This window comes from Panthera onca, chromosome B2 (assembly GCF_046562875.1).
Source record: "Panthera onca isolate mPanOnc1 chromosome B2, mPanOnc1 haplotype 2, whole genome shotgun sequence".
NCBI lineage: Eukaryota > Metazoa > Chordata > Mammalia > Carnivora > Felidae > Panthera > Panthera onca.
In genome coordinates, this window is record NC_138343.1 from 142536047 (window position 1) to 142808738 (window position 272692).

A 272692-nucleotide genomic window follows, 5' to 3' on the forward strand; every position below is an offset into this window, starting at 1 on the left:
AAATTCTGACTTTGATCCTGCTTGGGCCACTGGGGATCCCGGACCAAATGGGCTGGGGATAGGTCCCACTGCAATCACTTGATTGAGTGGGGGAAGGGGCTGCTATTCCCAAAAGAGCAGGAGGTGGGGGCTGCTGGGCAGGCAAGAGCCACAGCTCCATTACATGGCTTATGGAGGAAACACTGCAATACTGTGGAGTAATGGAAGAAAGTGTGTATTTAAACATTAAAATGCTTGCAAACTCCAAGAGCTCTGGGAGCACACAGAGCTCGCAGGATGAATGAAGAAGGAACCCTCGCTGTGAACCAGGAGAAAGCTTTCCGGAAGGAAGGCTGAAGGAATTACGGATTTCATAGATGATCACTGGGCAAGAGGCACCAGCCAAGGTTTAAGGGCATGGATGCATTGTCGCTTTGTTTCAGAAAAGAGATGCTGTATTTCTCTTTTTCATCGGTCTACAATTCATTTTATAATCTTTTCCACTCTGCGGAAGGACACAAATCTGGTCTTGGGTTGTCCCGATGGAGAGCTGACTCAATGTTAGGTTGTGAGCTTTGGCGGGATCAGGTCTGCGACGAAACTGGGGGAGGGGTGACGACAGCACCCTGCGCCCCAACCTGGGCCCGCCTGATGCAGGTGACCCTGTCGCCTCCAGGGGCGCTCCCAGCCCGCTTGCAGGCGCGGCGAGGCTTCCGAAGGGCGAGGGCTGACTACAGACAGGTGGGAGTCTAATAATAGGCCCAGGGGCACCCTAATAGATACTGGAGGAAGCAAGGCCAGCCAAGTCCTCGGGCTGGATGCCCTCCTTTGAGACGAGTTGACACGCTCCACAGAAACGACAGCCAGGGGCAGCAGTGTCTAGGGACATTAAAGCCCCCTCTCGGGCGCGCGGGCTGTGGGAAGGCCCGGGCGAGCCGCAGGCAAGACCGCATTGTGCAGATGGAGGTGAAGGGGCCTGGCTCCAGTCCCCAGCGTTGAAACCAGGATGTTTGTTTAAGGGATCATCACAGGGCACACACTCTTGGGCTTGGCAAGCGATTGGACGCGATGAGCCATTTCCCGAGCCAGAAAACGAGACAGGTTAGACAATGGGAGGAACGTCCCAGGCCACTTCGCCCCGCACCGAAATCACCGAATTTTCAGAACCGCCAAGCGGGGTTCCGGGGCGCTCCGGCAGCCGGAGCCCAGGCGCTGCACCCAGTGCCCCGCCCGCCTGGCCCCGCCGCCCCGCCGCCGGCAGGGGGCGCCCGCTCGCGGCTAAAAGGCACGGCCGGCGGCCGGCGGCCTCAGTACGCGGCGCGGCGGCCGGTGCGCGGGCGGAGCGACCAGCGCGGGGCCAGGGCGCCGCGGACACCGCGCAGAGCGCGCACTCCCATACGGACGGCGGGGACCCGACGGCTGCGCCCCCGCGCTCCCCGACTCCGGCCCAGCGCCCACCCGCCAGCCCGCCCGCCCAGCCCGCCGCGCACCCCGGGCTCCCGATGGCGCCCGAGGCCGGGGCGGCCCCGCGCGCGCGGTGCCCGCTGCCCTGGGCGGCGCTGCTGCTCCTGGCGGCGCTGCTGCCCGTCGTGTGCCCGGCGGGGGCTCCAGGTACGCGCAGTTCCGGGCTCGGCTGCCGGGCTCTCCGCGCCTCCTCGCCGCTTCTCTGTCCACCCTTCGCGCGTCACCCACCCTGCCTGTCGCTCCGGGGACCGCCGTCCCGCTCTGTGCTGTGCGTGTCAGTGTCACTAACCTGTGCGTCTTCATCGCTCGCGGGTCGGGGAGCGGGGTCTGGGCACTGGCGCCGCGCGCGCGGGAGGTGGGCGCGGGGACACCGTTGGTACCCGGGGACCTCAGCGCTCTCGGTTTTGACTTTGCCGTCGAACGCGCAAAGTTCTGGAGACTCGAGTTCTGGAGGCTCGAGCAGTGTAACTTCCCGGAGAGATTCAGGCAAAGGGAAAAAACAAACAAACAAAAAAAGAGAGTGAAAAGCGACCCCTCGGTGGTGATGCTTTCCTTCGCCCAGAATTTCCCCGTGGGCATCTGTCTTTCCCCCAGTTCACCTGCCCCGAGGTAGGATTGCCCGTTGGAAGGTGGCATTCGACAGACCAGGGGGGAAGGCAGGGAGAGGGAGGCAGGACTCTTCTAGAAGCGCACTCTTCTGAAAGCTGCGAGCTGTCGCGGGGCGGTCGGGTACCTCGGTGCCCAAGCGGCAGCCGCGCCCTGACGGAGGCCAGTACCTCCCGGTGAGAACTTTGGAGCTGGGAGAAGACATCGGTCTTGAGAGCGGAGAGAGAGGGAAAGTGGGGGAGCCGATCTGGGAGAAGCTCCCCCTTCCCCAAAGACTGAAGTTGGAGATGGGATGGTGATGTGAGCAGCGCTTTTGGGAAAATGCCCGCGGGCCGGTTGTCAGAGTTCCTGAACGTTTCCTGCAGAAAGAGATACGTTTGTGGTGGCGTTTTCACCCTTAAGCCTTTGGCGGCCCTTGTTCCCACCTCCTGTGCAGGCATTTTCACACTTAAAGCGTGTGGCTTTTATTTATGCCATCAGTTTGCAGGAAGCCAAGAAGTCCACGTTTTTGTTTGAGACTGTTCACTCCTGGCTGGGTTATAAAAATTCAGATGTGACTCCAATGAGGGCTACTTGCTTTATGATGCTGTTTAGTGTCCCCATAGCCCTTTTGTACAAGGGGAATGGGAGAATGTTGGGGGAGGGGTGTCGTGTTGTCGTTCAATTCTTTTTGGTGGGTCCATCCTGCATAACGCTCAGGTTTATGTCACATGCTGGGATGCCAGAGGCACGTCTTCATAAAAGGCAGTGCTAGTGGTGGGTTTTGTTTTCCTCTCTGTTAGCAATCTCTAGGAAAGCATTCACGGAATATGTGGGACAGTGGTTCACAAGAATACAACTATTTTAAAGCCTTTCAAATTCCCCACCTACAACCCATGGCTTTTTTTTTTTTTTTCCTAAATTAAAATTTCTGAATGTTGAAAGAGTTTTTGTCTCAGAAAATGGGCTGGAGCTGGAAGTAATGCTGAACCGGCTTTGTGACGATTCCACCTTCATTCCTGTTAGATCCCGCTGCCACCTGCCCAATGGGTTACATTTGAGTGCGTCTGGACTCGGGGTTGTTTGTGATAGCTTCAGAAATGCTTCTGTGTTCCGTGCTCTTCCTTCTCTTGCTTCTGCTCCGTAAATCCACTGAGCTGTGGAATGTGCAGCCTGGAATGCTTGCTGGCACTCTCTCTTCTGTGTTGACGTGGGATTTGCAGTACAGTGATGATCAGACTAGAAGTGGACAAGCACATTTCGAAATGAATATTTACTGCATTGTAGGGAAATAGAAGAAGGAAAGAAACAGACATCATCTGCAGATAGCTCCCTGATGCTGTGAAAGAAATCATGGGGCACATAATTTATTTCATCTGCTCCTCTGGAAGGCTTCCTGTCTGTCCTGCTGGACATAGCTCCAGTCACCTCTGCAGACTTGTATTCTGGGTCTGACAGCAAGGCCACGGGCGCACTGCTCCTGCTCTGGCTGAATCAGTGCATGGGCCCAGCAAGCTGCTTGAGTCAAGCCTCCCCCTACTCTCCAACCTTTGGGGGCCAGAATCCCTGTAATGAAATCACCCAGAGCCACTTTAGATGGCAAAGCATCACAGCTCAGAGGGGGCTCTCCTTAAAACAGAGGTGATTTGTGGGGCATGCTGAGGATCTATGTAAACTCTTTAAGTTGGTGGTCAATTAATGTAAAACAAAATAAGCAGGCAATGCCTCCATCATCCATCCCATCAATAAACTAACATGCAACCCTTAAAATTATGATGGCACTTGCCAGTCTGATAGGATGCATTTCTCTAAAAATGTGGGGACACACACACTCACATACATTTACAGCAGTTCCCTCAGGGTGGTTATGGGTGATGTGACTTTGCTTCTTTAAAACTTAAATATCCTTTCAGGGACTCTGCCAGGTCAAAACTATTTTCAAAGTAATACGAAGATACTCTTTGCCTTTTTTTTTTTTTTTTTTTTTTTTTTTTTTTTTTTTTTTTTTTTTACCGTGTTGACATTGACAGCAAGGGTGAGAAGCTTGGTGAGTAAAACCGCTGGTGCTTTAGTGTGAATCAAGGCAGTGGCACCATATTGTACTCGTAGTCACTGAATTTTTTTAGGCCTTTGAAGTGCAGTAAAGCTATGCCAGTTCCAATGAAGCGTGTCCTGTGGCAGCAGTAACAATGATTCATTTTGCCAACTCTCTACCCTTGAATGCATGTCTTTTTAATATTGTGTGTGAGGGAACAGGAAAGGGACATAAAGCAGTTCTGCGAACTACCCAAGTTCAGTGGTAATCCTGAAGAAAAGTTCTTATGCGGTAGCTTGAGTTGGGAACTGAACTAGCTTCTTTTTTCATGGCACGCCATATTTACCAGAAAGAATGACCACAAACTTGGGTATTTGGCAGACATCTTCTCAAAAATGAACAAAGGGGCCTGCCACTTCTAATAGGATAACTGATTGTATGTCTTGCTGGTGATAAAATTTCAACTTTCTAATGAAAGAATTTTGCCAAGTCATCTCTAACATCGATCGAAAGCTTCCTAATACTTAAAAACTTTTCTAATAATATTGATGGTGATATACATGAGTGTGATGTTTTAAATATTATCTTATAAAAATGTCTCAGCATACTGGGTGCCTGGGTGGCTCAGTTGGTTAAGCGTCTGACTCTTGATTTTTGGCTCAGGTCATGATCTCATGATCTCATGATCATGGTGTGTGGGTTCGAGCCCTGCGTTGGGCTCTGTGCTGACAGTACGAAGCCTGCTTGGGGTTCTCTCTCTCTGCCCCTCCCCTGCTCTGTCTTTCTCTCTCTCTTTCTGTCAAAATAAATAAATAAACTTAAATAAAAGTCTCAGGATATGACCTGCATAACCAGGTGAACCAGTAAATCTAAGTGACCAATGCTGAGTGTTACAAAATCTTGCCTGGCTAAAAGATCCGTCCAAAGTGCAAGATAGCCCAATGGATTTTTCATGTAACAAAATGTGAAAAATTCTTGAGATGGTTTCAGATTCTGTATCACAACTAACCTTTAAGAAACTGCTACTTGATGAGTTTTGGTGTAGTATCAAAGATTTTCCAAACTTACTCATAAGGCTTTTAAAATACTTTTCCAACTATAGATCTGTGTGAGGCTGGGTTTTTTTCAGGTTCACCAACCAAAACAACATATTTCCATAGACTGAAGGCATAAGCACATAAGAGATCCTGCTGTTTTCTATTAAAGAGATATGCTGAAGTGCAAAACAATGCCATTCGTCAATTACTTTTTGTATTGGAAAATGGTGATTTTTCATAAAATCCAGTTTTTTAATGCCAATATGAAATGGTTTACTGCTGCTATTTTAAAATGATTTAATACATGCATAGTAACTTGTGCCTAGTTTTAATTTCTGGTCAGTAGATAGCATCAGATAAAACCCACATAAATATAAATCTCTGTGAGAACCTCATTAATTTAACAGTAGGAAGGAATCCAGAGAACAGGAAGTTTGGCAACTGCTGGTGTAGACAAGGGGAGTAATTCCAAAATCAGGATGCCTGGGTCTGAGTCTCATGGTGTCATTCACATGCTGTGTGGCCTTGGGCCAGTCAGTCTCCACTAGTCCAACTGAATGGAAAGATACCTTCCATCTCCAGAAGCCCTCAGTGACTTTCTTGTGGCCCAACCTACACCCAGCTCTGTAGGGTTTCACTCCTTACTTCTGTCCTCTTTGAGAGGAGGAGGTGAAATACCCTTTCCTTTTATCTTGTGCATTGGAGCGCACCCAGATGAACTGTTTAATTCATCAACTGAACATGCAATTTGTTACTGTTGAATCAGAGGTTGTAAAAGAATTGCAGGGTGACAATTCCTGTCATTGAAAAATTATCCCTGGACAATTCCAGAGCATTGTCAATATGTCTAACCAAGGCTGTTCATATCTCTAGCTAAGTCATAAAGGCCCATTCCCTGAAAACAGGCGGGGGGGGGGTGGTGGTGAGGAGTGTGTGTGTATGTGTGTGTGTGTGGGGGGGGGTAATTAGTTTCTTATTTGCTGTTGTAACAGAGTACCACAAATTTAGTGGCATAAAAAAACACAAATTCATTATCTTCTAGTTCTAGAAGTCAGAAGTCCAAAGCGGGTTTCATTGGGCTAAGATGAAGGGCCATGTTCCTTCTGTAGGCTCTTGGGGAGAATCTGATCCTTGTCTTTACAGCTTCTAGAAGTGCCCACATTCTTCTAGGGGCCCCTCCCAGCAGTCCCATGACTCTGCCCCCACCCACACATTGCAGTTTCTGACTCTGACCTTCCTGACTCCTTCTTTCACTTATGAGGACCCTTGTGGTTATATTGGGCCCACCAGGATCATCCAGGATAATCTCGCCAGCACCAGGTCCTGTCCTTCATCACATCTGCAAGGTCCATTTTGCCACTTGAGGTCACATATTCTCAGGCTCTGGGGGATTAGGACATACACATCTTTGGGAGCTGTTATTCTGCTACTGCAGGGGTGAGTGGGCAGTGGGGGGGGGGGAGGGGGGAGTCTGGAAGCAAACATTCCAGGAAAGACCCCATCAGTCTTCAGATAATTAGGAAGCAAACCTCTTTCCGTTGTTCCCTGTGGAACTTGGGGATTTCTTAAGTTATCATTAAACTTCTTATCAGGGGATTTTATTTCAGTTTGGAAATACAGAGGCAAGTATCTAAAGCTATAAAAATAAAGGAGAGAAAAATATGTATCTATTTACTTGTTAATCCATAGACTGTTTATGTTAGAATACATTGGAACCTGAAACTCTGGGGAGGGCTGGGTAGCTGGGCCAGGGGCGGATATTGCTTATTTCTTTTACCGGTTTCAGTAAGCACATATTGGAGCTTTTGGATCAGGGTATTGATGAGCTAACCTCTTTGTGTCTCTCCTAGAATTTAACCTCGTCTTAGTTACAAAGAATGTGAATTTCATTCTGTTTTGGGGAATTGTGTCATTATTGATTTTTCATTAAGGAAATTTCTCCAATATGGGCCAGATGGTTAAAATGTAGACATTTTGAACACAGTTATGTTTGTGCCGCTGAGCATTTAGGGGACGTCCTGAGGAAGACAGTTTTCCTGTTCCTTTTCCTCGGCAGCGCTTGCGCTTCGCGGCCCTTAGAGGGCGCTGCTGGCCTGCTGGCGGCGTTTCCACCGCCCGCGGGCCCTTTGCATTGGCGCCCCGGCAGCTGTGGCTTTTTCAGAGTTAAGAAAATTAGGACAAACGTGCTCTGGGTTTCTCTTAGTGTTTGCCCTTGTTCGGTTTTGCTCCTCACTGAAGCTTCCTTCAGACGTTAAGTCAGGAAGGACAAATCATTAAGAGTGGAATTGAGTGCTTCCTAGTAATTTTCAACTGACCATTGGTGAGGAGGAATTTGAAGCCTAAAGTTAAATCCGGGGGTGGGGGGGGAGTGTCAGCAACCCTTTAGCCCTGGGGGTCCCTGGTATTTCTGCTCTTCCTCCAGAGCTGCGGCAGCTGGAACACGGGGGACTGGAGGGTCACTGGAGGAGGACGCAGCCTCCTGAGCGCTGCGGGTCCGTTTTGAATGAGTTGATGAATCAGTTTCTCCCCTTTACCCTCCGTGGATTCTCTTTGTATCTGGGGAGTTAATGCAAGTTCTAAGGCAGATTTGTAAGTCTAGCAAAATAGCTGGACAGCTGCTAGTGTCATTGCTCACAGTTTTCTGCCTCGGTCTCCTCTATGTGGAGGAAACGATTAACTTGTAATGTCATAATGGTATAACCAACACAATTCCATTTTCACTTTACGTGGCATTCTTAGGTATGCATTTTAATTTCTTTTTAATAATAACTGGCAGTTAAAAGTGCCACAGAGTTTACCGTTTCTCCGTATGTTATTTCATTTGATTTTCACGGCGACCTCGTGAAGTTGGTAGCACCCTCACCTCACCACGAGGGAACTGCGTTCAGAGGAGTTAACTGATTTTCCCAAAGTCGGTCCTGTAGTCTGTGGTATCCCAGGATTTGGACCCCCGTCTTCTGGATCCACATCCTCCGTGCTTCCCGCAGACTCTCCCAGCTCCCATTTGGACGTTTGCTTAATTTCCCTTGTTTTCTTTCTCCTTTAAGCTGGTGGTGGGAACTGGCACCAGCATTTCTGATTTGCTCAGAACGCCCTTGTAAGTCTATGCTCTGGTGACACTGCCGTTGGCTATTGGGAAATGATCCTGTCACACCCCAAAGCGTATTGAGCTCCAGTAGGGCTTAATTTCCGATGAGCCTATTCCCTATTACAAAATATATTTGGCATTTGGGTATAAGCATGATCTTCATTGCAGGAAGTGTCTTTCCTCAGTGGCTCCTGTTAAAACGTGCCCTTGAGATGAGTGTTCTGTGTCTGGTTTGTTACAGAAACACTTCAGTGTTTAGTACAGTGGTTCTCTGTGATGCCTGATCCTTATGGTGGAATCTGTCGGCCTTGTGTTGTCACTAGAAGGTTCCCAGAATTCAAGTTTGTTTACAGCAGACCACTTAAATCAGGGAACAGTGCTGACAGATGTTACGTGTTAACCCCGGGGGTTGGCAGATCCTCACCTCTCCTGGAGGTGGTAAGACTGTAACAGCATTATTGTTAAGGTGTTTGGAACTTCTCAGAAAGAAGTGTCCTCTAAATGCTGGGATTTGTGTTTTAGGGATTATTTTGCAGGGTCACATCTCTTCACCCGCATCCGCATTCACTTCACCTGACCCACGTGCTGGCTTGTACTGTGTGAACTTGGGCAGGTCATGACCCTGTGGGCCTGTTTCTCACAAAGTGACAGAACGGGACTGTAGACATGGCTAGGGGCCCCTTCTGGCTCTAATTTTGTGTGAGTCTCCATCTGAAGGATGGAGACATCCATCCATCCATCCATCCATCCTTCCATTCATTCAGTCAGCAAGGGTCAATGCCCAAGTGTCAGTGCCCAAGCATCAATGCCTGTCAGACACAGGGATACCAAGTCCAACAAACACAGTCCATCTGTCCAGAATGCACAGGCAGAGAGGGGGTGGGGAAGAGGGTACACACAGTGTGGTGTGTATGAGGGCAGTCCCTGGGGGGAATCAGACTGGAAGTCTCGGACAGCCGTATTTGAGCTGGGTTTTGAAGACGGGTGTGGGCATTAGTTAGAGAAGGAGGGCAAGGAAGGACATTTCGGGTGGAGGACCACCATGCGGTGGGTGTGAAGGCTCAGAGGCAAGGGGCATCGTGACATGTGTGAAGAAATGTGAGTTTTCTGGTGGCCCCTGCAAAGTGACCCCTTGGGAGAATGGTGGCATTCAGGGCTGGAAAGGTCAGCAGTAGGCAGCTTAGGAAGGGCCTGGAGTTTGACCATAGTCCAAAGCAGTCGTGGCGATTGAAAGGGCATCCACAGTGGGAGATTGCGTGGCCGCTGAGTGGAGGACGGTGCAGGAGTCGGGCCAGATGGGTGGGGGGGTTCTCTTATATCTGCTTATTTTTTTGAAGCTTGGGGAGTTTCTTCATTACATGCTAGACCAAGCTGACAGCTCCTAACTACTGTCTTTACTTCCAGTCCTATCTGAAATGTTCTAGAACAATCCCATTTTAAAAAAATATTCATTTTTGGGAGAGCACAGCAGGGGAGGGAGAGAGAGAGGGGTCAGAGGATCTGAAGTGGGCTCTGCACTGACAGGCTGACAGCAGCGGGCCCAGTGGGGGCTCAAACTCACGACCTGAGATCATGACCTGGGCCGAAGTCAGATGCTCAACCGACTGAGCCACCCAGGTGCCCCTAGAACATCCCATCTTGGAATGGGTTCCAGGTTACCATGAGTCTCATGCCTTCACGTGTGGGCAGGTTGGTAGACTTTATAGTTAAGATGGGAGTACTGAACGTCAAGTGTCTTTGGGGTTGAGGGTGGTTCTGTGGACAGAATTCAGTGTGGTTTCCAAGGGAAAAAAACCGTGGGTAATTTTAGGAGTTTGTGGCCGTGGTGGCGGTAGGTAACTTGGAACTGAAATCGATGGGCATAATCTATGCAGACTCTTGGAGCCTAAGTAGTGATGCTCTGCCCTGAAGGTCACCCAAGCATCCCCTCGTTTCAGGGTCTGACAGCTGTCACGTCGTGGACAGGCGGTTGGTTACAGCCAGCCGACACAGACTGGGGAGGAGCCCGGCTGTTCCTGGCAGAGGGGTGGACGGTGGGTCCCCTAAGGCGTGGCGCTGTGGCTGGACCAGCTGGCACCCCAGTGAGCAGTCCCGGCAGGGTGCACAGCGATGGCTAATTGGGGGTGACAGCACGGTTGTCTCCTGGTGACTGACAGTCACTGCGGTCAGAAACAGCAGTGCTGGGCGGGGGAAGAGGCCAGGGACCCTGAGCGTCTCCCCTCTGAAGCAGCGACCTCAGCCAGGCCAGGTGAGGGCGGCCGGGGCAGGCTGTCCTTGTGCGGGGTGGGGGAGTGGCTGCTGTTGGCAGGGCAGTGGCGGGGAGGACTGCCTTCTCAGGGGCACCGCAGCCTCCATCCTCGTTTTGTAAAATGGTATAAAATCCCCTATGGAGATTAGGGTCACACTGTGATGGTGCCGCCTTGTAAGTCGCCACACGGACACTTCCGCCTAGAGAACAGAAAGCTTAGGTGAGCCTTCCCCACAGTGACACCAGTGTGGCCTGTTGCACTCGCTGGGGCTCAGAGTGCTTTACGTGTTCATTTATCGCGAGTCTGCTGTGGCCTGCTCTTTCCCCAAGCACAGGGGTCAGGGGTTTGCACTCCACTGTAAGCTTAAAAGACTATTTCTTAACAACAGCTTTTTATTTTTTATTTCTTCAAAAAAATTTTTTTAATGTTTGTTTAGTTTTGAGAGAGAGACAGAGGGTGAGTGGGGGGAGGGGCAGAGACAGAGAGGGAGACACAGAATCCGAAGCAGGCTCCAGGCTCTGAGCCGTCAGCACCCAGTCTGACTTGGGGCTCGAACCCACGAACTGTGAGATCATGACCTGTGCCGAAGTCGGACGCTTAACCGACTGAGCCACCCAGGTGCCCCTTAAAAATGGCTTTTTAAAGTGTTTACTCTGAGGTAGTTGTAGTCACGTGCAATTGTAAGAAATAATGCAGGGATCTCAGGTGTCCTTTACCCAGTGTCTCCCTAAGGTGACCTCTTGTGTAACTATAACACAGTGTCCAGCAGGAAGGTGACGTTGATACAAGCCATTGACTCTTCCCGTCTCACGAGTGTTACGTGCTTGTGTGTGTGTTTCTACGTAATTTCATCACGTGTGTAGATTGTGTGACCGCCACAGTCATGATGCAGAACATTCCATCCCCAGACTATTCTTTTATAGTTCATCTTCCTTCTTCCCGTCCACCTCAGCCCTTGGCAACCACTAACCTCTTCTCCACTTCTATAATTTTGTCATGTCAAGGATGTCATATGAATGGAACTATACAATGTGTCACCTTTGTATGGGTAAAGGCCTATTTTTAAGAAGTATGTTTGGGGTGCCTGGGTGGCCCAGTTGGTTAAGCATCTGACTTTGGCTCAGGTCATGATCTCACTGCCTGTGGGTTCAAACCCCACGTCGGGCCCTGTGTTGACAGCTCGGAGCCTGGAGCCTGCTTCAGAGTCCCTCTCCCTCTGCTCCTACCCTGCTTGCCCCCTGCCCCCCCCGCCTCTCTCTCTCTCTCTCTCAAAACAAATAAATATTTAAAAAAATAAGGAGTATTTTTGCCCATTCTGCTTGAGATCACTATAATTAGCTTGCAAGTATTTTTGCACACACTGAGATACCATGGTATATAATTTGGCATAGTGGCAAAATACTGCCACCGCCTGGTCCAAGCCACCTTACCTGAATTATTGCAATAACCTCTTTACTGGTGTCCCTGTTTCTGCCCTGTTTCCCTACATCCTATTCTCAAAACAGCAGCCACAGTGATTCTCATGACGTGTGAAGTCACAGAACCTTCTAGTAACTCCCCATCTCTCTTACATAAAAACCAAAATCCTAACAAGTTTTCAAGGCTACACATAATCATCTTCTATCCCATGCCCTCCCTCACTGTCAGGTCCAGCTACTTGGCTTACTTGCTGGTCCTCTAATGTGCTAGGGACCTTCCAGCCCCAGTGCCTTTGCACTTACTGTTCCCTCTGCCCAAAAACCTTTCCATAAACATCTATGGGTACATTCCTTACTGTCTTCAGATTCTTTATGCAACATCTCACCAGGTCTTATGTGACCACTTCCTCCCCAATTTAACAGTGTAACCCTATCCCTACTCCCCAGTGCTTCTCACTCTGGCTCTATTTTTCTCCCCAGCTTATCCCTACCTGCTAGGTCATGTATTTTGCTTTTGGATTTGATAAGTGCCTGTTGCCCTCCACTGGAGTATAAGCTCCACAAGAGAAGGATATTTTGTTGGTTTTATTCACTGAAGTCTCTTCATTGCCTAGAATGCTGCCTACACAGAGTAGGTGCTCCGTAAATATTTGCTGAATGATTGGATGCACTTTCTTTGGTATTGATTACATGTGCTATAAATATATTGATGTACACTGACTAACAACAGCAGGATATGTGGGGGCGGAGGGTGTGGGACAGTGTCCTGCCCACCTGTCTCCATAGTCCTGTGAGGCCAGCCCTCAAGTTTTGAAGAGTGTTGGCTTGTGTTGGAAAGTCCCTCTGCGGCTGGAGCAGAGAATTACATTTACTAGTTTCCTAGGGCCACAAACTGGGTGGCTTTAAACAACAGAAAATTTATTCTCTCATACTTCTGGAGGCTGGACATCTGAAATCTGTAGGTCAGGGTCACACTGTCTCTGAAGGCTCTAGAGAAGAATCTTTCCTTGCCTCTTCTTTGTGACATGATTTCCAGTACTCCGTGGTGTCCCTTGGCTTGTAGATGTTATCACTCCATTCTCTCGTTTCCACTGTCACATGGTCTTCTCCCTGTGTCTTCTTGTAAGGATACTGGTCATATTGGATTAAGACCAGCCCTAATCAAGCATAACATCATCCTAACTTGATTACATCTGCAACAACCCTATTTCCAAGTCACATTCACGGGTCCTGGGTGTTAGCACTCAACATAGCTTTTGGGGAGACACAGTTAAACCCACAACACATGGTGTGCCTCTCAACACAATTCCTTTTCAGTAGATGAAAGAATTCCTGCAGCTTCTAACAGTGGGGGCCATAGTTGAGCCATAGGAAGACATGAGGCACTGTGTTGTACCCTGTGTTGAATTGTCAGCCCACATTCTGAAGACCTACGCACATTCAGTAGGCCTAATTCATAGGTCAAGCCTGACTCCATCCTTCATTCATAAAGTAAGTAATTAATTAATTAACTTGGATCTTCTATGGCCAGTGACTATGCTAGGCTCTGAGGCATGTGGTACAAAGAAGAAGTCGGGATTGATGTAGCAATAAACAATGGCATTGAGTGTGTGGTATAGCAATATAGGATCATCTAGTACTTTCTAATCAACTTTTACTTGCCAGGTATTGTGTTAAGTTCTGAATGTTTTTACATTAGCATACATAAAGTCATAAGATTAGCAACAGAAATTAGCAAATTTGTGTGAGGACTTTGCCTGATGGGAGCAGTTTGATGTTGACTCGATCTACATTTTTTTTCCTATTCGATAAAATTTGGGATGCATCACTGTCTTTCTCTTACCTGGATTGCGGTCTGTTCGTCTCTCATCGAGATTTCTAGGTGACGAGGTGAGGCAGCCTTGCTCTCCTACGAATGTCCAACTTTCTGACATTCCATATGTTACAGAAAGCTGCCATGTTCTTTTTCTGTTATAACACATGTCTGGGCCCTGCTCTGTTTTTTAACATTTCTCTACCCTACCCAACGATTTCCTTCTATTATTTTCTGATAGACTGGGAGAACTGAAGCCTCTTCTTGTGGTTAATAACTCTCAGAATCCACATAGGTACCTACAGATATCTGAGCAAATGACAGGCAAGGGGAAGAGAAAAGAGGGGCAGAGGGTACTATGCCCCCTGACCTCCCTGAAACCTGGGCTGATCTTATTTTAAAACTGTGCTATCACCATATTTTTATTCTAAGTAGTAAGAAGGAAGAAGTCCTGGAGATGAAACACAGGATATTGCCTGAGCAGATTACATGTCTGTCTTGGGGAACATGAGGGTTTTGACTTAGAGTCTCTGGGATGAGTTTAATGGGGTCCGCTGATGCTCTGAAATTGTAATACATTTTGATTACAGGAAGCAATTCAGAGCATTCTCAGAGGTAAAGGGTAGGCTGTGTTGGAGTCACAGATTAAATGTCCTCTTAGAATCAAAAGTACTGACCAGTGCTCACACACATGGGGGAAATCTCTGGCAAAGGCCCTTCTTGAATGCCACCAATGTCATACTTTGTTCTCTTATCATCCTTACTTGAGAAAGACTTCCTTCCCTTGCCCTTCGGAGCCCTGATAATGTGTATTGTTAGTAGCACACAGGTGATATTAAATGTCTGATACCCTTACTCTTTTACTCATGTGCTAGTAGAGTGCTTCCCTCAGAAGACTGAAGACACTGCCTTTCTTACATACTTGTAAATTTATTCACTGGTATTCCCAGGGCAGCACTTGCATAGTAACTCTGCATCATCGCCCAGTTGAGGAACACATTCATAGAAATTTACCTTTGAAGGTGGGGGAATGTGTTGGGATTTGAGTTAGGTAGGCATGACTAGTTACAGAAACTACTCACGACCATTTTAGGCACAGAATAGATAGGCAGATTGAAGAGGGAAGTTGATCAGGTTACCTAAGTTTCCTTTCAACTCTTAAGATTTTAAAATTCATTTCAAAGACTATGTCTTAAGATTGAGGAAAATGAAGACCCAAAGCCCACTCCTGCTAGGTGAGGAGGGAGAATTGGTCGAGAGGTCCCAGGTACTAGGAATCATGCTGGGTCCTTTTCTATTAGCCAACAGAAAATTAATTGGTGACACGAGCCCCGCACTGTGCCTCTTCCTCCTCCCATGTGTGTCGAGTGCCTTATAGTTTTCTTTCACATTTTATTCTTACATCCGTGCTTTGAAAGTAGCACTAGAAAAGGAAGTCATTAAGTTTGATATTTTCAGAAAGAAACTTTGGTGGCATATTAGCTTTGTTTTGATGTTTTGAATGGGGGTGAACCTGTCCAAATTATAAGTGAAGAAAAATGGGCTCTTCTCAGCATTTATTTGACTTGACACTGACAGATATTCCTTACTTTCTGAAAATCTCTCTATTTCTGTCTTCCATGATGCAACTATTTTCCAGTTTCTCCTCTTTATAGCTAATATTTCAAATTAAAGTGTCTTCTTTCCAGTCGTCCTTCACACATCTATGTTCTTTGGGTTCTACTGGGGATGTCAAGTAGACTGTTGGACACACTGGAACTCAAAGGAAAACCCAGGACTGGAGTTATGAATTTAGGAACCATCATTGTATGGATGGTATTTGCAATCATAGAAGTAGATGTGCTAACTAGGGAGAGAAGACAGCGGGGTGGAGTGGGGGCGGTGCATGCAGAGAAGAGGGAGGGCCAGAGGTTGGACTCTGAAGTACTCTAACATTTGAGTTCTGGCAAAGGAGACAGATGATGTGGAAGATAAACCAGGGAGGATGGTGTCCTCAAAGGCAGATGACTGTGGGGTTAGAGAGAACAGGAGAAGAGGACTTCTAGGAGAAGGACTCAACTGTTGTTGGAAGTAGAGTAAATCAAGGACCAAGAGATGAAGGTTTGGCAATATCGACTCTTCTTAATATTTGTAATAGTTCACTCAGCACAATGAGCTCATGTATCGCCATGAATTCTGCTGCCACTGATAATTTTTGGTTTTATATATTTGGTTCTGACTTCTCTCCAGGCTTACATTTATCTCTTTTAGTTATAACGGCAGCTGATAGGCAACAAAGAATAGTGGAAAAGCATGGTCTTTGGTTTCATGGTCTTTTGGTTTAGCCACTGTAACTTACTAGCTGTGTGCCCCTGGGGAGTCACTTAACTCTATGAGACTCAATTTCCTCATTTATAAAAATGGGGATACCAAAGCACATTTGATAAGGTTTTTATGGAGACTAAAGACCTAATAGTTGTGATAGCATAGAACTCTTTTTAATCACCTCTGGGTCCCCAGGGCCTATCTCAGAATCTGACACATAGTAAGTATTCAACCTATGTCTGTTGAAGAAATAAATGAAATGACTGGCGCTTACAACATGGGTATACAACAAATGTTCATTTTCTTTCTTCTTTACCTCTCTGTCTATTTGTTCTTGATCACAAATGACTCCATTGCAAAACCTAAAGTCCTGCTCATTAGGTGTGTTGAACATTTTTTTCCTCTTCATTGATAGATTGTTTGCCTATGCCTATTCATAACCATGAGGTGATATCTGAAATATTAATTTTTAAAATATTAAAGCATAATGTAAAAAATTATTATCATTAGCAATCTGGGTTGTCATTGAGTCCGGGTGGTTGTTGGCTTCTGGTCGTGTCTGCCTCATATACTCTGTTTCATACCTGCCTCTGCACAACATTTGCTTGGCTTGTCTTCTAAGGGTATTTTGCAGGGAACTTTCCGAGTAAGATGAGTGGTGATTTCAGTGACAGTAGTGCCCAAGTGTTTAACATAGTTAGACAATGACTTTCACATTTTGGGAAAAGGAATGAATTTTCAGGGAGTTTTTTTTGGCTGGCGTGTCAGGCAGTTTATAGTAGGCTGAGTTTAAGCTGGACCAGCAAACAATGGTAATTCTTTGAGAAACTATTTCTCAGTTGCGAATTGAATTTGAAGAATGTGCAAAAGATCCCACAAAAACCTGGAAAGTACTGGTGTCTAGTAGGATCTCTGATGCTGGTCAACAGCAGGCATGAATCCTGTATTCCTTTCCAATCCATAGGCCTTTTCTCTTTGGGGTCCCTTGTTTTCTTGTTGTTATTATAAATAAGCATATCTATGGAATCCCTCCAGTTCCACTTCCCTAAATCATTCTGGAAAACTGGTGGTTTAGATGGGGAAAAATTCTTGTCTTTTCTTTGAACAGTAGCTTTTGCTTACATTAGTTCCTGAATAAAATGGCCAAGACCTTTAAAACTTTAAATCCTAATGATCAAATCCTGCCAGCTCTGTGGGTTAAGTTTACTCTAACTTTTGGCTGCATCATTTTCTGGACAGATGTACTGACTCAAGTCTGTGGCATACTGACAAATAAAGCACTGACATTGTCAAAATTAAATTTCCAGAGAGGATCCCTTAAAAACAACAGAAATAAGTTAGTTAAAAAAAAAAAAAAAAAAAAAAAAGGCAGCTCTCATTTAGAAATCAAGGGAAAAAGTGACTTGATTTTATGGATCCAGTAATGATGATACCAGGTAGCAATGGATTGGGTTGCTGATAGCACAGTATCTGATTAATAGTGGCTAAACAAGCAAGAAAATTGTTTATCTCACTCATCAATAAACTCAGGAGCAGAGAGGGTAATGAGGGACCCAGGATCTTTACATGTTTTCCAGTTGGCCATCCCACGCCTTCCCAGTATGTCTAGTTGGACATACTCAGGCTTGTCATTTCATGTTCCAGGATGGCTGCCGCATCTCCAGGTGTCATGTTGACATCTCAGAGTGGGGAAAAAACAGGAAGGTATGAAAGGTCAAAAGCACAGGAGAGCAGATCCTGCCCCTGTATAATGCTTTCCCGGAAGTGATAGTAACTTCCTTGTATGTGTCGTTGGCTAGAATCAATCACATGACCACCCTTAGCTACTGGGAAGGCTGAAGGGTCATGAATATTTAACATCCCAGTTTCTATTGTGGAAGAAGGTGAAGGAGGAAAAAGCAGCCAGGAATGATTCTTGGGTACCCAACCCACTGTTGACCATTTCTGAATTCAGTGCAAGTTCGAAACTGTTATAAATTAGTTGGGAACCTGTACATTCTTGAATGAGACTAATAAAAATTCAACTTAAAACATCTCAGGAGATTCTTGAGGGAGAAGGCAGATTCATTTTAAGAGTGTTCTTTGGGCTTGAGCACTTTGTTTTAGTTTTGCCACTTGCTGCTGGTTTTGAAACAGAATTCCTTGCTGCTTCTTTTTGTTGTCCATTTTTGTATTCTTCCGCTTTATAGATCTTTCCCAAGGTGGCTGGTGAGGAGGAAGAAAGATAATTGAAAGGGAATAATATGAAGTAAACTATATTAACAAATATTCTGACTTTCTCTGTTCACCCCTTTTTCTCCCCAAATACAAATAAACAAGGTAGACTCTAGAACATTCTAGGCAAAAATTTCCCATAAGAAGCCATTAACCTTTGAGGTAATGAGATGGTATTTGAATACAGCCTTTGTTTACCAACATCACAGGACTGTGGCCGCATTGGGGATGCAAGTGGCCTTGGGTGGGAGGTTGGGGGCCAGTTCCTAAGGAGAAAGGGATAGGGGAAAGAAAGTGCAGCCCATACAGCATTGGGACTCTTTCCTTGGGAAGTTCCTGTGAGCTGGCAGGAATGCCTGGCAGCCTAGGGCATGACCAGCTTATGTGTGGCCCCTACCCCTGCCCCGGGGTGCAGTTTACTAAAGCCACATATGAGGATTGCCTCTTTCTGTGACATGTGGCCACTGGAAACTCATCCCGGGGAGAATGCTTGCACAGAGGCAGATGAGGGTGACGGTGGCCCTGACTGTCTGGAAAGGATAGAAATGGTCTCAGACAAACTCTACTGAAGTGTAGCCAGTGGCTCAAATTTTGAGATTTGGATGGCTTCATCATTTGGCTTCTTTGAGCTGATGGAGAAAAAATGTGATTCACAATTGTATTCAGTGACCATCTAGTGCCCTTATAAGCTCATTGGCATGTATGCATGTGAATTTGGCCATTTAGTCTGAATAAAATGATGCTTTGTTGTGATCAAAACACTGGAAAGTGCCCGAGGGTCTGGGGACAAGGGCAGGGAAGTCAGGTTTAGCTGAGGCTCTGGAGAGGTGAGCAGAACACACACTGAACCTAGTGGCTTCCCTCCTCCCTCTGTTCATTAGGAAACTCTGGGAGTGAGTGGCGGGGGTGCTCCTGCCGCATGGAGAGAGGCCTGGGGCATTCTGAGTCTTCTGGTTTCTCACTCCACTTGTATACACCCTCAGCAGGTAAATGGGACAGGACACGTTGGCCACGGGGTGGAACCCGGTTACATGGGGTTACATCGTGACAAGGGGAGATGGATTGGGTTTTGAGGAATGTGAACCAGGGATAAGGTCTGGAGAACCCTGACTGCCCTCCATCTCCCCAGGGACCCAGGATATCTGCTTGCCTTCGTGTTTCCCTCTGACGTGAGGACAGCGCTGTGTGGCTTCCCTGTGGTGGGGTCAGAGGTTCTGTTTGCAAAGTTCTTTTGGCTCCCTGGGGTGTTTTTCAAGTTTAAAGACTCCAAAGACCTAGACTCCTAGACCTGGGTTTTGTTTTTTAAAGCAGTTATCCGTACAGAATCGTGCCAACTGTGGAAAACACTTTTATTAAACCCCATTCATATTGTGAAATGTCAGAAGAGGAGCCAGGCCATTATTTTAACACTCAGACTGTGTCTACCCAACCCCAGTCTTCCAGGTGGAAAATGCAGTCAACCATATGTAAATTTTACTAGTGTCAGTTTTACTTCCCACCATGGCAAATGAACCTGTACTTTCTGCTTTTTTATTCTTGATTTTGTTGTTGTTGTTGTTTGCTTTTGCTTTTTGTTTTGTTTTTTTTTTGAGGGAAGAGCCATAATTATTTGGCAAATATAATTCCACCCATTTGACAAGTTATTAAAACTCAGTCAGGCATTTCAGTGTTTTGCCCATGTGTTGCCAACCATCTGGATATTTCTACATTTGTGAATATTCCTGTGCTGTCTGGTATCTTATGGACAATAGCTGAATTTTTCCACCTTTTCTTGGAATGATAGTCTCAAAGTTGTAGACCACGTTGATTTCCTACCCCCCCAGTTTACATCCTGACCTTTCCTGGCTTATCGATTGGATTTTTGGTCAAACATTCATGGTTGCAGTGAGAGCTGTGTTTTCTTCATTTCAGAGTCTGGGAAGTATTTGGCGGTTTCCAGTGGAAAGTAAAACTTGAATTTCAAACAAAGATGAAATAGGGAGACTTACATAAACACGAAGCTTTTGTTGCATTAAAGAACAATCCTTGGTATACTTACGAAATAATTTTAGAATTTGGGGGGTTTTAAGAGACTCGTTTATGTCGAAAAGTTCTTAACATTCATTTGGAAGTTTCCTCCTTAACCCAGGTTGTCCTCTTCGGCTCCTCAGCATTGACTGCCAGACTGGGTGGGCTGCATGGAGCGCTCAGCTAGGAATGGCAGCTGTCCCTGGCTGGTATTTGCCTTAAAATTTTTTGGGGTGTGTCTGCACCCTGGCAGCCTTTTGTGACTAAATGTACTGGCTTACCGGGGTAGCTTCAGAAAGTTCTTTTTGACTTTCATAGAGGATCTTGATTAACCTATCAGGGTTTGACTGCATGTGGCCAAATCCCAACTTGAACGAATTTAAATCCCAGAATTCACTGCTTTGTGGAGCTGTACGTTTGGAAGTGCAGGGATTGAGCTGGCCTTAGGGGTTGAGCCCTAGAACCCAGGTTCTAACAGCCCCCAGACTCTCTCTCCATCTCTTGGTGTCTTCTCTGTGTGACATGAGAGCTGTCACTAGCAATTCTAGGATGCTCCCTTCAGAGCCTTATGACTGGAAAGCAAAAGCAGTGCCTGGGTTCCAGCTCCAGTTAAAACGATTCCAGTGGAGTCTTCTGAGCCATCTGGACTCACATGAACAGAAGTCTGTTACCAGAATTGGGGGAGGCTTCACTGGATAGACAAAAGTGATATGTATCCTTTACAGAGCACATTTTGGATTTGCTGCCTTATAGAAATTTTAGGGTCTTGGGGCTCCTAAAGAATTTAGGCAAGTGGAAGACTTTGAATTAGAATCCACATCAATCCCAGTAAAAGACAGAAGAAGCTGTAGTTGCCAAGGGAGCCCTGGCCTCCTCTGGGCCCTTGATGAATGTCCTCTGGCCGAGGCTAGACAGAATAGGAAGAGCAGAAAGAAACTTAGATTTTAATTTCTTCATATTTTAAGCTCTGAGACCAAGAAGGCTTCACTCTTGGACTCTAAATTTTCCTTGAGAATTTTGTAACAGGAAGGACTTATATTGAAATCGGGATATTTCATATTGCTGGTATTGTATTATCAGAATACCTATCATTTCATCTCCTTGCTTACACTCTGGTGGGCTATTTTGGACAGCATGAGTTGGCAGAATATGGGATTGGGAAAGGACAGGCAGGAGTGGATTTTCAGCTTAGAGGTCAGCATGGCTTTGGAGTTGGCTAAAGAATGAACCCTCCTCCTTTCAGAGCCTTTTGGGGGCTGGGGGAGATCCCTATCTGTAACCCCAGGAGGACACATGGTAGGACAGTGGTTGGCAATGGGGAGGCTCCTGAAGGTGGAGCCGGTGGTCCTGATCCTCACTCTGAAGGGGCAGCCACAAGTTGACCTCAGGGTAATGGTCATGCCCAGTGGGGCCAGGTTAATGGTCATGCCCAGTGGGAATAGTCTTCTGGGGAATAGTCTTCTGGAGATGTTAAGGGGACTTCCATTTTCCTCTCCTCATGTTTCGCTTCTGGCCTCTCTCCTCATCCTGTACCCCCTTTCCTCCACGAGACTTGCTGTATCTGAGGGGTGAGTGGAAAGAGCCCAGTCTCCATTGGCCTACTTTCTCTAGTCGGTGACAGTAATGGGTTAGAAGACACAGACATGTGAGTTTCCTCTTCGGGTCTGCCTTGCCACAGGCTCCATTCCTGCTTCCACATGGGAGGGTCCTGGGTTGTGGCTCAGGCCTGTTGCTTTCTCCCCACCTGTGAGGCAGCGGCCCTGAGGGGTTCTGCTCCTAGGCTCAGCTCTCCCTTCTGTGTTCACCTGAGGGTCTGGAATTGGAGAAGAGAGGAAGACAGAAAGCATGATGACAGTCACACATCCGATCCACCCTCTTTAATTTAACCTTATCAATACTAAACCTGTTAGTTTGATTGTTTGCCTATGTAGAGAATATAATGAAGTCACAGTATGACTTTTCAAAAGTAGAACAAAACAAAGAAAAAAGCAAAAACAATATTTTGGATCCAGAAAGGTTCAGTTACTGTTTTTAATCACAGTCTTCAAATCATGATTTTTTACATGAATTGTGTCCATTTTGGATTACTTTTTACCATTGAATCTTTTTTTTAATGTTAATTTATTTTGAGAGACAGAGAGAGAGAGAACAAGCAGGGGAGGGGCAGAGAGAGAGGGAGAGAGAATCCCAAGCATGTTCGGTGGTGTCAGCACAGAGCCCAATTTGGGGCTTGAACTCATGAACCGTGAGATCATGACCTGAGCCAAAATCAAGAGTTGGACACTTAACCACTGAGCCACCCAGGTGCCCCTACCATTGATTCATTTTATCAATTAACTCTGAACTTTCCATCCCTTTATTCTGAGAAATAGCCCTTGACAGAATTCCCTTTCTAGGAATATACGTATTTTCATTCGTTGTGGCTATGCCTGTACCCTTAAGGATGGATGGTGATGTCTGAACCAAGATAGTGAGAAGTGAGATACCGAGTTCACTTTGAACACGTTACATTTGGAACTCGCATGGGACTATCACATAGGCAGTAGGGACTGTCAGTCTGGGATGGTTAGGCCAGAGCTAGACATCTGGAAGTCATCAGTTTTGCTAGTAGTTGAAGCCTGTGTAGCATCCTACACTCCCCTACCCAAAACCGTCCTAGGGTGGACCTTCCTTTCTTCTTTGGAGCCCAGGCCAGTTTTTTTTTGTTGGTTTTTTTTTGTTTGTTTGTTTTTTTTGTTTTTGTTTGTTTTTTTGTTTTTCTTTTTGCAGAGCCTTTAGGTCTCTCATGGGACAAAGAGTGGTCTGGCAGTGAGATAGGAATCCTTGAACAGATCTGTACCTAAAGTGAGACCAAATTGTGCCTTTAGACTCAGTGGACACTCCTTAATATGTCTTCACTATTTGCTCGATCTTCCTGGTCCTTGGAGGTATTTGGGTTGGATATCCTTGGTTGATCTCATGAGTCTAAATCCTGCTAACATCTTTTTCTTCAATCCATCAGCCATTTAAGTGAGAACCAGGCATATGGTCAATTGTGGTGTCAAGAAAGATGCCAGAGTGTCAAGGTGAGCAAGGGGCAGGTGAAGAGTTTTGCCCCTGTCCACTATGAGAAATGGGCCCTGCAGATGTTGGTCAGGCCAGCCTGCCTTGGGAACCTAGCTCTGGCATCCCAAGGGCATTCATCAGCCCTGGAGAATCCCTTGAGGTCACTCTGCAGAAGCTGAAGACCTTCTAAGGACAGACATTACAGAGCCATTGGAATTTTGGTATCTATCCTTGAGCAGAAAGGGATCCATACTTTGACCCTTGAAGCAAACTGGCCTTCTAGAGCCCTCTTGGATAAGACCTGATGTTTGGAGCTAGACCAAAGGAGCAACTCTAGGTACTGACTGTGCCCTTATTTTCCATTCCTGAACAAACCAGTAGAGGTCTCATGGGAACCATGGCTCAGACATGTCTAGCCTGGCAGTGGCTGGGAATCTGAAAGATCACCAAAATACCATATGCCACTTGGTACATGGCAAAATATTCTTGAATGTGGGTAATGGTTACTGGCACAAACTCTGGAAGTGGCTTTGTCATGGCATGAAATTGCTTCCGTCACAGCAGACTTTAGTAGCTTCCTTCTTCTGTCTGGAGCATCTTACCATCTGCTCTATTCAAAGACAGCCTTGAATGGGGAGAAAAGGGGAAAGACATGGACAGGAAATTCTTTTTTACTTAACCTAAAATCCCTTAGGCTGCAGCTTAAGCTCATTTCCTCATTTTGCATCCTGTGGAGAAGAAAAAAACAGCTTGTTGTGGCCCTAACCTGTCGTGCACGCTCTGTGAGATTACCTCCCAGTGTTCCCTCTGTTGGGCCATATAATTCCTGTTGTGTTGACTTTGGGTTTTTCCTTTGTCCTTTTTAAAGAGGCAGCTCGTGGGACACATAGCTTTAAAGAATATACCCAGTACCATACGTCCTTATCAGGCAAGAATACTGAAAACTATTACAAAAGGTCACGTGCTGCATTTATCTAACAGAGGGTGGTCTATTATAAGATTCTAAGAACACTTAGAATAAATGAGGAACCACTTTGTCATATTGCATCTTTGTACTCCCAGAATGTTGATCCCACAGCACAGAACCAGAATGCAGTCTGCAGTCCTGGAAACCAATTTCAAAGTCTTTATGCCTTTACTTCACATTTAAGGAAGGAAATCAGGAGACCTACAAAATGATCATCAGGAATAGAACATATTGGCATGTTTCTAGTCCCAAGAAGAAGCTTTCTGTCAGGTAATCCAAGTGAATGCACATTGATTTGTGCTGCCTGGACTGGCTGTTCCTTAGATAGATGCTGATTTGATGAGTTCACTGAGAACTTGGGCTCAGGGAGCTCTGGGTGGGGCTGGAATGACAGACAAGATCACTTTTGATCTAGGGTCTCTCTTCTTCTCTTCCTCCAGTTCTTTCTGAGGAGGGTACAGATGGTAGGAAGCATCACAAATGACATCAATTTTAAATATCAAAGTTGATGAGAATCCAGGGGGTGAAAATACCTGCTAATCAAGCCACCGTATAGTTTGTTTAACTGTCCCAGTTTGCCTGTGCTGGGGGGTAGGGTGGGAGGAGGGGTGATGGTAGACTGGCCTCAGGCCTTTGGAAAACCTTACATTCAGGATTGATCTTAAGGAGATTGACCCTAAGGCTGCTTTGAAAGTATGGTTCCAGGTCCCCCAAAGGTCTTTGTGTTTAAAAACGACCTTCATTAGGTGACTCTCTAAGGCCTAAAACGTTGCTATTAGAAAAGTCATTTGGTCTCAGGTTTTGTCCTAAGAGTGCAAATATCCCTGAGAGAGTACCTCGTCCACTTCTTCCATGCCTTCAGAGAGAGGGAGGATGAGGACACCCAGCACAAGGTGCCACGACTGGGGTGGGGCAGGAGTGTCCCCCCGCCCCGTCCCCATCCCGAGGGGAAAGCAGCATGGTGGAAGAAATGGTAATCACAACTACAACTACGGAGGCCTTATCTTTTTTAGAAGGGGGGTTTCACTGGCAGTGATCACAGATCATGTATGGGCCGGAGCAGATTCTGAGGATCTGGGAGCTGTGGGGGGAGGGAGACCTGGGCTTTAGAATGGGACAAAGCAGGGTTTGCATTTGGCTCCCCCTGGGTACAGCTGTGTGACTCTGGCTGAACCCTAACCTCCTTGCTCCAAGGCCTTCTTTCCCCCTTCTGCAACATGGAGGGAGTTATGTGTGTTCTCCCAGGTTATGTGTGTTCTGAGCGTCTCCTGCGGCATAAGTGGGTGCTCAGAGCCGTGCGTGGTGGACGGTAGACAATAAATCCCCTCTTCCTATCCACTGAACTCTCCCATTCGTATTTACTTTAGAGCAGTTGCACGCACCATATGGCCTTTTTCTCAGCATACACATGCTGGCTCAGGCAGTTATCACGTGGAGACACACTGATGGTACTTGATCATTGGCAACAGGAGAACAAACAGACTCATGCATGGACGCGGTTGGAGGCTCTGATTGTGTGAGCACAACGAAGTGAGATTCATTAGGTTTTGGCAACCCAGAGGTATTTGCCCCTTGCCCTTCTTTACTTGTGCCCCTTACTGGAGCTCCTTGAAGGTTTTGAGTGTTTCCCCATATGCTGGGCTGATGCAACCATTTGAACATGGATTCTTGCGTGAGTTGGAAATTCATCTATGCTGGGTCCAAGGGTAGATGTGAGGCAGAGCCGGGAAGAACAAGGAGTATGTTTATAAATTGTTCTTCTTTTCAGATACCGGTAATGAAAGTCCAGCATTTTCAGGCCTAGGCGGGTTTGTGCTAATTGAATCACGAGTGCCCAAGAGAAGATGTGACAGTGTTTGGGTTTCACAGGCCTCTTGTTTCAGCTGTGTCTGTCCGGGATCTAACTTTTCTTAGATTTGGAATGGAACCGTGAAGAAAAATGTTACTCACGCACTCATTGATTGGTTTTCGTCCTTGGGAGAACCGCCCAGCCGTGAGCATCCCTTTGCAGGCTTTGGAGACCTCGCTTTACTCTTCCACACCTTTTGGTCACTATGAAACAGTGGATTCCTGGAACTGATTACTGCCGTTGGGGGAAACACGGAATGCAACTAGAAAAAGCTCATTAGTCAGATGGCAGAGGAGGAGGAGAGGTTTCTGGAATGAAGCCTTGGGAAAAATAAAGGGAACCGAGGGAAGGGAGCCCCAGTCCTCTGGCTAAGTAAGTCCTGGAAGGTTCCTTGTGGGTGAGGCGGGAGTACGTGAGCATTATTGAAGAGTAGCCGTGATTGCTAGTAAATGCGCAGGAAGTCAACCCCTTGCCGTGTGTACAGTCTCCTGAACTCAAAATTCCACACAGAGTACCAGGTTTCTTTTCTGATTTCTCCCATCCTGACACCCTCATCTCTGGAACTGGGGACGGGTTGCTTCGTGGGTTTCTCTTCGTGCCCGTAGTCGGACAACATGCTTTTGTCTCTTTCTCTTCTGCTTTGAAATCATCATATTCATTCTGTTCTTTTTTACTCCTTGGATTTCTTTGAGTGGGGTCCACGAGTTCTCCCCTTTTCTCATCGTGTTCCTCCTGAGGCAGCGGGGAAGTTTTGGGGTATGTTAGGGTCATCTGTGCTTCCTGTGTTCTGAATTTTCATCCAGTATTAAAATCACATACTAACCAATCCACGTGTCATCATGAAACACTTCTTCCCCTTTCTTTTTCCATGAGGTTCCAAATTCACTTTTCTTAATGTTACTAAGTTGAAAGGTTTCCAGGTTTTTTGACTACTTTTTTCTTTCCTGGGAGTGCCTGGCATCACTGAATAAACAGTTTCAGATCCAAATTTGCCTAAATTTTATTTGTGTGAATGTTTAGCATGTGTTTATATTGTGTTATGTGTTATGTGTTAGGATCCATTACGGTGTGGGCTGAGAGATTTTGTTTGACAAAATGTTATGTCTCATTTGGGTTATTTTTGAAAATCTAGAATACTTTTACGGAACCTCAGAACTGAAGAAACAAATGGAATTGTGCTTCTTAATAACTTGTTTTTCCTCTTCTGGGACAAAATATGGAGACATTTAAATTAGTTATATTCAGATATACCAGAGGCTTATCTCCCTTTTAAGCTGTTGATGATCTTGGTTTGTTTTCTTTGTGGAAATGAACACTTCCATTATCTCACTTTGGCTGCAATGGATAGTCTCCCTTATCATGAAAATTTTATGTTGCTCTCAGAGGTATTTTAAAGATTATCCAACTATACCATACAAAATGCTGAGAAGTTATTTGATATATGGTTGCCTCTGGAGAATATGTCAAATTATGAGTTCATTATTCCTGTGCTAGCAAAGCAGCATAATCAAGCCAGAGAATGCCTCGAGTTTGTTTTGATTCACTTTTGTTTTAAATTTACCACCCACTGTTTTATCCAAAATACATAAAAGCTTGTGGGTTTGGTATGTTTGTCTTGCTCTCATCCTGTAATGATGTTCAAACATGATTGTACTTAAAGTCTTTAGGACCAGACAAATGAAGAGTCATTTGCTCTTTTGATAACAATATCAGAGAACACTGGAAAAAAAAATTCGTTTTCCCAGTCTGTGTTCCCGTAAGTTCATAGTCATGCTGTTTGCATAGCTGACCACCCACTGAAGCCAAGGCACGTGAAACTGCTGTCCACTAAAATGGGCCTGAAAGTCACATGGGACCCACCCAAAGATGCTACCAGTAGACCCGTGGAGCATTACAACATTGCCTATGGGAAGTCACTGAAAAGTCTTAAATACATCAAGGTGAATGCCGAGACGCACTCCTTCCTTATTGAGGATGTGGGTAAGTGACACTCTGGTCTTGTTCCCAGTCAGAACTAACTGTACACCAACCTTCTCAGTTCCCTTCTTACGTAGGATGGCTGTTTGTGAGACACAGTGTGGACAGGCTCAAGGGACCTCCTGGTTCTTTGGGAATGGGGAGCTGAGTTCACGAGGCTGTGGCTTAACCTTTATCTTGCCCCTGGGCTTCCTCATTCTGCATTTGAATTCTAGTATTTCTGGAGATCTCTCTCAATGGATGTAGGAAACCATTTTTAGTTTCTGAACGTGCTTTTGGAAAATACGTTGGTCCTTTGTTTGTTTCATAGAAACTCAACTACTTTGTAGCTTCATCTTGAGATTTCTAGTTTACAAATCAATTAGAGGTTACTCAAGTAATGAGTCCCTGTGAAGGTACGTATGTGCGATATTCGCTTAGCCACATCTGGTTCAAAGATGTAACATTCTCCCCGTTATATTTGATTCTGGAAGTTTGTAATGTTAGCAGTTTTTCCTAGATATATTGTTTTATAAGGGCAGGTGTAGGCGGTTTTGAACTTAGGTTTTGAGCTGCCACCTCCCAGGGATCCCCTGGCTTCTGCGTTTTTGATCTGACGAGCCTGAAACTCCATTTATTCTACAGTCACGTCACAGCCCAACCTCACGATGGATCGTGAAGAAGTAACAGAAGTCAGCATCCATGACAGCCAGGTCTCCCTGTGCCAGGTCACCATTTTCCTGCCTTCCTCTGGTGGATCAAAATCAACTCATGACTCCTTGGGTTCCTGGCCATAGTCTATGCACTTACTCCTCCCTCCACCTCCTGCGCCCTAATGTTAGGCTTTCTGAGTAATGGAGCGGAGAGTGTATAGAAGGGGCATAAGGGGGACCAGATTTCCTTCTTGGTAGTTCCAGCCACACATACATTTCTCTGAATCCTTTCCATGTCAGTATCACCCTAGAAAGTCCAACTACGAGGTTAAATGGAGATTCTGTTGGACCGAAGGCATGAGCAGAGTCATATCTGCTTGTTCAAACCTTAGGTTGTTAAGATTGCTGCAGAGAAGAAACACATGCAAAAAGAGAGCCCTAGAGCTCACTGAAAAACAAATAATGCCTCCCGAGTAACTCACTGATGAGTTAACAGGAATCAGAGACATGTGGATTACATTTCTTTGAAAATATGAATAACCTCAGGATGAAGAGAGAAAGTGCCTGGTGAAGCATGATTTTGCGTTCTGTCTGGATCTAGAGCATTTTCCAGTTGGCTTGGCAGGTCGTGCCAAACCCTCAATGCCACCAGGCCCTGCCTCAGTCAGACAGAAGTCACACTGGCCTTGAGCACAGCAGGGATGCTAGATGGCATCACTGTGTCGCTGTTCCTGGACCTCTGGCCCGAGAACTAAAGTTCCGTTGCAGGAATACTCCCCACTTTGAGAAATGTAATAACCGTTATTGTCTTTGACACAACTAACTCTTATCTCTCCAACCTTTGGCCCCTCACATGCCTGCACACTTTCATCTCCTCAAGGAGTTCACACCTTCACTTACCTTTCTCAGTAATTTATTTTGAGGAAAAGCAGCACTACTGGAGTTTTGCTTTCTGAAGCTGCACATTTGGGGCGCACTCACTTGGTAATGTGGCGTCTTGGCTTCCCTTCCTGTTCCACTGACTTCAGGAGCTCAGCCAAAGAGAGCATCGCAATTTGACCTTGACCCCTAGATGCAAGTCAAAAAGTGGAGCCCAGTTATTTCAAGATTAGCATTTCCAAGATTCCAACAACTGTTTTTCTAGATATTTGTTGAAATAGTCAAAGACAGCACACAGATCTAGTAAAGGGAGTGTTTTACTGGGATAAGGGGAAAATTTCACGAAGCTTTTTGTGTGTTGCAATGAAGATTTCCCATGTGCTAAATTTTATGAGTTCCACTGACATTTTCTTACTGTTTTTTGGAGATCTCTGTTTGGAGCTTTCATGGAGAGATATTATTGGCAGTTACTGATAGCATAGGTTAAAACATCTAGTTAGCAGACAGTACATTTCTATTTCCTGCATTAATTTCACATTAAAAAACTCAAAAGCTTTTTCTGCCTACTGCTCACGGATCCAGGCTTATTACACATGCCATGTACTTTGTACTACAAATAAATTTTGTGTTCTTTGGGTCAGGTGTATTTTAGTTACATGAGAGGAATGTTAGCGATAGTGATTAAAAGAGTGAGAGAGAAAGCCGTAGTTAGACTTGTCGCTTAATTCAGATTTCTTTATTTGGTTATATATGAGGAAGACGGCTAGTGAATCGAACTGTCATTCTTGGAGATGTGAAATGGTGGCTTGATATAAACCATATGTTTCAGAGCCGGGTGTAGTGTACTTTGTGCTGGTTACTGCAGAAAACCACAATGGAGTGAGCCGTCCAGTTTACAGAGCTGAAAGCCTGCCTGGTAAGTCTTACCTAGAATTGGAGGCTGTCTTTTTGTTACTTAGATTGGGAGAAACATCTCTCCTTGCTTTCTCAGGTCTACACAAACGTAGAATCTTTAAAGAGTTCCCAAACAGGAATTTTCTTTTTTTTTTTAGACTTGTCTAGCAAGCTGAAAGATTGAAAACTAGGAGAGATTTACTCCTTCTTTTAAAGTAATTTGAATGTAGGTCATTTGTGTTTTGTCCTATTTTTTTGAGCACTCGTTAGAGTAAACCACGTGCAAAAGACCAAAAAGATGTGTTGTCGATAAAGCGTATGTGTCTTGTTATTGATGTGGCCTGAGCAGATCCTCTGGAAGAGTGTTGAAAAGACCATTAAATATACGTTAGGGCTGCGCAGAAATGTGGAAAATCCAATCGTTCTTGTTTCTAACTATGAAGTTGCATTTTCCTCATTTAGGAGGTGAATGGATCAAGATTGATGGTTTTCCCATTAAGGGTCCAGGACCATTTAATGAAACCGTCACAGGTACCTCGTGCTCCTTCGGTTCATGTCTTCACTGAGGCACCATCTCGCAAGAGGGTGGTGTTTCTGTCACACACATGTGCTCACCAACCTTCATTCAGTTCCCATCGCTAAACTAACACACATGCCACACGGTTTTGGTCAACCTGCTGTGCACCTGATGGCCCAGACTGCAGCCATTGTTGCTCATTTCTCACTGTTCTTTCATGTTCTGGCGTGGGGAGGTGTCCGCGTCCACATCTGGGGATACTGTTGCACTGTTAACAGGCAAATATGGTGGTTGAGATGGCAGTCCTGGCCTGATGAGGATTGTTACAGCTCTTTTTCCTGTGGATGGCGTAAATGAATGGAACCCACCAAGCAGTGGCTTTTATTGGCTAATATGCTGCATGCATCAAGTCTTTCTCTGTTTTCTTGTAACCATGGGATATTTTGTGATATGTTAGAGAACCTGCCTTCCATCTCTGCTCCATATTTGTATATATGTTTTATCATTTGGATGTTGCTGTTGTCTAGTCATGTTGTTTTTTCCTTGTTGAGAGAAGTGTGTACATTTCTTGTATGTTCTCGTATGAATGTGGTTGTTTTGGAGTGTGGTTGGATGATATCCCAAAGGCGATATGGCGAGGAACTGTATATTATTTTCACGACCCATGTTTTTAAGTACATCAGTCTGGTGTTGTTGTTGAGAGGAAGGTGAGTACTTTGAAACCAATGACCATAATCTGCTTCTCAGGTCAGATTTGATGGGTGTAGGCAGCTTCAAGGTCCCTTTTCCACCAAAAAGGGGTGGAAAAATGAAACAACCAGAAAAGGAAACTGGCTTTCCAGGAAAGGTGATATGTTTTTGTTCCAATATGTTGGACTTGTGGTGACCCCAGGGGTGATGGAAGGGAGACATGTTAGAGGTGATTACATGTGAAGGGATGAAATTTGGAAGAGAGAAGTAAGAGACAGACATGCATTGTGGAGTCATGCTCCAGAGTGAGAGTGCGAGCAGAGAGTGTATGAGGGTGACAGGAGAGACAAGAGCAAAAGGCCAAGGGTCAAAACGGAGAGGATGATGACAGTGAAGTAGCCAAGATGGTAGTATACCTAGGAATATGCAGAATAGACAAGGGTGTTTATTCCTCGATTGTCTACCCCTGAAGAGGGACATGTAAACTCTTTGCTGACAGAGGTTCAGTGCCTTGTATCTGAATCTTGTATTTTAAATGACCATTTTATTTTTTATAATCTTTCTGATAAAGTTTTCTGAATGTCCGTGGTTTTAGAACAAATAGTTTTCTTTTGCTTTTTCTTAAGTAATGAATTTCTTGTGCCTTCTTTAATAGAAGTACACGTATGTATGATCTTTCTCTGTGTGTGTGTGTGTGTGTGTGTGTGTGTGTATGACATGAGCATGAATTACCGAAATGCTGGGAATTGGGACTCATGGACAATCGTGTTCCAACTCATTATTGGTCTTATGTACAGTAAGATGATTTAACCTCTCTCTGTAGAAGACTTTGTGTGCCCTAGTTGCCAAAGAGCACACTTCTATAATACATAATAGTATATTTGTTATACATTATGATACAAAAGATACTGGAAGAAATTAGCTGAAACAATTTACAGCATATGCTGTAAAGCAGAATTTTTTTAATGAATATCCAGAATGCATAGACTTGGCGACAGTGCTCCAGAAAAAAAAAAAAAATCACATTTCATTGTTATTAAAATAATAAGAATAATTTATGAGATGTAATCAAGAAGTGATTGGCATGCATCTACACCTTTTTTATAAGGCTTGGAAAATACTATGCTGCTGTTCTGAGGAATGGTTAATAAATTATAATCCTGGTAGTTAAACAAAAGAAGTATTCTGAATTCCAAGTATCTTCGTTCAAAAGAAGGGATTTGTCCTGGAGATAGTGGCAGACATTGGCATTGACTCCTGGGGTGAGGTCCCAAGGGTTCCCTTTAGTGCTTTGACTGGTGACATCCCACTTTATTCTAGTATTTTATTTGAAGCCAGAGGGAAATCTATTCTTTTGCTTTGCTGGAAACAGTAGTTTCAGTTCAAATTCCAGAAGGCCTCTTTATGCTGCTGAGACCTATTTTGACCTCGTTATCTTTCCTTAATTATTAGATTCATTCATTTAGCACCATTGGTTTTGCCAGCATGTCTGGATGCTAAAGATACAATAATGAAGAAGATAGACAAGGGCTTGCCTTAATGGAGACTGTAGTCTAGAGGGAAAGAAAGACAATAAACATATAAGCAAAACATAATGCATATAATCTGTATTAGTTTGCTAGGGTTGCCATAACAAAATACCACAGAGGGTGGCTTAAACAATAGATGTTTATTTTCTCGCAGTTCTAGAGCCTGGAAGTCCAAGATCAAGGTGTCAGCAGGTCTGATTTCCCCTGAGGCCTCTTCTTTGGCTTGCCTTTCCTCTAGGAGTGCACATTCTTGGTATCTCTTTGTGTCTCCGAATTTCTTCTCCTTAAAAGGACACCAGTTAGATGGGATTAGGGCCCACCCCAGGGGCCTCACTGTAATTTAGCCACCTCTTAAAGGCTCAGTCTCCAAATACATTTACCTCCTGGGATAACTGAGGGTCAGGACTTCAACAAGTGAATTTGGGCGGGGGTGGGGGTGGGTGGGGACACAATTCAGCCTGTAGCATGATCATAAGTTCTTTGAAAAGTGAACAACATTGAGATCTAGAATAAGCAGGGTGGGGGAGCCCAGGAGGCGCAAAGATGGTGACGCCAGGCTGAGATGGTATGGGGACCGCGGGGGTGGGCAAGCGTTAGGAGGAAGAACGTGCCAGGGCCGACTTGAGTGATTCTCAGACTGGTCGCTCGTCCAAATCTGAAGACCCAGAGGACTCAGAAAGTAAGAGGACTAAGCAGAACTGCAATTCCCTGGCAGAAATTTCAGCTTTGGCTTTGGGTAGCTCCTGGTCTATCTTTCAGCCAGAAAGTTCTCTGTGTATTTAAATGTAAGATCCCTCTCACTGAGACTTAAACCCATATTCCTCTGTTTAGTCACCAGGGAAGAGAAGTCCCAAGTCCAGATACTGGAATCTTATTATTTACCTCCCCTGAAGACTTCTTTTCTGAAGGTGTTTTAGCTTTTTTTTCCCCCTGTTGACTGGATGTGGGGTCCTGTGGTCTGTGCAAAGCCAGACACTGGGGTCGGGACAGGACCATGGCCCAACTCTGATTGCAACCAGCCCAGCGACTGGGCGCGCAGGTCAACCTGCCTTCACCAGGCTCTTCATCTGGAAAATTTTAGTTCTCAGTAAGATCATATGTATTTTTTTAAAGTTTATTTCTTTATTTTGAGAGAGAGAGAAGAGAGCAGTGGAGGGGCAGAGAGAGAGGGAGAGAGAGAGAATCCCAAGCAGGCTCTGTGCCGACAGTGGGGCATGAACTCAGGAATCTTGAGATCGTGACCTGAGCCAAAGTCAAGAGTCAGATAGATGCTCAACCCACTGAGCCACCCCGGCGCCCCGGATCATGTGTATTTTTAATAAGGTGATGGTTTTCTAAAAATCGTCATGCTGCCCTTAAGCTGTGGGGCCCAAACTAGACATAATATGGAGGGAAAAGTCAGATTTGTGCCTCCTATTTTGTTATATCATATTTTAGTTCCTGAAGCTTGCTCATTTTGTAGACAATTAACTTATAGCTCAGACTTGAGCCCACAGTTCTCCGTGGCCATTCTCAACCAACACTGGCTTGGTACCTGACCTCCAGTTTGCTCCCCAAATACAAATAGCATGTTGGCGCTAGGCTCATAATGGCCTATCCACACTGGCGTCCTCCATGACAGTGGCCCATGTGACAGCTTCACCTCATGCTTTCCAGCTGCTGCCATCTACCACCTGTGGTAAAGCTGCTCCTCTCCACAGTCATCTCGCCTCCTCAACTGCTGCGCTCTCCTGAGCTCGCTTTCAGACCTACTCAGGCTTTGGGTCCAGAGACACATCCCATTTCCACGGTCCAGAGCCGTCTCCTGGCTCATTTCTCATTTTATCCTGGTCCCACTCATGTCAGCACGGCCGGCCCCCTGACAGAGAGACAGCCTCAGTGGCCTGCTAGTCCCCACACCGCCCCCCCCCGCCCCCCATCCCTCCTGCATGTGCATTGTTGAGCCTCGTGGGAGAAGCAGAGAGTTGAGCTGATCTGCACCATTGTCACTCCTTACGGCTGGTTAGCCAACTCCATGCGGGTCCTCAGCGCTGCTTGGCTGTTGTTCTATGTGCCCTAAATCCGGCTCCTTCCTTTCTTCCATGGGTTGGGCCAGAATGTTGCCACTTTGCTCAGACTCCTCCCTCTGCCCGTTCTCCTCTCGCTTTTAGCCCTGCTTCCCTCCTCCCTGGGAAATAAAGGCCATCAGCGTGACACCCCTCCTCTTATTTCCTGTGACCTCCAAACTCTCATCTCCCTTCCCTCCTCTCGGCTCTGAGGGGAGCTGCAGTCTCCACGTCTCTTCAAGGCTGACTTCATGCACGTGAAGCTGCTTTGCACGCATGGTCAAGCCAGAGGGCAGGCCTGGGTTCGCATCCATCATGGGAGCCCCGACGCTCCCCTCAGTGCCTGCCTCAAACAGCTGATACCTGCTGTTGAACAGGTGTCCAATTATTTGATATGGAAATGATGAAATCAGGAAGCCATGCGCCCCACAGGTTGGCGTCTTCCTGCCCTGGCATTTCTTTTCATAGGCAATACCTATAGGCATATGAGAAATGGGTATTTCATAATCTAGAAATACGAATTCTGCCCTTTTCTATCAGTAGCTCATCAAAATGAGCACTGACCTTCAGGTGTATTTTCGTGCCAATTTATTTAAATGTGACTGATGTCGAGCGTGGAAACTCTAACCCTGGTGTCCGGCGATGGGCTGTTTCCTGACCTGTTGACTTCAAGCCGCTGTCCCCATCAAGCCAGTGTCTCTGCCCTGTGCATGGCTGCCCGGGCTGCCCAGGACATTCCCAGATCCACATTCCTCAGCTGTAACATGCTGCACTCGACAAGAAGTTTTTAGGCTCCTTTCTAAGAACTGTCTCAGGTTCTAGGTTTCATTCTACGGTTCCTTTCAGCTTTGAAATTTCGTGAATTTCGGACACTAAGTGGATTGATTCACCACTTTTCATGGATGATTTTAAGCTTAGCAAGCGATTGGGAATCATTTTTATTACTGAGAAATGGCTCCGAGCCTTTCTCTCCACCCTACTTTGGCTGTTTTAGGTCAACAAAGTCAAAAATCCTATTAGCAAAGGGAGAAACACTGACTTGGAGTGTCTGGGTGTTGAGTGTGTGCCCAAGGACACACAAGTGCACAGAAGACAGAATTGTCTCCAGGGATACACTGGAAGTGCCTCCCCCAAGGGCCCCCCCGTCTGTGCTGCCCTCCCCTTCTCTGTGTGTGATGGCAGGAATCCTGCCACGTGGGCCAGAAGACACGGGTCCGTGTCACTCTGGGTAAAAGGTGCCGGCACAACCCACCCGTGGGCAAATCACACACAGTGCTGATTATCTGATTATCCATCAGGTAATGCTGGAGCCAGACCATGGGGCTGCTCTGTGCCAGACTTAAGAGTAGACTCCAGTCCAGAAATTTTTAATTAATTATGATCAGTTGGTCTTTTCGCAAGCTAGTTTCGATTAACGTCCCGGCCAACGGGGATTTAATAATGTCTGTGGCATTATTTCCTCGGGAGCTTTCTCATGCCATCATCAGTTGTTACTAAGTATGGTTTGCAGGGCAAAAATCAATTTCTGGTTCACAGCCCGGGTGGTGAGCTCCTCAAGGGCCGGGTCCTTTGATTTACTCATTTTTTTTTTATGTTTATTTATTTTTGAAAGAGAGAGAGAGACACAGAGAGACAGAGAGTGAGTGGGGGAGGGGCAGAGGGAGAGGGAGAGGGAGACACAGAATCCAAAGCAGACTCCAGGCTCTGAGCTGTCAGCACAGAGTCTGGCGCGGGGCTCGAACTCACAAACCATGAGATCATGACCTGAGCTGAAGTCGGATGCTTTAATCGACTGAGCCACCCAGGCGCCCCAATTTACTCATCTGTTTATCTCCAGGGCCTGGGGCAAGCACACAGTAGGTGCTCCATAAATGTTTTTTAAGCAGAAATGCACTTGGAGGCTGCTTCCACTGGGGGGCTGTGCCCTGGTACAGGAGATGAGCAGTGACGAGAGCTTCCGCATCACACAGCGCCGTGTCAGGAGGCCAGGGTCACCTCTGCCTGGTTCAGCCGCGGACGCTGGGGTGGTCCTGGGCCTGCCGGTGTGTCGGCCACAGAGTGGTGTGGTCATTAATCAGAGATCCTAATTCTTCCTTCTGTTTCTTGGAATGATATTGACTGTGTCTGTGGATTGGGATTCCTCGAGGCGGCTGGTCTGTGAGACGAGGTGGGTACACAGTCCCTCTGCTGTGGGGTTGCCTCTCGGTCCCTCGGAGGCACTGCCCGGAGACAGGTGCCTTCCTCCTGGGGGCTCCCAGCTCTTTATCAGAGTGACTGCTTCCAAGTCGCCTGTCACATTAGGGGGGAGACTTCCCTAACCTTCAGGCCCGTTCTTCAGTAATGAGAAAGTAGGGCGTGGAGGCTTGTGTGCAGAGCTGTGTGACTTCTCACGTGGCCGGATGTGCTTGGGTCAGAGCCAAGCCCTTGGGGGTTCCAGCCCCCACAGGTTTCCCCTGGAAGGGAGTCAGGAGCCATCACCGACAGCCATCTCTGACACCAGAGCTTCAACCAGCCTTCTGTGGCGTTTCCCCTGTATTGATGAAAAGGATTTGTGCTCACAGATTTTTCCTTCCGTGAGTTGCTAGGAAGCCAGTGGCCAGGAGTGAGGCCGTTTGCTCGGGGTGGGCTGGGTGCTCCCTTCAGAGCCGATGAGTGGCTGCTCCAAGCAGACAGGGCAGGGCCGAAAGCTGGAGAGATGAGCTGTCCCCATGTGAGTGGCCTTGAGTGAGGGGCTGCTTTCCCTGCCTTCATGTCCTGAGGTCATTACTAAACCCAATGCTTCTGACAAGGTCAGCGTCCTGGGGGCCAGGTGCCGCTCTCTGACTTCATATCCACCATGGCCTTTTCTTTTGATGTCTGAGTGGAAGAGAGGGAGGGCGTGGCCCCTGTGAGGTTGCCAAAGAGGGATGTGCTCATAAGGCAGGAGCCCTGCAAATGCAGATCTTAGTCCTGAAAGAAAGCCCTTTTCTCTTTTAGCTTTTCAGCCTATTCAAATATCTTAACTGGGTCTTCCATTTGCAAAGGGCATGTTGGGTCACAGTAAGAAGTTGAATTCTTCAGTAGCCACTCAGCAAAAACATGGTCTTCATTTCCAGGGAACGAGTGCATTACTTAGTTGTCTACTCCCGAATGAGAGTGATGTAGATGAGCTTTAAGACTAAAACAACTGAACCAAACAAACCTTTGAACTGGGACATGATTTTCCTCAGACTATTTCCCAGTCCTTCGTCTCGGCCTCCATAGTCTCCGTGTTACGCCGCGGGGTGAAGAAATGCCAGAGGTCTGCATTTCAGCCGCTGAGGAGGTCAGAAAAGGGCCGTTCCCCCTTTTGCTTTTCTGTGGCCCTCGTGGGTCCTCAGGAAGTGCCTCTGGAAATGACGATACCCCCAGAGGGATCTAGAGCAGACGCTTTCAGTGACTGCGACTGCCCATCATGGATGGAGGAGGCCTCCACAGCTGGAGAAGCTCCCTGGATCCCCTCATGCTGTGTCCGTGGGGCTGGGCCAGGGGTGGGCTCCCCCCAGGCTCCTGTCGCAGGTGGCTGAGGACATCGGCGGCTGGTTTTGTTCTTCAAGGCTTATACAGGAGCTACTGCCGTGAGTAGGAAGCAGACCCTTGCTCTGCCTACACAGTAAGATGGTCAGCTTAGTGTGGGGAGAGATGCCCCTCGAAAGGCTTAGGATCTGTAAGAACTGAGGAATGTGTCCATGCAGGTGGTTGCTGAACCTCTTAATTCTTGTGCCGGTGGCCGGGCTTCATGACCAACTTGTGCAGGTGTCACTCATGTAGCACTGGCCGCCATCTCAGGGTGACCTGGCATTTTGTAGCCCTGGTCCTGTGGGGTGAAATTGGTGGCATAAAGTACTTTTCACCGATATTCTTTGCACCACTGAGGTCAAAGTCAACCACCGTTTGACACGTTGGATAACATCCTGAAGCTGCTGACGCACTAGTGGTTCTTGGGGCTTCTAAACCTGGGGTTCTCGGAACCTGGAAGTCCATGAAGGTATAGGATTCACTGGCCATGTCCACAGGAAGTGCTTTCTTGATGATCAGTCATTCAAAACGTTACTTTCTAGTGTAAAACAAACACCAAAATATTAAAGAGTCGTCTGCAGAATTGACGTGCAATTTTGAGATAAAGACTGCGTAAATTGCCTTGCTCCTGGCTTCTGGGATTGTGCCATCTGCTTTTGCTGTTAAGTAAACTCTGGTGAAAAGTTTGAGGAGCTATGCTAAGTGATAACGTGAAACGAACAGCCAAACAAAACAATATGGCCACAGCTGAGTGGTCCCAGGATGGCAGAAAGTATTTGCTTTGTTTCTGGGACCATCCCTACTGGATTCCGAGTGCCCTATTTTAGGGCACCAATGCTGGCTGCCTCACACAGCCTGTGGGGTTCTGACCACATCGTCCTTTCTCCATGCCATGCCGAGAAGGATGCCCTGAGGCTTGTCATCCGGTGACAGCCTGGACATCACTGCATCATCCCAGGGAGCAGGAGAGAAGAGTTTGTGAGGACCTGGACAGGTCCAGGGGGCAGGAGAAAGCTTGACGGAAGACGCTGAGGTTGGTTGATTTAAGAGTTAGTGTGAGATGTTTTATAAAGGCTCTTTAGGGTTCATGATCCATCACAATGTTAGTAATTGGCATTGATTAGCTTGGGGGAGATCAAGGTTGTTTTTCTTTCTTTCTCTCTTTTTTTCTTTGAAGATCTTCTGTCTTCTCCCAAGCCCTGAAAAGGCAGTAAGGATCCAGTGCCTCCAGGTGTGGGCTTAGGGCCACCGCTCTAGTGTCTCTGAAGGATGGAGAGATGTGTCTAACTTGCAAAAATTCTCTCCTTCGTGTTCTGACTGCTTCCCCGGATGAGTCAGGCGGCCAGGCCGTCGGTGGTGCTGCCCAGGTCCTGGGCTCTTCATCAGACGGTCTTCCCTGGAGTGCTGAAATGTATAAATGTCAGGGGAACCGTGTGATGAGTGTATCCTGATGGGACAGATGGACCAACTTCTCTTAAGAGCAGCCGGGTCCTTGGGGTCTACGCTGACATTTTCCGTAAGTGGGTGTCCTCGTGGTGTGGAAGTCACGGGCAGTGATTACTGGAGCTGCAGACCAGATCCTTCACCTGAGGTGTCTGTGAGGCACCAAGGGGACCTTCTCCCAGGGCAGCCACCATGCTGGCCGCTGGTGACACCGACTCTATAACCACCGGGAACTTCTGAACAAGAACGAAGTGGAGAGAATCAGAGCTACAGATCCCACAGACCAGGGTTCCAGCCCAGCTTAGTGCCCCTGCTGTCTGGCTTTGAATTCCCCCTTAACCATTCTGAGCCTCGCTTTCTTTGTAAATGGGCCGTTACTGGATTATTGTGAGGATGTTTGTCAAATGCCTTCCGCCTGGTAGGGATCCAGTTATCTTATGAAGGTTGGTGACATGGTGACAGACACTATTCCAAAATAAAGAAATAAGACAGTCTTTCTCTTTCTGGTTAAGTAATTCTTTCTTGTTAAAAATATTTTCTCACTGTCGTTGTTAGTAATAAACTGTCAAATAAAAATATTTGGCCTAACACACAAAAGCTTAGTAGTCAAATCACTGAGGATGTTTATTGGAAACGAAAACATGGCATTAAAAGGACTTCAGAGGAAGAACTGCAAATGTGGGTGTGTGGAAGGAGAGTTTTGTGAAACATTCAGAGGTTTGTCTCAGGAGATTACGTGTCAGAGCTCGCCCAGGAAGGAGCCCTTGGCAGACAGAGGTGCTTGCAGACCTATCTTGGCAGATGTCAGTCAGTGCTGGCCCGGACCTATGTTAGCGACAGGGAATCCATACTCCGAGTGGGGACAGCAAAGCCCATGTCCTGTCTCTGTTCTGGCTGTCCGCGGTTCATCTTCACACCCCTCTAATGCACCTTTTCTCCCCTTTTCCCATCCTGTCTCTTCCTTATCATGTTTATTCATCAAATGTGCACATAAGCTTTGGACTCTCTGGCCCCGATGGGGGTGGGGGCTGGGGAGTGTTTCCACAAGCCTTCCAAGTGATTGGCCCCACACTGCCGTGTGGGCGTCACTACTCTAGCCTCACAGGCTGGACCTCTTCTCGCTGGACGGACCGGTGCCCCCGCTGGCCTCGGGGGTCTGATGTTTGGGGATGGTGGGGAAGCTGCCTGGGGCAGAGGATGAGTGAGCACGCAGGCCTGCCCTGCGAGGCCGTGGGAATGGGGATAAGGGCCATTTACCTTTATCTTTGTGAGGCCTGGAGGTCAGGGAAGTGGGGTGTCAAGTTCATCAGTGGAACAGACCACTTAAACCTGGTCCTCAGAGCTGCGCACTGAGTGATACCTCACATTCTGCGGAAAATGAGAATGTCCTGGTAGCTGAGGCCAGGCTGAGGAAAGTGGTCCCTGGACAGCAGTGGCCACGGACTCTTTTGGGCCAGCGAAGAGTAGGGACTTGATAATTGTTAGATGCTTTCAGTTCATGGTGCAAAAAGGGGTCTGGATTAGACCACCTCGCGTTTGAGAAGGTTTTCAACGTAAAGAGTCTTTGGCAATAGGGCATCTTTTGCTTTTGTCTGGTTCTTTGCAACGCATTTTCGTGGCGCCCCCTGTGTGCAAGGCATCATGGTGAGCTGTGTAGCGCGAGTCTGGCCCACCCATCCAGTGAGTTTGGTAAACGAGGAATTTCATTTTTATCACAACTGCACACACAGCTAGCAACGAATGTGTGCTTAATATATGCCAGGAACAGTTTTAAATGCTTTTTGTGGATTAATATTACAAAATTCGACATGCTATATACTACTTTACAGAGGAGGAAATGGAGCTTCAGTGAATATTCTCAAAGTCACACAGCCGGTGAGTATCAGACTCAGATTCAAACCCTGACTTTAGAGTCTGTGGAAACCCAATTCAGAAGCAACCATGTTTAACTAGCTTTGAATTGTAGATGGGCAGAGCATCACGTTGGTTTTTTAAGTTTTTTTCTTTGCATCAAGAGCAGATTCTGAGTCCATGTAATTTCAGAATATTTGCCAATTGGTGTAGCTGGCAGTACAGGTCAGGAGCGATGTCCTAATCCTGTTTGACTTTCTGAGGTCTGCTATAATCCAGATGGTAATTGTTGTCCCCAGTTGACCTGCCAGGTAGATAGTGTGTAATTAATCGCCACAGGTCTTCTGTTATTGACCAGTTCTGAGTAAGATCTACCTGATTATTTTGTACCAGGAGCAAGGGAGGGATTGTGTCCCGCCAAGGTTAAAATACACTCTGCACTGGTCAATGTGAACGGGATTACCCGTGGCAATTGTGACTTCCTGTTTTCAAGATAAAAGACTTACAGAGATTTATTAGAAAAATTTCACAGGGCTTCTGTGAAGCTATCACATACAGCTTAGAGAAGACACCGAAATAGTTTCATTGCAAGTAAATGTGAACCATATGGATAGTTTTGTTTTTTTTTTAATGTGTGCATCAGCTTAAAAGAGAGTTACCAGATGATCTTTAAAAGATCTATGAAAGATGTTTGATGGTGTGAAGGACCCAGCATATTAAAGAAATTTTCAAAATACCTGAAAAAAAAATTATAGCTGGCGTTTCTAAAACCAAGATTAGAAAAATGGAGGGCTGTGTTGAGGGGGGCATTTTCACCTTACTCTGTGGTTTTCAGAGTCTGGAACGTCTGTGTGGTGTGGGAACAGTTCTCAGGGCAATCTTTGGTGAGAGGCCTTCTCTTGTTTGTTTGTTTGTTACCTGCTCGGTATACTGTCTGGTCCGTTGAAACACACGCACGCCCACACACACGCACACACGCACACACACACGTGCGCGTGCCCACACACACACTCTTAGTGCCCACTGTACGAGGCGTTATACTCATACCCTGAAGACGGCCTGTTCAGTTCTGAACCTTGTTTGACATTCATTCACTGGCAGACGAGGTTAGGTGGTTGCCGAGGTGGCATACGGGGTGAGGGGAGAACGTAAAGGGGAGGCGTCTACTTAGACAAGACTGGAACTCGGCCTGCAGTGGTTGAATTCGGGTCTCCACTGGGCACTCGGTAGCTGTGCGGCCTTGGGTCAGCAACTTCATCTCTTGGAACATCAGTTTTCTCTCAGGGATTATGACGTCTGTCCTACTTACTTGGAAGCTCTTGTAAGGACAATTAAAATAAACCATGTGAGGGCTTGGGATAAACTGTGAAGGTCTGTATACAGTAGGCAGTGTGGTTGGTGGTTGGGGCTAGGCTCAGCCCTGTGGTTGGTGGTTGGGGCTAGCCTCAGCCCCGTTCCCTGTTTTCCCCTGAGTTCCTTGTACAGCAGGCTCAGCCTCCTTCCCCAGCCCTGGTGCGGAGAGGTCGGACAGCAGGTCGGAGCGGGGGGTGAAAGCCCATACGATCTGAGGGGGCAGCCACTGTCTTTGCCACTGGGCAGTGTGGTGGATAGTTAGCGGGCCTCGCGTGGGTCAAGACAGAGCCCCAGGCACCTCAGGCAACAAACTTGTGCCGTCTGAGACTGAACTCCTTGTCCTTGGAACCTTACCCCTTCCTCCTCCTCAGGGACTCTGTCACTTTTCCTTGTTACTGTTTTGTCAGTATTTTACTGTTGAGTGTCGGGGGTTATTTGTCTGGGGCAGAGACCCGCCACGTTCCCCAAGGCCCAGCAGTGACAGTGCACCCCCCGGGAACACCTTCCACCGTAGCACGTGGGACACGGCTGGAAGCGTCCCAGGCCTGGAGCAGAGCTCCAGGGCAGGGAACAACCATTCTCTGTCCAATAATTTATTTTTTAGCTGACTCCTGTAAGACCCATGTGTGTGTTTTCAGTACATTTGCCCATTTTGCTGGACATCATCCCAGAACTCCCGTGCTGACGTGTTGCTTTCTGCAGTGGTAGGAGCATCACTGTAGGCCGCAGAGGGCTTTAGAGCAAGAGCTCGGGGTGGGTGAGTAACACTGAGAACAGTCAAATTGATAACAGCACCACGGACATCTGTCCTGTTTACTGCCGCTCCTCGAGAAACAGACTGTGGCAGCCGTGGTGGTGCTGCCTGTTGGGTGGTGACCCTGTCATTTCCACCCGAAAAACAAGTGGAGCAAATGGCCTGTGGCAGCTTGAGCAAGAGTCATTTTCAACCCCACATCACTGAGAAGTGCCCTTGAAGAGGTATGAACTTTTTATAAAAGTCAAATAAACATCATATGTTGTTGGCAGAGACCATTTTCACCTTTTACACTTTTTAAAAATGTAGTACCAATCCCTGCCCAATGCCGGGCATCCTGTGAAATCAAACCCCAACCTCAGGCGGTTCACCCTCAGAGAGTCTGTGTCATTAACTCATGAGAGGATCTTCTGTTAAAATGGAATTTCGTGTGTGTGGTGACAGTTTGCATTAGAGGCCCACGGGTAAAAATGACTTAGAAGATGTAAAGACAGAATGAAGCAAAGGGTTTTGCTTCCTATAAGATTTTCTTTCTTGACTTCTATGCCCATGCTTATGGCTCCTGTAAAGTCTATTTCATCACTTTGCACAAATCTGAAAATGACGTGAACACTATTCCTGAGAAATTAAGCTTGGTTATGTATTTTGTTCTGATGAATGTCCCCCCAAGATCTGCTAACTTTAAAAAACAAACCAAAACGTCATTGTTGATAAATGTGACTGAACATGCTGTTCCTTATCCAGATTTTGCTTTTATATGTGTTGTTTTATAAGACATTTTCCTCAGTATTGTAAAAAAAAAATCTTTTCACTGTAGCCCCACACAACGTCTGTTTGTCAGTGACCCATGCTGATGAAGAAATTCATGTCCACCTCTGTGACACCGTCATCTGTGGATAACTCAAACACTTAATAAGTTTTGGCAACCTGGATCTTTCTAGAAACATGGGACATCGCATTGTTATGGGTATGAAGTAAGAGATCCCCACTGGGAACTCTTAAGAATAACAAATCATAGGATTAATATCGGAACTCATACAGTTAATCAATGCTGTGCCATTAATGAGTATTAGTACTGAACAGTTTTGGCAAATTATTTTCTTTTGAGCTACTTAAATGAATATATTTGTCTTTCCATATCATTTGGTGGTCCTTAATTTTTATAAAGGCTAGTCCTTGAAATTGAGAGCCTACCTCTTAACTTGGAACAAAACGGAGATCAGTTTGGTATAACCCCAGGAAAAGTTACTCGATACCAGGCTGCAAGTTGTGTAAAGTTAGTCCCTTGACTACACTATTGGGCTAAAAACAAAAAATCTTAATAGTTACTACTTTGAGGGGCACCTGGGTGGCTCAGGTGGTTGAGCATCCAACTCTTGATTTTGGCTCAGGTCGTGATCTCAGGGATCGAGCCCTGCGTCAGCCTCCATGCTGAACATGGAACCTGTTTGAGATTCTCTCTCTCTCTCTCTCTCTCTCTCTCTCTCTCCCTCTTTCCCCCCTCCCTCCCTCTGCCCCTCCCCTGCTTGCATGCATGCTCTCTCTCTCAAATAAAAAAAAAATTACTACTTTGATATTGGGCAAAATATTTATTTTACCATAGCATGATATTCTCTAAGTAGTCTTTAGGAATGCAGGTGCCCAGTGACTGAGTAGGTAACTCCAGCTAGTGTACAAAAGAATATCCCTTTTGATTACATTTAAGACATTGGAGCCATGTGTCTGGCTTTTTAGAATAACCATCTCTAGTGTCTATTTGTGTTATTGAAACTCACACTAACTTGTGACATTAGATTCTGTTTCTATGTCTTTGCTTAGCTAAGAATGTCTAAAACACTAGTTAGAATTACTAATGGGCTGATGTAGGTTGAAGAACAATACCTGGGAAGACCTGGCCTCTATAACCAGAGAGACACGTATTAGCCTAACCATATCCTGATGCAGGGCTAGAATGTGGCCCACCGTCAGAAACAGGCGGTGTGGTCTCCCCAGGGCCCCTCACCCTTGTTCCCAAACTTGTCGGCTCTTAACTGATGTAAAAACAAGACTCGAAACACTAAGTACTGGCCACCAGAATGCATTGCTTTGAAAAAAGTGAACAGTCAGAGCGTTTCTTGAGATCGGCATTTAGCAAGAGGATTTCTAGGCATTGATGTCACGAGAAGGAAAGAGTGGAGACTGGGGTGAGCAGCGGGGTTTACCTGGCGGGGCAAGGCAGCCATGAAAGAGAAATTACAATAAAAAGCAGAAGCCAGTTAGTATTTAGCTCTTAGGGGTTTAACCGTAAAGACAAGGAGAGGCTGTCTTTTCAGCCTTAGAGAGGAGAGCTTCCTGGAGGACAGTTAGAAATAGCACCAAATTGCGTTTCCTATGTTTTTACACTGATCTTTAGCTCTCACCGGAGAATATATAGTTTTGGCCTTAAGAACTCAAAATAGGTGAAAAAGGACGTTGTAAAACATCCAAGATTTCTGGCTGGCAGCCCCACAGTGGTATGTTTCCACTTGAAGTTCTCGAGACCTCTCGGTCCGAAATGCGGGGAGGAACGTGTGAGTGGAGTGTCGATACCCATGGGGGAAATACGTTCCTCCTCGAATGCGTTAGCGAACATGGAGGTTTCGAGCATAGCTGCCAGACTTTGGACTGACTTGACGTACTCAATGGTTAAGTCTGAGGGGTGTACTGTTTAATAATTTCTGTGTCATGTCCTCTTTAAGAAAAGGAAGTGCCAAACAAGCCCTTGCGCGTGCGTGTCCGATCCTCAGACGACCGGCTCTCCGTTGCGTGGAAGGCACCACGCCTGTCGGGAGCCAAGAGTCCACGCAGATCACGGGGTTTTCTTCTGGGCTACGGGGAAAGTGGCCGGAAGATGAATTATGTTCCGCTGACAAGAGATGAGCGAACACACGAAATTAAAAAGCTGGGTGAGTTTAATGGTAACTGATGTTTTGATGACCGATGCAATCTTGTCAATGTTTAGAAGCTCGTTCATGACAGAAAGGTACATGGTAGGCATAGCGTTCATTTTCCAGGTATTGCGATTCTTCCGAACTGAACTCTGCAAGGTCTGCCCTCCGTGCCTCTGCCCTTTCAGCCTTCCATTAGGGGCAGGACAAGGCCTCCCCTCCAGGTGCCCATCAGTTCCTTGAGTTGGGCCATTTTTCTGGACATGAGAGGGAAGCTAAGGTTTTCTCATCTTGTCTCTGTTTCCACCATTTTGTCCTTTTTTTTTTTTTTTTTTTTTGTAATGTTTTATTTATTTTTGAAAGACAGTGCAGGTGGGGGAGGAGCAGCAAGAGGGGGACAAAGGATCCAAAGTGGGCTCTGCACTGTCACCCAGAGCCCGATGCACAGCTCAAACTCACGGTCTGCGGGATTATGACCTGAGTTGGACGCTGAACTGACTGAGCCACCCAGGTGCCCCACTGTTATGTTCTTTTAAGCTTTGTCCTAGATCCGAGGACACTGGAACTTGGGTGCTTTCAAGATGAAATGTGGTGGCTGCTGATGAAGGCTGCATATCAGGCCTGCCTTCCTCCTTCTCTGCAAACCTTTATTGTGGGAAGGAAGCCTTGGCCACGGAACGTGGATGGGAGGGAACGTCTGCTGTAACGTGGAGAGATTATATGTGCATTGTTCTTGCTTGGGTGGAGGCCTGACCTTTGCTGCCTTTACTCACTGACAGGCCCGGACAGTGGCACAGGCCATGGTTTTAGAGAGGCAATGCTACAAACTCCTGCCTTTCTCCCCCTTTCCTCACGCCCCCTTATTTACCTGATGAGTCTGGTGGTCGGCGTTGGGTAAGCGTGGGTTGCCCTTTGTGTGTCCTCCACTTGGGGGGAAGCCAGGCTCTAGAGAGCACATGGTCTGCTCAGCTCCTCTAGGCCTAAGTCATGTAGAGCCCAGGGCTGCTGGGCAGGATGGCCCGTGTGATTCTAGGGTTCATTCCAGAATACTTACCCCATGTTCTCTCACATTTGCACCAGCAATAAGTATATTGGCCCCCCACTACTTATTCTCAGTCATTTCCTAATTGGGTCAGTACTCGGGCCAGAAAGGGGGTGTGATTTATTGGGCCCTCCCACAAGACTCCTGTGAGACCTGGTGGTCTCTTCACTTGCATGCCAGGCTTCGCTCAGCTTCCAGCACCCACGAGATGGGCTGGAGGTGGGAGGGAGGGTGGACTCCAGGCAAAGGAGCCCACGAAGACACGGAGCTGTGTGCCGTAAGCAGTGTCCCTGGTGAGAAGGCAGTGGTGCCCGTGGCTCCTACTCAAGTCTTCTGTCAGACACGACAAGGGACAGGCAAGTAGTGGGAAGTGAGTCTGGTGAGACAAGACAGAGGAGTGGAAGAAGGAAGGGAGAAGAGAGCCCAGAGGGAGGGTGCCAGGCTCACAGGAGTGATGAACAGCGGTCAGGGGCTCAGTGGCGGTGGAGGAAACAAGTCAGCCTCCTGCTGGCCCCAGGCGCCTCAGGTGCTCCGAGAAGACAATCCACTCTGCTCGGTGACCACATATTGTGGAGTCTGGACAGGCAGCTCTGAGTTCCTCAAGGCTCTCAAAGCCTGGCCCCCTGGGCTGCACGGCGGGCACTGATCGGGGCAGATTTGATCCGTGTGGAGACACCGGTGGAAGGCCAGGCTGGATTCCCCTTCTGCAATAGCCCTGAAGTCACCGTCCTGCTCACTGCTCTCTGTTCAGCCACCTGCTGAAGACTCTTGGAAGAGCCTGGTGGGTGTTCTGTCAGGCATAGCATCCAAACCATCTCGAAATACAGACTCCAGACCTCCCCAACAAAAATGACCAGCCACCCCTCTGCTCCCGTGCCACTGGCCACCACACGGGGTCACAGAAGGAGATGGACAAGTCTGAGCCGTGGGTGCTTAGTGAGGCTTCAGTATGAGCAGCGAGGCCTGGAGCTAGAGGCCCAATCACTCTTTGGTCGTCCATTCTTGAGCCCACCTCTTGCCCTGAATAGTTGCACTTCATGGTGAAATGGCTGTTTTGGTGACACGGGCCAAATTCTACCCAGAGTATCAGCAGAAGAGTGGAGTCTCTGTTTTTACGTTCCTGAGACTGCAGGGGGCCTTTTTTAAGTGGGCACTTTTCACTGTGCTGAGCCTCTCACAGACACCACGCAGTAAGATGTCGGTCAGTGTGAACAGGCGTCTCATCTGACTGGTTCTGCTGCCTCTTGATTTGCTCAGTCATGACCCCTGGCTCACCTGAGGGCAGAAGAAGGATTTGTTTGCTGCTTCAGCTTGAACAAATGTGGGACCTGAGGTCAAGGATGGCTCCGGCCTCAGCCTGATGAGCAGTGTGGACCTCCTGTGCCTCAGCTACACCGTGTTAGCTTTTGAATTTTCACCAAACAAAAATGTGTTGGACTTGCCGTCGTGAATGATCCCAGAGGCTGCCGTGAGGAAGAAGAGGTCTCCCTGGACGCTAGCTCCAGCACGGTTGGGAGGATGCCGTGAATTCCCGGGGAGATGTCGCAGCGGGCCTGTTGTGTTAGGAGATGCCTGTGTTCTCATTTTTACCAGAATTAGGATTCTAATTCTGTTCATAAGCCAGATGCCATGAAAAGCGTGGTGCCTGCAGAGCATGGCCACACATGAAGGAAACTTGCGGAAAGGTGGGCCTGAGGTCCCGTCAGCAAAAATCCTGCCTTCCGAGTCATTTACGAAACACCTTACTGGGCATCTTCTGTGTCAGGACCCATGGGGTTCTGGGGCCCCAACAGTCCCTGGCAGGGACAGACAACGGACAGAGTGTCGTGCAAGTGGAGGCAGAGGTGCGGGCACAGGAGGTGGGAAGTGCTGTGGTGGGCACCAGGGGCTCAGGGGCCAAGTCCCCTCCAGGGAGGCACAGTGGCCCCGGGCTAAGGAGGCGAGAGAACAGAGCAAACACCAGAGCTCACGTGTGAGTGGGGCAGTAATGAAGGAGCGTGTGAGTTTGGGCTCCCTCAGGAAGTGAGGACAGACAAGTCCGAAGTCCAGACACCTGCGTTTCTGGTGAGTCACATGCCTGAGGTCAGGCTCTGTGGCTCTGAAGAGGGGCGGGGGTGCCTGGGGTCCCAGGGGGCACTGGGCTGGTGATGGTGGGATTAGTTTGGAAATTTTATTCCCAGACTATCAATGATCGGGCACAGAATGGAGTGTGTTGTGATACCAGTGAGGCTTCATTGCTTCTGTGAAGAACGAGTTGGTTGCTCCGTAGCCGGTGCTTGGCTCTGGGCCCTGCTCCCTCCTCACCCAGAGGAGTAAAACTTGGGTGTTGGACTGACCACCTAGTCCATGACCTTGGGTGGGTCACCTTGTCCCCCTGATCCTGGTTCTTCATCTGTGAAAAGGAGACTGTGAGAGTAGCTTCCTCATGGAACTTTTGTCGGGACTAAATGAGTAACTGATGGGACATGTCCAGCATGGCAGAGACAGACCCAGACATGTGAGCTGTCCTGGTTTACTCTTCCTTCATGATAATCTTGGGCCAAGTTTAGTGTGGAGAGCTTGCAAATCAAGAATCTGGGCATTAAAAACAGTCTCGGAACTTTAAGAAGTACATCGCAAATATGTAAAAACGTCAATTGTGGGAAGTTACTCATTTCTTGGTGGCTCTTGATAAATGATGGGTCACATTTTTTATGTTTATTTATACGTGTTCCCGGGTTGTGAGGTTGGATGGCACAATTTTTCTTTGTTGACCTTGGGCTGCTTCCTTTGTCAATAGCACCAAGAAATTGATCCCCTGAAGGGACTTCTCTCTGGAAGCTTAGTTTGATGCTCTATGAATGCGAGGGTTACAAACTTGATTCTTCCCTTTTAATAAACATATATTTCAAAATTCTGTGGTAGAGTAAGATGTCAGAGCCTTAGCCTCAATAATAATTTATCATCCCAGCATGAGTTTTACCTGCTCTCTCTCTCTCTGTAAGTATGTATGTATATGTATATATGTGTGTATATATACATATATATATTTGTATATACGTATATATGTGTATATATATGTGTGTGTGTATATATACATATATATATATATATATATATATAGAGAGAGAGAGAGAGAGAGAGAGAGAGAGAAGAAGAAGAAGAAGAAGGAGAAGAAGAAGAGGGAGAGTGGGGGTGCTCAAAGATTGTCAAACATTGTCCCCTTTCCCTGAAACGTGATTAGTCTACAGCAGTTTAGTTTACATAAGTAGGTTTCTCCACGTGAGGTTTTTGAACACTGGTCTCCTTTTATGTTTAACTGACATATTGTTTGTAAAAACAAAACGTTTGTTCTCCCCTTGCTGTGAAACTTTGCAATCCCTGAAAGCAGACCTCTAGTGTTACAGGTTTCTGTTAGGATCTCAGTGTCCCTTCTGCTAATTTGCTTAGGTATTACCTGATAAGATTGTTGTCTGCACTAGAAATATATCAAATTGCCTCATTTTTACTCTTGGGCTGATCAAGGCTGCTACAGGAAGCTTGGTCGGAAGAGCCTGGAGTTAGGCATTAGCAACTCTGGTTTTGGAGACAACTTTGAGTCCTTCTTAGGGGCGTGGCTTTGGGCAAGTCAACCAATTTTTTTCATGGCTTTATGTCCTTATTTATAAAACAAGAAGGTCACATTGGAAGACTGAATGAAGACTTCATCTGGGTCCCAGACTCTATGGTTCCAAGGTGCTTGAGAGTTACAAGTTTTATTTCATCATTGTATTTTTTCCCAAATAAAGTTTTCAAGTTTAGATTCAGTTGGATGCTAGTGGACCCAATGTCCAATTAGGGGAGTGGGGTGGCGGGACCTAACTTAAAGAACAATCCAGAAATAAAGGGTATGTTTAAACTCTTACACTTGCTCTTAATAAATCTTTGGAGACTCAAGTCTGAGGATGTTGGTTTCTAAGGGCCCAGCATGCTCTCTGGACTGCTAATCGGATACACTCGCTGTTTTTGTCTTGCTTCCTTCTTTTCGATGACAGAAACAGAGTGACCCCTCTTTCTATTTTGGAGGTAAAAAAGAAATTGAGGGATTTCTGTGGGTAAAATATACTATTCTTTTCTTTTTTAAACATTGCTCATCTTTCTTCAATTTTGGTGAGATAGAAACCTACTTCTCAAGAATTATAGGTAACCGTCACTCCCACATTTTCTAACATAATAGTGTTCTTCTTGAGCCTAGTTCTTACAGTTCTTGGTCTCATCTTTAATTGTCTAGAAGAAATTGGAATGCCCCCAGAAAGCCAAGATTGGTGGTAGGGGTGGGAGACGCAGACAATGAGGGTGTGCATTCCGGAAAGCCAAGTGCAGAGCCTCATCCCTTGCCGGTTGGTCCACAGCCTCGGAGTCGGTGTATGTGGTCTCCCTGCAGTCCATGAACTCACAGGGGCAGAGTCAGCCTGTCTACAGGGCTGCCCTAACGAAACGGAAGATTTCAGGTATGTTTCCAAGGACGCACCTGCTCAAGTCATGGTCTGTGTGAATGAGGTCTTGTTTCCAAATGATGCTGGCTAAGTGACAAATTAACTGGGTGTCATTCAGTATGAAGGAAACAACAGGGCTGGCTCGGCCACATTTCAGACAGAAGTGTGTTTCTTTTATACTCAGAGCCCACAGAGTTCTTCCAATGAAGCATATTTCTTTGTGTATTTTGAATGGCTTCTCTGTGCGGCAAATTTGCCGTGATAGAAGCAGCCAATCGTTTGTTCCATTTAAGGATCCAGTCTGATCTAACATCGGTGGCCCTTGGGGTCAGACTGTGAACAGAGAGGAGTAGGAGTAGGTGTGGAGGGGGCGGTGTGCAAGATCTGTACTCATGCTTCATTTCAGCTAAAACCACCGAAACACAGCATTGAGAAGAGGAAGAAAAGGTAGTAGAGGCTATCTCATAGCCTGATCATTGGTCATTTACCAACAGAGGCTTTTTTCCTACGTCCATTCACAGGTGGTTTTTAATATTACTCACATACTAAGAAATTACACATACCTATTCTGGATCCTGTGCCTTAACTTAAAGAGGCAAACCTATAACATGATTATTCTCATGAATTCACAATTTATTTGTGATTTCAATAGTATATTGTGGAATAGACATTCTATTACTATGTATAATACAGTAATAGAATATACTATGTATAATATATGTATTATAATTTTATATCTGTGATGATTATGATTGCTTACACTGTGTAACAGAAGCCTCAAATACACGATGTGGCACTTTTATTTTTCATTATTTGTTGCTATAGAAGAAGTGTCTCCATTGCTTTTCTAACAGGCTAATTATTTCCACCTTCCCCTATTTGTAGCATAAGCCACATCCTTTTGAAACACCATCCCTTAAAGGTGAAAAGAAAAAACAAAATAAACAAAACCCCAAGAGACTAAAAAGCAAAACTGAAACCTCTTAATCTTCATTTATGGTAGAGATTGAACAGAACTTCACGAAGAACAGGCTTCGTGACTATAATGTATTCCACTGGAAATCTGCAACTGAAATCTATTTTATGTCTGAGTGTAGCTCTTAATCTGTCTTGAAACCACATTTTCTAAAATGCGAGGACATGGAACCCAGTGTGATTTGTGCAGTTGTTTGAGCCAGAATTTTGTTTCATGCCATGATCGCCAAGGAAATGCTCTGGCTTGACCTTTTCTCCTCCAAAACTTTTGCTTCCTGTAAAGATTGTGTGATTTCCCAGAAACTTACAGTATGTGTTAAGAAAACACTGAGTTGCTTGGAGAATTGTGGACCAGGGCAAAGCATCCCTTTTGTACTGTGCTATATGTCAGCTGGATTGGGCAGCTTTTCAAGTGAACTGCCCATTTCTTAGACTGTGTGTGAGAAGGACAAGAGTGGAGATTTTAGTTTATCTACATTAAGCATAAACAATTTAAAAATTGTACAGCGTGATTAATGAACCCTGGGGGGCCAGAGGAACTCGGGGCAGAGCCTGTTCTAGAGACAGCCTCTAAGGTTGCCCCTTGTCATTCCAGAAGAGGATGACCTGGATGTGCCTGAAGACATCAACGTCCGGGTCATGTCATCCCAATCTGTGCTTGTAGCCTGGGTGGATCCTGTTTTGGAAAAACAGAAGAAAGTTGTTGCATCAAGGTACTTTTCCTTATTTCTTTGCCTTTAGGTATGAGAGATGTGGTTTTTCTGGTGCTCAAAAGACCTGTGTTTATTTGAATGACTGTATCTTCTGACATACATGGATGATGGCCTCTTCCCATAGCTGAATGATCTATTCTCTGGCAGTCCAGCTAGTCTCGAGTGTGGTCACACACTTCCCACAGATCATATGCTATCATGGCCTCGTGTGTAATGCACACAGGAGGACCTCGCCTCTCACTTGCTCAGAGTTTTATTTTGTGTCTGGAAATTCCCTCGATTCCATCTCTTCCTTTGCCCCATTTGTGTTTTGCTTTGTCTCCTTACGATCTAGTTGTGCAGAGGATGTGGGCCCATCTTAGAAGGAGTCTTCCCGTCCCTCCCATTACCCAGGAAAGGTTGGCAGGAGCAAGGATTTTTACACAGAGAGGTGGACATTTGTCAAATGCCTTGCACACTGTAGTTCTTCTTTAGACATTCTTCAGACACTGAATTTCTTAATGTCCAGCTCATTTGTGTATAGCAAAAGACAACTGTTTTGTCTCTTAAGCCACGATGTTATGCTCTTCAGATTTTTATACTGATTTGCAATAGCAGTAGAAGAAAAACCAATCATAAGGTTAAAATAATTTCTATGTTAAAAAAAGCCACTGGTGAACAGCATTTCATGTTACTGGTAGATTAATATAGCCATCAAAATTTTATGTGTTAAATGACTGAATAATTAATATTTCCAAGAGAAAGCCAAAGATTTGGTAGCCACCAGGGCACTGTGTATTAATTTTTGAGCCTATCTACGACCAGGAAGAGTGAATGTCCTTTTAAAAAAATGAATGGAATTGAATGCTGAGATTATATACATATAATATATGTGTGTGTGTATATATGTATATATATATATATATATGTATATATATATATATATATATATACATTATTTGTATTAGATATAGTTTCTGTCACTGTTAGTGAAAGAAAGAAAGAAAGAGAAAGAAAGAAAGAAAGAAAGAAAGAAAGAAAGAAAGAAGAAAGAAAGAAGAGGAAGGAAGAAAGAAAGAAAGAAAGAAAGAAAGAAAGAAAGAAAGAAAGAAATCTGCTTCTTTTGAAGGACCTCAGAAGGGTCTAGTGATTCTCTCCTTAGCCATTTGGCCTCTCCCAATACAAAGTGTTCCTGATTACCACCGGACTTTGATTTCTAACATCTTGATGAAAACAAAAGAGGGCTTCAGTTTTCTTAGCAGGACTCTTATATTAATTGGTGGGCTGTGTCTGAAACTGAAGTCTTCACTTATTAAATATAATGAATGGCCCCTTTTTAATGTTTCACATGCTTTCTACTGCAAAGTGGCTGCAAAGAAAATTTCTTGAAAAAGGAAGAAACTAAGTGGCATTTGCAACTCTCAGAATGTTGAGGATGCCTTCTGCCTGACATTGTTACACCCTGTTTGCCCACACCATTTCTCTCTGTGATAATCACACAGTAGAGCTCCTTTTATAAGCTCCTCTATCCTGCTGTGTTTATTACATAGTTTTGCTCCTTCTCATAATGATAAGTCTACTCAAAACCACACGTTGTCTTTCCTCCTGAAACTATAGATAACTGCTTTGGCATGAAATGGATCTTCTTGTCTTTCTTTTCCGGAGAACCAAGATACCTTGGGCTGTTCCAGTTTTTAAAAAAAAATTTTTTTTAACGTTTATTTGAGACAGAGACAGAGCATGAATGGGGGAGGGGCAGAGAGAGAGGAAGACATAGAATTCGAAGCAGGCTCCAGGCTCTGAGCTGTCAGCACAGAGCCTGACATGGGGCTCGAACCCATGAGCCACAACATCGTGACCCGAGCCGAAGTCAGACGCTTAACTGACTGAGCCACCCACGTGCCCCTGTTCCAGTTCTTAATATTACCCTTTCCACACCACACACACACACACACACACACACATTCACACTCACACATCTCTCATAAGGCACTTGCCTGGTCAAAGCTGTCCCCCTTCTGTCTCTTCCCTTCTGAATCTTTGCTCGATCTTTTGATCTGTAAGACACTAATCTCCATCTTTCTTGGCCTACTTTAGACACCTTTCCCTGGAACTTAAGAGTAAATTCTCTGACTTAATAACATAGTCAAAACTTTAGATTTTTCTCCTCTTTGATTTCTCTGCTTACCTCCAGAAGTCATTACTTATGGGGAAGGAAAAATAGCAATGAATCTAGCGTTCAGTTGCAGGGAATTGGTCAGATGGGTGTGTGGCTGCCTTGTGTTTTCTTACAGACAGTACACCGTGCGCTATCGAGAAAAGGGGGAATCAGCAAGGTGGGATCACAAGCAGACCTCGAACAGACGCGTGTTGGTTGAGAACCTGATTCCAGACACCATGTATGAATTCGCAGTCCGTATTTCACAGGGTGAAAGAGACGGCAAATGGAGTACATCTGTCTTCCAGAGAACACCAGAATCTGGTCTGTATTTAAAACAGAGAGAGAGAGAGAGAGAGAGAGAGAGAGAGAGAGACCAAGAGAGCGCACAAACGGGGGAGGGGCAGAGAGAGAGGGAGACACAGAGTCCAACACAGGCTCTAGGCTCTGAGCTGTCAGCACAGAGCCCGACGCAGGGCTGGAACCCACGAGCCATGAAATCATGACCTGAGCCAAATTTGGATGCTTAACCGACTGAGCCACCCAGACGCCCCAGCAGAGGCAGTTTTTAAAGTAACATTACTCCAAAATCTTGGAAGTGTTTCTATGTACAAATGCAAAGAAGTTCAGGAACTGTTCCCTTGGATCTGTGTTTTATCCTTCACTGGCCATTTGCATTAGTGTGTTAGTCTGACATGTGGAGCACATTACATCCTAGGATAGAGAATAATTAGGAATCACCACTTCTGCGTGAATGCCCCTGGGTAATGCCTGGCTCTGGAGGGTAGGAGAGACTCTTCCTTCCTAAGGCTGAGGTTGTGTTTGATCCTGGGGGAAAATTTTGCTCTGTATCAATTATTTTTTAAAACTATGTCTTTAAAAGCTTTATGAGAAAGAAGTTTGAACTGGATTTTAGTCTTCTTTATATATTTCAACATTCAGCAATGAGAGGAATTCTGAAATTCTAAAAGCATTTCCCTAGATAAGTCTAAACTCACTACATAAGTTGGTAGCACTGACATAAATCACTGTATTACACTAAGAGTAATGAGAGTGTAGATTTTTCTCTCGTGTATAATAAAAATTAACACAGTATTGCTTCAGTGAAAAATCTATATGTAGGACCACATGTCATATACTTGTTGAATATCCATAAGGGCATTTTTAAACCTTGGGTCCCTGTTCTTTTGTAGCTCCTACAACAGCTCCTGAAAACTTGAACGTCTGGCCAGTCAATGGCAAATCTACAGCTGTCACTGTCGCTTGGGATGCACTGCCTGAGACCGAAGGGAAAGTGAAAGGTAGGCACCTCATTATTTAAGGTGTAAGGTGCACACCGCAGCAAAGTACTCCAAACAGAGATGTGTCCGTTGACTCTGATGAACACCAGTTCTAATAATAGCAGGATCGGTGACTGGAAAAGCAATAGGGAACAGCGTACGCTTGTGGGGCGCTAACCCAATGGACAAGGGTATTTCATGCAGGGTTTTCATTGTCAGGAAGGTCCAGGTTGTCGTGAAGATGACTTTCCATCTTCCCTATCCACAGGGAATTTGGTGCTGCTATCAGGAGGGATGTTTTTGATTGTGTGTGTGTGACAGCGTAACCTTTATCCATATAAGCCACACCTTGTGTTTCATGCTAGGGGTCTTTTCATTGTACCAGGAAGATCATGGAACGTAGAAGTGAGTTGGAACCCTGTGGGACCACAAATGTCTTGAATGAGACCATAAATACTTAATGGGTTTGAAAATCAAGTAATGAAATAAAATTAAAAAATGGATTTTTTCCTATTTTTCAGCCTTTTTAATTATTATTATTTTTTTTTTGGTTGAGGAACAATAAACTATGACCTTAGAAAAAAACACAGAAGATGAAAAGAAAATAGAATAAAATATTCACAACTAGTTAAATTTAAAAAATTGTTGACAGTGTTAAAGAAAGCACAAATCATTTTTTTCTTTCTTTCTTTTTTTTTTTAAATTTATTTGGAGAGAGAGAGCACGAGCAGGATATGGACAGAGAGAGAGGGAGAGAGAGAGAATCCGAGGCAGGTTCCACACTGTCAGTGCAGAGCCCAATGTAGGGCTCAAACTCACAAACCTAGAGATCATGACCTGAGCTGGAATCAAGAGTCCAACCGCTTAACAGACTGAGCCACCCAGGCATCCCACAAATCACTTCTTTTTAATGTAAAAATATTTAAGAACCTTTCGGAAGTCTGTTTGGAGATATTTTAAAAGGCTATATGGAGATTCCCCCCTGACAGTGCCTGTATAAATGCACCCTAAGGGTACGTTTTATTGTTATTTGATTTTAGAAGACAACTTAAGTCTATGTCCAGAATACTCTGACAAGTTTGTGTAAGCTTAAAGAAATAGAGACAGTTATTGCTAATCTCCTTTGAGGATTTAATTAAAAAACTGAAAAGTTCTCTTGTATACAACTGTAAGTTGTCTTTGCGGACCTGTAAGGTTGTCCGTGGGACAAATAGAATTTAAGGAAGGTAGATGTGGGGCAGTAGTTTCTAAACTTACTGCTTTCTCACTTTGCAGTTTTTAAAGAATATATTATACTGTTCTTGCTCATTTTTTTTTCCAGTGGAATAAATCAGAAGCAAATGAAGAGAAGAAAGTTGGCCCTTTTAATCATCCTTTTTATGACAGTTTGAGCTTTGGCTGTATTATTGTTGTGATGCTGAAAAGGATTGTGAAAATTGCGTAAATACGTTTTTTGGCTGACTACTTTTGTTAGTTATAAAAAAAAAAAGTCAATTGTTCCTCTTTTCATGACTTTATTACCATGCTACTTGTTTTCTTTCCCTCTCCCACATCTTAGTTTATATTTATAGCTCTTTGGCAAATGAAGCTCCCTCGTAGTCAATGAAATATTTTCAGAAATAATAATAGCTACCGAGTTTTTGTGTCCAAAAGAACTCATGTATCTTAACCCTGTTAGGTGGTTTTAATAAAGGTGTGGTGGTGGGACTGAAAATTCATAATTACACTGGGGAATTTATATGTATGAGAAATAGAAAACATAATAGAAGAATATACTTCGACATGGTTACATTTTTTCCAGATGAATTGAATTCATAAAAAAAAATCTGTATGACGATATTTTATAGCAGTGGGTTCTTTTAGTTCTTACTTGTGACCACCACAAATGACTAGTTTGCTCATTTTCAAAGAGAAAAGAATGTTTGGGTGTTTTTTTCGTTTTTTTTTTTTTTCTGGACAAATGCTACAAAAGTATTTTCGGTTGAAGTTTTTTAATTAGCATACTTTTTAAAGATTAGATCTCAGGGAAAAGAAAAGGTCTTCTGTGCTCCTCTACGTAGGATGTAGATAGTATGACAGTCGCTTAGCTTTTCTGTGATTCCAATTATTTTTTGTGGTTAGTGCATCCTCCCATTAATGTGATGAGTTCACTGGGAGGAAAACAGACCTGACAGTTTTTAGTTGAGGGTGGAAATTCTGCTTTAAAACATGGCTTCTTTACGTTATAGTATTTCCACATAAGCATAGAGATATATTAGTTCCTTGAACTGAATTTGCTCTGATTTTCAAAGTTTAAGGACATTACATGTTTGTACGTGTCTATAAATATCACTGATTCAAGATGGAAACATTAGACATCACATAAATCTATGAACTAGCAACTTTTCCCCGTAGTATTAAATACTGCGAAATGCCCTTATATTGAGTTAAGACTGTAATTCCTACAAAGGAATTCTGCTCCAAGTATAGAATGTATCTGGCCTAAGACACAAATAAAAATAGCTCAAACGAACACACTGAGGCTGTTAAAGGTGGGAGCAATTGAGACTCAGTTCCTACAGTTGTCATTTCTCCCATGGCTGCTTCTACTCAGGGTATATTAATGTGACATAGTAAGTCAGCAAAAAGCACAATGAAGAAAAAGTCCCATCGCAGCGTAAATAGTTTGGGTAAGTTGTATGAAGACTGGCCTCCTGGGTTCCATGTGTTTAATTTGCTCAAAATGGAAAATTGCCTGCTGAACCCTCCATGACCCTGTCTGGTAGCCCGAATGAACGCTAGTTCACCTTCCACTGTCTTTATGCTCCAGCTGCTGACTCGGCGTGCATTGCTGGAGTATTAATTTTAGTAATGCACGTTCTAATTCATCCTGCCCATACAGTCTGTCTGCTGGACACAGGACTGTTTTCAGTTTCCTCCTTCCAACCGTCTGCCAAATCATTTCAGAATACATTCTTTCATACGCCCCGGCTCTCAAACCATTTGGAGCAAAGTCCCTCACCTATCCTGGAGAGACTACTTCTGCCCTAGTGGATGGTCTGCAGCCTGGGGAACGCTATCTTTTCAAAATCCGGGCCGCAAACAGGAGAGGACTGGGGCCTCACTCCAAAGCCTTCATTGTCGCTATGCCAACAAGTAAGCACTGTGTGTCTGTGCCTCTCTCTCTCTTCATTACTGCTAACTGTGGTGTGTTACTTTGAATCATGCCCTTGGGTTTAGTGCTGCTCTGTTGATGATTTGGGGGGCTAAATTTGCCTATTGATTTCTCAAATGTCTTTGTTGTTCCTTTAGAAATTAGTCTCCCCGGAGACTAAAATATTATTGATTGCTAGTAACATGAATTGCTATTACAATATTACAATAACACGAACGTATTAATTATGTGATTAACCTCATATCACTGTATAATTTAGGGCTTGTGATGACAGGGGAAGAACACTTTTGCAGGTGTGATGTGACATTTTTATGTGTTAGCTCTCCTCAATTTCTAAATAGCACTGAAAATTTTTAGTTTATGTTCCATTATTTTGGAGTGCAGCTTTAGTGGGAAGAATTTTAAGTACCTTGTGTGTCTGACCACTCTGAAAATTAATAAAATCCAAAATTGGAGTGAGGCATTTTTGGACTGTATTTTCTTTTCTGTTTCCCTGTATTGACACCCGATATCGGTAGCTGTCTCCTTCACTGTGTGATGTCAGGATGGCTCCACAGTGTATACTGTAATATTCAACCATTCTGTGCTGGAAAAAGTGAAATGGATGAGGTTTGCTCCCTCCGGGTCCTCCATTGCCATATAAATTCTCCTTCTCTCCCCGCATCCCTTCCTACATTCAACCCTGCTCTCAAGAAAGGGTAAATTGTAGGGTATGTGTCATATAATGTTTTGCCTACACGAGGAGCCTTTTTAGTTTAGGCCTTATTTTGAGATTGCAAACATATCTATTATTAAAGGGATTTTAAGTAAGAAGGAGGAAGCAAGTACCCGCATGTTAGGGGCGGGGAATAGGGAACACTTTGTAATGTCTCAAAAATTACAAATTTGTTGCTCACCCTCCCCCTGCACATCACACACAGCACATCCCCATTTGGTCTTGAGTGTAGATCATTCAACATTTTGTACCAAGCTTATGTGTATTTCTTGCCTACATCGCTAAGAGTGGCTGTAATACATCTGTAATATCCTGACAGTTATGTTAAGAAAATCCTACATAAGATTTTGCATTGCCAAAATCAATGGATTACTTGAAAGTACTCCTTTCAAAATGCCTGCAATAATAAGCTGTGACATAACTTGATTCAATTTCTAGAAATGTAATACAGTTTGCTAGGACTACTATGTCTTTACTTAAAACAAAAGAGGTGTTTAGGAGAGATTGCCATAATGTGGAAAATGTGTCCAATGTCTAAAGAATGAGAAATTATAATGACTAATTATAAATGCCTTCACACGGCCATGTTAAATACTCACCGCATGTGGCACAGCTTTCAAATCTTTTTTGACGGCAAAATCTTTGAAATCTATTATAGCTGGTTCTGGCGTGTCCGATGTGCAGAAAACCCACGCAGAGGATAACTGGAAGCCTGAAAAGCCGGAGATGTCTCCCAAAGCTCCCACTTCCTCAAAACACACTCATTTGCCTGTTTCTCCCCGAGGCAGAAATGTCAAGAACCCTCTTCTTGACTTGAAGAACAAAATATTGGCTAACGGTGGGGTGCCCAGGAAACCCCAGGTTCACTCCAAGAAGACTGAAGTTTTAGATCTTCAGTCGACAGAAATCACCGGCGAGGAGGAGCTGGATTCTCGGGGAGACCCACCAACCGCGTCCTCGGAGACTCAAGACCAGAAGCCACAGCAGAGGCCACCTAGTAGATCTGTCCCCCCAGCCCTTGCTCCTGGAAGGACTCCAGCCAGAGCTCCCACACTAGCGCTGCCCCGAAAGGAAAGTGTAGACAGGGCTCCCTACCCTCGTCCAGGGGCCTCCCCTTCCGCGCCAGCCTCGTCTGCACCCCACACGCCCACTGAGGGCAGCCCTCACCGCCCTTCAGGGGGGCCCTTCCCCAAGCTGCCCTCCAGCTCTGCTGACAATGATTCGGTGGGCCAAGAGGAGGAAGAGCCAGCCGCAGGCTCCCCGGCCCCCAAGGACACCGCTTCCCAGCGGCCGCCTCCCAAGAGCCCCACCCACGCTCGGCCAGCCGTGTGGCCCAGCCGCCAGGCCCCCTCCAGCACCCTGCGGGACAGGAGCCCTGCGCACCACGGCACAAAACCAGCCTTGCCCGCTCGGAGGGCACCCCATTTGGGGGATAGGGAGGAAAATTCAGATGCTTCAGTCCCACCCTCCAAACTTTCTCCTCCCCAGGGAGGGTCATCTCGGGTTTTGCCTCCTGAACCACACCCCGGAGCTCCACTGTCCAGGGGCTGGAAGGCTGGGCACGACACCCCAGGTACCAAGTCCAGTGCGCCATCACAGTCCAAGTCGTCCTCGTCTTCTGGTGTCTCCTCAAGGACACAGGCCTCTGAAGGAGGAGATGCCTCTGATGGTGCTGGTGACAATGATACAGAAGAGAAAGGCAGGCAGGCTGAGGCCACGGCTCCCACGTCCCGGGCCCGGCTGCCAGCGGGTCCGCCTGTCTCTGGACATTTCAGTTTGTTCAGAAACAAGCCCTTTGCTGCCCACACGAGATATCCGAGCCGGTTTGGCAGCGGCCGAGGACTCCGGCTGCATCCCTCCAGCTCCCCACCGTCCACCGTGTCCCCCCGAGTTCACTCCAGGGTGAATTCTCAGTCAGCTGCTGACCATACGCCCGGCTCGAGTATCCACAGAGACGGCGCGGAGAGTGAAGCAGAAGACGAGAAGCCGCTTCCCGCCACCGTGGTACACGACCACGTGTCCTCCTCCTCCAGGCAGCCTTCCTCCCTGGGTGTGGATCACCTCAGAAGAAGCCCGCAGAGAGGGGTGAGCGCTCAGCGGAAGGAGCCCCTGGCGGAGAACCCCAAGTCCGCGGGCCCTGTGGCAGGTGCCCATCCTCAGGGCAAAGCCCTGCCCCCCAAGGCGCAGGATGTTCAGCAGAGCACAGAAGTGGCTGTGGAGCGCGGCTACCCCAAAGCGCAACTGGCCCCCGCTCGGCGGTCACAGCACCACCCCGGGGCCAGCGTGCCTTCCTCCGAGGTCTCCGTGGCGCAGCCACAGCCCCGTGGTCCCCAGAACAAGGAGATGGGGCGTCTGCCGGCCAACCCCCAGCCCGAGCGTCCCCACCCCGCGGCGCAGGAAAGCGCCTCTTTCTCGGACCCCTACGCGGCCAGAGACAGTCAGTCCCCTCACACGGCCAACTCCCGAGGGGTGCTCCCCACGTCTCCCCACAATCGCAACGAGGATTCCGAGGGCCGATCTGGCGGAACCCCCCACGACGGCGCAGAAGCAGCGGCCCGGGCCAGGGAGGCCACCGCGTCCCTTCCCAAGCACAGCCAGCTGGAGGCTCAGGCAGGAGGCGCGGGCGACAGTCACCTCCGCAGACCCCCGGTCTCCCCGCCGAGGCCCGGCAGCCCCCGCCCCCACCCCCTCGCCCGCCCCAGGGGCCCGGGCCGGTTGGGGACCCAGGCTGTGGGGAAGAAGGACCCAGCCTCCCCGTCCAAACGCCAGCCCCTGCCGTCTAAATCTCAGCAGTCCGTCTCGGCAGAGGAAGACGACGAAGACGCGATGTTTTTTAAAGGAGCAAAGGACAAGGACCCTCTGTCTTCCTCTGTTCTAAAGTGGCCCTCCTCCTCCAGCCCCAGGGGCGGCAAATACGCAGATGGGAACAGCGCTAAGGACAAGACTGAGCCCCTCGTTGTGCCCACGCCTCCCAGGGTGAGCTCCCCCCAGGACGAGAACGACACTCCAGTGCAGCGTCCTCCCCCTCCAGGCAGCCCCCCGAGAGCCCCACACCTCCCGCCCCGACCCCCCCACCGCAGCCCGGCCACCGCAGGCCCCACCGCCCGGGTGCGGTTCACCACCCGCGCCCCTCCGGCCTATACTGCCACCACCCCCATGCTCTCCTTGCGCCAGCGCATGATGAACTCCAGGTTCCGGAACCCTCTGGCCCGCCAGCCCGTGAGGTCCCCTACCAGGCCAGGTAATGTGCTTTTAACTGAACATTCTCATTGTGGCTCTCAGTAGCGTTCCTAGCAATTCTTGAGAGGCTTTCATTTTACCTTACTGAGTGTCCACTGTGCCCCCGCACCGTGCTAAGGGCTTTGCAGACAGAACGTGATTTCTTAACCTTGCTTCTTGCCTTGTTTCTCCTGGTTTTCGGATGAGGAAGCTAGGGCTCCGGGATCTGAGTGGTTTGCCCGAGGTCAGACAGCTTCCCATCCCAGACGTGGATTCTGCCCCCCCCCACCCAACCCCGCCCCTGCCGTTCCTCTGTCACATGCTGCCTCTTTGAATTCCTGAACATATGCTCTTAATCCGTGAAAATGTGTCACGGTCACGATGCCAGACTCGGGTTCCTGTGTTGTAGGTTATTTTTAGTCCTTCACCTGCCAGGGTAGATTTAAAGAATCCACAGTAAGGAATTGGGTACCTGTGTAGGCTTGATCTCGTTCTTGTTGATTCTCAACTTAACACACCCTGGGACAGGCTCCGATGTGTCGCTTCGACTTTGCAGTCAGTGAATGTTGTTTAAAACTTCCAGGGAAAAAAAAATGCATGTTAAGGATGATTGTCACACAGAGGAGTAACAGGCAGATGTGTGACTTACATTGAGGGCAGAATGTAGACAGCTATGAATTAGAGTCTGCGTGGACCCCAGGGCAGAATCCTTGCTTGGAATTTGGGCATGATGGAAGATTCTTGAAAGAATGTATTAGTGTTTGTTAGTCTGCACTATGTATTGTTAGTTTGGCCCACTGTAAAGACATAGAACAATGCACCATGTAGAGGTCAGTTTTCTATTAAAATGGACTATTTTAAGCAATTCTAAGACCTTGATAATAGATGTGAAATCCACATTCCCTGGTGGATAGCAGAATTTCCATAAATATTTAATTTTCATTAACTATTTGAGCAAGAAAAATAAGTCTCTGACCTGCAAATAGTTGTCAGAAAGCCCAAGCACTTTGTGCTGTGGGTGGGGCTGGGCCAGAGCGCTCCCAGCGCGGACCTTGCACTAACTGTAGCTGATCAGAAATGCCCAGAGATGAAGAGGAAGGGCAGGTGCTAAGAGCAGACAGGAGCAACGGAAGGGGCCGCTAACTGAACCTTCTGTTTTCTCTCTGCGCTAACACTTCTCAAGCAGCGCCGAAGACGTGAGCAAGCTTCGAGTCAGCCCCGAGCGTTCACACTTGGCGACTGATGAGTGGACCTGATTCAGCTAGAAATAGTTGTTGGGTTTAGTATAATCTGAGAAGAGCAGGACAGCATCTAGTCTATTTTAGAGGTAGTGTTCTCCGTCCTTCCAACTCTCCCTCTGTCTTCCAACTGGCTAAAATAATGCTATAGCCATTACTGTCTTAAGCTTTATCTAGAAAATTTACTTACTCTGGACTGTCACCTTTCCCCAATATTGTCAGAAAACTGTGACTTTACTGTCCTTTTAATAGACATTCATACTGGGTATTTGGAAGTCACAATTTAAAACTGGCATCTAATATGTATAAGCTATTGGTTTAAAATCCTGTTTAGTATTTCTTTTAGAAATGATATGTTACTACTTAGAGTTTGGTATGAAACAAACTTGACAGGAGTGTTGAATTTACCAGATTTTTTGTTTTTGTTTTTGCTGTATTTTTTCTTTCTTTGTTTCTTTCTTCCGTGCCATGTAGGTTATAATGGCAGACCAAATGTAGAAGCAAAAATACTTCCTGGTAGTAATGGAAAGCCAAGTGGACAAAGAATTATCAATGGCCCTCAAGGAACAAAGTGGGTAGGGTAAACTTCTTTACACATACCAGTTATTTTCATGCTGTTGGGAGGAGAAAATGGTGGGCATTTTGCAACAATAAACGAAATGGTCTTTCGTTTTTCTTCTCTAGTTGTAACCACTCAATGTCAGTATACATGCGTGTTGTTTCTTCCAGTGCTCAGAAAGATCTTCATTCCCCTCAATCACTAATGTGCTTTCTTCGCATGGCCAATAAAATAAAAGGGGCCTTTATTTCCTGTTTGCTTTGACGGGTTAGGAAAATCACACAGACGTATGTTCCAACTGCATGCTAGTGCTTAGCCTCTCAAATGGGCTTCTTCTGCTTCACCTCTGATAGCTTTATTGTTATTGTTTTTATTACTTGATTAACTAGTATACACATGTTTTCCCTGTAAATTGTCTCAAATCCTTTGCAAACGAAAGCAGGGTAAAAACAAATGAGCAAATCAAAATCTACTGAATCAAACAGGCAGTTTTTAACAGATCACCTTTTGAATTTTCCAATAATCGTTGTTTGACTGAAATAAAAAATATTATTAGTATTTTATATATGCTTAAGCTTTAATGACTTTCACTTCCTGAGGTTAAGATAAATGCTAGGGATTTCTTGGCAGGTTAGAGGGTAATGGGGAGAACACTTTACAAAGTCCCAGGATTTAAAATGTTTTTCATTTTTCATTATTCATTATGCAATTATTCATAGTTTGACTGGGAATTCCTGGTCAAAACTTCCCCTTTATGACAGTAAGGTGTAAGAAAACATATTGAGAGACTTCATAAAACTTTTAGTCACAGGTAAAAGATACATTTAACCATTTCTCAAAGGAACAGGAATTGGTAAAGGAAGAATGTATATGAAAGCAAAATGTCATCGTAAATGATTTTTGCAAAACTTTTTTTTTAAGTTTATTTATTTATTTTGAGATAGAGAGATAGGGAGGGAGGGAGGGAGAGAATGAACAGGGGAGAGGCAGAGAGAGAGAGACAGACAGACAGAGAGAGACAGAGAATCCCAAGCAGGCTCCAGACTGTCAGCGCAGAGCCTGACGTGGGACTCAGACTCACAAACGTTGAGATCATGACCTGAGCTGAAATCAAGAGCTGGATGCTTAACTGACTGAGCACCCTTCGTTGTAAACAATTTTGCATAGAAATGGTATGGAGTCAAGTTCAAAAGTAGGGTTTATATAAATGAGTTTTAATTACCAAGACAGCACCCAACAAAGTGGCTTCCTCCCGTGGCCTGCTGTGCAGTCATGGTTCTCAGACATCATGGGACTTGTCAGTTAAGGTCTGGGGTAGGGCTAGGTAATTAGCATATCGGACAGTTTCCCAGCTGACGCTGAGGCTGCCGGTCCAGGCCACACTTGGAGAACCACCAGTGTATATAGCATGAGCTTGTTTCTTAACAGGGATGGTAATAGCTTCCCCTCGCCCCAATTTTATGATTCCTTAGAATATGAAGTTTTTGCATGCATTCTATATTAGGCAATTTAATTACAAATTAATTTGTTTGTTATAGCAACTTCGATGTTTAACATTAACAGCCTGATGGAAACATTTCCTATTTTTAATACACCAGCAATACATGGTCATGGCTGGAAGTTAAAACAATTCAGAAATCTATGAAACAGATATATTTTAGGCTAATAAATACCCCAAACTACACCTCAGAGAAAACCATTACTAACAGTTTGGGGTATGTCCGTCCAGATTATTTTTCCCTGCAGTTTTAAGCTTATATACACACATGGATATATTTTTATTTCTGCAAAATAGGCAGTCCTGTAATCTGAGTCTGTAGCAGTTGATGTCAATATATGCAGAATTGCCAAATCTGTATCATGGGCTGCTAGCTGCTTCCACTGATGAACACTTAAGTTGTCTCCTGCTTTTCAGCATTACACACAGCATATACTAAATGGTAGCATTTTGCACGTGTTTTGCGTATTTGAGAAACTTAAAACAATTTACATATTCTATGGGTAAACAATAACGTGACATTTACACTTCATTCTTAAACCTTGCAAATGATGTGGACAAAAATAATGTTTCCTACTCACATTATGGTCTCCTTCTGTGGAGGCTTCATGCATATGTTTGTGCAGTTGGATTAATGCTCAGTATATTCTCAGGGGCGCTTGGGTGGCTCAGTCGGTTAAGCGTCCGACTTCGGCTCAGGTCACGATCTCGCGGTCCGCGGGTTCGAGCCCCGCGTCGGGCTCTGGGCTGATGGCTCGGAGCCTGGAGCCTGTTTCCGATTCTGTGTCTCCCTCTCTCTCTGCCCCTCCCCCGTTCATGCTGTGTGTCTCTCTCTGTCTGAAAAATAAATAAACGTTAAAAAAAAAAAAAAAGAAGGGAAGATTCCTTTAAAAAAAAAAAAAAAAAAAATGCTCAGTATATTCTTTAATCTGTGTCATGGGTTTAGGTCGTGGATCTCGACCGTGGGTTAGTATTAAATGAAGAGGGAAGGTACCTCCAAGATTCACAAGGAACTCCTCTTCGGATTAAACTGGGAGGAGATGGTCGCACCATTGTGGGTAAGTGACAGTGGTTTTTTGGCCACAAAAATGTTCTGAATTAGCTGTAGAATAACAACCCCCTCCCCATTTGTGATGGGGTCCCTTGGTCCAGTTATGTTTAGCCATGTGGAAAGGAGTGCCCCACAGGGGCAGAACGTAGCTTTTCCCCTGATACAAGTGTAGTTATACCCTTGCTTCAGATCCCAGCCTCCAGAAAAGGTGGTGCTCGACTTTGTTCTTGAAATAGGGCAGCCTAGAGCAACAGGAGGCAGCAAACCATGGCACGAAGACCAAGCCCTGCCTGCTGCCTGCTTTTGTAATGCCTGTGAGGTCAAACGCGTTTTTGCACTTTTAAATGATTGGAAAAAAAATCAAAGAATAATATTTGTGAAGTGAAAATTATTTGAAATTTACAGAAACACTCCTTTGTGTACTCTCTATGCTTTTTTTTTTAAAGTTTATTTATTTTGAGAGAGAGAGAGAGAGAGAGCGAGTGCTCACAAGTGGAGGAGGGGCAGAGAGAGAGAGAGAGAGAGAGAGAGAGAGAGAGAGAAAGAAAGAATCCCAAGCAGGCTCTATACTGTCAGCACAAAGCCTGATGCGGGGCTCAAACTCACTGACCTTGAGATCATGACCTGAGCCGAGATCAAGAGTCAGATGCTTAACCAACTGAACCACCCAGGCGCCCCAAAGTTTCATGGCAGAGTTGAGTAGCTGCAACACAAAGCTTAAAATATCTGGCCCTCCTTCTTCTCTGGCCCTTTGAAGAGTGAGTTTGCCACCCCTGGTACAATGTAACACTTTTCCTCCCAAGGCTTAGGAATCGGGAGGAGGAAAGAATTACTTTCCTTACCAGAGACTAAGAGTTGTTTCAAGGTAATCGGGCATATCGATGGAGTATTTACATATTTATATAAGGTAATACAGAGTAATGGACAATATAATAAGCCCAGAAATCTCTGGATAACGGCAGACATTGCTGCCTCTGTTAATATTTTTTTATTCCTTCCTTTGCTTTTTACTGTTTAAAATACACAAATACATAAGTTTGAGAAGACACTCTGCGTTTATTTTTTACTTCCTCTGGATTATTTCATCTTGTTGCACGGCTTTGGTTCGGTTTTGTTTCAGATCTGGGAGGGACGCCTGTGGTGAGCCCTGATGGCCTTCCCCTCTTCGGCCAGGGGCGGCATGGCAAACCTCTGGCCAGTGCCCAGGATAAACCCATTCTGAGTCTTGGAGGGAAGCCCCTGGTGGGCTTGGAGGTTGTGAAAACAACCACCCGTGCCCCCACCACAACCACACCACCCACCACGACAACCCCAAGACCCACGACCACCACCACCCGCCGCACGACCACCACCACACGTCCAACGACCACGATTCGAACCACTACGCAGACAACCACCACCCCTGAACCCACCACCCCTGTTCCCACCTGTCCCCCTGGGACCCTGGAGCGGCACGATGAAGATGGCAACCTCATAATGGGCTCCAGCGGGGTCCCAGAGTGCCACCCCGAAGAAGGTAACGGCCTTCGTTGTAACGGTGGCCCACGTAACTAGCATGCTGCGTTTGAGAGTAGAGTCACAGAGGCTGCAGGGAGGGGTAAGTAGGTCACCGTGGAATGGTGAGTAGAGGCATCTCTAGTCCCACGGGGTTTGCTCAGGACGCCGTGTCTCAACTGGGGCTGTCAGATTTAGCAAAGAAACGTACGGCATGGGACATACTTAATATGAATAATGATTTGCCTGGCAACCCTATCACAACCCAAGTCAAAAATGTAGCTAAAACATGGAACATGACGAGTGTGGACTAGCGTTTCCCCAAGTGGCTATTACTGGATAGCTGTAGATCCGCACGTGCTGTATTTTTGTAATGAAAAGGTTCTGTGATTAGCTATGTGATTTAAACTAGGTTAATGATCTCTTATGGTTGGATTGTTCAGATCACTGAATAGCCTCATTGTGAGTTTCCAAGAAGAGTAGTGTCCTGAGCGCATTTGCCAGCTGAACACTTTCTTGATCAGCGCTCCCTTTGGAAAATGCTGATCCTTGAGTAGCTGGGCTCTGGTGGCTGCAGGGTAGGTCTGCTGTCCGCTGGGTAGGGCTGTGTCATTTCCCCTGCTGCGGGACACCCAGTCAGGACTGTCCTCTGCCCCTGGAGTGTCTGCCTGCTGAGAGGGGCCCATTCCCCCTGAAGCAAGGACTCTTCGGTCTGGTCTCAGGGAAGCTGCAAAGTTATCATCTTTTCCGCTCAGTCCCTGCTCAGGCTGCTTCGCCAGAGGTCATCCTGCATTTGTGTCAGGCTCGGAGGAAGCAAACTCATCCTCTTTCCCTTAGGTTGAGATGAATTGCAATGTAGGCTGTAAAACATGTCTTTTTAAGCTGATGCAGAGTGAAGGCGCTTCCTTTCAGGAATCATTTTGCATGCCCGGTCTTTTGCACAGCCTTGTTGACCATGATAAGCCCAATCAACTTGAACTTGAACGCTGTATTCAAAATGGGAATTCTGTTTGAAGTCGGTCTTCCCGCAGAAACGCTCCAAATACACAGCAACATTGGACACATCTAAAAATTCACACCAAAGAACAAGGAAACATGCTGAGGAAGAGGGCTGTTGGGAAGATTTGCACACTATCATTTTACCCAGTGACCACGAATTGGAATTTACCTTTGGATTTCTGGTATGAAAATATTACGTACTTCCCTTGAGCTTTTACTTCTGCATACATTGGTGCATTCATTTTTGTATTTTTTATTTAAAAACATTTTTTTAGTGTTTATTTAATTTTGAGAGACAGAGAGAGACAGAGTGTGAGTAGGGGAGGGGCAGGGAGAGAGGGAGACACAGAATCTGAAGCCGGTTCCAGGCTCTGAGCCATCAGCACAGAGCCTGATGCGGGGCTCGAACTTACAAACTGTGAGATCATGACCTGAGCCGAAGTCAAAGGCTTAACCAACTGAGCCACCCAGGCGCGTCAGACATGTTTATTTTTCTTTTAATTGAGGTATAATTGGAACAGATATTTACTTAATAATTGTTTGCAACCAGAAGAGTGACTATTTTGGATTTGAATTACTACCATTTTAATGAATATTTGCATTTTCTTTTGTCTACTTTTACAGAGGGCTTGTAGCATATTCATTTCATTTACTTTGGATTTTTAGACTTTTATTTGGCTTGAAAGTCAGTTTTTCATGGTATTTTTGTTCCTCCTCCTCCTCCTCCTCTTCCTCCTCCTCTTCCTCTTCTTCCTCCTCCTCCTCCCCCTCCTCCCCTTCCTTCCCCTCATCTCCCCTCCTTCCCCTCCTTCCCCTTCTCCTTCTTTTGCAAATAATGATGTATGTGTATATTTTTTACTTCATTTATGTCATCCTTCTGTGTCCCTAGCCCAGGCCGAATTAGTATCCAAGTGTTAATTATAATTGGCCTTTAGGCAGCATTTTCAAAATAAGTACAAATCAATACAAGGTCTTTGAAAAAACTAAATTTAGGGAAAGCAACATGTAATCTTTATATAATGTTAAAATGTACTATAATTATTATTTAAAATTTTTCCTGTATGGTTGACCTTCCTTTTTTATTTAGACTGCTCCACTGACAGCTTTATTTTCTTCCTCGTATTAATTCTAATCATAGTTATTTTCATTTAAAATTTTTTAAATTATAGCTTTCTTGAGATATAACTTACATACCATAAAGTTTACCCTTCTAAACTGTATAGTTTAGTGGTTTTTAGTATACAGGGTTGTGCAACCATCACCACTATCAAATTCTAGAACATTTCCATCACCCCAAAAGAAATTCCATACCCATTAGCCACCACTCCTCGCTTCCCCCTCCTTCTAACCCCTGGGAAACCACGAATCCACTTTCTGTCTCTATGGGTTTGTCTATTCTGGACATTTCATAGAAATGGAATCCAATATGTGGCCTTTGTGTCTAGCTTCTTTCACTTAGCATGATTTGTATTCAAGTTTCATCCATGTTGCAGAATATATCTGTACTTTATTTCTTTGACTGCTGATCAGTATTCCGTTGTGTGGATAAACCACATTTTATCCATTTACTGGTCAATGGACATCTGGGTTGTTTTCACCTTTTGGCTATTATGAATAATGCTGCCATGAACATCGTGTACAATTTTTTTTTTTAACACCTGTGTTCAGTTCTCTGGGGTATAGGTAAGAGAGTTGCTGTGTCCAATGGGAACTCTGTGTTTATGTTTTTGAGGAACTGCTAAACTGTTTTCCATAGTGGCTGCATCATTTTACATTCCCAGCAGCAGGGTACGAGGCTTCTGATTTCTCCACACCTTCACCAACACTTGTTATTGTCTGTCCTTTTCATTCTCACCATCCTAATGGGCGCAAAGTGGTACCTCCTGTTGGTTTTGATTTACAGTCCCTAATAACTAATGATACCGACATGGTGGGCTTTTTATACTTTCCAATGATAGGTTCTGAAAGTGAAGGCCAGCATGATTAAGTTTTGGGTCTAGATCAGCCCTGATTTAGAATTGAGTACATTCATTTGATAGATGTTTTGTCTTTATCATTTTGGCAGGTGACATCATTTTGAGAAAACCCTTGTGGTAAACTAAAAAGCGATAGAGTCGCTCTTGTTTTGTTATTCTGGTTTCATTCATAATTTTATCAAATAAAATAAAATTAGCAGATGATCACTAATCATCTGCATGTGGATCAGGTGTCTTGGGAGATAACAGAAAAGTAGGTGACATGCCTCTGCCTCTGAAAAGCTCACAATATAATGGAAATGACAGCAGGTAGAAACAACTCACTCTCTTGTCAGAAAACCAAGTTGTGGGGTGCCTGGGTGGCTCAGTTGGTTAAGCAGCCGACTTTAGCTCAGGTCATGATCTCATAGTTTGTGAGTTTGAGCCCCGCGTCGGGCTCTGGGCTGACAGCTCAGCTTCGGATCCTGTGTCTCCCTCTTTCTGCCCCTCCCCCACTCACATGGTCTCTCTCTTTCTCCCTTTCTCTCTCTCTCTCTCTCTCTCAAAAATAAATAAACATAAAAGAAATAAAGAAAGAAAACCAAATTGTTCATTTATAAAATAAACCAGGACAAGCTAAAGATTGTTTGGCAGTAACCCAGAGAGCTCTCCAGGCCTGAAGCCTTGGTGTCTCCTCTGACTTATTTTGCCCTTTGATCTCCACTGCCAGGTCTCACTGCCCACTCATTATTCCTCCATCACACTTCCTTTTCCTTTAAAGTTTTTATTTTAATCACCCGGTGCTCAACACAGCAAGTGCACTCCTTAATCCCCATAGCCGATTTCCACCTCCCCTCTGGTTGCCATCAGTTTGTTCTCTATAGACAAGAGTCTGTCTCTTGGTTTGTCTCTCTCTTTCTCTGTCTCTCTCCCCCAACCCCGCTTTGCTTGTTTGTTTTGTTTCTTAAATTGCTCAGATGAGTGAAATCATGTGGTATTTGTCATTCTCTGAATGACTTATTTCACTTAGCGTTATACTCTCTGGTTCCATCCATGTCATCGCAAATGGCAAGATTTCATTCTTTTTTATGGCTGAATAATATTCCATTGTATATCTATACCACGTCTTCTTTATCCATTCATCAGTCAGTGGATAACTGGGCTGCTTCCATATCTTGCCTGTTGTAAATAATGCTGCTATAGACATAAGGGGTGCATGTATCCCTTTGAATTAGTGTTTTTGTGTTCTCAGGGTAAATACCCAGTAGTGTACTTGCAGGATCATAGGCTGGTTCTCTTTTTAACTTTTTGAGGAGCCTCCATACTGTTTCCACAGTGGCTGTGCTAATTTGCATTTCCACCAACAGTGCACGAGGGTTTCTTTTTCTCCACATCCTCACCACACCTGTTGTCTCTTGTGTTTTTGATTTTAGTCGTTCTGACAGCTGTGAGATGATACCTCATTGTGGATTCAATTTGCATTTCCCTGATGATAAGTGATGATGAGCATCTTTTCATGTGTCTGTTGGCCATCTGGATGTCTTCTTTGGAAAAATGTCTGTTCATGTCCTCTGCCCATTTTTAATTGGACTATTTGTTTTTATGTGTGTCAAATTGTATAAATTCTTTATATATTTTGGATACTAACCCTATAAAGGGATATGTCATTTGCAGATATCTTCTCCTACTCAGTAGGTTATCTTGTAGTTTTGTTGATTGTTTCCTTTGCTGTGCAGAAGCTTTTTATTTTGATGTAGTCCCAATAATTTATTTTTGCTCTTGTTTCCCTTGACTCAGGAGACCTCTGTAGAAAAAGTTGTTATGGCCGATGTCAGAAAAATTACTGCCTGTGCTCTTTTCTAGGATATTTATGCTTTCAGGTCTCACATTTAGGTCCTTAACCCCTAATGAATTTACTTTTATGTACAGTGTAAGAAAATGATCCAGTTTCATTCTTTTTCATATTGCTGTTCAGTTTTTCCAACCCATTTGTTGAAGAGACTGCCTTTTTCCCATTGGATATTCTTTCCTAGTTTGTCAAAGATTAACTGACCATATAATGGTGGGTTTCTTTCTGAATTTTCTATTCCGCTCTATTGATCTATGTGTCTATTTTTGTGCCAGTACCATACTGTCTTGATTACAACAGCTGTGAAGTCCAGAATTGTGATGCCTCTAGCTTTGTTTTTCTTTTTCAAGAGTGCTTTGGTTATTCAGGATATTTTGTGGTTCCATATAAATTTTAGGTTTGTCTAGTTCTGTGAAAAATTCTGTTGTTATTTTGGTAGGGATTGTATTAAATCTGTAGATTGCTTTGGATAGTGTAGACATTTTAACAATACTTGTTCTTCCAACCCATGAGCATGGATGGAATGTCTTTCCATTTTTTGGGTCATCTTCAATGTCTTTCAACAGTGTTTTATACTTTTCAGAGTACAGGTCTTTCACCTCTTTGGTTAGGCTTATTCCTAGGTATCTTATATTTTTGTTGCAATTGTAAATGGGATTGATTCCTTAATTTCTCTTTCTGCTGCTTCATTATTGGTGTATAGAAATACAGCAGATTTCTATATGTTGATTTTGTACCCTTTGACTTCACTGAGTTCACTTATCAGTTCTAGCAATTTTGGGGCAGATCCTTTTGGGTTTTCTATATAGAGTATCATGTCATCTGCAAATAGTGAAAGTTTTACTTCTTCCTTACCAGTTTGGATGCCTTTTATTTCTTTTTCTTGTCTGTTTGCTGTGGCTAGGACTTCCAGTACTATGTTGAATAAAGGAGAGCGGCGCCTGGGTGGCTCAGTCAGTTAAGTGTCCATCTCTTGATCTCACCTCAGGTCATGATCTCGCAGATTGTGAGACCGAACCCTGGATTGAGCCCTGCACTGACAGTGCAGAGCCTGCTTGGGACTCTCTCTCCCTGTCTCCCTGCCCCTCTCCAACTTGACACACACACTCTCTCTCTCTCAAAGTAAATAAATATTTGAAATGAAATGAAATGAAATGAAATGAAATGAAATGAAATGAAATGAAATAAAGTGGTGAGAGTGGACATCCTTGTCTTGTTCCTGATTTTAGGTGGAAAGCTGTCATTTTTCCCCCATCAAAGATGATATTAACTGTGGGTTTTTCATATATGGCCTTTATCATGTTGAAGTATGTTCCCTCTAAACTGACTTTTTTGAGGGTTTTTATCATGAATGGATGTACTTTGTCAATGCTTTTTCTGCATCTATTGAAGTGATCATATGGTTTTTATCCTTTCTCTTCTTGATGTGATGTATCATGCTGATGAATATGCAAATGTTGAACCACCCTTGCATTCCAGGAATAAATCTCATTTAATCATGGTGACTGATTTTTTTAAATGTATTATTGGATTTGGTTTGCTAATATTTTGATGAGGATTTTTGCATCTATGTTCATCAGAGATATTGGCCTGTAGTTCTCTTTTGTATGTGTGTGTGTGCGGTGTCTTTATCTCTTTTTGGTATAAGGGTAATGCTGGCCTCATAGCATGAATTTGGAGTTTTCTTTCATCTTCTATTTTTTTGGAATAGTTTGAGAAGAATAGGTATTAAGTCTTCTGTAAATGTTTGGTAGAATTCTCTTGTGAAGCAATCTGGTCCCAGACTTTTGTTTGTTGGGAGTTTTTTGATTACTGATTCAATGTCCTTGCTGGTAATTGGTCTGTTCAAATTTTCTTTCTTCCTGATTCAGTTTTGGGAAGTTATGTTTCAGGAATTTATCCATTTGTTCTAGGTTGTCCAATTTGTTGGCATATAATTTTTCATAATATTCTCTTATAATCCTTTTTTATATTTCTGTATTTCTGTGGCATCAATTGTTATTTCTCCTCTTTCATTTTTTATTTTGTTTCAGTCCTCTCTCTTTTTTTTTTTTTTTTTATTAGTCTGACTAAAAGTTTATCAATTGTGTTGATCTTTTCAAAGAGCCAGTCTCTGGTTTCATTGATCTGTTCTGCTGTTTTTTTACTTTCTACTTCATTATTTCTGTGTAACCTTTATTATTTCCTTCCTTCTATTAGTTTTGGGTTTTGTTTGCTCTTCTTTTTCTAGCTCCTTTAGGTGTAAGGTTAGGTTGTTTATTTGAGATTTTTTTTCCTGCTTTTTGATATAGGCCTGTATTGCTATAAACTTCACTCTTAGAACAGATTTTGCTGCATTCCAAAGGTTTTGAACCGTTGTGGGGTGTGTGTGTGTTTTCATTTCTTTCCATGTACTTTTAAAATTTCTTCTTTTATTTCCTGGTTGACTCCTTCATTGTTTAGTAACATGTTATTTAACCTCCATGTATTTGTGGTTTGTGGTCTTCCTAGATTTTTTTTTTCTTTGTGGTTGACTTCTAGGTTCACAGTGTTGTGGTCAGAAAAAAATGCATAGTATGACTTCAATCTTCTTGAATTTGTTGAGACTTGTGACCTAATATGTCATCTATTCTGGAGATGACTTGAAAATAATATGTATTCTGCTATTTTAGGATGAGGTGTTCTGAATATACCTGTTAAATCCATCTGGTCCAGTGTATCATTCCAAGCCATTTGTTTCCTTGTTGATTTTCTGTTTAGATGATCTGTCCAATGATGTCAGTGAGGTGTTAAAGGCCTCTACTATTATTTTATTTTTACCAGTTCTGGTATGAACTGCTTTATGTATTTGGGTTCTTCCAAGTTGGTTGCATAACTGTTTATAATTATTTTATCTTCTTGTTGGATTGTTGCTTTTATTATTATGTAGTCTCCTTCGTTTTCTCTTGTCACAGTCTTTGTTTTAAAGTCCATTTTGTCTGGGGTGCCTGGGAGGCTCAGTTGGTTAAGCATATGACTCCTGATTTTGGCTCAGATCGTGATCTCATGGTTTGCGAGATCGAGCTCCACATTGGACTCTATGCTGACAGCACAAAGCCTGCTTGGAATTGTCTCTCTCCCTTTCTCTCCCTGCATCTTTCTCTTTCTCTAAAAATAAATAAAGAAACTTTAAAAAAAGTTTATATTGTCTGATATAAGTTTTATTTCTCTGACTTTCTTTTGATATCCATTTGCATGATAAATATTTCTCCATCTCCTCACTTTCAATGTGCAGGTATCTTTAGGTCTAAAAATGAATCTCTTGTAGGCAGATTACAGGTAGGTATTGTTCTTTATCCATTCTGTCACCCTATGTCGTTTGATTGCAGCATTCAGTCCCTTTCCATTCAAAGTAATTATTGATAGATATGTACTTATTGCCATTTTATTACTTGTTTTGTCATTGTTTTTGAAGATTTTCTCTGATCCTTTCTTTTCTTTCTCTCTTTCATGGTTTGCTGGCTCTCTTTAGTGATATATTTGGATTTCTTTCTCTTTATTCTTTGCATATTTATTAGTGGCTTTTGACTTGTGGTTACCATTAGGTTTGTATAGAACATCTTCTGGATAGAGCAGTTTATATTTAGTTGATAGTCATTTAAGTTCGAATCCATTCTTTACTCCTCTCCTCCCTACATTTTAGGTATATGGTGTCATATTTTACATCTTTTTATTTTGTAAGTTCCTTGACTGATGTTTTTATAGAAATATTCATTTTTACTGCATTTGTATTTCCTACCTTCATACTGTCATTTTTGGTCTTTCCTTTCCACTCAAAGAGTCCCCTTTAATATTTCATGAAGGGCTGATTTAGTGGTCATGAGCTCCTTTAGTTTTTGTTTTTCTGGGAAAATTATTTTTCATTTTATTTATTTTAGAGAATGCAAGCAGGGGAGAGGGACAGAGAGATAGAGAGAGAGAGAGAATCTCAAGCAGACTCTATACTTGAGCTCTGACGTGGGGCTTGATCCCAGACTCTGGGATTATGACGTGAGCCAAAATCAAGAGTTGGACATTCAACCGACTGAGACGCCCAGGCACCCCAGTCTGGGAAACTCTTTATCTCTCCTCTATTCCAAATGATAGCCTTGCTGGATAGAGCATTCTTGGCTGCAGGCTTTCCCTACTCAGCACTTTGAATATATCATGCTACCTGTTTCTGGCTTGGAAAGTTTCTGCTGAAAAGTCTTCTGATAACCTTATGGGGTTTCCTTTGTATGTAACTGTCTTCTTTTCTATTGCCCATTTTAACATTTTTTTGTTATCACCATGTTTTGCCAGTTTAAGTGCAATATGTCTAGGTGTGGATCTGCTTTGTGGATTTTGTTGGGGGTGGTGGTTTCTCTGTGTCTCCTGGATCTGAATTACTGTTTCCTTCCCCAGATTAGGGAAGTTTTCAACTATTATTTCTTCAAATAAATTCTCTGTCCCCTTTTTTCTCTTTTTTCTTCTGGGACTCCTGTAATACAAATGTTATTACATTTGATGGAGTCACTGAGTTATCTAAATCTTTTCTCATTTTGCATAATTCTTTTTTTCATCTTTTGTTCAGCTTGATTGTTTTCCATTACTCTGTTTTCTAGGTTATTAATTCATTTCTCTGCTTCTTCCAGTCTGCTGTTCATTCCTTGAAGCATGTCTGTCATTTCATTTAACAAGCTCTTTATTTCTGTGATCCTTATCTCTGTATTAATGGTCTCACTCATGTCTTCCACTCTTTCTCAAGTTCAATGAGTATCCTTTTGGTCACTGCTTTAAATATTCTATCAGGCATGTTACTTATATCTGTTTTGCTTAAATCTCCAACTGTAGCCTTGTTCTATTTTTTCATTTGGGACTAATTACTCTGCCTTCTCATTTTGTCTTAGTCTCTCTGCCTATTTCTCTGTGTTAGGAAAGTCAGCTACATTTCCTGTTCTTAAGGGTAATGGCTTTATGAAGAAGAGTTCCTGTAGTGCCTTTAGTGCAGTTTTCCCTATTCCCCAGGGTCTGGCGCTTCTGGGAGTATCTCCAATGTGGGCTGCATGTTCTCTGTTGTTGCTTCCTGGCCACTTTATCCATCAGGCCAGTCATCTGCAGTGGCGCTCTCCACCTGTTGTGGGCAGTGTTTGGTCCCTGGCCTGAATGTGGTGAGTTTTGACTAGGTGTGCTCTGGTCTGCTTGTGAAATGAGACCTGTCACCACTGCTGTAGAATTAAGTCCCTGCAAAACTCCTGGGTCAGGAGATGTGATGTTGGCAGGGGTTTGGGTTGGTCATCTGGTGGAGGGGGCCACCATGCTAGGACTGAGGCAGTTGTGACTGGGAAGGGCAGTTCTTCCAGAGTGTGGGTGGCAGGGCTTGGCATAAGCAAGTTAAGTAGCCAGTGTCTACACTGTGCTGCTTCCTACAGGTGGGCCTGTGCTTATGCTGAGGGTTGGGGAAGGGAAATGGCACCTGCCAGTTCCTTTGTTCCTGGAGGGGTCTCTCTGTGAATGCTATCTTTCTGGGATGTGCTCTGAGATGAGTGAATAACCTCCTCATTGTGTGCTTCAGGTGCTTTTCAGATCACTGTTTTCATGCTGTATGTCCATGGACTGTTTGTCTAGCCTTCTCTACAGGAACAGTCTCAATGTCCTCCGAGGTATCTCAGAGTCAAGCTTACTGACCTCTAAAACTCCAGGCTTTAAGGGGCACCTGGGTGGCTCAGTCAGTTAAGCATCTACCTTTGGCTCAGGTCATGATATCATGGTTCATGAGTTCGAGCTCCACATAAGACTCTCTACTGTCAGTGCAGAGCCCACTTCAGATCCTCTGTACACCCCTCTCTCTGCCCCTTCCCCATCCTCTCTCTCAAAAATAAATAAATAAACTTAAAAAAAAATATCTCCAGGCTTTAAGCCATGCTGGTTTCCAGAAGTCATGAAATTTTGCTGCTCTCTTTCTTTGCAAGGCAATTGCCATGAGGATTCATTTTTCCCATGCACCCCCCTGTGTGCTAGTCTGTCTCTTATCCTTCTCCACAACCACGGTTCCCTCTCTACCATAGTAGCCATTATCTGTTTCTCTCCCAAGCTGCATCTCTGCACTTTCTACCTTCTTCACTGTGGCCTCCTCTCTCTCTTTAGCTGTGGAGTTGGTTCTTCCCGTCTTCAGGTCGATTTCTGGGGTTTTTAGAATGATTTGATAGTTATCTAGTTGTAGTCATGAGATAAGCCTGGGGCCCTCCTTCTCTGCCATCATCTGCCTCTTCCCTTCATCACATTTCTTATATTTGCTTCATTCTGTCCATCTATAGGCTGGCCCTGTTGGCCCATATTCAAATTGTTATTCTTTATTGGGCTTCCTTCCACCAGCCTCCACTTGCCTGGGGATACCAAGCATAGTCCCTGCTTCATTCATCATTGGAATGAAACTTGTCAAGGCCAATGCTGGAGAGAGGCGTAGGAGCAAGCATCTTGGGTGGGGATTAGCTTCTAAAGATGGCTTGTAATTTGAAAGATGGTCACAATCACTCTGGAAAATTCTATGCATTATATGTGAAATGCAATGAAGTTTGTCATTTTTTGGTGGAACACCTTGTAGTAGCCTTGATATTTGTTCTGTAAATGTTGTAAAGACACTGAGAGCAGAGAGATGCTTTCAGTAAGAGACTCTGATGTCAGCTGAGGGACAGTCCCAGGGCTCCCCTTCACAAATGAACTGCAGAACCACCTGTATCCTGTCTCCCTGCCTCTTATTTGGCTCTCAAGTTTCTGTTTTTCTCATGTATCTTCTCTTTTGTTGTATTTAGTGTCGTCCATAATGAACATTCATAAGCACTGGGGCTTCATGTGCACACATCCGGTATTTAGCAAACGATATTTTGATCATGGCATTTTGCAGCCTGGTAGCCTGAAATGCTCACTCTTGTAGTGCTTATGATCACCTGCGTTAGTGATCACTGAATGAATACCTTCCCTTCAAGACCCCCACTTCATACCCTCCACCCAGTGACCATTTGTTATTACATTCTGCTGGAAAAATCCAAAAATTTTGTTTTTAGCCCTCTAATTTTCAAATCATTTTTTTCTGGGGGCCCCTGGGTGGCTCAGTCGGTTAAGCCAAATTCGGCTCAGGTCATGATCTCACCCCGCATCGGGCTCTGTGCTGACAGCTCAGAGCCTGGAGCCTGTTTCAGATTCTATGTCTCCCTCTCTCTCTGCCCCTCGCCCACTCTGGCTCTGTTTCTCTCTCTCAAAAATAAACATTAAAAAAAATTTTTTTAAATCATCTTTTCCAATCCCAAAGTCTTGACTGCCCTAGTTAAATCATGCACCCTTTTCCTTTAAAATACTGCTTAAAAATAGTAGGAATAACCTGGTGTCATTCAATCATTCCAATAACTGAAGCAGTGTTTAAGTACTTCCTTATTTGTTATGGATGCCATATGTGTGTGTATGTATATTCGTGGAAGCACAAATGCATGTTATATGTTCATTTGCAGTGTTTTGTTGCTTTTACTCTTCTCTCTCTCTCCATACTTGGATGCGCACACACCCCCACACAGACACACACACAGACACACACACACACACACACACACACACACACACACACACACACTTTTTTTTTTTGCTTGATCTGACCCTCCCATTAGAGAATAAACTCCTTGTAGTGCAGGCAATGTCTTCTGCCTCATCTCACATTCTTCATGGTGTCTAATTATTCATGTTTGGTCGGTCTGTCTAAACAATATCTTAAGCTATAGGCATTCTCTGTTTTACTAACTGAGAAGTAAAAGCCAGTGATCTTTGTTTTTCAGGTTCCATTTCTACAGTGGATCAGATGATATCATGTGTGTGTGGAAATGTTGAGCCAGCTGAACATCTTCAGTCACTTGTAACATGATCTTGGGGCATGTTTCAGAAAAACATCAGTCATTATGGAAAGCTGTTCCACCCTCCCACACCTCACTCTCAGGACAGAAAACATAGGGAGAATAGTTGGAAATTCACTTGAGCTGGACCAACTGTGCAATTTACAAATATTGTTGGTTTTCAAATAGCTTTTACCTTTTCTCGAAATTTCTACTCAGAATTTTTTAATAGTTTTGTTAAATATCTTTGGAGCTGAGGTCCTAATTCTTTGGTGACATCTTGCACTCGTGTTTTCTTCATGACCATTTGGATGAACTACTCAAGAGAATGAACCATACCACTGTGCTGGCGGCTGGCAGTTGTAGCTCTTTTATGTGAAGAGGTGGAAGCTTTTGATATTGATGCCGAGTTGACTTACAAAGCATCTAGTTTTATGTAGTTCCAAATGCTTCCAAATGGCAATCAGGTGGGACAAATCCTGATGGTCAGTTTTTTGTTTTTTTTTTAAATACACTGACATCTGGAAGTTTCCATTACTTGGAACCAAGATGGTGCTATTTTAGGAAAATTATGCCTGGCTTTATTTGATCTTAAGGGGAAAAAAAAGAGCACTAAATCACTCAGTAGGATGTTTACTCTTGCCAGAAGACTGAATTGACACTCATTCAAGAAGTGATCCCAGTTTGCAGGTAAAAGGCATCATTTCTGAGGCCTGCGGCACATAATGCAGTATTTTAGCGCCTCGAGAATTCCACTTAACAGTGAGAATCCAGCAAGGAAATGCTGTACTTTCCCCTTTTCTTCTTTACTCTGGGATGCAAAAATTATACAGTTTATTCATTTTTGACCTGGCTAAAGATTAAAATGGAAGAAACACATCTGAACCAATAATGAGGAGAAACAAGACTATGCTCTTAAAAGTTAAATTGACACAGAAAAGAAAGTGGTACCAAAAGAAACAATGGCAAGATGGGCCCAAACTGGGTGATGTGAACTTGAAAACTGTCTGATTTGAACCAACCCAGAAGTAATTCCTTTTGGATCCAAGAATATTGACGTTGGAATGACCTAAGGAAAAATTAGGTCTTAATAGTTGTTCTTGAAATGACAGTCCTGACCCCTGAAGGGTGGATGGTAATTTACAATTTCTGTCCTGCTGACATTCATTGGCCCCATCAGAACACACCAAGGGTCACCACCTCAATGGTGAAGCAGGTACCGGGGAATCTCACAGGCCCTGGACTGCGGGCTCCCCACCAGAGACTGGGGGGAGGTTAGAAGGGAAGCAGTGAAACACAGGGAACTCACATTGGTGTGGTTTGCCAAGGTAGAATGGAGGAGAGGCAGGAAATCACCCTGCTTCCAAAACATGTGAGCGTGGCAAGATCAGGGGTTGGAGAGAATGAAGGCGTGATGAACAAGGGAGTTCGCAGATGGGGCGATTTTTGTTGCCGTCCTGAGCACCAATCTCCCACTCTTCTGCTTTCTGAGAATTCCTGTTCTCAGGCCTGTGACCTGCTGGGCCAGGGCCCTACCTGCAGCCTCCTGAGAGCTGCCTGGGCAGGCTGGAGAGTGGGCACTGTGTGCGGAAGCAAGGTCAGAAAGCGCTTTGTGTTGGAGAGCCAGCGTGTTGGAGCAGGCGGCTTTCCTCTGACCCCTAGGGGGCGTTCTGAGCACCCCTGTCCGAGTGTGAAGGAGAGGATTTCTGGGTGTCAGCATTCTAACGCTCTCCCGTCTGAGAAAGCTGAGCGGCCCTGGCCTGGTGACTGACCCCCTGGGCCCTGGACATGATTCCAAGCTGCAGAGAGGAAACCTTTCTCCTCTTTCTTCACTAGATGATTTCTCAGGATTGGAGACTGACACAGCGATACCCACAGAAGAGGCGTATGTTATCTATGACGAAGGTACTAACTGGTTTTAGATAGATTGGATTTGGATAATTTCTCTCCTTTTAATTACTGAGTGGATGATCTCAATTTTGAGTTTCCTTCAGACTCTGAGCTGCATGGCAGTGCTCGGGAAGGTGGTTTTACCCCAGCTTCCAAGTGAGCCCCCCATTCGTATTTGATCCAAAGAACAGTGTGCTTCATATGTGAATACAGCCTCCAGACAAGCTCCTGTGCCCCCCATTGTCTCCCACCCCCCAGGAATTCTGGAGCTGCTTGTCTGGGCCTCTCCTTCAGCCACAATTTGTGAACCCACTTGGTTTAACCCACAACTCTGCTTCCTCTCTTAGCTCCTCTCATTTCCCCCTTTTCTCTTTTCTAATTATGTAAAAGATGCAGTGCTATAGAGGTGTTGATTTTTTATCACAGAACCTTTTCAAGTAAGGGTAATCTTATAAGAAGAAGAATGCAAAATACCTTGGATAGAGTCTGGAACAGTCGTTCCGTAAAAGTAACCAGGGCTCTTATTCCTTTATGATCCTGTGACGGTTCTGTGTATTTTATAAGTTGCCACAGCAGGGCAAAAACTTCTTGTGGGCATCTTGTTCCCATCCTAGTGCTGGCCTTTGACACTCAGGATGTTCTCACTTTTGTACTCCTTTGCCTGCTGTTATCTGTAGCTCCAGTGGCCTTAAACCACCAATGAGACAATAATGTCACCTTTGATGCAGTCATAATAAAGTTTGATATAGTGGTTTCATCCCACAGTTTAAAAAACAAAAAGAAAGAAAAAAAACAAATGTCAGAGAAAAAAGAAAAGTTTCTTAGCACCTTTGAAAACACTAAACTCCTTTCTTATTTGAGCAGTGGAAAGGAAGCAGCGTTTTCTTTTTTAAATTAAAGGATCAGGGGTGCCTGCGTGGCTCATTTGGTTAAGTGTCCAACTCTTTCTTTGGCTCAGGTCAGGGTCTCCCAGTTCATGAGTTTGAGTCCCTCACTGGGCTCTGTGTTGACAGTGAGGAGCCTGCTTGGGATTCTCTCTTTCTCTTTGCCCCTCCCCCACTTGCGTGGTCTTTCTCTCACATAAACAACAACAACAACAACAAAAAATGAATGTTAAAGGATTAATCCCACCTCCTCCCCAGAAAAAAAAAAAAAAAGTCCATTCACAGAAGGACTAAATTTCTAAACTTCTAAAAAGTCAAGTTTATTGTCTAATGTGAATCTTCTATGACTCTAAAAGAGAAAATTACTTAGGCAGAGAATGGCCAGGGACCAGTTACAGGAGCATGCTAAACCAGATGAATTCTAAGGTTCTGTCCAGCTCTGATCCTAAAATCTCATTTTTCTGCTCATATATATTTCCTTTTCCTCTTCCTTTCTTTCATCTGCAACTGCTTTTCCAAGGGGACTGAAATGGGAGGAATAACTGTTTCATTGGGAACAAATTATGTTCAGGCATAGCATTTATTTTTGGGTGTGTGCATGAGTGTTTTAGTCTCAAGTTGAATGTTAAGAAGGTGTCCCTTGGCCACTCGTGGTGCCCCTTTTCTGGAAGTTCCCAACTGCAAAGCCTTCATATCATTTCAGATTATGAAGTTGAGACCTCGAGCCCACCGACCACCAGCAGGCCTCCCACCACCAGGCCTCCCACCACAGCTGCGGCCCCTGAGGTCATCCCGACAGAAGGCTCCATTAGCTCCTTTCCTGGGGAAGAGTTTGATCTGGCTGGAAAGAAACGATTTGTTGGTAAATAGAACCTCCTTAATCAGAGAAACATGGGGTTTTAACTTTTTTTTTTTTTTTTTTTTTTTACTTTGAGGAAGAGCATAACTAATTTCTTGGCCTGGTCAAGGCAGCCCATTTGGAGCAGAAACTTTCCCAGAGGGAAGTTTCCATTTGGGGGTGATTCAGTGAGTCAGTCCTGCTTGGATACACGTTAACTTGGTTTCTGCAGAAGTCAGGAGAGGGAAGTGTGCAGGAGAAAGTTCAGTATCCAATAGAGTACAGCTTAGAGAGGCTGCCTCGTGTAGACCAAGAGGAAGGAACACTTTTAAACATCTTCAGGACCAGAGAACATGACTAGTTTTGTTCTAGCAACGTTTCCAAGCCGGGGCTTCCACTAGGGCTCACCTATATGTTGCTTGTTAAGTTCTTCGTAAAAGACGAGCATCTTACTGAATTGAGCTACTGGTTGTTCTTACAATACCACAGAGCCAGAGCTCCTTCTCTTCCATTGTATCCTGTGATTTTCATTAGCCTCAGGGACTTGGGCTCTAGAGGCTTACTTTATTCTTCTTTCTCAGCTATTAAACAATTTCAAGAGGAAATACTATTTCACTAAACTGTGCCTCAGTCCCTGTGGGAGTCTTCTTTTCCCATGCCCTTAATGAACTTCACTAACGAGACAGTTAGATTAATACGTTACTAAGTGGAAAAAAATATTACCAAGTGGAGACAGGCAACAGCTTAAACTAATATCCCACTTTTCTGTTTCCAAAACAAATGTACTGCCATAAGCAGAGAACGGCTCTCACCAGCCAAGATGTAGTACTGAGTGTCTAAACTTCATGTGCTTGAAGAGCAAGAATATTAATTTGAGGTAGCATTCCTGAGGCAAGTGCTAATGCTGGATCATGGCGTCAAGCAGCCTGGCTGAGTTCACCAAGTGTTCCGATCTTCCTCTCTGTGCTTCTACAACAGAAACGAAAATGCTTTCAGCACTGTTGTTTGCTGTTCCAAAGAACTTTTCTGAAGACTGAGAGGCTTGCTATTGTCTGGCTATTTTCATATGTCTGTAACTCTACAAAGCATAGTAGATTACTCCCCCAAATTTCCTGGTTAGACCCATCGACAAGCTCTCAAGGCCTAATTTTATCCAAATTATTGGAAAATAGAGGACCTAAAAATTGCTTTTAGTCCCAATGGCCACTAAGAAGGAGAGCCTGTACCAAAAGATGCAGTGGAACATTTAGAAAATACTAGAAATTGTCACCTGAAAGCACTTGAGAGTCTTGCATGTATAAAGCCCTAGCTCCAGCTCCAATTCCTTGACATTTCTGTCTTCTTGCAGAGCATGTATGATAAAGAGGTGTGGCTAGAGGTAGAGTCTCCTGTCTGGCCCTTGTTTTGTGGGCCCTCTTGGCATTAGTGGGCTCAGATGAAACATGAGATATCAGTCTATGCCCTGTTTTATTCCCGGGCCCTTGTAGCCACTGAGATACGTGTGTAGAAAAACCTTGAACCTGTCTATAAATGAGAGTTACTGTTACTGTACTTAGCAGTAATGTTGTAAAGACTGTTCAGGCCTGACCGTGTATAGATATTCCAGTGGTCATGGGTATCCCTGAAGCTCTACAGAAGGCCACACAAGGACTGAAGGCTAGAAACTGTACATCTTGATCAGTGTATTTTTTTTTTCTGGTTCCAAGTCAGTCTAGGGAATGAATTGTGCTGAGAGAGTTCTAGAGCTCCAGTTAAGTGTCAGCTGGGCCTAATTCTGACCTTTCCAAATGTCTGGGCATATACATGGCAGAATGCTGCAGACGTATACTATGCTGAATTACAGTTTGGGGATCTTTCAAAATTACTTTGAAGACATAGTCATTGATGTTCATGGAGTAACAGGATCTTTTGAAACCACTAGATTGGAAGATAAAAATGCATGGATCCATTAAAGAGAGCTAAGCATGTGTTTCTGAGTTTAGCAGGTCTGGAGCCTCTGTCTCACCGAGAAAGACTGAATAGTGATGGCTCCATGGAGCAGACATTACGTTTCTGCCTCTAGGGGAAGCTTTCAACAATGCAGTTGGGTATCTCTTTTCTTTTCCAGCTCCTTATGTGACATACCTAAGTAAAGACCCATCAGCCCCATGCTCTCTGACTGATGCTCTGGATCACTTTCAAGTGGATAGCCTGGATGAACTTATTCCAAATGACATGAGGAAGAGTGATCTGCCCCCTCAACATGCCCCCCGCAACATCACTGTGGTCGCTATGGAAGGCTGCCACTCATTTGTCATTGTGGACTGGGATAAAGCCACCCCAGGAGATGTGATAACAGGTGTGTCCAAGGAAGATGCTCAGTGTTCCCATTGATCTGTAGGTGGAAAATACAGACTATAAGGGATGAATAAGTGATGGATAAGTGGATGGATGGATGGAGGAACATATGGATGATGGATGGGTGGATTGGATGGATGAATGCAAATGCCTCCTTTTAAAAGGATGAAATAGGGGCGCCTGGGTGGCTCAGTCGGTTAAATGGCCGGCTTCGGCTCAGGTCATGATCTCGCGGTCCGTGAGTTCGAGCCCCGCGTCGGGCTCTGTGCTGATAGCTCGGAGCCTGGAGCCTGCTTCTGTTTTTGTGTCTCCCTCTCTCTCTGCCCCTCCCCCATTCGCACTCTGTCTCTCTCTGCCTTTCAAAAATGAATAAATGTTAAAAAAAAAATTTAAAAAAAAGAAGGATGAAATATAGGCAAGAAGGAAAACTTTGTTGAGTAGTATGAAAAGCACTGGGTGGAAGTCTAGAGTCCTGAATCTTAGTCCCAGAATGGATTACAAGACCTTGAAATAGCTACTTAATCTCTTTGGACTTTAGCTTCTACATATGCAAAATATGGTTATATCTCTAAATTCTATAACCCTGCAAATGGCCAAGGAGTCCACATAGCCATTTGTAAGATCAGATCTTGCAGCACAAGTGATGAAAAACCTCCTAATGTGCACTGCCCCATGTGAGAGTCAACCTTGGGATCAAGACTCTGTCTCTGGACTTAATTCAGGCACGATGCCTGTAGAATTGTAGAGGGCATGTTTCTGGATCACATACTCTTGTTAATATGAATCCCAAGCTGTCCAAAGCTCCCTGGAGAATTCGGTGTCATCACATCATCATATACCCTCCACCTAACCTGAAACCAAACCTCAGTGCCCTAATCACAGGTACTCATGCCCCTAGCATAAATAATGTAGGTGAGGTATTTATAGGGGCTTGGGCATTTCCAATATAAGGCTGTGCCAATTGCTGCTATATTCATAACCATGGAACATTTTGGTGCATGACAGCCCTGCAATGTGCAGGAAAAGCAACAGACCTCAAAAGGCTCAAGGAAAAAATAGTTGGAGCTCTTTATCAGTAAGTGAATCAAGCACCAGCCATCGTTATGTACAACGTCACTGTGAGCACACATGGCTTGCTGTCACTGTCATCAGAGGAGGAGGAACTCCTGTGGAGAGAGCAGCAGCCTTTCACAAGTTCTCCCACTATATTTGTTGAAGAAAGCAAAGAATGCATTCCTCCAGGGAACAGTGTGGAAAGGGCTTTGGAGCCCAGCACACCTGCTTCTGGTTCTGGTGTGCCCCTTGGTGAGCTGTGTGACTCTAATCCACTCTATTTATGTCACCAAAATAGCTCTTGTGAAAATAATCAGTCACAGGTAGCTTGCCTCTTAGATGCAGTCGATGCTGTTGCCCTTCTCCACCTCCTTGACTTGTGACCTGATTTTCTTAACCTCTGAGTCTCTCTCACAGGCTTGTCTGCTTTGCCCCAACAGTAAATATTGGAACTTCTTGAGATTGGCCCCAAGTCCCCTTTCTTTTTTCCTCTAAGTTCTCTCCCTCCAGAATCTCACCCAGGAATGTGGTTTTAATTCATCTTGGAGATGAATCATTCATTGATAGCTCAAGGCTAGGCCTGCCTGTCCTCAAGCTTCAAACAGTAAAATCAAATAGGCACTCGATGTCATAACCAGGATGTTTCCAAAGCATCTCTGACTCAGCATATCCAAAATCAAACTCATGATCCTTCTGATACCCAGCTTGCTCATCTGTGTCTCCTATGTCAGAGAATGACCTCACTCCCCACCCCATTTCTGCAAACATGAGCTTTGGGATTGTCTTCAAATCTTCTACAATTTCTCCACCATATTCAGTTCATCACTCAATCCTATCAGTTTTACCTTCCAGGCTTCTCTTGAACCCATCCATTTCTCTCCATTAACTACCACATGAACCTGAGTAATCTGAGCGTTACCACCTCTCACCTGGATATGACAGTCGCTGGCTGGCTAGACCACCCGATCCACACCCCATACCTGATTCATTTTACTCTGCACCAGAGAGAGGCATCAAAGACAGTCTGGTTGTGTCTCCCTTTTGGATAAAAGCAAAAACCTGTGTGACCTAAGGACACTGAGTATTTTCTCTCTTCTGTGCTTCTTCAGCTTCATCCTATGCTGTCCCCACCCCCATCACTCTGAGACTCCATCTCCTGCTGGTTCCTCTGTCTTCAACATCTTTCCTGGTCTTCCCTCTATCTGAGCCCCTCCCCCCACCTCCTACCCTGCACCTTGGCTGCATCCCATCCTTCAGTGTTCAGCCCCATTTTCATGACCCCAGGGAGACTCTGCCTGCACACCCCTCCAAGTGCATGGACTGCCCCTTTGTGACTCTCATCACAACCATGTAATTCTGCCTGTGTGTCTGGCTTGCTCCTCCTTCGGGTTGAAATAAAACGAGTCACTGTTTTATCTCCAGCACGTAATATAGTATATGACAAATGGTAAGCACACAGTAAATATCTATTAAATGAATTAATGAATGTGAACTTGGACAAAATATTTAACCTCCCTCTAAGGCTCTCTTTCTCTGGGGATAGCAATGCCTACATACCAGAATCAAGAGAATTAATCAAAAGAAAACTTGATTGAACGTGTTTAGAATAGTGTTTGGAACATAGGTGGTACCTGACAAATATTTTCTTCCTTTGTGTATGACATAAGAGACTCATGTAGAGGATGCACTGAGCTGTGGCATGAATCTCACTTGGCCTTCTGAGGCAGCCTTGAAGCCTTGGCAGGTGTCATGGGCCCACTGAGATCCATTCATAGCACATAAGGCAGAGAGAACCACCTCTCAGCTGTCACTAAACATCGAGGTCAAGGGCAGGCACAGATATTCAACAACTAGAAATCAAAGGAGATCCTTCACCAAATGGGTGAGGAGACCACTGTGAGTCTCGGGTCTTTCAGTCCCCCACACATACACGTGAACACGCACGTGTGTACACACACATGCAGAATTCACCATCAACAGTTTCTTTGTTTCACATGAAGGACAACTGCATATATCTCTGCCAGGAAATTCTCAAATACTCATGTGGAGGTCACTGATTTTTCTTCTGCTGCCTTTTTCTCTGTGCAGTCAAGGTTAATCAAGGTGATTAGTCCTGACAAAATGAAGAAGGCCAGGAAATGTGGGAGATAAAGAGAAGGAAGGGAACCAGCAGTTGTGAAGAAGTATGTTTAATTTTGTTATCCATATCTGGATTCACCAGAAGGTACCAACATTATACCCCATCCAGATGCAACATGCAGCTCTCTCTCATTCTTGAACTTTTCCCACAGAAGGGGAATGCCGCTGTGCTGTTGCCTCTTCCTTGTCCTCTTCCAGGGGCATACCTCATGGGTGATGTGGTTCATTGATGCTCAGTGGGTTCTTCCCTATCTCCACTTGCAGGTTACTTGGTTTACAGTGCATCCTATGAAGACTTCATTAGGAACAAGTGGTCTACTCAAGCTTCGTCGGTAACTCATTTGCCCATTGAGAACTTGAAGCCAAATACAAGGTATGATGTGTTCATCATTAAAAAGAAACAGAGAGAGGGGTGCCTGAGTGGCTCAGTCAGTTAAGTGTCTGATTCTTGATTTTGGCTCAGGTCATGATCTCATGGTCATGAGATGGAGCCCCTCATTGAGCTCTGCACTGAGCATGGAGCCTACTTAAGATTCTCTCTTTCTCTCCCCCTCTTCCCTTCCTTAGCTTGCATAGGCTCTCTCTCTCTCTCAAAAAAATTTTTTTTAAAGAGAGAGAGAGACCTGTGTGTGTGGTCACAGATATCCTCAGGTTGAAAATGAAAAGATCGATGAATAGGTTTTATGATTTCTGTTGCACTCTCTATTTACTTCTCATAGAGTTTCCAGGGATGCTCACTGTATGTCATGTATTTTCTTAGAAGAAATTACTGTATTGTGATTGTTAGTCTATCATGTTTCTATTTTATTACCAGTTTTCCAGAGACTAGACACTACTTACCCTTGGGGAAAGAAAGGTGGCTCTGTGTGTTGAAGGGGAATGGATCCATATGCAGTCAATCATGCGGTGGCTTTAGGCAGCACAGCCTTCATATGTGACATCAATGGGGCAGCAATTACTAAACATATTAGTTAACTGGTACTCAGACTCTGTGATGTAGAAGATCAGACCATTTAGAAAGATGCATTTTACACATTAATAAAGGTTACAAGTGCATCTTCTGAAACTGGACAGTGACTGGTTGGCCCGAGGGCCATCTGGGAACCAGAGTTTCTGGCTCTCAGTATGAGAGCTACAAAACTTATTCCCAAGGCAATAAGAGGGTGAGTGTGCATTTCCTCTTTTATACTATCTGGTTTTGATGGTAATGATCATCAGAAAAGCTTTTCTGGTGGATGAAAATGGACAAAGCACCAAGAACATGATGGTCAAGTATGGTGTGTATGTAAACCAGCTCTCTGGGGAGAAAAATCCCTGATTGATGGTGTTTACCAATTTCTGTAGTGTGAATACTCTTGCCATGGCCAATTCCAGGCTACCAGTGGGCCTGCATGATTCTTGAATATTTAATAATTGGCTTTCTCAAGCCCATACAAATGACTCCAGCACATCAGTGTCACATCAAGCCCTTATTTATGGAGCAAAGAGCTCTAAATGACATGTCTGTGGACCTGAGGTCTCTCATTTTCTGTACAATCAGAGGAACACAGAGAAGGTTGAAACAAAATACTTTTCCTAAACAGAAATGTGCCAAAGGGCTAGAAACTAGGCAATAGCCATGGGTACTGAGACACTTGTGAACCAGCTGAGAACCTTCTTCGGTGGCTTGGAACTGCCATGTGGACTTACCTGAGCTAAGTGTTCACAAACTATTATGGGCTTCAGGATTTGAATAAAAAGCAAGGAGCAAAGCAGGAACCAGAGAAAAGCACTTTTCTTTTTTTTTTTTTTTTTTTTTTTTCAACGTTTTTTATTTTATTTTTGGGACAGAGAGAGACAGAGCATGAACGGGGGAGGGGCAGAGAGAGAGGGAGACACAGAATCGGAAACAGGCTCCAGGCTCCGAGCCATCAGCCCAGAGCCTGACGCGGGGCTCGAACTCACGGACCGCGAGATCGTGACCTGGCTGAAGTCGGACGCTTAACCGACTGCGCCACCCAGGCGCCCCGAAAAGCACTTTTCTTTATTTTTCCCTAGTAATTATGAAAAACTGATTAATTAAAGCAAACAAAAACAACAAATTTAAGACAATGGAGTCAATATCCAATTTTTGTGTTTGTGTGAGTGACAGTGCTTTTCCAGAACAGTCTCAGTGTCACAAGGCTGAAAGAGGTGTGAGAGAGGTTCTTCCTCATAGCTTCTGTGGTAGAACTTGAATCCCAGTCTCCTGAATCCCCACCCCATGGCCAATGTTCTTTCTACAACTTTTGCTGCTAGGCTGATCTTGAGTTTTGGATAATGTCAGGAGATGGTTATGCAGGAGGAAGGTATATTCATTCTTCCAACAGGTCTGCATGAGGGCTCATGATTCCTTAAATATGTACCTAGTATTTTCTCTGTGCCAGGCACCAGACTATGCACTGAGAAAAGGGGTGGGATCAGTTGGGGGTCGAGGGGGTGGATTAGGGTGGGGGAGGTAGACTGTAAACTACACCGTGGCCTTGTCTTCATGGAGCTCACAGTTCTTCAGCAATAATATAAATAATAAAATTTCACGAGTCAGTGTCCTGAGGCAGAGTATAATAGGGGACTTTTTTCCTGAACTTGTGGGGGGGGCAGTCAAGTGGGCTTCCCTGGGGTAGTAGTAAGCAGCAGTTAATCTGGAGAATGTGGATGGGGCAAGGCCAGGCAGAAAGGACATCCAAAAGCATGGTATGTTCTAGGAAGGAAAGGAGGCCAGTGTGGTGGCAGAGGAGGAAGAGAGGAGGCTGGACAGGCTGGTCCCAGAGGGTCTTGGGAGTCCCTTGAGGCTCCTGTTTTACCCTCCACCCACAGTCAGTGCCCTGATGGACAGGCTGGAAATAGCAGCTGCTACTGTAGCCTTCTCTCTAGGATGCCTGCTAAATCCTTCCTTCCTTCCTTCCTTCCTTCCTTCCTTCCTTCCTTCCTCCTCCTCCTCTTCCTCTTCCTCCTCCTCCTCCCTTCTCCTCCTCCTCCTCCTCTTCTTCTTCTCCTTCCTCTCCTCCTCTCCCTCCTCCTCCTTTTCTTCTTCTTCTTCTTCTTCTTCTTCTTCTTCTTCTTCTTCTTCTAAGTTTATGTATTTATTTATAGAGAGAGCACACAAGCAGGGGAGAGGCAGGGTAGGGGAGAGAATCCCAAGCAGGATCCACAGTGTCAACACAGAGCCCAACATGGGGCTTGAACCTACAAACCGTGAGGTCATGACCTGAGCTGAGACCAAGAGTTGGACATTTAACCAACTGAGCCACCCAGGCACCACTATTCCTTCTTCTGATGGAGAGTGCTGGCCAAGGCACAGAGCACACATGGCTCCTCTCCGCAGATTTCCTCAAAACCCCCGTGAACAGCCTGATGTAGAGACGCCCATCTTCTCCCTGTGTTACACTGATATAGAATGTCTCTGGTGGATCCACATTAGTGGTCCTCGTCTTTATTCCATGGAGGCTGCATGTCCCTGTTGTCAGCACTATCCTCAGGGCTTCTCCAGATCCCACCTGAGACCCTGTGGGAGACATAGGAAGTCCCCTCTAGACGAGCCACTGTGTAAAAAACTAAGCTTTGGTTCTTTATAACTGAATCTTGTACTTGAATTTACATGGACATTGCACACCTTGTTCACCCATATTGGTCCCAGATCACTTTCTAGAGTCTGCATGTTTCATTTATACTTAAAGCACAAAGACTTAGGCTGGGGAGCTATTCAAAAGAAGGTGCCAAGAACTTATATAAGAAGGCAAAGTTGGATTGCTCTTGTTACTTGGGTGAGTCAGAGACTATTCAGTGTTTGAAATATATATATTTTAGTTTCTAGAAGAAGTTTAATGTGGTTTTGAAAGTAGGAACCTTACTTTTTTTTTCATAATTTCATGTTTTTCAGCTTAGTGTATTTAAATTTGCTTTGACACATTAGGTGAGGTTCAAATGGAAATATGTCCTTGGAATTGGGCCATGAGGGCTTTGTTGGAGGACAGAGTAACTGCGTGGACAGAGAAGGTGGATGAGGGGAACACTTAGGTTTCAGTGGTGAGACAGAATTGATACAGTGACGCAATCGGACGAGTCTGGCGTCCTGTGCCATCTCCACAATTGTAGAGCTGTGCTTCCCTCGGTGGACCCTGGGGACTGGTATCAGGACCGCTGCAGCGATGGCTTAAGAAATATTCAGCAGAAATGTCTCATGGAGCCTCTGAGTATGTGTCATTCCTTAGGTTTTGATTTCCCTTTTTAAGGAAAGAAAGTATCTGTAAGTGTGACCAGTATCATTGACGTATGCCAAACCCACTGCCTGCAGAATTTTGCCTTAAATAACTCCATAACCACTGAATAAAAGTATGCATAATTGGGAAAACACAGACTGCTGAGTGAATTGAGATTTGGAAACTCATATGTTCTTAATTGTGCATATCTTTTTTTTAAATGAAATTTAAAAAGGATTCTCTTCTAAATGAGATGTGAGTGACTTTCTTGAAAGGCTTAAAAGAAGACCAGATTTCCCAAATGAGCTTTTCTTTGCTGTTTAATCAAGCCCAATGTCAAATATCTCTGGGTAACTGTGAGGCCCAAGACTCCCTTGGTGATCTCAGAAGGTCCGAGGGCTTGGCACTGGGACAGTGATGTAACAGAAGTATGAATTTGCAATCTGAATAAATAATCCACCTCTTGAAAATTTAGCACACTTTAATTAATGCATATAACCTGTGTGCCACGACTGACCATAGGCAAAGGCTTGTTACGAACTCTCGGAAACGGCAGAACCACCACTTACAGGGGTCTCTTACTTCCTTCTTCACCTATAAGTAGCTAAGGACCACAGGAGCACAGGTAGTATCTGGTGTTCCAGAGGTAGAGAAGCCACGAAGATTAACAGTAGATTTAGTGGGTCACAGTTGTGGTGTTGGGCTCCTGTAGTTTGTAACCACGACTTCTTGTCCTGCAGCTCCTACGAGCACAAACCAAGATGTCTAGGGACTCCCAACCTGCTTGGCCTGTCAGTCTCCCGCTAGATGAACAAGCCCATTCTCTGTTCCAAGACAAAGATTAATCCACAGCAGAACCTCTCCAGGCCTCTTCCCCTTCTTGGACTTGCTTCTCTTTCCTTGAGGCACAGAAGCTTGAAACTCAGTGACTTTTAGAGCTCCAGAGCCAACCATAGTACTTGTCCATGCCCAAAACATCATTGTCAGGTTAGTTCCACTGAGGAGGCCAACCTCCGGACTGGCTGACTTCTCCCTGCCCACAGTGAGTTGCATCATTACTGGGTCAAACATCCTGCTTTTCCACAGAGTCCAGTGATAAGAATTAGGTTACATTTGAATTCTGCTCTGTAAGTGTCTTGCTGCTCTAGCTTCTCCTTCTCAAGCTGTGGAACTCAAGTGGGGCAAGAGCAGGGCGAGAGGGGTGTCCATCCAGGGATGAGCCTGTGTGGGGCCATGTAGCCTTGATGCCTTAAGGAACACACACTCCCTAAGTGGCTTATTTGCCCGATTTGCTCCTTCTGTTGCCATCAGCTACATTAGTCTATGCTGTTAATTGTATTATTTTGAAAAGTTACTAGAAAATGAGAAAGTTCAGGAAAAATATGAATATCAGTGATGTATTAAGTAACACTCCAGGGCGCTAGGTGGCTTGGTTGGTTAAGTGTCTGACTCTTGGTTTCGGCTTAGGCCACGATTTCACAGTTTGTGAATTTGAGCCCCATGTCAGGCTCTGTGCTGACAGTGTGGAGCCTGCTTGGAATTCTGTCTCCCTCTCTCTCTCTCTCTGCCCCTCTCTTACTTGCTCTCTCTCTCTCTCTCTCTCTCTCTCTCAAAATAAATAAATAAACTTAAAAAAAAATACTCAGGACATCTGGGTGGCTCAGTTGGTTAAGCGTCCAGCTCTTGATTTTGGCTCAGATCATGATCTCATGGTTGTGGGATTGAACCCCACATAGGTCTCCACACTGAGCTGTCTCTCTCCCTCTCTCTGTACCTCCCCCTGCTCTCTCTCTCTCTCTCTCTTTCTCAAAAAGAAAAAAAAATTACAGTCAGGCCCTTCCACAGAGCAAATGCTTAATAGTTGGGGAATCTGTCTTATTACACAGAAATTAAAGAAGCTTCTCTTTCAAAAAATGTTTTCTTCCAATTTCAGGTATTATTTTAAAGTTCAAGCCAAAAATCCACATGGCTACGGACCCATCAGCCCTTCGGTCTCATTTGTTACAGAATCAGGTATCTGCAACTTCATATTCTCATTCTTCTCCTTTTCTCAAAGACAAATCACTTGGAATCATGACTACAATGGAATAAAAACTGAAGAAGTACAAATCTTTTCTATTTAATGAGTTCATATTGGGTATCACTTCATAAAATAAACATCATTTTCTTTCTGCTGTGCTAAAATCTGGATAATAAAATTAAGAGTAATCGTCATTGGGAACTGCCTGGAAAGTGGAAAGGTCAAATTCCAATGAAAGGGAAAAATCTAGTTTTCAACCATGTGGGAAAGATAAGTTTGAATCTCTCTGTAGAAGATTTAGTTACAGAGCTAATTTTTTTTTTTTATTACAAACAGCTGAAGAGCATCGATGTCATGTGGCCAGAGAGGCGGTTGCTTCTTCCAATTAGTCAGGTCTTCAAGATGCTTCTTTTGCCAGGAGACAAAGATGTCTTTACTTCATACGGAGAGTTTAATTAGAATAGCAGCCAGTCTTATAAGCAGTGTCACTCAGAGGATGTCGGTGCACTGGGGCATGCTGGTGTCCAGAGCTCTCTGGCCCTCCCATAAGGTGTTCTTGTGGTCATGGTCCACAGCAATGTGCACAAACTGGCCATGGCCACAGTCCTGGGTTAGCAGCCTTTCCACACAGGAAACTATGCTGGGAGCTGTTACCTATGACCCTGAATGAACCAGGTCACCTTCAGAAGCCCGTGTGAACTGGCTGTGCGCTAAAATTGCTCTCGCTTCTCTTTGGTTAGATTATTTCCCACACGTAGTTCGATCCCAGGACATTTGTCATTGGAAGCTATTTTTAAGTGTGATGATTTGAAATCTGCATCACAGTAAGTAGAAAAGATAAAATCTTTCATGGGAATATGCTTCATACTAGAAATGCTGGCAAAGGACCTCAAAAGCGTTTTTACTAGTTTCATTTAAGAAGTGTGTTCCTCATTAATAATTAAGAAAGAGAGGAAATCATTTCCAAGGGTTAATTTGGTAAAGAAGGGAACGTGTCTAGTTCATGGCTACATTTCCTAAAAAGAGAGTGGACCTTTGGTGACGATCAGAATTAACATGATAAAAGTGTATAGAAAAAAATAATTCAAATCTAGAAAGCTATCAAGAAATTCTGTCCCCAAGTCTGAGAACAGAAATGTAATTTCTGAGACTGCCATACAGTTTGAAAGAGATAGCTCTCTGCTACTCCCCCTCCTAAGAAAAGTCCTGCCGTGCCCCCACCCTAACCGTTGTGGCTTCCAAAGAGTGAGCGTTGGCCCCCCCACCCCTCTGAAGAAGACTGTCTTTTACAGTCAGCTCCGAGGAGATCCTTACGTATGCCATTTGACAATTTGATAATTACTTGCAATTTGACAATTATTTGCCCTGGGCATCTTTGCTTGTTCAGTGAGTTTGTTCAAGCTTCTCCTTCCCTTTGCACAGCCCCGCTGAAAGTGGTTACTTGACAACAGGAACATTGTCAAGTAATTGAATTCTGGCACTTGCCGAACATAAAAATCCGTGAAGCAAACGTGTACGTGGGTAGGCTGCACCACAGGGGCAAGCTTTGGTTGTTGTTTGTGCTGTGCTGTTGTTCCGTATGTTCCCCTCCACCCTGCCCTGGAGTATTTGACATTTTTTTCAGCAGACTGTTGAAACTTAAGAGCAGGAGAGCAAAACAGGCATTCACACTTACAGCTAATGGTAGGTCCCTGTTCTATGAGAGTGAATGAAAGATCTGTACAAAGGGGTAGCTCAAGGGAGATTTGGGTAATGGAAATATTCTGTATCCTGCTTGTGGGGGTTCCAAGAACAAATGCATGTGTTGAAACTCACAGGATATTTACCCTTAAAGAGCAATTTTTCTTTATGATCATTAAAAAAAAAAATGAATGGCCCATGTTTACCTAGCCCATGGCATTTTATAAAAATGAACTATTTCTTTTTAAGTAACTCTTTCTTAAGGTTTATTTGTGTTTATTTGAGAGAGAGAGAGAGAGCACGTGCATGCATGCTTGCACAAGTGGGGAGGGGCAGAGAGAGAGGGAGACACAGAATCTGAACCAGGCTCCAGACTCTGAGCTGTAAGAGCAGAGCCCAACACGGGGCTCGAACTTGCAAACCGGGAGAGCATGACCTGAGCCAAAGTTGGACCCTTAACTGACTGAACCACCCAGGCACCACAAAAATGAATTTTTTCTAAAGCAGCATTCCTTAAAAAGCTAGTTCTGTATTTCCTTAAGTGGCATTATTTGGGCTAAGATACAGAGATTTTAAGTACCACTTTGTTGAGGTGCAAGTGGCATACAGTAAGCCGCACACACACACGGTGTACAACTCAGTAGCTTTTAAAGTGTTTACCCCCTTGAAGCCATCACCACAATCACGCTAGTGAATATCACTATCACCCCAATGTGCTCACTGCTGCTGTGCAACCCAACTCCCCTGTCCCCGCCATGCGCCCATCTTCTCCCCTGTTTCCAGGCAACCACTCCTCTGCTTTCCGTCTCTCTAGATTATTTACACTTTCTAGAATTGTATACAAATGAAATCATACAGTGTGAACTCTTTTGTCTGGCTTCTTTCACTCAGCAAAATCATTTTGAGATCCATCCATCCATATTGTATATATCAATAGTTTATTCTCTTTTATTACTTAGCAATATTCCATCATATGGCTGTGCCATAACTTACCCGTTCACCTGTTCGTAGACATTTGAGTTGGCTTCTACTTTCTGGCTATTACAAACACAACTGCTATGAACATTCATGTACAAGTGTTTGCATGGACAAGTGCAAAGTGTTTGCATGGACAAGTATTTGCACGGACATGTCTCTTGGATAAATACTAAAGAATGGGGTGGATAGATCAGATAGTAGGTATATGTTTACCTTTTTAAGAAACCAAACTTTTTTGTCAAGATAGACACATCTTTTAAAAATGACAAATATTGAATTATTTTGTAGTACCCAAATCAAAATCTTAACTATATTGTCCCACAACTTCTATATAAATAATAAGGCAATTTAATTATAAAAGAATATAGGTGATGGGCAGGAAGGAAGGGACTTGTTGGGATGAGCACTGGGTTTTGTATGGAAACCAATTTGACAATAAATTATATTTAATATATAAAAAAAGAAAAAGAATATTTCTCAGAAGGAAATGCTTAGAAAATAAAAACTAAGGAAAACATTGGCATCTCTCAAATAAAATATATTGTATCTATTCCAGGGAGTTCTTCAGTTAGCACTCTCAGTTACAATAAACATTTCAACAATTGCATGGTTGTGAAATATGATAGTGAAGTCAATTATTTTTTTTTCACTCTACAGACAATCCTCTGCTTGTTGTGAGGCCACCCGGTAAGTTTCTCTTCTTGATGTACATAATAAACTTGACATTCTAGTAATCATGTTGAATACTGAATATGAGATTGCTATGATTACAAGTAGAAATGCTAGACCATTTTTGCATTTTTTTAATGTATTTTTGAGTGGAAGAGGGGCAGTCTCCAAGCTGTCAGCACAGAGCTGGACGTGGTGCTCGAACCCAGGAACCATGAGATCATGACTGGAGCTGAAGTCGGAAGCTTAATCCCCTGAGCCACCCAGGCTCCCTGACCATTTTTGCATTTTTATGATTTTTTGACAACTTCTGTGGTTTCCTTGTACTCTTCATCCTGATCTAGGAAAAAGAATGATCTGAGAATTTTTTTTTATAGGACCCTAGCAGCTAATATCTATAAAAGAAAACCATTATGGAGTGGCCAATATCAATGAAATAGATAACTATATTTATATTCCCTTTCAATATTTTAAATTGCTGAAAAGAGAGAAAAATGGATTAAGTGTACAACGCATCTTTTACTTGGTGTTTCAAACCAGCTGTGAAAGCCCTATTGCTCAAGTTCAAGACAGGTCTTATGAGTGACAGGAACAGTAGGAGCCTATGCTGAGGGACTTTCGGAGTGGAGAGGTAGGATGGCATGTCCCAAAAGATCAAATATGCCATTATATCTTATTTGCCTTGGGGCTTAAAGGCCTTTTCTTACTTCAAGAATCCCTTATAGAAATGCAAATACAGTACTTGAAATATGTTCAGGTAAGAGGAACTCCTCAATTGTACTTCAGTGCCAAGAAAGAAGGGGAATGAGGAAAAGGGTGCCCACTGAGGAGGTGAGAAAAGCCCTGAGAGGAGGGGAAAGGCCAGTGAACAAGTCAGATTTTCTGATACTTTGTGTGACAATAAATGTTGTGGAGTGCCATGACTTAGAGATTATGTTTTGTATTATCAAGGTGGTGAGCCCATCTGGATCCCATTTGCTTTCAAACATGACCCCAGCTACACGGACTGCCACGGCCGGCAGTATGTGAAGCGGACGTGGTATAGAAAATTTGTGGGAGTTGTTCTTTGTAATTCACTGCGGTATAAGATCTACCTCAGTGACAACCTGAAAGGTAGGTCTTTGAGAATGGTGTGGTGTGGGAAGGTATGGAAATGGAAATTTTTTATTTTACCAGGTATTAAATTGACATAGCAGGTGCATCAGAATGTATTTGAAGTGTGGACCCATTATATCTCACTCTGGCTCAACACAATTTGGATATTTAGGCTCTATTTTGGAGTTACTCGTTTTTGTTTTCTGTATTTTTTAAATCCACTACATTTTAGAAATGAGGTCCAAAATTCTGGTAGATATATGAAGTCCAATTTTCTTTGCCATTAATTCAATAATAATAGGTATGAGCATAAGCCAGAAGTATTGAAGAACAGTTCTGCCCACTCTAGTCCTTGCCATTGCCACACCGTTGTGAAGAAAAACTGTAGATGGTGAAGCATACATCAGAAGTATTATTTTTTTCTGTGTCTGAATAAAAATTGCATTGTTTTCATTATGGTAAGGCATTAAAGAATTTCATGAGTATCTTGAGCTACTATTTCAAAATGCCATTTCTACCCAGCTGGCTTTGACTCATCCACCTATACAAATATGGTTTTTTTTATTTTAAAACTTGCACACCTTTAAGACTTTACTACATACATTTTTAAAACCTTTATTCAGCTGCTATAGATTTTTTTCATGTGTCATTTTGTTTTTGTTTTTGTTTTTGTTTTTCATGCTAGTGGTGATCATTTAAAGACAACGTCAAAACAAAGTCTTCCCTACCATTCTCCACTCTGGCAGTTTCTCAGTGTGTGTACCTCTCCTAACACCCACTGTCTATTTGTTTATCTGTGCTCTTTCTTTTCTCACCCACCATTGTGCTTTCCGTGCCCTGCATCAGAATTCCCGGGAGAGATTACACAGCCACTCCAGTATCCCAGGGTTGACTGAAACAACTGCCCTACTGTGCAGCTGTGGTTCAGTACCACGGACAGCAGCTTATGACTCAGACACACACCCTACTTCTAGTTATGTATGAAAATAGGTTCTATTTTTTACAGATCTTCATGCCTTTTGTAATTATCTCATAATATATTCTCTATCACAGTTTCATCTATTCCTTTTCTTAAAGAACCAAGGAGTAAAAAGCCCTACCAGTTAAAAGCTGAAACTGCCTATTATATTAATAGTTTCCATTTAGTGAGGACTTGTTAAGTATTTAGCATACACAAGCTTGCTGAATCCTTACAACACTTATGAGGTTGGTGCCATTATAATTTTTCCAATGTGGAAAGTATGACACACAGAATTTAAGTACCCAGTTCAAATGGTCTCCAAAGCTTGTGCGAACTCTCAAACCAGCTGTACATTTTTTGACCAGTCACTGACCCATTATATTCCCTCATGCAGATACATTCTACAACATTGGAGACAGCTGGGGAAGAGGTGAAGACCACTGCCAGTTTGTGGATTCACACCTTGATGGAAGAACAGGGCCTCAGTCCTACGTAGAAGCTCTCCCCACCATTCAAGGTAATTAGAACAAAGGCCTGATTATACCACCCTGGGGGCTGGGAGAGGAAGGCTAATGTAAGGAGAAAATCACCAGAACTCTCCCTTTTGTTTGCCATTTAAAGACAGGTGTTGGTAACATTTTGGATCATAAAAATAAGGAATCAGCAAAATACTCCAACCATGTGCTAGAATTGGGGTGAACTTAGGAAAGGCAGGGATACCAAGGAATATAAGACCTTGTCCATACTCTCAGAACAATCACTTCCCTGCTCTGTAACTGGGAAAGGTAAACAAATAGTGAAAGGTAACTAATTTAAAGAACAACTTAAAATACAGATAATGACAAGAATTACATCACATAATTGTCCTATTATCAGGTAATTGTGCAGATTATAGTCTGCACAATAGGGAGGCAGGCCACTTGAAGCTATCGGGGAAGAAGAGCCAGAGTCTGAGCTGGGTCATAAGAAGACCTAGACATGCAGAGATTGGAGAGTCTTCCAGGCAGAGGATGGCACAAACAAGGGTACAAAGGAGGAAAGAGCCAATGAACATGCAAACCAACCATAGCTTATCATACACTTCAGAAGATAGTGTATCAACTATTTCATTAGGCATTATAGAGTGAGAACAAAGTATATCACTCTTAAAGGTTAACAACTTGTAATACACTACCAACTCCCTCAACTGCCAAAAAAGTAAACGGAACAACTGAATGAGGTACAGCACTGTTTCCATTATGCACTTAACTCTTAGTGATCTAGCATTTTCAAGACATGACATGTTCCAGCAACATGTTTTAGTTTACAAAAAAAGATACAATAGGCTGGCATGCAAATTGCCCATTTTTAAAGAGTTAAGATAGAGTAAAATACACAAAACAGTAAAATAAGTGATTAGAGTTCTCCTAAGAAACAGAACCAGAAAGAAAGAGAGAAACAGAGAGACAGAGAGAGATTGAGGGAGAAGTGTCTTAAGGAGTTGGCTCATATGATTGTACAGGCTGGCAAGTCCAAAATCTGCAGACTAGGCCAGTAGGCTGGAGACCCAAGGAAGAGTACGTGTGGCAGTTTGAGTCTGAAGGCAGTCTGCTGGCAGAATACCCACCTTTTCAGGGGAGGTTAATCTTTTCCTAGTAGGGCCTTCAATTGATTGGATGAGGCCCACCCACATTCTAGAATTACCTGCTTTACTCAAAGTCTGATGATTTGAATGTTAATCTCATCTAAAAACGTTTTTACAGAAACATCTAGAATACTTGACCAAATATCTGGGTACCATGGCCTTGCCCAACTGACATAAAATTAACCACCATAGTCAGTATATAAAATATATCACATTTCTTTATTTTTTCAGAATCTTGCATTGCCCCAGGGTTACTATGCATTATTTATAGTTCACTGTGTTTCTGCGACTGTGGCCATGGTTTTGGTTCTGAATAGAGGTGCTGCTTACTTAGCATGCTCACTGGTAGAACGGCGGGTAACCTTTCATCTGGCAAGAATGAACAGGGCCAAAGGGGAGTTGCCACAAACGCTTTTTGAGCAGGTTGGGGCCTCACTTTAACTTTATGGGAGAACTGCTCAGAAATGCTATAGTATTCTTTCCTTGGAGAGATTCACTGGAAAGAGATCTAAAAGCCTACCCTAGATTCCAAGAATTAAACCTGGAAGCTTGAGGTTCCAGGCAAGTCAGGAGGCCCTAAATTCTGTGAGGATAGGTGGGAATCTTGCTGAGAGTTGCAAGACTCAGAGAAACATTCTCTCTCTCTCTCTCTCTCTCTCTCTCTCTCTCAAAATAAATAAATAAACTTAAAAAAAAAATAGGGGTGCCTGGGTGGCTCAGTCAGTTAAATGTCCAACTCTTGGTTTTGGCTCAGGTCATGATCTCACGGTTTGTGGGATCGAGCCACATGTCAGGCTCTGCGCTGACACTGTGGAGCCTACTTGAGATTCTCTGTCTCTCTCGTTCTCTGCCCCTCCCCCACTCATGAATGTCTCTCAAAATAAATAAATACACTTAATAAAAAAGACTCAGAGAAGCATTTTACTTACTAGGGTACCGACCAGCTTATTATAAAAGTGTACAGTGGGTGGGAGCAGACAGGTGGAAGAGACACATAAGGCACAGTGTGGGGAAAGGACACAGAGTGTGCACACCCTCTCTGGGAGTGCCCTCCTCTCAGCATCTGAACCTGTTCACCAGCCCAGAGCTTTCAGAACATCGTGCTTTTGTGTTTTTGTGGAGGCTTCCTTACATAGGCATGCTTTAAGAAATCACTAGCCCTTCATGATTGAACTCAATGTCCAGCCCCTGTCCCCTTCGCAGAGGCCAGGAGGTGGGACCAAAAGTCACACCCTCTAATCACATGGTTGTCCTCTCTGGTGACTAGCCCCGCCCATAGATGCTTTCTGAAAGTAATCTCATTAGCATAATCTCAGGAGTGGCCCAAGGCATTTGTTATGAATGTCCAGATACCTTAACCACTCTTATCACTTAGGGAATCCAAGAGTTTTAGGAGCTGTGTGCCAGGAACAGGGATGAAGACCAAGTATATAATTCTTATTATAAATCACAATATCACAGATGCACTTTCTTTCCCTCTCTTTCCTTTTGCCCTTTTAGGCTACTATCGCCAGTATCGCCAGGAGCCAGTCAGCTTCGGCAACATTGGTTTTGGAACCCCCTACTACTATGTGGGCTGGTATGAGTGTGGGGTCTCCATTCCAGGGAAGTGGTAACCATGGGATGATCGTGCTGAAACTTGCCCCGTCCGGCCCCCCTGGGCTAACTTGCACTAGGGGCTGAGAGCAGGAACAGACAGAGAGCGTTCCAAGCCCCACCGACCCTGGGTGCCAGCAAGGCCACATGGTGGACACCGGACATTTCAGGCGTCTTCAGTCTGGAACTCAGTCCTCCTCTTTGGCCTGGACTACACACAGTTCAATGTTGCTGTTAACTTTGCTTCTCCACGTGGTTTCCTTGTAATAGCACATCCCAGAGAAACACGCAACTACGGTAGGGGATGCCCACTGATTGAGTACAGTTTTCACACTTTTTAGGCACAAAATTCAGACATGTCGTCTCCAGGGAACAGCATAAGTAAACATGCGCTTGCTTCAGGGACTGCTACATGCTTTCTTTTCTCTCATTGGACTCTTCCAAAATTAGTCAAATTTAAGTTTCAGATCACTCTCTATGCAGTAGAACTGAATTACTAAAAACACCACCAAAAGAGATATATCCTACTTCAGATTTATTCCATGGACTTACCCACTACTAGGTCAAATGTACCAAATCATATTTGTAAATTCTCAATTTTGGTATATATATATATGTATATATGCGTATACCTATCCTCACTTGTCTGCAAGAACACCGATTAAAGTTGCTAAATTTGTACTTGTTCACTAGATAAATGTGTGTGGGACTTTTTGGAGCAAAGGCACTGTTTACTAACATCTTTTGGAAGGATCCACAGGATCCACAGAATCTGTATGCTACGTAACGAGAACAATGGAAGTGCCTGTCGCTAGACTGTGGGAGTGACGGGGATACTGCAGTGTTAGCAGTGACCTAGTCACAGACCGAGTGCTTTCTACCTAAGGAGACAGACAATCTTTCCAGACCCGGGTGAAAACTACTAGTTGCCTCTCTGGGGACATATCCCATATGTTTTCAGAATAACTGGGGACACCTGGATGGCTCAGTCAGTTAAGCGTCCAATTCTTGGTTTGGGCTCAGGTCATGATCTCATGGTTGGTGAGTTCAACCCCTGCATTGGGCTCCCCAGTGAGTATGGAGCCTGCTTGGGATTCTCTCTCTGCCTCTCTCTCCCTCTCAAAATAAATAAAACATTACAAAAGAAGGAATAACTAAGATTTTACATCCCAAATGATTTAAAAATCCAGTTTAAAAAAATCCTTTCCCCTTTCCTGCCTGAGTATTTCCTCCTCTACATATGAGCATCTTATCCCTTTTGACTACCACACAAGAGCATTTATTTAAAGACATGTTATTCTAATTCTTTTTAAAATATGGTGTCCTTTCCACGAGCTTGGCTCCCCTGTGTCCTCAGGCAGCTCCGTGGGATGAAGATTTTGCCTTCTTTCGTAAAGATTTCAGCATAGGGGAAGCAATGGTCGGAAGGAGCTGGAGGTGTGCCCTTTTCTGGGGCCCCCAGGCTGTACCACCGTGTACTGATTTAATGGCAGAATTCAGTCCAGCCTCCTGGAGTCAATTATTTTCAGTACCAGTACTGTGTTGAGATGAAACCTGATGTATCTGGTGGGTTTGAAGGTAAAATTTACATGGAAACAGGTAACTTTGCAGGGTCCTTTCGATGGGGCTGTGAAAGCTGATATTCTCCTCAGATTCCACAATCCCCTTCCCACGATAAAGAACAGTAAAGAAAATACAAGCATTCTGACAACCTGGGAAGATACTAGAATTCCTGAGGGGGCAGATTAGATACCCAGTTCGTATGTTACTCACGGTTTAATGCGCAAAATAGGATGGGCTCCTCTAAGGAGCTTTTGGGGCTTTTGCCCATGAAAGGATTATTTAAAAAAGGATGTCTGAAAACCTTATTCCGTATCCAAATGAATGTTCAAACATACTTCACAGTTCTAAGTGAAAGATCTGATCTTTAAATATAAGTGAATTTTCCCAATAAACACACAACTTGCTTCCTCCATTTCTCCCGCCCACCCCTCCAAACTTCTGTCTGGGTTTAGCCTCCACTAGCATGCTATTGGAGAGCAGAGAAAGATGCCAAAATGAGGCCCTGGGGAGGGGAGAGAGCACCAGCAGATTGCACATTTCCTGAAAGTGTTTCCTCGGGTATAAATAATTCATTAGCATGGACAAGAGGAGAGCCATTTGGTCTGTTCCACAAGCCTGTTGTGGTTACGGGGCCTCCTTTGGAAGATACAGAGCTCTGGATCATCCTGGAGACACAGGCAACCCCTCCTCTGCGATTCACACACTAAAGGGCACATTCCCTGCCTCACCCCCAAAGGACTGTCTGCTCATTTCACATACTAAAGGACATGTGTCCCTCAGAAGGAATTTATACTCACCTCACAGAAATAAAAAGAATTTACTTGCATTCACACATGCAATGATTTTCAAGCCCTGCCTAGATCCTTAGACTGTATTTCGTTATAGAAATCTAAACTTCTAGTGAAAGTAAATGCTTGGAGTTTTTGATGGAAATTCCTACAAACCCCAGATGACAGAGCAGCCAAAACAAAAGCAAAAACCACTGAATCTCAGTATAGGTGGTGGTATTATTACTGATAACTCTGTCCATACTAGGTTATGTAATGGTCCAAACACATGCATGGTGGCCACATCAAGTTTCTGGTTCTGTGTCAGTTCTGGACGCCACATTCTCGGAACACCACAGGTCTCAAAACCACTTCATGCCAAGTTCAGAGGAAATTAATGGACTGTTTTCCCAAAGAAGACTTCCTCTATTTCAGAGGCTCTGAGGAAGAAGAACTTGCCAACTCTAGAAGTCAGAAGTAGGCACACGTGTGAATTAAAGGGAAAGAACATTTGGCTCAGTGGGATGCAGTTTTAGAAGAGTCCAATCATCAGAGGAGTCTCATTGGAAGGTAGTGAGATGTCCATCACCGAAAAGCCTCAAGTATACCTGGAAGTGTAAACTTACAGTTGGAGGCCCACACCTGTTTTTCCTATGGGCTGTGAGCTCAGAATGGTATCTATGCATTTAAAGCATTATAAACATAAGAGACAGCTGAACAAAAAACCAGTAATATATTACAGAGACCATATGTGGTTTGCAAGGTGTAAAATACCATCTCACCCTATTAGAAACAGTTTGGGTACCTACGGATCAGTTTTCTTGAGGTTGAAAGAAGGTTTAAGCATTTAAAAACTAGCACATAGTACTTAACAGGTGTCCATTCAGTTTTCTCTTACTTGAGTTCTATTTATTTCTGACCATCTCTACAGCCTAATAATGCTTGAATGCTCCAAGTGGTTGGATCCTGGGTTCCCAATTTTCCCATTTGGCAAACCCTTTGTTTGTGCTGTGGTCTCAGGAGGTAACTCGCTCTTTGGGAGGCTTCATGCATATTTATTACCATCTGGTTAGAACATAACTTGCAGCTTTTACAAGATGAGTTTTGACTTATTTTCTCCCCTTTGACCTACTCGAGCCACATGTCTTGGTTAGTTCAAGGGGGCTGGGGAATTTGGAAATGTGGTGATAAATGGGGTTACATTGGGGTTCCTCTCTCTGCATGGAAATCAGCTCTTAGTCACTAGTACAGTTATGTGATGATTCTGCTGATAGAATCAATCAGCCCATGCTTGTGTAGCATCTTACATGTTGTAGATGCCTTAAAATCATCTCCTTGAGGTGTAACTATTTTGTAGTTACAGGTTAGAAGTGAGTTTAAAAAAAATATCTCCCCAACTGTCCATTTCCAACCATTCTCAGATCAGGTTGAGCTCAGTAAAATTGTATGAAACCACAGAGTGTACCTGTTATGAATGGAGGTGTGGTTTTAAATCTTAGTTGTGAGATTATTAATGTACAGAGTTTAGCAATCAAATGAGAGCTAAGCACGCAAAGGTTTATGATAAAAGTGAAATGAAATTGATATGAAATTGCAAGTCAACAGGGGCTCCTGGGTGGCTCACTCGGTTAAGCATCTGACTCTTGGCTCAGGTCATGATCTTAGGGTCATGAGATTGAGCTCCGCGTTGGGCTCTGTGCTGAGCATGGAGCCTACTTAGGATTCTCTCTCTCCCTATCTCTCTCTGCCTCTATCCCCTGCTTGCACTCTCTCTCTCTCTGAAATAAAAAAAATTTTAAAGCAATGAGAAAATGAAGCCGACAAATTTAACACACGCACAAAAATGTTTGATCTAGATTGGGAAAGCAGTATTCTCTCAGGCAGTGGTTATTTGATGGCCAAGAATAGAAATACCTCGAGAGTTAAGTAAAGGGTTTGTGTAAGGTTGGACTGCACAGTCTCAGGACAGGAAATAATATGTGGGAGGCACTGCTGGGTCACAGGGATTGTCAGGTTGGGAAGTAGTTGTTCTTTCCTCTTTTCCTCTCTGGTGTGTTGTCTCTCCTGCTCTCCGTGCACAGCCCCATTCCCTTCCCTGCAGATGGCTTTCTCTGGATGCAAGTGGCCCAAAGGGCTGCCGTGTACAACTGCAGTGTCTGGCTACCACACTGTATGCAGCGATCTGTCTACAAGACCTTGTAACTTTGCTTCTCCAACTCTCCGAGTCTCTCAGTTTCCAGTTCCAAATATCCCCACTACACTCTGATTGGATATGTTGGGCAAGGGTCCACATGCTGATCAAATCAGCTCTTCCCACGTGGGGGTGTCAACTGGTAGAAACCAGACTGCCTATGCCTGCCCCATGCACAGGGGCCGTTTGATATGGAGAAAGGTAATAACTGATGTCTTGGGACAGATACACATAGGTGAATAAGAAATCAAATAAGAAAAGTGAATCATTTTAAAATCTGGCCATTTTAAAATCTCAGGATGTATCATGTTTGTTCACTACGAGGCTTTATGTTTTCTATGCTCTTGTCTTTCTACCATTGGGGTAATCTCCTGATAGAATCCAGGCATCCACATCAGGCAAGATGCTACGCAAGCATGGGTTGATCAGTTCTATCAGCGGAATCAAATCAAAGAAGTTCGAGGACAATTCTAAATATTTCTGATTAAATTATGGGCTGGATGCACTCTACCACACATATGTTTCTAAAGAAAAAATTAATGTATTCCTTTTACTGAGATGCTCCCGGAAATTGTTAAATTTTGCTATTTTTTTTAACGTAGGCTCCATGCCCAATGTAGGGCTTGAACTCACAACCCTGAAGACCGAGAGTCAAATGCTCTATCTACTGAGCTATCCACGTGCCCCAGTTTCTAAATTTTGGACAGAAATAAGAAAGTATTCAAATACACAGTCTTTTGGAAGCTTTCTGTTACCAGGTCAATGATGAAATAAATGGCTGATACTAGCATAGTCTTCCTGAATGAGATACAATGAATTAGCCAGAAATGGAAACTTCTTGATAGCCCTGGAAGTAAATGGCCCTGAATACTCACAGGGGTGGGTGGTGGTTGTGGAGTGTCTCTGGAGTGATGAGAGGTACACTTTGCTGGGTGCTTTGAGATACCCACCTTCATCAGGGTAAAATCCTAGGTCCTTCCCACAGCCTCCAAGGTGCTCCACAATCTGGTCACCCCCCACCCATGCCCCCAACATACCCATTGACACCAACAACCCGGCCACCACTCTGCCCTCCTGCTGCCCCCTCCAGCTGCTCCTGCCTGTCACAGAGTCCACACAGAGTGGGCTCACAGTAAATATTCATTAACAGGGTAAGCATATGGCGAAGATATAGATAGGAATTGAAAAGACAAAGCTTTTCGATCCAAGATTATCAATGAGCAAAACATGCTCCTTCAGCCTGCCAGTCTGTCTAGGGTTCCCTCAGATCCCTGCAGCTTTCTGCAAAGGTTTATCAGCCTGTCCCCAGGGTGCTGACATCTGCTCCCCATCGCCACTCACCTGCATCCTCCACTGCCCCTCATTCAGGAGACTCTTCACCTCTCAAGGCAGATGGAGCCAGCAGGTGAAGCCACCAGTCTCCCATGAGCCTGCAGTGTGCCCACTCTATGCCCCGGCCTTCCACCTCATCCCACACATTTGTCACACCACCGCCACACCCAGGCCTCTGTGACCCACCTCACACCCAGCTCCCCTGGCCCCAGTCTCCCTAGTGGCTCAATCCAGTGGACACCGGTCGGTCTTTTCCAATTATTGAGGTTTGGCAGCACTTGAATACTTACCAGTTTGTCATTGAGCCATTCGCCACATGGTTCTTCCTTTCCTGGCTCCAAAATGGCAGCCAAGTCCTCTTGTTTTTTAAGGGACTTTGGATAATACCTGAAGGCAACTTTCTCCTCTACCTTTCTTTTCAAAAGCCTAATAACATTAAAGGGATTTATGCAAGGGCAGGGGATGAATGCTTTGGGGGTTACTGTGGGGAGGAGATATTTCCCCCAAGATGGTGGGTAGTTGCTAGATAGGCCCTTCAGGCCATTCCTTCCCATCTCTCCAGGGATGTGGTGGAACGAGGATGAATGTAGTGAGCCAGTAGGGATGGAGCTGAGCTCACAGACGTTTCTAGCTGACTACATCCGGAGCCTTCTCCCACTGACGCACCGCAAGGAGCACGAGGGTGTTTCCTTCAGCTGTGTAGGCCTGGGAGTGAACACACAGTGACAAGCCACCCCTTCTTTCATGCACCCTGCTAATGCCAATTGAATTAAAAATATGTGCCAGACATTCCTCTAGGTACTGTGGCTGTGCACCCAATCCCTGCCCTCATAGAGATTGTATATCATGGAGCAGATGGAAAACATGCAAACAAGTATACCAGATGTCAGTTGGTGAACGTGAATGAACATCAATAGAGTGGATGATTGCATCACGGGCAACTGGAGGCTGGAAGCAGGAAAGGCCACCCAAATGCTCAGTTCTGGGAAAGACCTAGGATTTGGTGAGAGAGAAGGAAAGTGGGGCATAGGAGGGAGCACCAGTAATGACTGAACCTAAGGAGTTTCTACCTGGGCATATGGGATCTCAGACTTGACATGTAAAAGCAGTAGTAAAATAATGCTCATTTCCTGGTCTTTGAACTCAGTAGGAATACCCTAGTTGATTATGTTGCTACAAGTTTAACACCATAGCAAGAGAGTCTAGATCTTGCCTACCCAAAGGACTCCTACCCACGTCCAAACCTACCCACCCAACTAGTGACCCATCTTCAAGCCCAGACATCACCAGTGAAGAGAGGAGGGACAGCAAGGATTTTTCATCCAAAAATCAAAGAGTTAGGACTCATTTCTCCTTTTACACAGTAACTGGATACTTTATGTTTGGGTGACTAAAGGGCTCTTTTGTAATTTTCCCCAAACAAAGGGTATCTCCCCTCCAACAGACAGATCAATTGATGTCCATGTTTTTTTGGAATCTTGCCAAACCAACCTCCAATGCACACTAAATTATAAGTGTCATGAAGGCAGAGGCCATGTCTGCTGGGTTTTTTACTGTCATATCCTGGCATCATATACAGAGCCTGGCCCATAGTAGGTGTTCAGTAAGTAAGTCTTCAACAACAAAATGAATGAGCAAATGAATAAGTGAATGCATTCTCTGTTGCTCTCCTCTGATTGCATTTCTTCTAGGTATGCTACTTCTTTCAATCTACTGGCTCTGTTCAATTTGTTTCAAAGGACAGATAATTTGAGGCTAGGATCATTATCTCAAGAAAGTCCCACTAGCCTGGAGAAATTCTTCCAGTGTCTCCAGTTAGTATCTCCTCCAGGTCTTCAGTTAGCTTAGTTCCAGTTCTGTGGCAATGTTTTTCATTTATGCAATTTTTTTTGCATTTGGAAATTGGAAACCTGATACCTGAGATATATTATATACCATTGTCACATAGAACTTAGAATATGAAAGTTTGGTAACTCAAGACTGTCATGCTTCCTTTATTTTTGCCAGGAAGCAGGGGAACTTGCAGTTAAGGACAAGAAAAATTGAGCAGGGGAGGAACCCCCATACAAATAGCAGTCCCCTCAAATCTCCTCCTTGCCTTAGTCTTCCAGAAGGCTTTTGACACTAGTTAGTGAGAGGGTCTGGCTGGGAGCTGGGTCTCAGACTAGGGAAGGAGTGGCTATAAAGGATTCTAAAGATGGGTCTCTATGACGACTGCTTGCTTTCACACTCCTACCCTGGTCTGTTTTTATGCCTTTACAGTCCACTTGTACTGGAAAAGTCAGGACTCCTCAAAGCACCTGCAAGTTACAATTCCACCTGCTGTCCCTTTCTGAGAAAAGAAGCGTTATGAAAGAGCTGTCCCACCCAAGTCTCACTGGACAAGAATGATACTAGAGCTAGAGGGTGATTGTAGGGACCCTCAAATGCATCCATCAGATTATCCCTTTAGGGAGATGATAGATAGATAGATGATAGAAGACAGATAGATAGATAGACAGTAGACAGGTAGATATAGACAGACAGACAGGCAGATAGGCAGGCAGATAGATAGATACATAGATACATAGATAGATAGAAAGATAACAGACAGATATACAGAGAGTAAAACCCACCATGATTTCAATAGTGACAGCAAGAAAGAGGCTTAGACAGCAAGAGACACATGGGAAGAGCCAAGCTGCTTGGTCCAGGATGCTTGTTCACAATTCTCTATCCTTGCTCTCCACAACTAATCAGACCTTTCCAAAGATGATACAGCCATCCAAGTAGACATAGACCTTATACATATTTCATCAATTAACCAAACATTTATTATTTACTGATTGTATAAGGCACAGTAATGGTGGATTAGCATCCCAACAGTAAACAGATATCACATTCAAATGAGAATCATTCAAGGAGGTTGAAGAAATGGACTGGTTATGTAGGTTCGAGTGGGGACCCCAAGGAATACTGCATCAGTGGGCTGTGGCTGCTCTTGAGTCTGAAGGGCCAGAGGAAGGAGTGCTTAGCAGAATCCAGAGGGAGGTTCTCATACAGCAGTCCAGTTTTAGAAAAACGATGACCTCACTCAAGGGACCACGCCAAGTTCCCTTATTTTCCCTTCCCCACCTTCCTAGTTCCTGCCAGGTCCCCATCACCCAAAACCATCTGGAAGCCAGGTGACAAGGAGGCCAGCTGATGAGGTTGAAACAGGTTGGCCCTGCAGCAGAAAGCAGGGTGAAGGATGGAACTGAGCATAACTGGAGAGACCAAATTAGAAGCATGCACCACATCTGGGAATTGATAACTCATTTTTCACTATCATTAGTTCCTTTTAGCACGTTATGATATCATTAGCAAAAATGAGTTGAGGACAAGTTTTAGAGCATTCATTCAAATAGAAATGGACTTCAAACTCTGTTCTCTTCCTGGAGCTGGTAGAGACTTCACAGGGTATTTCACCTAAATCATTATAGAGTTAAGGAAACTGAGACTGAAAGCTGAAATAAGCAGCTAACGCCACATACTGAGTCACAGGTCCTGCTCTTCTCCCTGGCAGGCGTGACAATATGGGCATAGGGGTCACCACTTGGCTTTCCCTGACCATGATAGACTGCTAATCAGTCAAGATGGTTTTCTCCATCAACCTGCATTTGACTAGAGCGTCACCATCAACATCTATCTTGGGCAGTTGTCTCACTGAACAGTGCCAGCAGTCAAGGTCAAACCTACTTGCCATCTCATACTGTAAATGTCTCTTCATTTTGATTCCTGGCGAGAACTAACCTTCTACTCTCAGCCCTCCCCCCCCCATATGTGGTCAGAATTGGGGGGAAATGATAGTTTGAATCAAATCAGTGTTTTCTACCGAACAGCATCCCGTTTTTGGTTTAATTGACAAATCGGGTTTCCTTCAGCAGCACCAAGTCTTCATTTAATTCAATTTATCAAAGATTTGTTTATAAGCCTTTGCTACATAGTCAGCACCATGCTAGCTGCTGCTGAGGCCAAAGGGAGAGAAGGTGTGCTTGTCGTCCTCAAAGGTTTAGTCAAATTTAAGGAAAAACATCCATCCCACTCTTCCTGTGTCCAGGGTGACCCTGGCATTACTTCCGGTTACTTTTCCAGCTACCTCCTGTGATGTCATATTCAGAGGAGCGTCGCATCCCCTCTGTCCCTGCCTCAGCGTGGAGCCAGCCATATTGTTTTCACTGCTCTCCCGCTTGGCTCTATCCAGGCATGGCATACAGACCATCCTCCCACCCTACAAGGCCCTAATAAACCCCATCCCCCTACCACCTGCTTGGAAGATTTGGAAATTTATGAATTTGCCTTGAAAAAGTAGGGGAATTTGATGGTGAGTTGAAAGATGGACCTTGAAAGCTCTCTATGGGAGGTAGTCCTGCTCTAGTGGAAGTCTGAGGTTCATTCAGAAATGAACGTGTGCGGTGCAGAGTCCCTAGCATTATACTTCATTCTGAAGCAAGACTTCATGGGCTTCAACTTCAGACTTAGGGAAATACTGGGAGAGTGGGTGCAGCCTGACTTGTGCCCTCAACACGTGATGTTTAGGAGCAACGTGTTGATCCTCCCTTTTTGATTCGACAAACTTTCAACGGCATGATGTGCCAGGGGGTATGAATGAATGACAAATACACATAGCCCATGCCCATCTCAGAGTTCACAGTCTACACTAAAACAATACTTGAAAAGCTGGGCTTCTTTAAAAGATTGGGAAAATTGTGCCTCAATGATGGATAGTGTGTATTTATTTGTATCTCTGTGCTGTCATCTTGATCGTTCTGTTCCATGTGAAGCACAGCTGCTTTGAGACTCTAAATTCCGTTGACAACATTTTTGGGTTGCCTCGTTTTATAGGAAATATTTATTTGGTGACCAGGGTTCTGTTCTGTTTTTGATATTGAATTGGAGAATGCTGTTTCCCCACTGGGAATGCTCTAGTTAATGAGAAACAAATGGTGGTCTGAGAGGTACCAAACTTGTTGACCAGTCCCAATTTTCTTGGTATTAATTGAGGGTTATATCTATAGTCAGCATATTTATGAGTTAATTGGTAATTATTGAGTTGTAAAATAGATTGTATCCGATTTTACACAGGATGTAAAATGTTCAAATGCAGGGTAAATATTATTAATACATCCATACATGCATCCATAACAGCCAATTTCAGTAAGTCCTTACCAAGTGCCAAGGGCCCTTCCAAATACAGATTCATTCCTGGTTTGTTTTTACTATTATATATATATTTTTGGTCTTTAAATCATTTTGAGGTATGATTGACATACAAAAAAACCTGCATATAATTAGTGTATAGAACTTGGTGAGTTTGGAGATAGTATATATTCGAGAAACCATCACCACAATTTATGCCTTAAACATATCCATTACCTTCAGAAGTTCCCTCTACCCTCTTTATTTATTATTATTTTGTGTGTGTGATAAGAACACTAACATAAGATCTACTCTCTCAGCAACATTTTAAGTATACAATGAGTAGTATTAGCTGCAGGCACTATTCTGGACAGTAGATCTCTAGGGCTTATTCATTTTCATAATTGAAACTTTGTAGCCTTTGACAAATCCCTCTCCATTTCCCCCTCTCCTAGTCTCTGGAAACCACCATTCTACTCTCTGCTTCCATGAGTTTGACTCTTAGATTCCTCATATAAGTGGTGTCATGTAATATTCTATGCCTGGTTTATTTCACTTGGCCTAATGGCCTCCTAGTTCATCCATATTGTCACAAAAAGCAGGATTTCCTTCTTTTGTGAGGCCAAATAACATTCCATTGTGTGTCGGTACCATATGGTTTTATTCACTTCTTTTTTTAAACTATAGCCACCATGCTTTACATTACATCTCCAGGACTTATTTATGTTATAACTGGGAAGTTTGTACCTTTTGACACTTGACTGATTTCACCTATTCCCAAATACCACCTCTGGTAATCACCAGCAATCTGTTCTGTATATCCATGAATTCGGTTTTTTTGGGTTTTGTTTTGTTTTATTTAGATTCCACATATAAGTGAACTGTTACGGTATTTGTCTTTCGCTGTCTGACTTATTTCACTTAGCGTAATGCCCTCAAGGTCCATCTATGTTGTCACAAATGGCAGGAGTTTATTCTTTATTATGGCTGAGTAATATTCCAGTGTATATGCACATCACATCTTTTTTATCCATGCATCTATGGATGGATACTTAGATTGCTTTCAAAACTTGACTATTGTAAATCATGCTGCAATAAACACAAGGGTGCATATATCTTTTCGAATTAGTGTTTTCATTTTCTTCAGATAAATACCCAGAAGTGGAAGTCCCAATACATATGGTATTTCTATTTTTAACTCTTTGAGGAACTTCCATACTGTTTTCCATAGTGGATGCACTAATTTACATTCCTGCCAACAGTGCACGAGGGTTCCCTTTTCTCCACATCCTCACCAACACTTGTTATTTCTTGTCGTTTTTATACTAGCCATTCTAATCGGTATGAGGTTGTACCCCATTGTGCTTTGATTTGCATTTCTCTAATGATCAGTGATGTTGAACACATTTTCATGTACCTTTTGGCCATTTGTGTGTCTTATTTAGAGAAATGTTTATTCAGATACTTTGTCCATTTGCTAATTATTGGATTGGAAGGGTTTTTTTTTTTCTTTGAGTTGTATGAGTTATTTTTTTTAATGTTTATTTGTTTTTGATAGAGCATGAGCAGGGGAGATGCGAGGGTGGGCAGAACAGAGGATCCAAAGCAGGCTCCTTGCTGACAGCAGAGAGCCCTATGCGGGGCTTGAACTCATGAGCCACGAGATCATGACCTGAGCTGAAGTCGGATGCCACCCAGGCACCCCTATGAGTTTCCTTATATATTTTACTAACCCCTTATAAGATATATGATTTACAAATATTTTCTCTGATTTGGTAGGTTGCTGTTCCACTATATAAAAGTGTCACTGTTTGGTTATGCATTTACCAGGTGATGGACATGTGAGTATTTTCTAATTTGGGGGTGATTATGAAAAAAAACCACTATAAACCTTCATATACAGGATTTTGTGTGAACATAAGTTTTTATTTCTGTAGGAGAAGATTCCTTAGTAATGTGGTAATTATGTGCATGTTTAACTTTGTAAGCAATTGTCAAACTGTTTCCCAAAGTGGCAGTACCATCTACATTCTTACCAGCAATGTATGAGACTTTCAGTTTCTCCACATCCTTGTCAGCACTTGGATTTGTCAATTTAGCTTTAAACTTTTAGCTATTCTAACACGTGTGGAGTAATATCTCATTGTGGTTTTCATTTGCATTTCTTTTCTTTTTTCAACGTTTTATTTTTTTATTTTTGGGACAGAGAGAGACAGAGCATGAACGGGGGAGGGGCAGAGAGAGAGGGAGACACAGAATTGGAAACAGGCTCCAGGCTCCGAGCCGTCAGCCCAGAGCCCGACGCGGGGCTCGAACTCACGGACCGTGAGATCGTGACCTGGCTGAAGTCGGACGCTTAACCGACTGCGCCACCCAGGCGCCCCTGCATTTCTTAATGTCTAATGATGTTGAGCATCTTTGCATGTGCTCATTTACCATCCTCATATCTTTGGTGAAATGTCTTTTAAAATATTTTGCCCATTTCTTTTAGTTGGTTTGTTTGTTTTCTTATTATTGAGTTACAAAAGTGTTTTATATAGTCTGAAAACAGACTTTTGTCTTTTGTCTTTTGTCAAACATATGATTAGCATATATTTTCTTCCAGTGTGTGATTTCACTTTTTAATTCTCTTAATTGTGTCTTCTATAAAGCAGAAGTTTTTAATCTTGCTGAAGCCTAATGCAACAGTTTTTTTCCTTCATGGATTATGGCTTCAGGAAAAAATATAAGAAATTATAAATATTTTCTCCTCGAAGTTTTATAATTTCTTCTAGGAGCTTTATAATTTTAGCTCTAACTCTCAGGTCTATGATAATCCATTTTGGGTTCATTTTTATGTAAGATACAAGATATATAAGTTGAGGTTCTTTTTTCTGCATCACATTCAGTGATACTCCAGCACTATTTGTTGAAAGACTAGAATTTCTTTATTCAATTGCTTTTGTGCCTTTGTTGAAAATCAAATGACCCATAAAGTGTGGGTCTATTTATGGACTCTATGTTCTTCTATGTCACTGATATTTTGGTCTATCTTTATGCCAATACCATGGTCTCTTAAAAAAAAAATTTGTAGCTTTAGAAAAAGTCTTGAAATAAGATAATATGAGTTATACAACTTTGTTCTTTTGCAAAATTATTTTGGCTAACTTGCCTTTCCATATACTTTTTGGAATCAGCTTGCCAATTTCTACAAAAAAAAAAAATCCTTGTGAGATTTTGGTTGACATTGCACTGAGTCTAAGATAGTTTTGAAAAGAATGTACAACCTGACAGTAATGAGTCTCCCAATCCATGAATTTGGTATTTCTTTTGATTTATTTAGACCTTGTTTGTTGTTTTCATCAACGTTTTTAGTTTCCAGGATATAAATCCTGCATATATTTTGTTGGACTTATCCTTATGTATTTCACATTTTGTTTGGATTTTATTTTTTGCTTTACTTTAAAACTTTTTAAATTTCCAATTGTTTATTGCTAATATTAGAATTACAACTCACTTTGTATGTTGATCTTGTGTCTTCAACCTTGCTAAACTCACTTATTAGTTTATGAGATTTTTTTGTTGGCATAATAAGACTTTCCACATAAACAACCATATTTTCTGTGAATAGAGACAGGTTTACTTCTTCCTTTTCAATCTGTATGCATTTTATTTCTTTTTCTTGCCTATCACTCTAGCTAGGACATCCCGTATGATGCTGAATAGGAATGGTGAAAAAAAAATCTTTGCCTTCTTCCTGATTTTATGAGGAAAGTGTTTAGTATTTCACCACTATGATGCTAGCTGTAAGCTAACATTGTAGATTCCCTTTCTCTTACAGATACTCCCTTCCATTCCTAGTATCCTTTGTGTTATTATCATGAATTAATATTGATTTTTTCAAAAGCTTTTCTGCATCTCAGATAGCTCAACAGTTTCTACTATTTGGTCTTTTGATATGGTGAAATATATTATTATATTTTCAAATTCATAACCAGTATTGCATTATTATTATTATTATTACTACTACTATTGCATAGTATTAATTTGTTTGATAGTATTTTTGTTAAAGTTTCTTGCATCTATGTTTGTGAGAGATAATGAACTCTAGTTTTCTTTTGGTATCAGGGTAATTCTGGCCTCACAAAATAAGTTCAAAATGTTGTATTTTTTTCTAATTTCTTTAAGGACTTACACAAAATTGTTATTATTTCTTCCTTAAATGTTTAGTAAAATTCTCCAGTTAAGCCATTTGGATCTGGAGTTTTCTTTGTTGGAAGATTTTTAACTACATATTCAATTTCTTTAATAAGTATGGAACTATTAAGTTCAATCTGTTTCTTTTTTTTATTTACTTTGAGAGAGAGAGAGAGAGAGAGAGAGAGAGAGGAGGGGAGAGGAAGAGAGAGGGAGAGAGAGAATCCCAACCAGGCTCCATGTTGTCATCACAGAGCCTGATGCGTGACTCGATCCCATGAACCTCAAGATCATGACCGGAACCAAAATCAAAAGCTGGACACTTAACCAACTGAGGCACTCAGGAACCCCTAAGCTGTTTCTTTTTTACATAAAATTTTATAGTTTGTGTCTTGCAAAAACTTTATTCATTTTATCTAAGTTGTGAAATTTATGGCATAAAGTTTTCATGGCATTCTCTTAGTATTGCTTTAATATCTATATGGTCTGTAGTGATGCCCTCTCCTTCATTTCTTTTTTTTTTTAATTACTTTTAATTTTTTTTTAGAGAGACAGAGAGAGAGCAAGGAGGGGAGAGAGACAGAGAGAGAGAAAAAGAGAGAGAGAGAGAGAGAGAGAGAGAGAATCTTAAGCAGACTCCGTGTTCAGTGGAGAGCCCAACGCTGGGCTCAATACCATGACCCTGGGATCATGACCAGAGCTGAAACCACGAGTCAGATACTCAACAGACTGAGCCATCCAGGTGCCCCCTCTAACATGAGTAATTTTCTCTTCTCTTTCTCTTGGTTAGTCTGTTTAGATCTTTATCAATTTGATTGATCTTTTAAAAGGAACAGCTTTTGGAGATTTCCAGGGAAAACGGTAGAATAGGAAAATCCAAGGCTCACTAATCCCAAGGATACACCTATAAAATACCCACATCTGTGTAAATAACCAAGAAAATGACCAGAAGATTGGCAGAACACACTCTCCACAGCTAATGTAGGAAGGTCAGAGACACAGTGGAGAGCTAAAAGGACCCACAGGACTGTTTGTGGGAGGGAGGGAGAGATGACACCAGTATGGAGAGGGGAGAGGAGCAGACCCCACACCAGGCACCCTAAACACAACAGACCTGATTGGAAAGATGTCTCCCCATAACAATTGGCTTTGGAAACCAGAGGGGCTTAACTTCACAAGTTCTTATAATTATTGGGGCTTAACACCTAGAACTTTAAAAAATCAGCAGGCTCAGCTCTAGGAGAGGCTGAGGAAGATAGGAAACTGAATTCCCTTCCTTAAAGAAACAGCACAACAAACAACCTGTGGAGATGCAGCATATAAACAGCAGAAAAACCCCTGGGGTAAACAGGAGGGAGATTTCTTTACCAATCTCAGAGTATGTGCTGGAGGGGCATGGATATTTGGGAGACTTCTCCAAGAACAAAAGAGCTGGAAAGCGCCATTTCCCTCCCCCACCCCCCAGCTTAGGACACCTGCAGAAAACAGCACAGTGCCAACACTACACCTCGCTTGCTAACAATACACCCTGTCCCCACACTCTTCTGTGGTCCTGCCTCCTCCAACATGCCCTTGACAGGAGTCTATCCAAATTGGTTCCACAGCATGGCAGTGTGGCAGCAGCTCCAACAGGAGTCAGCACCACCCCAAAGTACTCCTGCCAAGGGGAGAAGGAAAGAAAATCATACACATCAGTTTGACTGTGGCCCCGGTAGTGGGCTGCTGGGAGACATCTGGTCTGAGTGCAAGCTATACCTACCAACAAAAGCTTCTCAGGGGACAACATAGGAAGAGCACCCTACAGTTTGGTGCTACCACAGTTCTGACAAATGCCTGGTCTGACTCAACTCAAGTCCAAGTTGGCCCCGACCGGCCAACTACCAACACAGGGACCAAACCTTGGTCACAAGCAAAGAAAACTATTGCAGATGACTGGTCTAAAGACAAAAGAGTTTCAGCCACAACAATAGGGCACATGCAACATACATAAGAGACACCCCTTAAGCACTAAGCTCTGGTAAACAGGAGACATTGCACTGCATGGCACTACAGGACCTCTTCTTCATAAGGTCACTACTTTCTAGAACAAGAGATATGGCTGACTTCCCTAACACATAGAAACAGACACAGAGAGTTACACAAAATGAGGAGAGAGGAATACGCCCCAAATGAAAGAACAGGACAAAATCACAGCAAGAGACATAAATGAAACATAGATAAGTAATATGACTGATAGATAATTTAAAGTAATGGTCATAAAGATACTCACTGGACTGGAGAAAAGAATGGAGGACCCCAATAAGACCCTCAATAAAGAGAGAGAAAACATAAAAAAGAACCAATCAGAGATGAAGAACTCAATAACTGAAATTAAAAATACACAAGATGGAATAAATAGTAGACTAGGGGAAACAGAGGAACACATCAGCCACCTGTAGGAAAGAGTAATGGAAAGCAATCAAGCTGAACAGGGGAGAGCAAAAAGAAAAATAAAAAATTAAAATAGTAAGGGAACTCAGAGGCTTCATCAAGCATAATAACATTCACATTATAGGGATCCCAGAAGGAGAAGAGAGAGAAAAGGGGGTAGAAAATGTATTTGAAGAAATAATAGCTGTAAACTTCCCTAACCTTGGGAAGGAAACAGAAATCCAAATCTAGGGGGCACAGAGAACCCCCCACCAACAAAATCAACCCAAGAGGTCCACACCAAGACACATAGTAATTAAAATGGCAAAATGTGGTTAGAAAGAGAATTTTAAAAGCAACAATAGAAAAGAAAACAGTTACCTACAAGGGAAACCCCATAAGGCTATCAGCTGATTTTTAGCAGAAACTTTCTAGGCCAGAAGAGAGTGGCATGATATATTCAAAGTGCTGAAAGAAAAAAGTCTGCAAGCAAGAATAATCTATCCAGCAAGGCTATCATTCAGAATAGAAGGGGAGATAAAAACTTTCTTAGACAAATAAAAGGTAAAGGAACTCATCACCACTAGAACAGCTCTACAAGACATATTAAAGGTGACTTTTTGAGTGGAAGAGAGTAGCATTTGGTTGGGTACACTGAGTGAAGCAGATGACCCTCACAATGCAAGTGGGTATCATCCCAATCCATCGAGGGCCTGAATACAACAAAAGGGTAAAGGAAGAGCAAACTTGCTCTTTACTTGAGCCACTCCTGTCCTCAGACATCAACACTCCTGGTTCTTGGGCATTTGGACTCTGGCTTTCTTGGTTTTCCAGCCATCAGATGACAGATCATGGAACTAATTGGCCTCCATAATCTTATGAGCCAATTTTTATAATAAATCTAATATCCGTCTGTCCATCCATCCATCCATCTATCATCCACCCATTTCCTACTGGTTCTGTTTCCCTGAAGAACCCTGAATAAACACTCTTCTGGTGGGTACAGACTGAAAGTAAATAATAAACATAGTGTGTTACAAGATGGTAGGTGTGGTGAACAAAAAGAAAAAGAGCAAGATAAGGGGCATATGAAGTACCTGGGTGAATGTAGAGGTGGAGATGATAATTTTAGATAGGGTAGTAGAGATAAGCCTCACTGAGAAGAGCCATCTGAGCAAGGCCTCAAAAGAGCTTTGCAGATATCTGGAAGATTGTTCCAGAAAAAGGATCAGCCAGTGCAAGGCAGGACTGACCTGCCAAGGCCCATGCTTTAGAAGGCCCCACACAGCACAAACACCCACACAAAATAAATCTATTGAAACCATGCACAGGTGCCTGAGTCATTGAGAATCTGGTGCACAGAGCTGGCACAGTGCTACCCATAGCCCCAAACATCTGCTTTTAGAGCCAGCACTGTTCAGACCCCAGGGCAATGCCTCTCCAAAGCTCTTGCTGTATGTTTTTGAAACATCAGGCAACTGTTTTCCAAAGCTCCACTGTTGGTGGACTGAACTTTGGCCACCATCAAGTGCAGAGAGGGCTGGGCAGCAGAAGCATGTTGGTAAGGGGTATGACAAAGTGATTAAAATGATCAAATCCTTAGTGCGAATGCACTAGATTCTTGCAGAACAGATGTCTTTCTTTTCCCAGTGGTATCAAATATCTACTTTTCTTTCTTCTCTTCATGTTCTAATTCTTGATCTGGGGTTCTCATAGATGAGTGTGGTGTTTCCAACAGTTACACATGGAGGTTGAAGGGTATTCTGCAATAGTAAACGATTCATCTGACTCTTCAGTTTGCATGTGTACACAAAACATGCCTGAAGCACTGTACCAATTCTTTCCAGTGACAACAAGATGTTCAGTCTTCAGTTACAAAATCATAAATTTCTATTAAAATATTTAAGATGAATATTTGAATTAAAATCTCCAGACATTTTGGCTATACTCAACTGATATTTATTTAAAATTGTGATATTAATAATCATGTTGTATATTTTGCCTTATAATTTCAATAGATAATAGAATAATTTAAAAGAAAAATTACTGCTTAAAATACAAAGACAATTTCAATTTTTAATTATTTACATTTAATTTATTATATTTGATGAAAATATCTTAAATTTTTGAATACTTTGATTATAACTAAATTTTAGTTTCTAAAGTTGATTTTTTTTTGAGAGACAGAGAGAGAGAGTGAATGGGGTGGGGCAGAGAGAGAGGGAGAGAGAATCCCAAGCAGGCCCTGAGCTGTCAGCATGGAGCCCGACCTGGGGCTCAAACTCATGAACCACAAGACCATGACCTGAGCAGAAATCAAGAGTTGTCCCCCTAATCAACTGAGCTACCCAGGTGACCCCTAAATTTTAATTTTTAATGCTTAAATAATTATTGTCAATATAACATAAATAACATAAAATTTGTCATAATAATTTTACTGAAATAGAGACAAAGAAAATAAACATTATGGATAAATATAAAATAATTTGTGAAAGTCTTTATTTCATCTCCAGCCCGACAACACTGAAACATCCCAATAATAATGAAATACAGTCTTCTTTGGTATTTTTCAGATTTTCAGTCACATAAAAACCATAACTTATGCATTGTTTCTATTTATGTATGTTGATGTTTTATGTTTATCTTATTAATTTTTATATGTTATTTTTAAGTATGATGGTATATCTGTCAAGGTAAGAGAATAGAATAGATTTTGTTTAGAATAGGTTGTTGTGATTTGTAGCTTCAAATTTAGACACATGGTATGCGCCCATCTGTTCTTGCTCCCTGGGTGTTAGGGGAGGACCTGGTCTGAGACACAGATTGGAGAAGGTGCATTCAGGCAGGACCACAAGCAATTGCAAAGTCTTTACCTGGCAGGCCTGGGGAAAAGCTGCCCTTCCCACACCAGACTTGTGCAAAGCCAATGCATCACAGCCTCGGAGGAGACCTGCAGTCAAGGACTCAGGCCATGCTCTTATGCATATCTGCACTCCTAGCCCGGGCATCTCAATTCAGAGGTCTCTTTATCCAGACCTTCCTCAAGCACCTCTGCCAAGACCACTTTATCAGAGGAGAGAGGAGCCTTGGAGATACTTCTTCACTCTGAGTCAGTACTCAGTACTTTTCCACTCCCAGGCCTCCCCTTAGCTCCCAGGTCCATAAAATGGCAGGAACTTTTTGTTTTAGGCTCCTGGGGCAGTGAGGAGATCCCACATCTTTGCTGATCCACCTTTGCTGATCCATGCCATTCCATGAGGAAAAACGGAACAGGAGGGAGCCAGCACTTCCTCCTGTTTAGAGCATTATTTATACCATTGCAGAAAGTGATTAAGGTCTTGTCTGTTGCTTTAGTTTCGGTTTGTCCTCTTAATCAGCTATTTGAGCACCTCTCAGCTCAGTTCCCTCCACTCAGCTCAGCTCCCGACGTGCCCTGGAGGACTTGTAGGCTACTGAGTAATTATTGCCACTCCTGAGTGAAATGGGAAGCCAGGGAGCAAAGATGTGACAACATCTGGCTAATGTTATAAAGGGATTATTCTTGGTGCTATGTGGAGAAGACACAGAACAGAGGAAACATGGGTGAAGGGAAGCAGGAAGATAGGTTCACCCATTCTCCATAGTGTGAGGCTTGTATAGCATAGTGTAATTACACTTTTCAAGGAAATATTCAGGATTTAAACCACATACTCCTAAATAACCCCTACATCAAAAAGAAAGTCAGAAAGTAAAATTGAAAATGAACAGTGAAGTTGAAAACAACAGATAGCATGGAAAATTAAAACAAAAGCTGCTCTTTATTTTTTTTTACTTCCAGTTTAATTAACATACCGTGTTATATTAATTTCAGGTACACAATATAGCATTTCAACAAATCTATACATTATTCAGTGCACATCAGCATAAGTGTACTCTTGACCTCCTTCACCTATTTCCCTTACCCTACCCACCTCCCCTCTGGTACTATCAGTGTGTTCTTTAGAGTTAAGAGTCTGTTTTTTGGTTTGTCTCTTTTTTTTCCCTTCATTCGTTTTGTTTCTTAAACTCCACAGTTGAGTGAAATCATATGGTATTTGTCTTTCTCTGACTGACTTATTCACTTAGGATAATGCCTCTAGATCCATCTATGTTGTTGTAAATGGCATGATTTCATTCTTTTTTATGGATGAGTAATATCCCATTATATATATATACACATATATATAATATTCTGTTTTATATATATATATATATATATATATATATATATATATATATATATAATTTCTTCTTTATCCATTCATCTATTGATGGACACAGGCTGTTTCCATGATTTGGCTACTGTAAATAATGTTTCAGTAAAAGATAGGGATGCATATATCTTTTCAAATTAGTGTTTTTGTATTCTTCAGGTAAAAACTCAGCAGTAGAATTACTAGATCATAGGGTAAGTCTACCTTTAATTTTTTCAGGAAACTCCATACTGTTTTCCATAGTGGCCACACCAGTTTGTATTCCCACCAACAGTGCACGAAGGTTCCTTTTTTGCGACATTTTGCCAACATTTGTTTCTCGTGGTTTTGATTTTAGCCATTCCGACATATGTGAGGTTTTGGTTTTGATTTGTGTTTCCCTGATGATGAATGTTATTGAGCATCTTTTCATGTGTCTGTTAGCCATCTGTATGTCTTCTTTGGAAAATGTCTGTTCATGTCTTCTACCCATTTTTTATTTGGATTATTTTCTGGTGTTGAGTTGTAGAAATTCTTTATATATTTTGGATACTACCCTTTATTGGATATGTCATTTGCAAATATCTTCTCCCATTCAGTAGGTTGTCTTTTGGTTTTGTTGATTGTTTCCTTTGTTGTGCAGAAGCTTTTTTATTTTGATGTAATCCCAATAGTTTGCTTTTCCTTTTATTTCCCCTGCCTCAGGAGACATATCTAGAAAGATGTTGCTATGACCAATGTTAGACACTGCCTATGCCCTCTTCTGAGATTCTTACAGTTTCAGATCTCACATTTAGGTCCTTAATCCATTTTTAGGTCATTTTTGTGTATGGTATAAGAAAATGGTCCAGTTTCATTCTTTTGCATGTAGCTGTCCAGTTTTCCTAAAACCATTTTTGAAGAGATTGTTTTTTTTTCCTATTGCACATTCTTGCTTCCTTTGTTGAAATTAATTTACCATATAATCATGGGTTTATTTCTGGACTCTATGTTCTGTTCTATTGATCCATGTTTCTATTTTTGTTCCAGTACTACATCTTTTGTTACTACAGGTTTCTAATATACCTTGAAATCTGGAATTGTGATACCTTCAGTTTTATTCTTTTTCAAGACGATTTTGGCAATTCGGGGTCTTTTATGATTCCATATAAATTTTAGGATTGTTTTGTTCTAGTTCTGTGATAAATACTGTTGGTATTTTGGTAGGGATTCCATTAAATGTGTAAATTGCTTTGGGTAGTATAGATGTTTTAACAATATTTATTCTCCCAATCCATGAGCATGGAATATCTTTCCATTTGTTTGTGTCATCTTCAATTTCTTTGATCAATGTTTTATGGTTTTCAGAGTACAGGTCTTTCACCTCCTTGGTTACATTTATTCCTAGATATTTTGTTGGTTTTGGTGCAGTTATAAATGAGACTGTTTTCTTTTCTTTTTTTAAGTTTACATATTAATTTTGAGAGAGATAGAGCACACAAGCTGGGGAGGGGCAGAGAGAGAGGGAGACAGAGAGTCCCAAACAGGCTCCGTGCTATCAGCACAGAGCCTGATGTGGGGCTCCACCTCATGAACTGTGAGATCATGACCTGAACTAAAATCAACAATTGGGGGCTTAACCGACTGAACCATCAGGCACCCCCAGCTGTGGTTTTTTCACATACAGCCTTTATTACATTGAGGTATGTTCTTCTACACAAACTTTGTTGAGGGTTTTTATCATGAATAGATGTTATACTTTGTCAAATGCTTTTTCTGCATCTATTGAAATGATCATTTTTTTTTATCCTTTCTCTTGTTGATGTGATGTATCACACGGAAGGATTTGCAAATACTGAATCACCCTTGCATCTCAGGAATAAATCACACTTAATCATGGTGACTGACTTTTTTAAATGTATTATTGGATTCAGTTTGCTAATATTTGTTGCTAATATTTTGCTAATATATTTGCATCTATGTTCATATTGGCCTATAGTCTCTCTCTCTCTCTCTCTCTCTCTCTCTCTCTCAATCTCTCTCTCTCTCTCTAAGTGTCTGGTTTTGGTATCAGGGGAACACTAGCCTCATACAATGAATTTGGAAGCTTTTCTTCCTCATCTATTTTTTGGAATAATTTGAGAGGAATAGGTATTATCTCTTCTGGAAATGTTTGGTAGAATTCACCTGTGAGGACAGCTGGTCCTAGACTTTTGTTTGTTGGGAGTCTTTTGATTACTAATTCAATGTCCTTGCTGGTAATTGGTCTGTTCAAATTTCCGATTTCTTCCTGATTTATTTTTGGGAAGTTATATGTCTCTGGGAATTTATCCATTTCTTCTACATTGTCCAATTTGTGGGCACATAATTTTTCATAGTATTCTCTTATAATCCTTTGTATTTCTGTGGCATTGATTGTTATTTCTCCTCTTCCATTTCTGGTTTTTTTTTGTTTGTTTGTTTGTTTTTGTTTTTTTTTTAATTTCAGTACTCTCTCCTTCTCTCTCTCTCTTTTTGATGAGTCTGGCTAAAAGTTTATCAATTTTGTTGATCTTTTCAAAGCACCGGTTCCTGGTTTCATTGATCTGTCTTGTTGTTTTTTAGTTTCTATTTCATTTATTTCTGTCTAATGTTAATTATTTCCTTCCTCCTACTAGTTTTAGGTTTTGTTTGTTCCTTTTTTTCTAGCCCCTTTAGGCATAAGGTTAGGTAGTTTATTTAAGATTTTTCTTGACTCTTGAGGTAGACCTGTATTGCTATAAACTTCCTTCTTAGAACAGCTTTTGCTGCATCCCAAAATTTTGGGGCCATTGTGTTTTCATTTTCATTTGTCTACATGTAATTTTGGATTTCCTCTTCAATTTAATGGTTTATGCATTCATTGTCTATTAGCGTGTTATTTGACCTCTATGTATTTATGTTCTTTCTAGATTTCTTCTTGTGATCGATTTATATTTTCATAACATTGTGGTCTGAAAAGATACACGTTTGACTTCAATGTTTTTTAAATTGTTGAGGCTTGTTTTGCATCCTAATTTGTGATCTATTCTGAGAATGTTCCATATGCAATTGAAAATAATGTGTATTTTGCTGTTTTAGGATGGAACTCTCTGAAAATATCTGTTAGATCCATCTGGTCCAATGTGTCATTCAAAGCCACTATTTCCTTGTTGATTTTCTATTTGGATGATGTATCCATTATTTTAAGTGAGGTGTTAAAGTCCCCTACTATTATGATATTACTATTGATTGCTTCCTTTATGTTTGTTATTATCTAGTTTATGTATTTGAGTGCTTCCATGTTGAATCCGTAAATATTTACAATTGTTATATCTTCTTGATGGATTGTTCCCTTTTTCATTAAGTAGTATATTTCTTTGTCTCTTATTACAGTCTTTGTTTTCAAGTCTATTTTGTCTGACATAAATATTGTTTCTCTGGCTTTGTTTTCACTTCCATTTGCATGATAAATGCTTTTCCATCCCTTCACTTTCAATCTGCATGTGTCTTTGTCTGAAATGAATCTCTGGTAGGCAGTATATAGATGGGTCTGGTTTTTTATCCATTCTCTTACCGTATGTCTTTTTTTTTTTTTTTACATTTATTTATTTTTGAGAGACAGAGACAGAGCACAAGCGGGGAAGGGGCAGAGAGAGAATGAGACACAGAATCCGAAGCAGGCTCCAGGCTCTGAGCTGTCAGCACAGAGCCCGACGCAGGGCCCGAACTCACCAACTGCAAGATCGTGACCTGAGTCGGAGTAGGATGCTTAACCGACTGAGCTATCCAGGCGCCCCACCCTATGTCTTTTTATTGGAGTGTTTAGTCTGTTTACATTCAAAGTAATTTTTGATAGGTGTGCACTTACTGCTATTCTGTTATTTGTTTTATGGTTGTTTTTGTAGTTGTCTGTTCTTCTCTTGCTCTCTTTTCTCATGGTTTGCTGGCTTTCTTTAGTGATATATTTGGATTCTTTTCTCTTTATTTTTTGCATATCTATAACTGGTTTTTGTTTTGTGATTACATTAGGTTTGTATATAACATCTTCTGCATATTAGTTATGCAGTTTGAGTCCACTCTTTACTTCTCTCCTCCCCACGTTTTAGCTTTATGATATCATACTTTACTTCCCTTTATTTTGTGAATCCCTTGATTGATTTTTATAGATACACTTAATTTTACTGCTTTTGTGCTTCCAACTTTTCTTACTTGTACTTATAATCTTTCATTTCCAGAAACACCCTCACAGACACTTCGAAATAATGTTTTACTAGATATCTGGGCCTCCCTTAGCTTGATCAATCTGGCATGTAAAATGAGCCATCACAAATGGGAACTCCAAAGAAGATAGGGATCTGCGGCATCCTGGGTGCCTGGAACATTAGCACACAGGTAAATGAATCAACGTCTGACTCTGTTCTAGGCCATTTGTATGCACAAAAACTAAGGCAGAAGTGGTGAAGTAACTCTTCCAGTGACACAGTAGGAAGGGGTGACACTGGGGTAATTCCTCAGAAAACATGGTGAGGGCTCCATGGTATAACTCTGTCTTAAGTACTTAGGCAGCACCTTTCATGTCGTAACTAGTCAATAAATTGCAACATTCTTATCTAATGAACAGTCTCCCATCAGGTCTGTGGTCTGTGAGAGCCTGCGACATATTCACAAATGCACACCATTTCCTGTCTTTTGTCATGTTACAGCAGATGAGATCCTGACATTGTTATGGACTCATTAGTCCCTCAGAACATTATCATACGCTGTGGGTTTGATTAAAACCCCAAATGCATTTTTGCAGCCCCTTTCTGTGCCTCTACCTGCCATCCACCTGTTAACAGAAACTGGACTCCTACGTTGATGATCCACTTATATCTCATTAACTAAAATTCTGTCCAGTTGGAGCCAAGAAGATTGTCTTTTCCTTGTGAAGAAAGCAAAAGTTACATATTTGCATTGGGAGAATAACAAAAATCTTAATTCAGTCTGAAACAGTGACCTCACTAATTTTTAGTAGTTTCTTACCTGGGCCAATATGGGCAGCTCTCAGTTTATGAAAGATTCATACTTAGCATCCATCTTCATTGTTTTCTGCTCTGATGACTAGTGCAAAACAGACATTTCTAGCTCCATTCGTCTTCCAAAAAGCCACCAAGATCCTGGAAGACTTTTCCATATGGCTTACCAAATATTGCTGATAGATCCTTCCTAAAGAAAAACACCTGAATTTTGCCACCATCATAAAAGAGTTTCTTAAAATTTTTAAATATGGAAATAAAATATTGTATGTAGATATCGTATGTAAGATAGGAATTGTGAGGCTACACAAGTCTTTCTATAGAAAAATCAAATTAGTTGTACAGTGTCCTATGAATGACAACCCTCCCTGAGTGAATCCTGCTTGTATAACTTTTTTCAGCTTGTAAACCTAGCATGCAGCCAGTCCTGAGCACTGGGAGAATTTTCTAGCCACTAATAATGATGCCTGCTTAAGGGTGTCTGTAAAAACGGCTGCAGAGTAGGTGGGGTGAGCTGCTATGGTTATGCATGTAACAGCGTATAGGCCGCACACTAAGCAAGAACGTGGAAAGACATATTTAAAAAGAGAATTTTTAAGAACTTAGTCTCCTCTTTACATTAGTTTTGTCATATTTCAAGTAATCAAAACCTATTGCCAAATTTGAAATAAAACTGAAGTGTTAACTTTCACTTAGACTAGAATATACAAAGTACTTTTCTCATTAAACGTACCAAGTTACTCAAATGCCCCGGAACCACTGACTTTCATCTTTGCTGCTGACCAGATGCCAAAGCTAATAGAGCTAAGTGGGACCCAGGGCCCTTCCAAATGGAGGCATTGCAAGTAAAATCTTAAACCTCATCAGTCTCCAAAGTTTCTTTTCTCTTTTGGAATGAGGAGAAAATTCAGATATGACAAAGCATTAAGAATCCTCATAAGGACACAGGAGCCTGCAGATTCAAGGGGGAAAGGATGAGAATTCTGGCTGCTGAGATGTTTTAATTCCCTCTGAGTTGGGTCTCTGGCTGTAGGGGTTGACTCGGATTTGTCAATAGGACGTAAGGCTTGTATGAACATTGCAGAAAGGTGTCCATAGTGTCCAGAGTCCTTTCCTGTTAACGGACATTATTGTTTTATTAATAAGTGGACAGTGGCCATTATTGCAGCTTCTCCTGAATATTCTGGTTCTCCTCTTTCCAAGCACGGGGTTAGATTGCAATTCCTGGTCCTTCCAACAAAAGTGACATGTATCACCTCCAAGAGAAGCATTTCATTGCCCATGTGAGGCACTCCAGCACCCCCTGTTCCTCTTTGGGAGTTGCGAAGGCAAGTGCTGCCATGCATACTTGACCATCCTGGACTCTGGGTGACCATGGTGAGCAGAGCTTCCCACAGATTCGTATTATGTGGTGGCAGGAGAAGGGGTGGGCTTCTGTTGGGTTTCTCCTGTGATTTGGAGATTATTTGTTACTACAGATTAGCCGGGCTAATCTACCATCTGCTGTTTTGACTTCCCCAACATTCATTTTTTTTTGTTTTTCAGAAAAATGCTCCTCCATTTTCCCCCAAAGAGACCACCAGGATTCCATCCTCTGCCCATCCAATCTGTGTGGGGATGTGCCATCTTCTGGCTCCAGGAATGGGTAGATTAGAAGAGGCAAGTACAGGATAGTATATCATCCTTTAGAAATCAGGGCGTCCACAGTTCAAGTCTGCTAATGAGCATCAGGCCCAGGACTCCTACTGCAACATTTATCAAAGAGATGTATCTCTCCACCAGGGTTGTCAGGCTGATAGGACATGTGTCTAATGCTGCTAGTGGCTATCTTGCTACCAACTCGAAAAAGCTTGACATATATCAAAACTAATACACAAAAAGCCCCAAATCAAGAATTAAAGAGAAACTGATGCTGGAGACATGGTTTGAGCACCTGGATCCAATTATATTTCCAGGAACACACTCTGTCATGTACCAGTTGGACAAGCCAGTGGCTTAGCTTTCTGTGCATACATCAGTTCAAGTTGGGTTTTTGAGACCTGGCATGAAAACAATCACCCAGGAAAAACATAACTGATGGGACAATTCACAGACTTCTCTGAATCTTGGACTCCCTCTAATACATTATTAAATAAGAATTAAGAGAGGTTAAGTGGGTTGGCACAGTGAGTGCTGAGTGATATGGAATTAGAGTGAGTGCGTCTTATAGGCCGAGTTTGTGAGTGAAGAAGGGGTACTGGAGAAGCTGAGGATGGGGGTTGGGTGAGGGTGGAGTGTTCTAGTAAATGATTCTAGAGTCGAAAACCATGTATTTAGGTCTTCTTTAATGTCCTTCAGAGATGCTAGAATAATAGAAGTCCTTTTTAATTGCATTTGACCTTCAAACTGAGCTACTTGAACCTTGCACTGTGTGTTTATGGATCCCACAGGACTCTAGGTTGATAATTTTTGTGTAGCACAGTTTGTAAGGCAAAGAATACTTTCTTTCTCAATTTTAATTCCTCTGTTTACAACTTTTGTTTTGACCTGAGAAATCTTCACCAATGTCTACAAACTTCATTGTTTCCTAATATTAATATCCATAGAAGAATGATAAAGTACAATTATGAGGGGACTAATATGAAACTATACAAATGTCCAGGTTTTCAGTATAGTTTTATTTAAAAAACAGACTAGGAAAAAAATTTGATTTTATCCAGAGACTCTTTTTTTGAAAATATAAATGTTGCATTTCATAACGAAATCAATGCTAAACAAAGATCTGTTGTTTTTGTTGTCTGAACTGATTTGGATAAATTTCTGGAGGACAAACTTTGGTTAGCAGTACAGACAGATGATGACTTACTCAGCACTGGTTTTCTCAGAAATGTAGCATAGCACATTCTGCTAACCAAGGCAATACCATCATGGTGATGGGACTATGAGTGTATTGCCTTTTCATGTTATTTTGAAGTCCTGAACTTCAAATGCCAGTGTTGAAAATATATATGAGTAAATGAGTGATAATCCAACAGTATAAATGTTACTTGAGATCTAGTACATCATGAAATGCTTATTGCCCAAAGCTAAAGAAGAAAAGGGGCAAAGAAGCCAGTGAAGACTTAATAGTCTTTATTTTTGGTGAGAGACTATTCAAAGTATTGGGTCTCGTTTTGTTCTTGTCCCTGTGAGATTTGGAAAGAATTTGGGAAAGGAAGCAGCGTCTAAAAGAAGGAACAAGAAAACCTGTGAAGTTAGCTTTACAGAAGTGGGCGTATCTCTGCAGAGAAGACAGAGGGGCAACATAGAGAGCGGCCTCGAGAATCTTGTGGGTGGTGATAACAAGCCGTGGCCAGGTGTTCTCCATGTCAAGAGGGACAAGAAACAGCAGATGGGTTTATGATGTAACTATAAAATTTTAGATTACAGCAAAGGAAAAGATTAATGGTGAAAAGTTCTTCTAAGAAATGCTGTATTGTCATCCAAAAACATATTTAAAATACAGCTGATTTTCATCTTCCTTGTAAGGCTTTGAGGAAAAGGAATGTATGAGATGACTATGAGATGTGCCTTTGGTGGCATCCCGGCTGGATGCTGGACCCCAGTAACTCTTCATGCTCTTAATGGTGCCTATGATTCCCAAAAAAGAGCCCCCTGTGAGAATGTGGAGACCCTAGAATGGGAAACAACAGAAATCACTATGGAATCACAGAACGTTAGAGGTTGGAGGGACCTTGGTTTTCATCACAATCCTCTGGACCTCTTCATCACACCTGGCATATATTGTAATTAGGTGTTTGTTTGACAACTGACATCCTCTTTAAGTCAGGAGCCAGTATCTTTGTTCCCAGCCCAGTGCCTGGAACTCTAAGTAGTCAACTAACATTTGTTGAATGAACACAGGAAGGAACTCTCTTACTTAAACAAATGAGGAATCTGAGCTCAGGGAATTCACACAGCTGGCTAGCAGTAAAGGCCTTTCACCCAATCTTTGCTACATTCATCACATTTAATACATTTACTGCAGAGAGGACTAGCCCCCAATTCAACTAAATATAAGTCTTAGTCAAGAGGGAACTGTTTTTTGGGTGAGGTCTAATTTATTTTGAAAGTGGAACCTTAAATTGCAGAGATTTGCCTTTGAATTCCTTACAAATTCAGCTCAGAGTGCATGTGACAGGCCAATACTTTGGAAATATTAACATCTCCCCTCTTTCCCAAGATTTCCTTCTTCTCATTTCCTCTCCACTGACATGGCTGGTGCTTTTGTGTTCATTGTTTCAGGAGGGTGTGGTGGTGTGGAAAGCAGATATCTACCCATTTATTCAGGTATGAACTCATTCCATAGAAACTCATCCCATGCTAAAGACCAGCAAAGCACATTTAACACATCTGCAAGTAAAAAAATAAGCCAGCAAGTCTCAGCCTGTCCCTCACCAGGCAGATGATGGCACAGAAAGATGACTTAGTGTACTGGCTCCATTGCAAGAAGGGGAAAGACGGGTGCTTCTCCACGGCCTCTGTGAGATGGCCCGTCCCAGATTCCCTCCCACCTCTGTGACCTCTTCTGCCCCTTTGCTGATGTGCCTCTTCAAATGAGTTGGGGAAAGCTAGACAGCCCTGAAGTTTGGCCCTAGACCCTCCTCCTTTCCCACACTGTGCAATGGACTGGATGTTTGTGTGCCTCCATAATTTGTGTTGAAAGTGTGGTCCAATGTGATGGTGTCAGGAGGTAAGGCCTTTGGGAGGTGATTAGGTCATGAGGGTGGAGCACTTGTAAGAAGAGATGCCAGGGAGCTTGCTCTCTCTTTCCCCTGCCATGTGAGGACACTTCCAGAAAATGGCTGTGTCTAAGCCAGAAAAAGAGATCTCACCCAACCATGCGGGCACCCTGATCTCAGAACTTCCAGCCTCCAGAACTGTGAGAAATAAATGTTTATTGTTTAAGCCACCAGTCTGTGGCTGTTATAACAGCCTGAATGGACTCATATACATTCTACTCTCCACTTTGCACTGAGAATAGGAAGGAAGACTTTGAGGAGAGCTGAGGGCAGAGCTCTATGGAAAGGGATAGTTTGCTCAAAAATAACATCCTATCCTCGTGATGCTTGCAAATCTCTGTGGAGTTAGCTTCTTTCTGTGATCTAATTCATTCCTGTTTCTAATCATTCTTTTAAAAATGTCCAAGAATCAATTTTCCATTATTTACATTACCATTTTTCATGATTACTGGTAACTCAGCAGCCAAGGATAGCACAATTATAAATGTTTAATTTTGTTTAGATTTAATTTTGTTTCAAGACCCTGTGCTTTGATACCCTACATAAAAAAAACTTTTTTTTGGAAACCATGTGCCAATTTCAATTAACTTGTGGGAGATATTCTTTTTTCTTTTTTTTAATTTTTTAATGTTTACTTATTTTTGAGAGAGAGAGAGAGAGTGCAAGCAAGGGAGGGGAAGAGAGAGAGGGAGACACAGAATACGAAGCAGGCTTCAGGCTCCAAGCTGTCAGCATGGAGCCCAATGCAGGGCTCGAACCCACGAACCGTGAGATCATGACCTGAGCTGGAGGTTGGACGCTTAACCGACTGAGCCACCCACACACTCCAGGTGAGATATTCTTAAATGAAATATAGAATGTTTTGATTTCTATGAATTGCTGAAAATATCTTTTTGGTTTCTGAGTAAATAGATGTGTGTTCTTCACTGAATATTTAATTGGATGTCCTTTGGAGATAAACCATTTAACTCCATTTGATTCAGTTTGATTTGATCCAGTTCAACTTAGCTCAATTCCATCATGTTTATTAATATTTATTATCACCTTCATTCATATATAACAATTTGTTAGCAATTTCTATCACACTCCCTAAATTTGAAAACTCATTGTCTAATTGGGAAAAAAAAAAAAAAAAGACAATTTCAAGATAATTTAAAAGCCAAAGCATGGTTCTTGGGAGAAGCGGGGATGACATAATTAAAGCCATCATACCACACTCCCCTCCCATGTCCATGGCAGACATTGCTAATCATTGCTGCATTATCTCTGTAGTCAATGGCATCTCCAGGATCTTTCTCAGTTAGTCACTACCAATCAATCAGTATTGGTATGTTACCTAAACCCTTTATCCATCCTGGAATAAATTCTATAAATTCTCAGATGGATTCCAAACTAGAGAATTTCATCTGGGTCTGGGCCTGCAGGCTTTGTCTTAAGAAAATAAAGTAGCTTGGTAATTACAAGGATTTATTGGTTGAGCATGAATTAAAACAACATGAATCTTTACTGATTTGTTTCCAGTCAACTCAGAGCATAGATTCCTACACTATTGCAAAGAAACATTTGAGAAATTACTCAGAGTTTTGAAATCTGAAATAGAGATTAAAATTTCAAAATCTGCAAAGTGCATTGAAACTCAGGAGAGCAAGATTCCATTGTGCTTTGCCACTAATTCATTGTATAATCGTGGATGATTCTCAACCTTTCTGTACATTTGAGTTTCACTATGAGGGTTAGGAAGTGAAATATTTTTAAAACATGTCTTTCAAAATGATCCAAATTCAGCACCCTAATAAAATAATAAAAATGCAATGTTTCCTGATGGAGCTGAGGCTTGAAGCCTGAGCCCTGACCCCCATTGGCTTCCCCTCAGCCTCCACCTCAGTCTCGTGGAGACCCCTGGAATGTTTGCAAGGAACATCAGCAATTTGAAGAACACATTTTTAAAACTCCCAGACAAGAGATCCTTGGGATATCCTTCCAGCTCTACACATGTTAATGAACATAAATCAGCTAGAGGTAATTCATACAATTATGCTGAGCGTTGATAAAAATAACAAACTCTGGGAATCATTCATATTAGGGGAAAATTTGAGCAGCTGAAGCACATAGTCAGTTCTCGCCTCCATTTAGGGCCATTCACTTCCTCACCCACTCTCGAGGTCCTGGTTTTGGACCTTCTGTACGGTCCATCTGACTGTTTGCATATCACTTTGCTCTCACTGCCACGTGACAGTGTGAGATCATCTCTGTGTACATAAAACGAGAAGAATGAATAAACTTCTAGTGGACTTGGAGGCTAGATTGTTAGCTCCAGTCTGTTTTTAGCATTTTGACATTTTCTTCTTGACACCAGTTCAGTAACACATTAAAAGATTTTCCAGGGGCTGTATTAATCATAATGCCATAAAACAGACTTACTGGATCCTGCACTTCATTGAACTATTAAGGTCATACACACACACACACACACACACACACACACATATATATAATATATATGTAGAATATATATATAGAATTTATATATAAAGTAGAATTTATATATATAGAATATATATAAAGAAGAATATATATATATATATATATATATATATATATAGAGAGAGAGAGAGAGAGAGAGAGACAGAGAGACAGAGAGACAGAGAGAGAAAGAGAGAGATAGAAGTAGAATCTTTGTGCTCTAATAGTAGCAAAACAGGTGTCTGGTGATTTGGTTTTTCTAGGGTCTAGAGTTGCTTAGGTCTTGACCTGGCTGGGGGAGTGCTAGAGAGCCTTAACAGGTTACTTATGTCCTGTCATTTATAGATTCAGTCCTGCTGGATTTGAAGTTGGAATCACACAAGGGAAAAAAAAGACAAATTAAATCATTTAACAAAATTCTCCTTTTGATTGTTCATTCAATAATAACTAAAGAGAACTCTGGACATCCCTTCTGGGATAAACTTTCACAACAAATTTTTCAAGCTCTTGGGTTCTAAAGAAACTGGATCACTTACAGGGGATCCGAGGCCTCACAAAGATTCTAGAAAGTAACAAAAAGAACAAAAAGATAAGTTTGGACAACATCCAACAGGACTGGAACCCAATGTCGGCAATACTCATTTGTGCTAGAGGTGATGAGCATTAAAAAAAATTTTTTTCTAGAAATTGTCTTTAAGAGGGCAAGAGTCAAAGTGAATCAGAATACACTGGGCTCTACTTAGGAAGAGGGATCTTGGAGCTGGAGGATATATCAGGCTTATTCTCACCTGCATTTTTTTCATTTGGTCTCCCTACTGACATTCTTCCAGCTCTCAGGCACTGTGTACTATGGGCTTCTCGATGGGCTGAGACTTCAGTGGTCATGGACCGTGTCTCTTGTAAGTGTCTTATAGTCTAAGGCAGTTATCAGCAGCTTTAAGAAATACCCCTCTTGGCCCACCTCAAACCTTCTGAATTGGAATTACTGAAGGCAGCTCCTAGAAATAAGTATTCCTTAAATATTGGCGGGGGTGGGGCACCTGGGTGGCTCAGTCAGTTGGGTGTCCGATTTCTGCTCAGGTCATGATCTCGCGGTTGTGTGTTTGAGCTCCGTGTCGGGCCCCGTGCTGACAGCTCAGAGCCTGGAGCCTGCTTTGGATTCTGTGTCTCCCTCTCTCTCTACCCTTCCCCACTCATGCTCCATCTCTCTCTTTCTCAAAAGTATACATTATTTTTTAAATTTATTTTGAGAGAGAAAGTGCAAGCAAGGGAGGGGCAGAGAGAGACAGGGGCACAGAGACAGGGAGAGAGAGAAAGAATCCCAATGTGGGGCTTGAACTCACAAACCATGAGATCACAACCTGAGCTGAAAAGTAAGTGTCAGATGCTTAACTGAGCACCCAGTGTGGTGCTCGAACTCACAAAACTGCGAGATCATGACCTGAGCCAAAGTCAGACGCTTAACCAATGGAGCCACCCAGGTGTCCCCATTTAAGACGTGCTTTTCTAATCTCTGCTGATGCTGATGTAGGATGTGTGTTGCTATGATGATTAGGGGAAGGAGGTAAGGATTAGGAGTGGAGGTTGCAAGGTGGAGAAAGGTACCGACTACATAAACTTTTGTCAAGGTGACACCTCTGAGTAGGCATCGCTTGTCACTTTGCCTGCTCAACAGGGGCCACAGGCGTCTGCTACTGCCCAGGCTGAGAGCCCGGCTCACTGTCTGTCTTACATTAGTCTGGATCTCAAAGGACAACAGGTAATGAGGAGTTTCCCTGGTGATAATTTTATAATGTGGCAACAGTCAATCAGGCCACCACTTTCCATTACGTATTACTTTCTAAATGACTAAATTACTTACTAAATTCTGCCATGGGCAATGTTCGCCCAGCACCAAGGCAGTCAAATACTGAAAACATCAGTTAGTCTGGTTATTTTACATAGTACAGAGTCCCAAACTCAATTGTTGGATAGAACTGGGTACTTTTCAGTTGGCTCTCTTTAGTGTGATATACCCAGGGCCAAGGCAAATGTACAAGATCTTGCAGGTTTTGTACAGTTTGCAAATAATTATAGGGCCCAGAAGGCGGCAAAACAAGTCAGTGTAGGACATGGGCTAACTCAACAGGAGCAACTGAGGCAGGAAGGCACAGGTAGTCGTTCAGGTTTACAGCAGTCAAGGCAGGTGAGAGGTCTGGAGGCTGACAGCCAGGCTAGGCCTGCACTCGCAAGTCAGAAGCAACTAAAGTCAGTAACCAAGACAGAGGCCAGGAGCCAGGATCCCCGGAGGTCGGGGTCAAACCTGTGGGTAGGAGTCTGGGGTTCAAGATCATGACCGATCTCAGAGGCCAGCCCAAATTCAGAGTCAACCAATACTGCACATCACAGGTGCCAAGCACCTGCACCATATAGTTAATCCCCACCACAGTTACAGAGTAGGTGTGACCCATAGCTGAGGTGGGGCAACAGTTCCAGAGAACAGTGGGAGTAGAAAGTAGTAGAAATTTGTTGAGTGTAGGCACTCACTGTATTAGCATATATTGTTTCGTTTGGCTTTCAAAATTCAAGGCATACTTACAAATGCCGCCATAGAGCAGGATTGTGCCAGGTGCAAGGGATTTAAAGATAAATAAAACCTTGTCATCACCCCCTGACCTCAGAGGCTAGAATGGTCGTTCTCAGATGGAGCGATTTTGCCTCCCAAGGGACGTTTGTTTGGCAACAGTTTTGGTTGTCACCCCTAGGGGAGGGGGCGAAGGCCAGGGATGATGCTAAATATCCCACAATACATAGGACAGCCCCCACAGCAAGGAATTATGTGGCCCACAGTGCCAATAGTAGAGAGATTGACAAAGCCTGGCTGGGATGGTAGAACGCTCACGTACCTCTGTAAGTGCAATACAGTGTTAGGTGTGGGATGGGACTACCCACGATGCAGTGGGGATTCCGTAAGCAGGAAGGTCACATCTCCTGTGTGGGAGGGAATGGAAGGCGCTCAGGAAAGACTTCTGGAAAAGGTAGGTCTTGAAAGAGAGCAGGCGTTGCCCTGGCAGATGGGGTGCGCAGGGAGGCAGCTGTATAAGACCAGGGGCAAGGAATATGCCATGGCATTTTGATTTAGACAGTTACACTGTCTAAACCAAAATAGGGTTTTTTTGGCCAAGTTTTCATTTTGGCACATTAACAAATATAATGAGAAAACATTATAATCAAAGAAATCCCCATTATCGATTCTGAAGCATGTTTTCACCACTCACTATTGTTTGGTTCACTTCGACGGGTTGAGGTCAAGACAATGAGGTTGACTTTCCCACTCGGGAGCTCTGAGCTTTCCTCTGTGAAGTGCAGAAAAGTGAAGTAACTGCACAGTCAGCTTCCTCGGCCAAGGAGGGCATAATGAAATCAAGAACCTATAAAATATTTTTGGAATTTGCTGGAACTTCTTGCATTTTTACCTAGGGCTGTCACTTTGCTAACACTTTCTCACTTCAGTCCTATCCCACAGAATTAGTCAGCTGAAGCGAGCCAGCCCTCCCTGCTGGAGATTCGTTTATGAACAGAGGCTAGAAAGACAGTTTATGGAAATGTTGCCTTGTATAGTCAAACCTTAAATGTACTCCAATATACTAAAGAAACAGTAATGAGACGTCAGGATAAAAGGAGGCCAGTATCTGAGAATGCAAGAGAAAATGTAATAAATGAGTCCCTGAGCAGGAGGTGGGTTACATAAAACCCTGGCTGATGTGGCCAACAGACTTTTCTGGAACTCTGGAATTCAAACCCTCTTCTTATGGCATAGGATAGGATTACAGGAACATAATGTGCCGGGTAATTGATCAAACCATTAAAAATAACAGCAGAAAAGTTCAGAGCTTTGACAGGCTTGATTCTTTTCAGAAGGAAGCCCGGCTTGTGAAAGTGCTGATGTGCATCTTTGCAACCTTCTATAAAAGTGTGGTGAAAAAAGGGAAATTTATACTGGCACTCCTCCACTCGTCAGCTGAATTTCCAGCGCCCTGTTCACTAGCCGGCCTCGCTGGCTGTTGGCTGACTGCGACACGGGGAAGGGAAGCCCAGAGCTCACGTTCAAAGGTGGGAGGCTGCACCTCAGCTTACGACTGGGAAATTAACCAGAGGAAGACATGGGGCCAGGGAGGGCGAAGACACATGTGGGGACGGGAAGGGTGGGGACCGGAGGGAAAGGAGGACCTTTCCTTTCTGATGGAAAGAAGGACCTTAATCGCTGAATGAACTTTCCAGCAACAAAGATTACTGATGGCTTTGTGAGCAGAAGCAATCGCCTGCCTGGTCAGATAGCGAGGAAGAAAGCAAATATACCTAGTGGCTTTCGTGTGTGACAGAACGGCACTCCTGTGCCAGCCGGGGGCCTGAAGATATTTATAAAGCAGCACTCCCAGGGTCCCCTCAGAGAAGAGGAACACACATTGCCCTGTGTTTTCTTGTCCACTGATGTGCTGCCACTGAGCTGTGCTGGGTCCTGGTGCCTTGTCGTAACCACCGGATTAGGGGACTCTTGTGTACAAGTGGAGGAAACTGTCCCGTGATCTGGGACAGTCGGGTCATTATCTTTTACATCATTGCCTCAGTGTCCCTCGTTTTACTGGATTTGTCCTTCACTAATTAATCTTGCATTTCTTCTCTGGTCCGCATTCTGGGGACGAGGGTGGAAGAAAGAGACGGGGGTCACTGGAGGTCCACGTGCCCTCGGGCAGATTCCACCTCACACGAGAGTGCCCTGGCAAAGGCAGCCCATCACAGCTCTGCTGAGCCCTCACCTCTGGCATGGAGCTGCTTGGGAGCTTTTTTCTCATTCATCCCCAAAGACATAATCCACCCACCTGGAAGAGGTACCTTCTTCATCCCCACAAAGATGCATATGTGGGGGGCAGCCCCTCTTCTCATTGGTTTCTTATTCAGACCAGGCTACATCCCTTCCTTCTACCCGCCCCTCTCCCCCTCATGCTGCACCTGAGCTCGGGATGGTACCCCAGCTGCTGGACCCACAATGCAGAGAAGGGTGGGGACAGCCCTCCTCTGATGCCCCAGTGAATTGTTCCCATTGGAATGGTTGAGTGGGTCCAAGGTTCAGTGATGGAGGTTGCGATGTCAGCTGTGGACACACCTGCCCGTGTGCACACGTGAGTCTATGGGCAATCATGAATAGTCCTTGTATCGTGAACACAGTCAGCTGAGGATTATGTAAATCATTCCAGAACTCAGAGGAGCAGAAGAGGAGCAACCAGGGACGGACCAGGAAATTGTGTGCTTGAAAGGAGTCAGAGATGTTAAGTTCTGTAAACTGAGTAACAGCACAGTAGAGGCAAGAGTCCTGCACATCCTCAGTCTGCCCCATGTGTCACACTGAGGTCGTGAGAGGGGATGGGAAGCTGTCCTCTAGAGAGCTCTTTTGGAAAAAAGTGGCTTAGTGGGAAAGAGCCCTGCAACTAGAAAAGAGATGTGGTTCTTGCCCCAGCTCTGCCACTAAATAGCTGTGTGATCCCCTGGAAGTCAGCCACACTTTCTGGGCCTTAAGGTTTCTTGATGTTCTGAAATGCTGTGGATTTAGAAGACTAGATGGAATTGTACAGCTATGAACTGGCATAGCCTAAAAAAGATTCTGGCCCCCTAGAAACTTCCTCCACCTCAGAAACCAGTGCCACCCCCCACGGCTTGCTTTCCAGCCTGTTCTTTTTTCAACAGACTCCAGCAGAGCTCACCTGCCCTTCAAGCCTCCGACACCTGGCATCATGGGGCCGTCAAAGGGGATCGAGTTAAGTGGCAGTGTCTGGGTGCCCCTGCCCCAGAGGGGTTCTCCATGCAGCCCGGGGTCCATGGGGCCAAAGCAGCAAGACAGGGGAGAAATGATGACATATTTCAGTACAGAAATAACAAAACAGGCTTCCACTTTCCTGCCAGCTCTGAGCTGTTTCCTCCTTGATGCTCCCCACAGATACAGAAAAGGTGACAGCACTAGCAAGGCCACAGGTGTGTGTTTGCCACGCCAAGCAGAGCATCTTAGGCTTTTGTGACTTGTGGCAAAAGAGAGTCCTATTCAATTTGGGGCACCTGGGGCACCTATTCAATTTGGGGCACCTATTCAATTTTTGTGACCTGTGGCAAAAGAGAGTCCTATTCAATTTGGGGCTCAGTCGGTTAAGCATCCGACTCTTGATTTTGGCTCAGGTCATGATCTCACAGTTCATGAGATCAAGCCCCACATTAGTACTAATAGCACAGTATTATATTAGTATTAGTACTAATAGCACAGAGCCTGCTTGGGATTCTGTCTCTCCCTCCCTCTCTCTCTCTCTGTCCCTACCCTCGTTCATGCTTACGCGCTCTCTCTCAAAATAAATAAATACCTTTTTTTAAAAAAAGAGAGAGAGAGTCTTATTCAATTCCTAATCTAGTGACAGTGGCTTTTTTACTCCCTCTCCCCAGCCCTACAGGACCCCATGCCCTCCAAGGGCAACGGCAGGGGTGGGCAGCTGAGAGACAGCTGACTGCTCTTCAGGGGCAATGCAGCTGTGTTGAGCATCCCGGCCTTTGCTGATGTGGCCTGTGCGGGTGCATCTCTGGTGGGCACGGCGCTCTCAAGCCGCAGCCCAGGGAATTCCCGTCATGGGGTGGGTAGCTCCCGCGAGCCCTGTGGCATGTGAGCGTGGGCACCCTACTCTTTCTGCTCTGGCCGTGCTCAGGGGCCAGGGTCCAAGTGTCGTCCCACTGTGCCCACGCCCTCATCTCCTCCACGAAGACAAAGAGCTCAGGTGGCTAGGAGGCTCCTCTTCCCACAGGAGGTGGTGCTGCATGAGGCAGTCCCTCTGCTGAGCTCTGCCCAGCTTCCTTTGGTCCTTCCTTTGCTTCCTCAGCCCCTTCCATGCTAGATTCTCTTTGTTCCCACCCTCAGTCATCTACCACTTCTTCCTGGCTCCCTGCAAACAAGGCCCAGAGAGAGAAAACATATTTACATATTTTTCTCCCCAGCAGATCTTCTACATCGTGCTCTCAAAACGATCATGTCTACAAGGGGCCATTTGACACCCACGGAGAATCCAGGCGGCCTGAGATCTTGCCCTGAGGCCAGGTCAGGATGCTGTAATGCCGAGATGGTCCAATACCATCTTGGTGGCCTCTTTGGTCTCAGAGGAAATGGCACAAATGACCTGGCCATGTATGTAGCTTTAACATCAGATGCACACAGGCAGAATCAGAGATCTTCCTGTCCTGGGCTCTATACGAAGGCCTTACATGTCCGCAGTGTCTAGGAAAGTGTAATGCACACCAGCTATTTTATTAAGACCCATAAAACAAACCAAGAAAAAGTGTGCCGTGACTTTTTCATAATCATATATGTTCAGGCCTCTGAAAATGGTGCTTTATGTGAAATATGCTTTCTTATTGAAATATAAGTTACTGACACTTAAAAAGTGAAACAAACGTCCTAACGTTTATAAAAGCACTTAAACAATGGCAATGTCCGTTTCATAAGAGCAATTCATGCATAAAAATAGTGATGGCACTACCTGTAAAATGGCCTAGCACTGTCTAGACAAACACAAACTTGGAACAGCTCAGATTTGGAACAAATGGATTCCTTCTAGAAATGTAATCTCCATTCATGTTTTGTCTGAAAAGCCAAACAGCCTATAGAAATAGGATTCCCTTGCTATCTTTTTTTTTTTAAGTTTATTTATTTTGAGAGAGAGAGAGAGTGAGCGCGCAAGCTGGGGAAGGACAAAGACAGAGAAAGAGAGAGAGAGAATTCCCAGCAGGCTCCACTCTCAGCAGGAGCCCAATGTGGGCCTCAAACCTATGAACTATGAGATCATGACCTGAGATGAAGTCAAGAGTAAGCCACCCAGGCACCCCTCACTTGCTATCTTTGATTCAAGAGAACATTCTTAGGACTATTGGGTCAACATCAACCAAGATAATCTGGCTACCAAAGATGAAAGCATGCACCTCTAGAAATCATTATCTTTTGAGAACTAACCTAAGTGGACCAATAATTACAGAAATAGTGGCTAAGTGAATCCAGAGGCTTCACTTCTTCCTAGAATTGATTGTAGTACCACTGATATTACACCGAATGGACTAATGATCCCCAAACTCTGGGCAAAGGGCGAGGGATTCATAAAGCCATATGGACAAAAAGTGTGGCATAATATTTTTCAAATGTATGTAGATGCTGTTAGAATTAGTAAAGTATAGTTTAGAAGTCTTGCTCTTTAACATTGACTCAGTGGATATTAACAATACATCTGGGGGCGGCAGCAGTGATTCCCTGAAACGTGTTTCGTGTTGCCAAGTTGAGAATCACATGAGGAAGCTTTTAGGTCTTCAGATCAAGTCACCCATCCTTTTAGGTGGCTGTTACTAATTTTGTAACATTTTTGACTTTCCTCTGGCATTATTCACCGTTGAGGGAACTTATCCTGAATTGTGTCCTACTTGTCAGAGTATTTTTGAAAACATTCAAAAGTCCAGTGTGTCTCAGTTTCACCCCAAGGGTGGCTATTTAGGGAGATTTCCACTAGGTCTGATTGTACTTGATATTGGTTTATGCTGTTTCCGGTCTATCACTTTCAGCCATCTCTGGAATGTTCAAAGAAATGAGTACTGAGAACTACAAAATGGTATCACTTAGGGAGACAGATCAGTCATGAGCAATCTCTGGGTACAGTTCCACCTAGTGCTATCCACTCAGCTTCTTCATTCCATTAAGTGAGCTAAATTATTTAAGTGGGTAGGCGTGGCTCTGGCCCGATGTTCAGCATGAGTTGCTGGGGGGTTTTTTCCGCTGAGAGCCTTTGGGGGTGCCATTACTCTAGTCTTGATATGATGGTCGCTTGTGGATGGAACCACTTCTAGAAGCACAGTCAAAGCAGGCTGGAGGAGACAAAGTGTGAGCCGAGCCATGACAAAGTGTGGCATCGTTTCAGAAGAGCCCAGCGTAGAGCAGCCCAAGAGAGTCAGCTGCAGTCTCCGAGGGTATGTAGACACCCACTGCTTTTGCCAGCAGATCTTCCAGAAGATGTGAAAACTAAGACACTTATCTAGGGGACTAATGCAATAGAAAATTGACCCTAAAAAAACAGTTTCTTTTTTATTCCTTGTGATGGTTTTAATGTTCCAGTAACTCATGCTTTCTTTTGAGAGTTGAAGATAAAGCATCCTTCCAAAACCCTGTTCCATATGCATCTAGAACTGCCTCTACACATGTCCAGTCCTAGATGCATTTTGTGGGGCAGGGAAGGAAGGTTGTCTTGGATATTGATAAACAGCAGGATAACAGGAAATGCTTTCCCTCTCCAGCAAAGACCTCCTGAGGTCCCGCCCACTGTTTGATCTTTTCTCTTCTGAATTTGAAATGAGTGATCCAGATCGGTGGTATGAGAACCATGCCCTGCAGAACGCTGAGCTGGAAGATGGCTGGGACCTGGTGCCTCGTTAAATCAAACAAATATTCTGAGCAGTTAAAACACCCTTAGAGACACTATGTTTACATGTCTAGCTTCTAACAACAACGGAAATTGGAGCGAGTTAGATTGGAGGTCTGGGCGTCCACTGCCAGCAACATGCTCAGGAGTTCTCGGACAGTTCAGAGTCATTGCTTTTCTGTTTCCTGTCACTTCTCCCAGTACAGACCCTCCTTATTTCCAGTTTCCTGGACTCCTCCTTCCCTGATCCTCCTCGTGGCAGACCGTTTACTCCCACTGCAAGTATCCTTCTGGCCTCTGCAACAAGGCTTGCTGAGTGTCTGTAACCTGACATCTCCCTGGTTTGTCTCAGGGAGGGACACCCCCCGCCCCCAACCTTCTGCAGGAGTAAGGCTGATCTCTGGGGTCCTTAGGGGATCCTGAAACATTTTGATTCTTCTTTACCAGAGACAGGAAGAGAGAACCTATAGCAAATCTAGTTTTTGTTATTCCTGCAAAAAATTTTAACTTTCTATTTTTTTCTACTCAGAGACAACCCTGAAATATAAAGTAAATTGCCAATAGAGTTGTGTCCCCTCACTTTAGAATTATATAATATAATGTATTTTGTTCTGTTTTGAGGTGTGACAGCAGTTCCACGTGTAGCAGGTTTTTCTCATGATTGTAAGGGGCAACAGATACATCCGGGATTGGTCCAAATGCTGGTCAAATACCCTTGAGGTTTTATTTATCCATTTGTCTATTGGGGTTTGTAAAAAGTAATTTATTTTCCCCATGATTTTAGATCTGTATGTTTCGCATAAAAGGGAGATCACAGAGTGTAAAGTCTGAGACGGAAATAGCTAATAACTAGTAGTGGCCAAATTCAATTTGTAAATACTTTGAACTTGCTTCAAAAGTAATAGCACTCTGTTCTTCAAAATGGAATGGTAGTGGACTCCTCAAGCGCCTTCCAGGTTCAACCTCTGCCCCCTGGGCTCAGCCTCTGCTCACCCCAGAGTGAAGGGCTCTTTCTGGGTTGGTGACTTCCGCCCCCAACAGGATGGGGTAACAGGGACAGATGTACCTTCCTACCCCAACCAATGAAAAAACTGAAAAAACGTATGAAACAACTGCTTTCAAGGCACTTCTGGGGCAGCAGGACGAGTACTCGGGAGTGTCTTGCCCCAACGAAAAGGAAGAGGCTGTCAGAACTGACAACACAAAGAGGCCAAACTGTGTGCTGCCTCCAAGAAACGCAGTTTAAATATAAAGACACAAAAAGATTGCAAGTGAAGGCCTACAGAAAGGCCAACACCAATCAGAAGAAAACCAGGACAGCTGTATTAATATCAAACAAAATCTATTTTAGAAGAAAAAAATATCAGATATGAGAGGGTAATTTCATAACAGCAAAAGGTCAAACAATCAAGATGATATAAAATCCTAAATGTTTACGCTCTTAATGATGTTTATGCTTCCCGGGCACCTGGGTGGCTCAGTCGGTTAAGCATCCAACTTCGGCTCAGGTCATGATCTCGCGGTTCGTGGGTTTGTGCCCTGCATCAGGCTCTGTGCTGACAGCTCGGAGCCTGGAGCCTGCTTCGGATTCTGTGCCTCCCCCTCTCTCTGCTCCTTCCCCGCTTGTGCTCTGTCTCTGTCTCTCTCTCTCAAATATAAACATTAAAAAATTTTTTTTAAAAATTACAGGGCTTCAAAGTCCGTGCCATTAGAGCTGGAACCTGGGGCTCCAGCGTAGACTGTCCTTTCCCATGGAAGAGCAAAGAAATAACATCCAATTTGACAGTGGAAACAGTTGTGGAGGCCCTTTCAGCCAAAGATTAAGGGTGTAGCGAAACCAAACCTTCAGGGGCCCTACTTTGCCAACTCTTCCTACTTTCACTCCAAAAAAGGGTAAGGAGTTTGCTCTCCAACCACCGGTATCACGGCTCACCTGATACTTCTTTTTGGATGCGAGGCCCCTGTGATGGTGACTGGAAAGTCATAGTTACTAATACATAATAAGAAGCCTAACAAGGGTTATCCCTGCTTGGCATTGACTTTGACTCTCTTAGGAAGCTTTCCCATAGGTGTGCTTTGACAAAGCGAACGTCCTGGTTGAGGGCTTTTCTCGCAGACATCCTGGGGTCTGGGGTGGAGCACGCCTGGGGGACCGTATGGCTGGCCCAGCCGCTCAGGAGTTCTGTTCTTGGGCAAGGTTTGCAGCCTCCCCATGTCTGGCTTTCCTCTTCTCTAGCGGGGACAATACTAGTACCTGCCCTGTGGGTTGTTTCGAGAACTGAGTTTTCTGAAGTGCTTAGCTGAGCGCTGGCACACAGTAAGTGCCACATAGGTGTTTTCTGAGCACAAGACACAATTTTTAGCAGCCGCCTTGAAGCAAACACACAGGCAAAGGTTTCGTGTTGTGCTCGCTGCTCCGGGCCACTTCAGCTGTTGCTTCTCTCCCCAAGCTCCACGAAGCTGGTGTGCCTTATGGAAGCTTACGGTATCTTATGATACGTCCCCGTGGCCACAAAGCCGAGACCCCGCCAGCTTCAAGTGGGCATGGCATCCGGCTGGTCCAGTGGCCTCTCTTCCATTTTCCAAGAGAAGAATCTCTAAACTAGTCAAGGACTCATCTTCATCCCGGTAACAGAATTTTTCATTAGGGGTGTTGAACAGTCTGTGACAAGGTTTACAAAGTTCTCAAATTTGAAAATGTGTTGAGGCGATGGGAAAAATATAGGAAATAAGGGAAAACATCACTGTTCTTTATTATTATTTGCTGCCCCCACACTGTTTCCCCATTTTCCGACACACTGGGGACGTTTCTTCCAGTGACAGCAGCCCCCTCTGCGTGGTAGTAGGAAAAGCATGGGGAGAGGTGGCAAAGCCAATGGAGCAGGGGCATTTTGAACTTTCCATACCCAGGCCTCACCCTAAAAAATGGTAAAGCATTTCAGAACGCAAAGTAAAACAAGAAAGGCTTTTTGGCACACTACAAGAAGACCAAAAACGTTCTAGGAACTCCGTGTGGCAGGCACCGCGATGGGCTCCACCCTTGAAGAAAGCCACGTGGCTTCAGCCTCCAGCCCCGGGGCACCAACTACCTGTCAGCCTCTCCTGAAACTGGCTCTGGATCCAGGGGAGAAGGTCTGTCTTCATCTGCCACTGGTCCCTTAAGACAACTGTGACGGGAGCAGATAAACAACCCTCCTGCCGACTTCAGGACACATGAAGTTCCTGTTCAAACAATAGGAAAACATGTTTCGGTGGGAGGTGAACCTCAAAGCAATAGGCTCCAGCTTCTGCTGCTCCGACAGGGGTTTGGTCAGTGTAACCGCCCTTCTGTGGGTGCTACTTGAAGCCAAGAAACACGTGTCCCCGCTGCAGCTTCCAACACAAACTTCCTTAGCTCTGTCGTCTCCCAGACAAGCATTCTTGCCTCTGCAGATGCAGGCCTTGCGGTCCTGGGGCTTCTCCTCCGGCAAAGTGACTCAGAGAACACAAAGGACCAATGTTTTCTAACTTGCTGGTTCAATCAGGGTTTTAGCGTCCCTACCAAGGGGGTGCTGACCACTTTTTCACCCATAAAACGCAGTCTGCTTCTATCTTAGCCACCATTGATGGCTTGCGTGTTTTCTCTAGGATCCCTGCGGATGCTTTGAACCTCTTCTCACCAACTGGGGCTCCTGAAGTGTTAGGTGGCTCTTAAGAACTGGCAAAAATCAGTTTACTAAAAAGGAGAAGAGAATCAATGGATACTGAACCTTTGTTTTAGGATCATGATGTCAAATATACTGCTTACCTCTCTCTGCAGCCAAACGACTTTGCACTGGCTTTTATTAGTGTACTAGAAAAAAAATAGGTTGAAATGAGATTAATATTTTTATTTTTTTATTCAAAAAAATTTTTTAGTGTTTATTTATTTTTGAGAGAGAGAGAGAGAGAGAGAGAGAGTGCGAGCAAGAGAGGGGCAGAGAGAGAAAGAGACACGGAATCGAAAGCAGGCTCCAGGCTCTGAGCTGTCAGCACAGAGCCCAATGCAGGGCTCGAACCCACGAACCATGAGATCATGACCTGAGCCAAAGTCAGACGCCCAACTGACTGAGCCACCAAGGCGCCCCTATTTAAAATTTTTTTTTAATGTTTATTTCTTTTTGAGAGAGAGAGAGAAAGAGAACACAAGCAGGGGAGGGGCAGAGAGAGAGAGAGAGAGGGAGACACAGATTCCGAAGCAGGCTCCAGGCTCTGAGCTGTCAGCAGCATAGAGCCCACCCAATGCGGGGCTTGAACCCACAAACCGTGAGCTCATGATCTGAGCCGAAGCCGACTGAGCCACCCAGGCACCCCAAGATTGATATTTTTAAACTTACCTGCTTCATCTCTTACCAAAAATATAATAATAATGGGAAACAAAGAAGGCCACCACTTCATGAGAAAAATGAATTCTATGTACCACGTGATTAACACTTAAGAGGTGATAATGACATTGTGCTCAGCATATGCAATATTTTCTTTAGTCTTTTCTCATTCAATTCTTATAATTATTCCATAAACTTGGAAGAGTAGATATGATTATCGTTACCTTGTAAATATGACTTGTCTGATGCCGCGTGATGATGTAGTGTCAGAGCTGAAAGAAGAATTCGGTTCTCCTCAGAACCGGTACTGGATCCCTCTGTGGCCAGACAGGCTCCTCTCAGCCCCGGATCCAGCCCATCTGTTCCCACTGTGATATTGGAGGCTCCTGGCCTTCTTCATTCTCATCCCGCAGCCCCCACCCTGGGAAGGCAGCCCTTTAACAAAATACTAAATAATGGGACGGCACTCCAGCCGAGGTTTGGTATGATACCGTGAAGATCAAATTACTGGAAAGGACCTGCATCTCCCCGTAATGCCTGCCTTACACAAGGATCACATACAAAGCAGGTGCTCTGTGTCACCGGGCCCTGCAACTTTTAGAACCAGCCAAGCTAATGTGGGACAGGGAAGGGACGCCACATGCTGGTGGGGGCCAGCATTCAGCCACGTGGGAGGAGCGGGTGGTGGTAATGGGGTCTGAAGGTGCAGCCAGTCAAACTGCAGAACTCCAGACTTTGGCCGTTCTCGAATGTGTCTTCATCAGCAGAATCTACTCCTCGATAGAATGCTGGCGTGGAACCCCTTCGTGTAAGTCGGCTACCAGGAGAGCTGCCTCTGGCCAAGCCGGGGAGGAAGCTGAAAACACCCAGCTCCCAGTTCCCTGGGTCCCAAAGGCCTCTCCTTGTGCCAGGGGTCACAATTTGAAAACCACTGACCTAATCCAACTCCCTGCTTTTACAGATTTGAAAGCTGGGCCTGGAGCAGCTAAATGGCCTGCCAAAGGATATTTATGTGACAAAGCCCGCGCTGCTGTCCTCAACCCCAGCTTTAGGCAGAGAGATTAAAAAAGCTTAGACTCTGGTACTGCAGGGTCTGGAGCTGATTCCTTGCTACACTACTCATTGGCTGTTTGACTTCGGACAAGATCCTTAACCCTTGTTAGCCTCAGTTTTCCCAATGGCAAGATGCAGGTGATAATAGCTGCACACCTGCCTCAGAGGGTTGTGGGGAGGCCTGAATGAGAGAGTAAAGCACTGGGAACAGCACGTAGCAGGGACTAAACATCACCCTGTTTAGTCGCAACATTCCTGTTGCGACACAGGAATCAGCTGCCTGAGCTGGAAGCTTGGTAACAGCGACTTTTCGTGAGGTGTTTCCCCTTCACAATGCACACCAAGGCCCCTTTCCGGTGTTCCCAGGTGATGCCGGTAGGATTAATCGTATTTCCTCTTTAGTCCATATTGCATTGGTGACCATCACCCATTGCTTTAGCTGTCTGTCGCTCTAGGACAAGTCACCCCAAAACTGAGGGGCTCAAAACCACAACCATCTCCGTGCCTGCCATCCTGTGCTTTGGGAACCGGGTAGGACTTGCAAGCGATGCTTCCCTGACATGGTGTCAGTTGGGTGACTCAGCTCCTACCCACGTGACCTCTCTTTCCCTACACCCCTCACCATTCGGTGATGGCGCTGGGTTTCTAACATGGCCGCTGGCTTCGAAGGGGGCACCGCGGAAGCGGAAGCGGAAACGGGGAGGCCTCCTGAAGTCAGGGCTCAGGGTAGCCGCCTGTTGGTCACACAAGCCTCCCAGCAGCCTGAGTTCGGGGGGAGGAAATTGGTTCTATCTCTGGGTAGGAGGGGCTTCCCGTGGACACAAGGAGGGGGCGCTCTTGGCACCCGTCAGCAATGCTGACCACCTTGCAGACAATTTACCAAAGTGCTCTTTTTGCAATTTACCACACTTATTACAGCTGTTTATCTCGCAAGTCTTCCTCCTCTGGGTGCACCGTGGTGTGTTTATCCGGTCGCCTCAGGGCAAAGCACACAGACTGACGTGCAGAATATATGCTGATTGAATTTAGTGAAAAACAAAATGAATGAATCTTGGTTTTAGCCTTAACTTGTCAACAGTAACAGACAAAAACCACTCGAAGTCGTATTTAAGACTTGGAAAACGTCAGACTTTCATTCCTTTTTTAACTTTCAATGCACGTACTTCTCTCTCTCTCTCTCTCTCTCTCTCTGCCATTGTGTTTTCAGCCTTTGGGCTCTGCAAATAGGAAAATAACAGTTTTGAAAGGATGTCATAAGAAAAAGTGAACTTCACCCAAACTACAGACCAAGGTGGTCTGACTGGAGAGTGTGTGGGGGGAGGGATAGTCAAGCCTTGAAAAAAGATGAGATGGGTTTAATATTTATGTACACGTTGAAAACTGAAACTTCAAAAAAAGTACATGATTTCTTAAAGCAAAGCAAAGTTTAGCAATAAAAACAAATCCTCATAACGTCTCTTAGGGAAGCTGCACTTTAGCCCCAGGGCACATTCTTGCCTCAAACCTTGGTAAATAGATTTTTCTCTTCACAGAAAGCTGTAAAGCAGATCCTGGGTTGGCATAATGAAGCTTTGTTTCTATCTTCGCAGCCAAGCTAAACAGCGCGCAGTCCCGTGTCAGCCGAACTGCCCAGGAAGGAGAATGCAGGGGGCTGAAGCAGGGCCCAGAAAGGCAGCAAGGGCCCCACCTCGGCGAAGTGCGTTCACGGGCCTCGGGGGCCCTGGCCCAGTCCTGGCCTCTCCGCACAGCCAAAGGCAAACCGGATACCCTTCTTTTCTCAGTGGCGGTGGATTCCTGCAGCTGTGTCCTCAGCCAGGGATTGAAAACCAAGGGAGGCAGTGGGGCTGGGGGTGTGGGTGGGAGGGGTGAACAAACTTTCCACTTTACCATGCGCTTGGAACAAGACAAATCCCTAAATTGTCACTGCAGTTTAAGCAACCCCAGCCATGTGGAAACTCGGGGGGCCTGAAGCCAGGACCATTTGTCAAGCATATTGGATTCCAAAAAGGAATCTTAATAGTTACCAAGAAAACCTTGCACTCTTTGGGAGGGAGACAGAGCTCTGTTAGGAGTTAGGCAGATATGCTTCCCTGGAACACTTCTGCCCCCCGGTTTAGGCTGGTTGTTTATTCTTGTGAGCTGTGCTTTGGGGACCGGCAAACTCCAGATGAGCCACATTAATCCCCATCCTGGTGGCACAGACTTTGCAGACTGTGAGGCTGGGCGGTGGGGGGATGGTGCTGCTTGGTTACTAGCTGGGAGTAATGGCTTAAACCGAGAAGAAGGGGCATGAGGACTCAAGCTGGGGTCCCGGCACCAATGAGGGGCCAAACCCAGCGGCTGCCATTTCCCAGCTATCCCATCTTCGAGGCTTTATTTTCTAGGAGCCTCTCGATTTCCTCACGTGCAGAACAGAGGTAATCACTCCTTCTCGTAGGGTTGTGGGAGGACCATGTTCTTCAGCACCACACGAGGACTTCATAAATCAGCTCTTACTAGTCACTTAAGAGCATGTGATCCAAAGCTGTACCTACAGTCCTACATTCATGGAACTTTCCCAGGAGAAGAATTCATTAACACAAATCCCCATTTTATGGCAGCGATACAGAACAAAGAGACCACGTGAACTCAGAAGAAAGACATTTGAGTTCATGGGCATAGATCTCAAGGGAATCAGACTAGCAGTTATCAAATGCCAAATTATTTGTCTCACTCACTGCACGGAAACCTTGTAGAAGAATGTTCTTTTCTCCACAGCTGACTGTATTGATGCAGAAGAACAGTCTCAAGGTAAATATAGTTTTAAGAGACATTAACGTCCTCTGCACAAGCACGTTCTTGAACATAAGCACCTGGAGCTTGAGCAGAACGAGTCCGAAGGTGTCCAGGGCGGTAGTTGAAGAGGATCTTACTGAAAGCCTCACACTTTTACACATCTTCACCCAGTAATTTTCAAGAGTGTGAACTATCTATAATTTCTCCTTTACGGGCAGTAAATAATTACTGCTTTGTCATAAGAAAAAAAAAATGTATTTTAACTGAGGGAGGAACCCGTGTTCACAGGCTTGAGTATGAGCCTACAGAAAAAGGAGATGAATCTTTGGCTCTCCGTTCTGGTAGATTCAATGCTACCTTACCAGTGGAAGGGAAACTCAGACATACTTAGAAGCTGCTAGGTTGAAACTATCTGGAAGAGCTCATCAGACCAGCCAGGGCTATCCCTGGGTGAACTAGTCCACAGAAGGCAGAGCTAGGGCCATCCCTGCGTGAGGTGGTCACCACAGCCTGGCTGACCAGCAGGGTTAGAATCAGCAAGCGCAGTAAGTCTTCCAAAAATAAGTGGGCCAGAGAGAAGAGCTGCCTTAAGAGAGATCCTTAACTGGGGCCAACTTTATTCTAGAGCCTTCCATCCAAAGTTCAAATCAGGGCTATTCAATCACCCCTATCAGCATGATTCTTTTGAAGGGCTGAGGTCGGGCAAGGCAGTTTTGAGTCTCCCGTGAAAAGTGGATGATCTTTATTAGAACTTCAACTTCTACGCTTTGAAGACAGAATCACACGCTAAAGCCAGCTTGGGATGTTCCCAGATACCTGGGCTTCTTTGTTCCTGGAGAGTTTGGGTTCCGGGCCTGAAGAAAACCAGGAGCATTACAAGTTATCCATCACGTCTGCATTCAGGAAACCTCATCCTTCTTGACTCAGTTTACCCTGAGACAATAGTAGAGTCCATGGCCTCCCAGACCTACTCCATTGGGGAAGCAAAGCCTGGTTTGGTTTCATGCTTCTAGCAGAAGAATCAGGCAGTTAAACCAAAACTTTCTGTAGGCTCTGGACCTTTCTATCTACTGGTGCAACCAGATCATAGACTCCAGAATAAAGCTTATCTCAAATTCTCTATTTTGTCTTACCCAGTTCGGGGATGAATGCACTGATGGAGGTTGAAAATCAGAAACAACTTCTTTAAGGTGTTGAAGGAGAAAATTAAATATTGGATGCATCCACAAGAAGTGAACTAACCCAGACACAGACTAATTCTCTAAAGGAACACAGGAATCCCAAGGAAGTCTTCTACTGTTTTCGGAAAGCAGGATCAAACCAGGTCTATTAAAGCTAAAGGTCCTTTAGCTGATGTTGCTTGGTGGTCTGATAGGAATTGCATCACAAAGGAGAGGGCAGACAGAGGGATCTGAAAAACACAATCTAATAAGCAGGAAGTCATGTGTTTCTGGGGGACACTGATTGATTCCCAGGAAGAGTTTAAGGGGAGCAGTTGCTCATTGAAGAATACAGAGAGGTCTTTTATTTCAGTCAAAGTCAGCTACACACTCAGAGGGACAAGCTTAAGTTCCACACTCAGCCATAGAAGCTCAAGTTCCATAAAAAAGCTTAACCTTCTCTCCAGAGTCAATATCATTAAGACAACCTATACCCTTTGTCTGAAATAGAGGCTTCCCAGGGTGAATTTGCTTCCAAGAGGAAAAAGATGGGCAAACCAAACTGTTTTTTTTTCTTTGATTTAGAGTAAAAAATCCTAATTTTCCATAATCTATTACCAGCAAGGTGACAGGAGACAGGAGTTGATGTTCCCTAGGTCCAACCATAAGGGCAATTTTTTCTCTTGCAAGGATGTGAGAAGTTCATTCAAGCCCTTGCTTCCAACTGTAGCAGCTCCTGTTCTCATTCAATTTTTGGCAAAATATACTCAAGAGGTTTCAGCTTTATCCAAGAAGTTTTTGAGACTTGGGAAAATATGTTGAGAAATAAAAGATGTCATGAAAAACTACAGACTCAGCTCAATTCCCAGCATAATTATTTCCATTCTCCTTTGGTACTTGTTGTGGGAGCTGAGTACTTCACATGGAAAACAATGATCAATTTCTAATAGCACAAGGATATATTTAGAAGTTAGATGCGTCTTTAAAAATAGTCTTGTTGAGGGGTGCCTGGGTGACTGAGTTGGTTAAGCGTCTGGCTTCAGCTCAGGTCATGATCTCACTGTTCGTGGGTTGAAGCCCTGTGTCGGGCTCTGTGCTAACAACTTAGAGCCTGGAGCCCGCTTTGGATTCTGTGTCTCCCTCTCTCTCTGCCCCTGCCCCGCTCTCACTCTGTCTCTGTCTCTGTCTCTTAAAAATAAATAAATGTTTTTAAAAAAGTTTTTTTAAATAGTCTTGTTGAATTCTACACTTAAGTGCATTTCTTTTTTTTTTTTTTTTTTTTTAATGTTTATTTATCTTGGAGAGAGAGAGGGTGAGGAAGTGGGTTGGGGAGGGGCAGAGAGAGAGGGAGACAGAGAATCCCAAGTAAGCACTGCACTGTCAGTGTAGAGCCGGACACAGGCTTGAACTCACGCACAGTGAGATCATGACCTGAACTGAAATCAAGAGTCAGATGCTCAGCCAACTGAGCCACCCCGGTGCCCCGAATTCTACACTTACATGCATTTCTAAATATATATTATACATCAATTAAAAGTAAAGTTCACAAAATAGTATTGCTTTCCCAAGATTATCAGTCATTGTTTATGTACACACTTAAGTGTATACGTAATTGTATAGAATTAGCCCATATCCGAAAATTATTTCTACAGTATACAGGCTTATTTCTTCTCGTTATCTAGTCATTCTCTTTGTGCTAGGTTTAAAAGTTCCTTCCACATAATTATATGATTAATAGTAACTTTACATTATGCCTTCAAAAACACAGTTTTAATGAAAACATTTCAAATTTTAAAAATCTCCTTAGGGTTCTACTTCCACCTAAGAGGTAGAAAGCTACAAGGGTATTGGCCCATTGGAATAAGGAGAAAAATCCAGAAAAAAAAAAAAAGTAGTATCACAGCATTTCTTGAACCCATCAGAGAGCTGACCTTATGGGGCAACCAATCAAGTAGTCTAAAATCCAAGGAGGGATAGGCTTCCCCAGGAGAGTTGGGATGCACGTACTAGCTCATGTGTGAAACAGCACCAGAGGAAGGGGGAGTTGCCATATAAGTAGGGAAAAAGAAATCAGCTATACTTTTACAGAATTTCTAAAGGTCAACAGTGGGCTAACATGACAGCATAGAATCCGTGGAGGCCCCAGATATGAAGGGAGTTTGTACTAACTTACAGGATCTTTTCTACAGACCTCTGTGGGTGGCCCACAAGAAAGGTCAGGTGCGGGGTAGGAGACAGAGAGAGCCCTCCCTAGTGACATCGATGGTGGGAAGCAGAGCAGCTGCCGTGATGACAAAGGCTTGAAGCCTTGCCCTTTGGGGATTTTTCTCACAGAATGAACATCTTGAGCTTCTCAGGGAAGCAAACCTTGTCATCACCAGGGCACAGGTAAAGATCCATTGTTGCTGTGGAAAGTACAGGCCAACAAAACAGAAATGAACAAACGAAAAATAAAACTTTTATTCCTGGGGAGGGGAAGGAAATAATCCAGGGCCCTGGGTTCTATACAAATATAATTAGGGACCTACTCCTGGTTGAGGGTGGAAGATTCTCTTCTAATCAGCGTCTGCCACAGATACAAGGCAAAGCTTGGCTGATGGGTTCATGCCACACATAAGGGTAAAATATGTGACAACTGGGGCACCTGGGTGGCTCAGTCACTTAGGCGTCTGACTTCGGCTTGGGTCATGATCTCATGGTTCGTGAGTCTGAGTCCCGCATCGGGCTCTGTGCTGACAGCTGGGAGCCTGGAGCCTACTTCAGATCTGTGTCTCCCTCTCTCCCTGTTCCTCCCCTGCTCATGCTCTCTCTCTCTCTCTCTCTCTCTCAAAAGTAAATAAATATTTAAAAAATAAAAAATATGTGACAACTATTGTACCAAAGATAAAAGAGAGGGATCAGAGCATATTGTTGTAGGGTTCTTACAATGTATGTGAAGTGGTATCATTCACTTAATGATAAATTGAAGATGTATATGATGAATCCTAGGGCAATCACTAAAAAATGTTGGGAAAGAAATCATTACTAATAAGCATTGACTATAAAGGGGCCTAAAGAAATGTTGGGGATGAGATATTTACTTGTTTATTTTTTGCAGCAGTTATAAAAATTCCTAGAACCATACACCTAAAACAGCGAATTTTAGGGTATGCAAATTATACTTCAGTTACTCTGACCTCTACCCCTAAACAAGAACAAAATATGATCTCCCAAGACTGTTCCACCTCTCCTCTTTCCTCTTCTCTTCTTTGCTAAAAAGTTAAATTTAGAGCCAGGCTGGTAGGCTTAGCAAGGTCGGCATATATGTGTGTGGAGGAGCCACAGTTGGCCCAAGTGGAGTCTCAGAGTCTGTCAAGAGTGTGGGAGGCATCTCCTGAGTTGTGGCCTTTCATGAGATGTCACAGCTCAAGAGGATGAGGAGGACGTCACTATGTGGGACAAGCCTGGTAGAGGGAGTCAGATCTCAAAGACAGTGAGTATGGCATCCACTGAAGTGGGAAGTCAGATCCTATGAGTGTTAGTAAAGCTTTCAAAGGTGGGGGGGCAGGGTTCAGCAAAGGATGGTAAAGGATGAGTGAAGAGTATGTCCATTTGAGAGGAAGGCCCAACATGGGTGCTGGAACTTAAGCAGGTAAAGAGAATATATGGGCGAGATGGGGGTGATCCATCATAAGGATTAGGATCCAGAGCAGGGCAAGAAAGGTGTCCACATAGGGTATGAGATGGCCCAGGATGGTGGTGGCTAGGAGTGAGGAACAGAGCCTGAAGAAGGTGAGCAGGACATCCACACAGAATACGGTGTCGGAGCCCAAGCAGAGGGAGGGGGGCTTCCTCCTCTGTCACGCTGGAACACGTGGTTTCAACTGCAACTTTGCTCAGGGAATAAGGCCTACTGAAGATTCCAGTTGAATTGGAATTGTTGCAAATATACAGCCAGATGGACTGAATGGAAGCAGAATGCTTGTTCCGTTGGCATTCAGCAGCACCAGGGAGATGCAGCTTCCCTGCAAAATCTGGGGGAGCTTCTGCAGAACCACAAGAGTAGACCTGTCATCACTTGGATTCCCCCAGTGGATTTATGGCTACCGGTATCCGTGAGGCTAAGTGCACTGTGCCAAATAGAGCCAAGTATGGAGGACAACCATGGACTCTTGCAATAACGACACAGCTCAGTTGAGAACGGAGACAGGAGTGACATTCCCGGGGAAATGGTAGAAAAGAACTTGCATCCATCTCCCCCTGTTGAGATCCTTTCTGTCTTTCAAATCCCATAATTATCAATTCTCCTTTGAAACCATTTTCCCAGTCTTCCGCACAGGTGCAAGCTTTTTCTTCCATGTACCCCATAGTGTTTTCAAAACCTTTAATTATGGAAATTATTAAATAGATTCAAAGTAAAGACGATTGCACAATCAACAGCATTTGCCACATGTCCATCACTCGGCTTCAGCAGTTACGCACACAATGCCGATTGGCCCTCGACGCATTGCACTCGGGTTCCTTTTTTTGGACAAGCATAATCTGAACTTTGAGTTCTTTCTGTAGATGCCTCACATATTCATCCCCCCTTCCACTTTCCCCCCAAATACCAGATTCCACACGGTGGGACCTGTATTGTGTATCAGTGTGATCCCCACTGTCCTCAGCAAACGCTTGGAACCTATCTGCTCAACTGCATTGAATTAATGAGAACCCAGTCCTTCTGTGTGAGTTTTCTCTCTCTAAATACCAGAGGCAAATTTCTCCCCAAGGACTGCTTGATTTTTAATTTGGAAATAGGAAAGCTCTGCAGAGATAACAAAGCATAGTGGGGTTGGGCTGGCTTGGTCTGGATCACACCTCCACGGGGTATAGGTTTCTGGCAGCAGGTTACTTGACCTGTGGGTCTCAGTTTTATCATCTGTGAAATGGCAAAGATTATATCTACTGTACATTTGACTTAAAGAACTTGGGGATTGTGTGTGTGTGTGTGTGTGTGTGTGTGTGTGTGTGTATTGATCCAACACCATGGCAGTGTAACAATATCTAGTTGTAGAATAGTTAGACTTAAGGAAGACAGCATGACTCTTCCTAAGCTTTTAGTCCATTCCTGAGAGTACTTCTGAAAGCCTTGGGCTCCAAAAAAACCACTTACCCAGTGAGAAGTGAGACAGATTTGGGGATCCCTCTGAGTGGGAGGAATGACTATCAGTCATGTTTCTCAACTTGAGGACACTGCAGACTATACATTTAATGACACCTGGCCAAAAACATTTTTCTAGATAAAAGACAGTTGCAACTCTGTTAATAATTCCATTTCAAAATGTTATTCCCCATGGATTATACTAATTAGAATAATATGGGAACATTATCCCCCTCTTCTTGGTAAACCATTCAATTGGCATTAACCTTAAGTGGTGCATATATATGGCAAGCCATATTTATGTATTCATATTCACTGGTATACTTTGTTTAGGGTATAGGGTTTGCAACTGGTAGATAAAGCCTAAAGTAATTCTTATTAACTAAAAAATATTCTCTAACTCTGAGGAGGTTTGAGTAAACAGTATACCTATAGAAGCAAACTAGTAAGACCATCAATAATCATTTGCTGCAAATTTTATTTGGTTTCCAATCCAATTTGTGTGAACCAGATCTTCAAAGTTTATTTAGCTATGTAAGATCTGTATTTCAGGTTAAAAGTATACACATCTCACAATGATTGCTGGTGATAAGAGGGGAAAGATAAGTTTGGACAAAGGATGGGTATACAAGGTACAGATTAGAAGTATTGCTTAAAATATAATTTCATGGATCCCTCACCATTTCGTAGGTTCATACGGATCCCTTGCAGCATAAAAGGGCTCATATTCAATAATCCTTCACAATTTGGGAAAGCAGAAAGAGATATCTTTTCTTCTTGAGACCCGGTTGGCAAGTAAAACACAGGTTAGCCATACAGGACGGTTCGTGGAGCTCTTCCTCAGGTCTGCTGAAGTGTGAAAGGAACAAGAGAGATGGAGAAGTGTTCGTGCATGTGTCCACTGTGGCCCAAATCAGAGCTTCTGGTGGAGCCTATGGCTCGGTTCTCCATAAGCATCACAACACAACCACGTCAGACAGGATGGTTTCCCAGCCCTGCCCACCTCACTACTCTGCACAGGTCACGTGTGTGTGTGTGTGTGTATGTGCGCGTGTGCACGAGGAGGGGAAAGACATGGAAGGGGACTAAGACAACATGGTACATGTCCCAGAGAAGGGAAAAAGTGGTCTTTTATACTTTCCCTCTCTGGGTCTCTATTTCACTTCTTACCTCTTTCCTCTGCCCATTCACAGACCTCCTTCACACGTCAGAGTCTGAGTGGACGTACTCGTCATAGAATAGATTTATGCATTACAAGGTGACCACAGCCCACACCTCCCCTCTGACCTCCAACTGATAGGATCTCTCCATTGCTGCCACCTTTCCTTCCTGGGTCCTGATCAAAGCATCTGCACATCACTTCTCTCCCCCACCCCCACCCCCAGGTTATGTGTGTGACACTACCTCTACCCTCCCCCACCCCCCGCAGAAGTGCACTGCCGATCCCCCTGGCACCTCTGCACCACTGCCAGGGGAACAGAACGTTTTTGTATCCTCTCCATGGTGGATGCCTCCCTTCTGCCTCAGTGATCCACAAGCCATTTCTTTCCTACCAACGCTGCTCTCCGTTGTGCCTTCCCCATAAAGCCTGTTGCCTTCCCCATAAAGCCTGTTACCCTTCTGCATTCAGAGACAAAGCTGAGATTCCCCACCTCCCAAGGTTTCTGGGATTTCTTTCATTCTCCCATCTTCAGGGGCTGGGCCCAAAACAGAGTGGAATATCTTCGTCCGGAACTCACTAGCATCTGAGCCCAAACCAATCACCAACAGAGAAACTTCTCGTCTGTCCTAACATCATCACACGCTCTTCCCCACTCCATGTATGGAAATTGTATGTCCTAAATTCCATAGACCATTTTCCTCCTTATAGTCAAGGTCGAGCTTGTGAATCCCTAGAGAAAATTCTCCCCCAAACTTCCAGCTCTTGTATAGAAACTGAGCCAAGATTTTGATCCTACTCTCGGCTAACCATCCCTTCCCCCGAGGTTTCTGCACAAAGAACGCCATCAATGCCACCAGTGGTGGGGCGAGTAATGGGTACAGGGGACCACCGTGGAGGGAACCTCAAGGATTACCTCAAAAATACTATATTGCCAAATTACCGGTGTCCCATTGTCAGCACTAACCCCAAAGTGTAACCTCTGACTAGGAGCAAGATGGCAGCAGGAAAGGAATCTGGTTATGTTTCCAGTATCATGGACCACCAACAGAGGTGGCTGCTTTGCTACGTTTTCATATTGGCCCCATGTTAAGTCACAGACTGGGTGGCTTAAACAACGGAAGCATACCGGAAACATATCATCTCAGAGTTCTGGAAGCCAGAAGTGCGAGATCCAGGAGCAGCCACGCTTGGTTCTTCTGAGGGCTGTGAGGAAACTTTGCTCCATCTTCTCTTCTAGATTCTGGCGGTTTGCCGACAGTCTTTGAGGCTCCTTGTTTGCAGATGGCGTTCTCCCTGTGCCTTCACACTGTCTTCCTTCCGTATGTGCCTTGTTTTTTGCACGTGGCATTCTTTTTGTAAAGACAAGATTCATATTCGTTCTGCACATGGTATTCTTTTTGTAAAGATAAAATATCCATATCATAGATTAGGAGCCCACTCTACTCCAGTATGACCTCATCTTGGCTTAATTACACCTGCAATGACTCTATTTTCAAATAAAGTCACGTTCTGAGGTACCAGTTATGAGGATTCCAATATATGACTGAGGTGCACGGCGGGTACATGACTCGACCCGTAACAGACTCTTTTCTCTTCCCCCAGTTGCTCTGAACAGTTTGAGAGTCAAAAGATTGGACCCAAGGTCGGCTTCTGCTACCTCTGTCATTAAAGAGACACGTCTTCTCTGTCTCAACTCTTAATTCCGGAGAGCCATGTTTTTTACACAGCGGGACCTGGGATCCGAAACTCTGACTTGAGCAATCAACATGATTTACGATCGACAATTATAAGATCAAGACGGCTAGGTGGAACAGGTCTAAACCGGTGTTTAACTCCACTTTGATTTGATTTGATTTCATTCCAGTGCCCGCAGAGGCTCTTCTTACAGCTGTGTCTTTTTTTATCAGTAATTTTCAGCTTTTAGGAGTAACCTCAATTTCATGTACTCATTTCATTTAGCTCCAAATTAAATTACCATTTATATTTAACCACAATTCCAGTGCTAATTAAGCCAAGCCTGTGGCATAACATCTGGCCGCAGTCCGTAACCTAGCATGAGTGAGCGCGTGCGTGCCTAGGAAGTCCCTAGCTCGTTAATAAGCTAGCTCATTAGGTAACCCTTTTTCTTTCTCTCCTTTTGAAATTGCAGACAAGCCATACACGTTGTGAGGTCTGAGTCTGAGAGTGCAGGCACTAATAAATTCATGAACCCTTATTTCCAAGACATCCCTGTTCTCATTGTTCACTCCCCTTCCGGCACTGAGGTTGTGTTGGGGCAGACGCTGATAGCCCGGGGTTGTCTTGTCTTTAGATGGAGCTTCTCCTCATGACAGGAAGAGGGCGTGAGTGTTGCTTCCCTCCCCTGAAGGGGATCTAAGGACAATAAATGCTCCATCTTTCCTCCAGAATCATAATGGAGAGCAGGGTTTGATCCAGGACATGAAGTTTTAGAGGACAAAGAATCAGGTAGTTATTTTAAATACTGCACAGCTTCTGAGCCCCCTTCCCCCTCACCCCCTGAAAATTAGCCTGGTCGCACAGCCACAATGACAAGTGCATTCGGGCCCTCCTCAGCCACCTGGTCCCTGAGGAGCTGCTGGGACCCAGAGCCAAGCTCCCTGCCTTCCCTCTGCTTTCCTGCTGAACAGGCAGCTCATTGTTTAGGGAGCTCATGTTTGCCATAGGCTGAAATTACCTCCTCCATCCCAGATTCACTTTTTCTGCCAGCTGACAGTGTAAAGATACTACCAGAATTTTTTTTTTTTTTTTTTGCCAGATTTGAGTTACCTTTAATGTCAAACATAGACGTCAAGGGAAATGGTCATGCATGTTTCCAAAGACGTTGTATTATCTCTGGTATCAATTGAAAAATGAAATTTTAACGGATGCTGAACATTCAGTTTGCCACTCATGTTATATGGCTATTCCCACACAGCCCCAAAGATGCATTGGCTGAGCAAGGTTTATACTTGCTCAGAACACTTTTAAAAACTGAGGCCAAGTGGAGCATGGATGACCTCTCACCAGATCATACTAGTCAACGCACACAACTAGATTATGCAGCACGAGAAATCCCAAATCAGAAAAGCAACAGGGGAAAGTCAACGGAGAATTGTCTGTAACAGCAGAATCTAGGGGACAAGCCAGAGGAACTGATCGACAGAATTTTAAAAGCAATAGCTGGGAAAATATTAGGATCCAGTTTGGGAATGCGTGCTAAGCTAAAAACCTAAAAGGATCAAGGAAGTGACAGGAAATCTGAGCAGCCCAACTGATTTTCCGCAGAGAGGGATTCCTCGGCACAGGACTTTTCTTGACGTTTCCAAATTCTCCCATTCAGACTTAGCTACTCGTTGGTGTTCACGCATCTGAAATATTGGATCTTTGGCAACTATGGTTACATAACGTTTGCTTTTTTTGCAAGTTCATTTCATTATTCTATTATCTTTTAAAACTATGCAAAATATTGTCAACAAAGAGAAATGAATCCTATTGCTCGAACTGGAATGCTTGATTTTTCCATAGTTACAGTATTTACCATGGAAATGGATGAACAGATAATCCTCGGGTCACCTGATGACACCAATACTGGCTTGGAGATGTTTCTGGCATGGGAAAGAATATTTGGCCAACAATGGTAAAAAATGAACTTCCACTCCTAGCTCAAACTTCCAACTAGATTTCTAACAACTTCCCCTCGGAACACATACACCCCTTAAGAGTTTTCTCTGCTTTGTCCCATTTATTTCTGCCACTTACTCTGTAGTTAAGTCCTTTAGATTCTGCAAGACACTGGAAATACACAGACTGACTGCATTTTTCTATTGGTTTCTTTTATTGCAATGTGGTACAGGAGTAAAATGGCCTGCAGTCTGATGGGCCATAATGAGAAACGGTCTTCCGCTACCAAGGCCTTGATCTTGCGCTGGTGGATTTGGGGGGAATGAGATGTGTAAACAGCACGTCACTAACAGAGTAGTTTTGTAAGACTAAGACTGGATCTTATTGTAAAACCAGTTGAAGTGGGAGAGTTTGTGGATTCAATTCATAGTTCATTCAATAAATATGTCATGAAAGTTGATATTAGGCTTGATATTGCTCTGGCTGCTAGAGATTCAGCAATGAACGTAAGAAAGCCCACCCGTCAAGTAAATGATATTACGATATTTGTGGAGGAGGGGGGAATGGTAGACAGAGGATGAACAAATAAATAAATATGCAGGCTAGCAGGTGATACATTTATGAAGAGAACAAAACAAAATTGGGTCCAGGAGAGGAAGAGATGGCTGGCAGGGACAGGGGTTTGTGTTGTATGGGGGAGTCAGTGTAAGCCTCTGATAAGTGGTTATTTATGCTCCACCAACCCACCCCTCCCTGCCCCCACCGTAGGATTTCTTTACACAGCCCATTCCCTTCCAGTCCACAGCCCACACAGTTGGCTTATGACACTCTACCTACCCCTTTGGGGCCAGAAAACAAAAAATGAGCATCATTCACCATTAACTTCAAAAGCCACTGAGCCAGGCATAAAACAGAAAGGATTTGAAAAGAGATGTGGTCTGGCATAATCGTTTCTGCCGCCTTCCCTCCTGGCATCCAGATTTGATAACATTCCTCGGGGCTGGGACGGGCATGGAGAGTTGAGTATGAAGCATAAACAGGGAATACATCTGATGGAGTTTCCCAGACATGACTAGACAAAAATCATGTTTGGATGTGTTTAGCTTTTAACTGAACGGGGCTCAGAACCAGAAATATACCTAATCGTTCTACTTCTGAAAAATCAAGTTAAATTCTGCCCCCTCCAGCTCATGACGACGAGAACCGGTTCCTGCCCCACAAAACTAAACCAGTCAGTTGCGTGGGGATGTACAAGACTGCGTAAGAACAGCAAGGATGCCATCAGCCAGCCTGCGAAGCTCCCGTGAAGATTTGTGTCGTGCACGGAAGTGCGAGCGTTGAAGCAAGCCCCGAGCCTGGGTCAAATCCCAGATGCCCCACAACTGACCAACTGTCGCTTAGGCTGCTGCTTCCTCCTATTCAAAACTGCCATAGTGATATCTGGCGTTATGTTTTCTGTGAGAATTAAGGTATTTGAACATTTGTAAAGTGCTAGAGTTGAAACTGCCATTGGATGTTGGTGCCTGCCAGGCCACATATCCGCTCTAGGGAAAGCCTCTCCAGGCAGGGTTTTTTTTTTTTACTCTTGGTGGCCCTTGTCACACAGTGCCACGGGGGTCACACAGGTGCACAAGCCGAAGATAACGAGGATCCAAGCAGGACATGAGGTGCCTTTGGGTAAAACTGAGCGGTGACCTATTAACATTCCCTTCCTTGGTGTGGCTGGGGCAGATGCACACACGAGATGCTTGACCTGCTTCTCAATATGTCTGAGCCACCATCCGAACCCTCCCTGAAGCCTCCTCCTCCTATAATCCCCGTCTCAGGAGGCTCTGGGACTTGGAGTGACTTTATAGCTCAGAAGAAGCCGACAGCCCCATGTGGCTCTTGGTTCCCTTTGGGTTCTTGCCGTAAACCCTCATTTTATATAACCTCAAAGAGCACATGAATATCCGTTTGCATCAATAAATACATACAGCGTATAAACAAACCCATAAAATACAAGTAAACTAACAAATAACATGCAAAGCTGTTCTTGGGCAAGTTGCCAACAAAGCAATAGGTCTTTTGGGATGGTGAAGGGGTGCTCTGCAGCTATGTGGGCTGTATCGTTTGTTAGACACTGTGTTTTATAACAGCAGGTGGAGATGAGCCCGTCGTCCGCCCCATGGACCCCTTCCCCTTCCTGGAAGTCCTCTCTCTTTAGAACCGGAAGTGGGTGCCTTGGCCAGGGAAGCATGGAGGGCCTAAGGGCTGATGGCAAGGTGGGGCTCCCTCCTGTGTTCCGGACCTTTGACTTCCTCTCGTCGTGGTTACGGGGGTCCTGGCCTCCCTAGAGACTTCGGATTAAGTCACGGTGGCTGTCTCAGAGCATGTGTCTGAGGACTGAAGGAGCTGCTTTCCTTCAGGGGGAAGGGATGGAAGGAGCAGGGGCCCCCGCAGCTGTCTTTCCTCCCAGAGCGGCCACCCCAGCGTGGGGTAGAGGTGCTGCTGCTCTCTGTGTGCCACATCCAGCTGCTGCAGAGAAATGGCAGTCCCCAACACACCCATAGCATTTGGAGTATGTTTAGTCACCTGCAGATAGTTACAAACTGGAGGGGTTGGTGCTAGATGTTTTGGGGACCACTCTTCGAGACAGGAGAGCACTCCAGGAGCTGCCTAGGAGGAGACAGTTTTGGAGGCGCAGGGGGATGTGTTGGAGACGAAGCATGCGTTCTGACCAGAGAGGGACAGAGCCCCGCCAGTCACCACCCAGCGAGGGCGGCTCATTTAAGGGAGGTCAGCGTCTTCCAGAAACGCTCCGCTCTTTTCCTGACCTAAAAGCACAGTTTTCTATTTATCTTTTGTAGACTGGCCTCATGAACAATTCACTTTTAATCAGAGCCAATCGTCTTATCAGTAAAGTAGTTGAAAAAGCTTCCCACGTGGAGGCAGACCAGACATTTGTGAAGAGCTGTGCCGGCTCATGTTGACAAAAAGCTTTAGAGACAAGATAAGATCTTTTTCAAGATGTCTTTCCTTTTCTAATGAGAAAATGTTTCTTGCAATCAATGCGATCATCGCTCAGTAATCCCGCAAGCCTGGGGCTGAAATCAGTAGCTAGATTATTTTTTTGTTTTGTTTTTTTGGTCAGTCATATTCAAATTCTTTCAAGTTTGATGGAAGGAGTAAGAAGGGACGGTAAAGAGGGTACGTCTTTTGTGGGTTTTTTCCCTCCTAAAAAAAGGTGGTAGTTACTGGAAAGAAGAGTTTGAAAAGATGTAACAGATTCAGGCGCTCAGTCACAGCTTGCTGATTTCCTCCTCCGTGCACCCGCTGAGTCAGGCCCTGGGAACAGAACCGGCCACGGAGTTACAGAGTGGCTTGGGAGATAGACGTTTTTCAAATACCACGGAAACAGATGTGTAATTATGAGTCGGGCTAACTGTCACAGTGTTCCGGAGCTGTGAGCATGTCAGGTGCAGATTGACCGATTCTGAGGGAGGGACTGGGGGTAAAGCTAGCATGAGAGGGGAGGCATGAGTAGCGCCGGGCCTAGGGAATGGCATGTGCAAACGTCCTGGGAGAGGATACAGCTCTGAGAATTCTTGGAGCAGAAAGAAGGCTGCAACATCTTGAGAGCAGGGAGCAGGCGACAGAGTGGGATGAAGGGAGAGTCTGGAATGACCCAGACCACATAAGGCATCAGTGGTTAAAGCCCTATAAAAGTGAATGGAGAGGTTGGGAGGGCAGTGAGGAGCAGGGTGTAATTAGATTTACATTAAGAAAAAAAATTTTTTAATGTTTATTTATTTATTTTGAGAGAGAGAGAGAGAGCGCGCGCATGCAGGGGCAGAAAGAGAGGGAGAGAGAATCCCAAGCATGCTCTGCGTGGTCAGCACAGAGCCCAAGGCAGGACTCAGACCCACAAACCATGAGATCACGACCTGAGCCAAAATCAAAAGTGGGGTGCTTAACCGACTGAGCCACCCAGGTGCCCTTTAATTGGATTTACATTTTCAGGACAACCTGGCTGCAGGAGGAAGGATTGGAGCCTGAGGAAACTCTGGGGCAGGAAGGCCTGGAGAGAGGCCATTGCAGTGGAGTTGGTCCTCGAGCCCCAGTCTGGAGAGGAGGTGACGGGGAGAAGGAGAAATGGAGCAGCCAACAGAGGTAGGGGTGAAATTGGGAAGACCCAGCCATAGACTGGATATGGGGGGTGGGGGGAGTGCCAGGGCGGCTTCCAGGTTTTTACTGCGCACAGAACAGGCAATACTGGTTTTTCCATTTTGTTTACATTTCTATCAGTTTCCTAGAGCTTCCATCACAAAATTCCCTCAAACTATGTGGCTTGAAGGGACAGAAATTTATTCTCTGATAGTTCTGGAGGCCAGAGGTGTGAAATAAAGGTGTCAGCAGGGCTAGGCTGCCTCTGAAGGCTCTAGGGGAGGATCCTTCCTTGCCTTTTCTTGCTACTGGCAATGCCAGTAGCCCTTGGCATTCTTTGGCCTACAGCTGCTTCACTCCAATCTCTGCATCTGTCTTCATGCGGCCTTCCTTCAATGTGTGTTCCGTCTCCATGTCGAAATCTCTGTCTCCTTTTCTTACTTGGACCCCAGTCATTGGATTCAGGATCCATCCTAATCCAGTATGACCTCATTTTAACTTGATTACATTTGCAGGAACTCTTTCCGAATAAGGTGACATTCACAGGTCCGAGGGATTAGGACTTCAGTGTATCTTTTGGGGGGACACAATTCAACCCACTACATCTTAGGATAATATTCTATTGTAGCTGTTGATATTGTGTACAGACATTAAATTTGCTGATATTTTCCCTGAATCTCTCAGTTGTCCTCAGTATTGTTTTCCAACTTGTAGATTTCATATAGCACGGTCAATTTCAACAGCCCTACAAAGGAGTTCAGATTGGTGGAGTCCCTATTATGAATTCATTTTATAGCTTACTAGTTTCTCTATAATTAAAGACCTTTCTCATTTTCCTAAAAGGCCTTTTGGGTGAAGATTTCTATGGTTAATTTTATTGATGACTTTTATTTTTTTCTACGGAAATATGGCAAAAGACTATCTCCAAAGATGATAACAGTAGAATTTTCTTAAGAATATCATGTGTGTGACGGTCTTATTACCCTGAAAGAGGGTTTCACTGGTCCGGGTCCCCAGCTTCTGGAAGAACTAACATACCTAAGCCATGCCAACTTTGTGGTGGCTCTTTTATTGAAGTATACATGCCTCCAAATGCATTTCTCTAAAGACCCGGTCCCATGGTAAATACGGTGCCCTCAAGGCAGAACCACTAGAAGTTTTCCAGAGTTAAAGTATTGTGGCAAATCTCAAATTGTTGCAAATGCTTGTATATTTATCCGTGTTCATGTATGTAACTTTCCCTAAAACAATAGTTTGAAAAACGGCCCAATATATTTTCCTAAGTCTTTAGGAAAAATGAATAAATTATTGTAATTTTCCAATCCTATAACTATGTATATTCTGTAAGTTTATATACCCAGAATATGATTTTCATCAGGCATAGAATTATTTACCTTTGTCACTTGGCTTATTCCATTTATTATAGTCTACATTGCTATCAGGGTTCTATCAATAGGCCTTCAATTTGGCCTCTACTAAGATGCATAGATTATAGTTCAGCCTACCGAGAGACCTGTCCATGCTCCTGTTGGCTGTGATAAGTAAACCCCCCATGCCCCACTGCTAGCATTTGGGTTCCTTGACCTTCTAAACCTCTGGGTCCCTTTATACCTTTGGGTCCCATAAAGTCTCAGGATCTTGAATATTGCCACTTAGTTCAGCTATAGCCATGAGCTTCTTAACCCCAAATTAATAACTAAACCTGAAGGTGATCTCCACACTATTCCTTTTTTTTTTACAGCTTTATTGAGATATAATTGATACATAAAATTATATAAGTTGAACATGATTTGACATATGTATATATTAAAAAATGACTACCACAATAAGTTGAGTTAATAAATCATCACTTCATATAATTAGCTTTTTTTTTATTGAGATGGTGATGAGAACATTTGAGATTTACTCTCTTAGCAATTTGCAAGCATACAGTACAATATTGTTAACTTAATCACCATGATCCCCAGAACTTAATCATCTTATAACTGGAAGTTTGTATCCTTTGACCAACGTCTCTATTTTCCCAACTCACAGCACCTGGCAACCAGCATCCTACTGTTCCTATGAGTTTGACTCTTTAATATTCCACACGTGAGTGAGATCATGCAGTACTTTTCTTCCTCTGTCTGACTTACTTCACTTAGCACAATGCCTTCAAGTTCCATCTATGTTGCTGCTCATGGCTTAATAATACTCATTGTATTTATATTCTTGCATTACATTTATATTCCCATTTTTATTTAGTTGCTGTGAATATCCAATTTTCCTAACACCACTTATTTAAGAAACTACCCTTTCCCCATTGCATATGCTTGGCTTCCTTATCAAATATTAGTTGACCATATAGCACGGGTTTATTTCTGTTTTTTTTTTTTATTTTGTTCTATGGGTCTATGCATCTGTTTTATGCTAGTACCATTATATTTTGATTGCTATACATTTGTAATCTAGTTTGCCATCAGGAAATGTAATGCCTCCAGGTTTGTTTTTTCTCAAGCCTGTTTTGGCTTTTCAGGGTCTTTTGTGGTTCTATATGAATTTTAGGACTTTTTTCATTTCTGTGACAATTTCCACTGGAATTTTAATAGGCATTGCATTGAATCTATAGATGGATTTTGGTACTGTGGGTATTTTAACATTACCTTTTCTGATCCATGATTGTGGGCTATCTTTCATTTATTTGTATCTTTTGGCATTTCTTTCATCAGTGTCTTATAATTTTCAGTATACAGATCTTTCACTTCATTGGTTAAATATATTCCTAAGGATTTTATTGTTTTTGATGCCATTGTAAATGTGATTGTTTTCTTTCTTTTTCAGAGAGCTCACTGTTACTGTGTAGGAGTGATCGCTTATGTTGATTTTGTATCCTGAAACTTTACTATATTTATTTGTTTCAACACGTTTTTAGTGGAATCGTTAAGATTTTCTCTACATAAAATCATATCATCTGTAAATAAAGACAATTTTACTTCCTCCTTTCCAATTTGGATGCCTTTTACCCCTTTCTATGTCTAATTGCTCTAGCTAAGATTTCCAGTCCTATGTTGAATAGAGATGATGGAAGTGGGCACCCTTGTGTTGCTCCTGATCTTAGAGGAAAAACTTCGTTTTCCACCATTGAGTGTGATATTAGCTGTGGACTTGTCACATACGTCCTTGATTATGGTGAGGTATATTCTTTCTATATCTACTTTGTTGAGGGTTTTTATCATGAAAAGATGTGGAATTATCCAACGCTTTTTCTGTATCTATTGGGATGATCATGTGATTTTTATCTTTCTTTCTATTAATGTGGTGTATCCCGTTTATTGATTTGCATATGCGAACCATTCTTGCTTCCCATGGATAAGTCCCACTTGATCACAGTATGCTCTTTTTTTGAAAATGTACTGTTGCATTCAGTTTGCTAGTATTTTGTTGAAGATTTTTGCATCTATCCATATTCATCAGGGATATTGGTCTGGAGTTTTCTTTTCTGGTAGTGTCCTTATCTGGGTAATGCTGGCTTTATAAAATGAGCTTGAAAGTGTTCCCTTATCTTCATTTTTTTGGAAAAGTTTGAGAAGGATTGGTATTAATTCTTCTTTAAATGTTTGGTAGAATTCCCCCATGAAGCCATCTGGTCCTGGAGCTGCTTTTGACTGGAAGTTTTTGATTACTAACTCAATCTCCTCTTTGTTATTGGTCTGTTCGGATTTTCTCATTTTTAATGATTCAGTCTTGGTAGGTTGTATGCTTCTACAAATTTATCCTTTTCTTTAGGCTTTTCCAACTTGTTGTTGTGTAATTGTTCAGAGCGGTCTCTTATGGTCCGCATTTCTGTGGTATCAGTGATAATGTCTCTCTCCTCTTTCCATTAATAATTTTATTTAATTGAGTCCTCTCTCTCTTTTCTTCTTGGCAAGTCTAGCTAAAAGTTGATTTTGTTTCTCTTTTCAAAAAACTAACTCTTAGTTTTATTGGTCTGCACCATTCTTGAAGACTGATTCTGGCCAAGGTAAAGAGTCAAAAGGAATAAAGCTTCAATTTAGTAGCGGCCTGGGACATTCATTGATTCAATTCACCACCATCTGCTGACCATTTATTATATGTCAAACGCCGTGCAGTAAACTGTGTACAGATGAAAGGGCAGGTATTTCCTTCAAAGAGCTCACAGTCCAGCAGGCAAGAAAGAACACAGAGTGGGCCATTTAGTAGAGTAGCAACTGCTTCATAGTGGTAACTGGGAGAAAATGTACTGCTACCTCAGATTCTGATCACTCAAACTGAGCTAGATTACCCTATTTCCCTGGTCCTCTGGCCGATGAACAGCCCTGTCCTGTTGGAATTGATGCCTATACTGGGCATTTTCCCTTTAACCCGCTGTGTCCATCTTGTTCTGTGCTTGGTTCTATAGGCAGCTGCAACATCATCCATTGCCCTAGGCTTACAGTGGCATTTACAAGCAACAACTCAGAAGACAGAAGGAGCTGAGTTGCAGAGAGAGTGTTGGTGGCTTCCCCAAAGAATGTAACTCCCTCCACATGGCCCCCTCTCTCTCAGGAATCCAGTAAGCATTTCTGGCCTTCCCCCATCAGGCCCAGGGGGCAAAAGGTCTCCTTGTTGAAATTGGCCCTCTGGCGTTTCATCATTCCATGTTCATTTCTTTTAAGCTTATTCATGTTTTTGCAAATAATCATAATATTAAACTTTCCTTAATTATCCCCATTTAATGTGCCATCTTTTCCTGATGAGATGCTTGTATCCTTGCTTTACCCTTGAACTTGTTGCTGAAGGTCATGGGTTGTGGGATCATTTCTAAGGAATGTGACAGGTTGATATTCGAGTATCAAAGTTTGCAAATTACCCACTTCTTTATGTAAGTTAGAACCGATTCAAATATATGCCTATGAAAGCATCACTCTCCCTGGAATTATTCCATCCTTTCTTGTGGAATCGCAGCAATCAGCTGGGACTTTCTCCTAAGTGTGACACACATGGGAGGACCATCTTGTGTCCCCTCAAAGTTCTCCCCAGAATGGATTCCCCAGCCCTGTTCCTCTTTCTGGAGGATGTCCCGTGCACTTGTCCCTGGGTCAATGAGCTTCTTAGTACATTTCCTGGATGAAATCTGAATGTCTGAACACCTGTGTTGGGATATAGCCTCTGCCCCACCCAGAGCCCCCAAGCATACCTTCCCCACCGCACCTTTGTTACATTAGCATTGTTTCTTCACAGACACATCTGCCTTACTGTTTTGCCTTTTCAGAAGACAGTGAAGGATACCAAGAAACCTGACCGAAACTCTGTAACTGAACACACCCTGGGGAATTCTTTTGCAAATACTCCTGGGTTCGGGTGGGTTTCCATCACTGGCTTTGCCTGGACACATCAGATTCACCTTGAAGGAATTCAGTCAAAGAAACCACCTGCTGCTCTGAAGTTGTGTCTGAAACCACCATGACTTGTTTCAGCTGATTGGCAGGTAAGGAATGATGAATTATGATCTCAAATAAAAAGAAACCATGCGAGCAGAAGAGGAAGGAGAAAGAGAGCAAGCAGCTCAGCCATGCAGGCAGATAAACTGTCCCAAGAAGCCTGTCTGTGGCCGTCTGGGAGAATGTTCCTCTGCGAATTCCTCTCTCACCACAGATCACAATAAAGTCAGAGACGGTCACGGTCTGGAGGCGGAGACATTGTTCTTTATTCCATGTAAGTCATAAAAATGGAAAGCCTTTTTCTCTTTTGCTAAGAGATCAGCTTACCAAGCGGGTTTGGGGAAGGGAGTGGGTGAGTAAATGTGGTCAATTTGATTAGAAGGTCTAGGAGCCAATTCTTCCTTCACAGTCCATTTCCTTTTTGCGAGAAATCGGTTTCTACAAAAGAACACTGTCCTGATCGACTTAATAGAAAGTGGAGTTTTAAAAGTTTATAATGGCACAATCAGACCCATAATCGCTGATTAACATGAGATTTGTGAAGACACGTGGTAAGTAAACAACTCCTTTAAGTTTTTAAAGCATTACGTATGACTATATTTTTTAATGGCCCCTTTTAGCATGTGATGACCATACCTGGTCCCCAACTTATATTGGACCACCCAGGATAAAGGGACTTAAAGTGAATGATGGATCCATAAAAGACATACAGACAAAGGGAATAGGGATGACACCAAGTACTTAAACACCTAACACAGGAGAGACTATTTTATCCATTCTGGAAGATTATATCATAAAGGAGTATTCTTCAAACAGCTAAAAAGACACAAAAACAGCAGTGCTGTTTCTGTAAATACAATCTTGCACAAGCTGCCACATGTCAGATTGATGAACCTCCTCCAGTTGAGGCTGGCATGGGCCCCGGGTCTAGCGCTCCCGCTCACCATTCCTCCGAGGCCCCTACTTGGAACCCTGGCACTCTAAAGGAAACAGTTTGGAAACCTCTGGAAGCATTGGCTCAGCTGTTCTCCATATACATTCAAGACAGTCCAAGAGTAAATGGATTTGAGATATGGGAGTAGGAATGTCGGATAAAATAACGGACTTTTAAAACATTGCACGGAAGCCCCCGAAAAGGATTCCGGTGGCTCCTAATTGTTGATAAAAGGAAATACAAAAGCACCTCCTTTAAGGCCACCCAGAACTGAGCATTCTGCCTAAGCCGGGAACCCTGAGGTCATGATCTGGCCTCAGTCTTTCTCTCCAACCCAACCTTCCACTGCTGGTCCGTCTCTCCCAGGTAGCACAACAGCGTCCTGCGCTGTTGGGTTCCCACCCACCGGCCGCATCTGAAATGGAGCAAGCCTGAATTGAGATGTGCCAGAGAATAAAAGTGCATTTTGAAGATATAGGATGAATAAAGAATACAAATGTCTCATTAATCATTTTTATTGGGGCCCCCGGGTGCCTTAGTCAGTTAAGTGTCCGACTCCTGCTTTTGGCTCAGGTGATGATCTCACAGTTCATGAGTTGGAACCCTGCATCAGACTCTGTGCTAACAGCACGGGGCCTATTTGGGATTCTCTCTGTCTTCATCTCTCTCTGCGCCCCCCACCCGCCTCATACATGTGCACTCTTTCTCAAAATAAATAAACTTAAAAAAATAATTTTTATTTTAATTGCATCACATTTTTGACATGTTGGGTTAAACAAAACATATCATTAAAATTAATTTTACCTGTTCCTTTCTCCTTTTTAAAAAATGTGGCTGCTGGAAACAGTGCATTACCTATGTTGCTTGATTGCACCTTCGGCTGGCATTATACTTCCATTAGCACGGCTCTAGCTGTGGTCACCAAGTCGGATGACCACAGGGGCTGGCTGGTGACACGGGTGGTCCCCCTGGGACGTCCGCCGGCAGCGATGGGGACCGTGGAGTACGTGCCTACAGCCAGGCGCGAACAGGGCCTCAACTGTTCCTAGATCTCCCAAGTTTGTTTTTTTTTTAATTGAAGTATAGTTGAAACCTCACCTAAGTCTTTAAAGAAACATTGGCAATCAGGTTCTAAATGTGTGTGGGCAGTGAGTGAGCCTGAGCGCACATGAATTTTCCAAATTTTCAAAAGTTGGCAACTGTCTCATAATTTTAACAGCTAATGTAGCACAACACTGTTCAAGTTGAACGATACATGTCGGGAGGCCGACGTGACCCACAGCCGGCAGCGTGTGCGGCACGTTCACCCCCTCACCCTTCCCCCCTCCCCCACCTCAGCACCCCGCCCACCTCCCCCCCACCCCCCCGCGCTGCCTGCGGCTCTCCCTCCACCCCCAGCCCAAGGCCTCCCGGACCCAGACGGGCTGCATCCTAAGTACCTACCTTTTGGGCTCAAGTGCCCCACCTGAGGCACCTAAAGATACCGAATAGAAGGCTGTGCAATGACGCGATCAATAACGCTTCTGGAATCTTCTTGCTTTGGAAGTTCTTAAACGGGAACAAGTTCCTGCCTTTCGGGGTCTGGGCTGTGGTCCTGCCCTGAAGGGAGAATGAGGAACCAGCTACTTTACCTCGAAAGACCACCTCCTTCAAACATTTCTGCAAAACGTAAAACGTTCGTTTTGTCCTGCCAGATGGAGCTGCTGTAGGTTTTCTTCTGTGCTGGGGCTGAAAGTTGAAGAAGGAGGAGGAGGGGGAGGTGAGCAGGAAGGGGGGGAGAAGGAAGGGGAGGAGAGGGGAGAAGGAAGGAGAGGAGGGGGAGGAGATAAGGAGGAGGGAGAGGGGAGGAGATAAGGAAGAGGGGGAGGGGAGGAGGAGGGGGGAGGGGAGGAGGGGGGTGGGAGGGGGAGAAGCTGAAACTGAAATTCTGGAATGTAATTTTTAAATGAGGCCTGAATTCTAACCTGGAGCCACAGAGCCAGGAGGGGATTTGGATCTTCTCCCTTCCCTGCTCCTTGTAGCTCAGGTTGCAGACTGCACCACAGCGGGGGGGGGGGGGGGGGGGGGGGGGGGGGGGGCGGGGGGCGGGTGAACTAGAGGCCGGATCTGTGAGTGGCCAGGCTGGGACCAGGTTGTTGCCGGGCGGCCCTGAGTCCAGGCCCCTCAGGGGACCATACGGAGCTGAGCGAGCTGCCCAACCCCGCGTCCTGAGTCATGAGATCAGGCGGGGTTATAAAACCACCCTTGCCCACACTCTGTTTTGTGGCATGTCCGATGTTTTAGAAATACCGGAGGTCTAAATTCTGTACGCAGTTTTTAAAAATCTGGTGATTTGAAATGTACTGACTTGCGTTTCAACCCTGGGAGTAAACGTCCTTTTCGGTGCCCTGCCGGACCTTCGCTTCACCAACTGTGCGGACTCGGCGAGAGGAGGACCTGGTCCGGAGACACAGGCACCCGCAGGGTGGCCTACAGGTCGGCCGCTGGCCCCCTGCGCTTCTGTCCTGCCCCAACCTCAACAATTATGACGTTTGAAAATTTTCCGCTTTTCAAATAACAATAATAAGCATTCATGAAAAACCCGATGTACTTTATGTCACCACCCGGAAGCCAGCTAAAGTGCCCACTGCGAAAACAAGGAAGAAAATAAGAAAATATGCCCCAAAGAGAAAGAATTAAAAATCGACTCTTCTCTGGGAGAAAATGAAATCGAGAAGCTCAAGACCAGGACCTCTGATAAATGAGTATATTTGGGAAAAGGTTTGATTTTCCAGCCACTGGTGCCTCAGCTTCGGGCTTTCCATTTGCTGGGCTTCTCCTAACACCTCTGGCACCCAGCAGCGTGTTCACGGGGTCACCTGCTTCCGGTAAACTGCGCACATGGGATATTTTGGCTGCTGCGTTCAAGACATTACCTCTCTGCACTTGAACTTCCCTTTTGTCACACTTCCCTGAGGTCAAGTAGCACTGGCGAGTCCAGGGGAGTTTTGGAGATCTGTCTTCTTATAAGAGAAGCTGAGTTGGAGACCTATGTATATATTTAATCTCACAGTGTCTCCCATGTATATAGTTAAGTCCTGGCCATCGGTCCTGATCCAGGAAGGGCTTCCAGGAATTCTCCTGCCACGCACCTGCTGACTTACCCAGCGCAGACAGAGGTCCAGGGATACGGGATATCACCATGTGAACGGGTCCTCCAGCACCAGACCTCGGACGCAGGCAGGCAACGGAGGAGAAACCCAGTTTGACATGAGGAGTCTCCCCGTGGGAAGCTTTCTAGCATCAGGCATGGAAATTGTAAGCTAAGGACTTAAGTTCTCACCAATGCTTATTCAAAATTAAAGTTTTCCCCTACAGAGAATATACTCCCTACTGCAGTGTATGGTATTATAAATGTGAAGTGCAGCTTTGTCTTGTTTTTGCTTTGTTTTGTTTGGGAATCCTGCAGAATAGCATTTATCAGAACTCCTGTGTCTGAAGTCCATCCCTTCCAGTCCTGGCCCTGTTGGTAACATACCTGATCTTCCCATGAATCAGGCATCGGTTGATTTATTAACGCGAGCGGAAACTAAAACCTGTTTCGTGGACCAGCCCATCTCAGCCGCTATTGGTCCTTACTTGAACTCGTCTGTTTTGCTAACACTAGACTGTGACTCTGACACCAGCTTCTGGCCTCCCTTCCGTCTTGTCAACTCTCTAAATTCCATTCCTGGCTTGGGAACCCTGGTTGTGCTGTGCTGAGTTTGTCCTCGTGTTCCCTCTCCACCCAGAGACAAGGGGCCCTGTCCCTCTCAGAATCTCCTGGGGCTCTGGCTTCTCTTCTCTGTGTGCCTTTGTCTTCGCTCATGCTGAAGTCCTGGCTTACAGTGTCATTGCTGCAACCTCTCTGCTCAGTCCCCTCCTGTTTTTCCAAGTCTGCCTGCTTGACCCTGAATGTTGATTTTTGGCTCCAGATGGGTAGCCGCACCCCTCCTCCAGGCTAGGCCAGTTCCCGGAGCCCAGGCCAAGGCCAGATCCCTGGACGCCCACTGCCAAGGAAAGAAATTCGGACACACGCAGTTCAGTTTTGCTTTTTCCCTTGGTCTGAGCTTTCCTGTTGCCCCAGATGAGCACCCCCGCCCTCTGCAGAATATCCCTGGCTCGCTCCAACGGTGGTAGGAAGATAGGGTTTGGTGACTAAGTTTATCAGGATAGAAGAGTTGCGAGTTACCCGGCCCAACAGTCAGGCTGAGGCTAAGGCATCATCAGCATCCTGCAGAACTCAGCATTGTTAACCCCTGGGTCCACCCAGCCAACCTCCCTTTGATCTAGAAACGAATCAGCTTTCCAGGACCAGGAATGCCATATGGATAAACTTGGAAGGGATTATTTACTCCGCAGGCCTCACTGTCTGATTTCATCTTTGTTTTGGAACATCCGCGGGAAGGTCAGGCACGAGAAAGTGATCACACTCGTGGATCCTTTTGTCTTTCTTTCTAGGTGGTGCTGTGTTTTTTGTTTTTTTTTTTTTTTTTTTTTTTTGTCATCCAGAATGAAGAGGTACAAATGGCTAGTGTATTCAAGAAAACCTTCCTAACAGTTTATGGTTACAGTGAACATAATCCAGACACTTTGATATAAGACAAGTCATACAGGAAAAATATTTTTGACCACAAAGTGATGGTAATCTCTGAGACACAGCATTTTGTTCATTGCAGGAACTGTTCTCCAGTGTTTCACTGACCCTTAAAGGTATGTCAGCAGAGCTGGTAACATCGCAAAGGCAACTTGAAAGAGAGCGCCTGTCAGGCACCCTATCTCAGAAATTCAAAAGCCGATGAGGAATTAATGATACTATAATTCCAAATTTAAGTGGTGATACATCCCAATTCTCTACTTCTGTTTGATTCCAGCCAAGTAAAAACAAATTGAGAAAGTAGCCTTTGGTCTGAATCGGACCGAAGAAACCTAAGAAGTATGGCGAACTAGGAGGTAGCAGCTTCATGGATGGCAGAGCTCCCCTAGGCTTCCTCCAGACCCTTGCGGTGGTGAGCCCTGGCTGAAACTGCCACCATTCGTGGATGGACACCAAGGATCCCATCTGGTAAAAGGACCACAGGCCAGAGTGACATGGCCAGCATGGGTTGGCCTATAGTCTATCCCAGGAATTCAGGGTTCTTTCCTGAATTCCTTTTGAAACAGTGATCCCAACAAACAGACCGTGTGGAGCATGTTTGTCGTCCAAAGACTTCAAAGTTAAAAGTTGTATGATGTTGATCACGATATGTAGTGATTTAAATATTGAGCTTTGCTCCTGTTACTAACTCATTTTAGATCGATTATACCTCAGCTGCACTAAGTCTTTCTTGAGCAGGTGCAAACTACGTCTGATGCCCATCCCAGACACGTGCAGGCTCTGAGGTCCTGGTGCTATTTGGGATGTGATGTCCCCAAACCCAGACCTGAGCACAGGGTGGCTGCGGGGGGTGGGAAGCAGGACTCCATCACTAGGGGCAGTGAGAGAAGCCAATGGGAGTCGACTCTTTTTGGATGAACTAAAGTCAAAGGCAGGCACCTGGTTCGACTGAGTCACTGATTCAACAAGGAAGGCAGGAAATCCACTTCCAGGTGGGAGGCAATGGGAAAACAAGTGAGGAAGAGAGAAGGGGATCCAAGCAAGGTGTAAGAAACATAGTTTTGGGAAATAAATAATTCACAAGTACTTCTCAAATAACCAGTCTTTTCTAGCCTCATTAATCTGTGACTACAAAGTAAATTGCATTTCCTTCTAATATCATAATTTTATAGTAAAAGTTCCCTAGTGCCTGATTGGCCCTCATAACATGCCTGATTATGTCACCCCAGTTAGTGTGTTTTTAAGTACTGCTTCTATTGGTCATCCGCTGTCATTGGCTCCTCTCACTGCACCCAGTGATGGAGTACCGCTTCCCAATCAGCAAAATTAATGGCTAAAATTAACAACTCAGGCAACGACAGATGTCGGTGAAGATACGAAGAAAGAGGAACCCTTTTGCACTGCCGGTGGGAATTTATCCAAAGGATACAGATATGCTGATTTGAAGGGGCACATGCACCCCAATGTTTATAACAGTGCTATCAACAATAGCCAAAGTATGGAAAGAGCCCAAATGCCCATCGATGGATGAATGGATAAAGAAGATGTGGGGGCGCCTGGGTGGCGCAGTCGGTTAAGCGTCCGACCTCAGCCAGGTCACGATCTCACGGTCCGTGAGTTCGAGCCCCGCGTCAGGCTCTGGGCTGATGGCTCAGAGCCTGGAGCCTGTTTCCGATTCTGTGTCTCCCTCTCTCTCTGTCCCTCCCCCGTTCATGCTCTGTCTCTCTCTGTCCCAAAAATAAATAAACGTTGAAAAAAAAAAAATTTAAAAAAAAAAGAAGATGTGGTATATATATACAATGCAGTATTACTCAGCAATCAAAAAGAATGAAATCTTGCCATTTGGAACAAAGTGGATGGAGCTACAGTGTATTATGCTAAGTGAAATTAGTCAGAGGAAGACAAATATCATATAAGTTCACTCATATGTGGACTTTAAGATACAAAACATAAGGGAAGGGAAGCATAAATAATATAAAATCAGGGAGGGGGACAAAACATAAGAGAGTCTTAAATACAGAGAACAAACTGAGGGTCGCTGGAGAAGTTGTGGGTCGGGGGATGGGATAATAGGCAACAGGCAAGTGTTTGGTGAGCACCAGGTGTTATATGTAGGGGCTGAATCACTGAATTCTACTCCTGAAATTATTATTGCACTATATGCTAACTAACTTGGATATAAATTTAAAAATTAATTAATTAACTAATTAGTTAATTAAAAAAAACAAGTACCCTCCTTAATGCCTGTCACCCATTTAGCCCATCTCCCCACCCAACACCCTTCCATCAACCGTCGGTTGGTTCTCTGTATTTAAGAGTCTCTTACGGTTTGCCTTCCTCTCTGTTTTTATTTTTTTCCTTCCCTTCTCTGATGTGCATCTGTTTTGTTTCTTAAAATCCACATATGAGTGAAATCATATATTTATCTTTCTCTGACTTATTTCGCTTAGCATAATACACTCTAGTTCCATCCACTTTGTTGCAAATGGCAAGATTTCATTCTTTGTGATCGCGGTGTAATATTCCATTGTGAATATATACCACCTCTTTTTTTTCAACATTTATTCATTTTTGAAAGATAGAGACAGAGCGTGAGCAGGGAAAGGGCAGAGAGGGAGGGAGACACAGAATCTGAAGCAGGCTCCAGGTTCTGAGCTGTCAGCTCAAAACCACAAACTGTGAGAGCATGACCTGGACTGAAGTCTGGCGCTTAAACAAATGAGCCATCCAGGCGCCCCGATACCACATCTTCTTTATCCATTCATCAGTTGATGGACACTTGGGCCCTTTCCATAATTTGGCTATTGTTAATATCACTGCTATAAACATTGGGGTACACGTGCCCCTTCAAATAAGCATTTCTGTATCCTTTGGATAAACTCCCAGTACTGCAATTGCTGAGTCACAGGATAGTTCTATTTTTAATTTTTTGAGGAACCTCCATACTGTTTTCCAGAGTGGCTGCACCAGTTTGTGTTCCCACCAGCAGTGCAAAAGTGCTCCCTTTTCTCTGCATCCTCACCAACATCTGTTGTTTCCTATTTGTTCATTTCCATTCAGACAGGTATGAGTTGGTATATCAATGTGGTTTTGATTTGTATATGCCTGATGATGAGTAATGTTGAGCATCATTTCATGTGTCTGTTAGTCATCTAGCTGTCTTCTTTGGAAAAGTGTCTGTTCATGTCTTTTGCCCATTTCTTCACTGTACTATTTATTTGTTGGCTGTTGAGTTTGATTAGCTCTTTATAGATTTTGGGTATTAACTCAGGGGCCATTTTAGAAGCTGCCCTCTATACCACACTGCTAGATTAGTTGCTAAAATCCCCTGGCTTATTGCCTGGCTCCCACTGCTGTTATGACTGCTGCTTTGGTTGTCAGTGGCCCTAGGAGATCACCACACAGATGCTCACAGCTCCCCATAGCATGAGTGAAATGGGGCTCTGCCCCAAATGACACTTCATCAAGAGCCCCGGGATTAGTAAATCACAACTCACAGAGTAAAACGCAGCTGTTTCTGAAGGGTCTGTTCTTAGGGTTCATACACAGGCCCCCGACTGACCCCACAGGTCCCCTCCCAGGGAGCTCCTTACCTGATCCCAGGCCAACCACATGGCAGGGCCTGGGTCACATCTCCATGAGAACTGCAACAACTCTTCAATTTTCACAGTCTTCCTTTTCTAGATATCTCACCTCAGGATTAGTGTTTCCCCCAATGACTGAGGTTGAAAACATCCATTGTTTTTCAGTGAAAAGCCCCCTGCCACCCAGAGCGTGTGGTCTGACTCCTTGAGCTAAACAGGACGAACACAACCCATCAAACACTCCAAAGTCCAAAATCACCCATTGTCCATTCTCTCAGTCCTAGTTATTCAGTAAAATGCCATGCAGGGGACCTCAGTGTCCAGCCCAGTGTGTGTGCCATGCTTTTCCATTCCTCCTCCTATCATTCCCTCCAGGGTCAGGGGAAGAGAAAATCAGCTAGGTGTCCCTGCTGCCCTTGTCTTTACCTCCCAAACTCCTAGAAACAGTTCTTAGGTATGATCACACTCTAAGAACAATAATGTTCAAGCACGAGGCAGCCTGGCTCCAAGGGGGAACATGCTAGTAAAATGCCCAATTGACATTACTAGCTGCAACATTCAGCCTGGAGCATTTTTATTTGGGTTACTTTACTGCATTCAGGGTTTCATCAGAACACTGTCTAAGTAGTTCTTCTAGAAGAGGAATCAGAAGATATTCTAATCTCCACCTCAAAAGATAGAAAACGGGGCACCTGGGTGGCTCAGTTGGTTGAGCATCCACTTCAGCTCAGGTCGTGATCTCACGGTTCATGGGTTTGAGCCCCACATCGGGCTCTGTGCTGACAGCTTGGAGCCTGGATCCTGCTTTGGATTCTATGTCTCTCTCTCTCTCTCTCTCTCTCTCTCTCCGCCCCCCACCCCAACTTGTGCTCACGAGTTCTCTCTTTCTCTCTCTCTCTTGCAAAAATAAACCTTAAAAAAAAAAGATAGAAAAGCTTTTTGGCTCCCCAAACCTCATTTTCCCAGCTTCAAAATAATGCAAACTCCAGTCCCCATCAGGCACTCTCACACAGTCTCCAGAGTGTTGGGCAGGGGTCATAGGGGGGTGGGGGAGGTGGTGTTCAAAAGTCTGGGGGATATTCTGTGGGCTAAAGCACCCTTCAACATGATCAATGGGCCCTTCACTCTTTCAGGCTTCAAGTGGTACTGTCTTCTACTGTTCCAGAACATAATGAAGGAATCTAGTGGTCGCTGTGCACGCAATTCCATGGAGAGTCTACATGGCAACTGGTCATCATTATCATTATCACGACATGAAGCCGGAATCCATGGAAGGAGCAAGCCACACAAGTCTCCCTGTGGGCTGCAGCTGACCTCTCCCCTTGAAATATCCGACACCCCCAACACTGTGCTTGAGCCACCCGGGAGAGAGAAAGGATACTTCCGTGACTGGATACATAGGTGGCGGCCACCTAACCAAGCTTTCTCCCATTTTCCGTCACCTGATACTTCAGAGGGCGCTTAACAGATTGCCTGGTTTGGGGTGTTGGGTTCTGTGGTGTATGTCACTGTAGGTGGGGACAGGACGGTTAGGACAGTGAAGAAGAGGCACTTGGAGGGATTCATCATTGTGGTCAGACGTGATCGAAGGGGGTTTATACCCCTTTTCAGGAGGACTCCTGTCCTGGTGTGTGAAGGTATACAGGGCAGAGAATCTTGGTGCGGAAGGGTTGAGGAATAGCGTTCCCTGCTCTGGGTTGGTCTGTGAAAAATGAAACAGCGCCAGATGCAAGCACTGCCAAGCACAAATTTATACACTTCAAAGAATTTTTACTTTTTCAATCAGAAAAAGACATGAGATTCCAGACTCTAGACTCTCTATTTCAGTCCCAAATTGCCAAATTGCTGATGTTGCAGTCTTTCTTAGAATTTGTTTGGAGAAAGCAGCAAAGGGACGAAAAGGAAAAACTGTGTTTTACCCAAATGAGCTCCCTGAATTTGTAGAGTGTGTTATTAAGCAAAGCTGTGTTGGGGCAAGAATCATTTTACATTCCTAAAGGGTGACGCTCTGAGGCTCTTCAGCCTCGGGGCTGGTAAAACTCTGGAGAGAGGACAGAGGAGGAGAATTCAAAAATAACGGAGAATCTGGAGCTCAATGTGGGAAGGAGGAAAGGCAAGCACTTTTTAAACGCTCGCCTAGCCTTCTTAGCCCACATGACACTGGTTGAGTCCCAAGCGCCTGGCTGGCTGCAGAAGGGCAGCCCCTCACGGGGGCGGAGCTTGTGGCCCTGAGGCCCCTCCCACCAGTCAGGTGCCCCAGTGCCTGCAGAAAACAAGGCCAGAAAGTCTCCCTGGGGCTACCCCCGCGTGCCTTGTTTAATGCCCTGATTCATATGGACTGAACCCTTCCTGACACACGGGCTACCTAAATATGAAATTCCTTCCTTCCATGAGCATTGAATGAACACCTACAGTATACCAGTCAGAGGGTCCCCACGGCCAACGCACTACGCATTACGTCATCGTAAGTCAGCCAGACGCTGCCTGGGCTGCAGCCCGCAGAGGGCACGGCAGGGGTCCAGGTGGAACAGTGGGCAGATAGAGGGGGGGAACCCTGCTGCAGGTAACGTCCATCCCCGGTATGTCATCTGTGTTTAGTTTGGTCCTTTGCACGTAACACTCTTCATGGTTTTATTCCTAAGTGGCCTTTATTGGGGGAGCAAAGAGAAACAACCTCTAGTGATTTATAACTGCTGCGTAGACCTCCTGAAACCCAAGCAAACATCCTGTGGATAAGTTCATGGGTCAAGTTGCCGGGTGTCTGACATTGCTGGACACCGAGAAGTCCAAAAAGACAAAAAAGACAAAAGAAAAAAACTAGAGAAAGGAAGCCGCCGAGTCTGGCGTCAGGGCATTTGTCGGCCAGTGAAGAAACAGCCCTGGAACGCGCCGTACAATGCGGTTTGGGGTTTCTTCCAGAAGAGCCTGGGTGCGGGAAGGTGCAGGGAGGGCCTCCTGAAGAGGTTGTGGCGCGTGCTGCACACTGCAGTCGGCCAGAGGGAGGCGGAGGTGGGGTCCGAGGGTGGAGGCCCCTGGCGGCTGGACCGCGGCAGGTCCAGGAACAGAGGCCGGGTTCATGTGGGTGCAGGGAGTGGGAGCCCCGGGTGGCCTGGGGAAGTGAGGGCAGGAGGACAGGGGGCCAGAAGGTAAAGTCGGTAGGGTCCCCGGTCCTGGAGGCCGAGGGGCCAGCCCAGCTCTCTGGATTCTATGCACTTGGCAAGGCCAGCCGATGAAGGACCGGTGACAGATTTTAAGCTGGGGGTTAATAATATATACTTTTTTAAAAATCCTATGTATTGGGGTTCATTTCCCAAGTCCAAAGGAATGCGTGCTCTTTGAAGAAAAGTCGGAGAGTCCAGAAACACTAAGAGAAAAGTTAAAGGAAATAAAATTTATGAAAAATGAGAAATCACAATCCAATCACCTAGAAAGAATTGTAAGCATATTAAACCATGAGCGTTGAGCGTCTCCTTGCTGTATTTTATAGATACTGGGGTTGGTTTCTGGTCGGGGTGAAGAGGAGAGAGTCCCCAGAGAGGTCACATCATCCCCCAAGGGGAAAGGAAAGGAAACCGCAGCTCCGAGCCCACGCACAGAGTTTCTGTCCACGCAGAGCAGCAGTAGTGGTCACCATTTGGCGGAAGATCTGTGTACCTTCTTCCAGATGAAGAGAAGGAAATGTATACGCTGTGTTGTCTGAGAAATTCAAAGACATTGTGAAAATATCTTCAGTAGCTGTTGAAGCTGTTACTCAGAAGCTGTTACTCATCTTTTCATCGGTTTCCTTTACAGAACATCTAAGATGTTAGCCTGGGGAGGCGGGGAGACAAATGGAAGGTGAGGAGCCACGGATGATCTGGACATCCTGAAAGGCCTTGAGGCATGAGGTGGGTCCTCGTCCAAGGAGCTGGAAATTCGTCTCTGTCTTCCCTGTCGTCTGTCCTAAGTGGTCTTGGTATTTTCAGTCCCGTCATGCCTTGACCCCCAGAATTCTCTTTCCGATGTTGGGAGGAAGGATCCTTGAAGTGATCCAGAGCAAACGCTTCCTTTACTTGAGAAAACCAAGGACCGGAGATGTGAGGAGACCTGCCCGGAGCCACAGACCTGCCGTGGGAGAGATGGGACCAGACCCCGTTCCCAGAACATCCAGGTTCACCTTGCCTCTCCTGAGTGACCGCTGCGACCACACTGTCTCCTTCTGATACTTCATAATATATTCCCAGTAGGTAGAAACACACCTATTCATGTTAACTATCACTGAACGTAAAGGTAGAGCTAATACTACAAATTATTTTGATACACTATTGCTTGGCTTTAGAAAAAAGCATGTGTTTGGAGAGTTATACATTTTTTTTTTTTGCAAAATTTCCTTTTTCAAAAAAAGATTCCTTGAATTAGTTGTTCTTATTTTAAGAGAGGTAGAGAGAAAGAGAGATCCACTGCTAATATTTTTGTATTTACTTACTCTTCATCTGAGAAACTTTCAAGCACGCACCAAAGTAGAACAATATGGTGAGCCCCCATGGATCATGTGCTCAACTTCAAGGATTATCAGCATTTTGCCAATCCTGATGTCAGAGAGCTCTTAAAATACAGTTTAATCCACAAAGATTGTATTTCCATCTAGCTTTTCATGGCCAAGCCTACTATGTAAAGAAAGACAATTTTTTTACATGTTTATTTGTTTTTGAGAGAAGGAGAGAGCTCGTGGAGGAGGGGGAGAGAGAGAGGGAACAGAGAAAATCCCAATCAGGCTGTAAGCTGTCAGCACGGAGCCCAATGCAGGGCTCAAAACCACAAACCATGAGATCATGACCTGAACTGAAACCAAGAGTGGACTTAACTGACTGAGCCACCCAGGCGCCCCAAGAAAGACAATTTTAACTCATTTCCTGATCTAAACAGGGAAGATCACGTTCTTCTGCTGGCTACTCACTGATTTCTCCATTCTCAAAGGGTTCCTGGCACACCTTCTAGGCCCCACGTGGAGACAGCACCCACACCAGGCTACGTACCCTTACTGAATGACCAGGCCCCGCTCCGCCACTGTTGCCTGGAGCCGTGCAGCCTGCGGGGAACAAGGGACTACAGCCAACAATCTGGAGTTCTCACCTTGGCCTTGCTGCTAAACCAACCCAAGCCACAGGATGTCCCCAGTGACTTGAATTCCTCCATCCATAGACTGAAGCTGTGTCTGACCTATATCCCCAGAGTCTGGGAGAGGCTATCATTGACCACTTAAAATGCACTGCTGTGCTAGGTGTGGCACTGGGTATGTCTCTACCACGTGCTGCGCTGGCTTTACCACAGTGCCCATCACTAGCTGTCACTTTCCTGTTCATTTGTCACTTGGCTTATTCTGCTTTGTCTATTGCCCATCTCCTACTAAAGTGCAGATTCCTTGGACACAGAAGAAGCGTCTCCCCTGTTTGCTGTTGAATCCCTGTGAAAGACTGTCCACCCTTCAGTGAGCTAGCTGTCTGCTGAATCAGATGGGATAGTGCATATAAAAACATCGCGTGCAGTAACACGTAGGGTGTTGTTTTTATGGTGTTGCTTTAGCTGGTTCTTGACCTGCTGAGCCCTGTGCTCTCCAGACGTTTATCCAAAAGCATAGCTGAGAGAAGAACCTAGCAATCCTCTCTCCTCCCTTTCCAGTTGGCAAGTTCTTCTAGAGTTTCCACTGAATTGTTGGGCTTTCTGACCGCTGTTCATCCCACAGGAGATCTGGAGTCTCTGTACATCTCACAAGGCTGCATTAGTATTTATTCAGGTGGTGCCTTTACTAAACGTTGATAAAAAATCCACCTCTTTGGCCGAAGAGAGAGCCACTGTACATGGAGGCGGTACCTCTGGTAGATTGTATTTTCCAAAAGTGGCTGAAGCAATATACTTTCCATCCCACATACTCTCACAGTCCTACTTGACATTTCTGCAATAAGAGGTGGGCTCCATGAACCAGAGCAGGCCTTTGTGACTGCCTTGGCCAACAGAACACAGTAGAAGTGATTCTGCATGCCTGCCAAGGCTAGGTCATAAAAGGCATACAGCTCTGCCTGGATCTTTCTTTGTCTCACGATGGTCACACTGAGAAGCCAGCCACCACGTCGTGAGGAAGCCCAGGTCACGTGGGGAGGTCTTCATTACTGGGGAGAAATAACGAAGGATGATTGTCTTTTAAGCCATGAAGTTTTGGGGTCATTTGTTATGCGGCAGCTGATAACCGTTACACAGACTTTTGGAGATCACTCTGGTTTCACTGCCAGCATATATGAATCTCTATAGAAGAAATAATGGGCCTGGGGGTTGGCTGTCTGGTTAGAAGAAGGGTCTAGGGGATTCGTTATGAAGCTATGCTTGCATACCAAGCCACTATTTTCACTCAGGGCAGCTGGAGGTAGGACAATGGAGATGGCCGCTTCTGAACATCACTGTGGCTGTGCAAGTATCTTTGCAGTTGACGAATCTTATAAGTGTGTTTAGTAGCCCTTCCATAACTTTGTAAGGCAATCCAAAGCCCTTCTGAAATACCCATAAAAATAGTTAAACAATCGTTTCACAATAGTTAAACCTTGAGAACTGGACATATTCTTGGGTCTGTAATGTTACTGGGATCCCCGATGAAGTGGACCCACTCCATCCCCACTCCTACCCTACACACACAAGACCTCCGGTGGTGTAAAATGCTAGAAGGGATGCCAGCTCCTTCTTTAGCAAGTCATTTTGGGGACCGGCGCTGAAAAGACAAGCAGTAATGTTTTTGGAGTCCAACACTATCATGACCTCCAACATTTCATGTTAATGTTATACATCTGGAATAAAACCAGAGGAACATGCATGACATAATAACAGTCAAGAATCCTAGAGAACAAATGGCTTCAAAACAGCATGTACCCTAGATGCCCGCAAGTCTCAACACTAGTTGTTGAGTGGCCGTGGGGGTATAGGGCCTGGTGGGGAGCAATCTGTGCGTTTACCCCATTTTTGTAAACAAACGGCCTTCCACATGTTAGCCTGGCACATATTTAGCAGCGGGCTTTGAAAGCTTGCTCCCCTGGAGACTTATCCTAGGAAAGTAGCAAGACTTTTCCAAAAGAGTCAAAAATTATAAGAAAATGGCTGGAAACAAAACAGCTTTGCAGAAGGGATAGAAATCATACAGCAGGGACTTATCAAACTTTCTTCCTTGAGGGCATTTGCTTGTTCTTTGATTCTTATGGCCTTCCTGCCATAGCCCAGAGGGCCTGTCATCTCTGGTTCACCCTTGAATGAACTGCAGTAAAAAAACTGCCTGGGGTTGCAAACATCACTGATGGCTGATGTAAGGAGAGCAGATAAATGAGAAATGCAGGGCTACACCCTTTCTAGGGAATGTTTGAAAATTTGCCATTGTTCCTGAAAATCTGCGAACTGCTTTCAAAGTCTGAGAATACAGTGGGAAAGTTTCGGGCTCGAAAAAAAGGGAAAGGGGTTACATTTAGGGCTGGGGGAGCCTTGGCCTTTGTAAATTGCAACAACTATCCTGATCAGGCACACTGAACTTCTTTCTCTATGAGAAAGTTGTGGGGTTTGTATTAAAAAAAAAAGAAAAAGAAAAAAAAGGAAGATCACTCCATCTCTATTTTTGTTAGGGGAATAGCCTTCATTGCAAGAATCTTTTGTGATTTACCTAAAATGGATATCGTGGACCGCAAAGCAGAAAATAGATCGTTACGATGCACTGGTGTTACATGTCACCCAAGTTTAATCTGACCACTGACTTCAGATGTGAAAGACTCTCTCTGCTCCGAATTGCACACAACCATTGCTGAGGGAGGAGGAGGATACCTCCTCAGTGGGGCCTCAGGAAAAAAGTCACATTGGAAAATCAGGCGACGGATGGCCAAGTCCTTCTCTAAACTTTTCAGACAATGTTGAAGTAGATATGTATTTCAGATTGATCAAAATATAGATTTGAATCCAGCAAACAATTTTTGCGACTTCTTCTGTGTCAGAACCATGTATATATATGACTTATATATATATAGTTTGCATAAATATGATATATATATATATATATATATACACACAATGTGTGTATATGTGTATATATCAGATATACCCACACAGAGATGCAACACAAACAGACAAGAAAACATGATTGAGGTCATGGATTCTTGATAACAAGATAGGAGGGATTCAGTCCCACAGAAAAGGAAAATCCTCTTTCTCCCGTTCACCTCCAGAGATCTGATAATTATGTTAGAGGTAGAAGATCATGTTAGATTATGTTAGAGGTAGTGATGTCTTGAAAAGCACCAGACCCTGCTACGGATTTAACCTGATCCTTGCAAAGTAGAGCTGTGATATGTTTTACTCCACAATAGTCATGTGTTCAGAACACAAATTTGCAATAAGTGCAAGATACAGGAGCTTCTGAAAACAAAAGAATAACTAGAGGTGGCCAGAACAGACTATTCATGGCCTCCTGGATCAGTAACCTCTGGACCACTGCAAGTCTGCAGTGACAGGACCGCCTCGGCCCCCTGCACCAGGACTTGCCTCGTCAGCGGCTCCTGACCGCTCTGGGGCTGGTCCAGCCTGCTGGACCCGAGGCCAGAGTTAGGAAAACGTGATTCCTCCCGCCCGCTTCATCCCTAACCTGTGCTTCCTGTTCTCTACCAACTAGAGAAAAGAGATCGAAATCTACCCACGATCAGCCAAACCACAATGAAATTTGATGGTTGGAAAGTTAATGGCTGTGAAGTGCTGAGTCCCACAAGTTATAAAAATTGGGTTTAATGCACAGAAGAGTGGCAAGGACAGAGCGCAGAGTCCTCGTCTTTAGTGAAGTCCTCGGCGGCAATGAGGAGAAGAAAGACCCAGCTCTTGGAAGCACAAAGGTGGAGTGGTCAAATCTGACATAATCCCTTGGGGCCTCACTGTCCCCGTTTAAAAAAAAAAAAAAAAAAGTTATGACATCCTAGGGATTTAGAGGTTACAAATATGAAGAGATTGAAATAATTTAGGAGACGTGTTCTAAATTCTCTATGGAAATATAATTATTAACTTGATCTTTTTTTTTTATTATTGTAATGTACAAATGTGGGACAGCCTACATAATTTGCAAGAGCCAGTGCAAAGTGAACACGAGAGGCCCTTGGACAAAACTTAGTATGTATTTCAGGCTGGGGACAGCAGAGCATTAATCCAAGCACGGGGCCCTTCCAAGCAGGGGCTGTGTGATTGCATGGGCCCCATGCCCAGGAAGCCAGGCCTGCACAGACCAAAGCTGAAAAGGGAAGGAATGATCTGTGACACTTGTAGGGCAATGTTCCTGTTTGCCTCGGGGCACAGGGGTGTGGGGAGAGCGTGCACAAGCCCCACGGGGGCAGGAATACTTGTCTGGTTCACCATTCTTCCAGCGCTGTAACTGTGCTGGGGAACAAGGGGAAAAAACAAACAGAAAACAAAACACTGCTTCAGGATACGTTATTATTTCCACAATCATCTTTAAAAATGCACAAATATATATGACAGGGGCGCCTGGGTGGCTTGGTCGGTTAAGCGTCCGACTTCGGCTCAGGTCATGATCTCGCCGTCCGTGATTTCAAGCCCCGCGTCGGGTTTGTGCTGACAGCTCAGAGCCTGGAGCCTGTTTCAGATTCTGTGTCTCCCTCTGTCTCTGCCCCTCCCCTGTTCATGCTCTGTCTCTCTCTGTCTCAAAAATAAATAAACGTTAAACAAAAAAATTTTTTTTAATATATATATATGACAAAAAAATATACTATCCTTAAGCCCTTCGGGGGACAAAAACTAATTCATTATATTTAGTTACAGATAAATGTATTTACTTAGATATACTTACATATGGACCCTATACCAACTATATGGAGAGGATCACCGTCTCAAAACACTCTGGATCTGCCATTTGGGTTCAACGGTGCTTTCCCTTGTGTTCCCAAAAAGTGATTCTTGGATTAAGTTGATTTGATTTTTTCAAAGATTTTTCTAAGCTCAGGCTCACAAGACTAGAAGCTTGATTGTTAAACGTTCATGCAACCTAAGGAGAAATTAACTACTGGGCATCTTTTTCTTCTCTTTGTTTCTGTCTCGGATCTCCTTTTTCTTCTGTCTTCCCTTCTTCCCTCCTCCTCCTCCTGTTTCCCATATAGGTGTCTTTCACCATCTGTGTAATATACATAAACTTTGAATTCTAACTACAGCCATCATGGGACATCTGAAGATGACATCTTTTATGATCAAGCTCGATTGTTCAGGACGCTGTTCCCATTTCTCCAGAGACATCTCAGAATCTGGTACTGAGGTTACTTGTGTCACAGACACGAGCCTCAGCTACAGTAAGCATAAAAGATAATCTATAAAAGCATATGCGTGAATACGTAAGTGTGCTTTTATGCTTGTCACTTTGTCTTAGCTCAATGCTGGTGATTAGAGTCCAAGAAATCCCACTTCCCGTGGTGAGTACGCATGCTATATTTCCAGAGTGGCTAGCGTGTGGCCAGTGTGGAGGATTCGTGATGAATTATGGACCTTGGAAATATGAGACGGTTCTCTGGGAGAGGTAAGTAAATAAACGCAGGTACTAAACTCTGTCACGTACAGGGATTTGGGTCCGACTCGAGGTTTCCCAGGACACACTGTCTTGCATGAGTAGCCCTGTGTAGCTTCCCTCCTGTTGCTTCTGTGCTGCTGAGTCCACAACCCTACCCCTGGTCCCTTTTGTCTGCGGGAGGCAGAACATGGTCCCCTTGATTAAAAAAAAAAAAAAAATCATTTCTAGAGAGAGGTAGTCCCCCACGAAATACTAACTAGCCTTGTAGGGCTCTTTCTGAATATCTTCCTTTCCGGGGCATGTACTGTTGCCAGGTAAAATAAAGGATGTCCCGTTAAATAGGAATTTTGGATAAACAACAGACAATTTTTTAGTATAAGTATCTCCCAAATATTGCATGGGATATACTTATACTAAAAAAATTACTAACTGTTTATCTGAAATTCAAATTCAACTGGGTATCCTTTTTGGGTTTTGCTTGTTGGTTTGTTTTTGCTAAGTCTGGCATCCTACGGAGCATGTCATTTAGCAGAACACATTTTGGGCATTATTGAGGTTTTACTACTCTCCTATTTGCGTTTCTATAGCAAACTTACCCAGAGCATGAAGGGTATGAGAGGTTGATTGCGTCCCACCAGGGTAACTGACGCAGTAACACTGGCTGGAAGAAATGAAAATGGTGCAGCACTTAGGAGGTGGTGGGTCTGGAGGCCCCAGGCAGACGAGTCCTGGAGTGTGCAGACACTATAGGAAGCTCCAAGGAAGCAGTGACCACACCGGGGAGGGGAATCGAGCAAGACCCCATGTTTCCTGTTTGGCGTCTCTCCTCCTCTTAGAAGGGGCAACAGGATATTGGCAGAAGTATCTGTGTTGTCTGTTTCGTTGGGATGTTTCCTGCTTTGGCAAAAATACTCGAGTATCTGAGTCGGCAAAAAGGATGCATCGCTCCTGGGAAAAGATAGTTTCGGGGGGATACCCTCAAGCTGGTGTTGGGGAGGGAATAAATCCTAGGTGAGGATAAATACAGTCTTCAGCAGAAGGCTGTGGCCCGAGTCTGAAATGGGGATATCAGAAGTCTATTTTCCTTTTCCCTCTGGCAGAACCACATGGTTATTGGCAGAAAAGGCTGTAAAGTTTGGAGCAAATTGATTTTTTTTTCATACAAGAGAAGGAAGAATTAACTCGCTGACGAGTTCTATTTATTTAAGAAACACATAGTTACTGTTTGCCAGGCATTACTCTAAGTGCTTTGGAAGTTTCAACTCATTAAATTTTTAAATAAACCTAGAGGGCAGATGTTACCATTCACCCCATTTTACAGGAGGAGAACCTGAGGCACAGAGAGGTTAAGTTCCTTGCCCAAGGCCACACAGCTAGGAGGTGGCTGAGTCAGCAATCATTCCATACAGTCTTTTAATATCAAAGAGGGCATGTGCCAGGGTTATATCAGGCAGCCAACCTTTGGTGTGATGATGATGTTTAAGAAGATGAAGAAAATGAAGACGCACTCACCAGGCACAAAGCTAGCTCAGAAAAGAGACACATGACAGGTAGCTAGCTGGCACATCATAAGCACCCAAAAAATCGTGGTTATTGTTCTTGCGCCAACAAACCTTAATTGTGCGTGCCAGGCCCAGTACAAGCTTCTAGGGACACATACAAGAAGCAGGCTGATCTCTGCCACAGAAGGTGACAGCTACAAATGACGCCTTCCGCCCACATGGGACAAGAAGGTAAGAGTGATCTCATTAGCTAGGGCAAGCAACTTGCTTAATAGTCCTTGAAAAGTTCAGAGAAGACCAGACCACCAAGGATCAAGCTTACCAGCCAGTCTCCTCTCCACACTGCTCACTTGGCTGTTTATCTGTATTTCCTGAAGATGTGCCTGTTGACTGCACTGTATACCCAAATATTCATGTATGGCATCTGTCCAGCCATGTTGGCCAAATTAACTGAATAAATCACAGCATTGTGTATCCCTGGAATTTTTTTTTTTTAAAGTATTATTGCTAAATGGTGGTGTATTTCCCAACATCTTGATAGGAGAGATTTATGGGACCAGATATACTAGTATTTGGGGTATGCAAATTTGGACATTTTACTGAAATTTATAAAGTCAGGGAATCTCGGGGTTGGCCAGTACCTTCAAGTTGTTCTGGTTCAACAGTCGCCCAGGGGTCTGGATGTCCCCTACCTTGTTCCCGCTAAGTTCTATAGAGCCTTGCTCTTAGTAAAGCTACACGTACTGTTTTCCGTATCAGCCACTTATTACTGCTGCTGTGAACTTCAGCTGTACATCCTGTGCTCTATCTTATCTAGAAAACTGGGAAGCTGCAGGAGATGACTCCAGGCTAAAAAGTGAACATTGATCACATTTTCTTAAAATATGTATACTTTTCTAGCTAAAGTTTGTCAGTTTCGTTAATCTTTTCAAAGAACCACTTTGGTTTTATTGATTTTCTTCATTGTTTTTCTGTTCTCCATTTTATGTATTTCCACTCTAACCTTTATTATTTCCTTCTTTCTGCCTGCTTTAGGTTTAGATTGCTGTTCTTTTTTCGGTGCCTCAAGCTGGGGGGTTAGGCTGTTAATTTGAGATCTTTCTTCTTATATTATGTTTGGCATTTATGGCTATGCATTTATCCCTAAGCACGGCTTTAGCTGCATTCCATACATTTTGGTATGTTATGTGATTTCCTCATGACTCATTGCTTATTAAGGAGTATGTTGTTTGATTTCCACATAGTTTTTAATTTCCCAAATTTCTTTGTGTTTTTGATTCCTAATTGTATTCCACTGTGGTCAGAAAGCAGACATTGTATTACTTCAATCATTTTAACTGAACGAAGGTTGTTTTGTGATCTAGTATATGGTTAATATTTGAGAAGGTCTTTTCTATATTCTGAAAAAAAATGCATATTCTTCTCTTGTTGGGTGGAACGGTCTACAGATGTCTATTAATTCTGGCAGTTTTTACTTCATGTGTTTTGGGGCTCTGTTTGCTCAGTGCTTATATTTATAATTGTTGTATCCTCCAGATGGACTGATCCTTTTATTGTTATAAAATGTTCCTCTTTATCTTTAATAACGTGTTTTTTTCAATTTATTTATTTTGAGAGCAAAAGAAAGAGAGAGAGAGAGCTCTGCATGTACAGGGGAAGGGCAGAGAGAGGGGGGTGGCGGAGAGAGAATCCCAAGCAGGCTCCGTGCTCAGCACAGAGCCTGATGTGGGGCTTGATCCCACCCAACGTGAGATCACGACCTAAGCCAAAATCCTAAGTGGGACACTTAACTGACTGAGCCACCCAGGTGCCCCTGGTTTTTGTTTTAAAGTATTTTTTGTCCGACAGGAGCAACGCTTCTGCGTTCTCTCTTACGGTTACTGTTTGCATGACACATCTCCCCCCATCCTTCTACTTACAGCCTATTTGTATCTTTGAATCTATGGTTTTTCTCCTAGAGACAAATGTACTTGGAGCTTGTATTTTCATCCAGCACAGTGATGTGTCTCTTGAATGAATTGTTGTCCAATGAAGATCCACTTGCATTTAATGTTATCATAGAGATAATTGTATTCATATGTGACAATTTGCTTTTGTCTATATGCCTCATGTGCTTTTTGGTCCCCTGTTCCTCCTTCCTGCTTTCCTTTTGCAGTAAGTGAATATCAACTAGTATAACATTTGCACTCCTTCAATGATTTTTCACTATATTTTTTGAGTTGGTTTCTTAGTGGTTACTTTATTATTTTTTTGAATGTATGAAAACAAGTTTACTTATGACTATAGGTGGAAATTCTAGCAATATCCAGAAAATTGACCATGAAGTGGGACAGAAATACACCATGCCTTTCTGACTTCAGAGCCCATAATGCCTTCACCCCATTGGTTATGCAGAAATGGGTAGGAAGAGTATCACACACGCAGACACACACACACACACACACACACACACACACACACACACATACTTTGCCTTAGACCCATCCTGTTGTGACACTGATTAACATAGATCCATAAATACATTTCTCTAGTGCAAATGACAAGAACGTGCAGGGAAAAAAACAAGACTCTTAACACATTATCTCCAGCAAGTTCCCTAAGAAATTATTTAGATGGCACATATCCACATTGAACTACATAGGACTTGATCTCCATTCAGCTCCTTTTCAATCCTTGTGATATTATCAGAGCAAAAGCCAGTTTAGTGCTATGAGTCTTTAACACCCTCTAACACTTGTTATAATCTCCCTTTAACAAAGACATAAGCTTGGAGCTTTGAAAGACATCTACCCGGACTTTTAAGCATTGTTTTGTTTTCCTTTCAATTATTTTGACAGTTACCTTGTATTTGTGATCAACAACACTGGTCTTAGTGGTTACTTTAGAGTTTAGGTGCCTTATCAGTATCTTCTTCAGATTTATACCAACTTACTTCCAGTGAGATATAGACGCATGACTCCTGAATAGTTTTATTACTTTCCCTCCTTTTTTGATCTACAGTTATCACACACACTACATATAGACATAGGTTAAAAATTCAATATTACAGGTGCACCTGGGTGGCTCAGTTTGTTAAGCATCAGACTTCAGCTCAGCTCATGATCTCGCAGTTCATGAGCTGGAGACCCACATCAAGCTCTGTGCTAACAGCTCAGAGCCTAGAGCCTGCTTCAGATTCTGTGTCTCCCTCTCTCTCTTCCCCTTCTCCCCTCACACTGTCTCTCTCTCTCTCTCTATTAAAAATAAATTAACATTAAAAAAATTTTTTAAAGGAATTCAATATTACATGGCAAAATTACTGCTTTTTAGGTTTTTTGAAGGAGCTGAGAGAAGTTGTGGTTCAAATGCCACAAACACTCACTGTTCTTACAGATTTTTTTAATTAAAGCTTATTTATTTGAGAGAGAGAGAGAGCATGAGTGGGGGAGGGACAGAGAGAGAGAGGGAGAGACAGAGAGTAGCCCAGGCAGGTTCCACGCTGTCAGCACAGATCCTGAAGCCAGACTCCATCCCACCAACTGTGAGATCATGACCTGAGCCGAAATCAAAAGTCAGATGTTTAACCGACTGAGCCACCCAGGCGCCCCGGTTCTTACAGATTTTTGATGGATTTTCTTGATTAAATTTTCTTCATTTGCTGCATGCCCTTGGAAATATTTCAGAGATTTTAAATGGCCTGTGTTGTTCTTTATCCTTTTTTCCAGGGGTCCTTGTTCTGCAGAGGAACGAGCCCATGCAGCTCCTCTGTGGCTGGCCTTGACGTGGAATGCTGAACTCTATATGCTTTAATTTTTCATTTCTTTTTAAGGTATGCTTTCTATACACAAAGGACATCTTTCACGAGCGTTTAAATGGCCTGTGGCAGGGGGGAAAGACTTTTCTTTATATTCACGGTGTCGCTGAACACGTGTGGAATGTGCATTTTGAGTTTGTTTGGTTGGTTAAGTGCTTGTATACAGCCTCCCCCTACATCAGGCAGGATCGGAGAGGATTCAACTGCTGCTTACGCTATGGCAAGAAAAGTACAAATTAACCAAGGGGAGCAAGGCAAAGGGAAAGTAAGAAGTGCTCAGAGGTACTTCCAATAATGGGATGAATTTTGTTAAGTGTTTCTACTTTCTTGACCGCTCTCCAGCGTAGCGAGAAGCAGATACAAGTTTTTGAAGTGCCTGGTATCCATATGGGGACAAAACCTTATCCCCATGCCTGAGACTCACAACCTGAGGAGCACTTGGGTTCTCTGGGCTGTATTTCCCTGCAGCACTTAACCTATGCGATGAGCCATTCATTAGAGCAGTTTTTCAAGCCCTTTGTTTCTACGCAAATGTTCCTCCTGTCTTGTGCCAATATGTAGAAGTCTCCGCACTTAAAAATTCATGACCTATCTTGTTCTCAGAAATGTGGCACTAAAATTTATCATTGCATTATCCTGTGAGGATAATAACCAAAGTTGAAAATGTATGAGTAATTCATTTGGATTAATTTGGAAGAGCTTGTTCATGGCTGTGAACATATAGAAATATTTGATAGACCACTGAATCGCCTTCAGTTTAAATATTGTTGGTCTATAACACCAATCCTATGTCTTTTACTCTTGTTTTAAATTCTGCTGGGGCGCCTGGGTGGCTCCGTCGGTTAAGCGTCCAGCTTCGGCTCAGGTCATGATCTTACGGTCCGTAGGTTCGAGCACCGGATCGGGCTCTGTGCTGACAGCTCAGAGCCTGGAGCCTGCTTCAGATTCCGTGTCTCCCTCTCACTCTGCCCCTCCCCTGTTCATGCTCTATCTCTCAAAGATAAATAAACATTAAAATTTTTTTTAAATAAATAAGTAAATAATTCTGTTGTTAAGAAAAAAATATTAAATTCCCTCGCAAGGATCAGCTCTTTGGGACAGAGAGTTTACTTGTAGCCAAGTAAAGGTGATTACATCTCCAATGGAATTAAAAACCTTAAAGCTGCATTGTTCAGTTGTGGTAAAAGCTTCTGTCTACCCATATTTATTTCCAGCCCTCCCCCTTGCTAACAAAACTATGATTTTATTCAGGGTGGCAATTTGACCAGCTCTAGACAATGATTCATGATTGGTTTAGGCCAATTATGACAATCATTCATCTCTCCCACATACCCTTCTTCCCAGACTCTTTTGCAACTATTTGACCCAGGTCTGGCTATGAGATGGTGAAGGGGAGGTACGGGAGGGCCCTTTAGGAAAGATTTTCCTCTGCTGTAAATGGAAATCCCTTTTTTCCTCAGGCTTCTCTTTCTTCCTATATCAAATGAAACTTTGACAGTTATTTCGCAACACTGAGGTATAAGCCTAAGGACAAAAAGCTGGCACCACGAGGATTGGAAAGACAAGAGTCTGCATCCTTGATGACATTTTTTGAGCTTCTGTGCTAAACCTGGACCTTTATCTTTGCACTTATTATGTGGGCTGATTAAACCATTTTAGGGTTTAAGCCCCTTTTAGTCAGGTATTCTGTTGCTTGGAGCTTATAGCATTCCGAAGTAATACAGTGGTCCTACCAAGTGGTTACTAAAGTTTCGTGGTATACAGACAATTTTGCAAAGAAGTCAGAAGAATTAGAACCTAACCCCAATGTAGAATAGAATTAAAAGAAAATGCTTGAGTGATTTAATCAGATAGCTGTGTCACTAGTACTTTTCAGAATACAAGAACTGCATCGATGGTTCATTGAAACTCCAAATGCAGCTGCGCCATTGGGTCCCCCCCCCCCCCGTTTGCATCTAAATAGATGTGGCTGGGGCTCTGCAGGAGACCCCTGTCAGATTTGCTAGACACCTGCAAGAACCCCCATCCTGAGTGGATGTCACCAAATATTGATTGCTTTTAGAATTTGTAGCCCGCAATCCCTACTTAAAGCTCATCAGGAAGCATTTTCAGGCTCTTTCCTATCTCATTTTAGGAAGCAGTGGTCTACCTTGTACCCCACTAAAACCCTTCACCCTGCATTTCCAGCCTTTCCTGTGCTCTGGGCTAGTCCACACCAAAGTAGTAAGAACCTGTGTGTGGACTTTGTGCCACCATGGTTGTGTTGGTACACGCTTCACTTCTGTTTCTACCATAACAACCCATTGGGGAGGCTAACCGAACGTATCTTTGTTACTATTTATAAACTAGTGGGTCTGTTCTCCATTTCCTTTTCCTAAATTCATCCGCTCATTCTTCTGCTCTTATTTAAATATAAGAGCAGAGCCCTCCAGAAGTTATTGGGCTCCTGTCTCCTATCAGGATGACACCAAACCCTTATTAAGTAAGACACGTGGTTGTCTATTTTTATCCTATATGGTAACTGTGTTTAATTAGCATAGCACGTATTATATTGGTATATTACTTAGAGTTTACCAGATGCTTTTATAATAAACTTTTTGTCATTTAGTGTCCTCGCAACTTTATGTGTTGGGTATTTTATTTTATTCCTCTGTTTAAAAACAGGGAAGTTGAGATCACGAGAGATTAAGTGACTTGGGTCACATGGTGATTCATAAAGAGACGTTCTCCAGGGAGGCTGAGTGGGATCAGGGAGGGAGCTATTCTGAAGACCAGAAGCAAATAGCAGCCAAGAAAGAACAGTATCGAATCCTGAGTTTCCACAGCCAGCGCACGATGGCAAAGGGGCAGGGCAAGAGGCTGAGTGCCAAGGGGAGCAGGACAAGGCTGGGAAGCAAGATAACAGGGGGTAAAATAACATGATCTAGCTCTTGATGTGAGCTGTAACTACAGAAAAGCATCTTGAGTGGTTCTGCATTCATCTATCTTGGGTTTTCAGTTCTGGAAGACAGGACCTTTGGGGTTTTTGATGCAAAAAGTTTCCAGAGATGAATATCACGTCTCACGTGGATTTTAGTCCCTTGGGTAGATTGCAAAAGCAAAGGAAATCAAAGATGATTCTAAATAAACCCTGGAACTATAGTCATTCTTTTGGCAGTGTTGATACAGATGTAGTACAGGAAAACTATTTTGACCCCCACGTTTCAGACTAAGAAATCTAGACTCAGTTGACTAAGATTTTGCCTAAGCTCGTATGCCTTCTAATAGATACCTGGGTCAAATCCCAGACCTATGCTTTCCTATTGTTCCATATGGAAGTGTATCTCAGTGATGGGGAATTTCTAGTGGCTTCCTTCCCTGCCCTACTCTGTACTTGGTACACGGATGGTTTGGTAGATGCAAATATGTGTAAACCCTAATCCCACCATTTATCAGCTGCCTGACTTGAGCCAATTATTTAACCACTCCGAGTCACAATTGGCCATTTAAAAAATGAGCACGTGAATCCTTGTCTTGCAAGGCTGTTGTGAGATTTCATAAGACAATATGCAAAAAGAGCCTTGGGTGGTCTTTGGCACATGGGAATTGCTCAATAAATGCAACTTTAAGGTAGTGAACCCACATAAGATAACACTCTAAGGGTAAACTTCTTTTCTGTAAAAACTGTCATTGTCATATATCGAATTAACGTGTGCTAGGTAGTGAAGCAATTTGAGCCATCAACCCCGCTCATAAGTGTTCGTTAAATCTCTGCTCTGTCTGGGGCTGTGTGTGTGTATGTGTGCACATGCCTGGGTGGGTGTGGATGTGTGTGTACATGAGGGGATTGCAATATACAGCAGGTTTTAAGTAAATGATAACCATTCAAGGAGTTTCCAGCCTTGCTGAAGAGATAAAATTTGGACCTAAAAATTAGCAACAACAGGATCAGATGTTTTTTAAATGAAAGATAGAAAGAATGAGAGTTGCAGGGGTGGGGGTGGGGGGTCAGCCCCAACTAGAGTGGTCCAGAAAAGCTTAACTGAAGATGTGGATTTGCACTCACCCTGGAAAGGAGGAAATTCAATAGGCAGAGAAGGGACAGAGAGTTACAATCATACCCTTTCAAAAAAGAGAAAAGGAATCCTAGATATCATTTTTCCTGCTGACTTTGGCAGTCACTAATCCAGAAGCCAGGAAGTAAGGAGTGCCCCTGTCAGAGAGCTCGGGGGCCTGTGTCAGCTCCACACTCTGCTGGCGGCTCTGTCCCCCCAGGCAAGAAAAGGATAGAGTCACAAGCAGCGGGGACCAGGGTGGAGGTTCTGCTGCCAGAGGCACCAGGTTGGCTGTGGCTCTGGGGCCAGTGACCCCATCAGTTGATGGCTGGCAGGCACCTTTCATAACATGGACACCCAGGAAGCCTTAAAGGGCCTCCCTTCCGCAAACAGAGAGCTGCGCCTCAGTGGGTGCCCTGGCCTCAATGCAGAAAGAGTTTCTAGCAGAAAGAGGGCTTGCCACTGCCTCTCTGTCAGAGCTCCTCTTGCCCCACAGTGTGAATGGCACATGTGAGGGAGCAAACAAGAGGCAGATTTTCACACTCCCACCCACAGTCTGGCTTCACAGTGATAACCCGTTGATGAAATTATCCTTCTAGCCCTCAATCATCCTTATTGTATACTTTCAGTGCTCTAGAATTTGGAAATTTTACTAAAATTTCAACACAGGAAAATGACATTTATTCCAACTTTGAGAAACGGTATTAATAACGTTACCCCACACACGCATCTCTTTCCATGGGCTCCCGTGGGCTCTCGGCAGAGCTCAGCCAAGCATGGCTGTGGGGACCTGATTCCCTGGGGAATTCAAGAGTTCTGGAATGCTTTTGAGACACATACAAGGTGTGAGGGGCGCCTGGGTGGCTCAGTCGGCTGAGCGTCCGACTTCGGCTCAGGTCACGATCTCACGGTTCATGGGTTCAAGCCCCGCGTCGGGCTCCAGAGCCCGGAACCTGGAGCCTGCTTCGGATTCTGTGTCTCCCTCTCTGTCTCCCTCTCCCCTGCTTGTGCTCTCTCTCTCTCTCTCTCTCTCTCTCAAAAATAAGTAAACATTTAAAAAAATTAAAAAAAAAAAAAAGAAACAGATACAAGGTGTGATGGTTAATTTTATGGGTCAACTTGGCTAGTCGACGGTGCCCAGTTGTTTGATCAAACACTAGTCTAGATGTCGCCACGAAGGTATTTTGTAGATGTGGTCTAGATCTATAATCGGTTGAGTTTAAGTAAAGATGACCCTCAATGGTGTGGATGGGGCTCATCCAATCAGTTAAAGGCCTTAAGAGCAAAAACGGACATTTTCCTAAAATGAAGGAATTCTGCCTCAAGGTTGCAAACCAAAAACTCTGCTTGCATTTCCAGTCTGCTGCTCTACTCTACAGATTTTGGACTTGCTGGTCCCATAATCACCATTACCTAAAATATCATATATATGTATATGTGTATGTAGGTTCTGTTTCTCCAGAGTACCCTGACTCGTGACCTCGTAAATAATCTCCTGGGACCCAGGGAAAGGATAACCAGGAAAGTTGAAAGGAGTCTGTGAGGAGGGGTGGCTGAGTCAGGTAGGAGAACTTCTGTTCTGCTCAGAGCACCTGAGCCTGGTGGTCCCTGAGCACCCACAGCAAAAGAGGCTGAGACACGTCTACAAATGTTACACATTTGTGATCTTTTTACAAAAGATCGTTGATTTCTCATTTAATTGAGTTTTCCACTTTACGATATGACCGCCATGTCTATTTATTGTAACGAGTAGTAGGTAATGAAAAGTTTCTTAGTTTCCATACTACTCAACTGGATACTCAAAACCATCATGGAAGTAGGTCCCTTCCCAAATTCTTACAGCTGATTCTTCCACTTTGACAGGAACCGAGCTGCTAATCTGTCCCATGGGTTTCAGGCTGCCTCTCAATTTGAATATAATCTCCTCGATCCAACTCAGGACCAACTCTTTCTTCTCCTTCCTCCAACCTGCTGCGTGATTGATGAAAGGTCTTTATCTTTCTAATTCCAACTAATGGCTCACTGCTCATTTCTGTAGCGTTAGCCAAAAAAACTACTGGTTGTGAAGGCTGCTCTGATATGCATCATCAGCCATTTCTCTTACATTTGAAATGTCTTCATTCCTGTAATAGTTTTGTGGCTGTAGCAGCTGTTGGACATTTTCTAGTTTTTGCAGAGCTTTGCAGCTGTGGAAAAATCTCCACTGAAGGTTCTACAGTTTAGTTTAATGCAGATGTCTGGACCTGGTGTGGTTGGTATAAAAATTCAATAGCAGGAGTAATTATTTTTTATTATTGCAATATACGGGAAGAAGATCCTGGCTTCCAAATTGGAAAGTCCCACAGTGAACCAACAAAGTTTCTACCTCTGACCTCCTCAAAGGCTGGGACAGGAAGGCTTGTGGTTTGGGGCCCAGGTCTGGGGGACTCAGAGTGCATGGGCTTGTCAAGGTAAAGGCCCTGAAACCCCATGACCTGGGCTGGGAGAGGGAAGGGGAGCAGAGCTGAGGTCACCGTTGGCCTCCTCGTTCATGACTCCTGCATGTCATCTGGGGCTGGCAACGGAGCCTCACACACAGCCCCGGCAGAGATGGTCATGCTTTTTCCTTTGTTTTTCCAGCCCCAACAAAAACATCTTCTGATCGAGACACTTGAGAGAGGTCCTTCACTTAGGAAATTTGTGACATCACACAAAGATTCATGTCTTGACCTCTTAAAAGGAATTAAAAATGTCCCAGGGTATTTTCACTAAATTGGCCTGGTTCAGGGACTTCCCATGCATCGGCCATTGGGGTGAACGGTGAGGGATGCCAAAGTCAGTGCTGCCTTTCCTCCGGCCTCTCAGAGTTTTTCCGCAACAAATGGATAGGCTCTCACTGCCATGACTGGATCGCTCCATGACCTTTCACTCCCTGAGTGATGCAATCATGTGAAATGAGTTTTGACAGACAAGGTGTTGTCTCTGCCCCCAAGCTCACCTTGCACCAGGTCTCCAGGTCAATAAGAGGTTGCCTTGAAATTTTCTTTTTTCTACTTTCTAAAATACTCTATGAAAAGCACAATTTTGTGTATAGTTAAAAATTTTCTCGTCTTGCAACCACGACTCAGGGTGTGAAAAGGCGATGGACTGTGGAACATGGTGGACACTCAATGGGTCCCAGTAAATACTTGGTGACTGAAGGGTGGTTTTAGATATAAAGTCAAGGGCATCATGACATCATATCATAGCAAAATGTGTCCTCACACCCAGGGGAAGAATGGGGTAGGGTCAAGGGAACCTGTGACCTGATGATCTGAGGACCCAACCTGAGGGAGTAACCAGACACTTAAGAGATGACTGAGAGCATTTAGACCTTATACAACTTTCATGACAATTCCTCCAAGGAGCGACCACAGTGTTGCTTTTTCATAGAAACACCAAATTTGGAAAACAAACAAACGCAAAACCCTGCTGGGTTTTATGTGGTATCTCAGTATTCTCCTTTCTTGTTTTTCTGTGAGACCAGTGAGAAGGAGGGACCTGGATTCTCCAGGCCTGAACAGCCAGTGTGTGGCCACACTCAGCCTCTCCCACCATTCCTCCCCGCTTAAAGGGTCCCCTGGGTGCTTGGGACTAGAGACCACACGGCACACCCTTTGAGAAGCATGACACTGTATTCACACACCCACTAAGACTGGGTGGGCAGCACTTGTCCTCCCCCTCGGGTTCCTGGTGAACGGCAGCTCCCTTACCCAGAGGAGTCCAGGCAGCTGCAGGGGACTGTTCAGTGTCTCCCTGTTCCCCACCAGTCCCGTGGTGATATCACACTGAGGGACATCAGTGTGGCTGGGAGTCGTGGCCAGTGTGGGGTTGAGAAGCAGGGGGAGACGGAAGAGGAAATGGCATCTTTCTGCTGGACTTTTCCTCTTCGCCTCTCTATCTCTCCTGGACCCTGAATGGCCTCTTCCTGGCTCAGGCCCTCAGCCCATGGATGCAGCCCCCACAGAGGTCACCCATGCTGAAGCCCACAGTGCAAAGGGCCAGTTATAGATTCTAGGGCCTAGAATTCTTCTTCAAAGCTTGTGCTTCCCCATTATCCCCTGTTAGGCTGAATATGGGGTGCAATTTGAGGGACCCCAAAAAGTTACCACCACCACCCAAGCTCCCTCTATAAATCACTGTACCTGTCTGAGGAAAGATAGTCATTACTTTAGAATAAGGCTTCTCTGTGGGTCCTCCCCCTTAAAATAGGAATACATTTTGTGAGGCAGGGCAGATAATTCATTGAACTACTTATACTTCATTTACCACAGATGAGCTGCTTAGAAACCTCACAAAATGCCGAGAGGGGGCCTAAGGACAACAAAATTTTGGAAAGGGGAGTAAAGAGGAATAGTTCACAATATGGAGGATGGGTGCAGGGAAATGCCAAAACCAGAGTGATCCCAGGGAAGTGAGATTATTGGTTGCCTTGAAGGAGGGAGAATGAAGTAGGAGCAAGGATGTCTTTCAAGAAGGAGGGAGCATAGAAGAAGCCAAAACAAACACCCCATCACACTTGTCCAGCACAGACCCCTAGGGAAAACTGACAACGGATAAAAACAATTCTGACCAGTCTACTTTCTTTGAATCACTGTTAATGGCCTTCGAGTCAACCCCCCTGAGGCCAACCCTTTCCCTTTCTTCACTGCCCTGAAAAGTCAGCCAGCAGATAGAGTTACTTTTGTTTATATGAACAAAATAATCAGTTAAACAGACAGTTGATAAATGACTAATAAAAGTCATTGTCCCTGGATTTTATGTTTATTCATGCAAATTCCAATCATTAAAACCAGCCTTGCCAACATCCTACTTTCCAGAAAGCATCCTTTGCGCTAGTAGACCACTAAAACAATTGACCAGGGTGGTCCCTTCTCCAGCCTAACAAAGCTTTGCCCACCCAATACAATTCCAGGATGAATCAACTGTGCTTTGCCCTTATCCTAGAGAGTGTGTGCAAATATCTGGTTAATGTCACGACATAAGCATTTTGAAATAGCATTGACAGACCCTAGCTAGTTACTGGATGAATGTGAGGTTCCCCAGTTACTGCGGAGAACAAAGATCTTCTGAAGGCACAGGGGTGGGGGAGAAACGGAGAAAGAGAGAATCCTTGTTCATATCTAGCATGTCAACACAATGCAGAAACCACAGCACTTGGCTTTATCTTGTTAGTAATGTGAAGACTTACAGAGAAACCATGGGACACACGTGTTATAATGACCTCTACCATCTACTGAGCATTGTTATCTTCAAGATCTATGCTCAGGAGCTTACAAACACAATCTCGTTGAAGCATTGCTTGGATCCTGAACAGCCAATGCAATTATGACCAACGTTCTACAGATGAGGAAACTCCTTTCAGAGAGGCCAAGTTAATTTGCCCAAAGTCAGAGTCAGGATTGTAATTTGGGTGGGTCTGATTCCAAAACCTCAGCCTCCACCACCACCTCACACAACTGTTAACAATCTCTGTCAGTCACACATTCTCCCACATCCACCCTTGCCTTAGGGTTGCCCTAATAAGTCTCCAGCCCAAGTTAGGGTCTGCCTTTCCTAGTCACTAAGTAGCCCTCAGGGTTCGTTGCTTTAACACATCCTGTCCGGGCCAAAAGTCTTAGGTGATTTTAATAGAAAACAATAATTTAAATTAGACACTGAAAATTTACCTGCAATTGAATTAAACATAGAGAGCTGACATTTCTTTTCATTTATGTCAAGGATCAGACTTTCTTAAGTGTACTTGGCGACATAAGCACATCTTTTTTATTAGTCCTTTAAATCTGAACGCATTTAAAGTTTTAAAGTTTCATTGCATTTATTAGGTTTTAGCTTGAAATGTTGCTGGCCCATGAAGCTGTCCCTAGAGTCCAGGTTTGACCACTGAAGCAAAAAGAACATTTAATAAAGAGCTTCCTGGAGGGCTTATGTGTGACTCACAGTGGTTGGATGATGGTTGTATAGTATTCTGGGATGTCAGTCACACTTTTGCCCCCATACCGTTTGAGCTGCTAAACAAATGTTGTCTCCTCTTTGAATCACACTTCATTTAGTATCTAAAGTGTAACAGCAGCTTCATCTTATGTCTGTACCTTAAACTCTCATTCTATTTAATATCTCTTCAAATCATTATTAATTTTATGGTAGTCCAGCTTCTCGGGTCTGGCCAACCTATGATCTAGTGTTAGGACTAAAGGAAACATTCACCTCATCCTTGGAAACTCTATCAATGGGAAAATGAGGTTCTTCAGCTCATGCTAAAATCTCCACGGGAGCTGTTAGCAACACAAGGACTTTCTTGCCTGCCACACCCAAGTACAAAAACCCTGATAGATATATTTTATATCTATATCATGTTTAAAATCAACATTTACATATCATCTGTACATACTTGCAGAGTGTTTTCGACTCAGATTGGCTTTAAACTAATAGAGTTGCTTTAAAAGGACTACTTCTTGATTTTTTTTTTTTTATTACATGCATTTCAAACATACACATAGAGGAACTTCTGTTTCTGGTCACACGGGAGTAAATGGTGCCAGACTTATCCTTTCACCATAAACAGTCATAATGCTGGACCAATATATGAGGACATTGATTTTAGGCACTGGACAGCCCGTACTGCAGAACTGGGATCCCTGAGAGAAGGAAAATACATGAGGTGAGCCCTACATTCATCACAGCTCTTTGACTGGGGACAATTTCTTGACGTAAGTATCAGAAGGTAGAACTCAAACAGAGTAGGGCAGTCCTGCTGAGCGGAGAAAGCATAGTTTTGAGTGCAGGGCTCAGGATATCAAAGAGTAGGGGATTGCACTGAAGGAGGGGACAGACAGAAGCAGCAAGGGACAGAAGATTTGTGATGCTTCTCTGTGGGTCCTTAGTCAAAGGCTCACTGCACTTTTCTTCAAAGGGCCTAGTAGAGAGATCTGCTACAGGTTTGAGAAAGGAACAGAGATACTAAAGATGTGCAGTTCTGGAAGACGGTGAAATTCTAGCCCAGGCAGTATAGACAATCCTCACTGATATCCCAGGTATTCAGTCGAGGCACCAGAGAGCTCATTCCTTAGGTGTAAGTACAACTCCAGAAATTAAAGGCCCCCTGTGCTGTATCACCCAAAATGTCCAGCATATTAACAAAAATTTTAAATACGTGAGAAGCAGAAAACTTTGACCCATAATCAAGAACAAAAATAGTAAACAGAAACAGACCCTGAAAAGACCCAGATGTTAGAATGAGTATAGAAGAACTTTACAACAGGCATTATAAATATGTTCAAAGCCTTCAAGGAAAATACAGTCTTAATGAGAAAGCAAATAGGGATTCTCAGCAGAGAAATTAAAGCTGTAAGAAAAACACAAATGTAAATACCAGAAATAAAAAGCACAAAATCTAAAGTGAAAAAATTAATTCGATGATCAGATTAGATATGGCAGAAGAAATGGTGAGTGAACTCAAAAACAGATCTGTATAAATGATCCAATCTGAAAAACAGAGAAATGAGATCTAACCAAAACAAATGTTTTGGGACATTTGTCCCATCAAATGTGGGACATTGAGTAACAGTTCCTTGTTATGTGTTACTTGTATGTAGTCAAGTCTCAGAAGAAGAGAAGAATGAAAATGGGAGCAGGAAAAGCATATGTGAAGAAAGTGTGATCAAAATTTCCCCAGATTTGGCAAAAATACACCAACCTATGGAACTACCAAGTCCCAAAAACCAAACCATGGCAGATCATAGTCAAAATTCTGAAAATCAGGAGCTCCTAGGTGGCTCAGTTGGTTAAGCGTCCGACTTCAGCTCAGGTCATGATCTCACAGCTCATTAGTTACATCCTTGCATCCAGTTCTCTGCTCTCAGCATACAGCCCACTTTGAATCCTCTGTCTCCCCTCTCTCTGCCCCTCCCCACTATCTCTCAAAAATAAAGAAACATTTTTTTTAATTCTGAAAATCAAAGATAAAGAGAAAATTTTTAAATGGAGGGAAAAATAAAAGTGGAGCAAGAAAAAATGATCTATTGTATTCAGAGGAACAATAATTCAAATGATGGCTGCCTCATCATTGGAAATAATGAAGGCCAGAAGACAATGTGATCAAATCTTTAAATTTCTGCAACTTAGAAGAAGGAGGAGGAGGAGGGAGAGGAGAAGGAGGCAGAGGGGAAGAGGAAGGAGGAGGAGGAAGCATTTTCAAGTAATTGAAAGCTGAGAAAATGTATTACCAGCAGACCTTAGTTACAATAAATAGCAAAAGGAGTTATTTAGTATGATGGGAATAATACCAGATGGCAACTCAGATCTACAAAAAATGGCTGAAGAACACAAGAAAGTTAAATACATGGATGAATACAAAAGATGGTTTTCTTTTCTTAAGTTTTGTAACAGATAAATAACCGTTAAAGTACTAGCATTGTAGGATGGGATTTATAACATATGTAAAGTAAAATATATGACTTAAACCCAATCGTATCAATAATTACGTCAAGTAAAAAGGACTAGACACTCCAATTAAAAGGCAGAAACTATAAAGTGAAACCCAGCTATCTTCTATTTGTAAGAGACACATTTTATTTATTTTTTACATTTATTTATTTATTTTGAGAGAGACAGAGAGAGTGCGAGCAGGGGAGGGGTAGAAAAAGAGGAACAATCTCTGTGCTGACAGCGCAGGGCCATGTAGGACCTCAAACTCATGAAACCGTAAGATCATGACTTGAGCCGAAATCAAGAGTTGGATGTTTGACTGAGCCACCCAGGTGCCCCAAGACACATTTTTAATATAAAGGCACAAAAGATGGAAAGGTAGACCAAGCAAATGGTAAGCACACAAAAAATTAGTATGGCTGTATTAATATTAGACAAAACGGACCTTAAGACAAGGAATATTACCAAAAATAAAGAGCGACATTTCATGAAAATAAGAGTCTATTCAAAAGGAAGACACGCAAATACACACGTAAGCTATCTGTGCGTATATATGCATGTTTTTCCCTTTTCACTCCTAATTCCGTCTCCGTTCCACCCTGCTTCAGAACCCTCATCTGCACTCCAGAGTGTGGAGATCTACAGTCTACATTTCTCAGACGCTCTTGCATCCAGGGTCCTCGCGGTGACCAAGGATTAGGACCATCTGATGTTCCTGAGTGACATTTGGAAGGCAGAAGTGAGGCTGAAGCTGTACATCAGTTGATACTGATAGTGAACTGCTAGTCAAAGAGGCACTTGGGTTTTTTAACACCCAAGTCACTAGATGTCGTAGTGTCTAGTGATTATCTTGAGTGTCCCCTGAAAGGGAATGAGACATCCCCTTTGCTACCGTGGATCCTAACAAGTACCGGAGGCAGTATACACGTCACGTTTTCTGATTATGGTGGCCTCCTCCTCACAGTGGCTCTTTATTGTGGAGCCCGTGGCTTCCTAATCATTGAAAAGTCAGTGCTGCGTTATGCCTTTGGGACACATGCCTAAAAACTGAACATAAAATCTGTTTCTTCGGCACTCCCAGTGATTCTCTAAGCCAACTGCGGACCAGTAATAAGTTCGGTCCCATGTAAACCAACTAGCGAGGGTTCTATGTTCAGCAACCCAACCCTGACAGATACAGGTATGACCTTCTGGCCATGGTTATTGTGTTCATTCACTAAAATATTAGGGTTTGTTTGCTGCCACAGCATGCCCTATCTTTCTTATCCTGATAAATGCAGTGACTAAGCTGGCCTTGTAACCCATATCTGTCTAACGCTAAAGGTCTGCTCTTAACTACCCTCTAATGGTTACAGTTCTCTTGGAAGGACAGGATGCATATATAGTCATGAGAGATCGGGTCACCATGCAAGATGGGAAGGAAGGGCTCAGATGGATGGTATGGACAGGGAGGCTATAGAAACACACACAAGCCACTCACAAGGAGTGGGGATGGTGAGGACGGGCAAAGCACAGGACTGGGACTTCACACATCACGCAGAGAGGAGAGAAGCTAGAGCTCTGTGGTTCTGATGGAGTCCGATTTCCTGATCCGCCCCCGCCATCTCCCTGTGTGACAGTGACAAAGGGCAAGCTGCATTCTACCAGAGCCACCATTTGCAGCAGAAATCCAGGGACTGCTTGGCTCCTGCAGACCAATAAGCGGGTTATTGAGGGAAGATTGGGTGGGTGATCTCTGTGCACACCGACGGATGTGGTATATGGTTGCAGGAGCAGTTTTGTCTGGGGTCTCTTCTGGCAAATGAGTGTTAGCACATGTTACCCGCCTGTGCCCTTCTGTTCCTTGAAGCTGCTTAGACCCATTAATGTACTAAATGATGGAGCCTCTGAGAAGAAATTACTTGGAAATACCAGTGTTTAGAAGGAAGGAGAATATTTGTTCAAAAGTATGCCTCTAGCGTTTTGTAGAATTGCTGCTCTCGTGAATTTCACTGTCATTAATTACTATCACTGGTGTGTTTCAGATGCTTGGAATAGAATCATCTTTTATTTTTAAAAACTCACGATAAGGGTGCCTGGGTGGCTCAGCCAGTTAAGCCTCTGACTTCAGTTCAGGTCATGATCTCGCGGTCCATGAGTTCAAGCCCCGCGTCAGGCTCTGTGCTGACAGCTCAGAGCCTGGAGCCCGCTTCGGATTCTGTGTCTCCCTCTCTGCCCCACCTCTGCTCGTGCTGTCTCTCTGTCTCTCAAAAATAAATAAATGTTAAAAAAAAATTTTTTTTAATCACAGTATATCATTGTTTGAGATAAATTATCAGTTTTCTGGTTCCTAGCTACTTATATTGAACAGTCATATAACCTATAAAAGATTCTGTTTCCTCAACGAGGGCATGGGAACAATATCTGATGATCGAGCCAGTTTATTTCTTCTATCTACATTCATTGAGGATCTACTCAATATTGTGAGACCCAGGAAATGTAAACACTCGTCCAAAGCAAATATTTGGCATTTTGCTTAGTGATCATAAACACCTGCTCTAACCCAAGGTAACCGTATCTATGATGGCCATTCCCAGTGGTGAGAAGGGTGAAGCCCATCCCTGGGCTGCTCCATGAACCAGGAGCCCAGGGGGCAGAAATAACTTCTCAGGAGCTCATCCCTTTCAGGGGAGAGAGGGATTCAGATCCTCAGAGGGGATAAATCCTCCGTCTTTCAAGCTCTGTGCCTTACTCTTGCTCCATTTCAAAGGTTCGAATGGAAATCATGGGTAGTTTCAAGCAACTGGGCTTTAAGTCCTGCCAAAGACAAAGCATATTTACCCAGGAGAGGAAATAGGGGAGGAGTACAAGGAGCCAGCAAGATCAAATAAATCCCTCCTCTGCCCCTCATTTGTTTTGTGATCTTAAACAATCTCACTCAGCCTCAGCTTGCCCACCCATCAATTGAGCCTGATAAGAATTCTCGCCTCTGGGGAGTTTTTATGAGGCTTTGTGATAAAACTTGTCGAAGTGCTTAGGGAGTTGCTAGTATGCAGCAAGTGCTCAATAAATCATTATTATCTTCGTCATAAACTTTCATATAATTACCCACATTTCACGGGTCCCTCCCATCTCGGCAAATTGCTATATTTCTGTGCATGCTTCCTCATGCATACGCTGTTTCACTTTCCTTTAACCCCATAGATGGATTGTTCTCTGATGGGTCATGTGCTGTGGAGGACCCTGACATGGGCTTTCCGGAAGCGGTGCTGATTGCTCCTACCCCCCCTCACCCAGAGGCTTCTCCAGGGATCCCATAGCTACACACCAGCCCTCCTCTTGTGACTTGCTGTCCCCGGCATCTCCAGCAACCTCCCACTGGCAATTTCAACACCAAGGGGTCCAGGACCACCTGGGCATCTCCACAGGCTTCCCAGAGAGCCAGGGCTCCAGAAATGGAAGCTGCTCCTGGATGGCCATGGATGTTGCCAGAAGTTCAGGTGACTTACAGAGAGGCTACATCCCTCAGCCTGCTTGCCCTGCAAGAATGATCATGATGAGTAAAAATGGGAGTGTAGGAGTCAGAGGACTGAGGCCACAGACACACTGTGCACGGATAGGCAAGGGTTTGCCTTGGTTGAGCATCATACCTGTACAGTGAAGGGCTGAACTTTTTGACTTGTAACTCATGGCCTAAAGTCAGCAACTTAGCCTCTGTCTGTCTATCTCTGTCTCTCCATGTTGCTCTGTCTCTCTCTTTTTCCCTCTCTCTGTTCTTTTTCCCATCTCTCTCTCTCTCTCTCTCTCTCTGCCTCCACCTCCCTCTTTCTTTCTGTATCAAAGTTCCTATAATTGTCAGGCCGTTGGGTGAAGCCTGACGTGGAGGCCTTGTCTACTTCTCAGGGTTAATATGGAGTATTCCAGGCTCAGGGCAGTGGAGACAGAACAACTACTCAAGTATTTTGACCTCTTGTCATTGAACCTCCAGACAAGCATTTTGAAACCACTCTGACCCATCCAATCTTACTGCCATTCTGCCTACTTGAATGTGTTCATCTCCAGGGAACTGAGTTACAGAGTGGGGACTGTGACCGGGGAAATCTCTTTGCTGCCAATGGAGAGGCTTCTGTTTGGAAAATCTTACTTATTCAACAGGAGATCTAGTTCAAAGTCAAGGGTATGAGAAAACACTCTGCAGGCAGGAGCGACTTCCTGGGAAGTCATAGGCTTTCAACCCTCCTCCTCCAGGTATCCAAGGCTAAGTGAGGGTTGGGGGGATAGCTAGGGGATTACACTTGGCCCATACCTGGCCCCTGTCACATACACTCCCTATGTTGCTTCTCTCCAGGAAAAGAGGGCACAAGGCACCCCAAGGTAGCTTTGAGAGAAAGAAAGGTAACACCATTGGTGGGGCCGCATGGGGGGGACACGTGCACAGAGTGAAGATGGTCATGTGACTTGGGCTATTTCAGAGTCACACAGAACCACCAACCCCACGTACTCCAGGCATCTCCAACATCAGAGCTCAGAGCCAGCTGCAGAATGCACCCGTGAAATGTGGAGTGGCCCCTTCACGGCCTCCCAGGACTAGACGATGGGCAGGATGACCCGTGGCCCTGCCGCAGGAACCTGCACAGCCTCGGGGAGATGTGTATTTCCTCCTTTATGCAGTTGGCTGAGCACACGGAGAGGCTAGGACGCAGGATGGGGTGCCACTCACCACCCCAAGGTGCACCCATGCCAATGCGTTCCTGGGGTTGTGCTTTTCCTGGTTGAAGAATTCTTTCCCCTGGATCAGTGCTCAAAGAAGATGCTCACGGCTTCCAACAAAGGACAGTTCCTCTGTAACTTCTGCACCGATCAAGAGAAACTTAGAAAAAAGAATACGGTTCTGAACTAACTGGACTGAGACATCGCCAAGACAGAGAATGAATGCTGACCAGCCCAGGCCCAACTGAAAACAACCTTGAGTCCTGCCTGTCTGCCCTCGTGCTGTATGTGAGATTCGAATGGAAATTATTGAGAATCTATGCAATCAATTGATCCTTGAATTTCTGATTAAGACAAAACTGATAAAGGGGCTCCTGGGTGGCTCAGTTGGTTAAGCATCCGACTTTGGCTCAGGTCATGATCTCACAGTTCGTGAGTTCCAGCCCCATGTCAGGCTCTGCACTGACAGCTCGGAGCCTGGAGCCTATTTTGGCTTCTGTGTCTCCCTCTCTCTCTGCCCCTCCCCTGCTCATGCTCTGCCTCAAAAATAAATATTAAAAAAAAAAAAACATTAAAAAAAATTTTTTAAAAAGACAAAATTGATCGATATCAAAGAGAAGAAATACAGGGAAGTTCAAGAGCTCAGAATTTGGAGGCAGTAAGGTACACGGGGACCTGTCCTCCTGCCCCCGGCCGCTGGGCTGGGGAGTGCAGCCTGGGGTAGGATTCTGCTCTGCATCTTTGTTGTGTGGATGTAAGAACATTACCTAACCTCACAGAGGCTGTGCATGGGACACAGCTCTCTAAAAATGTGCCAAGTCACAGTGAAAGCATTTGTAAAAACTGATACTTCACCAGATAATGTGGGGATAGTTTTGTCTTTATAACCACTAATTCCTTGAAGATACATTTTTATAAGTTTTATGGATGAACTTAAGCAATGTTTATAAGTTATAGCAACAAACTTCCAAGGCAACCATGGTAAAATAAAATAATCCCATAAACTGCTATTTGCCATCATCTATCAGCTAAAATAATGGAATTTACAGCTGTCCTGAGTCTAACTACAGACTTTCCGGGTCCCCGTGCCTTTGTGAGAGAAAACACGGAAGTGGCCAGGACAGAACCCAAGCTGGGTCTCAGCAGCACTGGGTAGGGTGGCCAACGGGCATCTGCATGGAGGTGTTCCACGGCCCAACGACTGCAAGTATCCGCTGGCCAGGATGAAGAACCCAACGTGTGCCAGGCCCTGTACCGACTCTTTTGTCCTGAATTCTTACACTCTCCTTAGAAGCCAACACTATTATTATGTTCATTTTACAGAGGAGAACACTGAAGCCCAGAAAGAATACGGGCCTTTCCCAAAGTCAGAGAACCCAGAGAACCCAGAGAAATGTGCCTGGCTGACCGCAGCCTGTGTTCCCAACCACGTCCCCCGATACTCACAGGCCATGAGTGGAACTGAGATACACCCAGACATTAGCATGAGAAACTGAGAGACGAGATGAAGACTCAGCCCATGGCTAGATCGCCTACTCCCCTGTCTCTGACCCGGACTTGACCATGGCCCCTTGTCTGCCCCCTTGCTCCATCTGTATCATTGACCCCAAACCATCTTCTTTTTTTTTTATTTAATTTTTTTAATGTTTTATTTACTTTTGAGACACAGAGAGACAGAGCATGAACGGGGGAGGGGCAGAGAGAGAGGGAGACACAGAATCAGAAGCAGGCTCCAGGCTCTGAGCCATCAGCCCAGAGCCCGACGTGGGGCTCAAATCCACGGACCGCGAGATCGCGACCTGAGCTGAAGTGAGACGCTTAACCGACTGAGCCACCCAGGCGCCCCCCCCCCAAACCATCTTCTTAGTGCATTGAACTCAATGCTCCCCGTTCGAGTTGTCTCCATGGACAGAGAGGGTTCATTTAATTAAGTCATGTTCTTGATTAGTTGGTCTCAGAACCCAGTCATGAACTTCAGCATTCACTAGTTGCTGAGTTATTCAGTTGGAGGTTGGAAGTTGCCCACACCTTCACCAGCAGCCTTTGAAGGAGCACTGAGTCCCACCTGCTTTGTTTGAAAAGCACTCACACAGTATTAACTTCTGCCCGAACTAGCAGCTGGGAAAGATCCTGATGCTAATTTTGCCAGTGACTGTGATGGATGGTGGCCTCAGCTCTCTCGATGGCAGGTGTCAAAATGACCCAATCCCGGCATGGCGGTGGGGTCGCTGGCCATGAAATCTTTCTGCTGTCCATCCTTATGTTCTTCTGTATATATTTCTGACTTACATTTCCAGTGGGTTTCATTAAGTAGGTATCTCAGTGGCCTCACAGAGTCTGCTAATATGATCACAGAAGTCATGTAAGGAAAGAAAAATGGAAGCAGAGAGAGAAAGCGAGTCCACAAAGCTGATGAGGGGCAGAGGCGAGAGGGCACACACCACCAGCCCGGCCAGGGCTTTTGGTTCAGATGAGCCCCGTGAAGCCCACCCACACTCCTACAAAAGGGTGTGGAGATCACTGCAACCATGGAGCATTGTGACAGTCATCCTTCCGAGAAGGAAGGATAATGCCATGGGAGTGACAGGAGAGTCTCTTAAGGAGACATCTGCTCATACAATGTTTCTCCCAACAGTCAGCAGGGCCTTGGATTTGGGGGAGGCTGGGCAGAGAGAAGGGGCGTTGAATGGAGGGAATGGTGGATACTTTCCAACCAAAAGAGTTCACAGAGTCACAATGGCCTGGCGCATGATCTGCCTGGTGACCGTCCAGATGCTGAGACGTCCCACAGGAAATAAGAATGGAAACATGAAGATAAACGCAAGCAGAAAATGAGGTCTAAAACTTGGAATATGACCAACAAGTGACTGGATGATTTGGGACTGTGTCCTAAATTCAGTGGGTTTTCTGGGAAGTGGATTAAGCAAAGGTGTGGAGATGCGGGCCGGCTCCAAGATGGCCCAGTGATCCCCCCCCCCCCCCGCCTCCCATGATATTCACACCCTGGTTCCATCCCCTCCCTTTGAATGTGGGCTGGATTTAGTGAGTTCCTTCTAATGAATAGACTACAGCAAAAGTAATAGGAGTCCATTTCTGAGGTTAGGGTATAAAACGACTGTGGTTTCCATGTCAGTTTCTCTGTCTCTCTTCTCTCCCTCCCTGAGAGAAGAGAAATAAGTTGCCATGCTGTAAACTGCCCTACGGAGGGACCCACATGGTAAGGACTGATGTGTTCCGCCTCGGATGACTGTGGCCTCAGGAGAGACCCAGAGCCAGAACCACCCAGCTAAGCCGCTTCAGGATTTCTGACCCTCAGAAGCTATGAAATAATACACGTTTATTGTTTTCAACTGCTAGATTTGGGGGTCATTTGTTATGCGCCAGTAGAAAATACATGTCTATTACTTGTATGTTAAAAAAATGGCCCCCGCACGCTGTAACGAATGGAAACTGCTGAGATGGTCACCTGGATGTGGCACGTGATGGTTAGCGTAGTAAGAAGGAAGGGCGCCTGGGTGGCTCAGTCGGTTAAGCATCCGACTCTTACCTTCAGCTCAGGTCATGATCTCATGGTTGTGGGATAGAGCCCTGCTGTCCACGCAGAGCCTACTTGAGATTCTTTCCCCACCCTCCCATCGCTCTCTGCCCCTCCCCCGCTCTCTCTCTTTCTTTTTCAAAACAAATAATTAAAAACTTTCTTTTTTTAATTTTTTTTAAAGTTTATTTTTGAGAGAGAGAGACACACACACAGAGCGGGAGCAGGGGAGGGGCAGAGAGGGGGGGGGGTGAAATGGGGAGACACAGAATCTGAAGCAGGCTCCAGGCTCTGAGCTGTCAGCACAGAGCCCCATGAGGGGCTCAAACCCATGAACCGTGAGACCATGACCTGAGCGGAAGTCGGACGCCCAACCAAGTCACTCAGGTGCCCCTTTTGTTTTGTTTTTAATTTTTTTTAATGTTTAATAAATAAAAACTTTTTAAAAAATTAATGCTTGAAAAAAAAGCATAGCAAGAAGGAAGCATTCTAGGATAGTCAGGAGGAAAGGCAAAGCAAGCAGTGAGTTGCTTGCATGTGAGGAGTGAGGTAGGGAGAGGAGGCAGAGGTGATGCCCTGGTTTCTGGCTTGAGCACCCCCCGTGGGCAGAGAGACCACTCACTGAGGCAGGGGCCCCGGCCAACCAGCAGGAGTGGGGCCGGGGGGCAGATGATGCACTCTGGCTGGGAAAGGTGGATTTGAAGATGCCTTAGGACATCCAGGTGGAGACACCGCAGAGGCAGCTGGAGATGGAAGCCAGTTATTCCAAAGGGATAACGGATACCTGGAGTGGTGGCCTTTGCCGTCGATGGCATTTCGGCAGGAAGGGGGAGAGGGCCAGAGTACGGGCTCCGCGAAAGTTACTTCCTGTGCCTCCGATCCCCAGTCTGAAAACAACAAATTTGTTGAGCGTGTAAGTTGGCTACCCTGTAAGGCACCTAGAACAGCACCAGGCATGTCATAAATATTCAAGAATGGCTATTGTCAACAGACATCCTTGGAGAAGAGCGAATGGCAGGATGGCCCAGGAACTGAACATAAGTCAGTTTCAGGCACATTCATTTTGTATTCGGTTTTCTCTCCTACAACATAGCTGTCCAGCTGTCAAGAGAAATCTGTGTCAGAAAACCTCAGATCTGTCTATGAAAGGACAATGTGAATGAACGATGCTAGAGCTTAGGCTTCAGGATCTAAGATGAATTCAATCCATTAGGAAAAAAAAATCTCATCATGCTTTCCCTTCCGGAATGAAAAGTGCATTTTTTAAGGAGCTGTGAGTGAAGACCGGGGGGTGGGGAGAGTTAACTGCCCTTGAGGCTTTCAGAGCAGCGTGCGTTCGGGAACCTGAGATAAGACATTTTGACACAGTCAGGTTGAGACCAGGAAATTGCCTCACACACACCAAGTCCCAGAATGGAGCCTGCCTTCCTTCTTTTCTTCCTAATTAAGATGTGTCCAACGAGAGGCGGAGGGGCACGAATCCTGTCTCCAGCCATTCATGAATAGTACAAGCTGACACCAAACAAAATCTCAGTTGTGTTACCCAATTGTAATATCCTTTCTGCTTGCCTGTTGATCAGATCACCATCCCCGTAAGGGGCTCTTGGCCAAGCTGATGGATAACACAACAGCTTAATTACTCAACGTGGGGTTCCTTCAGAAACGTCTGCTTTGGGGCGCCTGGGTGGCTTAGTCGGTTAAGCATCGGACTACAACGCAGGTCATGATCTCACGGTTCAGGAGTTCAAGCCCCGCGTCTGACTCTGCACTGACAGCTCAGAGCCTGGAGCCTGCTTCCGATTCTGTTTCTCCCCCTCTCTTTGCCCCTCCCATGCTCATGCTCTCTCTCTGTCTCTCAATAATAAACGTTACAAAAAATTTTTAAAAAAAGAAGGAAAAAAGAACCGTGTGCTCTGCTAAGCAGTAATGATGTCTTAAGGCTGGGAGTGGCACGAGTGAATGAATAAAGGAATAAAAGAGGTACTGTTGACCATGAAGGACGAAGCTGCCACAAGCCATCAGGACCATCCCCAAGGATCCCAAAGCGGACACACGGCGGCAGCCACTTTGAGATCATGCTGCTCGCTTGTCAGGATTCTTCTTTCGCATTCAGCAGATAACGCCCCAGCCCATCTGTCCGTGGGGGCACACAGAGTGCCTCCTTCGGGCTGGGTCCTGCGTTAGGGCCACAGAGACAAAGCAGAGCGTGACCGCCTCTACCCTCACGGAGCTCGGCTCCCACTTGCCGGTGGATTATTCAAATAATAGAGAAAAGGGAAACTGAGATGAAATATTATCGTAAGGTAAAAGGAGCACATTAAGTTAAGCAGAAGTGGACGTGAGTGAGTGTTGTGGCCACACGGAGAAAGTTCTCCATTTGGAAGAGTGTGGGTTCTCCAGAAACAAAGCCAAGAGGATGTATATACACATACTACAGATTCATTTTATTTATTTATTTTTACATTTTTGAAATACTCATTTCTTTTTGAGGGCTAGGGGTGGGGCAGAGAGAGAGGGAGACACAGAATCCAAAGCAGGCTCCAGGCTCTGAGCTGTCGGCACAGAGCCTGACGTGGGGCTCGAACCCGCAAACCATGAGATCCTGACCTGAGCCGAAATCGGCTGCTTAACCCACTGAGCCACCCAGGTGCCCAGTACAGATTCATTTTAAGGAACTGGCCAACATACTCATGGGGCAGGTGGCAAGTCTGAAGTCAGCAGAATGGGCTGGCGGGCTGTAAACTCAGGCAAGGTTTCTGTGCTCCAGTCTTGAGACAGAATTGCTTCTTCTGGGCCCTCAGTCTTCACTCTTAAGGCCTTCAACTTGTTGGACAAGGCCCACCACGTTAGGGAGGGTAATTGGCTTACTAGAAGTCTGTTGATTACAAAATTTTAATCGCATCTAAGAAATAAATACCTTTGCAGCAATAGCAAAGATGTTTGACCAACGTCTGGGCCCTGTGGCCCGGCCACATACTATTCGACCTCCACAGTCGGGGAAGGCTTCCCAGAGAAGGCGCTTCTTCATCTTTGTGTGGGTGGCTTTGAGAGGGGACCCCAGGAAACACAGAGGAGGGAGGGAGAAGGCTCTTGAGGAAAGGGACAAGAGGCAATCAGGTGTGGTTGGTGAGCAGGCTGTCGCTGTGGGCAACTGGCTTGCAGTCCTGCTCGGGACCTTCCGTGGCTTCGGCCCCTGGAATTACAGCAAACTGGCAAGAGAGCTTGCGCAGCAAGACTCGGGCCTCATCCTAAGCCTGAGCTCTGAGACAGGACTCCCAGGTATCCACTGGAAAGACATGTGGGGATGACCTTCCTGCCTAAGCATGTAAGTCCAACCTGGTGACATCCCCAGACCGCAGCTCCATAACTGTCCTGATCTGCCTGGCCTGCCCCGTGTGTGGGCAGAGCAAGGCCCCAGCGGGACTGGAGGAAGGGCCGGGCAGGGAGGCGGGAAGAGCCCGCATTCACGGGGGGGGGGGGGGGGGGGGGGGCCAGCAGCCCCCACAAGTGGGCCAAGGAGGTGGGCAAAGCTCTGGCATCACCGGCCAGCGACGCCCAGCTCTGCCATTGTGACCTTGGCAAACTAACCAACCTCTCTGAGCCTCGCTTTCTTTGTTCGTACATGGGTGGATTTGAAAAATTAAGGAGCTCGTGCATTTCAAGGGCTCAGAACACGGCTGAACTTCCAGCTGACCTTTGCCCTGCCACCGGCCCCGGCCACGCTGAGCAGTCTGGATTTGCTCCGTTTCCAAGGCAGCGACGCTCTGCTTTCTTTTCGCAGGCTGTTAAGTGTTCCAGCAGAGGAAGGAGGTCTGCACCGAGGGGTCGCGGCGACACAGCTGTGGGTTGCCAGAGCTGCCTCCCGCTCATGACTCACTTTCTCAAAAAAGACACGCTGGGGTTGCCGACACTAAGGGGGAGGGTTTCTTCAATTCTCTAGAGTCAAGTGTTCTTGATGTAAATGTCTCCTAGCCCATTTCCCACATGATCAACCCACACAGTCTTATCTTCGAATGACTCAGGCCGTGGGTCCAGGAGCTGGCAGGCGTTTTTACGGTAACCTTCTCATGACCTCCGTGTCCACTCTGTTGTCCGGGGACCGTACAGCTGCATCTGGGCACAGGAGGCACCTCCGTTCGTCCACAGCGACCACTGAGTCCTGCGCTCCTTCCCCACCCCCCCTCGGCCACGGCTTGCGCACCGATCGTGCCCATCACAGGGCTCACACCGTCCCCAGGTTTGGCCTCTGCAGGGGATGCCCTGGCCAGCTGCCCCGCTCTGGAGCCATTAGCACACTTTTCTAGGAACTGCCCTCCTTCCTCGGTCTAGGCGGTGGCAGGGGTCTCCTACGAGTTGTAGTAATAATTTTAGCTAATATTTACTGAGAACTTACTCTGTGCCAGGCACAGTATATTCAGTAGCCCATCTAATCCCAGAAACTCTATGGGGTAGGTGCTATTCTTGGCCCCACCCGGCAGATGAGGAAACTGAGGCAGGATGGGTTTCGTAACGTGGTAATGTATCATCAGGACGTGTTGGGTTCAGGGTCAGAGCCCGGGAAGTCTCTCGTATCTGCCCCGCTATCTTTCCTCCTCTGTGTCTGCACATCCTGAACTCTCTCCAGCTGAAGTTCATTAAAGGTCAGTGGTGGGTCTGACCCAGCAGGGAAGGACGCCTCTGTCTGCATATTTAGAATTAAAACAAAGTGTGGGGTGGGGGGCAGAGACACCACCTGGCAGAATCGTGCTGTGCAGACAAGGACACGCATCTTCTCTCACTGCCCCCTGAGTAGCTGAGGAAGCCCGCCTACCGGACAGTCGTGCAGACATGCGACCCCCACGGGGAAGAGCCCACATGGAAGGCCAGTGGTGCCGGCTGCCGCCCTCCCTGGCCCAGCTGCACTGCCAGTCTCAGTCCCACGGGAGCCCCAGGATCGGGGCCACGCGAACACCTTGACGGGCCCGAACCGGAGAAGACTGAGTACTCCCTGACTCTGCACTTAAGACACGAATAGTGCTCAAGTACTGGGGCGCCTGGGTGGTTCAGTCATTTAAGGGTCCAACTCTTGGTTTTGGCTCAGGCCATGATCTCACGGTTCATGAGTTCAAGCCCCACTTCGGGCTTTGTGCTGATGGTGTTGAGCCTGCTTGGGATTCTCACTCTCTCCCTCTCTCTCTCTCTCTGCCCCTCCCCTGCTCTCCTTCTCTCAAAATAAATAAATAAACTTAAAACGGAAAAAAAAAAGAATACTCCTCAACTATAAACCAAGCACAAAGAAGTCCTGCAAAGTCATTATCCCACTAACTACTCTACCTTTTTTTTTTTTAATGTTTTCTTCTATTTATTTTGAGAGAGGGCGTGAGTGGGAGACGGGCGGAGAGAGGAGAGAGAGAATCCCAAGCAGGCTCCGTGCTATCAGCGTGGAGCCTGACGTGGGGTTCCGTCTCAGGAACCCTGAGATCATGACCTGGGCTGAAATCAAGAGTCAGACGCTTAAGGGACTGAGCCACCCGGGCGCCCCACTACTTTACTTCTAAAAAATTGCATATTAGATTTTTTTTTTTTTTTAATTCTGTCTCTGCTTTGCTCATGCTGTAAGCACCTTCTTGCCCTTGGGCAGTTTTGCTCTGCTTGTATATTTTATAACAAATTCCGCTGCTTCTCTTAACGCAGCCCTTACTGCTTTCTGCCTCTTGTCTGAGCTTCACGGGAGCCGCTCAGCTACCGCAGAAGGAGCGGACAGGCTGCTGTGTAGGCCCCCGTGCGGAGCTGGCTGCTATGCCCAGAATTCGTGATCCCCAAAGACCACCGGGGAGCCGAGTCCAATGCAAAAGCAAAGAGCCTTTATTCGAGCTAGCTCGAGCTCAATCCCCTACCTGCACCGACGCAGCGGTGAGATGCCGGGGAGAGAGAGCGAGTTTCAAAAGCACAAAGGTTTTACAGGGGTCTAGGGGCAGTTGGTGAGGTAATGGCTGTGGCCTCAGCCGATTGGCTGGGGAAGGATCGGAGTCCTGTTACGCAGGTCGCAGGGCGTGTTTTGATCCGGAAATTTGAACGGGTGAGCGGGAGGTTACTCAAGGGTAGGAGGCGTGATCTGAGGTTTCTGCGATTTTCCCAGAAAGAGGGCATGTTGGGGACATAGTCACTCAAGGTGGAGGACACAGAACAAGATGGAGTCAGCTGGCGTAGGTCCGCTCTTTCACTGGCAAACACAGCAGCCATTTGCCAGGGTTATAAACGCATTTTGGGCTATGTTTTGGTCCATTACGGTGAGTCTCATTCTTTTCAGATGAACGTAGATCTTTTAAAAATGTGTTTTCCTTGGGACGCCCGGGTGGCTCAGTCGGTTGACTGTCAGACTTCCGGCTCGGGTCATGATCTCGTGGTTCATGAGTTCAAGCCCAGCATCAGGCTCGGTGCTGACAGCTCAGAGCCTGGAGCCTGCTCTGGATTCTCTCTCTCTCTCTCTCTCTCTCAAAAATAAATAAACATTAAAAAAAAGTTTCAGGGGCGCCTGGGTGGCGCAGTCGGTTAAGCGTCCGACTTCAGCCAGGTCACGATCTCGCGGTCCGTGAGTTCGAGCCCCGCGTCAGGCTCTGGGCTGATGGCTCGGAGCCTGGAGCCTGTTTCAGATTCTGTGTCTCCCTCTCTCTCTGCCCCTCCCCCGTTCATGCTCTGTCTCTCTCTGTCCCAAAAATAAATAAAAAACGTTGAAAAAAAAAAAATTAAAAAAAAAAAAAAAGTTTCAAAAATGTGTTTTCCTTAAGACCTATTCAGTGGGAGTTTTTCATTATATTCGCATAGAAACTGGGAAAGAGAATGTAAACAGGAAGACATTGTAAAGCGGAAACACCGTCTATGCACCTGTATGCGATTTCTCACAGATACTCTGAGGAAAGAGCAGGAAATGTCATGGCCATCCTTGCCTCCCGAGCAAATTTGCTGGTGCTACCGAAGGTACCAGTGAGGATTTTCCGCGGGGGCGGGACGGTGTGCCCCTGTCACTTGACATGCACAGAGCATGGGGCTAGCCCTGTTTCAAAGGGATGAACTCAACCAGCGTCTCTGCATTCCTCTCCTGGGACCACCGTAACAAAGTGCCACAGCCTGGCTGGCAGACACAACAGAAAGGTGTTCTCTCACCGGCCTGGAGGCCACAAGTGTGGAATCAAGGTGAGCTCAGGGCCATGCTCTCTTGAAATCTCCAGGGGAGAATCTGTCCCGTGCCTCTCTCTTGGCTTCTAGTGTTACCAGCAATCCTTGGTGGCCTTGGCTTGTAGACACATCGCTGCAACCAGTCATCGTATCGTATTCACCCCTGTGTGTCCTCACGGTCTTCCTTCTGTGCGTGTCTGTCTCTGTGTCTCTTCTCTTCTTATAAGGACATCAGTCACGTTGGATGAGAGCCCTTGCTAATGATCTCGTCTTAACGTAATCGCTTCTGCAAATCAGGTCACTTCACAGGTACAGGGGATTAGGACCTCAGTGTATCTCTTGGGGGGACAAAATTTAATTCATAGTAGTGTCCAAACAGCCTTCACCTTGCCCCCCAACTCCTACTGGAGCCCCAAGCCCCTCCTGTCCTGTTCCTGCATGGCTGTTCCCGCTGCCCCCACTCACCCGGCTGAACCAGTTAATGCCCATGGTCCCAGGCTCTGTCCTTTGAGCTTCTACCCATCCCAGACTCCACCCACTAGCCTTCAAGGTGCTAGGAGGGATTCTGGAAATCTCTTAAGGCTCAGTCTCACCGCTGAGTCATGCACTACCACTTTCCATACTTAATTTTTGTTGGTAAAGGTGGTCGGTGAGGGAGCCCCCACAGCCTTTTTTGTTGGTAAAGGTGGTCGGTGAGCGAGCCCCCACAGCCTGTGCGAGGCGGACCTCTTTGTTGGGGAGCAGCGTTCTTTCGTCCTGCACGGGTGTGCGCGCCAGCGGCCCCAGGCACACCCCGGTTTTCTGTATTTCAGACAGACCCACAGGGGAGGTGTTGGGTCCTCAGCACGAGCAGGTGTGCACAGACCAGGGCCCCACGTCGGCTGAGGTTGGGTCTGCAGTGTCTCTTCCGTGTGTGTAAAGCATCGTCCATCCAGGTCCTGTGTGAGCTGTGCCTTTCTCAGCCACCCCGAACCACGAGGGGGTTGACATCTGTGACCCCTGCTCCTGGCAGAGCAGACGCCTCCCCTGGAGGTGCCAGTGGCTGTCACTCGCTTGACAATGTTCTTGTCTGGCCTCTGAACCTTGAAGCGCATCCAAGGTACGGGATCTTTAACGGGACCTCGCAAAAGGTGCACAAGGACATATGTAGGTCCTGAAGTGTTTACTGGATCAATGAACAAGTGAATTGTTTCTCTGGGTGACATATCAAACGATTTGACTTAATGCTCTCACTCAATGAGCTATTTGGGCATCTTAGAGCCCATGGGTCTAGACTTCATTTTGCAAAAGGATTCCCTTAGGATTCATTGAACTTCAGATTTCCGGGTCTCAGTTCGGAGATTCTGGAGAAGCAGGGAGGGGGAGCCCAGGAAATGCCTTTAACAAGCTTCTGCACCTCCCCCCCCAACCCCCTCCCCCCTCTCAGGCAACAGTGACAGACACGGGCTCCTCCTAACACTCTGAGAGGCAGCCGTGCCGGCACAGCCTGGGGAAGGTGAGCACATTCTGAACGTGTGACTTTACACACACACGCACACACACCACATTACACACACTTATACACATATATACACATACCACACACATGCACACACACAACGCTCATACATATACACATACACACACAACACACACACACACACACACACACACCTCCTCTGTCAGTTTTGACAAAGTTGATTGACCCCTTCTTCTTTGAACATGTTCTGGCGTGTGTTACAATAATGGTTACTCTGTCCAAGTGTCCCAACGTGTCGGGGTGCTCGCAGTATTGAGACGTGCACATCATCACCAGTTCTGGAAGCTTGGCCTTAAGACCCACGGGGAGCTCAGCTGCTTGGCTTTGGAGCAAGAAGAGAAAGCCAGGACGCCGAGGAAACGGCGCAGGGAAGATGAGCCTTGAAGATCTGCCCTGGAGGGGGCGTCCAGCCTCCCACACGGTGTCCACAGGCAGGTGGTGGTGCCAGCCTGGCCTCCACAGGTGGATGGTGACCGAGGAAAGGACAGCCACACGCCTTAGCATGAGTCACAGCACTGCGGCCACCAGGCCCAGAATTGCACAAGTCAAGATAGCACCACAGTCCATTTGAACGGCCCCCGAGGCCAGACAGTTGCTGGCCACACACACCTGCTTGTTCCTCTTCCCCTCACACTGACCAGGCCCTGAGACTTGCTCTGCTCACTGAGTTCTTCTTGGTGGGCGTCACTTTGGGGTAAAAATATATCCAGGAGCCCCCTGCAGTCTTCCCTGCAGTGAGTCCTGAAGACGACTGATTCCCTGGGCACTGGGCGGGGGCCAGGCCACGGCGAAAGGAGCCACGCCTGCGTGGATATGGTGCATCCACACACACGTACACATATCCAGATAGCACAGCTGTGAGATTAAATTTTCACGAGGGGAGCAGTTAGGAAGGAAAAATATCCCATGGTGAAAATAAGGTTGGAAATACTCTATTAATTCAGTTGATTCTCACAGCACCTCTATAAAGAGGGTACCGTTTGAACCTTCATCTGATAAATAAGAAAGCATCAGCACAGAGGAGTTAAGAACCTCACCGAGAGCCCAGCGAAACATCCCAGATGCAGCCTGTGGGCCCCTGTGCATCTCACCATGCTGGTGAGCGGTGGAGGGAACAGCAGGGACACTGGAAGGCCCCCTGTGCTGCTCCAGAATCCGGGGGCCTAGTGTGCCTCTTTCTGATTTTATTCTTCCTTCTGACAGTCAGCAGATGCTGGGGCGTTTGGGGGGCTCAGTCCGTTAAGCGTCCGACTCTTGATTTCAGCTCAGGTGATGATCTCACGGTTCGTGGGTTTGAGCCCCACACGGGGCTCTGTGCTAACAGCTTGGAGCCTGCTTGGGATTCTCTCTGCCTCCCTCCCTCTCTTCCCTTACCCCGCTCGCACTCCCTGTCTCTCAAAATAAATACATACACATTTTGAAAAAAAGCCCACATCACTTAGCATGAAGCTTTCTGCTCAGCACACCATTGCCTCCTTCCGAGCTGCAGTGAACTTTTCCATTTTTTAACTACTGTCTCCAGTTTTGTCCCTGGTATGGGGAGCGAGAGTATTATAGTTGGAATTGCTACCAAACTCTGTTTCTTTTTTTCCCTTCTGGGAAGGTTTCCTGCATAAATGATGTCTCAGAAAGTTCGTTTCCAGGGGCTTGTTTTCTTTAAAAAAAAAAAAAAAAAAAAAAAAAAGCCTAGAGATTTTTCTGTGCAGACTTAACGTCTGAAACACACCCAGTCCCCTCTCCCGAATAGTTTCCTCTGTACGTTTCTCCATGTGGGTTTTATTTCCAGTGGAGCCAGTGTTGCCACAGGCCAGACGGGGCCCCTTCTGAGCCCATCCTAGAGGCCAGCGGTGTTTCTACAGGTTACAGACGCAGAGAGAAAGCACGTTCCCCACCCCAACCCTCGCTAGAGCTTTCTCCTTTCTCAGACAAATGAGGTTTTTACAGGTTCCCCCTCTTGCAAAAGACTTCTTGGATTCTCTGCTGCACACATGGAAGCTTCTGCACACAGCACGCATTTGCATCAGATCAAGCCCTGGGTCCCATGGAGCATAGCCACTGCATGCCCACTGCTCTCCACTGACCTCCCTTCCCTGGGCTTCTTACCCGGCAGAAGACACAGGTATGCTGTGTCAGCAAGAAAATGAACCTGGAATACGGGATGTAGAAAGCTTAATACGGGAGGCTGGAAGGAACGAGCACTTTATTTGCTTAAGGCAGCTTAGTTGCACCTGATATTAATAAATGAAATCAGGGCTGAACAGTATTTAAGACAACCATACAAATTGGAACATGTTCATCTAGTCAACAGAACATGAAGAAAATCCAGAAGTCGGCCGTAAATACACTGAGTAAACTCGGGCGGTTATTTCAATTCTCTTTTTGTAAGATATTCATGAAAATCAGATTTTTGGAGCATCTCCATGAGGTTTTACTTCTCGCATAGAACTTGTATTCCTTCTTCTGCGTCGTATCAGAAAATGACAGAAGGGCTGACATCTCAAACAGAATTGGGTCTAAATTTTGCTTCCTGCTAAAAATTCTCGAGACTCCCAAAATGTACGTAAAGACCTCATTTACTAAAATAACAATAACTAACATTGTTTGAGTACGGGCCAGGCACTGGGCTAAGTGTTTAACGTAAATTATCTCATCTAACCCTCACTTTATATTCTATCATCATATGTTATGATTTCCATTTTATGTGTGGGAAAACTGCAACCTGGAGAGGCCCCAGAACTTGCCAGGGTCACTCACGTAGTAGCTGGTGACACAGTTCAGCCTCAGCCTGGCAGTTGACTCCACAGCCTGTGATCCTATTTGCTAAGATAATCGGGTAACCCTCAGTTATCCAGGGGCTGATCATCTGGTGTCATCTTTTCTTTTTGTTCCAGATTTATTGATATGTAATTGACACACAACAGTGTCAGTTCAAGGCATACAACATGTTGGTTGATACACTTACATGTTGTAAAATGATTCCCACTATAATATTAGCCCCATAGACATCACTTTACATAATCACCATTTCTTTTGTATATTGAGAACACCGAAGACAACTTTCAGCTGTTATTAACTGTATTATTAACAGTATTATTAACTATAATTACCGTGGTGTACGTTAGAGACCCAGAACTTATTCCTCTTACAAATGGAACTTTGTACTCTTTGACCAACATCTCATTTCCCCACCTCCCAGCTCCTGGAAACTACTGCTCTCCTCTCTCTGTTTCTATGAATTCAGCTTGTTCAGATTCCACGTAAAAATGATGTCATACAGGGACCCCTGGGTGGCTTAGTCGGTTAAGTGTCTGACTTAGGCTCAGGTCATGATCTCGCGGTCTGTGAGGTCAAGCCCACGTTGGGCGCTGTGCTGACAGCTCAGAGCCTGAAGCCTGCTTCGGGTTCTCTGTCTCCCTCTTTCTCTGCCCCTCCCCTCCTCACACGCTGTGTCTCTCTCTCAATAATAAATAAACATTAAAACAAAAGTGATGTCATACAGCATGACATCCATGTTGTCACACGTGGCACGATTTTCTTCTTTTTGGTGGCTTAATACTATTCCATTGTCTATATTTATATCTATATCCATATCTATATCTATACACACACACAGTATACTTCTTCATTCACTCATCTGTCGACAGACACTTAGGTCATTTCCAAGTCTTTTTGTGAATAATGTTCCACTGAACATGATGGTACAACTATTTCTTTGCGCCCCTGGTCTCATTTCCTTTGCATCTGTGCCTGGTATTATCACTTATTATATGAGAAGCGCATGCCAACAGTTTACACAAAGCAGAGACCGTAAAATCAGCTGTGTTACAATTTCCTGGGAAAGGCACAGAAGTCATGTAGCATGAGGTCTTGGCCTCTCAGAAATCTTTAATCAGTTTGTATACAGTCAAGGCAGACAATTAATTAAACTGAGTTACAATTCAAGGTAGTGGATAATCTTCGTTGAAATCATGGCGTATTTTATCAAAGCTCAGAATTTTATCATAAAAGGACCAACATGAGTAATCACCATCTCAACACCCCCAAATCTCTTGTGTGATGAAGTCGTGCGGCTATTGCACGGAAGCTTCTATTTGAGCGTCTCGGGATCTTTGGAATTCTAGAGGAAAGGTGGGGACTAGCAGAGGGCAGAGGGCAGGTGGACAGGGGCAGGAGGGGTCCAAGGTCAGGGAAGAAACATAAAGAGCCCCTGGCTGGTCCCAGCTTCCTCTGATCATGCCCCTCATCCATGAACACCTTTACCACCCTTATTTATTTATTTATTTATTTTGCTTATTGAGGAAGGAGAGGTGGGAGAGGAGAAACTAGAAGGAAGTGAAAAAAGTATTAAGGAATAGATGAAGGGGAATTGACGGGAAGAGAAAAGGACTTAAATGGTCTTTGGCTCTCTGAAGGTGAGAAAGTGAAATAAAAACCACCGAAGAAGCCCCCTTCACTCTTAGCAATTTCAGGCAATGGCTTTATGACATTTGCTTCTGTGGAACGGAGAAAACAGGCAGAAGGAAATGAATAGATATTCCAAGGAATGCGATACGATGACCTCATATAATGAGGGCTGTGTGCTTTCCGACAATATGACACGTGCAAGATTAATCCATTTGGCCTCCCATTATTCCCATCAGGGATTCTCAGCACGGGATGTGCAGAACTCAGGGATCCAGAAACCTGAAAATTTTGCAAATTATTAAGTTGCTGTGATTTTTCTGGGGAATGGTTCTGGCTTTTCCTTCAGCAGCTCAAGAGATTTCCCAACCCTGCCGATGAAGGCAGATTAAGAACTACAGATTCCAGCAGATCCATTTTAAAAGCTTGAGCTTTAAAGTTCTCACTTGGCAGGCGATTGTGATTCCGTCCTCAGGGTGCTTTGTCTATTAGAATAAAATGGTGACTTTATCCAACTTTCCAGAAGCCCCGATAAGGTATAGAGTCTTTTCCAGGCAAACATCCACACTCTTTAACGATCTCTCTTACGATAAGGTTTCAAGCTTTGTCACCATTCCCCGCTTGCTTCTGTATAGGCGCTGGTCTGTCATACATATGGCGCCCACAAAGCGAGCATTGTATTCTAGGACAAGTCTGACAAGCATAGGAAAGAGGATTACCAGCCTGATTTTGGAAGCTGTGCTTCTGCTGATGCAACCTAAGATCACACAAACTTTTTCCATAGGTATACAACCCTTTGTCTTGCATCAAGTCTCTTTCACAAGTAAAACTTCTCGCTCTTTCCACGTGCAACCTCCGGACTCAATCACTTTCATGTCTCTTGGATTCACACAGCTGATTTTGAGAAGACTAAAGGGAAGGATGTTGTGTTTATCTCTTTTAAAGTGTATCTTCTTGGATTCAGTGATTGTTTAGAATATCAATGTACTTTAGGATAATGATTTCTCATCCAGGGTATGGAGCTGTCCCTCCCAGCTTCATGCCCCTTGTGGGCTTGTTTGTCACAATCTCAGTGGCCTGTCCATCCAAGTTCCTGGTTTCACATAAACCCAGAGAAGGAGACCAGGGACTAGCAGCAACTCCTATCCGATGCTGATTTAGTTTGATCAGTGAATCAGGGCTCTTTAGGTAGGGCATGTTCAACCAGTCGGCAATCCAGCTGACCGTTAAAACATCCTTCCTGCCCACATCTCTTCATCCTGGCAATTGGAATATCATAAAATCCTTTCCTAAGGATGTTGCTGGGTGCAGGGAGGGGGAATGGAGAAAGATGGTCAAAAGATACAAAGCACCAGTTGTAATACAAATAAGCACTAGGGATGTCAATTACAACAAGATGACCACAGCTAATAGTGTTGTGTGATGATGTATGGAAGTTTTGAGAGAGTGACTCCCAAGAGTTCTCATCACAAGGAAAAACTTTTTTTTTTTTGCTTTTTCTTCTTATGTGAGATGATGAATGTTCACTAAGCTCATTGTGATCATCATTTCACAATATGTGTAAGTCCAACCATTATGCTGCACACTGGAAGCTTATACAGTGATGTATGTTGATTATATCTCAATAAAACTAGAAAAATAAAAATTGAAAAAGGAACTTACTGAGCCTTGCTTACTCTTCTAATGTAACAGCATTCTTAGATGTTCTGGTTTGCCTCGTGAAAACTGTTACACGAGACAGACTCGGCTCAACAGGTAAAGCTGCTTGCTGGTGGAATGGAGGCTCCAGGGGTGGGGATATCTCTGCCATTGGAGGGTTTTTAATGTCTGACTGGTCATGGATCAGGAATAAAACAGGAAAGTTTCAAGTATCACACAGGGATCTAATTCTGTAATCTGAGTTTTTTTAAGTCTATTTATTTATTTTGAGAAAGAGTGGGGGAGAGGCAGAGAGAGAGGGAAAGAGAGAGAATCTCAAGTGGGCTCTGTGCTGACAGTGTGGGGCTCTATCCCGTGATCCATGAGATCGTGACCTGAGCTGAAATCAAGAGTCAGATGCTTAACTGACTGAGCCACCCAGGCGCCCCTAATTCTGTAAGCTGTATAGTAACTTGCAATTCTGAAATTTTTTACTGCAGACGATTTCTAGGGACGATTTCTAGCTTCAGGTATAGCTCGCTTCAGGGCCCAGTGATGTCATTATGAGCTGTCTGCTTGTTTTGTGTGTTGGTCTCATGCTCAGCCCATCTCTCCTTGCTATCATCAGAGGGCTATACCATCTGACCGAGCCTGTGTGCTCATATCCGCCAGCCCAGAGGAGAAGAGAACGTCTGTGTTCCATCATTGCTAGCAAACAGCTTAGCGCTTACACTGATTACACTGGACTGGGTCACATGTCCATCCCACAACATTCACTATGACCAAAGAGATGAGATATACTGTTCTGGTTATCTATTGTTATAGAACAAATCACTCCAAGCTTTGGGAACTAAAACAATTATCTCATTATTCTCATGATTTCAGTGGGTTAGGAATTTGGGTAAGCACAGCTGGGTGACTCTGGCTTGGGGCCCCTGGTGGACTTGTAGTTGGATGTGCTAGAAGCTAGAACAGTGAGAGGAGGGGGAAGGGGTTCTGGGAGCTAGCTGGGCATGCGTCTCTCTTCACGTGGTCTTGGAGCCTCTCTCCTGGGCCAGTTGGGCTTCCCCACATCATGGAGGTCTCAGGACTGTCTGACTGCTTACGCATCAATGTCCCAGGAAAATAAGATGTATTTTCCCTTTTTATGGCCCAGCCTCAGAAATCACATAGTGTCACTTCACCCTCCACTGGTTGAAACACAAAAACCCTCCCAGGTTTAAGAGAAGGGTACATAGACTCAACCTCTTGATGGAAGGATGGCAAGGTTCCAGAACATCTAGAAGAACAGCCATCTCTGGAAAATAAAATTTGCCACATATACGGACAAGCCTAATCCAATCAAAACCCAGTCTTGAGCCAAGAACCCCATGGGTTTTGTTTTTGTTTTTGTTTTGAGTGGCTACAAAGACTTTATCAGACTATTTAAAATGTTGATATTTACACATCGCATGTATAGATAAAATCGTTACATGGAATCCTCAGGTCATGGGGTGCTAACAAGGTCCACACATAAGCCTGGCAGGGCAACAAACGAGACCAGGCTTGGAGCGCTGGCGCTTTAAGGAACTGGATGTCCTCCTAAGGGCCTGAGAGGAGGAGTAGGGCAAAGAGGAAAGGGTCACCTCAGGGGGTTGGTTTAACCCCACCCTCACAGATCTCTAACTGAATCTCCTTTCCCACTCTCAGGGGAAACAGACCCATTTCCAGACCATATCCCTACTACATAATAGGCCCCCTCCCTAAAATCAATGTGGCAAACATACCCAATAATCTGCTGGAATAAATCCTTATAAATATATTCATATCAGAGAAAACAAGGCACTCTGAGGGCATTGTAGCCCACTCTCCCACATGGACATCGTTCTAGACAGAAAGTAAAAATTGGCTAATTTCTCAAGTGAGTTAACTGAGCCACGTTAATGACATGGTCAGCAGTCACCAAAGTAAACCTGGGTGTTATTGATAGAAAAGAGGGACATGGACAGTGGCGAGGGACAGAAGAATCCCTCCCTTCTCAGTGACTGGGTGCTAAATAAAGGACAGGTAAGGAAGGGAGGAGGTCACCGTTGTCTGCCTCCTTAATGTTCTCATGTATATATTTCTATAATTACTTTCTCATATGACTTAAATTTTGCAGAAAACATATTTTTAGCCAAAACTAAACACAAAAAGCTTACTTGTAAAAGGAAGACCTACACGTAATTAACTACAGCCACTCATTTAGCAGCAGTCCAACACATTAGGCTGAATTTCCTTTGTGCTGATTATAAAACAGATCAACAGTGGGGTGCCTGGGTGGCTCAGTCAGTTAAGCATCCGACTTCAGCTCAGGTCATGATCTCCCAGTTCGGTCCGTGAGTTCGAGCCCCGCATTGGACTCTGTGCTGACAGCTCAGAGCCTGGAGCCTGCTTCAGATTCTGTGTCTCCTTCTCTCTCTGCGCCTCCTCAGCTCATCCTCTGTCTCTCTCCCAAAAATAAATACACATTAAAAAAAATAAAAATAAATAAAAAATAAATAAAACAGATCAACAGTGTTAACAGAGGTGAAAGCCAATTATCTATTTTTAGGGACATACACAAACAGTTTTAATGTTGTTGAGGGGCGAGGTGCTAATTACGAATATCTCTGAGAATCTGTTCAGTTGGCACTTTTGAGATTATAAAAGTTCTTTCCTCATCTTGTTGTAATATTATTAAATTCAAGTAAGGATTTAGTACATACATGAAAAATGTGTAGAAAATAAAGCCTTATTTCTCTTAAAATAGTCAATAACTCAGTATTTTTATGCTTTTGCCAAAGAGACATTTACCCTCTCCTATTAGAGCCAGGTTTTATATTGGTTCTAGTTGGGGAAACGTCTACCAAAACAATATGAAATTTATTACTATAAATTCACAACGGAAAGGTAAAAAAAAAAAAAACAACTACTGTGTGTATATACAATTGTTGGTTTAAAGATTTCCTTTCATCCCACCCAGATTGGCGGAGGCCTTAATTAGAGCATTTCTGCTGTGAACCTCTCTTCTCTTTCTGAATAAATGCATTGAAAGCTTATTAAAATGAATTTCCCCCACCCTCTGACTCTGAGGGATGGCCAACTTCAGATAATCACCTGTTGATGGCTACGGAATATACAAGTCTATACAAGTCGGTGTTTCTCCCCTACATCTGCAGCCTGCCAGGACCAGCGATGGGGCTGAGCCCCTAAAAGGGGAGGATGCTCCTGCCCCTCCCCCCCACCCCACCCCCGTCTGCACTCCCTACACCCACCCCTCGCTTTCAAAGGCACCGTGCTCAGCTATCTGAAGGATCTGCCCCACCGTTCTGCTGTTGACGGCTCTGTGAGATTTCTGAGCAGCTCTCCTCACTCAGGCCCACGCCAAGCCAACAACCCAACAAAGGAACAAGTTAAAAAGTTCAGTGTTCAGACAGTGATCCATTGTTTGGTCTGTTTGAATTCAAACAGCAGGCTTGCCTAATTCCTTTTTTTTTTTTTTTCCTAACTCATTGACCAAATTGGTCTATTATTTTAACATTGGATAGAATTTTTTGAGTCACCAAAACCTACTCCCGTTTTTTTTTACTAGATATACTCATTCTTTGCCTATGAGCAGTATTTTACCAGCTTTCGATAACACGGCTTGTGCCCGGTTACCTGCAAAGGACGAGGGGAATATAGGAGCCTTGAGGACTGGCCCTGGCTCTCCTGCTCCCTCCCTTCTCCAACATCATGAGAGGGGCCACCTTTGCCCGTTGCACCTCCCCCCACTCCTCGTGCTCCATTGACCCGGGGAAACCTCACCCTGGCAGGCTTCCCTTCTCTCTCACCTTTTCTGACCTCTCCAGCTACCTGGGGGTTCCCAGTCCCTCCGCTTCCCCCAAGTAATACACATACACATACATCCGGGTGACCGCCCGACACAACTATCACCTGCGCACCAGAGAGCTTTTCGAGGCAGCTGGGGGCAGCTCAGTCCTGGGCTCCCCTCCCTGTACCTGGCCACTCTAACCCTTCGTTGCAGACCAGGCGCGGCTGCTTACAAAAGACTGTCATATTTATGGCCGTGCTTGGACTTCACGGCGACCTTGTGAGATTGGCACGGTCAGAACCACTCTTCCATTTTACAGGACCCAAAATTGAGCCTCGTCAAGATTAAGTGATTTGCCCCAAGGCGACCTACTGGGAAACGGCACAGGCCAGCCTCCAACCCAGGTCTTTCCATTAGGGCAAAGCTGTTCTGAAGGTGTGAGTAGCTCATGGCGTTTCACAAACCCGACCGTAAAGACCACCTCTGCTCCTCTGGTAGGAGATAGGGTCCCATAAACCTTAACCCCAGAGCAATTTCAAAGTTTAATCAAATGAAATATCACTGAGGCCATGTGCGTAAGGGATGGAACGTTGTGTCTGGAATGAACTGAGCTGACCTCTGCTTTGAGCTCTGCCGCAGATTAGCTGTGTGAGCTTGGCCCATCATTCACTCATTCATTCAACGAACACTTTTTTAATACCTTCCATGTGCCAGGCACAGTGCCAGGCTCTGAGGAAACAGGCGTCACATGTGATCAGGTGGATCCCAGTCTAGCGCAAGGAACAGACGGATGCCATGCAACGGGGCAAGAGGATCCCTAAATCTTTTTCAAATGCAGGAGCTGGATTCGCTGGGCTCCAGGTATCTTTCTGCCCTCATCATTCTTCAGTTCTGTAGTCACCCAGCCCAGCAAAACTTTCACGATTCTGAGGGGGTGAACGACACAGAAGATCGAACTTCATAAATAGCCTAGATATTTCCCCTAAACCTCTCAGTTAAAATACCGCGATTGAGCAATTTACATTCCTTCTTTTATCTGCCCATTCAGTACTCTGGAGAAGGCTGATAAAGAACAGAAAAGTGGCTCAAAGTCAGGTGACAGAAAGGGAACTAGACACCATTTGGGGCCCAAGTGGCAAGCCGTAAGCATGGCCCTCGCGGCTTGGGAGGCTGTGACTTGATGGGAACCGCGCTTGGGCTCAGGGCCGCCTCCCAGCCACGCTCTCCCCTCGTGTTGTTGGCCACGTCGCCAGCTCTGCTGTGTCTCCCTGGAAAGAAAAAGTCATAATTTCTGATTAGGCTCTAGATCCCAAACATGCACACACACTAAGTTGAAAGGAAATCACTGGCATGGGAACTGGCCCCATCTGTCCCTAAACCTTGACATTCAGTGGAGAGAGCAGGAAGGTGTCAGAAGCGAGGGATCAGCAAGGGGTTTGCTGCTGGGATGCAGGGCTGCGAGGCGGGGCCCTAACCCGGGGGACCACACGAGCTTCTCCCATCACACGGCACCCCTCCGCCGGAGCAGCAGTGAGTGGGGCAGAGGCTGGAGTAGCGGCCGGGGGCCGCTCTGTGGGGAATGCACGAGGGAGTTTCACAGTCTCACTTGGGTCCCATGAGGTTGGCGTTTGTTCAAGGCCTCCAAGTCTGGATTCCCCAAATAGCTGGGAATATGCCGATTGACAGTTCACACGGGACGCCCTGAGTCCCCTCGCGGGTGCCGAGGTTTACATCACTGGGATAAGACACTCATGTTCACCCGATAGGTGCCCCCCACCCCCACCCCCACTGTACCAACCCCCCAGTCTGCTCCTCCCAGCCTATTCCTAGAAATAGTCTATTCCTGCACCTAGCCTGTCAATGCACCTGTCATATGCAAACTAACCAGTCCAGAACCTACCCTCACCTCACGTCCTCTGGCAGGTCTCACCTCCAGGGCCACTGTACCCCTGTTCTAATCACCCCAGGGCCAGGTACCAGACAGCTAGGGAGAGCTCTGACACTCCAGAGTCCACTGGAGTTATTTATTTTACTTTTCTTTTTATTAACTTTATTTTTTTTTTAATTCAAGCCAGTTAACATACCATGCAGTATTGGTTTCAGGAGTAGAACCCAGCGATTCATCACTTACATACAATACCCAGTGCTCAGCCCAACAAGTGCCCGCCTCAATGCCCATCACCCATTTAGCTCATCCCCCCACTCCCCACCCCCATCAACCCTCAGTTTGTTCTCTATATTTAAGAGTCTCTTATGGTTTGCCTCCCTCTCTGTTTTTTTTTCTTTCCCTTCAATTATGTTCATCTATTTACTTTCTTAAATTCCACATATGAGTGAAATCATATGATATTCGTCTTTCTCTGACTTATTTTACTTAGCATAATACAGTCTACTTCCATCCATGTTCTTGCAAATGGCAAGATTTCATTCTTTTTGATCACCAAGTTGTATCCCATTGTGTGTGTGTGTGTGTATATATGTGTGTGTGTGTGTGTGTGTGTGTGTGTGTGTGTATACACACACACACACACACACACACACACACACACATATATATATATACCACATCTTCTTTATCCATTCATCAGTTGATGGACATCGGCTCTTTCCATAATTTGGCTATTGTTGATAGCACTGCTATAAACATTGGGGCGCATGTGCCCCTTTGAATCAGCATTTTTGTATCCTTTGGATAAATACCTAGTAGTGCAATTGCTGGGTCATAGGGTAGCTCTATTTTTAGTTTTTGGAGGAACCTCCATACCGTTTTCCAGAGTGGCTGCACCAGTTTGCATTCCCACCAGCAGTGCAAAAGTGTTCCCCTTTCTTTCCCACTGGAATTATTTATTTATTTATTTATTTTTATTTTTTTTTAACGTTTATTTATTTTTGAGACAGAGAGAGACAGAGCATGAACAGGCGAGGGGCAGAGAGAGAGGGAGACACAGAATCGGAAGCAGGCTCCAGGCTCTGAGCCATCAGCCCAGAGCCCGACGCGGGGCTCGAACTCGCGGACCGCGAGATCGTGACCTGAGCTGAAGTCGGACGCTTAACCGACTGAGCCACCCAGGCGCCCCCCACTGGAATTATTTAAACTGGCCAATCCTAAGCCTGCTTGCCCTACCTCACCCATTCGTTCCCACAGAAACTGCAGTCAAGTCTCCTGTCTGTGATTCCTTCACCCACTCTGCCTCCCGGCTGCCCCCCGGTGTTTCCCTGTGTGGCCCTCAGTAGCACAGCAAGCCTCTTGGGGACTATGAGCATAATGAACTATCTTGTTGGTGACAATCGTCTCCTTATCCGTGGCCTGACCATTCCCGGATAACAATAAAACCTACACGTTAAAGTACTCTTTCTCATGGATAATCTCCGCCAGCAAAATCTTTCCTGATCTTTCCCCTAGCCAGCTTGTATGTATCTGTATCACAGCCGTTACGCTCACAGTCATCAACTCGCCCTGTCTGTGCAAAGGAGACGATAACAGAACGTGCTAGCACACGGTGGTGGTTACACAGATACATGCTGCAGGCCCTGGGCCCAGGGTTTGGCACGTGGTGAGCGTTCAGCGCATCTTAGGTCTGGTTGTCATTGTGATGAATGTGGTTTCTGTCTAAGTGACAGGCCACTTCTTACTCCAACCCCCACTAAATTTTCTGCCGCTGCTTTGAGCAATCCTCACTTCTGGGAATCCTCAGGCTTAAAGACAGGTGGGGAAGGAGCTGCCAGGGTCTAGTTTCCTGGGAGCTCAGGGAGCCTCAGGAGAAAGGACTCATCCTTCCTGGAGGAAGAGACAGAAGACAAGCCTGTCCAGTAGCCGTATCTTGGCTGCTGAAGAGAAAAGGTGATTCTTTCCCTTTGCTTTGTCTCTGGCCCAACGTCCCATGGACTTACACCTGAGTCCTGAGGAGAGAGGCTATGGTAAAACCAGAATGAGCTGCCTTCTCTTAAAACTCCATACAACATCAGCACCCAGGGCAGCGAGCCTGACAGCTCACAGACAGTCGTAAACAGACATTGAACTCCAGCTGACGGTGCGCAGAGGGAGAAAGGGCGCTGGTGTTTGCAGCTGACTTTGAACTCAAAGAGCCAGGTGGACTGAACAGGTAGATGGAAAGAGAGGGAGAAAATGGTGAGGCCGAGTGGCACTGGGTGGACGTGGCCCTGAACTCCCTGGAGACCTGCCCCCTGCCTCATTTGGGGGACTTGGCAGATGTCCTGAATCTGCATTAAGAGAGCCACTGGGGGGCGCCTGGGGGGCTCAGTGGGTTAAGCGTCTGACTTCGGCTGAGGTCCTGATCTCATGGTTCATGAGTTTGAGCCCCGCGTCAGGCTCTGTGCTGACAGCTCACAGCCTGGAGCCTGTTCTGGATTCTGTCTCCCTTTCTCTGTGCCCCTTCCCCGCTCACGCTCTGTCTCTGTCTCTCTCAAAAATAAATGTTTTTAAAAATTTTTGTTTTTTAAAAGAGAGAGCCACTGGGGGGCGCCTGGGGGGCTCAGTCAGTTAAGCATCTGACTCATGACTTCAGCTCAGGTCATGATCTCATGGTTTGTGAGATCAAACCCCATGTCAGGCTACGTGCTTACACTGCAGAACCTGCTTGGGATTCTCTCTCTCTCTCTCTCTCTCTCTCTCTCTCCTTCTCTCTCTGCCCCTCCCCTGCTCATGCTCTCCTCTCAAAATAAATAATAATAATAAATAATAAACAAACAAACAACAAAAAAAGAGAGAGAGAACCAATGGAACACTAGGTACAGCTGGAGATGCATGTAATTTTTAAACTATTATACAGATTTGTTTTGATCAGGAAATTTCAGATCCTGAACTATAATTACACGTGCAATTTTTCAAGATTATTCTCCCTTTTGTAAACTATTGCTTCCTCTGAGATAGCAGGGCTCAATAGTCTTCCTTTTTAAGTTTATTCATTTATTTTGAGAGAGAGAGTAGGGGAGGGGCAGAGACAAAGACAGAGAATCCCAAGCAGGCTCCACACTACCAGCACAGAGCCAAACGTGGGGCTTGAATTCATGAACCATGAGATCACGATTTGAGCCAAAACCAAGAGCGGAACCCTTAACTGACTGAGCCCCTCAGGTGTCGCAGGGCTCGTATTGTTTAACAAACATTTAGCAAAGGCAGAAAACACTGTAAGTTAAATGTTATCAAAGTTCTCTCCCAAACCAATAGCTATAATATCCTCCTTCTTTTCAGTGATGAATGGGTTCCTACCCCAGGTAGCCCAACAATCTACGAAACTCCCCCAAACCAGGCCTTAGTCACTACACAACCGAGAAGCCACGTTATAAACATGAAAGTGAGAACGAAAGGGTGTGTTTTGCCAAATTACTGCCACGTAATCCCTGTTTTGCCTCCTAGTGGAAGCCAAGGAGTATGAAGTGGAACCCAAGAAGTCTGCTCACCCTACTCGCCATCCACGAGCAAAACCGCTCTGAAGGTTTATGGAACCATCAGAATGTTTTCCATATATTAAGTCTTCTTCTAACTTCTTTTTTCAAATCCAGGTGTGAAAGAGTCAGGAACATTAATGGAATCATTCCCACCCAGAACCATGCTTTAAATCGACATGAAAAAAATGTATGACTGGTCAACCTGTAAAGATTACCAGCAAAGACAGGGAACACTCATTTGCTTACCTCTGTCACAGACAGGATACTGACACCTTAATGATTCTGCTCATTTGCAATAAGTCTCCTCAACTTGCCAACAGCCAACCCTACATCACAAGTCCCGCTAGAGATCGGTGGGGCTGGGTGGCATTCACAGAGACACACAGGCCCTTCCCAGCCAGGCTCACGGGACCCGACAGGTACAGGTTCTGCCTCAGCCCCGCCCCTGACATAGCCCCCTGCAGAGGTTTCCGGCTCGTAGTGGAGACAGACACGTGGGGGAGAGGAGATGAAAAGGAGAAGCAGGCACATGGGACAGCATCCTGTGCACCTGACAATGGAAAGCACCGCATGGTAGGAACGGGGGCTCCCAGAGGTGGGAACATGGTTAAGGGAACACGGCAAGGTCACAGACTTCACCCCCCCCACCACCATATTTCAGCTCATTGAACACAGTGCAGGCTCTCAGTGTTTGCTGGTGAGTTTGGGAGCAGGCTTCCCCAGAAGGTAGAGCCAGTGGTCAGTGCGTGTGATAAGAGAAGAGGCTCTAGTGGTGAGACCTGTCACCCTCACCCCACCCCTTCTTGAGTCTAGCAACATCAATTTGCCACTGATGATCAACATTCTACACTTAGAGATTTATTCTTTTGACTTCAAGATGTATTCCCCTATTGTAATACCCATGATTGGAACATCAGTAATGATCGTTTATAGTTGAGTAGAAATGGATTCCCAAAAGCCTTTCTTGAGAACACCTTATGATACAGGGGGAAAAGTGAAGAGCATAAACACGTTCAGAACCTGGTGTGGAGCCAATAGGCAGATGTGCTACAGGGTCTGGGAAAGGGGTGAGGGCCTGGGAGATAGGATTGACCCAGCCTCGATGTCTCATCTAACGTCTTTACTGAAAATCTCACTTGAATTAAGGACAGAACTAATGAGCTCATGTTCATACAGAACATAAGAGTTCCTTTCCAGAGCATTCCCCCCTTTTTCCCCTTAACCCTGGCCAGAAACACATAAAAAGAAGATTTTGGCAAGAAATTAATGACTCTGCAAAGCTAATCTTCTCCCCCAGAGAGAAGTCAAAGGAAGGTGCCTGCTGAGGGGTGTCTGGGTCTCTACTTCAAAGCCAAGATGCACCAAATGTGAGGGGCTGTCCAAGTCCCCCCAGGGCAGGCAGCAGGGGAGAACAGTCTTCAGGGGCACTGCCTGGAAGGCAGGTCACTGAACCCAGTGGCCATGGATGAACATGAAAGCAGACTTGAATTTTGAAGGAGGGAAAAGATATACATGAATGTTGGGTCCAGAAAACGGAACAAGCAGTAGAAAAGAGGCCAGGCCACCCCAGTGCTCCCAAAAGAAATGGAAGCAGCCAGTGGTGAGACACCTGCCAAGTGCTTTAGGTGTGTCCTTGATCTTAATTCTCTAGCGACTCCGCGAGTCAGGGAAAACTGCCCCCTGATTTCACAGGTAAGAAGGCCGAGCGAGGCTCAGAGGTTCAGTGATTTGCCCAAGGCCACGCTGCTAAGGGTTTCACACAAATGAGGATGCACAATTTATTGCTCTTAGGAAAATATTATCCAAGGATTATGATTCCTTATTTTCCAGAGGTTGAGAATTCTTGCTCTGCAGCCAACCTATTAAGCATCTCATCTGAGCCTGCAAATCTGGAAAATCCTATTCTGGGTGATCTAGTCACAGGAAGCACCAGGAACCAGAGCTACTTACACATGGACCTTGCTCCCCCTTCCTCAGTGCGGAGCCCCGGGGGGCAGGGGATTTATTCCACAGCAGGGGCAGCCACAACACCCCTCCCGCCCACCCCCCGCTCCCCTGGGCTGCAGCCTCAAGAGAGAAACCCCTCGTGCCTCCACGTGAAGTTTAGAAAGAGCTTACTGTCAGCCCTGGGACTCAGAGCACCAGGTTAATGCGGATCACACCTCATGAAAAGGCAGCATACGGGGCGCCTGGGCGGCTCAGTCGGTTAAGCGCCCTACTTCAGCTCAGGTCACGATCTCATGGTCAGTGAGTTCGAGCCCCACGTTGGGCTCTGTGCTGACAGCCAGAACCTGGAGGTTCAGATTCTGTGTCTCCCTCTCTCTTTCTGCCCCTCCTCCATTTGCACTCTGTCTCTCTCTCTCTCTTAAAAGTAAATAAACATTAAAAAAAAAAAAAAGGAAAAGAAAAGGCAGCACAGAGATTTTGATAGAAAAGCAGATGGATGTTCCCTCCGTCCAGGACTTAAAAAAAAGAGAACCGCGATTCTACCTTAAAGATTCGAACATTATTAATACATCATGACCATGTGCTGAACACCCTCTGTGTGTCTGGAGTTTATATACATTTACACACGTGGTCAGGGCTGGCTCGGTGGGAGGCAACAGACGCTCACGCAGCACGCAAGCCCGAGGATAGCGGTCACAGGGGACTCAGGGCTCTGAAGACAGGAGACTGAGCCCGCCGAGGGGAATGGGCGGGCCGGTTCTGCACACCTGCTCTGTGGCCGAGCCTCCACTGCCTGCCAGGAGCTCAAACCCCTTCTTAGCTTCAGCTCAAACGTGACTGGCGCCTTGCACCTCTGACCCTGGCCTTGACCTTCTGTTAACTGCAAACTCCAGCTTCCGGGGTTTCTCGGTTCCTCATCTGCAGAGAGAAAAGGAACAGCCTCACTGGAGCCTGTGGGATGGAAGAGGATGGCAACAACACTTCGTGGTGCATTCGTGGCCACCCAGGACCAACCCTGTACCTGGCTTGTGGGCAAGTCCAGGTGAGGCAGTGTTGGTGGCAAGGTGCTCCAGAGCGCATGTGCTAGCTGTTTTACTGGGCAGGCATTATTATTTTCATTGTGTGTATGAGGGGAAGGGCTGGAAACTATATGCCCACAGTCACACAGTTAGAAAGTGCAGAACTGAAATTAGAATTTAGGTCAGTTTATATGTTATCTATTGTTGCATGACAACCTAGCCCCAAACTTCGTGGCTTAAAAAGAAACCGTTTTGTTTGCCCACAGTCCCTGGGCTAGACAGGCGGGGCTCGGCTGGAATGCTTGTCCCTATCCCCCAGGGCACTGCATGGCTTCTGCAGGTGGCTTCAGGTTTGTGATAAGTGAGATCCAAGATGGCCTCACTCATAGGTCTGCCCTCAGCCTGGCCCTCTCTGCTCGAGGACCTTCATTCTCAATGGTCTCTCTTCTCTCATGGACTCTCATTCTCATGGACCCTCATTCTCCAGGATCTCTCTGCCTCATGTGGTTTCTCCAACAGGATAGAGGGACTTTCTGTGGCACCTCAGGGCTCCAAGAGAGCAAAAATGGAAACCAAAGGTAGACTAAAGCCTCACGAGCTTTGAATGTGAAAACACATCACTTCTTCAACTTCTGTGGGTCAGAGCAGAACGAGGGGCCATCCCAGACCCCAGGGGAGGGGCCTTGGACTCCACCTTTGGAGGAAAGGAGAGACAAAGTCACATGTCAACAAAGTCTAAGGACTGGCCAGGATTTTGATGGCCACCATGGAAACAACCTTCCACAGAACCCCAAGCCTGTGTACTTTGTACCATGCCAAGCACCCCAGGGTCTTTATGGCTGCCAATGACCTCCTGATGTCATCCGAATCTCCTCCAGATACAGCCTCTACCCGAGCCAGTGGCACAGGGCTGACGGTGGCACCTTGTTATTTAACAAGCATGGTGTCCTCAGTGAGCCTGGTGCTCGGCTAGACAACAAGAAGGTACAAGCGAATCAGACCAGGCCCCTGCCTTTCCAGAATTGTTGTCTCCTGAGAGGAGAAGGCCTTGTCCTCTGAGGAACTGAGTAATGTCCTGTCCCCTCTGGAGAACAATGAGAATGTCTGAAAGCAGAAAGCTCATGGGCTGGCAATTAACCGAGGTCTATTAAGTACCTTATTTTTCTAGGCATTCTGTCAGACTGGGGTACTCAGAGGCCTTAGAAAATAAAATGTTAAACTGGGAAGTTATTAAATTCATATTTTTTTTAATGTGAAGTGATTAAAAAAAAATCCCCTCCAGCTTTCAAGTTGGAAACATCCAGAAACAGAGACGAGCAGCCGCAGCAGGAGACCTTAGGGCGCTCCACGTTTGTCAACGGCAGACGCCAAAACCCAAACACAAAGAAACTCGGGAGGAATCCAGGCCGCCTTGGGAGCGGCAGGTGGTGGGAGCCTGTCCAGAGATTGCGAAGCTCCCCGGGGCCCTCACTCTGAGGAACCTAAATGTAGCCACTGAGGTGAGGACAGCGCCGAGATGGCCGTGGCTCACACCCTGGCAGGCGGGGCGCCTCCCCATCTTCCACCCCTAGTCTAAGACCATCAGAGCGTCTGGTCCCCCTGAAGCCCTCGGTCTCCAGGACAAACCATGTCCATGAAAACCCCGTGCTTTCCTCAGCCTTCCTGCTGCTTTACCAGGGCGAATCCTCCACCACCCCCAAGGTGGCTCTACTCACACCCCCAACCATTACTGAGTTCCTAACTTGTGCCATCCAGGTGTGGCATAGCTCAGGGCCATCCCAGCAATGCAGAAATACAGAGGTGTTGCTCTTGGGGAACTCACAGCCCAGCTCAAGACAGAAATATCAATTTCTCTGCGGGCACTGAAAAGCATCTAGAAGTTCACCATTTAGTGAACCAGTAGCTTCTAGTTCCTTTTAACTTTTGGAACCTGCTGCTTTCTGGTGTGTGCATGAACGCACTGTGCTCTTGGGGGTTTTTTGTAGGTGGTAAATCATACCCTGAGGGCCAGGCCTTCGTTGTCTGTGGCTTGTAAAGGTGCCTGCAGGGCTGTGTGCTGCAGCCAAAAATACAATCAATAAATAATTTGCACCTCCAGCTGTGTGGAAACCAGGCTTGAGGCGCAAAGATGGGGATCTCATCGACCCTGGGGTTTGAAGATCTTATCTGATGCTGATGGCCTTTCCCAGAAGATGCCTTCCCATCCGGGCGCCCTTCATCCCCAGGTCTCCTCCCAGCCCCTACTCCGCCTCCCCTTACCTCCCTTCGCCCCACTCACCTTCAAATTTTCATCACCCGCCCCTCTTTCAGCTTGGATCTCCCTGAAGATATAAATGAACTCTCTTTAGGATAACAGTGGAAGGCCTTTCTTCATGACACTTCAAGCCTCAAGCCCAGTGGGCCTGTTATTTAAAGCTCCAGAAGCTGATAAGGGCCTCCTGAGTCCTGAAAGCAGCTTGAGCACAGCCCAGAATCGTCTTCCTAGGATATTTTCCAGCCCCAAGTCAGATGCCTCTCCTGGGAGATTCGAGTTGCAAGGGTGAGTAATAAGCAAAGACTCCATCCTAAGTCATGCTGCTCTCATCGAGGACATTCCTGGACCCAACCTTCTAACAGTAAAATGCTTTTCCAATGGCAAACACCTCCGACCAGACAGCCAAACGAAGCTGGTAAATCTTAGGGAGCTAAAAAATTATTTGAGTCAAAAAACCCAAATCAAAGCAAACCAAAACAAAAGATGCTACCCAAAATAGCTTCAGTGTTTTCTTCTTTAGTTCTTTAGCAGCCCTGATCCCGCACAGATGATAAAATTCGTCTCTAATGCATGTGAAGTGGTGTTCACGGAGGTGAAGTCAGCCGATGATGCACTCCACAGGCATGCAGAGTAGAAACTGCAAAGCTCCATGGTGCTTCAGATACAAGGTCAAACACATAAGCTTCCTCCAGGGCCATAGGTCAGGTGTGGGACTTTGAGCACAGATGCCCTTCTCCAGCCAAGTCCAGTCCTCAGGGACGAGGGAGGGGCATCGGAACTAAAGCCGGCTGACTGGGGTAGTGCATGGAGTCTGCTTTTCAACCCCGCCCCCGGGAGAGGCCCTAAGAGGATCGTGTCCCTGAATCGGAGTACTCTAGGGACCAGACTTCTGTAGGAAGTCTTGAATGAAAATGCTTACAGTTGTCAGGTTGATGTTCTTGGAGGTCTGAGCTTGTGCTCAGAGGTCAAGGTAAGCACCTGTACCCAGACCCCGGGGGAAGCCCCAGAGGTGGCTCTGTTGCCTGACTCACCTGGACCCCCTCACCACCCCCCCCCCCCCCCGCTACTCTCCCCGGGAGTGGAAGAAACAGAGAAGCTCAGAACTCATGGTTGGTGCCCCGGAGGTTAATCTTTCTTTTTTTTTTATCTCCAGGGGTGCCTGGGTGGCTCAGTCAGTTAAGCACCTGACTTCCACTCAGGTCATGATCTCGCAGTTTGTAGCTTGGGGCCCACGTCGGGCTCTGTGCTCACAGCTTAGAGCCTGGCACCTGCTTCGGATTCTGTGTCCCCCTCTCTCTCTGCCCCTCCCCTGCTTGCACTCTGTCTCTCTCTCTCTCTCTCTCAAAAATAAATAAACATTAAAAAAAAATTTTTTTAAAATAAAAGAAAAATCTCCATTTGCCTTCTCTGGGCATGAAACTTTCTCATTTTTTCCCCACCTGTGCACCTGCCTTGTCTTCCATACTGAGGGAGATTCTCCATTTAGGTGGGACCTGCGGCCTCAAATGCTTTGATGTTCTTCCCCCAGAAGGTGAGGCCTCTCTTCCTGGGGCTTGTGGCAGCTCTGTGGCCACGCTGACTGATGGAAGGTGGTGGAAGGGGTGGAAGGGCCTCCAAGGCTGGGTGTAGAAGGTCTCATTTACCAGAACACACACTCTTTGAGCCCTGATTCCAAGTCACAGGTCTGGTCACCTGGAGCCACCATGCTTGGAGAAGCTCTGGTGAGGACCCCACTAAGCCCAGTCTTCGTGGCACCCCAGCCCCAGCTCAGACTCCAGACATGTGTGTGGAGAAGCCTCCAAATGACCCCCAGTGCGGTTACTTGGGTCCCCTCAGACATGCTGGTCTTCCCAGCTGAGGCTCAGACACTGTGGAGCAGAGACAAGTCTCCTTAATGTGCCACCTTTAAATCTCAGCCATAAAGAACCATAAGCATAATAAAATGCTTCTTGTTCTCTGGCACGAGGCCATGGGGCGCTTTGTTACGCAGCGCTAGATAACCGGAGCATGATCTAAGCTGCTTTTCTCACCCCAGCTCTCACACAGACTCATTAGGCTTCTATGGTTCAACCCACAGCATGCGTCTTTCACGTGCAGAGTGTTGTCCTGTGAGGGGTTGCTGGAAAGGGGGTTAAAGCCCCGGTCCCGGCACCCAAGGGACATCCAATGGGTTGGAGAGACACTCCTCCACTCTTCCTGCATGTAAACAAGTAGAGGCTAAGCGGAGAGAGGTCTCTCCCGCCTCTGATCACAGGACAGCAGGGGGCGCTAATCGCCCCATGTCCTGGGCAGGTGCACTACGAGGGGGCAAAATTCCCCCTGGGGTACAACGTGTGTCTCCTGACGTTTGAAAGCTCTGTCCCTGGCAAGTGCCACAGAGGGTCTGGGGTCTTCCGAAAGCCCTCAAGAAATAATCCTGACCGCTCAGTGGAAAGTACACAGCCCCTTCCCAGGTAGCAAAGACTGACTAATTGTGAGAAGAGGGGAAGATAGTGCTTGAAAGAGGCAGGAAAGAACACCATTGCGGGTGCCCCCTCGCAACACATGAAACATACGAAGATCATATTTATGAATCACGACACCACAGCAGAGAACTCTGCCAGTCCCTCCTCTGTCGTCTGGTCTACCCATGGTCCTGTCTCCCGGCACCTGCCTGCTTGGAGACGAACCCTGGGGGCACCGAGGACACAAGGAATCCAGACAATCAGACACTCACGCAGGAGTTAAAGACCAAATTCCAGGGGCTGGAGTTCTCTGGCCAACAATGACTTCACATTCTTGGGAATAAACTATTGACCAGATGCATGAAGAGAAGATTCGTGTGCAAAAACAAGCACAGGCACAAAGCTAGGGTTCTGAACCAGAACGTCTTTCACAGACACGTCCACCCCGTGGGGCTAGGTTCCCAAGCCGGTTCCCCCAAAGCCCACTGAAGATCAGGACCACACCTGCCTAATGGCAGTCGGGGGAGCTTTGGATTCAGCCCAAAGACAGGGTCTCTTCAGCAGATAACTTCCAGGAAGATAATACCTTTGGGTTCCACTCATTTGGAAGTCCATCTCAAATATGATCACTGTCTGGAAAACTAGCTTTTCCCCCCCTGGCAAATGTCCTTTCTATCTGTTTTAAATTTAAAAGAAAGAAATGTCCTAGAATATTTAGAAAGTGTAACCGCCTATTCCCTTCCATGGGAAACAAACCTGAAACATTTTGATTCTACATCTTGCATTGGTGGCTGTTGGCTACAGAAAAAGAAACCGAGGCAGCATTGAGGGGAGAAGCTGGATGAAAGCCAAGATGTTTACAGGTAAAGATTGGGGTTTCCAGCAGTGAGCTTCTTGGGGGCAGAAGTGTGTCCTTCCCCCTTGTATCAATAGCATCATGTCACCCAGCCCTGAGCAGGGATCCCAATAAGGACATGATGAGTGAATGAACTAATGAATGGATAGATAAAAAGCAAATGAATAGGGTGGCTCAGTTGGTTGAGCGTCCGACTTCGGCTCAGGTCATGATCTCACAGTTTGTGAGTTCAAGCCCCATGTCAGGCTCTGTGCTGACAGCTCAGAGCCTGGAGCCTGCTTTGGATTCTGTGTCTCCCTCTCTCTCTCTCTGCTCCTTCCCCATTCTCTCTCTCTCTCTCTCTCTCTCTCTCTCTCAAAAATAAACATTAAAAACATAAAAATAATAATTATTATTATTACCCAGTGAAAAATCTTAGACTCCCCTCTGCCTCCTACTCCCACCCCAAACCTCCACATCTAGTCAGATACTCAGGTCTCTTGATTTTTTTTTTCCAAACCATCTCTTGTTCTGTCCCCTCCTTTCCACGCCTCTGTCACGATGCTGTCTCTGGCATTAACACCTCGCATGTGCGCCACTGCCCTACACAGAGCTCTGCAGCTGGGATCCCATCCCCAGTGGCTTCCACTCCTGTTCATTACCCATTCAATGTTCTTCAAATTCCTGTGCTCACTTATCTTTCTGATCAGCCTGTTTGTCCTGACCCTGTCCTTGCAAATTTGCCCACTGCACCAACCCCCTGTAAGTGGCACGATTTCCCTCCCCTGTCTTTTGACGTGAAATCCACACTTCAACACTTAGCTCAGTCCCCGCCTCCCTTGTGGAGCCTTTTGACTAGTACTGTGGAAGGAGTCACTCCCCTAAGGAACCTGATCCCCGAATACCTTTCCTTCCAGGATGGGTATAGTGCTCCCCACTGGCGGTCTTACGCTTCACCTATTCTTTGAGCTTTTGGCCCTTTGTGTTCACTGTGGTGTTGGTTAGTCAGTCCTAGCTCAGGTCTTCTCTCCCTCAGATGCTGGCACCAGCCATGGTCATTGGCATCTCCTCTTCAACTGGTTAATGTCTTATGACTCACATTCCTCAGGGGTGTGCCCTTTATTAGATTACGTACCACATTGCATTAAAATGATCTGTTTCTGTTCTCCAATTTGATTAGAAGCTTCTAGATTACAATGATTCTTATTCATCTTTTTAAAAATGTTTACTTCATCCGAAGTCGGATGTTTAACCGACTGAGCCACCCAGGTGCCCCTGTCTTATTCATCTTCTTATCACCAGAACCTAGCACGTGAGCCAATAATATTTGTGAATGAATAACCACAGTGATGATGACAGCTACCCTTTGTCATTTACCCATTATGTACCACACTCCAGGCGGACAAGGTGCCCACTAATCCTCACAACCCATTGACAATTAGGTGTCATTCTCTCCATGTTATAGATGAGAGACGCTGAGAGTTTAAATATGTGCCAAGTGCAGGTGGGGTTCCAATCCAGGCTGTTCAAGGTTACACCCATACTCTGTTTTCCTCCGCCCTACTTGTTCTTTCCATGCACAAAGCACCCCAGCGTATTGCGCTCAAGCAGAGGCACAGAGACCTGTAAGTGCAGATCACACCTGCCAACATACTTGATTTGCAGGACACGGGAAAGAAACGGATCGGTGCCACTGTCCTACAGACTTGTGCATTTGAAGTGACAACAGGTCTTACCATATGAAGGGTGATATTGTTGGTTAGCTAATACATAGGCAGGATATTTGATGTCTTTTACATTCATTGCCACCTGGTGATAAAAAACAAAAAACAAAAAACCACAATGATAGGGATAAATTTCACCCCCTTTAAAATCGACCCAAAGGTTAAACTTACACCCAGACAGCTGTATGTGTATATCAACTTCCTAATCCAGAGACATGTCCATTTTCAATTAGAATCTTAGCTTCTTTGTTGATACATGAATCTTTAGGGAAAATACTTAGCTGGCTCCAGTTATATCTTGTTTAGTTTCATGTTCCTATCATCGAAGAGTAGTAAGAAATAAAGTCAAGGCCAGAAAATACAGAGAAAAATTAATATAAAAATAAATGTGAAGAAAATCTTTAAACAGCCAGTTTTGATGTACATTTTCAGACAAACGTATATTTCAAAACAGCTGAACGGTTTCTTAACCAATAGCATAAGAGAAAGAAAGAAAGAAAGAAAGAAAGAAAGAAAGAAAGAAGAAAGAGGTTATTGAATAATTTAGTATGTGTATACATTTTTGTCCTCTTCATATTCTAAAATACACTTAAGAAAGATGTGGTTTATTTTACTGGATTAACTTACCAGATAAGTGATTTAATAATGTTTATTAAACATATGCTTAAAGACCTGTCTGTTTCCATCAGCCTTTAAGCATACTGTAACCCTATTGCCAAGAATTACGTGTAAGTTTCTAATTTATTCAGCCAGAAGTGACAGAAGCCATTACTTGTTTTATATGCAAGGAATAGAACCTTAAAGGCTCTTTATGTAGGGAAATAATGAAATAAACGTAGGGAAGAATGAATCATTCTGTACATATGGTGATAGACCACGAAAATATATTAGATGCACAAATCAGGGGCAAAATATTGAACGTTTCCCTTTATGCTGTGGTCTAGGCTAAATTCGGACAGCCTGGCCCCTCCACCTGCCACCGGAATTGGGGTCAAGATCCACCTGCGCCCAGCATAGGTACCTGCAGATAAGTACCACTGTTCAGCTCTAGAAGATGTTCAAATCACGACACTCTTCAAAACTTAATTACCTGATTCTATTTGATGCACGGAGAGATGTGAGCACTGGCTAAAGTACTCGAATAAATACTCCCTAAGGTTCCTCCTAACCTGGCAGTGCTATGATTTATGCAGCCGAAACTCCCAACCCGCAAACAAGAATAAACTATGCATTTATGCCTTTCCCATGAACGGGGGCTCTGTGGCAAGTGTTGATAGGAATACTGTATGCTTGTGTACACGCTCGCGTGTTTTTGAGGGCCTCCCGGACACGTCATTCCTAGAAACAAATGGCCGTGCGCTGAGATGGAGGTCACTTGTGTCCGTGTCAGCGGGGCCTGTCTGGTCTGGGCCCTGCAGCCAGAGATCCAGTAATTCGGGGAAAACTCTAGAGAGAACAAAAGGGACCCCGGGTTCCAAAGCAGGAAAGGAAAAAAGACAGAAGGGAGACTTTTCGGCAGCCTTACCTTAAGGAATAAATTCTAAGAGTCAGAAGAAAACCAGGGAGATTTTTCTCCTGGTTCAGAAGAGGGTGAAGGAAAGAAGCCCAGACCCAGAAGGCCTAAGAGAGCTTCCGCCTGAGTGGCGAGGGTGTCCCCACGGGAAAACTGCTTTCTGCCGGAACAGGGGTTCTCTTCCCACAGGCACAGGACCTGCCCTGTCTCTGCTCCCACTGAGCCAGCCCCTGACTCGCACAGGGCTGACAAAGAGAGACCACCAGAGCTGAACGTTTACGTGGCTTGTAAAACGTGGACCGCCAGGAAACCTGAACGACGCGGTAATTTTTCAAATTATGTTAATTGCAAAAAAAAAAAAAAAAAGAGGAAACAGCTCTCTGGCACAGAGGAGAGGCCTCCCCCTTCCTGGGCTGCCTGCACAGACTTGGGCCCATGGAACCTTCTCTCAGAACTGTAAAGTGCAGTCCTGTCTGCCGTCCGCCAGGCGCCCTGTTAGGTCAAGGTCGTGGGTCTCCTGTTTGTTGTTCCCAAGTGTGAGGCTCTGCCTGGAAGTTCGCGGAGTTGACGTGTCGATGCTATTGTGCAATCGAATCAATACAGACTTTTAGAGAGAAAAAATACGTTTTAGGACGGAAAATTTTGAATGTAGACAAGAATAGAGACAATATGTTAGTGACGTCTCATTTATCCATGATCTGGTTTTAATAATTATCCCAGTTATTTTGCTGATCTTCCTTTGTTTTTCTTCACACCTCTCTGTGTCTCTGTCTCTGTCTCTGTCTCTGTCTCTGTCTCTCTCTCTCTCTCACACACACACACACACACACACACACACACACACCTTCTTCTGGACTATGTTAAATTGTGTCTCAGATATCATGTCATTTTGCTGTAAATACTTGAGAAGGCATCTCTGATAACCTTGGTTTTCCACATGACCGTAAGACCTCTCAAAATTAACAAAGATGCCTTATAATCAGTTAGTGGCCACTCGATGTTCAAATTCCCTCAGTTGTCCGACAAATGTCTTTTGACAGTCAGTATGTAGGAATGAGGATCCAAACCAGGCCCCGGGTTGCTATGGTTGCTAAGTCTCTTCCAGAAACTTCTTCCAGTTGCTCTTTCCCTGCGAGTTCTCGAAGTCCCAGTGTTGAAACCAGGGGGCAAAGCAGCAGAGAGGGAGCTAAGGCTGCTGGTCAGCTGTGCCTGCCAAGGGCTGCTGCTCCCCGCTCCCCGAGAGAGCAATTTCTGTCCGTATTTCCTGTTGTCACCACTGACATCACAGAGATAGAGCTGAGGAAAGTTGCTTTCTCTGGAGCGCAGCATTTGTCCCCGGGCCCAGATGACCCTCTAGGCCTCTGAGCTATTTCTCCAAACAAGAAACAGAGGAAACCTCACCCTGACAAAGGCCAAGAACAGAGTTCTTTGTATGTGGGGATGTTCAAGGCATCTCTCCAACTCCTTTAAAATTTTATTTTCCCTTCACATCCAGATCCAGCCCAGGAAATAATTTATTCTGAAGTTGTTTAAAAGTTTCCAATTAAAAAATCTTGGAAAGTAGCTGACCTATATTTACTGTAACCATATTTTCCAAATAAAATTCCAGACACATGCTCTGATAAGCATGTATGCACTTACCACACTATTTAAAAATAAAGGCCATTGCTTTTTTTTTTTCCTGCTTAAAAAAAAATAATCCATGTTAATTTTAGAGATGAAAGAAAGGTCAAAGAAGAAACCAAGTATCTGCAATCCTACCACCCAGAAATAACCACTATTAATCTTTTAATTCATTTTTCGCTTCAGTTTTTGTCAATAGCAGAAGATAATTTGTTACCAAGTTGAGTAATACACCGTATTATATATTATACATATATATGTGAAATCATATATATATTATACACATATAACTGTATGTACAATATATATACATATAGGTATGAATTTACCAATTAAAGCTATGTCACAAGGATTCTCTCACATCATTGAAGATTCTGTATAAATCTTATTTTTAATAGCTGTAGAAGAGTCTATCTTTGCAAATGCCATAATTATTTTTACCCACTACACATATCATTGTAAACTTAAATTGCCCCAAGTTCTTCGTTAATGTTAAATATTTTGTTAAAAAATACTGTGATACACAGTACGTGTATGTTTGTTCACACTTCTGAAAATTTCATAGCATAGCCAAGAAGCAGAAATACTGCATAGTGGGATAAAAACTTAAAATCTCTCCATAAACACCATCAACTTTTTTTAAGGAAACATTGTATACCTAACACCTGTTTCTGAAGGTTTCTAAAGGAAAATGAGAAAATATTTTAAATTAGTACTGTTCCAGAAAATGTGGAAGATTTTAAAAATATATTCATCAAGCACTTGTGTTAGAAATGTTGTTCTAAGTGTTATGTATCTACTATCATTTACTCTTTACAAAACCGCCATGAGAAAGGACAAGACACTATTAGGATTCCCATTTTTCACACACAGAAAACTTAGGTGACCAGCCCAACTTACATAGACGATTCCTCATAAAGCTAAAAGTGCCTGGTAAGGGGCACCTGGGTGGCTCAGCCGGTTAAGTATCTGACTCTTGATTTCAGCTCAGGCCTTGATCTCAGGGTTCGTGGTATCGAGCCACAAGTCGGGCTCTGCACTGACAGCATGGAGCCTGCTTGGGATTCTCTCTCCCCATCTCTTTCTCTCTGCCCCTCCCCTACTCGCTCTGTCCCTCTTTCAAAATAAATAAATAGACATTTTAAAAAGTGCGTGGTAAGACAGAGTCAATGTAGCATGGTTTCTTTTTTATTCTAACCGTTATGCCACTCCAGAGGCTTCTACAAGCAAGGGTCCCAGCTGAGAGTTTGTAAGAGGAACACTAACCCACAGGAGAGGACCCATACCAACAAGTGCAGCCTTAGGACAGTCAGCTAATGCTGGCTCAGATCCCTGTGTGAGAGGCCAAGAACACTCCCCGGCCAATGCCACGCTCTACGCAATACTGGTAAGCTTGGGAATGACAAAGAGAAAGGACACTGTGGTGAGCCTGAAGGACGGACATCGTCATTCTTGAGTACATGTGAGACTCCAGGAGCCCCTCATGCAGAAGAATGGGATCTCGTGGAACGAGAGCAAAGTACTATGGTCTCAGAAGCTTTACTAGTGGGCTCTAAGGACATAGTAATCCTGTTGAACCAAACATCACAATGTAGAGAAAGATGATCCTCATCTTTTCTTCTCACATTAGTTGATGTAGGGCTCCTCGGCATATTTTGCTGGCTCTTCAATGCCAAGGGCATTGTTCACGGCCCAAGAGATACATGGGGCCAAAACCCAGTCTTAGCTCCACTAGCCAATGAGGGCATCTGTGAGCTGTATCTGCCTCCCATTGTGTCTGTGACCTCATATGCTACTCCTCCTCCCCACCTGCTTTCACAGCTCGGGCAACACTGCCCCCTCGCTGCCCCTCCAAGGACAGCACTCCAGCCTCAGGACTTTTGCTCTGGCTGCTCTCTCTGCTTGGAAAGCTTTGCCCCATCTCTCTCTTCACATCTTTCCCCAAATGTCATCTCCTCAATGACCACCCTGTGAACAATTACAATTCCCAGTACTCCCCAACCCCTCACCCAATGCTCTCTAGGGGGACAGTGATTTTTGTTTGTTTTGTTTGCTGATCTCTTCCAAGTGCCTAGAACATTCCTGGCAAATAGCTCTCAATAAATATTTGTTGAATTGAATGAAATCACTAAATGGATGAACCGTGGAGATGACAGTCTTGCTTTGGATATTTTCACAGTGAGAACACTAAAAGCCTGAGAGAGAAAGTGACTTTATTCAAGCCACTGGTAGGGGTTCTTTCTCCAAAGTGCCCTCACTTCCGTAACTGGCCCTGGAGTCATCCAACTCAGCTCAAATAAAACCCTCCTCCAATGAGGCCAATCCAGAGAGGCCCAGATCCAGTGAAAGCAATTGACAAGAGGTATGAATGATGACGAAGCATCACCCTTCCAGGGAGTAGGCTTCACATGAATCCCCAGTTGAGGGAAAACTTCTTTCTGGGCAGCAAGCAGACTACATACCTTCCCCTTTCCAGCCCTCTCAAGAGCAGCTGTCTAATAACAACAAAGCCACCAGGAAGCCAAGTCCCCAGAACCCACTTCATCTAATAGCTCAAGTCCATCCATGACCCATCCCTTCTTCTCTTTTCCAAGTAGCTGGACACTGCAAGAGATCATTCCCGGCAATGAGACAAAGTGAACTACTCTAGGGGATATTCAAACTACAGCTCATTACAAATGCCCGGTATCATAAACACTTCTCTGAAATATCTCCCTCTTCCCTCGCAAGCATGTGCAGAGAGCAAACACAGACAATACATAATTTTGGAGCAGATTTATTTTTTCCATGATCTCTGCTCTCTTTTAACGAGCAATTTGTTGTATATGTTAGCTTGAAATAAAATAAAATAAAATCCTGGCGGTGATGATCAAAATCAAGAACCCCAAATGTAAAAGCTATCTCTTAATAAGTGTGTATTCTGGGATTTCAGATACAAGGTTCACAGGCCCTCAAAAGATCATTACATGAAATTCAGTGATCGTGAGCCTCTTAAGGTTATATATGCACTTTTGTGGATATATGAAGATACATGCATTTATTGGTGATCTCTCATAAGATTCTCAAAGGGATGTTCCCCCAAATTGCTGAGAACCATTGATTTTGACACAGTCAGAAGTGTTACCGCTCAAATGGGTGATGATCAAACTTAACTCCATGATGTGTGATGCAAAATTTGTGATTGCTAATTGTATTTGCAGCATTAATGCTTTTCTCTTTTGGGGTGAGTACCATTATCAACACACAATAACCTAGCTAAATAAACTCTTAGTTTGGAAACATAAACTGAGTGTAATAAATTAATTCCCTAAGTATTATTCCTTGCTGGTGAGAAGATTCTCACTCTGGTCTTTAACCACGTCTCCCTCTTTCTCTCTCACGTTTAACCTTGTGCAAAACACATTTTGCAAAGTAACTATTTGGAGCCACATTTTTCAGAGAAAGACCCTGAGACTCAGAGAGGTAAGCAGCTTTAAGGCCTCTTGGTGGGGAAATAGAGGAACCAGGACCTTAGCACAGACCCACTGGATCCTGAAGCTTGTGGGTTTTCCAACAAGGCAAACCACCATCTTGAAATTTATATTTTGTTTCCTGACATCAGGATTTTCGGATCTAGCTTTTCCTTTAATGCTGGGTGGTTACACCAGAATATTTTATACCAGCAATTATACTCACCAACGGTATCCGTGAAAGATTTTTAAATATTGGTAGCTCTGACATGGTGAAAGTCATCAAAACGTGTTTTCTCTGATTTTGGCTCTGAGTACTGAGTCAGCAGCAGTCTAAAATGCTGCAGGGACTCAGTGCAGAACTTCCCAAGAACCCTCCCCTTGCAGCCAAATGAAGCACCTTAATGTACACACGAGAACTTCCCTGAGTCCCGAGCAGCAAACTCTGTGCTACTCACTGCTTTGCTGAGAGAACAAAGGGGTGACGATGTGTGGACACAAGGATTAGGGCCTCCCTCTCCTCCGTGGCAAATGGCATTTAAAGCAAATACACGAATATACACGTGTGTCACAATATGAAGGTGCCCTAGAAGAAAATTATTTGGGAAGGAAAGGAGACAGTATTTATAGCTTGAAAACAGAGAATGTTCAAAATGGGAAAATAAAGTACTTCTCTCATCACTACTGATGTGTTTTTTGGTGTCTGTCTTTAGCATACGTCTATGGGTCTTTGTGAGGCCCCATGGTAATCCCTCAATGATTCATGAACTACAAGTCCCCATCACAATTTCCAAGTCATTGGGAAGCATTTAATCCCCAGAAGTAGCGATTTTCTCATTTAGCAGGAGAGTGGAAGGAAGAGGGAAAGTTTGGCTGAGTGCAGAAGTCTAAGAATGCCCCAGCACACACAGGCTCCGGAGAAGGCTGCTTGATGGAGACATTGGAAAGCATGGCTGCTTCTCCCTCAGCCAATCAGTTTCCAACATAGCTTCCAAAAATCTATCTTGTGTGTTTTCTGGCAGCTCCACTTCTAAGTTATTGGATTCTAGCACAGTCAGGTCAAATATCAGCGTGTGTCCTTACAAATGAGTCACCACCTCACAGACTGCCAACATCTCGAGTCCCCTCTTACTGTGTCATTGTGTCCCCGCACACGTGCGAGTCCACACAAGGGCTGCCCTCCCTTAGCATGCCCACCCACCCCCATAGGGAACTTGCTTCTTCACACACATACAGGACTGTAGACATATGCTTGCCAATGACAGCTCTTAGCCATGTTGATTTATGCTGGAGAAGTGTCATCTCTAAGTCGTCATCAAGTCTAACCAATAGTTCTCGGTGGAGGGACACCACCCCCTAGGGAGCATTTTGGAAATCTGCGGGACCTTTTGATAATTACGAATCTTGGGTGTCACTGCATTTAGTTGGTGGAGGCCAGGGAGGTATGAACCAATTTTGTACCATTTTTCAATGTCCTACCAGTCAGTTTTATAGGTGAAACATTTGTTTATAGCTTGCTGAGCCTGGAACGCCAATTTCACTTCTACATACAGTAGAAAGTATGTTTGTAGTTTTAGCAGACACTGAATTTTCCAAGAATGCAACCGTTATATGATTCAAAGAGAAAATTGTACATTCTGTATTTGAAATTTTACCAAGGGTTGTTCATCATTTTTGAAAAATCACAGCTCATAGCATGGCTGTCACTGATTCAACATTCCTGCGTAAGTGTGATGGCTTTGGTATAAGCACTAGTAACTCCTTATGTGGGGTTGTGCCTGGTATTGTCCTACGAAGAGCAATGTCATTATGAGTTCCTGATATTGAACCATATTCAAGCAGTCAGCATAAGAATAATGTGGGAGTTTTTAAAAATTACCAATATCCGGGCCACAATATCTAACCAATGAAATCAAAATCCAAAAATTAGGGTGCCTGGGTGACTCAGTCTGTTAAACATCTGACTCTTGATCTCATAATCTCATGGTTTGTGAGATCGAGCACTGGGTCGGGCTCTGTGCTGACAGCACAGAGCCTGCTTGGGATTCTCTCTCTCTCCCTCTCTCTCTGCTCCTACCCCGCTTACGTGCACTTGGGCACTCTCTCTCTCAGAATAAATAAACTTAAAAAATATTTAAAACTTCTACTTTTGTCAAGATGGCAAACTGTCACCATTCAAATTTCCACTTCTTTCACTAGCACTCTTGATCTAGTCCCAATCAGACTTCATTAAGTCAAGTCCTCTGTATCTCCTCTGCTCTAAATTGCTTGCCACATCTCAGTGCCCAGGTTAGAGGCTGGAGTCAACCCCCTAAACAGCCTGGAAGAAGAAAGTATCCTCAGTCCTTTTAGAGGAAGCATCGATATTCTCAAGCATATTTTTCAATTGTCAATATTTTTTGAGAGCATGTTTCAATGTAAAATGAAGTATAAGCAAAAAACCTTAAATCTTTAGTCCAACAGAGACATTAAAAAAGATAAGGTACCACAGGGAGCTGAGGACTCAGGGACTCCGGATTGACTTTGAGAGGAGAGAGTTTCTGCAGAGCTCAGATGGCGGACAGCACGAAGGAAGTCCGCTCGTGCAGCTGTCCAGCTAGCTCGTGCGCGCACAGACACTGTGGTAGTATTTTCCTGGCACTCAGCAATTCATTCCCCAGATCTGAGAACATCATCTAAATCCTAATTGATGCTGTAGCTGCACTTAACCAGGAGACAAAGATGAGCCAAGGTCCCTGGCGCGTTTGAATCACATATCATAATTGGAACAATGATTTTCATTCTTTTCTTCACTTTTTCTGATTTATTTCCCAACAGTATGAGAGACAGAGACAGCAAGACGCAGAGAGACAGAGAGTATGATTTTTAGAGTCTGAGAGATCTGCACCTTCTAAGACCTGAGGAAGGACATACAGTCCGCTTTCGGCCTGGGGGGTAAGCAACACTCCTCACATAAAGAGGTGGCTTGCTACCCGGTCCCCCAGCACCTTCATCCGCTCTGGGGGTGACATAGCTGCTATCTTCTGCATGGTTCCCTTTCCTTATAGCATGCCAATTTCTTCTACGATAGGTGTTGGCAAACTTTTCCTACAAAGGTCAAGATCGTAAGTATTGTAGATTTGTGGGCTATCTCTTTCTTGTATTCTTTCTTTCATATATATATATATATATATATATATATATATATATATATACACACACACACACACACACAACCTTTTAAAAATCTAAAACTCATTCCTAGCTCCAGAGATGCACAAAACAGACTGCAAGGGGAACTTGGCTGGGGACCGTAGTTGGCCCCAAGCTCTTGATAAATGGGTCTCAGGCAGGAGCTCACACTCCGTTAGTCTCAGGTCTATGTTCCCAGCTGAGGGGAATATGGAGGAGGGTAAGAAGAAGGCAGAGTAGGGAAGGGCAGCCAGCAGAGCAGGGACAACATCTGGGGCCTTAACCTGGGCGGAGGGGTGGGGGGGCACTTATGTCTCACTTTTACACTTGACAGCCGCTTTAGTTTTTATTTGGATTTCCAGCGGGCAAGAGAAAGGTGTGCTGGGGGAGAATCTCCATGCCTATCAGTCTTAGAGGCTGGGTAAGTTCTCCTATGAAAGAAGCAAGCAGGAAAAAGATTTAGGTTCTCTCCACACAGGAATCCTTTCCTGTAATGCAAGCCACCACATGCACAGGGGTCATCGGGCCCTCTTCACCTTGTCCTCCAGAAGTGGGGCTCAGCGCCAGTACCAAAAAATGCTGATTGTCTCACGGCACCTGCTATGAGTAATAAAGTCCTAGGTCTTGCACCTCTCTAGGACTGTGCCCTGAACAGACGAGCCTGCAGGAAAAGGTATCCGCTAAAGCATGCTGGGACATCTCGGGATAGTTTCACACCAATGAAAGCAATTTTATATATTTCTCAGACCGTCTTCTTGGAAAGATTTGGAAGACTGGGAGACACTGAAAAGCAGGGTCTATACTTGGCTCACCTTTGTGTCTGACGCAGAGTCTAGAACAACGGCTGGTACTTGATGGATATTTAGTAAATGTGGAGGGATGGAAGGAAGGAAGGAGGAAAGGAGAGCAGGAGGAATCGCCTTTTAAGAGGTTTCAGATTTTCTGCTTTTGATTTTCTGTGACTACTCAATGTTTCCAAAAACAGAGAGAAATCAGACATTTCTGTCACTTCAAAATAAAGGATGAACGGCTCCATGGTTCTCCTTACCCACAGCTTGAAGAGGAAATCCAGGACCGAACCAAAGCAATAAATAAAGACTGAAGGGGGTGAAGGATGGGGAAATATGTAGTATTTCAATATAGATTCCAAAAATGTGTACATGATTTGAGAAGAAATATCTAAGGAGCCAAACTGAACTGTTTAATGTGGGTTGTGTTATTAAAACGGCTGATAAAAGCTCTCTTTGTAGTCCCCCAAATGAGTTATTTTGAGTGAGTCGCCATGGTGGTAGGCTCTGTGTGCATGACTAACGATAGAAAAAAGTAAACGGGGCCCCAGATGAAGTGTCAGTTATGAGGATGCTAACAGTAAAAGCCTGCCCCAGAGCAATGACACGTGCTTTGAAAACACTCCGGGAGCAAAAGGCACGCTTAGGGAACACGGGCTCCAAAGGAAGACCATTGGTGTCAGTATCGTGGAGTTATTTTCCCAGCAATTTTCAACAATCTATCACAGCCTGGAGGAAGGTCTCCAGTGTCATTGCTCACACAGGTAAATTTGGTGAAAGGGGAAACAGGTGGACCTTGAACAGGCAAGTGTGGAGCATGGAGACTGAAACTTCATGGTAGTCACGGGACCAAATAAGATTGCAGCAGGCCACCGCCACCTTCTCCACTTCAAAGCACATAGAGGAGAAATGCAGCATGTGTGGCTCTCGACTTTCAGGACATGTGACCAGGCCGATGGCTATCTGTCTGGTCATGGCGGCTAAGCTTCCTCCTCTGCACCTTCCTCATCAGTAAGTGGGATGGGCATGATAGATAACCCAGCTGGTCAGATAGAGCTCCGTCCTTGATCTCAGAGAGGTGGTCTATTGTCCACAGTATTTTCCAAACACTAATTCACAGTTCAGTGCTGAGCAAACTCCGTGACAATGTCCTGGGGTGCTCTTACAATTGTAAAAGTTAAAAATCCAGGTTTCTGACTCAGGCATGGCATTCAGGGATAGGTTGTTGTTGGTTTTGTTTTGTTTTGTTTTTAATTTTCCTAGTGATTCGTAGATGATCAAGTTTAAAAATCACCGGTGTAAACTTTCCACTTTGGAATTTAATTGGATTATCTTGCTATTCTTTTATATTATTACTGAATCTACTGCTACGTTGGAGCTACTCATGTAAAACTTGAGGGCTGTATTCCCCCACCTGCCTCAAACACTGACCAAATGAGTGAATGAGGATACATCCAGACTCAGAGGATCAAGAGGAAGGATATTTTTAACATGGTCTCCATATTACTGGGAAAAGAAACACGAATCCTCCTTTTGGGGAAAGGAGGGAGGGAGGGGGCAAGGGAGGAGAAAGAAGAAGGAAGAAAGGAGGTGGGGGAGGGAGAGGAAGGGAGGAAGGAAGGAAGAAATTACATAGACATTGACATAGAATGCCTTTGCTTCCGGGGAGCCATGTGATACATCTCTGACGAGCACCTCCTGGTCTAACAAAGGCCTGTGAGCTCTCAGCATGAGGTTTACTGTGTGGATCCTGCCTCCTCTTGAACACACTGAACCTTTGACCCTATTAGGCATCTTTCCCCCCCACATTTCCCTATCTGCGGGTTCTGCCGCCACTTCTCCTGGCAAACACACCCAAGGGAGGGCAGGACATCCTGGGTCCAGCCTCGTGACCTTCCCTCCTCAGGCCCTACCACGTTCACCCTCTCTACCCGCCACGTCCTCTCACTCTCCAGGAACCCACCGTCTCAGATCTCTCCTTGTCTTGACACAGATTCCAGCTCCTTCCTGGTTCTCTCTTTGTACTTTCCCGTTTCCCTGCAAGTGTCAACAGGTGTCATGACAACCGGGACTGGGGGGAAGTTCTGGCCAAATAAGTGGCAAACGCCAGGGTAAGGAAAGTTAGACAAGTTTCTTTCCTTCAGGATTTCTCAGAGCTTTAAATTTGCTAGCGTGATGTGAACATTTCCTAAAGAGAAAAACATTACTGGAGCTTGCCCCAAACACACTTGGCAATGACACCTATTATATGATGCATCTTCTTGGAGCACTCTTGTGCTTTTATCAACAAGTGTGTTTTGAGGACGTACTGTGTGTGCTCCGTGTACTCAGACATTGTAGTGAGCACTGAGCAAGACCCACATAATCTCTGCCCCATGGCACTTACTCACTGGGCACGTTTGGGGAGCACTCATCTGAAGGTCTTCCTCTTAGGTCTGCCTCCGGGTCCCTGTTCTTTTCCTCTTCCTACCTTCAGTTCTGCATCTGCTCTCAGCCTTTGAAGTCCTACGAGAAGCAGGGTCTTTTCCTGGCTGGGCTCCAGTCTGTTCCCACACATTGAACTACTGGAAGAACCTTGGCCTCGGCCGCCATTCAACTTGCCACCTGAGGTAGCGTCACTTGGGCTCCACTGCGGGGTGTTTCCAACTAATCGTTTTTCTGGTCCTTCACCACTTTCTCAGCCTCTTTGAGACAAGCTTCCCTTTCCATCAGCATACTCTGCCTCCTCAATTACAGCTGTCTTCTTTTCTTTTTACATCCTCTTGAGTTTGTGTGGGAAGTGCTTCTGGC

At 44.7% G+C, this 272692-nt stretch overlaps 1 protein-coding gene and 2 long non-coding RNA genes across 7 annotated transcripts; 2 read left to right on the forward strand and 1 right to left on the reverse strand.

Moving 5' to 3' along the window:
* Positions 1-1073: 1073 nt before the first annotated feature.
* On the forward strand, positions 1074-107925 carry FNDC1 (fibronectin type III domain containing 1). Of its 4 annotated transcripts, XM_060617023.3 has the most exons (23): positions 1074-1590; positions 27840-28034; positions 30372-30458; positions 30899-30967; positions 46873-47079; positions 52474-52572; positions 54128-54245; positions 56519-56706; positions 57576-57683; positions 60609-60797; positions 62190-64772; positions 66463-66563; positions 68992-69103; positions 70217-70612; positions 85083-85151; positions 86724-86882; positions 88966-89196; positions 92652-92760; positions 98538-98617; positions 101940-101969; positions 102903-103064; positions 104402-104524; positions 107132-107925. In XM_060617023.3, exons 1-23 carry the CDS (start codon positions 1089-1091, stop codon positions 107245-107247), a joined length of 6033 nt encoding a protein of 2010 aa, XP_060473006.2. In that variant the 5' UTR covers positions 1074-1088; the 3' UTR covers positions 107248-107925. The 4 variants fall into 4 exon arrangements, with proteins under 4 accessions (XP_060473006.2, XP_060473008.2, XP_060473007.2 ...); XM_060617025.3 differs by lacking the exon at positions 60609-60797; XM_060617024.3 differs by lacking the exon at positions 52474-52572.
* LOC144616446 (uncharacterized) lies at positions 70813-86716 on the reverse strand. Its single transcript, XR_013555842.2, has 2 exons — positions 85611-86716; positions 70813-71655 (listed from the first exon to the last, which is right to left on the reverse strand). It is a non-coding gene; the product is annotated as an uncharacterized LOC144616446 (long non-coding RNA).
* A 9246-nt stretch (positions 107926-117171) lies between the features above and the next one.
* Positions 117172-135944, forward strand: LOC132666512 (uncharacterized). Of its 2 annotated transcripts, XR_009604702.3 has the most exons (5): positions 117172-117422; positions 120017-120078; positions 133248-133404; positions 135231-135404; positions 135573-135944. It is a non-coding gene; the product is annotated as an uncharacterized LOC132666512 (long non-coding RNA). The 2 variants fall into 2 exon arrangements; XR_009604701.3 differs by lacking the exon at positions 135231-135404 and having other exon boundaries at positions 117177-117422.
* Positions 135945-272692: the final 136748 nt, after the last annotated feature.

What these genes read in the sequence shown, in the direction of transcription:
- FNDC1 (XM_060617023.3), top strand. Translation starts at nt 1,089, where the DNA reads ATGGGAGGAACGTCCCAGGCCACTTCGCCCCGCACCGAAATCACCGAA. An exon ending in CAGAGCTGAAAGCCTGCCTG is followed by an intron (nt 30,459 to 30,898) that starts GTAAGTCTTACC and finishes TTCCTCATTTAG; the next exon opens with GAGGTGAATGGATCAAGATT. An exon ending in TGGAAAGAAACGATTTGTTG is followed by an intron (nt 86,883 to 88,965) that starts GTAAATAGAACC and finishes TTTCTTTTCCAG; the next exon opens with CTCCTTATGTGACATACCTA.